We start from the raw sequence: 288,358 nt of genomic DNA, 5'->3' as shown, positions 1-288,358 counted from the left end.
GTTAAAGGGTTAAATCTAAACCTGTCATGAAAGAAATACCCTGAATTAACCCTTGATGGCATGAATTTTTATTTTTAGAGGAAAAAAATATTTCAGGCGATCTTTTGGGAGCTTGGGGGTCCCTGATGATATACCAATCATAAAATGTGCCTCCGCCAATCACATAGTTACACATCTTAGGGATATAGTGTTTTAAGTATCAAAGTATTGTAACTTCACTCAATTATTAACTTATTAGTTTTTTCTAACAAGCAACAAAATAAGATGGGAATTCAAAGTGGCTTTAACATGAATGAAATAAATCCTACTCTTTGATTCTTGCATCTGCTGGTTTAAGTACATTTCATTGTTAATGTAACTGGTTAAGCACTAGTTCACCATAGTCTCACTTTGACATTGCTTTCACTTTGCACTTGTTCATTTGTGGAAGTAGTGACTACAATGTACGTCTGCTCCTCTGAAAGTAGTCCTGACCTTTTAAACTAGGCACAAATCCACAGTTACAACAGGTTTTCTATAAAATAATAACTTTCTATTATCTGACTCCACTTTGTGTGACCAGTATGAGCCCAACCTGGCTGCTGTTCCCCAGTACTTGACATTTGAGATTAAACGGCCCAGTGAATTACTGGTGGAGATGCTTCAGTCCACCTGGCAGTTGTGTCTGTGTGCAACACTAGTTGTTTTGTGTGAAATAGTAGGAAAAAGGTCACTTTGCCCGCATTGTTGCGATAATTGAACTGAATTACTTCTCTCTCATCTCCAAAATGGATTTGTCGGGGTCATGTTTGCGGGTTGAAGACCTCTTGACTGTAGGGAAGGCCTCCTTTTGCTCGTTCCTGCTTTCCTGCTCCGTCACAGAGATCAGAGCCCGGTTCCATCCCCAGCTGATGTCGAATCCACACACAAAGAGTCACGTACTGGAGTTCACTCCACAGACTCCAGGGATTAGATTATTTTTATTTAGTGTTTCAGTTTTGTATTTACTTTCACTTACTTCTACAAGTGCATAAGTAGTTTTCATTTGAATTGTATTTTTGTAAAAATGACTGTAGTCTTCATTTAGTTTCTGTTCAGTTCTAGGATTGGTTTTATGTTGTGTTTACACTAATTTCCATTTTTCTTTACATTCTCCACATGTACAAAACATGGTTAACAGGGGTTGTTGTTATTGTTGTTGTTATTATTACCCCACCCCCTGAAGGGAAGGCAAGGGGTATTGTTTTTGGTTCGGTTTGTTTGTTTGTTTGTTTGTTTGTTTCGTTGTTAACACTCAGCAGCTAAACTACTGCTTCAATTGATATCAAATTGGGCTTATAGATTGCTAGTGACCCAGAATAAGATGGCATTACATTTTGGTAAAAGTAGGTCAAAGTTCAAATTTTTTAATGAATTTTTAAAATCTTTTTTCTTCTCCCATTTACTTATAATGGGTGAAATTTCAAATGTCTATAAAAACTTCAATTTTGTTTAAATTTACTTCAAACTTGGCACATATATAGAGGCAACTGAGATGTTGACCTCAGCACATGCATAAACATGATGACATCAGCTGGATCGATGCCAAAACTAGAAAATCACTCAGAGAGCGCAGACCTCCGCCAAGGCAGATCAGTCCCCCCCAACACCACCAAAATTTAATCATTTGTTCCTTGTGCCAGTATCAACATTTCCTGAAAATGACATGAAAATCTGTCCATAACTTTTTGAGTTATCTTGCTAACAAACAGACAAACAGACAGACAGATAAACCCCGATGAAAACATTACCTCCATCGTTACACTTGCGGAGGTAATAAGATACAATACGTGCGAGGGGTTGGGTTTGTTGAGCCTGACATATAAACGTCATATGAAACAGCTGAATGGTTCCATGTTAGTATGAATGGGTGATAACAGCCTGATGGATGTGGACACAGCAGTGTTCAATGTGTGTGACGATGAGTGATGAACACCTATTGAATGGTACCAGACATATATGAGGATAAAAGCAAGAGGATAAATAGGATAATACGTTTCATTATCAAAGTCAACTTCATTGTCAGTTTTGCCAGATGTACAGCCCGTTGAGAAGACTGAAATAGCAAAACTCTAAAGCCCACACTAATAATAATAACAATAATAATAATAATAATAATAATAATAATAATAATAATAATAATAATAATAATAATAATAATAACATGCCAACAATAACATCCCAATGGCACATCCTCTCTGTTGTATTGTAAGTTGTGGCATTTTGAACTGGCAAAAACATTTGGGCATTTTCTTTGCTGCCTTCATATCTGCTATTGACCACACCTTAAGTTACCAGTCAAGCGTTACTGTAAATGATTTGTACCAGTTTGGTGTCATTTTTGTGCTGTAGAGAATACAGACATTTTGATAAAACATTGTCACAGGGATGGATTATAATAAAACATAGGGGGAAAACACCTACGTAGAAAAACATCTGTATAAGTGAGAACAGGAGTTCACTATTAAAGTTTGTATTTGCAAAACATACAAAGTCACATCTTGGTCAAAACTCATCTAATTTGATTCTAATGTAAAATGTACAATCCTTTATGTACAAAATATATGAATTACATTTTGTTACTTAATGGAAGCAAGTGGACTTTCAGACATTTTATTGAATACATTGTGTTATCTAGATAGTGAAACACAGTATTAATTTATTTTCTCCAGATTAAAGTAAGGAACAATGTTCTTTCTTTTTTCCCAGAGAGAAAGTCAATAATAATAATAAACTGAAGAAAAGCTTCATCTTGATATAATATAATTAGTTGGTTATTCTTCTGAGTTTAAATGTTTCCACGGTTGTTTTTTTAATTTCCTTGGCATTTCAGAAATAAACAAAAGAACAGGTGATAAGAACATTACAGAAAATCAATTAAGTTTCATTAAAAAATGACGATAGCAGTACAAAGGGCAGGTTTGGTGGATCTGGGGGGGTTTGTCTGAAATGCTGAGGCACAGAATGGAAAACTCTAATTTTGAGGATTTTAATTTAACAGTGACACTGAGTGTGTGACCTTTGGAGAATGGTTATTGCACATAGTGCAAACACACTTGAAAAGCTAGTCCCAAAAAAAAAAAAAAAAAAGAAAAGGAAATCAAGGGTGGAAAAAAAGAGAGAAAAGAGCAGCTCATTATCTCTGTTACTGGTTCATCTTTATTTATACTGTTTGCAGCTGTTTACACAACAGGACATCTGTACATTATGCATCGCCTTTAAAATGTGCTAAAAAACCTGCTGCCGTGTGTTCTGAGGTGTAGCATGGGGGAAGTCGAGGAAAAGTGACAGATTTATTAAACTGGATTACAAAGGAAATCTATTCTGTCTCATTTGTCTGATTTTTAGGAGCACACGTCTCTCGTCTTTACAGGACAAAAAAATAAATAAATAAAAAATCCAAAGCTAATCCTCTCATCACTCATCACTAAATCTGGACTCATGTGTCAAATCATGTGACCAGATGAGGCTGAATCGAACACATGAGGACAGAGGAGAAAAAAGAGGAGGAGATAATAGAATTAGTGGCAAGTACACAACTGAGGTGCAACAGGTCCATGTGTGCCCAGAACAAAAAGGAAGAGTCTTTTTAGGCACAGAGACAGAATAACAAGCCCCTCTTCCAGCATGTTCTGAGAAAACAGATGAGCCCATGAGGTGCAGCCGTTTGTCTCTACATGTGTTCACGGGGTCTGTGGACACGGACATGCTGTGCACTCTCAGACTGTATCATGTCTCTCACATGGACGTGATCCAGAACAGGGACTCCTCGTCTTCTTCTGTGTGCTCTTTTGTCTTTCAGGTTAATTTCATGCTGCATATGTGATGAGAGTTCACGACTATTAAACCATCTCAGAATAGTCCAAAGGTCTGAATATATTCACTAACCAGAAATAGAACTGCACAGATTCATTCACGGAGAAAAGAAAGAAGGAAATACCTTGGGCAGATGGTCATTAAAGCAGCGAAACACAATACCTGAACCATGATGTGAGGCTATTGTAATAAAAAGAAAACTGGAATTAGACACGGCCAGTTGAGACCATCACCTATCATCAGCATTTCACTCAATCACCAAATGCAGCTGGAGGTCTGATTCCTATCTGTGCCTCCTGCAGCTCTGAGCAATCGATGTGTTTAAGCCCCTCCAGCCTCACCCTGGTGGGAACTAAGGAATAGAACCAGAACATGAATGGCTGCTCTTTTTCGCAAGGAGACGAGTGGAAATACATCAGCATGTGTCTCAAGGACTAACAATCCACAAATGACATTATTGATTAGATTGATTTTGATTTAATAACAGAATAAATGTTTAGACCTGGTGGGAGCTGAGATGACATTTGATTTTAATAAAGTGCAGCTTTCTAGGTTTTATTCTTAAATGCACATTACACTTGTTAATGTTTTAAAGCTTCAGTGCATGGTATATTTTAAAATGGAAGAAATATGGAAATAAGAAAATTAGAAAAAGAAAATCCTAAATTTCACACACAAAAAAGAAAAAAAACCTTTTTTTTTTTTTTTTTTGCTCATTTAAGTGTTTTTTATTTGGAAAAGAGAAAATGCACACAGAGGAGATGGAAACCGATTCAGACATAGCAAACACTTAACTCATGTGTAAACTGTTTTCAGTCTGGTACCACAGGCAGACAACACGGCTATTTTAGATGGAAATAACATCAGCTCTTCTTCTGTTTATTGGAACCAAGTGTAACATAGTCTAGAAATATAGCACTACTTGCTGGTGATACAACACAACCTAGATTATTTTCAGTGGATAATTTGCTTTTTTTTTTTGTGACTTTTCACAAGTAATTTTTCATGTTTTTATTGGCAGAGTTTGTGTGTTTGTTGTGAGTGTGAGTTTGTTCTTTTACTCTCTAGTTTTTTTTTGGTTTTTTTTTTTTTAGAGTTTTACCACTTTTTTTTTTTACTTAATTTATAATCATTCATTCATGTTTCTAACACACTGCAGCTATCGAGTATTTTTGTAACTGATTAATCTATCAATTATTTTCTTCAATTCAATTCAATTGAGTGAGAAAAGTAGTAGTAGAAATAATAATAATATATAGCAGTGTATATATATATATATATATATATATATATATATATATATATATATATATATATATATATATATATATATATATAACTAATGTTTAGCAGCAGCAAAATTAAGGAAACAAAGCTTTGATTCAGGAACACTAATCAAATAATTTTTTGTTGATTCAAGTCGACTATTCAGGGAATAATTTCAGCCGCTCAATTTAGATTGACCAATTAACTTTATAATGTGTGTCTTTGGATAGGAATGTACCCAGAGAACTCATATAGACACAGGGAGAACATGCAAACTCCTCATAGACAGGCCCATTTTGAGAGCCCCCCCCACCGTGATGCCTACTTAATTATTTATAAAAACACATTTTTATAGCTATTTTGCACCACAAAGATTGCATTTTTAAATTCTGTTGTATACTTTACAATGACGATAAGGTTTCCATTGCATTATATTGCATTCTGTTCTGTCCTAATGTTGCTTGGCATGTAATGGAAACACAGGTAATGACAGCTTTGATCAAATATTCAGTCAGATGTGACTAATGCTCATCTCCAGGGGTCATCATAAAAGAAACTTGACAGCTCCTATAAGCATGTCATATTCTTTCTACTTGTTTTTTTAATAGTAATATAGATTAACCTCTCTCTCTCTCCTCTCTCTCTCTCTCTCTCTCTCTCTCTCTCTCTCTCTCTCTCTCTCTCTCTCTCTCTCTCTCTCTCTCTCTCTCTCTCTCTCTCTCTCTCTCTCTCTCTCTCTCTCTCTCTCTCTCTCTCTCTCTCTCTCTCTCTCTCTCTCTCTCTCTATATATATATATATATATATATATATTTATTAATTTTTTGCCAGAGAAGGAAAGCTACAAAAGATTTCCACTTCACACAGCTTTATATCGTTGTGATGGATTTCCTGGTTGTGTTTGTTTTAGGTTGACTGTTTGATCATTCTTTGTGTTTTCTTTATTATCTTTGCAGCATTTGGTAAACATGTATTTGCACTATAACACGGTATTCTTTGAATTGGTGCAGTTATCTCTGTCTGATAATCAATAAGACCAACCAGCTCAGTTCATAAATGGCATAAACTTATCTCTAAATCTAAATCTAAATCCATGTGCTTCTCCATGTTCCCTCTGTAGTTTCAGTTTAGCTCAATAGCGGAAGGATGTTTTCTCTGTCAGTGATTCTTTAACTAATCTGGAGTGAATCTTCCTCACCCTCTTTTATAGCCCAGAGGCATTTATGGTTCCTCTCTGGCTCCTGCCTTTCCCTCACTAAAACCTCCTTTTTACACTGAATAGTCAAAAAACATCTTATTTCTTTTGTTTAACACATTCCCATCATGCAAGTGGAAAACATGATGAGGTGAAGTAAAGATGTGAGGAAAAAATCTGAATTAAAAAAGGTCAGCATCAGTGCTAAGAAAACCATAATGAGGATGTTACTGACATGGGTCTGCTCTGGTCAAACTACATTATATCAGAGGTGGATGAGTTAAAAGTGTAGCTAGGGAACTGGACGTATCTGCCTGAAAGCAGATTGCAGATCAGCCTGCTTCTGCTTCCATTCAGACGGATTTCTACTCAGCAGAGATCCGGCAGAGCTGATTAACCTGATATGGGTGAGTTTCACAGTTTGTGTGTGTGGTGTTTTTATATATATATATATATATATATATATATATATATATATATATATATATATATATATTTATTTATGGGCTGTCCTCTGAGACTCTTTAAGTCGAGCACTGACTTTAATGTGTGTAGGAAAGCCTGAACATACTTTGAAAGGCTCTTTCTGTAATAAGCTGCTTTTTTCCCTGTAGTTCAGATAATAATGGTACTGTCTATTAAAGACATATATGGAACTAAAAGAACTTCTGTTCTGAACAGATCTTCCAACTCACTAATTTGTGTTTATTCTACATGCTCCATTTGTCCTCGCCACACTACAGATCTTAAAGGGGTCATAATTTGCTAAACCCACTTTTATTAGTCTGTGGTACATTTATTTCTGTATTTGGAACCTAATTGTTGCACTGGGACGTGAAGTGGCTCATGTGCATTTAAAGGGCCAGCGCTCAAAACCACCTTTCTGGAGTCATTAGTCAGAAATAGGGTTGAACATGGGCCTGTGGAGTTTAACTAATGAAGAATTCAGACCCAAGCATAGCATTTATAGTTTATGTACACCACAGGGAAATGTTTAAAAATGCATAATTCCATTTAAAACAAAAGCAAAATATCACTCCTTTAAGTTAACTGCTCTTGGACAGCCAGCTTCAGCCTGCTTTAGAACCATTCATGGGCTGGACTGTATTCATCATATACAGCTGGAATTGTCAAAGGTTCAAAAATAATATCCCATGATTCTGTTGCATTTAACATCATCAGAATTATCACTTGTGACAATGTATGTTCTGACCATTACAAAAGAAAAGAGAAACAAATTGGAAGAAAAGGACTAAGTCTTAATTGTATTGAAACAGACTTCAAGTTTAATTCTGAATTTCCAAACCTAATCTAGCCATCTTTGTGTCTGTGATTGTTTATGGTGATATACTGTAGAGCCATGCAGCTACCTCCACTTTAAGGAGCCTTGATTCAGTTTATTATGCTTCGTTATTTTTCATTTCAAATGCAAAATCTCTCACTCACCACTACATTCTCTATGATTCACTGGGTTGGACATCATTAACTGTTCGTAGACAACACCACTGGTATATGTTCATCTAGAAGTGAGATGTTTGAATGTATTATTTTTATTCTATTGTTTTTATGTGGTAGTGGTTTATTGTTTTTATTTTTTGTTGTTTTTAAATTGTATGGCTTTTTATGTTTTTTTTTGTTTTTTTTTTAATCTATTCTTGTATTTTATTCTTTTATTATGGTTTTAATTATTCTTCTGTACAGTACTTTGGTCCACTGCGGTGGTTTTAAAGTGCTTTACAAATAAAGTTGGATTGGATTGGATAAGGCTCTGCCGGGTAACCTCCCAGAATACCTCAGCACCCTTCTGTCTTTTAGCTCTAGTAGTTACCATTTATGTTCCTCCAAGTGGTTGCTCTTGATTGTTCCCCAACTTCTGACAGTCTTCAGCAAAACAGCATTTTCCAACCTTGCACCATGGTCATGGAATAATCTTCAAAAGAAATCTTCTATTCTATTCTATTCTATTCTATTCTATTCTATTCTATTCTATTCTATTCTATTCTATTCTATTCTATTCTATTCTATTCTATTCCTCCTCAGGTAATCTGTGACAGCAGTTAAAACTGTGTGCACATGTCTTAGTTACCCAGGTTCAGTCTGTGAAACCAGGGAATGAAGAAATGTTCCATTGTTCGTCAGATGCTTTTAACCACCAGTTGGTCACTAATATGGTCTCGGATGGGGGATACCCAACCTTGACTTCACCCTCATTACCCCATAGCAGGAACCAGTGAGGGGCAGAATGCAGTCACACTTCATCAGCCACCACGTCAGAGCCTGGTCCATTATAGGAGGGCCTTTAACATGATGGAAGGACATTTGTGAATTTTCTTGTCATGAGGCAACGGGGGTGGAAGGCGGAATGGAGAGCAAATGGCAGCTTTTTCCTTAAGTGGCTCATGCATGCTATGCACATCCTGTTGCCTCATGACAGTCTATGGCATTACAGTGGGGGATTCTTCAACTATGATTTGCATCATAAATAATAGAATAGGGCAAATGCACTAGACTTTTCTATTTCTATCCAAATAGCAAAACAGCTCCTATTAGCCTTTCAATGTTGTGGATACACATAATTCCTGTGTTAGCTTCCCTCTGGAATCTGACAAATTCTCCTTTTTCTAAATAAATTCAGTAAATGCTGCTTGTTTGTTTTAACCATCAAGTCTCAAGATGTCCCAGATGGCCCTTGTTATGTCCCTGGCCTAGAGGAAACCTGAACATAACATTTAAAAGGTGCCCCACTCGTCCCATCCCCAAGAATGTGAGGCACAGACAAAAGTTACAAATAACAATCAGGTAGTAATTTATTGTCACTCAGAGGAGAGAAACTATGCCCAAAATAACAAGCAAAAGGATGTCACAACTAGGGATGCAAATTATCGATTAACCCATTAATTGTTAGTTGGTTGCCCTTATCGATCGATTAACGATTAATTGATAAGCGGCAATTTTCAGAACCTGAATTTCTTTTTCAATACCGTCTATAAGAATAAAAGCTAAATATTGATTATACACTTCATGACAAAAGCATGTCATATTCCTTAATGACTGATTTATTGAACTATTGGATACAGTCTGTGTTTCCTGTGGAATTCATCTTTTGATGTGGTGGTGTGTAAAGGGGGGGGTGCACGCACGTGCGTTTCGCTGGTGGGTGGTTGGGTGCACATGCGTGCATTTTGTCGGGGGGGCGTATTTGCACGCGCACAGTATGGCCGAGGGATGCATGCGTGTTGGTTAGTAACCGCGCACGTGCGTGCATCACTTTCCGTCCTACCTCTAATACTGTGGGGGTACGGGGTGGTGCAGTCCGTGCCCCCGCAGAAGTGAAAGTGAAACTTTTCGCTCATTTACCCTTCCCCCACCTCCTGAAGCTTCGCAAATGCATTACATACCTGTGGCACAAATCAGGAGCCTGGAGGATGTTTTCAACTTCTGTCTCACTGACCGTGGACTACACCAACCTCCAGGGAAACACTCCGATACCGACCCTGCATTTGTGTGAGTATTTATTCGGGGGTGTACCACTCTCACAAACAGACGGGCTGGTCTGTGTTTGGCTCCACCATGTCCATAAAGTGATTCTAACTCATCAACGCCATGATCTGGTTCAATGACCGGCTATCCCAGCCACGGCGCCGCAGCATGGACAAACTGGCAGCCTTTGGACAGGTGTGGACGGGCGGAAAACGAAGGTTACATCCCTCTGTAATTGGATTACTTTTCTGCCTCCTCTCTTCTCCTCTTCTAAACTGTGCAGCTAAGGCCTTGGAAGGCCTTTTCATGGTGATAAACTCTCCATCCTTCACCTGGATGTTTAGTTCAACACCTGTCTGACTGTCATTCAGCTCCACTCTGTCTCTGTCACTCACACACACAGTGAGCACCAGTCTGGTTGTTGTTTTGTTTTTTTTCCCTCTCATTTCTTTATTTTTAAGACAATTAATGAGAAATTATCATGTTATCAGTTATCAGCCTATGCCACGAACCGGCCCTGCATGCACAGACGTGCAGGCAAACAGACACATGTACAAATGTAAATGACACCTCTGATTTTCAAATCTGTCTGGCTGACATGACTCAGGCAGAACAAATGCAAACATGTTGACAACTTACGCTAAGCGGTTGGAAATAAGAACTGCCTCCTGTCCAGTCCAACTTCTTTTTTTCTTTTCCTGTCCTGTCCAACTAGCAGGTAACTGCAGCTTTTACAAGTAGATGGAGTGACAGCGGGGACGGCCAATCACATGTACGATAGCAAAACTGCAGAGCCAATCGGAGAGTGATAATTAGGTTAGAGGCGGGACTTCTAGCAGAGACCGACTATTAACCCTTTGTGTACCATAATCATTGACTAAACACTACTGACAGTGGTTGTATTGGTAGGGACTACACAGTAGTGGCTGGATAGTGGTAGGGACGTGTCCCTAGCGTTCCTACACAATTCTACACTCCTGCTCTAGCGTGATTGGTTTGGTGCGGTGTTACTTAATTATAATTGGCTGTTCGTATATCTGTCAAAACGTGGATGAATGAATTCTATCAAAATTGTGTCGAGCATGTCTCATATTTCTATTGAGGAAAAATTATTTCGAAATATATATCCTTATCAGTTTATCGCGAGAAAAAGAAAAAGTATGACAAGTCAAAAAGGGCTTCTCCTTCTTACCTCCTGCTACCTTTTACGCTCCTTAATCCAATTTCAACAATTAAAAAATTCACTAATCTCACAGCAAACAGACAATGATCACCAGGCTTCTATCACTGGATATGGGATGAGCAGAAGGGGGCGGAGAATCAGCAGCAGCCAGATTATATCCCCATTCCCAGCCAATCAGTGTCAGGTTCTGCCAGTCACACACACCTGCAGCTCATCAACATATCACAGTAATAGTGGCACTGGAGAGAGGGAGAGAGAGAGAGAGAGAGAGAGAGAGAGAGAGAGAGAGAGAGATGTACCCAAAATACACACAAAACATAAATACATGACTCACTAGAAGCACATGGGTCATCACCCCCTTCATCCACTCTCACCTTCATTTCAACCAAGAAGAGAGAGCACATTACTCCAGTGTTGGTTTCCCTATACTGGCTACCGGTAACCTACAGAATTGATTTTAAGATACTACTCCTCACGTATAAAGCTCTAAATGGAACCGGACCAAGTTACATTGCAAACTCACTGATCAATTATGTACAAACTAGAACACTGAGGTCATCAAACGCAGGGTTACTAGCGACTCCCAGAAATATTACAAAGAAAATGGGGGACGCAGCCTTTACTAACTATGCACCAAAGTTATGGAATACAATTCCAAAAGACATTAGAGAAGCCAGTTCACTGAATATATTTAAAACCAAATTAAAAACATTTTTATTCTCATTAGCCTTTGAAAGGAGATAAAAATGGGGTCACAATTCAGGAACCAGGAATGTCTGGTTTTTATTTTTATTTTATTTTATTGTATTTCTGTTTTTATTTTTTATTTTTTATTTTATTGTATTTCAAATTTCATCTTATTTCTTGCACTTCAAAAATTATGCATAAACAAATATTTTAATGTGTACTGCTTTTATTTTATGCATAATCAAATATTTTAATGTGCGCTGTTTTTATATTTATTTTAATTTTATTGTATTTCTCCCAAATTTCATTTTATTTCTTGATGTATAATCAAATCTTAATGTATTATAATATTGTATTTTTTCAATCAATGTGAAGCACTTTGGGCTACAATTTCTGTATGAAAGGTGCTATACAAATAAAGTTTATTATTATTATTATTATTATTATTATTATTATTATTATTATTATTATTATTCCTTTTGTTCTTCATCATACAATATTTCTCCCTTCATTAAGCACAGAAAATGTTGTGGCTTGGTCCTAATAGTGAAGTCAGATATATGTCAGATATATAGTCTGATTTATCATTACTCCCACCTAAATATCTGTCAGTGCTGTGTGTTTCTATATTTGGTTTTTCAGACAGTGAAATGGGCAATTCTCAATCTATATACCATGTGGAACGGCCTGGAAACATACCCAACAGACTGCGAACATGGCTCACAGAAAACCATTTCTGCCCCTTAAAAAGAGATTGAACATAAAAATGAGAAAAATTCCCAGCCACGCTTAAAAGGCAGCATTGGACTAGGCGAAATTGAATGTAAATATCAAATCTCAATGTGGAATTATGCATCTGAGGGTTTTTCCCTCTCTGTGGACTGAAATGAGTCAACACAGAGGAAATAGAGAGAAGACGTTCTGTGGACTACAACTTAAAAAAAGCAGACCATTATTCACTGTGGTTACAACATTATCAGCAAAAGCCAGTCATGGCACTTAAAAACCCCCAAAAACTCCATTTCCTGTTAAGTTACAAAGACACGCAGACTTTGGTAAAACCTACATTAAAGCAGAAGTAGTCATCATAGAGGACTCCTAATGATGACAATGAACAGAGATTTGTTTTTGTTTTTTTTGTCTCTGACAGGAGCCCATTGTGTGACCAGGAAAAGATTCTGTCCTGATTTATTACAGATATTCAATCATCCTTTTCTGCAGAGACTTTCAGAGGATTTTCTGTTTTAAAATGAGCAGAGGTCGGCTCTTTGGGTGCTTCAGGGGACTCTATCACGTCTCTGACTAACATTAAAGAATTTACTGAAATATGTGATCAAATCATCTAGCACTACCAAACACCATGAATCCCCAGGATCACTTCATACAGATTTTTTGCAACTTGCCATTAAGAGCCAGAATGGTACATTGAAGAGGCATCAAACAAAAATGAGATGAAACAGAAATGTTCTGTAGCCTGCCCTTGCCTCTCTCATCCATACAAGAAGCCTCACATTAAACAGTCATCTGATCACACTTCAACAGAAAAAATATTATCTATGAAGCTTTTAAAAAAATGTGTAAGGATTCAAGGAGCAGCAGTCACATTGTCATGGTATGATATCTGTAAACAGGAAAAAGGACCCAAATGTAGACTTACTACCAAAACCACTAGACAGGTGATCAGGTAGGTTGGAAATCAAGGACTCCAAGTGGCCATGATGACAAAGACAAAGCTCAAAATCAGAGGTTAACACAAAGAAAACATAAGCAAAAAAAACCAAAACAAAACAGGAAGTTATATCCCAGCAGGACCTGGGGTAGAGTTAATGTTGGAGTAGACTATTGGAGACTTAAGATCACGTCTCATAATGATATGTATAGATTTTCTTTATCCTTGTCCTGGTCTTAGACGAAGAAGACTCTGGATTTTATTTCAAGACTCATCAAGACAGAAGGCTTATGTAAAGGTGACAAGTACTTTCTGAGGATTTTCCTGGTTGAAAGTGAAAAAATGTTGGCTAAAAAGAAATTAACTTTAAATTATATGCACTCCATGGAAAAGACAAGAAAAGCACTAGGAGAGCGCAGACCTCCGCCAAGACAGATCTGTGCCCCCCCCCCCCCCCCCCCCCCCCCCGATCACCACCAAAATTTCATCATTTCTTCCTTATGCCAGTATCAACATTTCCTGAAAATTTCTTGAATATCAGTCCATAACTTTTTGAGTTATCTTGCTAACAAACAAACAAACAAACAAGCAAACAAGCAGACAAGCAAACACACACACGCACGCAAACACACAAAGCAAAGTGATCACAGTACCTCCTGGTGGAGGTAATAATGTATACATTTGTCTAAAGCAGTGGTTCCCAACCTTTTTTGGCTCCAGACATTCAAAACGGAGACTTTTTTTTTTTTGCTAAAATTAATTTGTTTTTGATCATGTAATAGCTTACTATACTATCTTGAAAATAAACATTAATCTTAGACTTCATTTAGTCTATATAATATATATTATTATGGATGGAGGCAGAAAAGCCGGGTGTAGATTACTGCACAAAGTGAGAATTTTATTTTCCTCGGTCAGGATATGTACAGTCAGTCCAGCTTGGATTTACAAGGCTGACAATTAATACTGAACAAACAATAACTCAAACTATGAATTATGAAAGAGCTGCAGCATCTGAAACTGACCACAATGAACATTTGACAGAGAAACAGTACCACAGTGCTTCAGTTTCAGCTTCACAGTTTGTCATGTCTTTAATGGATTGGGATTGTCTCTGTAAGCTCACCATATATTTTTTATTAGTAAGTTTCTTTTTATTTTCATCAATTACTAGAAATTTCAGGCGACCCCATGTGGGGTCCCGATCCCAAGGTTGAAAAACACTGGTGTAAAGAAAGATCAGGGCGTAAAATATTGGAGGAGATGGGACTGTTAAGGGACACTGTTTTAGATATTTTTTTGTGTCCTTATTCATTATATAGGTTTGTCCACTGTCCACAACGGAAAAAATTCAGTGTAATGAACTGTATTTGTACAGATCTGTCTTTGATGTCATGTTCTTTGTCTTTGTTGTGTCATGAAAGTAAAAAAATTCGTTATAAAAAGAAATTAAAAAGAAGCTGGCTGACACCACAACAAACCGTAGTGGGATATTTCTAAACTGCATGTGTATCATCCAATTTATTTGTTCTTGTTTCAAATGCAACGGATATTTTGACTCATTTTTAATTAGAAATTTTTGGAGAAGCAGCTGTGGCTGTCTGGAGGAGATATCAGCCAAATGCTTAATAAAATTTGATTGAAACCACTGAGAGTTTATCTGTAACCAGACGATGGATTGACAAACACACTGAAGTGTATATGTTCTGTAATCCAATACTGACATGACTGTGGATTTGTCATAGAGAAAGGCAGTGTAAGCAACGCTAGGAAACTAATTTTAATATTTCAGAACTCTCTTCACCCAGAGTGGTTTACCAAATGTTAGCCTCACATTTTAGCCACCTATGCATATTGTGTACATTTCATGACGCTAGTTTTATTTACTCTACAATAAGGAATGTAGCTAATACAGTGTTAGTTTTGTGAGAAACTGAGGAGACCAGACATGTGTTAAACTGCTGCATCTAATGGCCTATTCCAAAGTGCTGGGAGGTAGGATATATCCCACTTGGTGTTAACTACAACCCATCTCAAAGCATTCCAGATGATTCATGTTGAACATAAACAACAAATTTGGAGGACTGCAGAAAAAAGCTCCTAATTGCTTTCTTACTGAAGAGGCATTTTGACTGTCAATGGTACAAACGAGAGGTGAAAGAGGTGAAGACGATGGATCAGGTAATTACCTCCGCCAAGGAGGTTATGTTTTTGCCAGGGTTTGTTTGTTTGTTTGTTTATTTGTTTGTCTGTTTGTCTGTCCGTTAGTGTGCAACATAACTCAAAAAGTTATGGACAGATTTGGATGAAATTTTCAGGGTTTGTTGGAAATGGGATAAGGAAGAAATGATTAAATTTTGGTGGTGATCGGGGGGGGGGGGGGGGGGGGGGGGCACTGATCAGCCTTGGCGGAGGTCTGTGCTCTCCGAGTGCTTCTAGTTATAAATTATGATGTTTTTTTTTTTTTTTTTTCATTATGAACTGGCACTCTGTGTGCCACCTGTGTTGTGTTGATGTAACATTGATTCACGGTGAGGTGGGAGTAGTTCAATCTGGCCCCACTTTGCAACTAAGACCTCCGGTTTCAACAGGTGTGCTGATGCATTATACCCAGTTGGACGTCTGAAACGCCCCACTCCCAGGACTGTGGAATGGGCCATAATGCTGCATTCCAAAGTGCTGGGTGGTAGACTATCTCACTTGGAGTTAACTACATCCCATCTCAAAGCATTCCAGATGATCCATGTTGAACATAAACAACAAATATGGAGGACCGCAGATAGAAGCTCCTATTTGCTTTGTTACTGAAGAGTCATTTTGACTGTTGACAGTACAGTGTTTGCATATATGCAAATGAGATGGAACAGGTGAAATCAGTTAGCTGGATGTCAGAAACTTCCCACCTCCCAGCATGTTGGAATGTAGCATCAGTTACATTTTTGTTTGTGATAAACAGTGACATGACAGACAGACCTTGTCATGTGGTCTGGCCTTGGTCTTAGTCTTGACTTGTTGTCAGACTTGTGCCCTGTCCACAATATATTGTGATCCTTTTTTAGAAAAACCCTTGTCTACATGACCGTCGTTTTACAAAATATCTCTGTTCACCTCTGACAATGGCAAAAACAACTTTTCTGGACATCGTGGGTAATACTGGATGTACCTGACAACAACTAGGCAACTTAAGTTTCTTTTTGTGTTGGTTCAGATTGTGTCAGTGTATTCTTTACATCAATCAATCAATCAAATTTGATTTACATAGCGCCACATCATAACAAAAGTTATGATGAGCTGGTCTAAACCAGACTCTTAAGCCAATTTACAGACACCAACAGAATCCTCCAGGAGCAAACACTTGGTGACAGTGGCGAGGAAAAACTTCCTTTTAACAGGTGGAGACCTGGAGCAGACCCCAACTCCTGGTGGATGGTCATCTGCATCGTATTTCACAACACTAGAAGCACTCGGAGAGCGCAGACCTCCGCCAAGGCTGATCAGTGGCCCCCCCCGTGGGCCCCCCCACGCCAAGGAGGTTATGTTTTTGCCAGGGTTTGTTTGTTTGTTTGTTTGTCTATCTGTCTGTCTGTTTGTCTGTCCGTTAGTGTGCAACATAACTCAAAAAGTTATGGACAGATTTTGATGAAATTTTCAGGGTTTGTTGGAAATGGCCCCCCCCGTGGGCCCCCCCACCCCCGATCACCACCAAAATTTAATAATTTCTTCCTTATCCCATTTCCAACAAACCCTGAAAATTTCATCCAAATCTGTCCATAACTTTTTGAGTTATGTTGCACACTAACGGACAGACAAACAGACAGACAGACAGACAAACAAACAAACCCTGGCAAAAACATAACCTCCTTGGCGGAGGTAACTAGTGTATGACATGACTGCATCAGAGTTAGACAGTTCAGTCATCACGGTTTTTCAATACGTGCATTTAACATTTCCTCAGTAGTCATCATTTCTACTGATAAATATTCTGCTTTAATCTCAATAAATGCACGAAGCTGCTGTCTCTGACTTTAACAGCCTCTGACTGCTAGAGTATAGAACAGCTGTGGACTGACAGTAACTGACACCATCTGCTGAAAAACAGTCAGACCAGATCAGAAAAGGCACTTAGTTTTAGTTGAGTGAAAAGGTAATAAGAACTATTACATTGTTGTAGATTTACTCATTCAATCTTTTCAGTGAATGTGAAGTTTAAACAGGTGAGGTTTGTCCTCTTAACATGTAGGAAACAAACAGTCCTAATTTTAAACAACAAAAATATGCTTATAGATGTGAATTTACTGTTGAAATGAAAGGAAACCATTGATTGTAATGTGTGGCACAAATATGTCAACGCTCCTTGAATTTCATTTAGGAGGGACTTCCTTGTGTCAATAGACGTAAAGATGTTTGATTATCATATGATGAAACTTTTATGACGACTGTATCCTCTTCATTACAGCTTAAACAGTAGGTTGATAATAACCAGGATGTGGCTGTTGACTGTCTTAATGAGTCTGTTTTGTTCACACTCTTCTCGCCCTTCATCTTAACATTCAACCGACAATCAAATGCAAAAAACATAATGCCATATTTTATTCCTGTCATGCAAAGTGTTAATCACAAAGCCTGTTTAGTTTTTATTTAGAAGCAAAAACAATGTTTTCTAGGGCCCAGTGTGAGTGTGCATGAATATGTCGTACGTCATGCGTCTCAATTGCACATGATGGCAGCATGGTAGATTTTCTGAACCATCTATTCACCACTGCTCCCTCTATTAGAGGCTTTGTTGTGATAATCACACTCCCTGTGTCTGAGCCTCATTTAGATACAAAACCTCATCACGCATCTTTTCTTGGCTGTCCTCAATCCGACCAGAACAGCAGCTCACATAAACACCCTGACATGTAAGGTGCTGTCTTTTTTAAAGCATCACCATCAAATAGCATGATACAAATGAGGCAACATTATGTTATGCTGCAGCCTTAGTTCAATAAAGAGAGGTCAGCTGAGTGTATAACTATATTTACTGAGGTTAGCAACAGCAAACACTATCTGGCAATTAGACTCCATCAATGCAATGCATCCTCATTAAGGTCCAAATGATAATGGGGGGGTCGGCTGATAGAGACAAAGCAGTTGATTAAAACTTTGGTAACACTTTATAATAAGGGTACAAATCATATACTTAAGTGATGCTAAACTAACAGATTGTTGATAACTCAATCCATTAAATAATACAATAAATAAAATGAATAAAAATCCATTATTTTCATCCAGTCAGTGTGGATTACTTCACACATATTCCCTGTCTACATTAACATGGATATTTGCAAAACAAGTATTTTTCTGTAGTTTAGGGCGTCATATCCACAAGTAAAATGGTCACTATGGACTACAGTTCATGTGCTCTTAAAGGGGCTATAGGCAGTGTTTATACTTTAGATCAGGGGTGTCAAACTCATCTTAGTTCAGGGGCCACATTCAGCCTAATGTGATATAAAGTGGGCCGGACCAGTAAAATAAAATAAATAATAGGATAAGAACTTTTGAGGGAAAAAAGTAAATTCTGTAATGAAAATGTTTACATCTACAAATTGTACTTGAACATAACATGAAAAAATATGAACAACCTGAAAATTCTTTAGTAAAGTAAGTGCAATGTTAACAATATTATGCCTTAGTTTATCATTCATACATGTGAATCACAGCTTAGAGATCACAGTGGATCTACAAATACATAAAATATTTAATAACAGGGAGAATATTATTAAAATTCCACATACTTCTATTAAGACATTTTAGGTATTCACATTTTTGTAAAAGGCTACTCTGTAAATGTAAACATTTTTGTGTAATTTTACTTTTTTTTTTTAAACACTAAAAGAGACAAATTTACAGTTTTCATTATTTATAGGTTAGTATGATAGTATTTTACTGGTTCTGATCCACTTTAGACAGAAATGACCTAAAGTGATTTTAACATCCTTTATTGTTAATATCTTCAGTGTTATTTTTGCATTTCACAAATTCATCCCAGGGGCCAGACTGAACCCTTTGGCAGGCCGGATTTGGCCCCCAGGCCACATGTTTGACACCTGTGCTTTAGATAATTAAAAAATAAAGTATCAGAATGTTTAGAATGAGGTGTTCTGAACGTGTGCTAAATACACCAGTTTATTGAATTATAGAAATATGAACTGAATTTATTTATACTGATGGGCTGGGGGACTTGTATGACCTCTAGAGGGAGTAGTGAGTCACTCTGCCCTGAGGCTTTTGACCACAGCATCAGAAAGCGACCAGATGGGATGAGAACCACTAAGAAACAACTTTTATAATCAGAGAAAGTGATACAAGTTAGAAGCACTATTGTTTTTACCACTGGGGACCGCTGGAAATCAAAAGAAATGAGTTTGATGATGAAATAGCAGCATTTCTTCTACATGGCTGAGTTTGATAATAGTCACTTTTCCATTGACCCTCAAATTGTGTGAATATAGCTTGCGCATAAAAATTTACCAAATGGGGAAAAACAACAATTTCACCAAAACTCTCGTTTTTTAATTAAAAGTTTTTGCGCTGGCAAGAGATGGTTGTTTGGGCGTAGCGCAAATAGTATATCACACAAAACTGCAATGAAAATACCTTTTTCCACAACTAGAGTCACATGAATAAAAAAATTAAAAAAAACGGACGTTGATGAACGTTACAACAAACAAGAGTTTTAAAAGAAAGATGGTGCGGTATGTGTGGCCACACCAGGAAACCAATCATTTTTGAATTTAGTACGGGATAGAGGGGTAATATATAATAATAATGAATATATCTGTAAATCAACATGATATTTACATCCGTCGCCATGTTTATGGAATGACTTCTCATGTCATCCTACAATAATAAATAAACAAATCCTTGCATTTGTGATTTAATGGAAAAACCGACATTACACACTTCTGTTTTTTCGACATTTAGTAAATATCGGTAAAGTTTTGCGCATATGTCCAATGGAAAAGCGACTAGTGTGACTTATGAGGGTATAAGTTGTTATGTTTGTTGATCCACGATGGTTCACACTGAACTGTGGCAGTTCTGACCTTGTTTGTTCAATTCTAAACAGAGCTTTAGTGCAGCTATTGACAACACAAACCCTACAGAAAACGGAGGTGATTTGTGGTTTTACTGTGGCTTTTTCTGCCTAAAAACAGAGCTAAGCTAACAGAGCTATAATGTAAACTATCAGCTGATGTGAAGATTATAAGACATTGTTTTTTTTATGAACTGTCAAAATATGCAGCTATGAGTTTTAGTTTGAAGAAGATAACTTGATGATACTATGACACAGATGTGTGTATAGAATGAGCTTTATACTTTATTCAGTGAAGTGATGCAATCTGTTGATACGAAGGATTGATTCATTGGTGGTTTTGGTCCTAAGTGTGTTTGGGTACGGGAAGTCCTCCTGCTGTTGAAAATTCGGAATATCAGTACTATATGGAACAGTGGCAGCTGCTGGTCTTTAAATCAGGGGAAGCTCATCTTACAGCTCCATCATAAAACTTGTTGTATTATATCAATTTAATTAAAAATAAAAAGAATGCTTAACTGAGGCTGTTCTGCTTCATCTATACCATAAAACCACAGCAACACACACTTGCAGGTGTATGACTTGACCCTTTTTCCCTTCAGCTAATGTAGTCACAGTACTTTGGTAAACAACCTCTCTTCCACCGATATCCACATCGGACTGAACTTCAACCTGCTCTGATGCCAGTATGTTTCAATACTGCTGTCAGTCAAAACGGGTTCAGCCTTTTGGACCAGTACCTACTCTTTCCAACAGTTCATCTAATCCAACATCCAAAGTCCAGAGTCCTGGCCCCGCCTACTGACCCATTCACCCCCAGAGACACTGAATGTCAGTGACAGGGTTTTGGGTGGGACGATTTTATGCACTTAGCCAATGACCACCATGCTTCCCTGCAGTGACAAAAAAAGCAGCTCGGTGCTGCCTCATAGACAACCTACTGATGCTCAACGTCAAATGGGAGTTCAGCAGTGTAGGTGACTGATAGGAGAATGTATCAGGGAATTCGCGACAGCAAACAATAAGCAGCTGACTAGAACAACATAGTCATAAAATGAAGTGCATGCTTGCACAGTTTTAATGTAAATGTCATTTGTATCTTTATTGTAAATTCAGCTGTGGAATCCTGCCCATTCGTTTCCTGAAATGTTAGGGGCAGTTCAGCTTCCCTTGCTGTCTCAAAGCAATCACCTCTGCCATGTAACTATAAAGCCGCAAAACAAGTAAAGATAAAATAACGATTCACTTTATAAAAAGGGTTTTCACATTGGGGCACTAGCAGAGCATTCAGTTACATTCTGCAACTTCACCACTAGATGTCACACTAAGTATCACGGATGGAACTTTTAACAGAACAAAGACTAAAGCCCCTTTTCCACAGCACATCTGTTACGGGAAAATTTCATCTTTATTATGGAATGACATCTGTGTAAACGAAATGGTGGATCATTTGGTCCCACCTTTATCGTGGCTTTGCAATGCCTCTGGAGGTAACAGAGCTGAGATAAAGGTGGAATCATGATTACAGAAAGCTGTGTCAAAGGAACACCTCTCAGTCTACAACCAAGATATGATGTTTTGATGATGGTGACCCTCGTGCCTGAGAGACAGCAGGCACCTATGGAGGCACTGGCATGGATTCTGCAGCAGTTGCCCGAGTGCAGCAGCTTCATGCCTGAGGTGCCGTGGCTTCGTGCCAAAGGTACCACAGGTGCTGTGGCTACATGTCATTTTCACCCGTGGCACAAAGCTATGGGATGGGCACCCGCAGAATCCATGGCAGTGTCTCCATATGCACTGCTGCACTACGTCACTGCCCCTTTGATTCCAGAACGCAGGTCCGCTGTGTTAAAGTCCAGCCTGTCTCACCTCTGTTACTCCTTTGGCTTAGCTGTGGAAATCAGTCAATGTTGGAAAAAAGATGGGATCACCATCTCGCCTTTTGTCTGGGATCTGTGTGTCTAGTGTCTACTGACTGAATGTGGGCTTATCAGTGGAAAAGGTTGGAAAGTCTGTTAAAAAGGCATTTAGCTGAAAATAACCTCTGTGTACCAGGGGCACTGTTGAGTCATTTACTGATGCTGTATGACTCAACGTACACTCATTATAGTGATCAACTGCTTCTATAGATCATAAAAAATAGGACGAGGTCATTTCATTGGGATGCTGGTTGAGGGCTATGGTGTAGGGATGGGCTCTGAATAACATGAAGGGCAGCTTGGATCTTCCTCCACATTCTAATGAACCAGAGCTGCAGTTGCAGGGGATGATTCGCGTCACCATGATGGACTGAGTGTAACAGAACGCCCTTATCTCCACAGGTTCACACTGTACAACTCCTTAGTCAGTGACAGATAAACTATAGGCTAGATCAAAGGTTGACTACGCATTCTGTAAAGGATTCCCTGATTTTATTTATTTATTCATTTCCTTGTGTTGCTGGACAAAATGACTTTCACCTCAGGATCAATAAAGTTAATCTAAATTTTAATTGCTGTGACGTGATCTTCAACGTGACACACACACAGAACAATGGTAGACATCAAATGGATGCCGCTCATGATTCTTCATAAGTGGCTGTTTGTCACAGGAAGGAGACCCATTTTGTTTGAGGAGGCTGAACACAACAGGACAAAAGACTAGAGGGGAAAAAACAGTGCAGTTTTAAAATTATTTTAAATGGAGTCATTTAGGAATTATTTAGATATGATGATCCTGTAACAGCAGACCTCACCCACCTTTGGAGGAAGCACATATAGGTGAGGTGGGGGACCTTAGTATAGATAGTTTGAATTAAATCCCACATGACAGAATACAAGAAAAAAAAAAAACTATTTTCAAAAAGAAGTAATAAAAGTAAACAAACAAAATTAGTTAGATCAACTCAGTGTTGGAGCAGAAAAATTGAATACAGACTACGTATTCACTAAAATCATGTGTAATTTATGTATATCTCAATCAGATTGTCTCTGTATTAACATTCTTATTTTTATCTATATGAAAGCAGATAATATTCAATCATCCATCAAGTAAGGATGACCATCATTTTAAACATTAACCCATACAATTATAAATATATTCAAATTAAATCATTTACTCATAATATTGATGATATAATGGTTCTTGGCCTAAAATCCAGTAAACCCCCTACCCCACTGTGCTACACAACTTAGATGGTTCATTGTGGGCAACTACAGCCATAATACAAGACTGTATCTACTGTATATGGAAGCACATTATTGGAAGCACACTAATGGAAATGATGGATAGGTTGGTTTATTGGAAGATTGTGTGATTAACTGCAGGCATAAATCATACATAAGGATATAAATCATACAACACGGTCATTTTGTCTTGTTAGCAGCCATAAGGACATGAGCTATGTTTAATCTTTTCTTATTCCAGGTAGCAGCTACATAGACTTGAACCCATAAACATCCAATGCTACTTTTGTGGCAGTTTCCAAATGAATTTTTCTCTACGAGTTTTATTGAGTGATTTGTCATTATTTATTGCAATATTATTCTCTGTTTTTTGTATTTTTTTCCGTGAAAATCAAGCATTTTCCTATATTTAATTCACTGATCATGTAAATGTTCATTAAAGCTCAGATTAAAGTTGAGGGTGATTAGATCAGACACAGAGAAAACTGAACAAAAAGTGACTTTTTCCTGCAAAGATATTATTAATTGAACATAAACCCAGTGTGTGCATCCACTATCACTTATTAAACTCCATGGGTTTTGCTGCCAGAATCAATTTTTTTTGAAGATGATGGTGTTTCCATGTTCACTACAGAGCCTCTGAACAGCCGAATGGGTCATATCTGATGACCATGAAAAGATGACAAACTGTATTTTACACCAATTATTTACATGTATTGATAGAATCAGTGGATCAACAGGTATTAAACATTTTAGACCAGTAGATGTTTGGGTCTTTATGGGTTAAAGTGCAGAATGATGAATAGTTACTTGGATGCTTGTGCACCGTTCTATGGAACACTGTGTCAGATATTGTCTTGCACTAATGATGTCAGAGTGAATGTGACAATTCCCCCTGTCCAAACAGCAATCTGCAGGGTTTCTATCAGTTTATTTATTTTTTTTTTTTTGCAATTTTTCTGTCTCAGCTCACTTGGAGCAAAGCAAAAGTTTTGGAGGTACAAAAAAGTACTAGCTGCAAGTTGCTGTCGACAACTTTTGCCCCAAAAAGGTGAGTAGAATCAAGCCAAATGGAACCAGTGCTATGCAACGTCATAACTCACCTGAATAGCACTCACTATTAGCCTTAAATTCTTTTCCAGGTAAGAAAGTAAACAAACTGATCTGAAAGACAGTGGTTGTTGTCCAAAATAAATGGGGCTGCAGCCTAATTACTAAATTACACTTTGTAATGATTATAGGACACTACTTGTCCCTTAAAACGCCATACTGTAATGTTTTACTGTGCAACAAGTAGCTGTTACTGGAGCACAAGAACTGTTGGATGATGGAAAAATGACAATTCAAACATCACCACTATACCACACCCAGTGACAGAGTGAGTGAGACCACACAAGTCAACAGTTAATAACGCTGTCTAAGAAAATGTGTTTGGACAGTGAGGACGTCATGTATTTGCACAGCTAACAACTGTGAAGCTACATTCACACTGTGCCGCTGACAGAAAACTACATGTTCACTGGATCTGGGAGAAGAATGATGAAATTTTCTTTGACAGAGAGTGCTGTTTCCTGCCCCTACAGAATAAAAATGACTAAGAATAACATTGTTCCTGTCTGGCACCGTAGAAAAAGGCAATTCAGATGCTGGAGGATCTGGCACTGTGGATGCCTCCACAATATGCTTGACTTCAGAAATAAAGACAGAGTTCAGACTCAGATGTACAAAAATGTCTGCTGAATATCCGCAGTACCTTATATTATATGAGCTTTTCATAGTTCATAGTTATAATTCACTGCTCAATTCAAGCCCATTCACCTGCAATACCTCGGTAAAAGCGCATCAGCTTTTAAGAATTCTGCAATTTACTACATGAATTTTAAAAGGCTGTCACTCTCCTTCTCCACCAGCTAATATAACGAGATACAACACTTTCTCATGCACAAACATACACACAGCACTTCAGTCTGTTTTATAGAAAAGAAAAAAAAAAGTTGCTGTATCTTCACGCAAAACAGCTATGTCTTCCCTCTCTCTCTGTCTGGTACATAAACTGTCTTAATAAGCACCCTCCAGAGTTTCCATGAAAACCTTCTCCACAGGAGCTTTCGTGTCAATTTAAAAAGCCTACTTTACTTGCTCATTAAAAGAGGTGACATGCAGAATAAGGGGCTCTAATTTGACATTTCCTGCAACATAACACTAGCAATTAATACAAAAATATAAGACAATTAATTTCTGTTCATAATACTAACTCAGTGGCTGACTTGTTTTGTAGCTCCTTGTTTAATTATCATTCTTTTGCCTTAGATTCCCTTTTTGGTCTGCAGACAGGAATTATAGTACTGAATTTAAGTCCTTCAATTTCTCTTTTTAAACAAGCAATTGAGAGACTTTTATATGTATTGAGAGACAAAATTACATAAGTCTTGGGATCAATAAAAGGATGAACCGCCCTGAGAGGTAAATGAATAGATCAGCAGAGTCAGAAGTGAAAAGGAAACACAGGCCACAAAAGGACACTGAAACAACTCTTTAGCGGAGAGTGGAAAGTATTTCATCTGAGAGAAAAAGATTTCATGTTTTCAGGGTTTTAAAATGGAATTGTGTAAGATTTTACCATTTTGGTTCTTCGCTCGTTTTTGTAGTATTTCTCTCCATAGAGCTCCCCCTTCAGATTTGAAGTACATATTCACTGTTGTAAAACCCACCATTAACCCTTCCCCTCCGACCATGTGCATTTGTTTTCAATGAAGCCAGCCACGAGAATGCAAAAAAACAGTGTTCAAATACGCAACTGGTGCAGAGCGGAATGGGAAACTTTAGCAGGACATTGAAGTTTTAAACATTTATTGTCACTTCATGGAGGAGGCTGCAGAACCAGAGCTGCTCTTAAGCTCTGTGGCTAATGTTAGCAGCTCGGTGCTAGGGGCCGCAGACGGAGCCTCAGACTGTGCACCCACAACCGGTGTGTCAGTGTGACCCGTCCGCCTGGATGGCCGGGGGGGGTGTGGGGGTGGTTGCAGACAGGACCCCCCCTGTGCGGACAACTGCCACTTGTCGCTGTGTCCAGGCCCCGTTAGCAATTAGTGTGCTATCATCCTGGAGCTAACATTTATAACAACAACAAACATCTAGATTCTAGACCAGGGGTCTCAAACATGCGGCCCGGGGGCCAAATGTGGCCCACCAAAGGTTCCAATGCGGCCCCTGGGATGAATTTGCAAAGTGCAAAAAATTCCAGTCAAGGCTGTGGGACTCATTTTAGTTCAGGTTCCACAGACAGACCAATATGATCTATAGTCAAATAATAACAGCATAAAAACCTACAAAAAATAATGACTCCTTATTACCTCTGCCAAGGAGGTTATGTTTTTGCCAGGGTTTGTTTGTTTGTTTGTCTGTTTGTTTGTCTGTCCGTTAGTGTGCAACATAACTCAAAAAGTTATGGACAGATTTTGATGAAATTTTCAGGGTTTGTTGGAAATGGGATAAGGAAGAAATGATTAAATTTTGGTGGTGATCGGGGGTGGGGGGGCCCACGGGGGGGGCCCATTTCCAACAAACCCTGAAAATTTCATCAAAATCTGTCCATAACTTTTTGAGTTATGTTGCACACTAACGGACAGACAAACAGACAGACAAACAGACAGACAAACAAACAAACAAACCCTGGCAAAAACATAAACTCCTTGGCGTGGGGGGGCCCACGGGGGGGGCCACTGATCAGCCTTGGCGGAGGTCTGCGCTCTCTGAGTGCTTCTAGTTTTTTTCTCAGTTTGATGTGAAAATAATCTTTCATTATGCCTATAAATAACTTCAATTTTTTGTCTTTGTTTTAGTGCAAAAAATAACATTAAATTATGAAAACATTTACATTTACAAACTATACTGTAACAATAAAATGTGAATAATATGAAACACCTGAAATATCTAAAGAAAATTAAGCACAATTTTAATAATTTTCTGCCTGTTACTAAGTGTTTAGTGTCTTTGTAGATCTGATCCATAATGCACATGTAGAAATGATAAGTTGAGGCACAATATTGTTAAAATTGTACTTATTTTTCTTAAGAAATTTCTTTTTTTTTTTTTCAGGTTATTCACATCTTTTTTGTTTGGATAGTTTATAAAAGTATTTTTATAATTTATTTTATTTATTTTTTCCCTAAAACAACGACAAAAATTTGGAGTTGTCATTATTTATAGGCTATTATGCTATTATTTTACTGGTCTGGCCCACTGGAGATCAAATCAGGCTGAATGTGGCCCCTGAAAGAAAATGAGTTTGAAACCCCTGTTCTAGACCTTCACCTGTAGTATCATACAACACCAGCTAAGATCCAACATCAAGGCTAATTGTTATGCCGGCTGCTATTCAGACAAAACAAATTAGACATGGGTCATATAATGAACTACATACATCTCACAAAAACTAGATTCAACTGACAAAATTCTGTGGCTAGTAGGGATGTAATGATTACCGGTATAATGATAAACCGTGGTAAAATTCCCAAAGGTTAGTATTACCGTTTAAATTGTAATTATCATGATAACCGTGTTTGATTACCGAACTTTCAACACAATCTTGATATGGAAAATGGTCAAACAATGGCTATAAGGTGCCATCTTTAATGCACATTTGTATGTTTAATGTTTACATGTTAATATTTGTATGTTTCTGCCGACAAAAAGTACATTGGGCCTATTATTTTCTTTTATTATTATTTTTATTTATTTTATTTTTTTCAAATTACTTCAGTGTGTGTATAAGTACTTTTTGAACATTTTGACCACATTTCAACAATACCGCAATAATAATGATAACCGTGATAATTTTGGTCACAATAATCGTGATATGAAATTTTCATATCATTACATCCCTAGTGGCTAGCAATAAAAACACACTCCTGAGGGTGATCTGAACTGATTGCTGAACTGAACAAACATACACTTGCATGACACGAACAACTATGATTACTAGTGAGTATGCAAACATCTCTGCTAGCCAACAAGCATCCAGGCATCGTTCATAAAATGAGTTCAAAAATGAGATACACTGGTACAACCAATAGCAGCATCTAGAGCAGGGATTAAAGCAAAAATTTTTCATCTGACTGAAAATTTTCTTCTGGTCAAAATCATTGGCCACTATTAAAAATGATGCAATACAATACTACTATAGCGTACAAGTTTATATAGTCAAATTTGGCAATACTGTAAAACACACTGAATGGGAGAGTGTACAGGTGTAGAAGATTAGTAATATGGATAGAAAAAATGTCATGAGTGGTATTGGTGGGGGGTCTGGGGGTCCTCCCCCAGAAAATTTTTAAAGCTTCAGGTCAATTTTGGTGCTCTCTGGTTAATTTTAAAGGGTATGAAAACCTTTGATGCAAGTGAAAATAATAACTAGAAGAAAACCTTACTGCAAAAAATGAGTGAAAAACTTTTTAGTTAACAATTTAGGAACTCCTAAAACATAACTCCAACTCCAACAGCACATGAATTTTGGGGAAAATGTCTGTGTAAATGTAACCCTAACCAACTAATCTTTTATTTTTTCTGCTTTTTGGCATCGTCTCCCTTCTCATCAAGCCATGCCCACCTCCATCTATTTTTCACGCATCTCTCAATAGTTACCACTTCAGCACCTTCCTCTACAAACGTGTCCATGATGTAGTATATGCTAGCCAAAATAATCTGTACGTGGTCAGACCTGCGTCCACAACCCCCTCCCGCCAATATCATGTTCTCTTTTGATTGGAAGAAATTACGTCAACTGAAACAGAAATTATATTCCGTTCCAGATATTCTCTGAGGGTATTTAAAATACAGTGGCTTTGCAAATACCAAGGGTGTTACTCATTCATTCAATGTTATCTTCGTACTGTACCACACAGATAGAAATAAGATGCTAAACGGGTCAAAATAAAGCACTTATGCAGTCGGGCGCGTAACAGTGTAAGGCCGCGGCGCGCACAGCCGCACGCACAGGAAGGGCACATACACACAAACACACACACTAGTCATATACCGGCAAGAGGAGATAAGCTATTAACCCAAACATGAAGGTCCATGTAGATCAGTTCTGTCTTCTTCCCTTTTCGCTGTGGTTCTTTCATAATGAAAGCTACTTGTTAGCACTAAACTAAAGTTAGCGTCTGGAGGCTGAACTTCAGTAAAGCTGAACTTGTCCATGTGTTTCTGAGGCACAGAATGAGCAGCGTTTCCTTCCAAAGACAAATAGTCATCAATCTCTCCTCCCGACATAAAAATAAAGAAGTCATCTTCTTATCATCACTGTTAAACCTATCAGCCCCCTGTGCGTGGTGTGCCTGTGTTAAACACCTGCAGACCCAGAACAGGATCGAGGTGCTGACTGGACTCCACAAAACACGTGGGGAAGTTACTTCAATATGACTTTTTTCCCCCCTCAATTTTTCCATTTGACGGAAATCCGTCGTGGTGACGGAGAACTTTAATCCCTGATCTAGAGCACAAATCTATCTATCACAAATTTATCTCAGTGATACTTACAAGTGCAACAGCAACAACGCCGAGTCTGCATCCATTTTGATGCTTCTTTTTCTTTCCACTAGTGACGTTCGATACCATGGCTGTCACAGTTTGCTTTGCTGTTGTCTCCTCACTGACCCCGTCACCTCGTCAGTAACATTGGTTTCACCTGGACTCCCTGCCGCTGTCCTCTCCCTTACCATTCCACACCTAATTAGTCAAACCCATTCCACCTGTCTCTCCCAGCTGTGCCTAATCCGTAAACCAGTATTTATGCAGCACATCATCTTCAGAACCTGACAGACTTTCTAGTGTTACTTCTGAACTCACTTTCCTGTTTCCGACCCTGCCTGATTTTGACCACGTCTCTTCGCCTCAGTCAGTACCAGATTTTCCTGTTATTGGTTTTCCTGGTATTGACTCTGCCTGACCCGACCACATCTCTTCACCTCAGCCCTGGGAACCTCACCTATCTTCTGTTCTGGACCACGACTCTCTGCCTGTTCCCTGGTGAACTCACCTGCCTTATGTCTTCGACCACGTCTCCTGTCCCTGCCCCTGTTTGGATTTCTGGTTCGGACTTCTCCACCTGTCTACGACACACCACCTGCTCATTCCTTGTCGGTACCTCAGCTCCGCCAGCAGACTCAGCTGGCTTTGGTTTTCCCTGCACCGCACGCTGATGCTTCAGAGACGGTGTAAGAGCCTCCAACCAGGAGATCAAATTATCTTCCATGAACACTGCTCATATTATAATCTCTGTTGGATATTAATAAAAATGCTTCTGACCTGATCCTGGTTTCCAGTGTGCTGCATTTAGGTCCTAACAACACCTGCATTACAACAGATTTCTTTTACGATACCACGTAAAATTCAGCTTGGTATCGGCAGTACCGATACTTTGTACAAATATATTTAACGTCCGGAAAATAAATTTTAAAAATAGTGTATTTCAAGTCATAACTTCATAAAGAATACAAGACATGAGTGTAATTGTTTAATTAAGAACTATTATAAAATTTAAACTTGCTTACCAATTCATGTTACATGAACATAACACTTCAACAAAAGCATCTAATATTGACACTTTCCCTCATTCACAAGTGTTTGTTAAGGATAAATAACACTGTTTTGCCCTTTAGTCTGTTCTGTTTTTTGCTCAGAACCTCTCCTGCCTTTGAAAAGACTCTCTGCTGGTACAGCAGTGGCAGTCATTCCCAGGTACCTCATACTAGTTTGCTTAGGGCTGGAAAGGACTGACTGACAAATGTGACATAGTACACACTTATCCTCGACAGTACTCTATCTTTTCAATCCCACGTCAGTAACATCACCCGGTCTGCATACTTCCACCTATGTAACATTAATCGCCTCCACCCCTCCCTCACCCTCCATACCACTGCTATCCTCATTCACAGTGCAGTCACTTCTGACCTTTACCATTATCACCAGGACCCCTCCACTCAACATATCACTCCTGTCCTGCAACAGCTCCACTGGCTCCCAGTAAAGTTCCAGATTGAATTTAAAATACTTCTATTGACATTCAAGGCCATCCATAACCTCGCCCCTCCATGTCTGTCTGACCTCCTTCATGTTGCCACTCCCTCTCGCACCCTCAGATCTTCCTCCTCCATCCACCTCACCGTTTCCTCTGCCCGTCTCACCACCATGGGGAGCAGAGCATTCAGCCGCTCTGCTCCCCAACTCTGGAACTCCTTGCCACTGGAGCTCAGAAATATCACTTCACTCCCTCTCTTCAAACCCAAACAGAAAACCCATCTGTTTAGGACCGCTTTCTCTATGTGACCACAATTGCACTGTCCAATTTTTAACCTGCCTTTTGTTTTTTATTCTGTTTTATTGCTTGTTTTATACTCTCCTGTTTACTGTGCGGTGTCCTTGAGTGCCAAGAAAGGTGCCTATAAATAAAATGTATTATTATTATTATCTAGGTGGAATAATTAGTTCCCACCAATCGCATATCATTTGGACAAGGTCCCAATAGTTTGGTTACTTTCCACTGTGTTCCTGTTATACATTACCTCAAATGGTCGACCTATCAGAAGTATCAATATTTTGATTTGTAAATCAGTTCTAGAGTGTAAAGATCTGGTATCGGAGATATCTATTTCAGTATCAATCTGCACATCAATACTTTCAACCCTCACCATTCTGTAAAAACTGGACCAAGGCCGACTATTGTCTTGTTCCTGGTTTGGTCACTCACTCTTTTCTTCTTCCTCCATCCTCTGATAACGGCCACCTCTTCCTTTTTTCTGCTGGCTCTGCTATGGTAAACGTCTGTGAAATGAAGGCATGGCTGGCTTGTGTTTATAGTTAGTCGGTGTTACCTGGCTGGGGATGTGTTTGTGTCGTAGTGCCGTAAACTGTGCAGTTTCTTGGAAGAGACGAGATCTAGGCTACAGGAACAGCATAGAGAAATTGCAAGTGGCATATTCAGCTCTAGAGGTGCTCATGGGAAGGTGGAGGGCTTCCATTCTCCACTTAACAAGCTATTTAACTATCACAATTACTTTTAAACTGTTCAAAGTAAAGTACTCCTTTAACTACTTTTATTTTAATCTTATGTAATCTTTTTTTTTTTCTTTATTACAAGCTGGGAGGTTTTCCAATACCACACTGAGATAAGTAAAGCACAGCAGCTGTGAGAGAGACAGAGTGAAACAAAGAAGAAATAGAGCTGTGATACACAAGTTAAGAGGGCTCTGGTTTTCCACCTCAGAAGTTTCCATTAATAAGATTTTAGGATGAAAACAAGCGCTGATGCCTGCCCTGTTGGTCCTTGCATGTATGATATTTGTTCTCCTGCTGAGTTTCTGTTTTTTACTCTCTGAAAAACAGCCTGATTATAGTTGAGGTTATTAAGCTATGCTAAAAAGACAAAAATATTTCATCAACACACACACGTACCCAGATGTTTGAAGATTACCCTTTTCCATGTCAGTATGCTACCATTAGCTCACCCACTACCTCAGCTCCACCCTTTTGTCCAAATATGGTAATGTCTGGTGTCAAAAAGGCAATTGGATAATGGGCAATTAAAGTTTATAGATACATCACCTCCTCTTCTCTCCTACCACTTCAAAATCACCTGTGATGAGTCAAAACATTCTCAAAGGCTGCCATCACAGGCTACATCTTCTGCATCTCGTAAATAGAGCCAAAAAAGGAGAAGAGATTTTGTTTCCTCTCAAAACACTTGAGTGACAACATAGTGAAATATAAATGTATAATAATTTCACCAGTCTCCAGTTTACTGAAAATCATCAGCTTCGATGGTAAAATGTGTCTTACACACTTTGATAAAAATGAATTGGAAAATAAATGACAACAGAACTGATTGGCTGATTTGAAGATACAGTTCTGTGCAAAAGTCTGAGGCCACCTTTAACTTTGCTGTATTTGCAAGGTTGAAATGAGCATACATATACAGTGGGTATGGACAGTATTCAGACCCCCTTAAATTTTTCACTCTGTTATATTGCAGCCATTTGCTAAAATCATTTAAGTTCATTTTTCCCCCTCATTAATGTACACACAGCACCCCATTGTGACAGAAAAATAGAATTGTAGGCATTTTGAGGGGAGTTGAGGGGGTGAAGTAAAAGTTGAGGGGGTGAAGTGAAATAATGGAATGTGCAATAATAGGTGTAATAGTGCAATAATAGGTGTAATAGTGACCCCTCCGTCGTGCAATATTCTTTTTTTTTTTATCTTTACTAATTATTTATTTATTTATTTTAGTGCAGTCTTGAATATTTTATCATACATGTGGGTTGTTTTTAGTTGGTGTTTTTAGGATTCTTTTTCTGTGTTTTTATTTCGTGCTGTGCATTTTGCTATTTCGTTCTTTAACAGCATCTGGGATATTTTTATTGAATGACAATTAATAAGTCTGAATCTGAATTTTTGCAGATTTGTTAACAAAGAAAAACTGAAGTATCACATGGCCACAAGTATTCAGACCCTTTGCTCAGTACTAAGTAGAAACATCCTTTTAAGTTAATACAGCCATGAGTCTTCTTGGGAAAGATGCAACAAGTTTTTCACACCTGGATTTGGGGATCCTCTTCCATTCCTCCTTGCAGATCCTCTCCAGGTCTGTCAGGTTGGATGGTGAATGTTGGTGGATGGACATTTTCAGGTCTCTACAGAGATGCTCAGTTGGGTTTAAGTCAGGGTTCTGGCTGGGCCATTTTAGAACAGTCACAGAGTTGTTCCGAAGCCACTCCTTCATTATTTTAACTGTGTGCTTAGGGTCATTGTCTTGTTGGAAAGTGAATCTTCGGCCCAGTCTGAGGTCCAGAGCGCTCTGGAAAAGGTTTTCATCCATGGTATCTCTGTGCTTGGCTGCATTCATCTTTCCTTCAATTGCAACCAGTGGTCCTGTCCCTGCAGCTGAAAGCACCCCCACAGCATGACGCTGCCCCCACTATGCTTCACTGTTGGGATTGGATTGAGCAAGTGATGAGCAGGGCCTGGTCTTCTCCACACATACCGCTTAGAATTAAGGCCAAAAAGTTCAGTCTTGGTCTCATCAGACCAGAGAATCTGATTTCTCATAGTCTGGGAGTCCTTCATGTGTTTTTTTGCAAATTCTATGCAGGTTTTCATGGGTCTAGCTCTGAGGAGAGGTGTCTGTTGGGCCACTCTGCCATAAAGCCCCAATTGGTGGGGGGGCTGCAGTGCTGGTTGACTTTCTACAACTTTCTCCCATCTTCCCTCTTCATCTCTGGCGCTCAGCCACAGTGATCTCTGAGTTCTTCTTTACCTCTCTCACCAAGGTAAAGATCCTGATTGCTCAGTTTGCCCGGACGGCCAGCTCTAGGCAGAGTTGTGGTCGTCCCAAACGTCTTCCATTTAAGGATTCTGGAGGCCACTGTGCCCTTAGGAACCTGAAGTGCAGCAGAAGTTCTTCTGCAACCTTGTCCAGATCTGTGCCTTACCACAATTCTGTCTCTGAGCTCTTGGTGCAGTTCCTTCAACCTCATGATTCTCATTTGCTCTGACATGCACTTCTTCTTTTGCTCTCATTTAACTGGCGGATTTCAGCCAATGTTAAGGTGCATATCGCCACTTACTATACCGGAGTGTGCAAATCAGGGTTTAATACTTCAGGTTATAATCTAGATAATGTATCTAATAATAATAATAATAATAATAATAATAATAATAATAATAGATAAATAAACAAATAAATAAATAAATATAGAGGTAGAGCTATAAATAACATCATTATCGACATAATACTTTATACATTAGAATTAATATCTTATCTGTTATTCCTGTTTCTTTCAGGTAAATGCAGAGAGCCTTGTAGCGCTCTCCCATTTGATCATTTCTCCCTAATATTCCTTTTAAACTCTATCTCCATTCTAATTTATTTATACTCTCATGTAACTCCTCCCTCATTGCATTATCTTTGTTATACTTTATGATGACATGCTCTGCATTTTCAATTTCATTACAAACATCACATTTATCTGAAATGCACTTACCCTGACATGTACTGTGAGCTGTCAGGTCTTATGTAGACAGGTATGTGCCTGTCCTAATCAAGTCCAATCAATTTAATTAAACACAGCTGGACTCCAATGACAGTTTAGAAACATCTCAAGGATGATCAGAAGAAACAGACAGCACCTGAGTTACATATTCGAGTGTCACAGAAAAGGGTCTGAACACTCATGGCCATGGGATGTTTCAGTTTTTATTTTTTTAATAAATGTGCAAAAATGTCTACAATTCTGTTTCTTCTGTCAAAATGGGGTGCTGTGTGTACATTAATGAGGAAAAAAATTAACTTAAATGATTTTAGCAAATGGCTGCAATATAGCAAAGAGTAAAAAATTTAAGGGGGTCTGAATATTTTCCATACCCACTGTATATTTCTCCTACTCTTTTCTTCAGGTACAACAAGAAAATAAAGGAAATATGTGCACAGCCTAAAAAGACACACAATAAACTGAACAAAATTGATTGTAAAGGTTAAAGCCATTATTTAATTCTATCCCTGTCCGCATGACAAGAAGAAGCACAAACATCTGACATGTGTTGAATGAAACCTCTTATAAAACATCAGAAAATTAATGCAATAAATCTCATATTGTCTCCACAAAAGAGTTAAAGACAAAGAGGCAAAGAGAGGTGACAGTATACATGACCGCTTTGGTTTATAGAAGCTGTTTTTAACCTGAGACTTTAGTTTTCCCTGCTGTTCATACTTCACATATATCCAGACTGGATGTTAATACAGAGACTGAGAAATGCACGTGTGAACATTAGAAGCTAATGTTGGACTATAACATTTGCACAGGACTGTATTTAGCAGATTTCTAGCTCGTACACTTGGAGAATGTGACAGTGAATGTATCGAATGTCTTTTATTGTGCAGACAGGATTTTGATGTCAAACTGGTAGCTCAGAGGCAAAGGTTCATTCTCATTAATTCATAGATATTTTTTTCTCTATTAGTGACCCACATTTGATAAAGTTACACTCATATTTTCCTTATAGAGCAGAGTTTCTGATCAGTGACACCTCCAGGGTCTACATAAAGTATCCCCAGGACCAGGTTAAAAGGGGGCTGTCAGTCCTTCTGTCTGGCCCTCTCCATCTGTTCCCCCCTCTGTGTCTCTGTCTGACACCTGTTCATTTAAAAGCTAATTCCCTTTGATTTTATGGAAGCAGTGTTTTGATAAAAGACCGTGGTACCGTCATGAATCGCATGGCCGTTCCGCTCCTACCCTGTGTCTCTAATTAAGATCCCAGCGCTGCAGCACTAATGTTAATTCACAGGTGTCTGCTTGCCTACCAGTCACCATAGCAACCTCAAGGTATGCCGTCTAATCTGTAATGCACACGTACCCCCCCCACCCCCCACCCCCTTATCAGGACTGATTAATCTGGACAACAAACAATACTCACTGCAGCATGGGCAACCTGCTGCTGATTCCTCTTCAACAGGAAATTGAGGCTGTCTGATAAAAGTCAGATCTTAAAGTGCATTCTGGACAGTAAACAAACCGTAAAGGCTTGTTCGTGAAAGAGCACTAAAGCCTCCACGGCTGCTTAACTTCCGTGAATGTTTGCTCAAGCTGTGAGAAGCCAGTCGTCATAAATGTGAGCGTAAATGCCCAGTCTGGGTCCAGTCACCTATACTGTTAAAAATAAAAACAATCAAGTTTTTGTCAGATCAATATGTGCACTTCCATTACAATTTACAACATATATTCCGCTTTATTTCGCAGTACTTTGAAGTCTGTTATCAATAGTCACTTTTCCATTGACCCTCAAATTGCGCAAATATAACTTATGCATAAAAATGTACCTAATGGAAAAACTACAATTTCACCAAAAGTCTCATTTTTCGATTAAAAGTTTTTGCGCTGGCAAGAGGTGGTTTTTCGGGCATAGCGCAAATGGTATATCACGCAAAACTGCAATGGAAAGACCTTTTTTTTGCAACTAGAGTCAGGTGAATTTAAAAAAACGGATGTTGATGGACGTTACAACAAGCGAAGAAGAAACATGTCGCAGTATGTGTGGACACACCAGGAAACCCAATCCTTTTTTTAAATTTAGTACGAGATAGAGGGCTAATATATGATAATAATCAATTTATTGGTAAATCAACACCATATTTACGTTCGTTGCCATGTTTATGGAATGACTTCTCGTGTTATCTCGCGATTATAAATAAAAAAATCATTGCATAAGTGATTTAATGGAAAAACTGACATTACGCACTTCTGTTTATTCAACATTTAATAAATATCGGTAAAGTTTTGCGCAGATGTCCAATGGAAAAGCGACTAATGTCTTTACTTCGGTCTCTCAATAGAATGCAGGCCTTTAAGGTGTAGCCTATTTTTGGCACTGACAACATCTGACAACACAAAGAGTCAAAGTCAATATTTCCCCACTTAACTCTGAGACCGTTTTTCTAAATAAAAAAGAGCGCTGTATGTTGATTGCACAGTTTGCTCCAGTACAGCACAATTTGTCTTTGATTGAACATTTCATGTAATCACATCCACACAAAGAGCCTCTTTTATCTCAGCTCACGGGAAAACACGCTGCTCCCGGCATCAATCTGAAAAGCTTTACACAATACTATTTTTTACCTGAGCGGCTATGACAAGGAGAAGAGGGGAGTAGAAGTAGAAGAATGAAGACGGTTTAGTGAGATGAAACGTTGTGTGCATTTGTTGATAAGAACATCATGTCAAGATGTCATTCTGATGAGACACGCACACAAAATTTGCCGCTTTGTGAGAGAACAAGAGCTACAATACCTCCGTCAAAATCATCCTAATATGAAGGGAGATCAGGGCAGAAAATAGCCTTTGCGTTATCTACAGGGTGTTGATGACTACTTAATGAAACTGCTTTCATTTCCTTTCATCCAGTTTATTTGCATGTGTTTTTTTTTCTCTAGTGGAAAAGGAAAGTCATTGCAATTTCATTTCCGTAATAAAAATCAATATGGTTGTCATAGAGGTGGGCCTTTTAGCTGTTCTTTATTTCACCGTATCACATTAAGGAAGGCAAATGCATTCAATGATTTCTACCAAACCGCAGAGATGTTTCACTGAATAAAAAGGATGAAAACGTGAATATTAACATTGACTGGTGTGTTTAAAAACAAAACGTACAGCCAGTCCATAATCTTTGATGCTGCAAACTAACACATAAGCATAAATAATGACACCGACCGTCATTTCTAAAGTATTTCTGTTGGATGTTTTAATTGGAACATCTGCCAGAGAGGTGAGGTGGTCACTTGTTTTTCTCTCCATCTGTTCTTGCATCTGTTGCAAAATTTTCATCCAACTTTGTGGAAGTAGTGGTGGTGGTGAAAGGATGAACACTTTAGAGAAGATTGACGAGAAGGTACACAAGCTAGAATTACCTTTCGTGTTCTTTTTTTTTTATAATAGAGAACCCCAGACTAACATAGAACACACCCTGAAATGAACAGTTTTCTAAATATAAGGCAGCGTCTGAAATTTCATACATGTTAATTACACTTAAAAAGTATGAAAGACATTTTAGTATGTCCTAAACTGTCACCAGCAGTATGTGAATTACATACTATTGGAATGAGGTAAACATTACAATATGCAAGCGCTGGGCACTTGTGGAATCTTCCAATATTGTGCACAAATTTCCTACATTTTTCTTGTCAGAAATAAAGATCCACATCTGTTACAACCCTGAAAAACAACAAAGCTAATAGCTGCCTTAGACTATTTCATAGTATATTCTACTTTTTATTTCCAGACAAGTACGTTGAACATTAGTGGAGATCTTGTAAATGTATTAGATAATATTGAATTTTGGACAGACCCTAAATACAGTCACCACCAGCTGATGAAATAGATATAAGACCACTGTCACCATGGTAACAGTCATTTAACCCAAAGAATACATATTCAAAGACAATTTAACTTAAGAAGTCCCTTTGCTGTTGATAAAAACGTTAGGGCTAACCTTTAGCGAATTAGCTCAGATTCAGGTTTATCTCTATGACACAATAGCATCAGTAGTGTGGGTAGGTTATTCACACATAGTATAGAGATTAATGACATGTTTGGTGAGTTTGGTTGTTCTTAACAGTCATAAATAATATAAAGAAGGAGACATGAAATTCAACATGATAGACTGTAGATGGGTGCTGCCTGTCTGAACAATTAAAGCTCTTATGAACATTATGTTGACAAAAGGTCATACTTAAAACTTAAGTTCAGGCTCAGGACGTATTTATACCAGGAGACTACAACCTTCCATCTCTGGTTGGATGACTCTATAGGGGAAGTTGCAAAAGAACTCATTTTGTCCAGAACTAAAAGCTAATTGCTTGCTTCATGCAGCCATGTAGAGCTTTTTAGTTTACACTGACCAGTGGTACCATAACAGAGGAGATGTTTGTGGTGTGTTTGAGTGCTGTGGTACAAGAAGAGTGGTCCATTGGCTATGGAGGTCTGTGCACTCTGAGGACCCTTGAGAGAAGTAAAAAGGAATATTTACCCCAGCCCCCTCCATAGGAGAGGCAAGGGGTATAGAGGGTATGCACGTGACGTTACCGCTAGCGGAAGTCACCGTGGTTCCGTCCACTGAGTGGCAGAAAGAGGGAGATGAGTAGTGGCTTTGGCTTGAATACTGCGAAAACTTTAGAACAATCTAAAAAATGGGGAAGAGCTGTTGTGCCATTGATTGCACAAGTAGGTTTAAAAAGCACTCGGAGCTATCGTTTTAGCGGCGACCTAAAGTCAAAGACAGAAGAAGCAGATGGATCGCTGCAGTTTGTGGAAATAACCGGAATCCAGACAACGAAACCTGGATTTGTGGTTGCCATTTCATGTCAGGTAACGTTAATTTATTCTGTATTCTTGTGTAAAATCATACCTTAAATTACATTTCATTTTGGCTAACGTTACTTCTTAGTAAAGCTCTTAATGTTAGCATCTGTCATTTAGTTCTATATTTTATAACTGAAATGTTTTTGTCTTCAGTTGTGTGATTCTGAACCTTGTGTTCTACATGATTTATAAACAAGCTTAAACTGAGGCTAACCTAGTTTTCCAAATAAGGGGGTACTCTGGCACAAAGCTGTTGTATCTGTGTTGTATCAAGTATTTGATGTGAACTCTACTTAAATCTCCACAGTACCAGTAGATCATCCACTCACTTGGGTCAATACTAAGGGTTCAACTCCAGTAAATCAGTGGTGAACTGTGAGCACTACTGCTGGGCCTTTACCTTGGCAATCACCGCCAAGAAAATACATCTGCACTGACAGAAAACCTCAAAAACAATAGTATGTTGAATTGAAAGCACTCACCAGCTGTATGTAATCCTCTGATTAACGATGACGAGGATGTCAACAACTCTTTGGCTTTTGTATGCTTTCAGCCTTTGCATTGGGGATTTTCCTGGTGTTGAAATCAGGTTCATATAAATGTCAGGATACGTGATTTCTGTCCACATATCAATGTTCGTAGACCACTTGTTGTTTGGTAGTTGTATGGATCCATGTCCAGTCCAGTTGTCTTTAATTTCATGTTATATTCCACATTTTTCCCGGTCTGGCTGTAGTTACTGCTATGCTCCGCCATGTTGAGCCGGTTTGTTTTTGCCACTCAGTCTGACTTAGAGGGGCGTGGCCCAGGGGGGAAGTGACGTATCTGCATTCCCTCTGTTGTTTTTGGTTTGGTTTGATTCTTTGTTTGTTTGCTAACACTTTAGCAGCTGAACTGTTGCTTGAATTCATATCAAACTGGGTTTATAGAATGCCAGTGACTGAGAATAGATGTCATTACAGATGTCATTAGGTCAAAGTTCAATTTTTTTTAAAAATACATTTTTAAAATCTCTTTTTTCACCATTTCCTTATAATGGGCGAAATTTCATGTGTCTATAAAAACATTAATTCTCTTTTAATTTACTTCAAACCTGGCACATATATAGAAGCAATTGATAAGATGACAGAACACACATAGACATGATGACATCAGCTGGATCGATGCCAAAATGAGATACAATACATGTGAGGGGTGGGGTTTGTTGTGCTGTTGTGCTTGGCAACACTACTTAGGGACTGATGTTAATGTAAATGTCTATACATATTTAAGTTCCCTCTTTCAGTTGTTTGAGGAGCCTGTTTCCACATCTGACTCCAGGCAACTAATTGCACAAGCTCACTACAAACGCTCAGAGATTATCTTTTCCGCAACACTGGCCACATGATGTGGAGATGAAAACGACACCCCCCTCCCCCTCTCCTTCACATTCCTACATTTCCCCCTCACCTGTGGCAAATGTCCCCTGGGTTGCTATGGAAACACTGCCCTGGTTAGTTTGATGGCAGAGTGTGCTCAAGTCTCAATGGAGTTTAGAGCTGAAGTAAGTGTCTCCGACGATAACAGTCGTTAAACTGCTACACTACTGGCAGAGGGTGTCCGTTTTAGTGGTTAGGGGCTGCGGGAAATGACGTCGTCTGGGTCGATGAAGGCCAGACCAGGGAAGGGAACAGACGCCAGTCATTAATGTTGTTCACTGCCAGGTGATAAATACGGCACAAAGACTGCTCATGGATACGACAGTGTGTCAGAGGTCCTTAGAGTGTGAAAGACAGATGTGACAGCCGCAGAACATTTTAAACCTTAGAGTGACTCTCACAGCTCTGATTGTGGTGATGAAGGCCTATCAAACTTTGCAGCAGAATGTGTACAAATGGTTTTAAGGAAAAGAGGTTCTTTATCAGGAGAGGAAGTAAACAAAGATAGACAGCTTGTGTTTCAGCCACTTAGAATGAATGTGTCTGATTAGATGGAGCGAGTTAATTCTGTTCCTTGTCTTAAAAGGACAACCATGGCATATCAAGATCTTGTTCCACCAGGTGTTAGAAAAACTGTTGATCTGTACACAACACAGAAAACAAAACCATTTTATAGACATTATTCTTTCCTTTATCAGTTACAGTACGGTATTATCATAATTTAGCTTCAGAAACAGAAAAGATAAGTGCTTTATGAGGATATTGCAAATAAATCTGAAAATGTCTTTCACAATAAATATTTTGACACATCATTCCATGAAAAACAAATCAACCGATGCATCAAAATAAAAACTGTGCATGTTGTACCCTAAACACACTGAAAATTCTGTTGCTGGGAAAAAATAGATATAGTTCTGTAACTTCAACAGCATGGGATTTGTTTGAACCCCCATGACTGATGAAAATCAGTCTAATGTGTTCACATGACTTCACGTACGCCAGTTTTATTCATATTTAATGATGTAAAGTGCAGTTATGTCATTTCATTGAAAAAGTTCTGTGTCATCAGTGGAAATATTTGATAAAACATAAACACACAACTTAATGTGTAGTATAAACTTAGGTGTTTTCACATAATTCAGTAATGTTAATGTATAATATCTTTAAGGAGAAATGAAATTAAGATGGATAGTCTAGCTCACAGGATGTAATCTGTTAGAATATTTAGTCTTCAGTCTCCTCTCTTCCACTGTTTGTGGTCTGTGTGGTATCATTCCTCTCTCTTGAAACATGAAAGAACATGAACATCTGAGGTGCAACTACATGCAGAAAATGGCAGGTTTTGACCCATACACAGAGGGGGGATGAGGGGGGATGCGATCCCTTCTGAATAACAGTCAGAATCATCCACCTTTTAAAACTGCCATCCCCTCTTTCCATCCCTCACGTCATTTTATCAATGAATGTGGTATTACTGCTATTTCAATATTTAGGGTGTTTAGTACATATTGATTAAAACACTTTGGGTGAGAAGGCACACACACATGCAGTGACACATGATTTCTTATTTTCTTATTATTATTCTTTGATCATCGTCAGTAAGCCTCATACCAGCATGTGCAGGTGCAATTTCAGCATCGTGGCCGAGCGACCAGGAGGACGAAGGTCTCTGAGGGACTTCTGGTTTTTCAAAAAGTCAAAGAATAACATTACAGGTAAGTCAAGAGTCAGGAATCTCAGTCATTACTTTTAGTAGCCCATGACAGTCGCCAAGGGTCGAATCTCATTATATAACAACACAGTTAACGTTTACATTTGGAGCTTACATTTTCTGTCTTGTTAAGTAACGTTAGCTAGCTAACAACTTTGTTAGCATTGATGTAATGTCAGCTTAGGCTTGACATTTAGGGGCTGTTTACACGTAGCCGGTTTTCAGACAAAACAGATTTTTCTCTGTGTTTGTGCCTATCGTCCACCGTGCCACCGAAAACAAAGGTTTCTGAAAACTCCGGCCAAAGCATAGCGTAACCAAGGGCCAGGATGTTGATATGGTATCATATTACAAGTATCTAGGCATGTTGATTGATGACCGGCTTAAGTTGGACTTGAACACCACTTCTGTGTGCAAGAGCGAACAAGACTGTCAGGTGGATAAAACACTGATGACATTGTTCTATAGAGCTTTGATTGAGTCTGTCCTGACTCCATTATTTGCTGGTATGGATGCCCCCCCCCCCCCCCCCCCCCCCCCCCCGACACACACACATTTTTTTTTTTTTTTTTTTGTTCTGCCCCCCCCAAAAGAAGCAAAATGCCCACCCACACATGACATTCTGGTCATACCCCACCCCCATCCCACTACCTCTGTTTATATCTATGTTATATTTGTACCTTGATTTTAAAAGACTCAATTTTTTAATGCACTGCCAATATTTAATTTTTTTTTTATTACAACTGAACTATTTGTTTTGCTTCTCATGCAGATCTGCCTGTCTGTCTGTATTGTGTTGTGCCTATTGTTGTGTAGTATGTGTGTGGTCCTGCTGCAAACAAATGACCCGTTTGGGAGAAAGAACAAAACTGAACTGAAAGTGGAGATTTCGGGAAATCTCAGTTTTCTTATTCAGGTGTATTCAGGTGAAAACAGATTCCGGGGCCATACACAGAGCCCTTGAATACCTGTATTCTATGGCTCTGGCTACTCACCATGATAAAGAAAGCTCATTGGTCTTTTGTCTCACATTTTGCATTGTGATTGGCTAATCGGGCCAAAGCTTTTCATTACTCTGCCTTCTTATGTATGGCTGCATGTAAAAGAAGATTTTTATTTGGGGGGGGCAAAATGGATAACGTTAGTTGAGAGTTTGTCTGGGATTCATTTGACAACAAAAACACCTGAAGACATTTTGACATTCAAGGCAGGAAAAGTTAATGTTGTAATTCACTTAAAAATGAACTGGAAATCCAAGACCATGAGCTTTTAATAATTTGTAAAACACATTTAACGTGCTGACAGTGTTTTTCTTCGTAAAATAAGTGTTTAAAAGGTTCTATATCAAAGCAATCACTTAGAGCACAGGTGTCAAACGTGCGGCCCCGGGGCCAAAACTGGCCCGCCAAAACTTTCAATCTGGATGAAGCTGGATGAATTTGCAAAGTGCAAAAATTACCCTAAAGATATTAACAGTCAAGGGCATCAAACTTGAAAATAATAGCATAATAACCTATAAATAATTACTCCAAATTTTCTTCTTGGTTTAATGTGAAAAAAGAATAATAATATGACATCATGCCTATAAATAATGGCAACACCAATTTTTTCTCTTTGATTTATTGCAAAGAACATTAAATTCTGATATCCTTTAACAATAAAACATCAATAACCTGAACAAATATGAACAACCTGAAATATCTAAAGTAATAAGTGCAATTTTAAAAATATTCTGACTGTTTTGTGCCTTGGTAGATCTGATCTGTAATGCACATGTATAAATCATAAGTTGAGGCATAATATTGATAAAATTGTGCTTATTTTTCTTCAGAAATTTCTGGGTTTTTTTGTTTTTTTTTAGATCATTCACATGTTTTTTGTTTTGGATAGTTTGTAAAATGTAAAAATTTTCATAATTTAAAGCTGCAGTATGTAGGACTGTGGCCAAAACTGGTACTGCAATTACATTCAAAATACTGTAGAACGTGGTATCCTCTCCTCCTCCCCCCAGGCTAGGGGTTGCCAGATCCTGCATGAGCATCTACTGCTAGCATTTCCTCTAATCCTTGCCACCACACCATAAATTTCATACAAAAAAAATCATCACCAGACTTATTCTATATAAGTCTAATATATAACAGGCCAGGACAAATGTCCTGCCCACTCAAATGAAAGTTTGCGAAGATTCAGGAGATAGAGAAAAGGGAAATGAGCCTTAGGTTTCACTTTTACTACGAGCCGCACAATCGCTCTAATCCCCCACCACCACCACCGAACCACGGACACCGGACTACCGACCCCCCCCCCCACACCGAACCACAGACCGAACACCCCCCCCGTTCGGATTACACACCGCTTAATGAACAGGTCACTTCCACAGAAAACACTGAACTACAAGGAGCTACCATGGCAAGAGACAAGTCCTTCACCGGTACCCGGTCTGTTCACCAGTCCCGGACCGGCAGTCTCTTCACCGGGGCCAGGAGAAGAGACTGCTGCCCGGCCCTGGGAGAAGGGACCGGGTGAAGAGGCCGCGACCCCGGCTCTCAGTGGCTCTTACCGGTGGTCAGACTAAGGCAGGGCCGGTGTCGGTCTTCAAATCCTTCTCCTCTTTCAGCCGTCTCCATGTTTCTAAATCATCTCCTATACAGCTCCTTGTTTTATTTCTCACTTTGTCACGATGTATTTGGGAATAGTAAGAGGCCTTTTAGGTTTAATAACGTCAGACATTTGTGATCAGAAATGTTCCAGCTGCAGCCCACTGGGAACTGGCAACCTGGACGCTGAAAGGCTTCTGACTCTGTGATTAGCAGACAGGTGATGGGCGGAGCCTCAGACCAAAACACACAATGTCAACCTAAAAAATCCTTGGCTGACACTGAGCTTTTCAAATGCAAATATTCTGGCTGGACTACTACTGTCAGTGAGATCAGTTTTTGAAATGAACATGATTCCTTAATGTCTGGTAACAGTCAAGGCAATTTTACAATTACTTAGAACATAATTCCTACATACTGCAGCTTTAATGTTATTTTTTGCACTGAAAAATTTGGAGTTGTTATTTATAGGCTATTATGCTATTATTTTACTGGTCTGGCCAACTGGAGATCAAATTGAGCTGAACGTGGCCCCTGAAAGAAAATTAGTTTGACACCCCTGACGTAGAGTATTTGGTCAGTAACTTGTAAACATTTCTGTGATTGGATATTTGCCTAAGTGACTGCCCTATTTTAACTAAAAAAAACATCACTTACAACACTTGACATAAGATGTCTGCTCATTCTAACTAAACCATAATGGTGTTGTTTTCTTCACATAGAGGATAACTACGGCCAAGAACCTGGAAATGATACAGCACAGACAGTGAGCAGGAAAAGGTTCGATTATTCTAGCTCATTATGTCAGTGGACATGAGGCAAATTAGTTTAGTATAGTTGTTTTGTTTTTGTAGTGGAAAAAAGAAAAGAGGAAGCAGCACTAGGGTAAGATAGTGCTGAGGAAGGTAGTGTAGAAAAAATAAACATCCCAAATTTTGACGGCCCAAGTTACCAGAAAGAGAGTAATAACAATCAAGATATCCCTGAATGCTGGACATCTAACATGTTCAGAGAAAAAATTAATCACTATCCATGGCAAATTTGCCAAAGCAAAAAGCTTGGCTGCCTAACCTGCCAGAAGATAAAAGTAGTTGGGCCAAATATAGATTGGAGCCAGATGCATGTTGGTGATGGTCCAAAGTTAAAGTGACAGCCTATGGTGCAACCAGAGAAGCACAGCCTCAGCATGTTCAGAAGAAGATACAAAACAAAGAATGTCAGACCATCACCAAGCACCTGAGGACACTATTAAAAAGACAAAGGAAAAAAGAGTGGAAACACTGGCTTCTGATAGGCACTTTTAAACCACTGACTGGGTATTTCACACAGTTTACAAGACTGTGAAATCTGGAGGCCTTTCACAAATCTACCAACTGATACTGATCTGCAAGTCTACAATGGACTTGACATGGGGAGAAATTTACATTCAGACCGTTCTTGTGCAACAATTAGCCAACACACAGCAAGTGAAATGAGAAAGAAAGTAATTGGAAAGGTCCTTCAAAGTGGAACCAAATTTTCTATTCTGATAGATGAATCTACAACTGACAGAAAAAAATCTGTTTTGATCATTTATATTCATTTTTGTGTTCAGGTACTTGGATTTCTGATTCTCCTATTTTCCACTCTCTTAGGTCTTTTTCTTTCCTTCTTTGCTGTTTCTCTGACATGCTTGCATCCAAACGGACATTTACATTCCATCCACTATCACATATTACACCTGATCCTTCCATTTATTGGTTTATCCCCTAGACATTTGATATTCAATTTATTACAACAAGCAAACTTTGTTTCAGTTCGAACCTTGTGTGGTTGTCCCTATTTTGTGGTCTCCAATGATCCGGGCCGTAACACCATACAGGAGTTATCCATTTTACTTACCCTTACATGGTAAATAAGTGGTAACTTGTGCACATTTAACTTCAAAAAACAGTCTTTTATTTTTGGGTTTCATGTGTTTTGGCTATGAAATAAAATTTGCAGAAGGCTGCATTTAACTGCTGTTATGTCATTCCTGCTTGTTAGCATTTCATTAAGGCAAGGCAAGTTTATTTGTATAGCACATTTCAGCAACAAGGCAATTCAAGGTGCTTCACACCTTTAAAGAAACACATTTAAAACATTATAAAACAAACATGTAAAAGGTGATTAAAAACAGCAAGTAAGAAAACAACATATAAAATCCAAAAATTTAAAAACACACACATATTAAAGTAAGAGTTGCAGTGCAGAGTTTTGAAAGAGAATATAAAATTTAAAAAGGAAAAAGCCTTTTAGTCAAAGGCAGCAGTGAACAGGTGAGTCTTTAACCTTGACTTAAAAGAACTCAGACTCTCAACAAACCTGATATTTTCTGGTAGTTTGTTCCAGATATACTGAGCATAGAAACTGAACGCAGATTCTCCATGTTTAGTTCTGACTTTTGGAACACAGAGCAGACCTGCACCAGATGACCTGAGTGGTCTGGATGGTTCATACTGGACTAGAAGGTCTCTGATGTATTTTGGGCCTAAACCATTCAGTGCTTTATATGCTAGTAAGAGAATTTTAAAGTCTATTCTCTGAGAGACAGGGAGCCAGTGTAGAGACCTCAGAACTGGGCTGATGTGGTCCACTCTCTTGGTCTTAGTGAGGACTGGAGCAGCAGCATTCTGGATCAGCTGCAGTCGTCTGATAGATGATACTTATAGACTATATGTATTTCTACAGGTGTTTAGGTCAGTGCTATTTAGTATTATTTCATATTTTCATAGTTTGTAAACAGTTTCATTTGTTTTAGTAATTTGCACTGAATTTAAATGGACTTGAGAGGATTGAGATATTCATTTACACCAGTGGTTCTCAATCTTTTTCCCCTTTGGAGAGCAAAAAATCTCCAGGCCCCCCTCAACCCCAACAACATTGTAACAGTAGTGCAATTAGAACTTTTATTGAAAGAAACATCAATATCATAAAAATACTTTTTGCTTTTCCTTGAATAATTAGTTGCGCAAATTAAAAATAACTTGTGATTTTTTGCTTGAACAATGCAAATAAACTCAACAAGACTGCTCCCTGAGACAATATTTTTCCAAATAAAAATAGGAAATGCACAATTATCTTACAATTGTGACAATACTTTTACTTGTTACATGTTCTAACCTGAAGAAAAAAAAAACACCCAGGAGTGATCCCATGACCAGTTTGACTCCACAGTTTGAGAAACATTGCTTTACAGTGTTTTGTGGGGTTTTGTTTTGAATTGTAACTGATGAATTCCCAATAGATTTAAAAGTACCATTATATGAAGTTACCCTTGATTGATCCAAGTGGGAAAATTTGTCCTCTGCATTTGACCCTAACTATAAAGGAGCAGTGGTAGCCATGGCCGCCCAGGGACCACCTCTAAATCCTTGGTGCATTGTTCAAGACCAATAACAGAAGTATCTGACATCTAACATCCATAACATGCATGTTGTTTTATGAGTATAGCCTAATAATCAGCTGTTTTAATAAGAATCCAAAGGCTACACAGTTGGTCTCCCACCCTCTGCGCTGTCATCAGCACAAATGATCTGTCCCCATATGATAAAATCCACCATCACTCTTGATCCCCCCCCCCCAACTCAAGTACTGCCTATACACTCATTTTTTTCCTGGAGTATTTTCATGTGGAGAGATGAAGTCAATCTAATACCACTGCTTGCTTCTCAATCTGCAAATTTTCTATCAAAACTATCAAAAGTTCTCAGAGACATGATATGGCCAAGGTATGGTCATTGTGTATGAGGGGCCATATGGAACATTATTCAGAATTACCATTCACACACACACATATGAAATGCAATGAATGGTTAGCGCTGCTCCAGATGAATGGGATTCCTTTAAAGCTGCTTTTCCCAAACTTAGTCATGACCTAAAATGAACTGTGGACAACTTTTTATTGGATCACCATTTGTCAGAAGAAAGTCAATATAACCATGATATGAAATGTGATTTATTTTTTCTAATTAAAACAAAAGTATCATAATGACTTGAAAAACAAGATAAAAATTGTTTAAGTTACAACAAGACGTGATGATGAATGATGAAAAACAGCATAAAAAGACAAAAACATAACACAACCAAATGTACAAGTAATTGTTAAGACACAAAACATCCATCAAGACACAAAAATATTGTAAAAATTAAAAAGGTGAAAGTGAAGTTAAAAAAAGTGACCAAAAAAAATAACAAGACATAAATATGCATTTAATTCAACATTGTTGGGACAGTGGATGAGTCACTAAAAATGTAAGCATTAGGGAAATCTGTGATGTCATTTTGTGACTTTGGGTCCCAAGATTATGACCTTTTTTTTTAAATTTAGATCTCAAAGTGAAAGAATGAAGGAGCCAGTGGATTGAGCCAGTGTAACAGGCTAAGTACAAAGGCTGAACCCAAAAGCAAGACCACTGAACAAAAGTGAAGTTGAGTGTTTTTATTAAACACTTTAACAAGTGGGAAAATACAACACAGAAGGAATAATAATTCTGTGAAGCCACTGAGTCTGGGGATTGACGTCTGGGCTGCGGGTGGAAACGGCTGGCGACCAGCGTGGCTGAGCCAGGAAAACCCCAACAGAATCCCAACTAGGGGCAAACAGAGGGAGGTCAAAAAACAAGCCAGGTCATACACAGGGGAGCAAACAATAAGGCAATGGTACATGGGGGACAGGCAAAACTCACAGTCAGTAATCCAGGCGAATGGTCGAAGCACAGGTAATCGGTGGAGGCTGAGGTATCAAAGGGAGTAGGCAGAATCAGAGTCGGGTACACGAACCAGGTCGTTGACGAGCAGGCAGAACAGGAACAGGCAGAATCAGTGGTCGAAGGACGAAAACGGGCGGGCAGACAGACTGACAGGACCCAAAACGCTGGTAAGTGAGCACAAGTTGTAGAACACAAACTGGCAACTAGACAGGGGAAGACACAGGGTTTAAATACACAAGAGGGCGGGAAGACAATTGGACACAGGTGGAACACATCAGGGTGGAGTCAGGTAATCTGGAGCAGGTGAAACAATCAAGGGAAGGAAGTAAAGACACCAGACAAGACACATGAGGGAAACTTAACAAAATAAAACAGGAAGTGACAGATAACAAAAAATGACAGACAACATAAAAGACAGACAAAACCAGACAATGTCTGGATGCCGACATGACAGCCAGAAAATTAGACAGCCATGAAATTATTAGTAGATGTGGACATCATGAAGTCACCCAGTAACTTGCATTTTGGCTCTCACCATGTTAGCAGGAGGGACCATAAAATGGACATAGCAGCAGGGGGGGGGGCATGAGTGAACTAATGGTATGGAATGTCATCATCAAAAAGTGGCAAACCAGAGAGTAGCATGAACCAAAATGAACTGAACAAAAAAATCTTCCATCCATTCTGTATATGTAACCAGCAGTCAGCCGTCTACTTCATATTAGAATCATATTAGATTACATTACATTGAACTTTATTGAGCCTTTGGGCAGAGGGAAAAATGTCTACGATCCTGTTACACTGTGAAATATTATTTTAATTTAGATAGTTGAATTCTTAAATTTAATCACATGTTAGTCAGTATTGTTCAGGATTCTTTTGTGTCACTAGATTTTCTTTGTTTCACTGGTCAGTCGTAAATTTCTTAGGATAGGTCACATCTTGGTCACATACTAAACTGACAGATATATCATCACAGGACCTTACTTTAGGTACACTTTTAAATGCACATGCCCACAGATGATCGTAAACAACAAGAGATAAGAGGTAAACACGGCCATTATGGGGTTTTGCATTGAGTTGAGGAATTACATCTGCTTGACTTTAGAGTCAGATGATACCAGTCCATTTTCTGTGACCCAGCCCACCTATAGCACAAGGGGTTCAGCCCATAGTTTGAGGATCAGTTTACAAGGATATAAAAGTGATGTGCATGGCAATGTTTTGGATCCATTTTCCCCGCTTGGGGTGTGGATCCTCAGCTGAGTTATATTTTGTTTGTGATCAGATCAAGTCAATAATAAATTTCTAAAAATGAGACCTAAAAGAATCCGGACTTATTCTTGGAGCCGCCAACAAAAGAACATGCTAACAACTGACAAAATGAACTGGAAATAAGCAAATGCATCATCATTGTACAGCTTTTAATAACAGTACTACAGTTTAGTAAAGCGTACATGTTTCCTTCAGCCTTCACATATAGCATCCCTTTGTAGTTCTCTTAAGGTAGTGCATTAACGTTCTTCCCAGTAAACCATTTAACCCTTTCATGCATAGTGGTCACTACAGTGGACAGCTACTCTATGGCTGTTCTTTTGTATATTCATGGATTTTGTTGTTGTAGTTTCATATCAGCCAACACAGTGGACGCTTATGCATCATCCTAAACACTGCAATTCATACAATTACTGTAACTTTGCTGTTCTTGATAAACCTGATCTGCAGTAACATGTTTTAGTGTAAATCAATTGCTAATTGTTATTAGACTGTAATTAACAGTTTCCTGAAACAAAGTTGTTGTTTTTTTTTTTTTGCAGACCCAGCAATGCCTTTTGTCCTCTATAGGGAACAAAAGTTTGACAGTTCAACTTAAATGCTGTCCATTGCAAAGGACATTCCATTAAAAAATCAATCAATAAAAAAAAAAAAAAAAAAAAAAAGATTTTAAAAATGTATCTGAAAAAACTGTTGCATTATGCAGTTTCTAATCAAGACCATTTTTTAGTGTAAAAAAGCTAAAATTGTCAATTTCCTGGGTCTCAGGAGGATATTATCTTCATGAAGTGAGTAATAACTAGTATTTGAGTACGATAAAATGTGAGAAAACATCAGACTAGTGGCATTAAAAATGTTTTTATTTCATAGTTTTCACACAGTATATCACTTTCTGATGATGAGTTTTAAATACAAGTTTCTTTGCTTCTAAAATTAAACACATGGTGTCCAGCTGAGTGGACATTTTTGTAACTCCATGAAAAATAGGTTCATTAAAAAAAAAATTCAATTGCATTACTTTTTTCATGCCTAAAGAGGAATAAAAACACTCAAGAAAAAAAATATTGACTAAGGTTCTCATAATTCATGCATGAAAGGGTTAAAGTTATGTCAGGGTCAAGGTCAGGTTTGTTTATCAAGCACATTTACAACAACCTAAAGTGCCCAAAGTGATGTACAAAGATATAGTTAAAAATACAAGGTATGACAAAACTAGTAAAAATTTATAGACATAAGATAAAAACAGACACACACTAATAGGATAAATAGTACCTAAAACCACAACTGGAGGTTAAAACTGATAAAAGTCACTCACTTGTATTAAAAGCCAGTGCTTATAGGTACATCTTAAAGAGATCTAAAGTTCTCACATGTGATCTGTTGGGGCAGAGTGTTCCAGAACAGAAAAGGCTCTGTCGCCTTTTGTCTTCATAGGGGTTTTTGGCACATCTAAAATCAGTCAATTTAAGGATCGTGTTTCTCTGCACACAGTTAAAAGCTCTGAAAGGTAAGGGGGTGCCAAACCACTCAGATACTTAAAAACATACAATAAAACCTTGAACTGGATCCTGTAAGTGACAGGTAGTGATGTTGGATACCATGGATTTCTTTTCTGATCCGATGCCGAGTAAAATTCAGGCTGATACCGGCGATACTGATCCGATACCGATACTTAAATACACATAATGTCTGGAAAATCTTTTAAAAAATAAATAAATAGTGTATTTCAAGTCATAACTTCATAAAGAATACAAGACATGAGAGTATTTACTGTTTAATGATTAAGAACTATTCTCTGTATCTCTCTGCTGGTCCAGAAGTGGTGGTCATTCCCAGGTATCTTAGGGCTGCGAAGGACTGACTGAGAAGTGTGACGCAGGCGGAAGAAGAAGTAGTTCCCATCAATTGCATATCATTTGGACAAGATCCCAATAGTTTAGCTACTTTGTGTTCCTGATGTATGTTACCTCAAATGACTGAAGAATCAAAAGTATCACTGTTTTGATTTGTGAATCGATTCTAGAGTGTAAAGATCTGGTACCGGAGCTATCGACATTTCAGTAACGATCCACACATTACTAGTAGGGGTGTAAGAAAATATCTGTTCCGCAAAATATATTGTGATTTTTAATTTCATGATTCTGTATCGATATTAAAAAGTACTATATCGATATTTTTAGGTATTTATTTAAATGGGTATTGTGCTCTGTTGTTTGTATACTAAAAATGTAGTATTGTGATATTGCAGGTCATGCATGTAGTTTTTTTTTTTTTGTTTTTTTTAATGGATAACACTGTTTTGTTAAATAATGGTTATTTCAGTCATCCTAAAAGCACTTTTTACTGTCTGAAAGAGGCAGATGTTAGTTCATTGGTTGGGATCGCACAAAAATAATGTTATAATGTTGGATGATTCATTGAGTGAACACTATACATTCATTTCACAACAAATAGAATATGAACATTTGAGCAGGATCTGAAACTGTAATGTCTGTAAACACCATTTTATGTATTTATTTATTATTATTATTTATAAAAAACATTTGTTTTTACAGAGGAAAGTTTTGTGATATCGTATTAAACCCTGGTCTGATCAAATAAAAATGTGTTGACTATTTGTGCATATTTCTGGTATTATTAAATTTTTCCAGGAAATAATATCTTAGAAGAAGAGACAAAACAAACAAAAAATATTGCCTTGTTAACAGTGTCGTGATATATCGCGATATATCGTATCGTGGTCCTAATATTGTGATTTGTATCGTATCGCCAGATTCTTGCCAATACACACCCCTAATCACTAGTGACAGGAAGCCAGTGAAGAAAAGCCAGTACAGGGATGATGTGGCTGCTGCATTTTGGACCATCTGCAGTCGGCGGACAGAGGACCGGTCCAACCCATAATACAGTGAATTACAGTAATCCAGTCGAGATGAGATAAACATGTGAACGACATCCTCGAACTGGCTTACAGGGACGTATTGCATGGGTAGAACACATTCTGTAGTTAATAGTGAGTCTAGTTAAACACACAGCAACAAGTCCTGAGCCTATGAGACTTTCTTACAGTGTGCATTGGGGGGGGCTCAGGTTTGTACAACATCTAGTTATCAAACATCTACGCAAGCAAATCACCATATTTGTGAGCGGACACACACTGCCGCCAAGTATTAAGGCTACTAATTATAGAACTCTGTGAATTTCAGTCTTTTGTTTTGGGGTTAATCCTGAAAGGAAAAACACAGTGTGCTGCAATTACACTGGATGGAGATTTAACAGCAATACTCAACCCCCCACTAGATATACACACACACACACACACACACACACGCACACACACACACACACACACACACACATACACATACACACACACTTGTTCATCTCATTCCTTCACTTAGAGAACACTCTGCTCTGTGGTTGCCATAGTAATCTAAAAGCCAATAACAGCCCTAAATCTTTCCTCCCTGAAGGAAGCTGTGGATGAAAATTGCCCCAATCAAATTTGCCCTCTAGAGTATAGGTTCACATTGCAGCTGCGGCATCACACATACACACACACACACACACACACACACACACACACACACACACACACACACGCACAAGCTGTACCCATCCTCAGCTCCTTTAACCATTCCCAGACCCTCCATCCTCCACTGTTTTCCCTCCATCCTCCACCCTACTCAGAAGAAGACAGCATTATAAATCAATTTACAAGCTGTGAGAGACATCCGGCAGAGGATGGAAATGAACAACGGCAGATGAAGGATATTGGAAAACATTTTCTTGCCGCCACAGTGAGCGGGTGTAGGCAGTGGCAACATCTCATGTGCAGCTGGCACAGGAAAACCTAATAGTATTTTTGCGTGTGTGTGTGTGTGTGTGTGTGTGTGTGTGTGTGTGTGTGTGAGCGTGATGAATTACAGAGAGAATATTATGAGACGGAGACAAGTTGTGTGTGTTTGTGTGTGTGTTGTTTTTGCAGGATGCTTTTGCAGAATAAAGGATCATGAATAATGAATAGTGGAAATGTTCAGTCAAACCAGGTAAAGCTATTTTAGGTAACACAATGACGGTACAAAGACTTTTGATACCAGTGGGCAGAGTAAGGACAGCATTAGGAATGTGTGTGTTTATGTGAGTGGGCTGTGTTGTGTGTGACTTGTTTGAAAAGTACAGTTTTGAAATATTTTCATTATCATCTTACACTACCTGGCCAAAAAAAAAGTTGCACATGCAATATTTGACTGCACCACCTTTAGTTTTAATTACAGGAGATGTTCACTGTCACATCTTTTTCGTCACATAATGTTTATATAGTGTCACAATAAGGTTCATCGTATTTTTTCCATCCATAGTTGGGTTAATTTTGGATTTTTGATCATGGAGAATCAGACCGCTGCATCAAATCTTCATCACATTCCATATTAGAGTCTGGACTTTATGGAGGCTAATCCATGTGTGAAAATGTTGATCCTGATCAATCCTGGCATTGTCCAATCTTTTTTACATTAGAAACATGAGAGGACACTTACTGCAGTTAGAGTTCAATAAACAGCCTGGACAAATAAAAGTAACTGCCTGGATTTAACTAAGCCAATAGTTCAGATCCTTCCATGGGTAAGTACTGCAGTGGTTCATAATGTTTCAGCTGGAACAGGTTCTTTTAGTGTAACTGATGCAGTAAGTGTCCTCTCATGTCTCTAATGTCTAAAAGATTGGAAAATGTCAGGATTCATCAGGATCATCATTTTCACACATGGATTAGCCTCCATAAAGTCCAGATTCTAATTTGGGATGTGATGAAGACTTGATGCAGCGGTCCGATTCTCCATCATCAAAAATCAAAAATTAATGCAACTATGAATGGGAAAAATATGATGAACGTTATTGTGACACTACATAAGCATTATGTGGCAAAAAAGATGTAACAGTGACTGTCTCCTGGAATCAAAACCAAAGGTGGTTCCAGTCAAATATTACATGTGTGACTTTTTTTTTTTTTAGTCACAGAAACACACTTTACAGGAGTAAATATCTCTTCCATGGAGGACATATCCACATAGTGTCTGCTTCTTGGGTTGTTTGTCTATCAGCAGGATCATGAAAAAAATCCAGGATCCAAATGAGGGGGATCTCAGAAATGTTTTGTTTTTTGCTGTTAACTAAATTAAATTAAATAACAATGCAAAATAGCAGATTTGATTGAATTACAGAGCTGTGTCTTTTTCATTATAATATAAAGTTGTCATTGTTTTTTGATTTGTTTGTTTACTTGCTGAATTTGTCTTTTGTTTATTTGTTGTTGTTTTTTTCTTTCTTTCCACCATGTCTCCTTAACTGTATCACTAAATCTTTCAATAAATAAATAATAAATCTATCTATCAATAAATAAATAATAAATCTATCAATAAATAAATAAATAAAAAGAATTACAGAGCTGTGGGGTATCAGTAGATGTATGCAAACGGCCAGCCCCTTCTGTTATTAGATCTACAATTCAATATTTGGACGTGCTGAAAAGTATAAAAAACCTCGTCATAGTCACTCTGAGTGAACGCAGTTACAGTCATATCAGTTAAAGTCCAGAGACCTGCATCACAACGCAGTATTAAAGGGTCAGTGAAAGTTGGGTTTCAACCCTGGGTTGTGAGTTTTGTGAAGATGATTCACTTGAGTTATTTTTTGGCAACACTCAACAACAATCTTAAAGGGCTCATATTTTGCTAAACCAGCTTTTATTAGACTTTAGTTTATTTATTTGTGTATTTGGACCCTAATAGTTTATGACGTTTGATTTTGAACCCTCCAGGTGCTGCAAAGCATCTTTATATTCATTTTGGCAAAAATCGAGTGGATTTCTACAACCTGTTTTAATTCCGTCTTAATTTGTTATGTCTGTAACTAGTTACGTCACAGCTTTTCCACATATAAGGTCAAGACTTCTGATAAACATTTCTCAGAGTACGCCATAATTGTTTGTCAGCAGCAGCAGTTGTAGAGAAAACTGAAAATATGTCCAAACTTCGAGCCGAATGTTCAGTTGTTGGTTGTGTTAATGAACACAAGTGGCTGAACGGGACATAAAGTCAACAACCTGGAGGGGGTGGGGCGTGAAGTGGCTCATTTGCATTTAAAGGGCCAGTGCTCAAAACGACCATCCTGGTGTCATTACTCAGAAATAGGGTTGAAGATGGACCTGAGCAGTTGAATTAATGAAGAATTCAGACCCAGGGATAGCATTTACAGTTTATGTAGACCACAGGGAAATGTTTTAAATGCATAATTCCATGTAAAAAAGGGAAAATATCACTCCTTTAAGACACTCAACATTGATCACCTATTAGTTTTATTGAGTCAGATTTCCTGATGTGATAAAGATAAGAGTAATGATATACACATAGGAATATAAAGTATATATGTATGTGTCATCTAAAATCATTATTGCCAATGTTTTCCTGATGTGTAAGGAGTCGTCATCTTCCACACATGTCCTCTCCAAACCAAAGCATTTACAGTTTATGTAGACCACAGGGAATTGTTTTAAAATGCATAATTCCATTTTAAAAAAGCAAAATATCACACCTTTAATCAACTACATTCATAACATTTTATACAATAATTTATGAGTAAGGGAACTGGGTCATTTCCATGTTTTTTCCTCACTGACTTCTAAAATGCGTCTCTTTTGTATATGTTGAAAGACAAGCACTAACATGTAGCACTAACTACTGTTAGAGTTAGGTAGATAACATTAATAAACAGACATACATCTGGAGTCAGTTCTTCTGAACTTTATGGAATTGGACACAGTTAGATAAGAAACCTACTGCATAAATAATTATGTGAACCAGTGGTTAAAAAGATACAAGTCTGTTAACGAATTACCTTTACCTACTCACTGCTAGTTAACTATGCATGTAGCCATCTACCAGTAATGTATTAGTTAAATGTAACTGACATACAGCAGTAGCATGTAAAGGTCATTACATACCAGGGTGTTTTTGGTTCTTTTTGGTGTGATTTTGACCTGTTGTTCATGTTCTGAGTACTTTCACACAGAACATCAGTTTTATGCAGTGAAAAAGTGACTTTTTCCTGGAAAAGGGTACTTTTAGCTTTTGCAGCACAAATAAACACATCAACCCATAATTTCTACGAAACAGACGTCATGTGACAACAGCGATGATAGACCCAGACTTGTATGTGTTTAGTATGAACCACACAGATGATTATGAGGTGAGGGACAATGTGTGGAGCATCACTGAAAAACAAGTGCACTATCAGGATGGTGAGGAGTCCCTGTAATGTCAGCATCATATGAATCCAATATATTCTGCATTGTTCAGTTTGTATGAATGTCTTTTTACATGGACAGTGGAAGTAGATCTACAGACACAAGGGATGCCTGATCAAATGGAGACCCATAAGCTGCAGATGAAGTACCAGGTGTTAATTCACTGCTGTGTCCATCAAAGAGCCTGTCGTTAATATATTCATGTCTTTTATTGAACAAGTGTTGCAACTGTTACAAACTGAATAGAAAAATATTCATGGCTGTATATTTTGCATGTCCGTGTTGTTTATTCATCATACCTCTGTTTCGTAAAAGCCTTTAGACACTGTTTAAGCTTATCTTACTAGCTAACACAGTTTGATAACACATTTAACCCCAGTGATGGCACTTGGGGTTATTGGATCAATACCAGTCTGATGCAATCGATATTTTTATTGCAGTTTCTCTTTTACACATTCAGTAAATTACTCAGATATCCTTAGAGGCTCACTTTGCAAGATTTACTGAATGCCATTATTAATTAATGTTGTTTTTTTAAAGGAGACTTTGTGATCAGAAATGTAATTTTAGCAGATTAATTAAACTATCATTAAATATTAAGCCAGCTGAAATAAATCTCATTTCTTTTACTGGAACTCAAAAATATATAAGATATTTACCTCAAACCTGAAATATGACTGAATATAATAACAGTTTTTGTGTTAATTGTTGAAGGAACATTAATATTCCTTTTTAGGCTATATGCAGGTAATGTTATAGACTTAATTATCTTAATTATTTTGTCATGTCAAAGAGATGATTCACAAAGAGCCATGGATATCACCAAAAGCATCACTGAACTGACTGTCATGGACCTGTGGTTGAACAGGAGGGTTTTAAGAACTGAATAAAGACACTTGATCATAACTGTTACTTTCTCAGTTCTCCAGTTGTGCAGTTTTCATGTTTTCAGCTTGAGTTAGTTAATAAAAATATTTCTTTTATTTGTCTAAAATCCTTGTCCTATGTCTTATTATGATCATAAACATGACCGACTAATAAAGACAAAATCACAAAATCGTGAAATTTCAAGTAAAAAGTATTGGTGTCGGTATTGACAATACTGGCCTTGTGTGTATTTGATATCAGATCAATACCAAAATTTGCAGTATGGCCCACCCCTAGATGGCACCCCGTATATCTAACAAGATGTGTTTGTTGTAATAGCACCAGTTGTTTTTGAGATTTTTGGGGCCTCTGAAAGGGGTGTTGAGCCGCATTATGTAATAAATTCCCATTAAGTAATAAAAGTTCAAAATCTAATAAGAATGTCATGTCATCTTGTAATAAAGCCACATTATGTAATAAACTGACACCTTTTGTAATAAACTACCTCAATGCATTATGTAGTACATTTTTTTTCGCATTATGTAGTAAGTTATTACAATTTGAGAAATTTATTACAAAATGCACTTGACACATTTTTATTTTCAGGGAAATGTAATAACATGGTTCATTACGTAATAATGACACTCAAGTAGATTTTTTCCTCTCTTTAATTGAAGTAGCCCTGCAGATTAGCAGTTGTAGTAGTGGGAATGATAGCCTACCTGTTACCATTACATTCGCAATTAGTACACACACTCCAACATGCACACACAAAGTAGAAAATGCTGATATTGAACAATAAATGGCTTTATTTCTAAACAGAACCTTTTTAAGGCAAATTAAAATATTTTGATCAATATAAGGTGTCTATGCCAGTTGAAAAAAAAAAAAAAAACTCAGGAAAGTGTCTTTAACAATGTAAACAACATTTCTGGATATAAAAAAAGAGCTAAGCCGTCACACACCTTTGGTGGCTAACTTGTAACTAAGATGTATTTTGCCGATAAACACACACTAATCAGTACCAAACACGTGTCTAAATGACTAAATGTGTCAAGTGCATTTTATAATTGTAATAACTTACTACATAATGCGAAAAAATTTAGTACATAATGCACTGAGGTAGTTTATTACAAAATGTGTCAGTTTATTACATAATGCGGCTTTATCACAAGATGACATCACATTCTTATTACATTTTGAACTTTTATTACATAATTGGAATTTATTACATAATGCGGCTCAACAAGGGGTCATATTTTGCTAAACCCACTTTTATTAGTCTTTGGTACATTCATTTGTGTATTTGGCCCCTAACAGTTCATAAAGTTTGAATTTGAACCCTCCAGGTGCTGCAAAACTATCTTTAGATTCATTCCAGCAAAAATCGACTGGATTTCTACAACCTGTTTCAATTCCTGCTTAATTTATTACGTTTTATAAGTAGTTACATCACGACATTTGCACATATATGGTCAAGACTTCTGACAAACATTTCTCCAATACGACATAATTGTTTGTCAGCAGCAGCGGTTGTAGTAAAAACTGAAAATATGTCCAAACTTCGAGCTGATTACCTGAAATGTTCAGTTGTTGGTTGTATTAATGAACACTAGTGGCTGAATGGGACAGAAAGCATGGTCAATAACCTGGAGGGGGTGGGGCGTGAAGTGGCTCCTTTGCATTTAAAGGGCCAGCGCTCAAAACGACCTTTCTGGTGTCATTACTCAGAAATAGGGTTGAAATTGGACCTGTGGAGTTGAATTAACCCTTTCATGCATGAATTATGAGAACCTTAATCAAGATTTTTTTTCCTGAGTGTTTTTATTCCTATTTAGGCATGAAAAAAACTATGCAATTGAATTTTTTTTATGAATCTATTTTTCACAGAGTTACAAAAATGTCCACTCAGCTGGACAGCATGCATTTGATTTTTGAAGCAAAGAAACGTGTATTTAAAACCTATCATCATAAAGTGATATACTGTGTGAAAACTATGAAATATATATATTTTTTAACGCAGCTAATCTCATGTTTTCACACATTTTATCATATTCTAATACTAGTTATGGAGATAATACACAAAAAAACAAAAAAAAAACTTTTTGTTTGAGAAAATTAGCAGTTGATTTACACTCAAACATGTTAGTGCAGATCAGGTTTATCAAGAAAAGCAAAGTTACATTAATGGTCTGAATGTCAGTGTAGATGATGCATGAGCGTCCACTCTGTTGGTTGATATCCTCCTGAGACCCAGGAAAGTGAACATTTTTAGCTTTTTTTTTTTTTTTACATTAAAAAGTCATCTTGATTGGATACTGCATAATGCAACAGTTTTTTCAGATAAATTTTAAAAATTATTTTTTTTAATTTATTTTTTAATGGAATGTCCTTCGCAATAAACAGCATTTTTTTAGTGAAACTGTCAAACTTTTGTCCCCTACAGAAGACAAAATGCATTGCTGGGTCTCAGGAGGATATGGAACTAAAACAACTAAACCCATGAACATACAAGAGAACAGCTGGAGAATAGGTGTCCACTGTTGTGACCACTATGCATGAAAGCGTTAATGAAGAATTCAGACCCAAGCATAGCATTTACAGTTTATATAGACTACAGGGATATGTTTTAAAATGCATAATTCCATTTAAAAAAGCAAAAATATCACTCCTTTAAGACACTCAACATTGATCACCTATTAGTTTTATTGAGTCAGATTTCCTGATGTGATAAAGATAAGAGTAATGATGTGCACATAGGAATATAAAAACATATGTACGTGTCATCTGAAGTCATTATTGCCAATGTTTTCCTGATGTGTACGGAGTCGTCATCTCCCACACATGTCCTCTCCAAACCGGCAGCAGGATGACTGACTCCTCATTGAGGCTGTAATGGTGATGGGCCTGTGTTTTCTGACCTGCCAATTAAAGACAGTGTGGTAATGATGAGATACATCAGTGTCTGTATGTGATCATGCTTGATTTAGAAAACAACATGAACATGAAGAGAGAAGGAAGGGAGGGCTGACAAGTGTAGGATGTGAGATTTAATTGGGAGGACATCATTAAGAAGAGTCGGTCCGAGGGAATATAAGTGTCACATTACTGTATTGAATCTAGTAATTAGAAAGACTGAACGGAAAGAGGAGGATAGAAGAGGACAGAGGAGGGAGAAAGTGGTGGTAAAGACCAGCTAAACAAGTTCAGATTTTACTGTCGGTGTAAAAAGTCAAAGGCAAGTCTTGAAGGCTAGCTGGAGGTTTTTATCTTTTCATTGTGTCTACATAATAAGTCTGAGTAAGTTGCCTCAGTTAAAACATGAAGATTGAGACACTAAATGGTAGCTACTGTTCCACTGAGATTGGCCTGTAGTGAACGTTTTTACAGTATTTACTGCTCAATGACCTTTAATTACCATCATATCTACATTTATCCCGATTAGAGGGTTAAATGTTGGCATTTCATCAAGTAACAAGAGGAACAAGTATAAAGACGGACCTAAAGGGCAAACAACAGGCCTGGAAACTGATGCCAAATGGGTGACGTCACACATCAATACTAAGCTTCTGCATAAATGATCTGACCTAAACAAATATAATACATAAATACAGGGTGACACAAAAAAACGGGAACTTTTTAACAATCCAATAAAACCAAGAGTGATGGAAGAAAAATATTTTATTCATAGTAATTGAAACCTTAAAACATGCCATTTAAGAAACAATGATGGAATTTTCATTTTTTAAAAACTACTTCCTGTAGATGGCGTCCTCCTGTACGAATGCATTCTTGAAATCTGCTGTTGAGATTCCTCATTGACCGCTGCAACATCTCAGCTGGGATACTGTGAATTTCATCCTGAATTCTCTGTTTTAACTCATCCAGAGTTCTTGGTCGAGTCGTGTACACTTTACTCTTGAGATAGCCCCACAAGAAAAAATCACAAACGGACAAATCTGGCGATCTAGGGGGCCAGGGAACGTTGCCGAATCTTGAGATCACACGGTTACCGAACAATTCTCGCACAGCCGCCAATGGTTACTAAAATGGGGGTGTGTTTACTTGCTCAAGGTCACTGTCTCGCAGTGCTGCCACTTGCTCATGTCTGGCAATACGCACTTCAAAAATTCCCGTTTTTTTGGGTCACCCTGTACAACACTGATTGTGCTTAATTGAAAGAACTGATAACTAAATCATACCTGGATGAAAAGGATTGCCACAACGCTTTAAAGTACTTAGAACATGCAAATTTACTTTCCGATATTATACGTTCTTTCCAGTAACATAATGACATTATTTACATACAGATACAGATCCAAAGCTACTGCTCAGAAAGCTCCATGGTCTGTTACTGTAAAACCAGAGTGGCCCCAATACTGAACCCTGTGGAGCCCCAGGACAGACCATGGAGCTAGTAGATTGATTACGTTTGTCATGTCTTCCGTTCCAAATCTTTTGGAATTTTATCTGTTTATTTGTTTTATCTATTTATCTGTTGTTTTTTCTTTTTTTTTCTCATGACTATGCTTTTTATTGCTTCCCTGCTGTAATGCTTTTAACGTTTTATGTAAAGCACTTTGAATTGTCTTGTACATGAAATGTGCTATATAAATAAACCTGCCTTGCTTTGCCAAATGTTAGAGATTTTCTTGTGATCAGACATGTAGAATTAAGGAAAGATGTTTTTCTACCTGCTGCCGGTTTTCGGCTGTAGCTTCAGCGTTCATCAGAGCTGTCAAATGCTTCCTGGTGTGATGTGTCTAAAAACAGCTGATCAGGCCGGGAAACTTCAAGATAAAATTGACCCAACCATGTCCGTTCTCCACTCCCCACTGTCGGTGAAGAACGGTGTCCCGGGTATGCGTCTAGGTACACCCCCTCGTCTCTGTTTAAGGTGTTGCTCCCACATTTTCTTAGGCTGAAGCTAAAGCTGAAACCATCAGCAGGTAAAAAACAAAAAACATCTTTCCTCAATTGTACTTGTCTGATCACAAGTAAATCTCTAACATTTGGAATGGAAGACATGATGAATGCAATCAATCTACTTGTTACGACACTTCACAAGGTGTGGACCCAAATGCATCGAGACGAAGGATCAGTGGTCAAAAAAAGATTTATTTTACAAAAAAACTCAAAATCACAAAAAGGTTAACAAAAGGAGAAAGCACAAGGTGCTCTAAAAATCCTAATGAACTAAAAGTGAAGTACAACGTACTCTGTATAATCTAAAGCCTGAGGAAGATAACAAGAGGTTCAAGATTCAAGGTTCAAGATACTTAACAATGGTTGGTCTTTGTTTTTTTTGTAGTTTTGTTTGTTTTGTTTTGTTTTGTTTTTTTTCCTCTCTCTTCTGCCCAGTTTACGCAGTTCTGGTTGTAGTTATTGTTACCATTATAATTGTCTCCATGGTTGTTGCTGTTTGTATTGTTGATACTTTCTTGTGAGGGTCTTCTCTACCTTCTTCTCTCTTGTTCTCTCCCCTTCTTCTACCCCCCCAACCCCACCCCCCATGTCAGGTCCGGCATCGAAACGTGGTTCAACAAAACTCATAATAAACACAGTAGAATATCAAAGGGCGCTTCATATACTTTATGAAGTTACCCTTGGCAAAGGAAATTTGTTCAGCACCAAAAGGAACCAGACTACCATTCTACTGTTAGAACGCTGGACAAGACAAGTAGGAAAAAAAAAAAAAGTAGTGTGAGATACTCCCTGGTAAAATGTCCAAATAAAAGAGGATACACAAGCAAAGGTGTTAGAAAAATGGGCAATGATGACTGGGAGTACACTTGGTGTCGGCTGCTGCCTTATCGGTACAGACAGCTGCCTGTCAGCCAGCTGAGCCCATAAAGAAAAAAGAAAGAAAATTTTAAAAAAAACAAAAAAAACAAAAAAAACCCAAAAATGGTTGGTCTTCACAAGATCACAGAAACGACGCACTGACAAGAGACAAAGGGAGCAGGTAGAATATTTAAGGGGGGCAGGGATCAAAAACAGGTGTGGACAATTACGAGGGAAACACCAGGTGCAGACAGTGAAGAGAAAGGGCAGACAGAGACAAGACTGACAGAGTGCAGACTAAACAGGAAGGAGACTACTATCACCAAAATAAAACAGGAAGAAACAAAAACCCAAAACTAAATTAACACAAACGACGACGCATGACACTACTAGCACTATGGTCTGTCATGGGGCTCCACAGGGTTCAATGTTGGGGCCACTCCTGTTTGTCATTTACCTCCTCGTATTTGACAGCATCCTCTGACAAAACCACTGACTTTCACTTTATGCTGACAAACACTGCTTTAGATGTCAAGCTGTCTGTCTCCACCGTTCGTTTCCGTTCCCTTACTGTTTGTCTTAAACATAGGCATCAAACATGCGGCCCGGGGGCCAAAACTGGCCCACCAAAGGCTCCAATCTGGCCCGTGGGATGAATTTGTTGAAATGCAAAAATTACACTGAAGATATTAACAATCAAGGATGTTCAAATCATTTTAGGTCAATTCAATTTAAAGTGGGTCAGATCAGTGAAATACTATCATTAATAACCTATAAATAATGAAAAGAGCAAAAAACAAAAACAAAATGTCTTTGTTTTTGTATTAAAAAAAAGAAAAAAAAAGTTAAATTACACAAAAATGTTTAGATTTACAGACACGCCTTTTACAAAAAATGTGAATAACCTGAACAAATATGAACAACCTGAAATGTCTTAAGAGAAGTATGTGGAATTTTACCAATATTCTGCCTGTTACTAAATGTTTTGTGTATTTGTAGATCCTCTGTGATCTGTAAGTTGTGATGCATATGTATAAATAATAAACTAAGGCGTAATATTGTTAAAATTGTACTTATTTTTCTCCAGGATTTTCAGGTTGTTCATATTTATTACCTCCGCCAAGGAGGTTATGTTTTTGCCAGGGTTTGTTTGTTTGTTTGTCTGTCTGTTTGTCTGTCCGTTAGTGTGCAACATAACTCAAAAAGTTATGGACAGATTTGGATGAAATTTTCAGGGTTTGTTGGAAATGGGATAAGGAAGAAATGATTAAATTTTGGTGGTGATCGGGGGTGGGGGGCCCACAGGGGGGGCCACTGATCGTTAGTGTGCAACACAACTCAAAAAATTATGGACAGATTTGGATGAAATTTTCAGGGTTTGTTGGAAATGGGATAAGGAAGAAATGATTACATTTTGGTGGTGATCGGGGGTGGGGGGGGCCACGGGGGGTGGGGGTGGGGGGGGGGGGGGGGGGGCACTGATCAGCCTTGGCGGAGGTCTGCGCTCTCCGAGTGCTTCTAGTTGTTCATGTTATGTTCAAGTACAGTTTGTAGATGTAAACATTTGCATCACAGAATTTTTAACTCAAAAACATAGAGAAAACTTTGGAGTTGGCATTATTTATCAGTTCTTATCCTATTATTTATATTCTTTTTCTGGTCCAGCCCACTTTATAACATATTAGGCTGTATGTGGCCCCTGAACTAAAATGAGTCTGACATCCCTGGTCTATGAGATATGGAGATGGATAACAAACAGCAGCAGTAAAATTAAGTTGCTTCTCATTAGCTGTAAATCCACACAATTAAAATCTAATAGCTATTCACTCCCCCTCCCTGGAATAATCCAATCCTAACCATCGACTCACAGGTTAAGACACATGACATTGTTCTGAAACGTACCCTCTGTTTCTACAGTCTCATATACAAACATCATTAAGCGACACCTCCAGACTACACCCTGCTCTAACACAACACTCAACAGAGGTGTGAGTCAGTGCCATGGCTGTAATACAAACTTCAACTCATCCAGAACTCTGGATTATTACAAAGACAGTCTAATGAACATGTCACACCCCTTCTGATTCAAGTGCAATGACTTCCTGTATCACATTGGATTAACTTTAAAATCTGGCCCGCCCATATCCTTCTTCAGACCTACACTACCTCCCCCACCCTATGGTCCTCATCCCTAACTTTACAGGGACTATTAACCCAGAGCTTTCGCCCTACACTTGCACCCAAACTGTAGAACTCCCCCTTAAATCACACAATGGACTCCATTATAGAATTCACCAGCTCTTAAAACCCTCTTTAACCCTCTAACATCCATCAAATCACCAGTTTCATAACTAGGGTCTGAAGGAAGAGCTTTACTTAAGCTGTGTTGAAACCAATATAGTTTATATTTACTGACATATTAAAACAGAAACTAGAATGTGTTTTCCTTCAAACAAAGTCTAATGTATGTGTTTTGGCCTTAATCTTCTCTGAATACAGTGGGTGTTAAAAGCTTCCTCCCTTTAACACCAGCTCAGTGCCCTATTGCCTATTACATGTTTTATCACTGGTTTTATTTGACAAAAGGAGACCTTAAGTCTTGTGGAAGACAACATTAAATGAAATAAAAATGTTCACCTAATCGTGTTTAAAGAAGAAATAAATGAAATTTTTTTTGCTGTGGTTGTTTGTTATAAAAGTTTGTTCTTGGAGTAATCACCTGAAAGTTAGTTATGTTGAAAGGACAAGGATTACATCATTTTTGGAGGTACAATAAACTGTGTTAATCAATGAAAAACCAATGAAATAAACCAAAGGAGTCTTCTAAGCAGCGCTCCAATGCCACAGTTGACATAGATTTGCAGCAGTGGCGATTTCTCATAGACTGCAAGGGAAGCTCAGCTTCCCCTAAAAATTATGAAAATTAAATGGTCAAATATGTTCGGTTGTGTTGACATTTCATTGACTACAAATGTGTTAGAACATGTTCATCTCACAGACGAGTTCGTTCAGAATCAGCTTTATCACAAATCAACAGACTCGGTGTTGTTCACTTCTCATACATTCCCTTTGCGCTGTTTTCTCATTCGATCTCTGCTCAGTGCATTTCCCTGTAGACACTCAGCGTCCATGTACTTCAATGGGACTGAGTGGAACAGTTTTTTTTATTGCCTCAAAATTGGACGGTAATTGGATAAATGCCACGATGTTGTCCCGCCCCCGGACGCCCAGCGTCTCTGGGAGTGAATGGAGCTGTGGGCGGAGCTCAGCTGGGCTGGACGCCGGGCTTCCACGTGCTGATTGGAGGATCAGTCAAAAGGCTGAATCCCATTTGATTGACAGCTATTTTGAGATCTACTCCTTCACTGACAGAGTTCAGTTTAATACCGTAATACCGTTTAACCACATTCTGCTGTGAAATCGGGAGAGAAACCACTACAACATTACTTGTTCATTTCTTGCACTGTAAATAAAACACACTCATTGTACTTCCTTGTTTCAATTTAACAGAATTTCAATGTTTTCTTGTTTAGTTGGAATGATAAGGTCACTGACCATTTTCTTAAAAAGGAACGGAGGGCTGAATTTATGTTTAAATAACTGGACCATTTTTTTTATGTAAGCCGACAATGAGCTTCCCCTGTCTGAAAGACAAGCAGTCGCCACTGATTTGCAGTTACATACAAATACTTGATTTAATACAGAGCAGTATTCCAAATAGAATTATTAGTTGTTTTAAGTACATTTAAACACTGACAGGTATTTTACAACTCTTGTTGATACCACCAAGATACTTCTAAACTTAAGAGCACCTCTTATTAGCTGCAGAAACCCAGAACAGGTGGAACAATTTACTTATTATTTTAACAGTATTTTATTTGGCAATTTCAGCAAAAACAGAAGATCAGTATATTGGCATGTGACCAATAACATGTATGATATGCATTGTAAAAATTAATAAGTAAATTGATGCAATATTTACATAATGAAACAGGTTAAATCTAGTATAAAAAATATGAAGTTGTAAGTTCAGACATATTGAAGATATTTATTTCTTTATTTATTAAATAAAACAATCAATAGAAAAAAAATTAACTAACATGGGGTAGATATAAATTTGCATATATGACGAATATTGATTTTATGTTGTTAAGTTCAGTTATTTTAAAATTTTTACCCAATGACATGGCTTTGTTTATTCCAAGAGTTAAGTTTAATAACACTTTCCTGATTAAGAAGTTGTTGATTAGTAATTTTCTGTGAGCAGGTGTAGAAAAACACTGAAGAGTGAGGAACATTCAGACATACCTATAGCCCGAGAAAATATAATGACTAATACTATATGTATGCACATTCCTACAGGAGACAGAAGGAGAAACTTTGGGTCTAATATCCATCTGCAAACTTCAAGGTTCAAGGTTCAAAGGTTCAAGGTTACTTTATTTATACCTGTGGGTAGATTTGTTTTGCAGACATAGTGATTGCTTTTGGCATTACAACAACAAAACATACATTGGACCTGTTCGGCAGGTACTTGATCGAGTGTCGAGACAAAAAGTGCTCAGTGTTCCACCATTCAACAGTAAAGCAGCATGTATAAGTAAACAAATAAAAAAAAAAAAAAAAAAAAAGATCAAATAAATAAAAACAAGATGCAATTAAACATAATAAAAAACCTCAAGAAGATAAAAACAGCCTCTGGGATAACAACCAGGATAACAACATAAAATTTAAAAATTAGAAGTCACAATAATAATAAATAGAGCAAAGAAATAGGATAAATAACTAAAATAAATATAGTGCAATGTCACTATTTCTTATTGAGCTCAGTGACGGCGACAGGAACAAAACTGTTTTTATAACGCTGTGTCCTGCACCTTGGGACTAAAAGCCTCCGTCCAGAGGAAAGGAGCTGAAATTCCCCCGTAAAGGATGGGAGTCATTATTAAGAACTGATGAAACCATCCTCTGTACCTGTTTAGTGTACAGGGAGGCGGGACAAGACTGGGACTCACCAATCATGCGACTGGACCATCTGACTATTTGATTCAGTGAGTTTCTCTCTGCAACTGAGGTCTGACCAAACCACGCCACCAGGCAAAAAGATAAAACAGACTCAATAAAGGAACGATAAAACAAAATGAAAATGGTTCGGTCAATGTGCACAGCAAATTTGTGGAGTAAAACAATCTGGAGTTAGGTAAAAAAGAGTGAAAGAGTTAAATTTCTGGAGTTCATTCTGTAAGTCTGTGTCTTTGACGGTGTCATTTTTCGGGGTACATTTACCAGGTGTTGAGGAGCATGACTGAACACCATAATGGGTGTTGATTTCTGGACAGAGCAACAGAGAAGACCAGTGTGCTCATGGACCTCATATGAGGTGTTGTATAAGTACCATTTTACTTCTGAAACAAGGCTATTTATTAGGCTGGAAGGAACTTTTCTGTCAGCTCTGTCAGAATCATAATGTGTATATTTCTGTTCGGACCAACTTGCTAACCAGCTGCTAAAATTAGCTCTTGCTGCAGAACGTCGAACATGCTAATTTTAGCTCGACGGCTTCTTGCATTGTAGTCTTAGGTAATTCATACAAGAGCTGAGAGCAAAGCTATTGAACAAACAGGGAGTGTCATGGTGCAGTCCTGCGCTGCCACAGACCCCTCCCTCAGACTCATTATCAGCTTCACCTGCTGGCACCTGTCACACCTGGAGCAGATCTGCATTAGGAGCCCATAGAAGCACCTCCTCTGCTCTGGTACGGTGCCAGATCATTGCTGCTGCTGTCACTGCTTCATACTTCCATAGACGTTCATCCCATTTCACTTCAGAGCCATAACCTGGACTCTCACAGTCCTGATCCTGTCTTCCCGTGGATTCTGATGTTTTCAAACCCAGATTCTGTCTGGTTCTCATGTATTGTTTTATGTTAATGAACCCATTTTCTCCCTTCAGCACCGTGCGTATGAGTTCAGTCTTTTACTCAGTCGTGACAGTAACTGGCTAAAACAGCAACAAAGTTGAGCTGTTTCCTTTGTTTTACTTTTGTTCAGGCACCTCAGACAAATTCATGGATTTTCTCCTGGGCTATTTATATTGTTGAAAGAAAGCACTTCATGCAAGAGCACTTAAAAGCATCTGTATAGCATGTGTTTGAGCACACTTTGAAAAAAACTAAACAAAACAAGTGGTCATTAGATGGTGTTTTTTGTTTTTGTAATCATTTTCACCCCCCCAAATTTTTTTTAATCAAAATATTAACTCCATTAAGTGTTGAATATTAACCCTTATTAAGTGTTAACATATTAACTCCATGCCAGAGTTCACATAAAATGAATTCCAGGCGAGAGTTGTGTTTTACTCTACATGAGATTAGTTTTTGTAACTCCCAGAAGAGTTAAATTTTAACTTCTGAAAAGAGTTAAAAGATCAACTCTCTGAAAAGAGTTACTTTAACCCTGCTCTAGAGTGTATTCCATGGTTTCACATGTGCACTTAAATCAAGTTGATTTTAACTCCCATGGAGTTTATTCCAAAGACCAGAATTTGCTGTGTGGAAGTGTGCCAGTTTTCTAAGGCAGTGAAGGCGCTGATGGCCCTTTTTACACACAGATCTGCAGTTTTCATTAAAACTCAGTTTTTCATCGATTATAGTCCCAAGGTATTTGTATGATAGCACTTGCTCTATAGTCTGACCTTTAATAAAGTGACTCCGTGCCTGTCCTGTTGTTTCCTAAAATCGATGACCATGTCTTTTGTTTTGGATATGTTCAGGTGAAGGTAGGACTCCTCACACCACTGGACAAAGTCGTCAATGACAGGGCTGTGACTGGGGTCCCCCTCTTTGAGTAGGATGATGATAACTGAGTCATCGGCATACTTAATGATTGCCCTGTTTTCATATTTACTCTGACACATATTTGTGTAGAGAATGAATAATAGTGGCGACAGGACACAGCCTTGAGGAGAACCAGTGGAGGAGAACACTGGGTCGGACAGAACCCCATTTATCCTCACTCTTTATGACCTGTCCATTAAAATGTCTAAAATCCAGCCCATCAGATTTTTACTGATTTTAAACTGTTCTAAAAGCCTTTTGGTAAAAATGTGGGGCTGGATTGTGTTAAAAGCAGAGGAGAAGTCTATAAATGAAAGCCTTGCAGATGACCCTTTACCCTCCACATGTTTAAAAGAGTCAGCGTGGCGTCCTCCACTCCTCTGTTGGGCCTGTATGCAAACTGCACTGGATCCAGCTCATGTTCAGTCTCCTTTAGAATCGCTGTCTTAACCAGTTTTTCAAAGACTTTCATAACAACTGAGGTAAAAGCGACAGGCCTGAATTCATTCAAGGTTTTTGGACACCTGGATTTTGGGACAGGGACCACGACAGCATCTTTCCAGAGAGAGGGCACATGCTGTGTCTGCAAGGACTTATTAAAAATAATCTGAAATACAGAACTGAGTTCATTAGCACAGGATTTAATTAGATGACCACTGATGTCGTCAGGACCCTGGCTCTTGTTCATCTTCACAGAGCTAAAAGCCTTTCTGACATCACTCAGTTCAGTGGTTAAGTGCTGAGTGTCCTTCAGGTCCTGTTTCAGCTCTAAAATGTCCTTACTAAAATCAGAAGAATTAAAACGAGCATAAAAACTGTTAAGAGCATTTACAAAATCTCTGTCTAAATTAAAACCATCTAAAATGGTCTGCCTGCTGCTCTGGGGATTTTAAGGCCTACGATGGTTTTCATACATGTCCATGCAGAACCAAGATTGTTTGCAGCCATTTTATTTTCGAGAACGGTTTTATAGTGTTAATAGTTAGTGTTAGTGTTAAACTTATTCTGGAGACATTATGTCTTTTAGGGATAAAGGACAGACCACATTTAATCATGGTTTCACCTCACAACAGCTAAGACTGATTAAATTATGAAGGAATTCACAGTATACAAATCTTCTGAGGATTGCTCTTGAAAATGACAGTCAACATCGTAGATTAAAGTTAAATGGAAAAAATATATAACACTTTAACACTTTTTATGTAACACTAACACAACTTCACTTGTGAATTTATTTGTTTACACTAAACATTTTGGCCACGTTATAGGTATTAGATGCACATTTTACAATACATGTTAATTAACATTATCCACTTTTAATTTAATATTATATGTCACTTTATAACTAAACAGTAATGTTATTGACAGTGTATATGGTATATGTTCACAAATTTTCCTTTTTCAAAAACTTCAGTTAATGTATTGTAAACTATACATTGAAAACAAGTGGTACCAGGCACAACAAACCCTGCCCCTCACATGTATTGTAGCTTATTTGGGAACAGAACCAGCTGATGTCATCATGTCTATTTGTGTGCTGATGTCAGCATATCAATTGCCTCTATATATGTGCCAAGTCTGAAGTAAATTGAAATAAAATTGATGTTTTTATAGACATTTGAAATTTTGGCCATTATAAGAAAATGGGAAAAAAAATAGATTTTAAAAATTCATAAAAAATTTGAACTTTGACCTTCTTTTCCCAAAATGTAATCAGATCTATACTGGCTCACTGGCAATCTATAAAGTCAAATTGGTATGAATTCAACCAATAGTTTGCTGCTAGAGTGTAAACAAACAAACAAAGAAACAAACAAACCAAACCCAAAACAATACCCCTTGCCTCTCCTTCGGGGGCGGGGTAATAAATGACAAGATATAGAATGATGTTGTGTAACTTTTCCTTTAATTTAAGTGTTTCATATCCATCAACACAGTAACCACAGAACAGAGTGGCTGTAACATAGAAAAGTATCTACTGTACCTGCACAGGCCAGAGCACAACAAGAACAGCAACAGCACAAAGTTCACACAAGTCTGGAGAGAAAATATACAATTCAGTGTCAAGTAATGGACCGGCACTTTGAGCTTCAATTCTTCAGCGAGAACCTGTCGACGCAGGAAGACTTAAGCATATGTACAGTGTAATAAAACAGTGTAATTAAATATGTCAGTGAAATCCAGTAGAGATGACCACGTCTCCCTCTCTCCTCTCTCTCTCTCTCTCTCTCTCTCACACACACACACACACACCAGTCGCTTCTCTCACTGCTCATTTTTCAAGTTATCGGCCGAGCCTTGAAGCTAATTAAACAGCTATCGAGCACAGGGATATAAGGACTGATTCTCAGCACAACAACAAGATGGATAACGGGAATTTAATTCTGGTAATTCATCAAATAAAGGTCTGTGTTTAAAATATCCTAACTTGTAGCTTCACAAGTGGTAGTTCCTACTCTGACTGAAATATGTCACCAGTTTTGATGTTAGATCTACAGTGGATAGTCTGCTTACTATGTGGATCCAATAAAAGGCTAAATGACTAACAGGGAACAAGTAGGTGAATCTAAGCTTAAAACAAATGAGACTCATGGCAAGTGAGTAGAACTGGACAAACTAGGAACCCAGAAACTGTCACATTCAACTGTGGAGAACAATGTCTTTACGACTGTCATTCGTAAGCATAGAGTCTATACATTACATTGTATATCAGGATGCTTTACAGCGGAAAATAACAGCAAAAGGGAAATAAAAGCAGGAATATTATTTACCTGCAATCGAATGCTCTGTTCAACGCATCAACAAGCTGCTATACTTCTCACATACAAAGCATGTTTCTTTTCCCTTCTCTAAACCATGTGAGTCCCAGCATTTATCTTTTTTTCCTGCAGATTTTATATATTTTTATATAGAAACAAATAAGGGATAAAATATGAGTGCATGGTATTAACGCGATGCAGTATGGAGTATATTTCTGTAAACTTTCTGTAAACACTGTTTCCTATTCAGATGTATTTTCACCATTTGCATAATATGCACCTGCAACAAGGCCGCAGAGTCAGCTAAAGATGGGACACACATGCCCGTACAGAGGTGGTCAGATAATGTATTTATTTGTTTTTTTGGTCTGTTCTTCATTTCTATTAAATCATTAGCAACATGAAAACAGTCACATCACTTTCAAAATCATTTTCAACATTAGGGTTCCGGCAGACAAGTACATCACCCATATCTGAGTTATATTCTTCTTTCTATGGTGAAACCTCATCTTGAATCTGAGCACACCACTGCACACAAAAACTAAATCCACTGTAAATCTATTACGGACAATATTAATGTGTTTTGGTCATGCAAGATGAAAACAGACCGGGCAAAAACAGAGCTCATTACAATTTAGTAAGTCTGAATAAAACATACAGTTAGAACCCTATGAGCAGGAACTGTATGTTTGCACACAGAGCTGAGTATGCGACAGCAGTTACAACAGATCACTGACATTCACGCCATAATAAAGCCAACCAGCTGGGTCACTGTATATAAAGTATATAGAGAATATCAATAGCAATGCTACAAGTGAGCTACAGTACAAACGCTAGGTGAGAGTAATCCTCCCAGGATTAATCAAAGCTCTGGGGCAGTGCACAACAAGAAACCTCAGTAATTTGCATCTGTGTGAAGTCTCTTTATTTGTCTCCTGTCTCCTTCCTTGTAGTCACTCTCCTTGGCACTCGAGGCTGCAATCACATGCAATTTCTTCTAATGCCTCAAAAGAATAATAGCATCTGCTCGACAGTGTCGATGCTCATGTCAAAAATCACATAACACTGTAGCCCTGTCGTTCTTCCCTCTTAGTTTTCCTTCTAAGTTTTGGGCTTCATTATTAACGTCGAAACACATGATTAAAATGCACTTGTACACCGTCTAAGTGGCAGTTCAAGGACAGCTTGTAGAAACTTGTACATATTGAGGTCTATACAATATATAAACTGAGCACACGTATTGATTCATTTCAAAACATTCAAAAGCATTTTACAAAACATGTTATACATAAAAAAATCAACAACTTTGGACAAATAGTTCATGCTATATTCAAAACCCACACAGTTGTCCTTTCATACACATACAGAGTAAGGCTTTAGGGTTTCATTAAATTTTAAGCACGTCATGCAAACACCGCTGTGTTGTTGACATAGCAGTCATGCCATGCTTCTGGTATTCTGCACTGTGACGGCAGTGCTGTAATCATTTCATATGAGACATCGAACACAATTACATGCACACAATTATTTGTCAACTGCCCAAATGTGACTAAGGCAACAGCCTAATTAAGCCATTTACATGGTTGCATAAACTGATGATGGTTTAAATGAGTGAAATACTTTATTTTGGTTACGTAGTAGTTTCTCTGGCGGTAGATAACCTTGTTGTCAGCTCAGATTTATTCAGACAGTAAAGTCAGATCATGGTGTTACTCATAAGTCTATTTCTGTTGATGATAAAAAATATTCATCAATTATCACATTAGAGTTGGAGTAAAGCATGTTCCACTGTAGCATCTTAACTAGAAATTTTAGGGACATAGTTTGAAGATTGTTGGAAACAAATGCTATAAGAGGATTTTTCTTGGTGAAGCAGAGTAGAAAGAAAAGGTTCAGAGTACCAAAGATCAACCGTAACCTTCTCTGCTGCTGTATACTTAAATAAAATGATAAGATAATCAACCACTTTCTTGCACTAAGGCCAACTGAGCACGTACCTGCTGCCTACATACACAAAATACAATCAAAGTGCCCACACTGGATTCACTTGGACTAACCTCACAGGTCCTTCATAGATATGTCTAAACAAAAATATGCTGTATACTGCCAACACTTTCTTCTTCTATTTCAGCATACATGAGCTTGGTTTCGTGCAGTCACTGGAGTCAGACACAGTCATTTGCTGCCTAAAATCTGAATCCTACAAAGAAATGTCTGTCTGGCTGCTGTTACTGAGTTTTTAAGGCCAACATATTTTTACGAAAGTGGAAAAATTATGCCAGAAAAATGAAAATATTTGATCCTGTTTCAAAGATTTTGTGACGTAACACTTGAGTTTTCCTTTATCTTGTTAAGAGTAAACTTACACACATTACACTTCACATTAATTCTAGGTTTGCTTCATGTAAATGTGAATATTGTCTCTGCTCTATTTGTCCCTCGTCCTCCACTGTAGGGCCATGACAACTAGTATGAAAGAATCATTTGTACGTCAGCATGTAGTGCCACTTCGAAGCACAACACTGAGTCACAAAAGCATCTTTGTCTGTTTGTGTATCACAGTAAAAGTGAAGAGTCGCATCTTGGGCTGCTGTGGATTTCTGTTCAATTAATATAATAAAACCATGCAGCAGGAAAGGACAGCGAGACAGGTTGATGCACAGGTGTTGTACAACCTTTGAACCAGACCTGGCTGAGGAAATTGATGGCTGGGAGATGTGTCCAGAGGGGGAAAAATTGGAAAAAAGAATCTCTTTCATCTCTTTCATGTGGAGCCACACTTAGTTTAATGAGTGTTTGTTACTGGGAGAGGACACCAGGCCAGTCTCAGCCACAAATCACTCGTCCTTCCATGAATTCATGAAGTGTCATTTTCAGAATTGTATGTTTTTTAAGTGTTGGTAGAAAGCCTTTTGCTATGATTCTTTTTCAGTTCAGTCTTTTTTTTTTTTTTACTTCAGTGTTGAGCGTTGTCATTTATTAGATTAAAATGACGTGGTGTAGAATCCAGTGTAAACGTCTAATTTCATTTTTAATCCAAATTCTCATCCTGGGGCTTAAAGCCCTGAGAGCAGCTTTGGCAGAGGCACCTCTCGTTCTCCCAACAGTGTATCCCTCTTGAGGCTGGTCCCTTTGTTGACCACCTTAAACTTCACTGACAAGTTCTTCACCTGAACTGAACTAATGGAGTCAAAGAAAAAGTCCTCCTTGAAGACAGGGTTACGACTGTTCTTGATAATGTTGCTACGTTGCTTCTGTAGTTTGCCCGGGTTCAGATACACGGACACGCAGCAGTTGATGCTCTTGATGTCAAAGTGCTTGTCGTACAAATTCTCTGCTGCCAAGACTCGGATGAGTAGTCGGGAGGTACTGGCGTCGTAGTTGGCGCTGATCCTCACCGTGCCCCCCTTGTGCAGGTTGATGCTGTGCTCACGTTGGAGACCTTGGTCCGATGCCCCAGCGCCGCCGTGGAATGACGGTACGTGAAGTCGTCGTTGGATGTTTGGGCTCGGCTCCGCTGAGCTGCACTCGTCGGTGGATAAGGAGCTGTGGCGAGCAAATGTCCGCTTGGCTTTGACGACCTTTGCCTGCGTTTCATGGGTGAAGATCTTGAGCAGGGAGGCGGAGCGGGACAGCAGGGGGGAGCTGAAGGGGGATGATTCGGCCGAGGAGCAGGTGTCACTTTCTCCACCGCTGAAATACCGATAGGGGTTCATATGGGAGGTGTTGCAGTCAGCAGGATTCAGGTGGTTCCCCCCTTCGCCACCTTTCCCCGGGGTCTTCCTCTGTGTGTTTGGGGAGGTAATGGGACTGGTGAGCTCACAGTGGAACAGGGACTCTTTACGCCGAGTATGGGGGCTCTCCTTCAAAGTAGCAAAGCCATAGGAGGTCTGGGTCTTAGGAACGTAGGGCAGAGACATGGCCGTCTGAGACTGGGGGTCTGCGTTGGTGTCTCCTGCCACAACATCATCGGCGCTCTCTATCTGTATAATGTGACGGTTTGCTGCCCTCAGCAAGTTTTTAGTGTCTCCTGCAATCTTGGCCACCAGCCGGGGGCTTCGGGGGCTGCTGATTTTCTTCCCGCTGCCGATTGTTTGCTCAGACGTGGAGGGCTGCAGTCCCTCTTTAGGCTTCACGTTGGGGACCTCAGGCTCTGGGGGGCAGCTGACTAACTTTGGGGGAATGAAAAAGTCAGGGATTTTATCAGGTGTGAGGACGTTGCTGTAAGCTGGGGTAACGCCACCTTTCCTGTCTCCGTTCTCCCCCTGTCGCAGGACACTGGTCTCCACTGAGCCGCGGATTTTATCCAGAACCCACATGGTCCCACCAGGCCGTGGGATGTGTGGGTGTGGGGAGCAGATTCAGTCAGGTGTTTCTGAAGTTGACAAGACGGGGAGAGGAGAGGGTGGGGGGGAAATGATCAGAGGATGGTTAGTCCACAGGGAACAGCAAATAAAAAGCAGCTCTTAACGTGAAGGTCTGAAAAACAAATGCAGTGCATGGAATACTGATAAAGGCGAGCACACACACATACAGCATATTACCTTCTGGAAAGAAAAAAAAAAAAAAAAGAACAACAAATCAGAGCTTGTTGATTTGTCCAGTGAAGCCCAAAGCTTAAAGAGGTGGAAATAGGGTTTCCTAAGGGGCTTTATCTGAGGAACTACAGTGCAGTTATAAAACAGCTCTCATTTTAGGACAAGTACTAGAAACCAACAGATCTTTAAAAGCAAAATAACTCAGATGAGCTCCTGAAATAACAAGAAATAAACGCTAACATTTAAACAGTATATTACCAAAGCACAGAACGGAGTTACAGTTCTTTAGACAGCCAAGTCACTCAGTCAAGAGTACCAAAAAAAAAAAAAAAAAAAAAAAACCCACATAATTTTAAGTAAATAACCGAGCTATTTCACTTTTTTCTATTATTCCGAAAAAAAATACTAGATTAATCACTGTAAAAAAAAAATAAAATAAAATAAAAATAATAAAATAAAAAATCTGTTACATCTTCCTTTTATCTACTTTTATGCGCATTTTATTAGATCATTTGTGATGATGATGGTAAAATTATATTAGATAATGTTCATAAGGACATTAGGCTTATTCAGAGTTATTTATTTAAAGAATAACAGCGGAAGAAACGCATGGAACAAAAGTTAGCAGTAAATGTGTAAAATCAACAGGTGCGCAGAGCAGTCTTCCCCTTACGCACCACAGTCTGCGGATAAAACCTCTGACATGCCGTTGTTTAATAAAAGGTAACTCCATTATTTGAGTCTGTACTAAATAATACTGATCTACTCACTGTAGGAAGAGCCTCCCTGGTGTGCTCCTGCTGCTCCTTCACTCTCAGCTGGTTCCTCCTCTGCGCCCTCAGCCTGTCTCAGATCCGGAGCGCGCGTCGTGCGTTTTATACCCGACTGGACGGCGGCTGACCAATAGGATCAGACGGTGTGTTTCCGTATTCCCCACAGAAGCAGCTAGAAACCCACTGGTTTGATTTCAAAGGCAAAGGAATTCCGACAGGTGGAGTTAACAGGGTCTCAGAGACTGCGCCTTTGTTCCCAGAGCTCAGTTCTCAGCAGAAGATGTGAAGGCTTTGTCCTGTTCCAACAACAGTCCCATCATTTAGTGATGGAAACATGCTCTCATCTGTTCTGTTTCTGACCTGCACCCTGGAACAACTCTGTCTGAATGCACGTTATAATCAAAGTAAAAGATAAACCCATAAAAATCTGGTGTTACTTGTGTGACAGGTCTGAATTGAATTTTCAGCTAGATTTCACCTTTCTTTAATGATTTATCACCATTTATTTAATTATTTTCTGTGTAATTTGCGTGTTTTTCAGTGCCAAACATATATTATCATGTATTTAATTTACTGATCACGTAGATCACAGGTGTCAAACATGTGGCCTGGGGGCCAAAACCGGCCTGCCAAAGGGTCCAATTTGGCCCCTGGGATGAATTTGTGAAATACAGAAATTACACAGACGATACTAACAATCAAGGATGTTAGAATCACTTTAGGTCAATTCAATCGCAAGTGGGTCAGAACCAGTAAAATACTATCATAATAACCTATAATTAATGAAAACTACAAATTTTTCTCTTTGTTGTAGTGTAAAATAAAGTAAAATTACACAAACACGTTTACATTTACAGACTAGCCTTTTGCACAAAAAAAAATGTGAATAACCTGAAATGTCTTGAGAGAAGTATGTGGAATTTTACCAATATTCTGCCCGTTACTAAATGTTTTGTGTATTTGTAGATCCACTGGGATCTGTAAGTTGTGATGCATATGTATAAATGATAAACTGAGGTGTAATATTGTTAAAATTACACTTATTTTTCTTAAGAATTTTCAGGTTGTTCATATTTGTTCATGTTATGTTCAAGTACAGTTTGTAGATGTAAACATTTTCATTACGGAATTTGACTTTTTTCACTCAAAAACAGTGGAAAAAACTTTGGAGTTGACATTATTTATCAGTTCTTATCCTATTATTTATATTATTTTACTGGTCTGGCCCACTTTAGATCATATTAGGCTGAATATGGCCCCTGAACTAAAATGAGTTTGACACCCCTGATGTAGATGATCATGAAAGTTCAGATTAAAATTGAGGGTTATTATATGGTGGTAGTCAAGGGCCAAACACATTGCAACGGATAACAGTTATAGATATGCTGGTATATTTGCTTAAAAAGTCACTTTTTCTTCATTTTTCTCTGTTTTTTAACCCTTTCATGCATGAATTATGAGACCCTCAATCAAGATTTTTTCCCTGTGTGTTTTTATTCCTCTTTAGGCATAAAAAAACATGCCTAAAGAAAATTTTCTTATGAATCTATATTTGATGGACCTGCAAAAATGTCCGCTCAGCTGGACACCATGCATTTCATTTTTGAAGCAAATAAACATGTATTTACTGATATATTTTGTGAAAACTATGAAATAAAAACATTTTAATGCTTATTGTAGGTAATTCATTTATCAGACAGGGGTAGTTGTTTGTTTACCTGCTTCACTAGTTTGTCTGATAAATGAATTATCTACAAAAATTAATGTGGAAGACAGTATGAACCTTTACCAGACATTTTTAATGCTGCAAATCTAATGTTTTCTCACACTTTAACACTGTAATACCAGTCATTACTCACTTTGTGGAGATAATATGCAAAAAAAAAAACACAACTTTTTACAAAAACTGTTAATTACAGACTAATAACAACAATCTATTTACATTTAAACATGTTACTCTAGATCAGGTTTTTCAAGAACAGCAAAGTTACAGTAATGGTATGAATTGCAGTGTATGAGATTATGCATAAACGTCCACTGTGTTGGCTGATATGGAACTAAAACAACAAAATCCATGAATATATAAGAGAACAGCTATAGAATAGCTGTCCACTGTTGTGACCACTGTGCATGAAAGGGTTAATATAATAACACGGTGGCCAACAAGGGCCAAACACATTGCAACGGCCCAATGTGTCTCAGTTAGAGAAAACAGCTGCAAGTACAGAAACGATGCAAACTCACAAACTCAAACACAAGACTAAATGAGGTACAAAAAGAGGAATGTGGTGCAAATGAAAAAAAAATAAAAAAAAAATAAAAAAAATAATAATACATTTTATTTATAGGTGCCTTTCTTGGCACTCAAGGACACCATACAGTAAAACAGGAGAGTTAAAAACAAACAATAAAGCAGAGTAAAAATAAAAAGGCAGGTTAAAAATTTGGACAGTGCAATTGTGTTCACAAAGAGAAAGAGGTCCTAAACAGATGGGTTTTGAGTCTGGATTTGAAGAGAGGAAGTGAAGTGGTGTTTCTGAGATCCGGTGGCAGGGAGTTCCAGAGCTGGGGAGCAGAGCGGCTGAATGCTCTGCTCCCCATGGTGGTGAGACGGGCAGAGGGAACAGTGAGGTGGATGGAGGAGGAAGATCTGAGGGTACGAGAGGGAGTGGCAACATTAAGTAGGTCAGACAGATATGGAGGAAATGCACTGCAAGAAACAAAAACACATGCATAATTATCAAATACTCTGCAAATAGAGAAACGATACAAAGCACAAAACGATTCAAACCAAGAAAACATCTGCAAATGAAAAACGCTGCATAACCAGTCACAACAACAGAAGTGCTCCAAACCTGTAGGGGGCGCTGTCAGCAGAACAGCTCAATGCAAAGACACAAAGGATGGAGAGAGAGATGGAGAACAGCTGACTGACAGTGTTCCAAACTACAGTGGGAACAAATTGAAGTTACAGCGTAGCGGTAATGTGACTTTTGTTTATATTTGACACTAGTCTGTCATGTATAAACACTGCCCCCTGCAGGTTTGGAACACTTCTGTTGTAGTGACTGGTTATGAAGCGTTTTTCGTTTGCAGATGTTTTCTTGGTTTGCATCGTTTCTTTATTTGCAGAGCATTTGATGATTATGCATGTGTTTTTGTTTCTTGCAGCGCATTTTTTCATTTGCACCACGTTCCTGTTTTTGTACCTCGTTTAAATTTGTGTTTGAGTTTGTAAATTTGTATCGTTTCTGTACTTGCAGCTGTTTTCTCTAACTGAGACACATTTGGCCGTTGCACTGTGTTTGGCCCTGGTCGGCCACCGTATTATTATATTAAAAAACAGAAAACTGAAGAAAAGTGACTTTTTAAGTAAAGATACCAACATATCTATAACTGAGCATAAAACTGTCTCCATCCACTGTCATACATGACATACATGTCTCAAACTCCATGGTGAATCAATGTTGTAGAAAATGACTGTTTCCATATTCACTACGGAGCCTCTGAACGTCCAAATGGGTCATATCTGATGACCATGAAAAGATGACGAACTGCATTTTACGCCAATTATTTACATGTTTTGACAGTTTTAGTGGTTCAGAAGTTATTAAACATTTCAGATCAGTAGATGATTTTGGTTGCCAGTTGCTGTTTGGGTCTTAATGGGTAAAAGTGTGGGACATTTTTGACCAGGCTGTGCATAAAAATACTGCACTTATTTCTATTTCATCATGAAAAACACACAGACCTGAACAGTCTATACAGTGTGGTGTTTATTGTGCATCCAGTTGTCTAATTCACAGCAGCCTTTGACCTCTCCTTGTTCTTTTTCTTTGTTTCTTTCTTGCATGTCTATCTTTGGCCATGAACTGACCGATCGGTTTCCCTGGAAACTCTGCTATGGCAACAAATACATGTATCTGTCTAAAATAGGAAGGGCCCCACTGACTTCATTGATCTGCAGGACAAAGAGCCCTTTATTTGTCCAGATTGCACGGTTTGAGTCAAGTGGGAGTGTGATCAGTTGTAAAGAAAAAAAAGCAATCACATGTTCAGTGTTCACTGTGACACAGAGTAGTTTAGAAATGTGCAGATTTGAGCAGCTATTAGGGTCAGTGATAGTGACCCTCCCACAGCTGTGTTATGAACAGGTAATTATCAGACTATGAATAGCTCTTTAATAGGTGTCAGCTTGGCCTCACCCTGATGGAAATGAGAGTGTGGTTGCATTGGTCTAGTTGCCCTGTTGCCCTTTGTGTCATGGCGAATTAGCAGCGAAACATGTTTTATAGTAAACAAGTCGTTGGATTACAGCCTCTGAGCACTTCTCTGTTACAACAAATAACTCAGATTTACAGCAGTAAAAGCAAGAATTCCCTCCAACACATTCACTGCACTAAGGAGCTCCATGAGTGACAGAATGATACACCCAAAGTGTGTGAAGGAGAAGTATCACAGGTGTTTCCTTCCTGCAGCTGTCAGGCTCCACAACAAAAACTGCCCCAAAAATTCTGTGCAGTAACAGTGCAATAAACCTGTGGCATGATCAGCATGTGCACGGCTGTAAATAGTGTATATAGCTTTCTTGATTTGTCTTTGTCTTAATTTTGCACTTCTTTTGTGTGCTTTTGTACTTTGCTGCTGTAAACCTGGAATTTCCCCTTGTTAGACTGATAAAGGCATATCTTATCTTATCTTATCTTATCTTATCTTATCTTATCTTATCTTATCTTATCTTATCTTATCTTTTCTTATCTTAATTCGCCAAATAACATAATGTGAAAATACACCACCTTAGAAAGGTCTTTTATTCCTAATGTTCCAATAAAACTATCTGTTTTATCACTAAAAACTAATATATAAAAAGAAAAAGAAATACAGTGCAGTAAAATGGCTCCTGTTTTATATTTCTTTAGGATATTTTTGATTCATTTTACTGCTGCATTTATAGGCCATGAGCTATTGTGAAGGTGTTATGTCCGTCGTCATTGTCATTATCATCCTCATCCTCATCCTTGCCGTCTTTGTTAGCAATTTCTTCAGACATCTTCTCTGACAAAACTACAGGTCAGATTCATTTCAGATTTTATATATAGCTTGGGATCGTGTCTGCAGAGTCTGCAGTTCTGAGATATTTAGATTTTTGAATTTCTGATGAATATTTTAACTATTAAAAATTTGCTTTTACTTGTAACGGTCCATATTTTGATGGCTCGCTCCTCGCTTTGATGGAAATTGTTACAAATATCAATATGTTTACTACTGAACACTGATAGAAAGTCATACATGGACTTTCATTGAATTTGTTGAGTTATGAAAGTACCACTAACTTCTATTGGGAGATTGATCTCCTGCATCAACACCACAGGACTCTAACATAGAGACAGAACCTGACAAGTCGTTGGATTACAGCCAACGACTCACAAATTCAAGTTGTTATTGAGTCTTCATAGAACATGTTGCTGAGATACAGGGACATTGGTCCTATTTTTATGTGTGCTACAGTTTACCTCCATCTCCAAGGGTTTGTCTAATTTCTGTCCTTACCTGGCCCACGTTCATAGACTTTCTCAGAAATAGTTGAATTTTTGATTCCAAGAAGGCTACATCTTATGATGCCATATATTGCTAATCTAGAACCATCTAAACCTCCAGATGCTGTTACAACATCAGCTGAACTCACCCCCATTTGCCATCACCTTGCACCAGCAACAGTTCCTAAAAATCACATCAAACCACTTATGCATTTTTATCCACATATATATCATTCATGCATATAATATTTAAACAGTGCCTTTAATACATATCCAGCTCCATATAATGACCAAACATGACCTTTGACCTGAACTCATTTGAATATCATGTTGGAAAATACAGCAAAATCATTAGGTTTGACTTTTAAAATCTAAAAGAACATTCTGGCCCACCTTGTAGATTCTATTGCTTGAAATATGTTAAACACACTATATTTATACGTAAAATATGTCAAGCTTTAGAATCTACAAGGAGGGCAAGATGTTCCGTTTGAAGGCAAACTAAGAAGGTTTAAAAATGATCTATTCCATGCAGAAGTGAATGGGACATCCAACTGATCACCTAAACTTGTCTTATTTACAAATGTTTGTTGTATGTATGATCATAAGTATTTGTTACTTAATGGAACTTCTTTCCAGTTGAGTAAATCATATCGCTAACACAAAAGAGTTCCAGACTTAGTATTACAGACATTATCAGGATAAAGGGATCCATTTGGAGATGTTTGAGTCATGCATCACTGAACATGATCCAAAATGATTTTCTAGATATAATTGTGAATAATTCTGAGCCAGGCACACCTATTTATAATATAAATCCAAAGTGGACAAAACAGATAGGATACAAGAAGCATCATATTCTATTCTATAAGATCAGTTTATGTTTGTAGCATTGCTGTCCTGTGAGAACCATGAGCACTGTGTCACTTTTCATGAGCTCACAAAACTGGGATGATGCATTTTCCAGTAAACCAAAGAGGAGTTTTTTTCTGAATTCCACACAGACGCATTAGGGCCGCAGCAGCAACAAACACGGAAACGACTTCAGTGCCTCTTGCTGCTGTGGCTTCGTGGAATTTTGAAAAAAAACCCGAGTGACGGTCTGGTTTAGGTTTCGGTTTGGTATGTAAACAAATGGATTGTTTGTGATGGAGTACACTTTGAAGTTGTTCACTGTGAGGAGTGTGATTCAGGTGTGTAATCACAGTAAGACTAAGGGGTTCATGACACCTAGGCTGTCACTCTGATCTACAGATGTGATGAAAAATCGGTGACAAATATCATACGCAGCTTTAACCCTTTCATGCATGAATTATGAGAACCTTAGTTGAGTTTTTTTCCTGAGTGTTTTTATTCCTCTTTAGGCATGAAAAAAACAATGCAATTGAAATTTTTTGATGAACGTATTTTTCATGGAGTAACAAAAATGTCCACTCAGCTGGACACCAATTTTTGAAGCAAAAAAACATGTATTTAAAACCCATCATCAGAAAGTGATAAACTGTGTGAAAACTATTAAATAAAAGCCTTTTTCATGCAGTTAATCTGATGTTTTCTCACATTTTAACATACTCTAATACTAGTTATTACACAGTCAGACAATGTGCAAAAAAACATCTTTTTTCTTTTTAGAAAAATGTTAATTACTCACTTCATGCAGACAATATGCAAAAAAAAAAAACCTTTTGATTAAGAAAACTGTTGATTACAGTCTAATAACAATTAGCAATTGATTTAACACATGTTACAGTAATGGTATGAATTACAATGTATTATGGGATGGTGCATAAGTGTCCGCCATGTCGGCTGATATGGAACTGAAACAACAAAACCCATGAATATACAAGAGAACAGCTGGAGAAGAACTGTCCACCATGCATGAAAGGGTCAAATAACAGTTATGAAGAGCTGGACACACACACACACACACACACACACACACACATATACACACTTTACCTGCCTGAGAATTGTGTGGCTTTGAGCAGTAAATAACTTCATCGCTTTACATTTGTGTACTAAACCTTACTGTTGCTCTTATGTATGGGGCTACATGATCGTCCAATCTGCATCATTGGAACCCATCAGAAAAACACAGATGAAACATAATCCTTGAAATCCACTAAGTAGGAAAGAGCTTTATTTATGTTCATGAAGGACTCCCTGTCTCATTGTGAAGACTGAGAAAATCCCAGACACTTAACACACATGGAAATCATATATTTGTCTTGACATTTATGTTGACATTTAAATACAGGCTATTGGAACATAAGCGTATATGCATTTTTTTTTTTTTTTTTACTTGTGTTGTCCAGCATCATAACAGCAGAATGGCAGTCTGGCTGCCTTTTGGTGCTGAACAACTTTGCTTAGCCAAGGAAAACTTCATAAAGTATATGAGGCTCCCTCTGATATTCTACTGTCTTTATTTGAGTTTTGTTGAACCACATTTTGATGTCGGACCTGACATGAAAGAACAGGGGGAAGGAGAAGAAAGGGGGAGAAAAGAAGGAAAGAGTGAAGGGGGGAGAAAAAGGAAGAAGAAGAAGATGGTGAAGACCCTTTTGAGAGAATGTCAGCAGTACCAACAATAACAACCATGGTGATAATTATAATGGTAACAATAACTAGAACCAGAACTGAGTAAACTGAGCAGAAAAAAAGGAAGAAATTACAATAAAATAAAATAAATAAGACCTATTAAATGAGAGATATAAGAAAGGAAAACGTGAACAAAACTCATTTCTAACCGTACCCACATATTCTGGACATGTCCTAAAACCAGATCTTTCTGGGATGATATATTTGCTGCTGTGAACACAGTTTTCAACCAAACATTTTCTAAAGATTTAAAGTTTGCTATTTTGGGTGTAATCCCAGAAAGTTTAGAGGGAAATAACCGAAAATACCTCTTGCAAATTTTACTAACGGCAGCCATTAAATGCATCACTATCAAGTGGCAGAAACCTGAACCTCCCACACATAACATTTGAATTGAGAAAATGAGGGAAATCTATCAGATTTAGCAAATTACACATGTACTTAGAATACAGGGAGAGGATATTTACAAAGAGATGGAGTCCTGTGATTAAGCTTTTAATGCAATAAGTATTCAGACGTGGTCATATACATGTGTGTTTTTTTGTCATTTATGTTTCATTTGTGATTAATTGTAATCAATATCTACTACAGATATCCTTTTTTTCCATATATGCCATATGGGGATTTTTGATTAGATATGTAAATGTTTGTAAAATGTCTTGTATATTTGTATGAGTAAAACTAAATAAAAATTATGTAAAAAAAAAAAAAAAAAAAAAATTCTAAATATATCCATGTTTGTTTGCACATACAGTACATACGTGCTGAAGAAATAGTGATCTGGATCCATGCAGCTGTTAAACCTGCCATGATACATTCTTCACCAGCCAATGAAACTGAACTGGGATGTTATGGTTCAACACCCAGAGAGGAGAATCCACATGAGGACGGCCTCATGTAAACCATGCCTACTTTTACACAGTGCAGAAATAATCACACATTTTGTGTTCAGAGGTCCACTCAAAGGTTACAGACTGATGTAATCACTCAGAAAAAAGAACTACTTACCATATAGATTACAGGGGCACCGTTGAACTCTAACCCAGTGCTGTCAGTCTTCTGTGAGCCTTAAAAGAGGAGACCTGTAGTCAGAACTCACTCAGCACCTGACACACACACACACACACACACACACACACACACACACACACACACACACACTGGCCTAAGATCATTATTATGACAAAAACGCTGAGCTTTCATCACTAACATAAATGTAAATCATTCATAATTATGCACTTCAAACTGCCATCAACGTCGTTTGTTTGTCCCAGAACTCCCAGTGTGTGAGAATATGAACTGGTTTTATGTTTAAAAAACCACAGAGGACCAGGTCTGTGGAGAGGTCTGAGGACCCATACTGTGTTTTATGGTAAAACCTAAAGACATTTTTTCAAATCCTGGTTTTAGATTTGTAATTGGATACCTAAGTTTTAATCGGAGCTGAAAAGTGAAGCAACAGGAAGAGGCAGCCGTGGTTTAGAAGGTTGGAGAAGGTTTGTGACTGAAGGGTCGCTGGTTAAATTCCCTGCAGAGAAACTGTTAGTTGATGTGCCCTTGACCAAGGCACTTAACCCTCCAATGTCTCCCCAGGGGCTTGGCATGGCAGCCCAGTGCTCCCAGTCTGCAGTGTGGTGTGTTCCTGCATGTTCAGCTGGAGGTCACTTTCAGTGTGTGTCGCATGTCTGCATGTAAAATGTACAAATTCTCTTTATTTTTAAGAGTCACAAAAGCAGAATTTCCTTAAACATTCGCTTGTGGCTAGATGCAAATGCAGATCAATCCCCATAGTGGTTTTGATCTTGATAGCTAATTGTTTCATTATAGTTAGCCCAGCTGCCTAGTTGGACATTCTGAACTTCTGTTAATAGAACAGAACTTATTTTTTCCCCTTACAGACAGCTCTATTGTACTTGTGTTTAAGATGTTAATTAAACAAGACTGTCAGAGGATTCTGTCATCAAGTTTATGGTGTTTCATTACAATCCCTGCTAATATTAGCATTAATTTGAATAGTAATGCAATATGGTTGTTCAGCTAATGCTAATTAGTGTGTTGATACACTGACGTGTTCAGACACAGGCAGCTGAAATTTGTGCCGCTAACATAAAATGGTCTTAGTGTGGTTGGTGTTTTTAGTAAATTAGCAGTAGCCATATGAGGTTTATCCTTTAGCACTCACTCTTCACCTTCTTTTACTGAACAACACTCTAATAATAATAATAATAATAATAATAATAATAATAATAACTGATTTTTTTCTTTTAAAATTTGAGTGTGTGATATTTTGTGTCAGAAACAAACTGAATAAGTCAAATTCACAAGGCTTTTTATACATAATATATAATACCAACACTGAATTGAGTTAAAATAGGAAAAGAACAACTTCTAAATACAAAATAAATGTAGAAAAGAACAAAACTTCATTTAAATGTGAACTATATGTTCTAAAAATGTATGACAAGTGTGAAGCTGCATACAGTCACGCTGTTCATAGTTTCCTTTGCAAAATAATGAGATCGCTATACAAGCATCTGAGAATCTGTGAGTGAGACTAGGAAAGACTACAGCCTGAGAAAAGGTTAATGTGTCTGTTCAGCTCTCATTAAGGAGTTAGACCCTACATCTCTGTCAGCCTCAGAAGCATCAGACACACTGAAACTGCAACAAAGTTTAGGAGCCCACATGAATTATCAAACAATCCTCCACAGACTCATCAGAGTGGGGTTGTTCTTCTGGAGCACAGACCAGTGTGCCCACATATGAACAGTGACACAGACAAGTACGTAGGTTGTTAGCCTCATAGCATAATTGCCTAAGTCATACACTATATGGACAAAAGTATTGGGACACATTGAATTCAGGTGTTTCTTTTCTAACAGGGTCTGAGATACAAAACAGCAATGACAAATGTAATAATATAGTTTTTTATTGGGATAAATATCATTGCATTGGTTAGTTTGGTTTAAATTATCTTTGCTTCTAAAGTGCCCCAGAGATAGATTTTGCTTAATTTCTCTCAATATTGATTTTTTTTAATTTTTTTTTTTTTATCCATGATCAGGATTTTAAATGTTCTACCTCTAAATTTCTAAAATATTTTTCATGCTCTGACTATAAATAATTTTCTACCATAACTAACCATCTACTTTTTTCACATCACACTGAGGAAGAAAAATCTACCATTAAACTTTAAGGAAATATTGATGTTTAAAAACTATATGGACAAAAATATTGGGACACATCATGTCTACAGCAGTAAGATATCCTGTTCTCAATACTTCTGTCCGTATAGTGTATGAGTTAGGCAATTATGCTATGAGGCTAACGATATGTAAAAACACAGCTGAAGGAGTCAATTGCAGCAAATCATGTGCTCATGCTGTTCCACGCTGATGTCTGACAGACTTACATGGAAAGACAGGAGAGAGCTGTAGGGGCCAGTACTCAGAAACAAGGCTGTCAGAGGGAACATGAGCTGCACAAAGACTCTGCAGGAGGTCTACGTATCTCCAGGTTTGTTCCCTTTGTGCAGTGTGTGTGTGTGTGTGTGTGTGTGTGTGTGTTATTATGGTTGACCAGAGGGAAAAAACAAAAAAGTCCTGACATTTCATAATGTTCATTTTTACCTCAGTCCATCTTACTGTTGTCATTCATCTTCCTCATTCCTGCCAACCCACTCCCACCTTCCAGACAACTTCTGTTGCCTTGGCGACATGGCACATTCTGACATATGGATCAGTCCTGCTGTCCTCGACCAGCTCTATATTCTCCTCCTCTCACCTTTCTTCACCTGTGTGGTCTGTTGGAGTTCATGCCGTTTGCTCATTCCTCAGGCTGCCCAGCTATCTGCAGGTCACAGTGTGCTCCGACTCACAGACTTCTAGTTATGAAGTCTGGGTATCTGTGCCAAACTGCCAGCTGGAGAAAGGGGCAGAGTAACACATGTGACTCACAGTCACAGTGCCATACTACTGAGGGACAGCCACGGACAGCAACGTCTGTTCCAGAAGTCAGCTCTAATAGGGTGTCTATGTTTATCAGACACGTGAATCAAATTCATTTTTAAGATACTTTATCAATAGATTCAAAATGAGTTAGGGCAAATTTCAGTTTGTTGGCCTCATAGCATAATTACCAAAGTTATATTTTTTTCAGCCAGTGGTCAGTATTGAATCAGTATTGTTAGGAGAGTAAAGATATGTAGATATCAGAATTTGGCCAAAAAAATGACTAAGGCAAATATGCTATGAGGCTAATGAAATGTAGGTTTTTATGGAGGAACGTGGTTAATATAGTGAAAAATGTTAAGCTGCATTTTACCAATAGGTCAGTACATGTAGAAGGTAAAAACACGTTCAAGTTTAAAAGCCTGACTCACTCTGACTAGAAGAAAGAGAGATTTCCATCATAGTACTATGATAGCTGTGTTTGTGTCTGTCAGCATTTGATGTAGTTTTGTTTCTTGTGTCTTGTACCTGGTGAACAGTGTGAGCTCATCTGTGTTAAAAGCAGCTGCTCACATTGTTTTACACCTTAATCTGTATGGAAACCTCCTTTGTTCTACATGTGAAAATATAACTTCCAGAATGATAGTATGAAATAAAATCTGATTAAGATTGAATGAAATTAACATTGATTTTGCTCGTAAGAAATGTAGGATTCAAATGATTTCATATTGAATAAATTGATGTTATTCTGTTGTTTTAAGTGAGTTTTATTACCACACATGCTTTCTTAAAAGTCTTTTATTTCAGGATTTAAAACAAGTAACTTTATTGACATCTCCTCTTAACAAAAAAGAAACATATATTTCATATCTACTTAAACAAAATATAATTATATTCATATTCTGTTATGTAAGATCAGGAGTTGATCCCTAAGCACATTCCACAGCAGTTTACTGCTCCTAATGCTAATGCTAATGCTAATGTCAGGTGTGTAGCGTGTGTAGGATGGGCACTGAAGTTCTCTACAGGAAGAATAAAGTGAGTTAACCTTTAATCTCTAGTCAAATCACAAAACTGCCTTAAATGCTGTGACAAGAAGAAGTTTTTACAAATGTGGGCAATGTGACAGCAAAGATATTCTAAAACATCAAGTTTATATATATATATATATATATATATATATATATATATATATATATATAAATAAACCAAAAAAAATAACCCTGTGGGCTATGTCACTAAATGCTACACATTATATCTTTAAAACATGGATAATTTTTTTTTTTTTTTAATAATGATTAGATTAATCAGATTCTTATCAAATGTAAGAGGATTTAAAGACTCTAAGGTCTAATATCACTCTAGTGGTATTTTTTAGGATCTTTGTGGTCAGAAATATCCTGTGTAATTCCTGCTGTTAAAGCAGATTGTTGCTCTTCTACCACTTTTTTTTTTTTTTTTAACCACACTGTGTGATGTATGAAAGAAACCACAACTGAGGCAGTGGTGCAAATACCATGACCACTTGACAATCTTGTTTTTTCGGCCATTTGGATGGGACACATGCAGAGCCAAAGGTCAGACCGGTGGTCACGAGAAACAAATTTGATGGACTCTGAAGCAAACATGGTAGTGTTGGTAAAAGGATGCAAGGGAAACCATGACTGGAGCAAAAGTACTCCTGAGTACACACTCACACACACTGGACTGAATGGCTTCATAACTGATTGACTTTATTACTGCATTTTCAAGATTGACAGTTTTCATTTGCAGGCACCAGAGGATAGGTAGCCATACTGTAAGTGTGTGAACTTTCATCAGGAAGAATGCAGGAATAATAAAGCGTATGACTCATGCAGAAGCAATATACAGTACCACAGTGAGTTATACTGGCATTCTATTTACTTAGAGAGGCTGAGATGAGCATACTATGGCAGCGTGATATGAGAGGCTGAGTTATATGGCTCATATACAGCAACTGTGTCTGAAGGAGCAGCAGCGCCTTCGCAAGATGAAACTGAGGATTTCATCTTGTGATGTTGATTACAGACCACAGAGGTGTGACCTGTAGGAAAAACAAACAATAAAGCACCTTTTGGAAGACTGCTCCAATGACTAATGTATAATTAAATATGTATTATATGAATAATAATAAATGAGGAATTATGTTCATTCTAGAGACAGTTTAAATTCTTAGATCTTTTAACTTGTGGATTATTTGGTGAACACAGAACACTATTAAACAGCTCAAGTGGAACCAGAGGCAGGCTGTTGCTGCCCTCTAGAGGCAGAAGGCTTCAATGAAATTCGTTCAACTTTAGTTTGAGCTCTTATTCTACATGATCAGCAAACTGAATATGGGAAAATACCAGATTTTCAATGAAAAGAATGCAAAACACAGGAAAAAATATCATAAATGGTGATAAATCACTCAAGAAAGGTTAAATAAACAGTAAAGGGCCATCCATAACCTCGCCCCTCCATGTCTGTCTGTCTGACCTCCTTCATGTTGCCACTCCCTCTCACACCCTCAGATCGTCCTCCTCCATCCACCTCACTGTTCCCTCTGACCGTCTCACCACCATGGGCAGCAGAGCATTCAGCCGCTCTGCTCACCAACTCTGGAACTCTGTGCCACCAGATCTTACAAATATCACTTCACTCTCTCTCTTCAAATCTAAACTCAAAACCCATCTGTTTAGGACCTTTCTCTTTATGACCACATTTGCACTGTCCGATTTTTAACCTGCCTTTTAGTTTTTACTGTGTTTTATTGTTTGTTTTATTTTCTCCTGTTTTACTGTATGGTGTCCTTGAGTGCCAAGAAAGGTGCCTATAAATAAAATGTATTATTATTATTATTATTATTATTATTAATAAAATTAATTTGGGAGCTGCCACAGACGTAGCACTGGGTCTTTATGGGTTAAACTACCCTAAGTCAGTTTTTTTTTTAAAGCAAATATTGCATTATTTACTGAGTAAGCATCCATTCATTTCAATCTTGCTTTTTCCAGTGTTTCCAACTTTTGATGAATGGACTTTTTGTGTTCATGCCACACAGTCCTTCATCACTAGGATGGTCAACCTCATCTTCATCAGTGATGGAGCACATCACACAGGCAGCAAATAAAACAAGTCCACACTACAAGGTGTTTATTCACTCCACAACATAAATGTATATATAATCTTATTATGTAGTTTAACAAAACTGGCCATAAGTAAGCTTTCATTTTGATGGTTTTAATTGATTGGTAAATATTTACAATATGTACAGACAGTCTGAGTTCCACTGCGGAGACGCAACAACACACTGGTAGTGACATGGAACTTAACATTCTTAACCAGCCAGGTCACTGGTTTAGGGCTAGGGTACACTGCAAAAAAGGGGTGTGTAAGAACAAGATAAAAACACTAAATCTGGGGAAGAAGGTACTCAAAACAAGTGAAATTATTTGTCCATGCAGCAAGATAATTTCACTTGACAAAATTTCTTGAATTAAGATTGTTAAATCTGGAAATAAGCATGTCTACAGATGCATTTAGAAGACTTAAAATAAGCAGAAAATGCTGGTTTTAAAATGAGATTACTTCAAATTTTACTTTTTACACCCTCAAAATAAGTGAAATATACAAAATATAAGCAATTACATATTTTGTTTTCTTACTTTTAGCAAATTAAGATGAAGATTAGTATATGTTAAATTTAGAGAAGAAATACTCAGTATTAGTGAAGAATGACTCAGCTCTGTCTTAATCCAAGTTGATATATCTTGAAACAAGGCTTACTTCATGTTAAAACTAAACCTTAAAACCTAAAGCCTGTCTTTATTTCTACAATATGAATCTTAACAGTTTCTACAGAAATCACAACCACAATGGCCTATAAGAGCAGTCCTCATTTAACTCAACATCATCAGCAGTGAGTCAAGGTTGCTGTGCATTCTTACAACCAACCCACCCACCCACCCATCAATCTATAATGGGTGGCGAACAAATGCAACACACTCAGATAAAACTTAGAGCTGTTCTTTATTATGGGGTCAAAAGAGTCTGATCCAGGACTCTGACATAGACAGGAACACAGGACACAGACAGGTTCTCAGGTGGGGAACAGAACTTGGAGAAACACAAAGCAGATCTCCTAATCCTGTAGACAGAAGGAGTTTCCAGAGCAGAGAAGAGGAGGCGTCATCAGAATCAGATGGGTTTAGAACCAGGATAACAGGTACAGAAGAACTGTGGATAGTCAGGCAAGAAGCGAGAGCAATCTGACAAAGAGCAGTTGAGCCAGAGCTGCTGAAATACTGGCCAGATGATTAGGTACACCCGTTAGCAACAGCCGGACCTGATGCTGCTGATGGGGTGAGAGGACGGCAGGTGGAGTCCCAAGTGAAACTGTTTGTATTTGATGAGGTGTGGCAAAGTGAGACTGCAGCAAGTAAACTGTGACACAATCTTTACAATAAAGACATTTGAATACCATTTTTCACAATCCACAAAAGAGAAAAAACACATTCTCGGCCCTCTCAGTTATGTATCACAATTTTCCAAAGCCAAAAAATGCCATGGACTATATAAAGTCAGAGCAATAATAAACTGTTTCTTTCAGATGCTTTTTGTATGACTTGAATCTAGAAAGTTGACTTTGTTACTGAATCTTAAAACAAGATTTATTTGGATGAGACTTGGGGGGAGAGATGTAACATCTTATTTTAACAGTTATTTACCTCATTTTAAGATTTCCTGCCAATTTGAGACAAAAAAGATAAGTTTGTGCTTGGTTTAAGATAAAAGTGTAAAGCTGAACACTTAAAATAAGAAATTAACTCTTAAAACAAGATAAATTACCTTTCATTCATTCATTTATTTTCTGAACCTGCTTTATCCTCACTAGGGTCACGGGGGTCGCTTGGAGCCTATCCCAGCTACATAGGGGCGAAGGCGGGGTACACCCTGGACAAGTCGCCAGTTCATCGCAGGGCTGAACATATAGAGACAAACACTCTCACATTCACACCTATGGGCAATTTAGATTAACCAATTAACTTATCGGACCAAACCAAAGACATGCACTGATAGGTTAGATAAATTACCCAACAGTTCTAAATCTAAGTTTGTTTTTTTATCTTGGTAAGAACCAAATAATTTGCAGCGTAAAGCTGACTAAAATATAGTGGAGGAAAAAAGTAAAACATTTGCAAGTGTTTCAGTGAAATACAAGTACCTAACTTTGTACTTCAGGAAATGTATTTACAGTCTACTCTCGTTATACCGCCAACTTCCGTTCACGGCCAAATTGGCGGTATAGCGAAAATGGCGTTACAACGGGTTGCGTCCATAATATGCATGTCTTTACTATATGATGTCTATGCTGCCTCCGTTAACCCGTTCTAATTGCGTTTCTAAATAAATCTTGATTCTGTTATGTTGTAAGGGATCATTTAAAGTGGGGAAACATTTTAAGCATTATTATACCGTGTCGGGAAATGACACCCCATCATCTTGAGGCTTTGGCTTAATCCCACGTCCTCTTCCCGACATCCTGACCTACTGAGTGTTCTGCGATAAATGAACGGTGGCCGTTCCGTAGACCTACTCGTAGCTTGTCGCGATCAGCGTCTGGCGCGTTTGTTTCAGTGCATTGTTAAAATTTATGTGTAGTCGATGGCAATCACGCTGGCGATATAACGATCGGGAAATCAATGGTATAAGTGTTGTTTGTGCATGGAACTGGGCTGGCGGATGGCGATAGGCGGAAATGGCGGTAGCTAATGGAATAATGCATTGGGGATTTTTGTGCAATGGTTTTGGTCGGCGGTGAGCGAAAATGGCGGTATAACGGCGGGCGGTTTAACGAGAGTAGACTGTAGTTCCTTTCTCCACTGGTTGTAAACACCTCCAAAGCATTTGACCAACCAGCCTGGACCACAGAAGACACGTCCAAATGCCCCTGGTCTCTACTTGTGTCTCCTCTACTCAGTGTCTTCTTACCTGTACATGGAGAGAAGCAGCGGTCTGACCCTCCTGTGTAGGAAGAGGAGGAGGAGGTGGAGGTGTACTACTATTACTACTGCCTCCTCCATAGTGGATGATTGTTGGCTCCACTCCAACTCCTCCAGTGGAAAGGTATGGAATTATATTTGTGCCAGTTTCTTGAGCGAGCAATGATAGATTCTGAGCACACAATTAGAGATTTTGAGCACATACAAATATATTTTGCAAGCACATCAATTATCTTTCAAAAAGAAATTATGCTTGAGCAAACAAAAATCGATATTGTGCTCCATATAATCATCATAATAATAAATACTGACCGAAGTTTGTGTAGAATCAATTCCTCCTCTTCCGATCCGTGTCTGTCTCATCGAGCGCTTTTTTTTCGGGTAAATGTAACTAGCGAGCTAATTGGAGAGTGAACAGCCAATCAGAGTGTACTTTCGCAAGCTCTCCGATTGGTTGGTTTTGTGGCACAATTGTAACGTGTGTGTCAAGTTGAGCGTGCGGACATGACAACCTGAGCGCGCAGGGAGAGGGAGGTTGAGCGAGAGAAGGGGAAAGGGGAAGGTGAGCGAGCGCAACAGTCTGTTTGTGCGCCATGGAAAGAATTTGTGAGAGAACGTTATGAGTAAAACTAACATGCAAACGCATTTATGGAGCACAATATCGATTTTTGTTTGCTCAAGCATAATTTCTTTTTGAAATATAATTGATGTGCTTGCAAAATATATTTTTATGTGCTCAAAATCTCTAATTGTGTGCTCAGAATCTATCATTGCTCGCTCAAGAAACTGGCACAAATATAATTCCATAAAGGGGTCACAGACACTCAGCATATTGAGCACACAGTTTACACAACAGATTACACTGTGAGGAAAATGAGTGAAAGAAAAAGAAGTCAAATTTGTATATATTTTAATATCAAAGACAGTCTAAGGACAGAGTTTAGACTGTTCAAAGTAAAAAATGTTATCCTGAGCACATCTGGGCCAAGCAGTAATGGATAAAAAAAAATTTGCTGTCCAAATGGGTATACTGTTTTAACTAAATAACTTTTATAAGTAACTTATAAAACATATTTTAGTAGGTATTTAAAAGTACTTTGATATTGCGAGAATGATGATTTACTTAAATATATATCTGTGGTAAAAAATGGCAAAATAAGCCTGGTACTGGATAAAAAAAAAGACATCAGTTTTCTTTTACTTACTTGTTCCCGACAAAACTTCACATAAAATACAATGTACTGTATTTATTAATATAAGTAAGTCTGTCCTTGTTGTTAACAGTACCATTACATCCCAGAGCTAGTATCTATTCCTGAAAAAAAAAGCCAGCATTATCATAGATTTTCAACCCTGTTCCTTACAACCCTGTTTTACAATATTTGTTCCATGTTTTCTTTTATTGCCACCAGGTAAGGTACATATGTCAGTGTTATCTAATTTCCCTACGGGGATTAATAAAGTTAATCCTAATCTTTGCAATAACTACCAGGGATGGGACATTGTTCCTACTCACTGATTGTCCAGGAAAACCTATTTCAAATATGTAAACCAATGAATTATAGGAATTGTATAAGCTGATATATGAAATAAGATGTTTTGAAACATTTCTGTTATGATCTACACTTTAAAGTATTATGTCCATTCAACCCTGTTACCGTGTCATGTTTCTTAAAATAATCTTGAATGATTTTCTAAACTCATGAGGGTTTGACCTCTTGACCCTTTAATAGTTTGAATGAATTGATGCATAATGGGTTTACGCAAATATTTGAGAATCAATACTGAAATTGAAAAGTACTGAAAAGTTGGGCAAGCTAAATTCCAAAAGTTGCTTAAATGAATATAATTCAAGTTTTATCTGAAATTAAATGATTATTTAATGTAAATGTGACCTTTACTAAATGGTGAAGGATTTATTAATAGATTTTTCTTTTCATGTACACTACCAGGCAAAAGTTTGGACTCACCTTCTTATTTAAATGACATGAGATGGACCACAGATGGCCAACAAGTGCTCAGCATCATTTGGAACTCCTTCCAGACTTTTGGAAAACATTTCAGGTGATTACCTCATGAAGCTCATCGAGAGAATGCCAAGAGTGCACAAACCAGTAATAAAATCAGAATGTGGCTATTTTGAAGAATCTAAAATATAAAACATGCTTTGAGTTTTGTCACACCTTTTTAAACTACATAATTCCATATGTGTTTATTCATAGTTTTGATGCCTTCAGTGAGACTCTACAATGGAAATAGTCATAAAAATAAAGAAAAAACAGGTGAGTCCAAACTTTTGCCTGGTAGTGTATTTTATCCAGTTCCTGAGTATTCATAACAGGTTGAACTAAGTTTAGTGCACAACAAATAAAACATCTAATAAAAAGTGTACCTTTGATGCTTGAGCTAGACAAATCCAATTATTTCAGGGTTTATTACTTGGTTTTATTAAATGCATGACAAAACTTTATGAAATACTGTGTCGATTTTTCAGTGGTTTTGAGGAATAAATTGTTGTCCAGTTCTGGAATGACCCAAATACCAATTCTCTTCTGCTCAGAAAACTAATAGCATGTTTTGGGAAATCACTTCACTTAATTCATTATGACCTAAAGACCTACTATATCAGTGGTTGTAAACCTTTTTTGAACTAACGCCCCCTCACCTCATGAGCCTCCTGCCGCCATCACATTTGCCACAGAACACAGCCAGTGACTGAGTGAATCACAAAAAGTTGTCAACTAGTGTGTGTAGATACATTTGACTGCATTTAGTGGCTGTTGGACATGTGTCAGCATCTTTTGAATCATTACAGTGTTTTGCTTGACAGATCGTCAAGTATTCTACTGTACATGCACACACATTTTCCTGTATGAACTACTAGTAGGCCCAGTACAAAGTAGAAAAAACATATGCTACTACTACATCCACACCTCAGGGTTAGGTAAGATTAAAGTATATATTGTGTTGTAAAAGGAATGTGACAATTTGGAGACTGATATCATGTATGTATGTATGTATATATATATATATATATATATTTATTTAGCCCCCCACCCCTTCCATTTTTTCTGGATCCGCCACTGATGTTATGATTATAAAATAAAATTCCTTCATTTTTTTCCCCTTTCTCTGATGGGTGTCCTGTTGTTGACTTCAAAAGTGGTAATTACATCAAAAGTCTATTTGCATCCTAGAAGAATCCAATAACAAGTTCCTACCATTTTCATGATTTTTCCATGTTTTTCATGAACCCGGGAGAGGGAATTTGTGCTTATATTTTTCATGAATTCACAGGACTGAGGCCAGACAACAAAGACACCTCTCACCAGTGTCGTCCTAGACCCTGGTTTACCTGGAATCAAAAAGGACAGGGAAAAACAAAGTGGTCTGAGAGAAATGGTCTTTAAAATGCCATCTTTTTTTTTTTCAAAACCACAATGAAAAAGCATCAGGAAATCCTTTAAAGTCTCCACCACCCTGTGAGTGTACAGAGTGACTACTGGGTACAGATCTCATCATGCACTTTACTCAGAATACACACGAGGATAAAGGGAAGACGTGAGCCTTACCTCTCAGAGGTAGCCCCGAATGTCACTCACTGCAACTGTGTCTATAAGAGAACACAGGACAGGAGAAGCAGTTAGAGGTTTAAACCCCTCGCACTGAACCCTTATTATTAACCCCCTGCTCTAATTTAAAAAAAGAAAAAAAACAACTCAATATCTAATAAAGATCTTTATTTCAGATTTTAAATAGATTTACAAACCATAAGAAAAAAAGGAAATATAAACAGGGAAAAAAAACATCAAGTGATCGTCAAAATATCCACATGTGCATATCAAGGTAGAGAGATTGTAAACAGTCCTTTTGAAGCCATAAAGTGAGACTCCCTGGGGTCAGGTTCACTCAGTTGGAAAAGGATTTGTTTGTTGGTGGGTGGGTTTGTTGGTTGTTTTCCTGAGGTGTTTTCTGTAATTAACTGCTGAGACCCCCCTCCCCCCCTCCCATCAGTGATGCCACCACAATCAGCACTCAGAAAACTGTGGACGAGCAGGGAGGAAAAGACGACAAATATAACAGTAGTTCGACAAGAATGATCCCATTCATCCGAAACGTCACAAAAAAAGGTGGGGAGGTAACAGATACCAGTGTTGAAAACTCATTTCTGGTGGTGCGATGTGCCAATTTCACTTCTCTGATGTTTAGGTGTTGTGTTATACTTGGTTGGTACATTTATTTGTTCTTCCAAAACGCTTCAGATTCTTTGCACTTAATACATATAATATAGAAAACATTGCAGCTCACACCACAATTTTTAAAAATAAAAAGATTACATTAAAAACAGGAAAAGAAAAACAATAACAGTTAACCCTCAGCCCATTCACAATGCAAGTTTTAGATAAAGTTGAGTAGAAATCGAGGAGGACCTTTTCCCTGGACACAATCCCAACCCTTATATCAGATCTAAATACACAAACACGTCATAACAGCATGCTAGTGAAGAACGACATTCTCCTGTTCATGCTCGAAGGTCATCGACCCCATCCCCTCATGCCTCGTTCCCTGTTTCAACGCTTCTTGGAGAAATAAAAATGAACAAAAAAAAAAATTCTCACTTATCAGCCAATATTCTCTCTCTCTCTCACACACACACTCTCTCTCTCTCACACACACACACACACAGATACAACGGAAACATTGTTACAGCGTTGTTGACAACTTTATCTCAAATACTGTGGTAAAATGTGTCTTTGTGCAACACAGCGCTCCTGGCAGTTACCGGAGATTCACAAGAAGGGAAACAGACTGAGGGAAGAGAATAAACAACCCTGTCAGTCTGTTTTCATCTGACCATTTTCATTCTTCTGAATCACTCATATGTTACCTGATCTGGAAGGTAACAGGTGTAATCGAGGGTGTTTACATGCACTAAATAGTGTTTTTGCCCTTATTCTGCAAAAGCCAACATGCCTAGGAAGTTGGCTACGTCACAGATGTTCCACCATGTGAACCATCATCTAACTCCCTCCTGAAATGCCTGCTTTTTGATATTTGCTCAAATTAAAAAAAATGTGTTGATACCCTCTTTTGTAATGCTTTAAAGTAGCCAGTCCTCCCTCTGACAAGAAATGTTTAAAGAAGATCCTGACTGTAAACAGGTGGTGTGACACAACCTGCAGAAGAAATGCATATACATCACCAACTAATGCTTGTAAAACTGGAATAATATTTTTACTGAGTCAAAATGAGGATGATTTGGCATTTTCTATTTTTCAAAAGCTTATCACATTAAAACAGTAACAGGTTTAACTGATATTGCTCATTTCAATAAAAAGTGACTGTCATCACAGATTTATTAAAATTGAGACAGATGGCAACATTTCTTGGTGGTTTTGAAAAAGAGGAAATCAGTGAAGTGAACCATATGTTCACTCAATAATATCTACTAACCAGTAAAATAATAAAGATCTGATCGGTAAGACTGTCCCCTAAACGCCACTAGAGTCAGATATTACAGATACTTAACCCAAATGCTAATCTCTGATACACCTACACATATTATACACTAACAAATATAGATTGTTTTGGTTGTTTGAGTACCATTAAGAACTTGTGGTGGAATTCAGAATTCTCCAAGCAGGAAAAACCCAATAATATTAAAAATCCAATGGGAACTGCCATTTACATTATATCTGTTACATTCACAATATTACCATATTTACAATAATAGTGGAAAATCACTGTGCATGTAAACATCCTCAATCATTCAGGTAAATTGAGATGCCATGGCCCAGTTGAGCATTTCAGAGGGGGAAAAAAAAAAGCTGAAACTTCCTGCATGTACAGCGACCACCACCAGAGGGTGCAGTCAGTGCAGGCGAGTGCACACTGGTGTTGAACCCTCCCTCTGCCCTGAAGACTTGTGCTACTGTGGCCTAGAATAACAACCCAACAACAAGTAAAAACAAAAAAAGACGAGATGCAACTGCACATGCCCACTTCTGATCAAAGACACACAGTCGGTCCGAAGCCCTCACATACACACAAACACAAACACACACACACACACACACGTGTAGCAGGAGGTGTTGGCTTGTACAACAGAGTTCGGAGCCGTCTGGTCAGTTTGGCTTGCGGTGTGTGGGCCGCTTGTTAAAAGGCTCTGCTTTTACTGCCACGTTAAAAAGCACTGCATATTCGACGGGTTCAAGCACTGACTGCATAGGTTTTTAAATACAGTACGTTGGATTTCCGTGAGTGGCAGCCTCAGCTCAGCTATAACCATTTCTTAATGCATCCAGGCAACTAGTAGCACGTGCTTTTATGACGATCAAGGCTGTGGCAGTTGGTGTTTTGTGGGATTCAGATCTACAATCTACTCTAGTTCAGCTGTTGGCTCTCACCTTTCTTGCTCACACACTGAACAAATCTGACAGGAGCTGCTATAAATAAGTTGCAACTTGTTCCATCAAGAGGCTAACACAGAATCCCCCACCTGAGGCCGTGTGAGCCTGAACGTCTCCTACTGCCAGGTGGGTTATTCCCCTTTTGTCTGTGACCTGCTGTGTGCATAGTCTGTTCCACGAGTCTTTCCCAATCTGTCAAAGAGGGAGGGGGCTGGTGGTGGTGAAAGTAGTATGGAGGGGGAGGGAGGGTAAGGGCGAGGGAAGGCACGAGGGAGTGAACGGCTTTCTGAAATGAATAACGTCCCTGTTTTGGAGCAGCACAAGCCCTGGGGCTCAAAAGGTCAGAGGTGAAGCAGGGTTTCAGACAACCTGCTACCCAGAGGTCACACACGGCTCAAAGGCGGAAGTGACTCAGCTTCTTTCAAACACAATGAAAACTCCACCATACCCCCATTCTTCTGAAGTAACTTGACTGGAAATGCACTTTGACCTGCTCTGACGTGTGACGTTACATTCCTCTCTGCTGATATTGTGAAGAGAAGGCGCTTTCTCAGCTAAAAGTTGTAAAACAAAGGGTGTCCACACCAAGTGCTATACCTACATTATCTCAAAGTTTTTAAAAGTATTCTAACTACACTGGATCATATGACGTTTCTCAGCGAGGACAGACTAGAGTATCATCTTTCTGAACCCGTCCTTTCTAGTTCATTTTGACCTTTTGAGACAAACAGCTGCATTTTGTGTCACAGATTTATGGATTGCTGTTTGCGCACTTTTTTTTTTTTTTAGATAACCAGCACCACTTTGTATTGAAATAATTTGCGAAACATTCATTATTGTGTGAGATACAGTGGATGGATAAAGTATTTTAGCCTTGAAGCTTTGTGGTTAAAAAGGTAAGAGACATGTCTGTACCCAGTTTATATCCTAAAGGCTGTGATCGGAAATCACTGTGTGGATCCAACATAACTGGAGCTGCTGGAGTAAGAACATTATTGTTGTAGTTCTTGGTGTGGACGGCTCCTTAACAGACCTTTTTTTAAGGAAATTTTTAACCATCAGTGCAGACAAGGAGATGCTGTTGATAAATTTTAAATAAAACAAACTACCGTAAGTTCTCTGGCTGTGTGTGTGTCATGTGTGTAACCTCTACTCAAACAGCAAAGAAAAAATAAAAGAAACACGTAAGAACAAACAAAGACAACTCTGTAGCTTTCTTTTTCTTCGATGCATCAGGATTTTAGCGTGCATTCTGTGACTGCACATGTGACAGAGACTGGACAAGGGGCCTGTGCTAAGTGAGGATGAGGATGATGATGACAGGGGGTGGGTGGGGTTTGTAAAAGGGGCAATGGGTTTAAAGTTCAGTCCGTGGGATAAGGAGGAAGGAGGAGGTGAGAGCATGGAGGAGGAGGGACAGCGGAGAGGGGCAGTAGGAGGAGAGGGGAGTGGTGGTGTCACAGGGAGGCGAGGTCAGGAGTCCTCGGTGCCCGAGTCATCCTCATCATAGCAACAGTCCTCATTGTCATCCTCGTCGTCATCCTCCAGGTCCTCATCGTCATAGTAGTCGTCGTATAACAGGTTGGACCCGTCGTCTGTGGGCGGGACCTGGGTACGGACACAGTACTCATCCAATGTGACCGGGACCTTCACACCGTCCCGCTCTGCATCAGCTTTGGTGGCCAACACCTGCTTCCTGTGAGAATTTAAAAAAAAAAAAAATGTCAAAAGAAGCATCACAAAAGTTTAGTGCTGGCATTCTGTGTACCTGCACCACTGAAAGAACCCATTTAAAGTGTGTACAATGTTGAGTGTGTTTATTCACTGTCTGTACCTGATGATTTCTATGTATTCCCTGTCCTTGCCCTTACTATCCCTCCACTTGCGGTACATGACGGATGCGTCCACGTTGGCCGGGGAAAAGGTGTTTGGCTCATTCAGCAGAGAGATGACGCTGAGCAGGATCGTCCTGAGATGAAGGAGTTGGAGACACACAAGTAAGACCAAAGTCAATCAACAGATTAAAATAGAGTAAAGGTGAAAGCAATACAGGGGAGGCTGAGGAAACGGCTGAGGGAGGAAGGAAGGAAGGAAGGAAGGGGGAGGTAAGATGAGACATGAGACATTGAGAATGGAGGACAAAGAGGTGCATGGAGATGGAAAGAATGAAGGACAGATGGGCATGGAGACAGACAGACAGAGAAAGAGAGAGAGGGGAGGGTGAGTGGAAGAGGTGAGGGTCAAAGTGACAGTGCTGTTAAAACCCCAGATCATCATGAGTTTGTGTAGTCGTCTGTTGAATTCAGGCTGCAGAGACACTCATTAGACATAGTAGTAGTGGCGGACACTGCTTTACATTATTCATGCTTTAAATAAGGTGACTCACCCTGATGGATCAGTACAGCAGCTCTGCAGCTGTGAATATTTCAGTTGTTCTGTGGTAATGTTTACATCATTTATAGGTTTTCTTCATTATGTTGCAGACACTAATGTTAGCATATGCAGAGCAGGACTCTCCAGGATGTTGAAAAAATAAAACTAAACTCAAACTTTAACTGGAAAAGAATATTGAAAAACAATTTTTGTCAACCGATATAAAAATAAACTGTCATAAAAACTACAAAGAACAAGTGAAAATGTAAGCGGCGCTTACCAATACCCCCCACTTTGGCCCTCCTATTCACTGATACACTGCTTAGCCAGGGATTAATTTAGAATTTTAAATTAAAGATAATTGTAAACTAGATTAAACTAAATTACTGTCCTTTTTGGGTACTTCAGTCAAACCAAGACAAACATCATTGTGCCTAAGTCTCAACTTTCAATATAATCGCACTTTGTCTGCTGAATTGAGTGAACAGTGAAATTCACCCATTAAACTGTGCACTGCACCTCTCCTAGTGGTCAAGAAAATGTGTTGAATTTGAAAAGAATAGGAAGGAATAGTCTTTGAGAAAACAGGTGGATAAAAATCTCAGATGGAGGGATGAAATTCCTGGTATTATTACATACAATAGATACTATACTATATAATAATAATAATAATAATAATAATAATACATATAATGTATAAATTGAACTTGAATTGTAAGTAACATCAGACTATTTTTCCATTTTCTCTACAAAACTTTAACAGTTAAACTAATTTACAATTGAACCAAAACTGGTCAAATCAAAAAATTATAATAAAAAAACTAACACCAAACTGCTATCAAAAACTAAACTGAAAAACTAAAACCAATGAAAATGTCATGTTTAGTTTAAAAGTCTACCTCTCCCAATCCAGAGGGATGTAAAGAAATGACAGCCACAGTGTTTGTACATGCTACTTATACAACCCACTTGAACCCTTTTGCACCCAATTTCCTGCCGCATCCAGGTGAACACATTTAAAAATAGACATTTCATATCTTTGCAAGCTGTCTCGCTAAGATGAGTGCAAAACAAGGCTGCCTGGAGGCGGTGCACACAATGAGATAATAGGCGAGATGTGGGCTGAGATGGAATTGGGAAAAAATATATTCTTTCACAATTTGGCTGAGAGATTGATGAGTGGACTGAAGGACAGATAATTAAAATAACTGGATTTAAGCGGACACAGGACAGGTGGTAACCCTGCTCATTTCAGTGGGTTTGTAAAAGGAAGTGGGGGGAGGTGGAGAACGGCGCGTTGTGTACCTGACGTTCTGTGTAGGGTTCCACCTCTCTGAAGGCAGCTCACCGCTCTGTGGGTCATCCACTGGTGGGTGCAGGATAGAGATACACACATCCCCATTCTAGTGGACAGCACATTATGTTTCAGGTACCATTCTACACCACAGTCAAGTTAAAACAACATACCACCAAAAAAGGATCAACCTGTTGACACTTGCATACACTTCTGCACAGTTTGTGTCATATTTACTTTTGACGAAATCCAAATTTGTAGCTGCAAAAACATTACAACAGGGGTATCAAAGTCAGGGGCCACATTCAGCCCAATGTAATCTGAAATGGGCCGGACCATTAAAAGAACATAATCAGGGCTGGGCGATAAAACAATAACGATATACAAGTTTTTATATATATAGGTAAACTCCCAAAATACCTCAGTAAACTTCTTTCTGTTAGCTCTAGTAGTTTTCGTTTACGTTCCTCCAGGTGGTTGCTTTTGACTGTTCCCCAAGTCCTGACAGATTTTGGAAAAACAGCATTTTCCTACCATACACCATGGCTGTGGAATAATCTTCAAAAAACTGTAAAACTACATACATTCATTTCTATTAATAATTTTAAAAGTATCATGGAGAATGCAGTGAAGGAAGAATTTCACTGTTTTCTTGATGCCATAATGGTTGAATAGTTGTTATTGTGTTTTACTGTTGATTGTGTATAATGTACTTGTTTTATGTTGTTTGGACTTTGTATTGCTGCTACTTTGGCCAGGTCTCTCTTGCAAAAGAGATTCCAAATCTCAATGGGACTTCCTGATTAAATAAAGGTAAAATTAAAAAATAATAAAAATATATCGGGAAATAACTTTTCCTTGATAGAAATATGAGACATGTTCGATACAATTTTGATAAAATTAATTCATCCATGTTTTGACAGACATAAGAACAGCCAATCATAATTAAGTAGCGCTGCACTGAACCAATCATGCTAGAGCCATGTCAAGTTAGGTTGATGCACACAGCACAGGTATAAGAGTAGCTGCAGCACACATGCTAATGTTTGGGTTGCAGTGGGAGGTAATGAGTGTTCCCTCAGGAGAAAATATGACCGAGAACTTGGGTGACCGGGTTACTGAAAAGTAGGGGTGTAATGGTGCACTCGTTTGGACCGAACAGTTTCAGTTTGGGACCTTCAATACGATATGGAGGTGTACTGGACGAATACAGGTAGCCTATGTGAAGAACGCAAACACTCACCTTTCCACACAAACATTTTTGGAATGAAGATTTTATTTATTTGGAGTTGACCACCAAATTTAATGGTCTGTTTTGTTTGTGTTCTCTTTTAAAACTTGAGAGCTTTTGCCTGCTGGTCAGACTTTTTAGTTCAGTTTTAAATATATGTACCTGTTTTATTTATCTGAAACAGTTGTATAATGTTCTTCAGCACATCTGTCATGTTCAACCTCTGACCGAAATAAGTCATATTTAAATCAAAAATATTCTTCTGATATCTTCACAACTAACTTATGAGTAACAGAAAATTAAAGCTTGACAAAAATAGTGAAAAAAATATTGTGATATGATTTTTTTTCTAATATCCCCCAGCCCTAAACATAATAATATATAATTAATGTCAACTCCACACTTTTTATGTCTAACGTCTGTTTTAGAGTGAAAAAAGTAAAATTACATTATGAAAGTGTCTACATCTATAATCTAACCTTTAAAAAAATGTGAACAACATGAACAAACAAAAATTTATTAAGAAAAATAAGTGCAATTTTAACAATACTATGCCTCAGCTTCTCATTTGCACATGTGCATTACAACTTACATACAACAGTGGATCTACAAATACACAAAACAGGTAGAATATTGTAAAAATTGAACTTAAGAGATTTCAGGTAGTTCATATTCAGGTTTTTTAAAAGGATAGTCTGTAAATGTAAACATTTTTAGGTAGTCATTATTTATAGGTTATTATGATAGTGTTTTACTGATCTGAGTCACTTGAGATTGGATTGGGCTGAATTTGGCTCCTGAACTAAAATGAGTGGTAATATCTTAAGTGAAATTTGCATTTGCGGTGTAAATTACATTTACAAATTCATCCCGTGGACCAAATTGAACCCTTTGGCAGGCCGGTTTTGGCCCACGAGCCATATGTTTGATATCTGTGCATTACAAGATTAAAGTTTTCTAGTGTCCTACCATGACCGATCATTGCCAAACCGCTGAGATGGAAGAAAAACAAATCACACAGTATATTGTATCATACTGGAATCAAATGTCAACGTTTGTATGAAAACATGCAGGTACTTCTGCGAAGTCCAGTCACTATTTAGAATGTGAACATTACAGTCAGTGTGTGTGTGTGTGTGTGTGTCAAAGATACAAAAAGCCAGGAATATATTCACTAATTTGTGCATTATTTCTCTTCAGTTTTGCCTTTTTAGGGGTTTCCCCCCAAAGATAATATGGTATAACATAGAAGACTGTCTTATCATGTAGAAAGTATCACAGATTCACTGTATCATATATCTTCATTATTGTGGATGAGGTGAGAGGGTTACTCTAATTACTTCTACTCCCTTTGACCATTAGTCTAGTCACACTTACCTCATAAATGTTGGGATGCCACATTTTGGTGAGGAAGCGGAAGGCAGGTGGAGAGTATGGGTAGTCCACAGGGAACTTGATTCGAGCCTGAAGGTGAGAGAAACATAACAAGAAAGTGAGAGTTTATCAACATTTTCCCCTTGCCAAAAGAAAAGTTGTGACAGCTTCTCAAAAGTGTTCCTACCACATCATTATCTCATGGTTTATGAACAGGACGATGAAAAAGTCTTTGGTCACAATTAGGTTTGTTGTTTTGTCAATAATGACCATGCATATGCATTACTTCCTCTCTGTATTAACACACAACTGGAATATACAACATATGAGCCTTAGTGCACTGATCTCCTTGTGCATTACATTAGGTCTGATTCTTCGTATGTCAAACATTTTTTATTGTTTGAAATACTTTTGGTCATGGGAACAGAGGCCACACTAAATACTGACTTTAGCCAGTAGAAGCCGCTGTGTTTTTAACAGTGGTGGGATGTAACTAAGTATTTGTACTTCATTACTGTACTTAAGTAAAGTACAGAATCATGTTAGAGTTAGAGTATGCACAGTACTGTAGAGAGCATGCACAGTAAGTACATCAACCTTTCCTATACACATATACTGTATAGTTGGTTCTAATTATTATGAGCAGTGACATGGGCAGAGGCATAAATCAGTATTTCTACATTCTTTATTAAAATCTCACAGTCCAGACATTGAAACTACCCACTACATGAGTACTTTCACTTTAAAAAAAATACTTTGAAGTAAATTTAAAAGTAAGTATTTAGTACTTTTACTTAAGATTGTTGATGTAGTACTTCTACTTTTACTTCAGTATATATTTTGCAGGACGTTTGTACTTTTGGTTCAGTACTTTCTCCACCACTGGTTTTTAACCCTTTAGGCACTTTTTTTTTTTTTCAAAAACTATTCCATTTTGATATCAACATTTGAAAAATGCATGCTGTAAATGAAAGAAATATTGGGTATCACCCAAAGTTTATGACAGTAAATTTACTAATCTAATTTGCCTATTGTGACATCACAGGATGGCAGCCATACTGGATGGCATAACTTTTAGTAAAATTGAACTTTGAACATATTAACATGGACATTTTCTTTGTGTTTTAGTTTTTTGTCACCTCATCCTTGAAATACATTAACTTAAACATTTGTAGAATGTAAAATGCAGCAAGTTGTAGTGTTTTTTTTTATAGGGTTTGTACATTTTTCAAGGTCAAATTCAAACACTTTTCAACACTTTATAGAGTCATTTTCAAATTTTTTCCAGCACAGCACCTTATCTCTGGGGTAAAATACACATCTACAGAAATACATATACTCCAGATTATTTGTTCCACTTTTTATCACAATGATGTACATTGTATTATGCTATAAACATCTAAAATTATGTTTCATAATAACAAAAACTTTAGCAAGTAAAGGAGAACACAAAGTTTTATGCAAAAAAAGGAAAGCCACTTGTCGTTCTTCAAATACACTCACACCGAGACAAAGATTAAGATACAAATGTACCTGGCATCGACTTGAGAACACCCGCTAATTTTCTTTTTTGTCACAAAGTTGTATTTTTCAAAATGTATCATCTCTCTGTAAGCAGCTTTGGCTTGGCATCTAACCTGACAGAGGAAATATTAAAAATAAATAAAATCACAGGGTTAGAATTGCAAGCACTTAAAACTAAAATTCAAGCACTTTTCAGACCTTGAAAACACAACATTGAAATTCAAGGATTTCAAGGACCCGTACGAACCCTGTTTTTAGCCAAGCAGAAGAGTAGCCAAATCTGTCTGTATCTATCAAAACTAAATAAACTTTACTTAAACGCACTTTACTTGCTTACTTACTAAACCAGCTCAGACCACACCTTTCAAACTGGATTTTCTTCTTCACTTTGAACAGAAACAAGGCCTGAAATGGTGTTCAGATTGAAGGGCCACATGTCTGCTATTTATTGGTGAGAGGCGGGAACAAAATTTGGCTACTCCATCTGGAACTTTGGTTGGTTTCGTTCAGTTATGTTGCGTGTCGTAATATTGGGACTTTGCCACTTAAAGTGTTAATACTGTGCACGTATTTCCTGCATTTTCTTATTGTCTCTTAATAAAGAGACTGAGAAACGCTCATTACACTCCAACGTACAGGAAGGACAGTACTGTCAGTGTAGGTCTATGGCTTTCCAAGCTAGCAGTGACTTCTAGCACAACAGCAATGTCAGACTACATTGTTTCTTTACAAGTGTTGATCCTGTCTTCGCAGGCCTTCACTAACATCAAAGTGCAACTGGTCCAACTTATTTCCACTGTCTAAAAAAAAAGGTGTTCATGAAGTTGCAAGTGTTCTTGTTGGTCACAACAATCCCATCCACAGCCCCTGATGTAAATGGCACTTAGCATTTATTCAACAGCCCAGAACTGGATCTAGATCTGCTTTGGTGAATGAAGTGTGGCACTAGTTAAGTTCCTGCACATTATTATGTTATCACACAGAAAACAAAACCTTTACAGTGTCCTGCTAGTGGACACACACACACACACACACACACACACACACACGCACACACACACAAAAAGGAGTGGTTAATTTCAGCCTGTCTTAACAAAAACCAATGTTTGGAGTACAGAAGCTAAATGAAAGTCTCATAATCATGCTGATCAGCCTCAGCAGTGACTGAAACAAACCTATAAATAGTAGCTGTAGAGTCATGGCAAACCCTACTGAGGTGGCCGAGCGTGGAGGAGTAATGACAGTGTAATGTAATATGGTGAGGAGGGTGAGGGATCTTTCAGCATTTTCAGCTGCTGTGTATGTGGAGCTTAAAGAAACACCAGTGGGTGCTGGGGGGGGGGGCGGCTGCTATGAAGACATTGTGGGGGTTGTCCTCTCCAGCTGTCACTGCAGCCCGAGACAATCCACTCCTCACACCCGTGTTCTGCGAATACATCCCCACACTGCAACCACACCCGCTGTATTAATCTCACAATGAGGCGTGTGTGGAGGGACCCCTGTGTTTAGTCCATACGGCGTGCTATGGGGGGGGCAGAGGGGGGAAACACCGAATGCACCGATTATACATATGTACATCACTCACTGCATGAAACCTTTTGCTTATCCCCCTGTCACATGCGCACACACACACTAACACACACATGCCCACATTTGCTGATTCGGCATGGTCAGCTGGTCTTCACCACAGCGAACCTTCAAGCAGGAAGGAGGGGGAACATGGGAGCGGGGGGGCTGTAGTAGTAAAGGGCGGAGAGTGGATTTACTTGGAATACAGGGGGCTATGCTGTTTATAATACTCATACATACAGCTTTTATCCCTCTTTGCCTGCATTGTCGTGTTCAACCCTGTCTGAATTTAAGGCTGCTTTGGTGCTAAAGAAGAAAAACAAATTTTTCAGGTGGAATTGTGGCTGGTTCAAATAAGCTTTATCCACTGCACGTTAGAAACCAAGGACCAACCATGAAAACTAAGAAAGATTCTCTGTGACCAGGACTTGTTTAGCCAGGATTGTATACAAATTTATAGACAACAGACCAAACAAAATATGTGTGGGCATGGCTGTGTTAACACTGAGAAATTAAAAATCACCATCTCTACACAAAGCACATTGATATTAACACCAGCCTGCTATAGACTAATAAGACCCATCAGAGTCTCTGAACAAAAGACATGAGAAAACTTGAATCCATTTCTATGTAGCAGAGCACACTATCCCTCTACTCTGCCTTTATTAACAGACTTTCAGTGCTGCACTGCACTGACTCACACTAATCCAACATAAGGGTAAATAATACACAACATGATAAACGGAAGGGTAAAGATGATAAAACTGAACAACTTGACCTAATGTACACAACAGTTTCTCTAATATCTACAAACTGTTAATGCATAAACCGGGACCTGATTCAGAGTCAGACAACTGTGGAGAAATGTAATCGTAGACAATTTTAAGACTAACATCATGACTTTACACAAACTCATACAGGCTAATGTGGAATTTAACAGTTTTAGTGCCAACAGACTCAAAGAATTATCATAAAGAGATGTGCATAAACTCACTAGCAGCAGTAACCCTATAACCCATGATGCAGTGCACTCACTACAATTACTCCAACCCCCCCCGCCCCACACACACACACACACACGAACACACACACACACAGGAAACGATCAACAAAACTGTGTATTCTGCCCGTCCTGTTAGAGGGCGTCTGAGACCCGACTCTTACTAAATGGATTTACATACGTAGACTCACTACAGTGACATTGGTCTGATGATACAACAAAAAGTTCCCCAACGAAGACTAGTTCAATAAGGAAAAACAGTTTGTAACTAGACAGACGAGTCAATAACAGATACACAATTACTACCATCTTCAAAAGAAGGAACATAAAACTACATGTACTTTCTTCTGCTGTGCTTGTGTCATCCACTAGGTGAACATTTTGACATTAGTCTTGGAAAAATTGGCCAAAGACATAGCCAAAATTTAGCTCATGAATGATCAGCTGCATCCTCTCAGATACCTGGATGAAGTTTAGGACAATGGCACCAGAATGCTTTACTTCTTCCACCCTTTATTAAAGCCATGTGCACCGTAACCTACATTGTCCCCTGCGGATCAGAATATATACACTAGCTTATTGATTCTTAACCAGTTTGTGGAAATATAAAATCAGATTTTTCTATTTCACAAGTTTTCAAAAGCTTCATATTTGAAGACTGATTTAGAGTGCATTATAAATTCATTAACATGTGTTGTACATGATGTTTTGAGCAATGCAATATTAAAAAAGTTCTCTTGGCGTATACATCCAGCCAAGCAAGGAAAGAGTGACAGAGTGGAGAGAGTATGCTGCGTTAAAGAAAGAAAAAAAAAAACAGATCTGACTGACCCTGCCAGAAAGCTGGCAGCACTTCAGAGTGCAGGGTTCAAGCCAACATTGCACACATTACAGGCTGGCAACAGTGAAATACATAGCAGCTAGCCAGCCAGGAGGAGGAGGAGGGCCAGCCGGCACCATAGAGGGCTTAGTTTGTCTTCCAAAACAATATAAGCATCAAGATATCTCTCCACTGGCTGAGGACTGGGCAAAGACAATCTCAACTCTTATGTTTAAGAGCATCCAACTGCTGGTGGCAGCAATGGCAGCGTGTGTGAAGGCATCAACAGTGGTCTGTAACTGCACCACCATGGCAGTAGCAGCTGATGGACGTGGAGGGGTTCTTGCTCCATATGATCTCTGGGGTCACCATGGATTAACACAGCTCCATGTAAGAACCAACTCCATCTGGATGTTTTCTGTAGGTTCCAGGAGGATCCACAGTGACCAGAACCAAAGCATTGAAGGAGAAGACATCAATAAAAATGAAGAAGAGGACACCAAAGCGTTGGCCTCCTACAGCTGTAGGTGTTGCTGGAAATGAACTAAACACACACCCACACCGTCTCAATCAATTTATTGGTTTCTCTCAAACAGACACATATTCAAAGCCTAGATATTTCTGTTTCAAATTAGTTCAAATTTCATATGTCCTGTTGGATCTCTTTTGTATAATAAATGTTCACATTGATGACTCAGGTGGTGACTTAAAAATTATTTTGCACAGACACACACACACACATCTGTATGGCCCCATAATATACCTAAAAGAATTCAAGAATTTCATGTATCAGTCTACAATGGGGAAATGATGGAATACAGAAAAAATGTCAAATATCACTACTAAAATTAAATGTTGACAGTAGAGAATGTACAATTATATAATGTAATGGCTGTGAGGTTAAAAAAATCTGATTATAATGGAAGTCAATGTGGCATTTTTGGCCACGAGGGTAACCACAGGGAGTATCTGACACTAAAGAAAAAAATAGTGATGCAATCAAATCAATTTTGTTGCTAATCTTTGACTTAATCAAGGCTCTAATCACCCCCACCAGTATTTATGCCCCATTTCCCTACTATTTAATATATGGAAAATATTTAATTTTTGGTGTGTATTGTGTTTTGCAATAAATCATTCATAATTCACATAATTAACTGGCATTTAAAGGGTTAAAATCCTAAAAATGATTGAATGTTGTACTTTTGAACAGGAGCTGAGGTTGTTTAAAAATTTAGGATTTTTTTTTTTTTTTTTTTTTTAGCCACAAAGGTAACCAGAGGGTATTAAATTTGAGTAGGGCATAAGGGTCAAATAAATCATTACAAATACAACTCATTAAGCTACATATTCCTTGAGAACAGAGAAATTTGTTTTCTCAAGGTGAAAACAAGGTGTCCTGGCTGTCCAATCTGGCCGGGACATTTCATACTTCATGAAAAACTCAAGTGCTGAGCTCATGGGAGGTCCTTTGCTTTTCCACATTAACCACACCCTCTTTGGATTTCTGACCAATCACACTACACACTCAGGCATCGCACAAGAAGAAACTTCTGCCCAGACGGTGTGTTGAGAACAAGCTGCGAGAACTCCCAAACCCTGGCAGCGAGAAGAAATGTCTCTGTTCTCACAGAGTACGTAGCACGCTTTAAAGTTGAATTTTTTATGCTCATTTTAAAATTTGCCACTGAACTCTGAAGTTCACTCCACTGTTAGGCATCTTTCACACAGTTGTTGTTTCTAACATGTCACAAGTTAATTCCATATAGCAAGTCTTTGTCAATCCCCTTCTGAGCTCACTCATCTCTCTTCATCCACCATCATCATTGGCAAGTTCATTTGAACAGCGCATTTTATACATAAAAGCAATTCAATGTGCTTTACATAAATAACAGGGTCATTCAGATGGGAATAAAACAAACTGCTTACATAACAAAAGATCAAAATGATAAAAAAAAATATAATTAAAAGATAGTGTAGGACACATAAAATCATAATGACTGACTGCTAGTTAGGACTTTATCTGACTAGGCAAATTTTCTCATATTTGGTAAGAATGCATAGTGTATAAATGAAAGAATTCATGTAAGAAGTGAACAGAGCCACATTTACTCTTTGGAGCCTGAGGTGACCATATTTGGACAAAGGGGTGGCACTGAGGGGAGAGTAGCTTAAACTAAAGGCCACTATCATCATCATGTTGGTGTAGTAAAACCATTCAACAGTCTTGTTAGTGTAACTTCTTAACAGCTACAGCTGAGCCGTCTCTCAGGGAAATAATACAGTGAACCTTCAAAGCTGAAAGTGAAGCTCTGATTCAGCAAAGTGTGAGCTTTCAATCGCAATCAAAGCCACAGAAACCATCAAACAGTCAAGGTGCAATGATTCCAATATTGACCACCGGAACTGTTATTAGAGGGTCTAAATTAAACAACTGAGAACTGACTCCTGAATATTTACCAGTATTTTTGATACAAGTTCAGTGGAAGTCTATGGAACCTAATGCCGCGTTTCCACTACGTGGAACCAGCTTGACTCGACTCGGCTTGACTTGACTCAGTATTCCTGCAGACTGTTTCCATTACTGGATACTACAGACTTTACAGTACCTGGACGTCATAGCGATGTGGCGTGTTATTTCCGTGTTGTCTGCTCAGAGAGTTGCTGAAAACTCGCTTGTTGTTGTCTCGTCTGAATTTTTACGTCGGCCACCAAAGACTGAACCTCCTCAACTGACCATGGTGTAGTTTTGGGCTGCTATCATGTGGATTAACGTATTGCTATATTTACTGTCCACTTCCGCATCTGTCTTTTGTAAAATGGCAGGTCACAGAGAAAACTGTCTGACCAATCAGTGGTCTGCAGTGTTATACGTCATGGTTTAGTATCGCTTGGAACCTTGGCGGAGGTGATACCAAAAAACTAGTACCGGGTACCAGATTCGAGGTCCTTTTTCGTAATGGAAACGCAAAAAAGCCGAGCCGAGTCAAGTCAAGCCGGTACTACACAGTGGAAACGCAGCATATGACTTTTGGGAACCAGAATCAAGTGGCTGTTAGCAGAATTATATTTTAACTACTTACACATTGGCCCCATTTACAGTATTCAGTTGTCCCACGGTGGAAATGTCTGATTCATTTTGTCTCAAACTGACTTTCTGTGATTCATTCATGATGCAATGACAACAACAGCATGATTTCCAGTGTAACATGTCACTGAGCAGAGGATGGTACTCAGTGTGCCAGCAGGTGACACTGACCTGGCCATCAGACAGACACTAAACCCTGGATCAATAGAAATAGAAGAGGATGGTTGAGGTACAGGCAGGATCTGGCCTAAACACTGCCAGGCTGCTTGTTTGGCTCAATTGCTCTGCAGCAGTGAGCAGCTTGTCTCATTGGTACGGGAACGCAAATATGCAAATAAGTCAAGGAGGAGACTTCCATCAGTGAAAAAGTGAAAATAAGAAGAGCTTACTAATACCCCCGCCCAATTGCAAAACACTTTGCCCCTCCTGCTCACTGATACCCTGCCTACCCAAGGGATTCATTTTTCAGTCATAATTTTCAATTGTTTTAAAAGCTTTTCAAAAATTTGTAAAAAAAAAAAAAAAAAATTTAAATCAGAAATGGAGAGAAAGGCACATGTAAAGTACATGTGTGAAATTTGAAAAGAATTGTGTGAATAGTGTCCAAGAAATTGACTGGATAAACTGCCTAAGAGGAAATTCTCAAAAATGTATTAAAAACCCAAAAATTTAAATTCAGCCATCAAACTGTGAATTCCACCTTTCCTGTGAAATTTGATGAGAATGAGATGAATAGCGTCAGAGAAATCAGTTGGACAAAAATCCTGAACGGACGGACAGACAGACCAGGGTTCCTTCAGGTTTCTTTCTACAAGTTAAATTTAAGACTTTTTAAGGCCTTTTTAAGACTACTTAGAACTGAATTTAATGCCCATTTCATGGCCATACTGGCAAAAATTCATAGCTCCTAGAATATATGAAAATGTATTTATTTACATCAGCAGAGATTGACTATTACTGTGCACAAAACTGAATGTTCTGTGATCATTTCTAACCGGGGGCTGCAAAGTTGGCGATAATTGGTTCCTAATTTCAATATATATATTGTTGAGTTGGAACATGTGGAACTGAGTGGACTAATAGTCAATTAGGTTCATACTGTCTACTAGAACTTATATAGATTTCCTTTTCCTATTTGTCAGACAGATGGAAAAAGAGTTAATTCATGGTCCTCAGGGCCCATTTTCTGATTTCTATGGCCTCCCTGAGTGGTATTTGTTAGAAACGGGCCCCGAGGACCATGATGCTGTCCTCTATAGGATGAGGTAGAGGGTATAATCGCCCTGTTGCCTGGCAAACCAGGATAAAACAGCTGATAAGGACACATCAAAGGAACAACAAGTGACCCTTCTGAGGAAGGCTCAGGTTGTAGCCGAAGCATGCCAAGGTAAAAGAATTAACTCTTTTTCCAACTGTCTGACAAATGAGAAAAGGAAATCTGTATGAGTGGACTAATGTTTCTTTCTTTCTAGTTTGGACATTTACCAGACACATTTATACATAATACAGTGAACAAGTTTATGACAACATAACTTAAGACCTACCATATCAAATGTAATACCTTTTTAAAAGGTATTAAATGCAGATTTGTGAATTCAAGACTTAAGACTTTTTAAGACCTCGCAGGAATCCTGACAGACAGATGGAATTCCTGATAGATCTATAGACCCCCCTGCCCTCTGTATTGTGGTACTCCTTATCTTAAATACTAATCTTTACTTTGTAGCATTCACTTCCTTCCCTTTCACTCCACAAAGAAGTAATAGGTACGCTACACATTATTGTTTCAGAAACAACAAACCCAAAAAAGACCTTTGCCTATGACAAAGTGTTAGCATTCGTTGTAAGATGCTACCACGGGCCTGCAAGTCATGACCAATAACTGGATTGAGCACAGAATTAACAGCATCTCTGGTGAGAAGGTGACTCTGAACAGCTCATCTGAGTAGTGGGCATGAAGGGGAGACAATTTTCTCATTGAGCATGGAAAAAAGGGGTCAGAAAATAGAAATAAAAATAAACTTTTTTTTGGTTTGTGACCTACAAAAAGATGCCTTGAACAGTGAGATAAAGAGAGAACGCACCCACCTTGTGGAACATGACAGCACGGCGAAGTAAACCAGGTCACAGAGTAATGCAAGAGACCCTGAACAGAACAAATCATCCTGTTCTCCCAGTGCTCCCCTTTACCTTCTCCATGGACCTTTTCCTTCTTATCCTTCCACATGCATACACATCATGTGCCCACCCCTTGAGCAGAGCAAATTCATCCACCTAACACACACAGATATATACCAGTCCCAAAGATTATCATGTTCATACCCATCAGGCCCCTGCCTCATTAACTCAGCTCCTCAACCACAAGAACAAGGAAGCAGGGGAGAAAAGGGGTCAAAAGACAGTTTCATTCCAGACAGATTGTTAAAAGTCCACTGTGTACGATTTAAGAGGATCTAATTACAAAAATGGAATAAAATATTCATAATTATGTTTTCATTACAGAATAACAACTCAAACAATTAATGTTGTTGGGTTTTTCTTGTCCATGGAAGGAGCTGTTTACATCCAGTGAGAGTGTGTATCCACATTTCTACTAAATACTGAAGAATAATATAATATCTATATATAATGAGAGCCAATAACTGGTTAGCCCTTTAATGCCTGAATGTATATGCAAGTATATTATAAAATAAATTTGTTTTTGTTTTCAAGCAGATGCTAAATTAAGTGGAGATGATAGGTAATTTGTCCATAGCACCAAAAATAGATCAAAACTAGAAGCACTCGGAGAGCGCAGACCTCCGCCAAGGCTGATCAGCGGGCCCCCCCGTGGGGCCCCCCCGCCCCCGAATACCACCAAAATTTAATCATTTCTTCCTTATCCCATTTCCAACAAACCCTGAAAATTTCATCCAAATCTGTCCATAACTTTTTGAGTTATGTTGCACACTAACGATCAGTGGCCCCCCACCCCCCCGTGGGCCCCCCCACCCCCGATCACCACCAAAATTTAATCATTTCTTCCTTATCCCATTTCCAACAAACCCCGAAAATTTCATCCAAATCTGTCCATAACTTTTTGAGTTATGTTGCACACTAACGATCAGTGGCCCCCCCCCGTGGGCCCCCCCACCCCCAATCACCACCAAAATTTAATCATTTCTTCCTTATCCCATTTCCAACAAACCCTGAAAATTTCATCCAAATCTGTCCATAACTTTTTGAGTTATGTTGCACACTAACGGACAGACAAACAAACAGACAGACAAACAAACAAACAAACCCTGGCAAAAACATAACCTCCTTGGCGGAGGTAATTAAGGTATGATGCCAATTTGTGACATCAGGCATGATGGTCAGTAAGTTCTAACACAGGTTCATAAATACATATCGAATATATCCATACTGGCATAGGGGGAATACATACGCCATCTTGAATGATTATGGTTTGATGCCAATTTGCAACAGTTGATGTTAAGGGGTGAATTGGGCAATCATTCCAACATCATTATCATTTGACACTTAATGCACGTCTGAACTACAACTATCACCTTAATAGTAACTGGATTACTGTTGAACTAGTTATGTAGGACCAGGCAGGACCACATTTTATCTGTTAAGCTATTGTTTTCCTTGAATGTTAGTATTACCGTTTTGAAGCCAAAAACATTTTTATAAACTTTTTTTTAGTGTTTTATGTGTTTTTTTTCCTTTATCTGTTGTATTGATAACTTCTTTCCTGCTACTTTTTATTATACTTGAATGGACCAACTGTAACACCCAATAATTTCCCCGCTGGGATTAATAAAGTATCTATATTAAAAAAGCCAAGTGGCTTCTGTGTGCATGCGTGCGTCTTGGGAATCATACAAAAACCATAAAGAGCTGACTGCTGCAGTTAGGCATACTTATGAATTTTTGGTCAAGGAAGACAGTAGCAAAAACAGCAAGTTGATAGGACCAATATTTTGGGAGATATTAGTAATTGTGGAAAACAACAGCCTTACAATTGCGTTGCTATACCCAGAACGCTTTGGTGGTGACTGCTGGACAAATGCAGTACAGCATGCACGAATACACAACTTAATAAAAACTTCCACATGTAGAACCTGTGGATCCCCACGGCTCAACGCACTAGTTATGAATTAAAAAGCCTGTCAAATACATGACAGAGGTGAGTATCCAGATGGTTGCAGTTGTCAACATTACTGCTATATATCACTAAATGTCACATGAACCTGTAAAGTATCATAAGTGAAAAGTTCAGAGTGTTTCAAAGACTTGATCAGCACATGGGTGGCCCATACAGTAAAGGAGAAGACCACATGGCCCTGGCTTCAGGGGACAGTTATATCTGTCTACTAGGGCCTCACACACACACACACACACCTCTGCTCACAGCAGGTTCTCCTTTTCAAAGGGGCACCACTGCAGGCCAGGGCTCTGCCTTCTCATGATCTGCCTGTTCCTGTGTTCCCTCTCTTTTACTCTGCCCTGCTCTTGTTTCTGTGTGACACAGCCAGAGGGGGAAACATGACTCCAACAGCCCGGCCAAGGCCTGGCCCCGCCAAGCCAAGCCCTGTACACGGGCCGGGCTGGGTCCTCTGTGCTGTACCCTCCCCTCCACTCTTGCTGCTGCAGTACTAACGCACAGTCTGCACAAATAATGTACTCAAGGAGGAAGGAAGGCAGGCACAAACAGGGAGTCAGCTGCTCAGCACAAGTGGGCGTTTGCTGACGGATTTTAAGAACCCAAAAAAGACAAGACAGACAGGCCTGGGCCTAAACCATAGGGCAACTCCCCTCCTCTGTTATGAGGGAGTTTATTAAGACAGTTTAGAAACTCAGTCCATAAACTCAATTGGAAACTTTAAGCTGTCCTTAGGGTCCAAAATCAACTTTCTGGCTCAAACACCAATGACAGATAAACACAGTTCACCAGTTATATCGGACATAAAGCTGCATTTATATGACTAAAAATTACAAGAAAAAGGTCTCGCACAGTATGGACTGTTTGAGTCCATGTTATTGAAAATAATTGGATTGGAATAATTGTCTCACTTTGTGAGGCTAAGTGTTTCTGATTTCACAAATTAGTCTGTGTAATGTGTTTTAGACAAACAAGTAGTTTTTGTGTTTGCCCACTGATCATATAGGTCTATGTTGCTGAATCAACCATACCATTTTTTTCAATTACATATGGTGTGTAGTGCCCAGTTTCCACTGCATGGTATCGGCTCGACTCGACTCAGCTCGGCCTTTTTGCGTTTCCATTACAAAAAAGGACCTGGAATCTGGTACCTGGTACTAGTTTTTTGGTATCACCTCCGCCGAGGTTCCAGGACTGGGGACCAGATACTAAAACGTGACGTGCACACACTGCTGACCACTGATTGGTCAGAGAGTTATCTCTGTGACCCGCCGTTTTACAAAAAACAGATGTGGAAAAGGACAGTAAATCTGTCAGTACATTAATCCATATAATAACAGCCCAAAACTACACCATGGTCGGTCAAGGAGATTCAGTCTTTGGTGGCCGACTTAAATTCAGACCAGACAACATGCAACGAGCAAGTTTATCAGCAACTCTCTGAACAGACGACACGGAAGTAATGCGCCGCATCGCTATGATGACCAGGTACTGTAAAGTTGGTAGTATCTTGTAATGGAAACGGTCTCCAAGAATACCGAGTCGAGTTGAGCCGAGCCGAGTCGAGCTGGTCCCACGTATTGGAAACGCGACATAAGAGCTACCATTTTTAGTCTGCTCAGATCTGAAAATTCTGTTCAGCCAAACTCAAAATTTACCCACATTTGACTCTTGGCCGGTGTTCATTTTGGATCCTCACTGCCAGACAGAAATATGATAGTCGTTTTGTTTGGTTTGCAGTATGACTGTACACTGACTGTTTATATAATAAAAATGAACAAAAATGACAACCGAACTGTGCTTCAGCCTTGTGACACTACACATGTAGCATAGCTTCTTCCAAACACTGGTATCAAAAACCTCTCTATGAAACACAACCAGATGGCCTCATAACAGCCCAGTGTGTCATTTTCTGTTGCTCTGACACTTGACACAAGAGGAGGCAGGAAGAGGCCCAATCTGCCAAACGTTAATCGATTTCTGGAGCCACAAAAAGTGATGTCATACTTAAAAAGCTGAGTTTAAGGGCCTGCACACATGCCATAGAGGTCTTTGTTTTAACCCCATTTTAATCTCATTACCACAATTAGATTATTAACAGCAGCAGAGTAAATGTCATTGGTTATGTGTTTTAGGGTTGATTACAACCTTTTAAACAATGAAAAGATAGCAAGACAATAACAGCTCAGCACTGCCTAAAGTTCTACCAATGCTAAAGATATTTGTATGAACAGACTGTATGAAAACTTGACACATAGAGCACATCATCATATGCCATGTAATAAGATACTGGGCCATTATTTTTCCAGATAAAATGTTGCACAAAGCCACCAAACAGCTCGGACATATGATGTTAATAAGAGTATGATTATGCAATCTAAAAAAAGTCACACTTCTTCATTTTTTATTCGAGGGGTCAAATAACTGAGAAGAGATGATTCAGAGAAAGAAAAAAGAGAAAGTGCAGAGAAAATGAAGGACAATAAGCAGGGAACAATCAGCCAAATTTACATGATAAGTACACCACAAACAAGCCAATATTTAACTGATTCAAGCTGCACAGTGGGATGAAAAAAACTGTCATTTTATCAGGTTGAATAAAAGGGCAGTTTAAACCTAGAGCTAGTTCATTCAGTCTGAATGCATACAGTTACAGCACACAGCAGAGTCTGTGCAAACAGGCCCGAGGCTGGCTCCACAAAGACGGATTCAGACTCAAGCCTCAATCAAACTCACATTCGGACATTACGACAGAGATGTCGAAACGTGTCTGTTCCCATTTTGTACTTGACTATGTGAAGTTGGAAAAGTAGGATCATTTCAATCTAAAAACATGTCTGACCATGTCAGCACTTCTAATCACTCAGCTCTAAGGCACCAAACTTTGACTGTACATTGCTTGGATATTACGGAGTATTGAAAAGTGTCTCGTCACTTGACACTGATGACCCAGTTACCTAAGGAGTAAATCTAATCAGGGTGCAGCATTTACACTGAAACGTTTATCTTTTGCGTTTTAATTAATAGAGTTTTCTATATGTATGTGTGTGTGCGTGTCTTCTTTTTTACATATTATAGAACTGCTTTAAGTGGAAAAACTCCTGTTTGCGAAACATAAAATTTGAAACAAAACTACATTGTGATAAATACATTATTTTTTTGTTATAAAAGTGTATTGATTGTATAAAAAACTGAAAAACAAAACTAAAGATTTGTCCTGTCATATAATTTGTGTTTGTTAAAAGGGAAACTTTAGCTAAAAAGGAATCATTGGTTGGTTCAGTTCACTCACACAAAAAACTTCAGAAAAAAACTATTTCAACAGTTACATATTATTATTTTATTAGGGAAAAGTCATCTAGGAAAAGGACTCTATACTCTTCAGTCAGTTTTCTTGGACTATCTGTCAGTGTCCCCTTTGTTTTACATTTCCAGTAGATTACTGCTGTCTTTGAAAAACAACAGTAACCTCGTTTCTCATTAAACAATATTACAAAACACAAACCACAAGCCATGACCTACATTTTCCTGGTTTTTATCATCATTGTCATACAAGTTAGTCTGAGGTTAGGCACGCTAACTTTTCAGACTGTAAGGTTTTGTGTGTATGTTTTACAGGTATTAGAAGGATGTAATTGCAGGAATTGTATATAATACTCTTAATTATGCACTTAATAATGTATAATAACCCAAAAATATGAACAGTTCTGATTTTTTTTTGTTTATTTCCATTGAATTGGGCCATTTATATCTACATAGAGAGAGGATTGCTGTTCGTGGAGTCTGCTTTTTTGCCCCATCATGTTTTAGTCACTTCTAACAGACTACCTCTTCTTTTTTTGATGTCACCACCTGTTTTATACCTTGTCACATTTAATGTAAAGCTAAATTACCATCATCTACTATGTTTGAGAAAGGAAAAGTGTTTGACATCCCCTTAGCTAAAAAGGCCTGAAATGATAAGATAAACCCTGGACTTTCACATTCATTGCCGCCACCACGGGTGAAGGTAAGGAGGTTTTTGGCATTTAAAATGTAGGTCGGCCTTTATTTTTATGAAACTGTCTAACTTACATTAAATTGACTACTATATATTAATTACTATTCATCTGATTAATTAATTACTAAAGAAGAATTCAGACTTGCCTAACAGTATAAACCAGTCTAAAGTTCTGTACGCTGGGGACAGCTGCTCTGCCTCGTGCTGTAGATGTCACCATATCATGACTGGCTATGAGACAGACTGGCCCTCTGCCAGTAATCACCAGACATATGCAGCCTGGAGGGATAGTTCACATGACAAAGCAGAAGCGTTACGCACAGGCTAAAACACAACAAGGGGCGACCTTAAACTTGGAAATTTTTCCAACTGGGGCCCACTGACACATATAGGTCAAAGTACGCAAGTGTTGTGTTTACTTCCCTACTGTCAATTCGAGACAGTTGTCCACCACTGTAAAAATGACATTTACACCCTGAAGTCATAATGTGCGTGTCATTCATTTGTCACTGTGAGTCTTTCTGAGCTACACCCATCTGAAATAAAGACCTGACTCAGCCAGGTTTTGTGCAACGTCACAACCTGCCCCCGTTTCTGATGAACAGGCAGCTGCAGCGTGTCATCATAACTTGTTTGTTTGGGTAACCTGGGTGTTTTTTTCTGTGTTATAATACAGCAAACTGGTTGGATAGAAACCTCGCACAGAACAATGAGTCACAACCATGCGGCGGATTTCACAGCCAGGCTGTGCATTCCTGGCCTGACAAAGGAATCCTGTACACAGCACCCTCTCACACTTACACTGAGCAGCAGCGTCTACGACAGCCCAGCCAGGGCCCTCTCTGCTTGTATTCACAGGCTTGGAAAAAAAAAAGAAAAAAGAAAAAAAGACCAGAGGCAAAATAAAAAGGGACCTTAAGAACCGGAATAACAACACACTGGGAAGCTCAAGTGTTGGTTGACAAACAGCGGTTTCAATAGAAAGGCTAATCTGAGCACTGTAAGGGCCAATACTCAAATTTTTACAAAATTACAGTTAAAATGTTAGATGGAAACACCTACTAAGCAAACAAGAGAACTGAGCTTTATGAAGCCTTAACAAAAAGGTCTTTGATTTGAGAACAGGATGACTATTCTTGTATTTATCCTTAGACTTAAACTACCTTTCACATTGTTTTGATCTATTTTAACACCCTGACCTTTATTATTATTATTATTATTATTATTATTATCATTATTATTACTATTTTTCTTACCACCATTTATTTATTAACTCATTATTCTTTTAAGAGTACAATGACAAACATGAAGTTAAAGTTCAACTGCCAGGATTTGTTTTATTCCTAACTAAATTAATATGTATTCTTGGAATTAAGAGTGAGCATCAACAACAGCCTTAGTGCTGTGCAACATCTTAAAAGTCAAAATGCATTTATGTCACCTTCAAATCAACAATTAGAAGACATGAAATACAGAACTGTTTAACATCTACAATGTAGGGCAGGCTGTGTGTGTTACGATTTTAACAGTGGGTTAAATGGCAAGTAGCTCAACATACAGTAAGTCCAAACAACCAGCTGTTTACAGGTCAAAGGTCAGGACCTCAGGAGAATAGCATCAACACCACCATTAAAGTGTCTGCAAATTAGTATCAAGTGCTACATAAACTGCATGTGTTATTAATTAAAAAAAGAAAAAAATCAATACATAATTCGCAACTTAGGGAAGATTTTTCAGCGCCCATCCTCTTTTGGCTGAAACAATTTATAAAACAGGAACTACAGATCAGTGATATTCACTCTCCAGGGAGGAAGAAAAGTAGAAAACAAATTAGCCAACGATCTTTTTAGACAAGTAGTGACTATGGCTGTTAACATTTCAAAAGCAAGGGTACCATGCATTAGGGATAGGCTGCTTTGAATCCAACTGGGTTTACAACCGAAAAAGCCTGTTCGACCTCGGGCTGTTGATTAAGTTAGTAACGATGAACACAAAAGAAAATGACTGAACTGGTAAAACAATGAGCTTGGCTAATGAGTATAACGTTAAAAGCTAAAGGCGGCTGTTACCGTGTACCAACCTTTTGTTTCATGTGAACACAAAGTAACAATGTAAGCGAGAAAAAGCACCAACTGACACTGAAAGGGACATACAAAAGCAGTATTTGAAGGAAAAATAATCAGCAATAAGTTTCAGAGCCTTAGCTTAAATTGTACATGTCAAATGGGTGGAATATGTTAAAAGTAAAACAAAGAGGCAGACTGTTTTGTCCTAGTAAACAGGCAGCCACTGTCGATTAGCCAAGTTAACATTATCAACTGTAACCTGCTGTTGTTCAAGATGGTTAAACGAACGCTAAAGCTAACCATTCATGTGTAAATTACTCAAATGTGGGGTAAATCAAGCCCACTTTACTGACTCAAGAACAATAGATCGACTGCTAGCTAACATTAGCTACTCACCTTAAAATAACCACCCTCGTAGTGGGTATTTGGGGGTCCGAAAATCGCTACTTCCCAGTTGTACATGTCTGACTCGTCCACTAAAGTTATCTTGAACCCCTCGACTGGCTCATCTTGAAGACTTTTCATCTCCAGCATTAGTGCTTTTTGGGAACTGGCTACATGATGTCCATGCTGAGCCATATTCCACAACGATTTGTATAAATATATCAGCAACCCACAGCTGTGACTGCGAAGAAGGAAAAGGCTAGGCTCGGTCCAAACAATAGCTTTCGGAAGGAGAAGCACTTCGCACAGGAACGCGTTAATGTTAGTTTCCGTCTGTTCGGTTCCAACACAGGATCTAAATTCGCGACTCGGCTTTATTTGGTCAGAGCTGGTACGCCTGCCTCTGTTGTTGTGAACAATCCCGGGGAGCCCCAGTTATTAACGTCCTAAACCCCCTACTGGTGTTAAGTTACATATATTCTCCACGCACTTCCGGATAAAGTTTAAGTACACAGTTTCATGTCAGTCGGCTTTTAACAACTTTCTTTACACTTTTAATTTTGCTTTTGAGATTTTATTTGGTCAAATCATACCGTGTGTTGTATATTGTGTCGCTAGAAGAATATTAATTTTAAAATTAATAATATACGAACCCAAGGACTTCGCTTGAAAAATTTATTTTGAAAGTCCAAACAGGAAGTACTTTGCATTCTATTTTGTCTTGACATGATCTTGACCGTGGCTACCTTGTCCTCTGTTTCGGGTGTGCTGCTATCAGAGGAAAGTAGGAGTTCGGCTGGACGACAGTTGTGTTCAAACAATTTTGCTACACATTAAAAAAATAAAGTCAAAAACTGCTCATCTGCCTGTTGCACTTTACTCAGCTGCTCACTGTCAGTCAGTAAAGAGGTCATCAGGCAAGGATTTCTGGGAAATGAAGTTCCATATTGCATCTGTAATGAACCAAACGATCAACCAAGTACCACTACTGTTCTAAGGCAGAAATTTAATGTGCTTATTATCCACATGAGTATTTCCATTTTGTGCTATTTTGCTTCATTCGAGATGCAAATACTCGTATTTTTTTTAAACTAATTATTTATTGTTAAATGTGTCTGTTATTTGTGTTTTAACTGTGTAATCTTGCAGCTGTGTTGTATTTGCTGCTGCCTATCTTGGCCAGGACTCCCTTCTAAAAGAGGTTCTTAAGCACAATGGGAGTGTTTTTTTTTCCTGGTTACATAAAGGTAACAAAAAAAGGTGGGTGTTGCATTAAGGTTAAGTAACTGACTAGTTATGGAAATGTAAGGAATAGAAAGTACAAAGATTTATTTTAAAATGAGGGAGTAAACCAACAGGGTTTTCAAATAGTCAAAGTAAAGACACCTGAACATAGTACTACTCTGCTTTTCAGATTACACACTTTTAGTCCTGTGAAAAACATCTCCAAGTTAGTTGATTTTCAACATTTGTGATAATGTGCCTGAATACAGTGTTCTTTCATGGGTTGAGGAACAGCTCCCCAATGAACTAAAAAAAAGTTGAAATCAGGCATTTTTTCTAAGTTCAAGAAAAATTGAATTTAGAGAGATGTTTTACAGGAAACTCAAACTACAAACATATGAGGAAACAGGATATGATGCACTGGTGTAATTAAACTGCAGTCAGTGAAGTAGTTCAAATGAACTCAAACTGAAATACACAAATACATAATTAAAAACATATCTAATAGTGAAACAGTTGAATTTTACTTCACTATGACTACTAGTTTCATATGTGAAGTACTTTTTGCTGATAAATCACATAATTTGTACATATACCGCATTGCCATATACATGGGTAGTCTGTGCAGAACTTCTGCTTGCAGTGGAATATTCTCTGTGTGGAATTTGTTTAACAGTGAATGATCTGAATACTTCTTCCACCACAGCATTTAAATGCATCCTCCTCCACACAAACACGATTCTGTAATCAATGTGTTGTTTTCTGTGTTATACTTAGAAAAGATTTAAACACTTTGGCATATGTGGTTGTTTATTGGTTCACTGTAACACAGAAAGACTACAGCAACTTCTTACAGCCTTTATTTTTTTTCTTTTAGTTTGGGTGGACTTTCTTTAAAGGGAATGTAGATAATTTATTTTGTCCCCTTTAAAACATACAACATTGTACAGCTGGATAATTGAATATGAAGAAATAAAAAGACAGGACCTTCAAAAATTCAGAGTCATATGCGAGTATATTTCAATGTCACAAGCCAAAATTGGTAAAATAACTCACTACAACTGAACCAATAGAGAATTAAGACAGAGTGGGTTGCCTCTCAGTACACTGCTTCATGTGACCTGTTCTACTCCACTTATTCAGAGCCCCATGTCCTCAGTGTCATGACACCAAAGAAATGCCCCTTCCTTTCCTTCCTGTGTTTAATGATTTAAAACATTCAACAATATCACCTTTTTTAATTGCCTGAACTTAAAATAGATAAAAACACAATACCATCAAAAATAGAGAATGGTCAAGTAAACGTAAAAAAAAAAACAACAAACATTAAGAAAAGGGACAAAATGGAATGACAAGTGTTTGTTAGTGTGAGCATGTCCATGGAACAGAAAGAAGGAAATAAAAAGTGTACATTCCTAATCATGCAATATACAAATTTTAATCAAAAGGAAAATAATCTGAATCAGACAATGTATGATTAGGAGAGTTAGTTTTTTTTTTTTTTTTTTTTAAAGTTTCGCTGATATCAGCTGGAGCATTGTCAGGAAAAGGGAATACATACATACTTATTTTCTACTGACATTCCTGAAATACAGCTGATCACTTCTGTATTCACACTTTACTACTGGACAGAAGATCTCATGGACATCATTATTATAGTTATCTACAATAACAGACAGATGTGAGGGGGGCCTTACCAGTATATAGGAACAGAGATGCTACCGAGTCAGTTTCAGTCTTGCTACTACTATGTTGAGTCGTGCTGGACCAGGTAGTGACTTAAAACATATAGTACCTCCCAGAGTTCAAAGAGGGGGCCTTTTCTATTCATGTTTATCAAAACATGTCAACACACAAAAATAAGTGGCAAGGCAGTTTCTGAGGGAGAAGAAACACTGGGGTTTCTCTATATGTGCATCAGCAGAAAAAACTGCCACCATGATGCAAACATGTCCAAGTGGCACAGGCGCAGGTTTCACATGGTTTAACAAGAGGACAGACAAAACTGTATTCTGCTGTTGACAGAGTGGATGATTCCTTACCATGGAAACCACATCGCCTAATACTGACAGAAAGGGAACTTTAAACCACTGACCATTAGCAGTCTCTGTTTACACCGAGACCATGTTCAGCAATGTGACATTCAGACCAGCTGGTGTGAAAACTATTTCAAAGAGGAGGCAAGTAACATGGGAATCTCTTTTTGGCCAGATTATTGTGTTGTTTACAACTGAAGGCCCCAGCAACATAATGGCATGACAGAAATATCAGTATCTTTTGTGTGATAATACAGAATTTACTGTACATCTATTCCTTCACTAAATTGAAGAGATTATGAAAAGTGGCATTAACCTGACTACAACACATTCTCAGGTGTAGTAAGAATTTAATTCCATTACTTCTTTATACTCCCATGTTTCCAAATTATTCTTTTCATTCTGTAAAGGATTGTTACTAGTAACTGTGGGCCAAACTACAGGTTAGCACAGTCCCATCTGAAAACAGATATGCTGAGGAAGGAGGCAGGGCTCTACAAGACTAAGATGTGCTGGAGTAGATCAGACCGCAAGGCTAAGGCACAGAGCAAACCACTGACACAAGGATTCTGTTCAACTAACACTAGCAGATCTGCTCTGAGTCTTGCCAACAGGCAAGTAGGGCAACAGCTTCGATGCCAGTTAAAAACCTGCATCGTACAAACATGTAGCTTTGGTTTCATCTCTGTACAATTCATCCTGCAGTTGTCCCTGTCTGGTCTCCTCCAGGCACCAGGTCAGTGGCCAGTGAACAGGTTAGAGTCCCCATTTTTCAGCTAGGATCCATTCTGAGAAACGGTTGTTCACAGGGTTTCCAGGCTTACACAGGAAAAACGGCACACACACCGATGTTTAGTGAGCGGAAAGAATGGGGTGAGACAAAGGCGCAGACAGGCTTTAGAAAGAAAAAGAGACAAAACAACAAACAAAAACAAACCAGACAAAAAAACTTCAAAACAGTAAAAACACAATTCAACCATCAACAGCATATGTCAAGTTGTCAACGTTACATTACATAACAGTCACAGACTGAATTGGAAGGAAGTAGAGTACACAGGAAAAGAGCAGGAGATGCTGTGCATCCAGAAACAGGAGTCAGGAGTTCAGTACAGAGTCAGAGTTGGGGTGAAACAGAGTGGATGCTGGGCAGGGAACAGTTTGAAAAACTAGAAAATCAAAAATCAAAGTGCATTGCAAAGACGGAGCGTGTGCACAGTGAGTCTGTAAAACAACATCAAGTGTAAGAGAATGACCACTGAGTTCAGTGTCCAGAGGAATAACAGGGTGTGGACACCGAAGGAGAAGACAGGGGGCAAAGAAATCTTGCAAATCTGAGGACTAATAAATAGGGCTATACTGGAAGTGCCAGCCGCAGTGTTTCGTAACATGATTATGTTGTGTTTCAGCGAGGGAAGGTGGTGCCATGGAGGGGTCAGGGGGGGCACCCTGGGGCTGTCAGACACAATCAGCACTGAGAGAAGGTCTGCTTGATCTCATCCAGCACATTCCCAAGCAGCGTCGGCTCGTCACATTTAGCGTCAATAGACACTGTCTGACCAGACTGAGGAAAGGACAGGAAAAACAAAGTCAAGCCCAGTGTGAAAGTCTGCAATTTCATCAGTATTAAAACATGGTGATAAATTATCATTTGCTTGTGAACACAGCCTGTGGAAGGCATTTTCCTGGTTGACTCACAGTTTTGACCAGCAGACAGACGTGGTGACCCTGGATAGACCTGCTGTACATGGAGGCACAGGAGTCGATCCTTTCCACAACTGAACAAACAACATGAAACCTGTTACTTGGAGCAATTGCTACAATATTTAGATAATCTGTCTGAATATAATCAGGTTTTGTTATCAAAATACCAATATACTGCACACATGAGATTAAATGAGCACAAATAGATGCAGGTGTGAGTTAGGTTTACTCTCAGTAGGAGTGTGTTGGGTGTTCATACACTTGTATCACACACTTGACTGCTGTGTGTTTGTGTCTACATCAGTATGTCCTGGTGTAGCATACCAGAGAAGTGGTGATGGAAGCAGATCCTGGCAAGTAGATGATGGAAGGGCATGTTGACTCCCTCCAGTCGGACAGAGCTACCCTTCAGGTCCCCAGACTCCAACAGCTTTGCAAACGCATCACTGATGCAGAATATTAATATTGTCAGAATGTTGATCCTCCCTTAAATATTTTATGCTGCAGACTGTAAAACGATATAGAGGTGGCTTAGATGGAATCATGATAAAACCGACCTGTAGCAAGGAGTAGTGATTAGGTAGGAGGTGCAGGTAAAGTGCAGTTTGAAGTCCAGTTTCTCATGAGTAGAGGAATCCTCATTCTGTAGTATCACAACACAAAAATAAGACAATCAGTGACACATAGGGCTGCAAACTACCAAGAATACGGTCAAGTTCACTTTTATTGTCCCTGTAGAGCAGGGGGGGTCAAAATCATTTTAGCTCAGGGGCCACATTCAGCCCAATTTGAGCTCAAGTGGGCCAAACCTTTAAAATAATAGAAAAATAACAACTCAAAGTTTTTCTCTGTTTTAGTGCAATAAATTTTCAATTATGAAAATATTTACATTTACAAACTATCCATTTACAAAAAGATGTAAATAACCAGAAAAAACAGAAATTTCTTAAGAAAAAAAAGTGAAATTTTTTAATATTATGCCTCAACTTATCATTTGTACTTGTGCATTACACACAATGTTACACAAACATTGGGTAACAGGCATAATATTGTTGAAATTTTGAAGTTTGAAATTTGGAACTAAAATAAGAATAATTGCTACAATATTATGTGTCATCTTATTATTAACACAACGTACAGATTGGATCTACAAATGCACAAAACATTTAGTAACAGCCAGAATATTGTTAAAATGCACTTAATTTTCAGGTTGTTCACATTTTATTGTTCAAGGGTTATTATGCTATTATGTTAATCACATTGGGCTGAATGTGGCCCCCGAACTAAAATGAGTTTGCCACCCTTGACTGTTAATATCTTCAGTGTGATTTTTGCACTCCATACAATCATGCTGTGGGCCAGACTGGAACCTTTGGAGGGCCGGTTTTGGCCCATGGGCTGCATGTTTGACCCCTGCACTGTAGCAAAATTCACACCTCTGCATTACACCCATCCAGGTACATGCACAAGGAGCAGTGGGCTGCTACTGTAGGGCCCCGGGGGACCAAGATCTACAACTCCACATCTACACTAGTACCTGGCTCAAGATCCAACAGGAGAAGTAACGTAGCACATACATGCTTTTACTAGTGTGATAGTGGGGGAAACCTCAAGATACCAAATGCTGATACAGTGCACATTGTAATACAGAGGTTGTGATTCAATTGATTGAAATATATGGCAATACAGTAATGAAGATGATAAAGTGTAATATTAAAGCTGCAGTGTTTGATAGTCATTTGGTGTGATTGAACAAAAATTCCAGGTTGGGTTTAGACTGAAGCCAGTAGTGTGAAACATCAGAAGGTGATTAATAACATTATTATTAACATTAGAACCCTCATCATATTTACTGTCTCAGTTCATTGTGTCAGTTGCAAGTCTTTCATTGTAAATACTGCAATAAACTTTGCAGTTCAATATAGTAAAAAACCTTTTTAATTAAAGCTAAACCTGTCCATCTGGCATATTGCACAGTACTTAGTAAAAATTTGAACATGAACAATCTGCCTTCCTCCAATGTCCCGCCCGTTTCCTCCTGCCTGAGCTCTGATGCTCCTCTCTTCCCCTGACGCACGCGGTGGGAAGCGAAGGTAGAGGTGGAGGTGTCACAGCCCACACCGGTGTGGCTGTGGACCCCTCCCTTGGCAATCAGACACACAAACCTCCACCTGCTGCAGCTCCTTTATTATTAGGAGACCCTGTATTTAAGGGTCTTGTCTGTGCAGCGCTGGATCATTGTCTTCACTGTACCTCATCACCCCACAATAAAGGTTCCACGGAGTCAAGCATACTGTGATGTACTGTGAGTGGCGCAGACCCTGTCTGTGGCACTGTCTGTGGACATTTGCGGTTTCATAGTCTATACATTTATCATCCTACATTGTGTGACACTGAGTACATGCACAAGGAGTCCAAGTGGTTGTAAAAATTGAGCTCTGCAAGGACGTGTCTGTGAAGTCAAGTACACCCAACTCTGTAGGGGCCTTCACCTGGACTTTATCACCATCCTTCATTCACTGGACTCAGACTGCGTCAATCCGGTTTTTCCGTTTGTTCCCCTTGGTTGTTGTTTCTGTTAAGACATCTGTTTTTTCCCTTCAGCATTGTGCATTTGAGTCCCATCCATTCACAGCCCTTGACAGGAGGAGCAGCGCGAGTGAAACGTCAGATTCAGAGGCACCGGTATCGGATAGGGACACGGCAACAGATGACAGACAGGAAGCTCAGCCACTGATTTTATTCGGACCGAATAAAATGATTGGTCAGACTTTTATCAGAAATATATGAGAATTAAACATTTTTGAGTTTCTTATTCTGTTTAGTTTGACACACGCTTATTAGGAGCATTTTAAGATTATAAAAGAAAAGTGTAAAATTGCCTGATCGTACAGTATAGCTTTAATACAGTATATAAAAAGTTACATACAATGATATCATAATAGTGAAGTCTACTGATATTTCTGTGCATCCTAAATGCAAGACTCCCTTTAGTATCTTTTGGAGATTGTGGTAAATGGTTAATTTCTCAAAACACAAGCTCTGATCACAACATCATCAAAGACTTGAAGGGTTGAATTTGTTTTACTAGGAGATAGTGAGTAAACATGATACTGAACTGACCATCTTAAGATTAACACATGGGACCTGTGACATTTTGTGAGGTGTAATGCAAAATCAAGCTTGGGTAATGATGGGTAATGTTTAGTAATACATTAATAAAGCTTTTTGGGTCTTTAAATACAATTAAAGTACATCTGTTGTGTGTTTTTACCAACCTTGACAATGAATGTGAGGGTTCCCTTCAGTTTCTGTGGCATAATGATGCTCTGCACGGTGAAGACGAATCGTGCCTCATTAGACACCCCTACAGCAAAAAGACAACACTCAAGTTGGAACTTGTGAAGATACTGTCTGAATCACAATCTCTCAACAACTACATATAGCTTTTGTCCGATTTATGCCTCCCAGTGCATAATCCTTACATTGTACTGAATGCGACGACTGAATAAAAATAGCATTTTAACCTGAAATACCATCCAACACTACAGAGAACATACTGACACTGCACATGCAAGTCAATCTCTGTGCGGATTAATTATCTTTATTTGGATTCATCTATTCTTATATTAAGTAGATGGAAACTGACCAGGGGGAAGTTGGAAGGGGACAGTGAGGCCGTCATGTGGACCCGACCCATCCGGCCTCTGCAGCTTGGAGTTGAGAGAGTCCAGCACGTTGAATTCCATTGATTTCAGAAAACTGTCACCTTTGTTTTCAAATATTACAGACACGACCACCTGGCTGCCATCCTGAAGATTTCCCTGGATGTCGTACACCTTAGAAGGAGAAAGGCAACATCATTTTTTGAGTAAATACATGTATTTGTATCTAGAATTAATACCCAAGCTGACTGAGCCAATCTGTTTGTATTATAAAAAATGAAGGCTGATTATTTAGAGAGTGTATTCAGTAAACACAGCACATCCCGTTCATCAACCACACAAACACCAAACCACATATAGCACTGTTTCCAAGAAAAGCCTGAGCACAGGGAGAAAAATCACAAGAGAAACATTCTTGGAACTGGATGCAGCACTGCTGTGCTACAGAAAACACATTAAGGACCCTTTAACAGTCAGGGTCAGACTGAAGAGCAGCAAACAGAGAGAAGCACATCTAAGAAAAAAAACAGTGTGTTCTTAACAGAACTAACTAGTACCTGATCAGCATCCTCCATCATCTTTAAAGAGAGGGAGAGAAAAGGACATCTGCATCTGAGGTTTGTTTAATTTTTTTCAAATTCAGTTTCAGTCATTAGTATTAATACCAAGATGGATATGCAGTGAAAGCAGCACAAGAGGCTTTATTAAGTGTAACTTTCACATGTGGTTTATCAGCTGATTGGAGAATCACACATATTTCTCATATTTCAGACAAATGTGTGTGTTAACTGATTTATGTGCAGATCATTCCCCTTAATCAAAGAATAAAAAATAGGACCAAGGGTCCTATATTCCAACTGCATATTTAAAGACATTAATTTAAAGGTCACTCAAAGGTCAAAGGTCATGGCACCACATAAAAGCCCATATGTGACTTCCTATCTATTGCCAGTAGTAACTATATCAATATCTTCAACTGTTTTCAAGTAATAGCACATTGACATTTTTCCCATTATAAACCAGCGGGGATTTTTAAAATTCCCAAAATTCATAAAAATTTCCATAATAATTTTTTTTCCAATTCTTTTAACCAACTTGGTAGACTTTACTCCAAAGATGTTCCACAACAAATATCAAGTCATTCTGACAGACTGTTTTAGAGAAGATTCTTGAAAAATTGTTTACGGAAATAAAACTTGATTGCAAGGATCTTTTTAAGTGTTGGTGAATTATTGTGTGTCTGAGGAATTCACAGTATTAATACATAACACCAACATTAATGCCATATTAGATGGAAATAACAATGAAGCATGACCGTGCTGATCTCTTTGGTCGATTAGCTTCTCAATCAACAGTTCAGGTGATGTATAGAAGACATAAATTTGCATTATCTTTGATAGAAAGTGGACTAATCTCACAAAGAATTACAACCAATTCTTCTTAACCCATAAAGACCCAAACATCCATCAGCGATCAAAATCATTCAGTGATATAAAACATTTAATATGCGTAAACATAAACATAAATATCTGTTGATCCACTAATCCTGTCACTACATGTAAATAATTGGTGCAAGATAGTTTCTGATCTTGTCATGGTCATCAGATATGACTAGGGGTGTAATGGTACAGAAGTTCAGTACGTTTTCGGTACAGGGGTCTTCGGTTCGATGCATTATCGGTACAGTGGGGGGGGGGGGGGGGGGGGGGGGGGGCGCGCTCCGTAACTACCTGTGGGACGTGTGTGTTGTCATGTTTTGGGTTTTTTTTGCAGCGGTGCTGAGAATTCACCGCTGCTGAAAGTATATAGAGGAAATTCTGCACATGGGTTCTGCTTGTATCCACCCTGCTTCCAGAGCGTTTGCGCTCGTCACATAGGCTACATATATTCGTTCGGTACACATCCATATTATATTGAAGGCCCCAAACAGAAAAGGAGTGCACCGTTACACCCCTTGATATGACCCATTCGGATGTTCAGAGGCTCCGCAATGAAAAGTGGAAACACAGTCATCATCTTCAGCATTGATCACCAGTAAAACCCATACAGTTTGATAAATGACAGTGGATAGACACATTTGTTTTAATGTTCAGTTAATGATATATTTTACTGAAAATGTCACTTTTTCTTCAGTTTTCTCTGTTTTTGATATAATAACCCTCATCTTTAATTGGAACTTTTATGAACATCTATATGATTAGTACATTAAATATTGAAAAATATCAGATTTTCACTGGAAAAATGCAAAATATGGAGGGTAATTTTATAATAAATGGTGATAAATAATTTAGGAGAAAAAAAATAATTTGGGAACTGCCACAGAAGTAGCATAGAGTCTTAATGGGTTAAATATAAAAAAATCGTACATGATTGACTATTACAACTGAAAGAAAACAAATCTGGGACCCATAACTATTAAAAACCAATTTTCCAAAAGCAGCAGCTTCCCCGGGTACAGTAAACTGTCCCTCCTTCAGCACCATCCTGATCGCCATCACTCACCATCTTGATGTAGGAGTTCTCAGCCAGCAGGCAGTAATTGGACATGGGCTGAAAGAAGAGTAGAGCTCAGGTCAGATCAGGCATTCTCTGTCACTCAGTATGCTAACTAGGCAACAGGAGCTGCTTCAGGGCTGATGCATAACAAGCGAACCATTGTGTATCTGTGTGTGTGTGTGTGTGTGTGTGTGTGACTGTAGCTTTGAGTGGACTCATAAAACAGCTAAGAAAACACAGAACAAAATGATGATAAATTACACTGCTGTCAGACATTTACTTAATGTATTTATTAAAGGCTGTAAGGTTAATGACTGTTTTTTTCCACAACTCCTATTAAATTAGAACGATGTAGAAATTTAATCTAATTTATTTTACTAGTTCTTAGTCATTCTTTCGTGCAGTGATTTAAAGCGTCCAGTGTTGGCTGTGGTGAATCATTAAATCGGAGTAAATGCTGAATGTCTGGCTGAGCTTTGATAAACACTGACCGGCAGAGGCTCTTCCTCCTCCACAGTTCCATTCTGCACAGACTCCTCTCCTCCTCCGTCACTGTGGTGATGATGGTGGTGATGCTTCTTCTTCTTTTTCTTTTCCTTCTCTTCCTTCTCCTTTTTCTGCTTCTTCTTCTTGTGTTTGGAAGATTTCTTCTCATTTTAAACAACATAAAGAGGGAAACTTTAATGTGGGACACAAAACACGATCAGACACAGAGTACGGAACAACACAGTTTGGATTGGGAGGCTTACATTTATAATACTACTTTTTTATAATGTAGAAAGAGTTGCAGTATCAGAATTAATCTCTGGCCATTTCAACATATCTGACCTACACATTACATGAACAGGGAACTGAGAATGAAGCTGGATTGCACAAATACCAGGTCACCTGTAGTAAATGTAGTCAGTATCATGATAAAAAGCAGAATTTAACTGCGTAACAGCTGCTAACAGACGACAACAAAAGAACTGCATGTAATTCAGTATCCTCATTGAACAGACAGCTGGTAGTTAAGGGCAACATGTTTTTCGACTGAAAGGTTGTGTGAGAGGGAGCATGATAAATAAGGGAGGGATATGTAGTGATTAGAACCATTCAGAATCTAAGTGAGTTTTTATCTATTCGCATTACAGCAACACACTGCATTTTACAAACTAAAACAATTTTCAAAAGTCATTTTTGGATGCAGTTTGGATGCTAATTTAAAGTTATGCATTTTAAAATAAAGATGTAATCCTGTGGACTTGGTCTTATGTATCTAAATTCACAAATTCTAAAACGTTTGACATTTTAGAAAAAAAAAAAAATTCAGTACATATTCCCATATTTAGTAGTTCTTCTAGGTAAAACTAGACATGTTTCTGCCTTTTGGAAACGTTTCATTTCATGTTATTCCATATCTTAATGAAGTTCATTAGCATATGGAATAACACCTACACAGACCACTCACCTCACAGGTTTACACTGGGTACAGAAAGTATTCAGACCCCCTTAAATGTTTCGCTCTGTTTTATTGCAGCCATTTGCTAAAATCATTTACGTTCTTTTTTTCCCTCAGTGTACACACAGCACCCCATTTTGACATGAAAAAACAGAATTGTGGACATTTTTGCAGATTTAATAAAATAAAAACTGAAATATCACATGGCCATAAGTACTCAAAGCCTTCGCTGTGACGATTGTATGTTTAACTCAGGTGCTGTTCATTTCTACTGATTATCCTTGAGATGGTTCTAAACCGTCATTGGAGTCCAGCTGTGTTTAATTAAATTGATTGGACTTGATTAGGACAGGCACACACCTGTCTACATAAGACCTGACAGCTCACAGTGCATGTCAGAGCAAATGAGAATCATGAGGTCGAAGGAACTGCCCCAAGAGCTCAGAGACAGAATTGTGGTAAGGCACAGATCTGGACAAGGTTGCAGAAGAACTTCTGCTACACTTCAGGTTCCTAAGGGCACAGTGGCCTCCAGAATCCTTAAATGGAGGATGTTTGGGACGACCACAACTCTGCCTAGTGCTGGCCGTCCGAGCAAACTGAGTAATCAGGATCTTTACCTTGGTGAGAGAGGTAAAGAAGAACTCAGATCACTGTGGCTGAGCGCCAGAGATGAAGAGGGAAGATGGGAGAAAGTTGTGGAAAGTCAACCAGCACTGCACCCCCCCACCACCACCACCACCAATTGGGGCTTTATGGCAGAGTGGCCCAACAGACACCTCTCCACAGAGCAAGACACATGAAAACCCACAGAGTTCGTGAAAAAACACATGAAGGACTCCCAGACTATGAGAAATCAGATTCTCTGGTCTGATGAGACCAAGATTGAACTTTTTGGCCTTAATTCTAAGCGGTATGTGTGGAGAAGACCAGGCCCTGCTCATCACTTGCTCAATCCAATCCCAACAGTGAAGCATAGTGGGGGCAGCGTCATGCTGTGGGGGTGCTTTCAGCTGCAGGGACAGGACCACTGGTTGCAATTGAAGGAAAGATGAATGCAGCCAAGCACAGAGATACCATGGATGAAAACCTTTTCCAGAGCGCTCTGGACCTCAGATGGGGCCGAAGGTTCACTTTCCAACAAGACAATGACCCTAAGCACACAGTTAAAATAATGAAGGAGTGGCTTCGGAACAACTCTGTGACTGTTCTAAAATGGCCCAGCCAGAACCCTGACTTAAACCCAATTGAGCATCTCTGTAGAGACCTGAAAATGGCCGTCCACCAACATTCACCATCCAACCTGACAGACCTGGAGAGGATCTGCAAGGAGGAATGGCAGAGGATCCCCAAATCCAGGTGTGAAAAACTTGTTGCATCTTTCCCAAGAAGACTCATGGCTGTATTAGCTACAATGCAAAAATGTGTACAATTCTGTTTTTTCTGTCAAAACGGGGTGCTGTGCGTACGCTGGGGGAAAAAAGAACTTAAATGATTTTAGCAAATGGCTGCAATATAACAAAGACTGAAAAATTTAAGGGGGTCTGAATACTTTCTGTACCCACTGTATGAGTCCAATTACCCCCACCAGCTATTAGAACTGAAGAAGTCTATTGGATGAGAGACGAAATATTTTCAAAGGAGTGAAACGAGTCCAGTTGAACCTAGAAGAACAATGACCTGGGCAAATGAGAACTTATGCAGACATTCCTGCTACTTTCTACTTCTTTTTAATTTCAGCTTTCATTTAGTTTATTACATTTATCAGGTTCTAATGTTTCCATACACTTTGTTAATGTTTAGCAACATTACCTTTAAATTATGTCATTTGAATCAAACTCTTGGTGTAGCCACAGAAAATGTCTTCTCTAAACACAGTCAGTACTGGAGCTGTGCTGTAGAGACCATTAGCACCAACACTTCCCTGGTACATCATTTACAGAAAGCCGTGAGAATGAGAACGGCCAACGCACCACATCCCATCAGGTCACTGTGAAGCAGCACTGCAGCCAAACTTTTACTTCACACCACTCTGTCAGCTGTAATTACTTACAGCCTCCTCCGTATCTGCGTCTTGGGGCTGGTCGGGCTCGGAGTCTGGGGCTGTGCCAGAGGCGGCCTCAGGAGGGGGGGCTGCCTCTGCTTCTGCTACTGTTGTTGCTTCCTGTTTACACACACCAAATATGGAAAAGGTATTAGAGGAGTGAAATCTCAGTGTGACAGATGAGTGGTGTGATTTGTCTCATCTGTGTAGACAGAGGTAGGTGAAGTTAGAAAGGGCACTCATGACTAGTACCGCTGTACAATAACTGTCCCCTTAGAAAGGAGCTGTAAATGGTTTATAATTAAGTTGTAAGTACTTTGTAAATTGTTTATAAATTGCTAAAATTTTCAACAAAAAAAAGTAATTACTAATACCTCCACCCAGTTGCACAACACTTTGCCCCTCCTGCTCACCGATACCCTGCCTACCCAGGGATTAACTTTCAATCTTTTTAAAAACTTTTCAAAAATTCAGGGCATTCAAAGTTATTTCAATTAACCCAGCATTTTTTTGTGCTATAAATGTATCTGCCATTGGGTGGATTGCAATAATACTTGTATGCCATGTTCTACACTGGCCCTACAATCCCTTGAGTAGTATTGATCTACTATCTGGACACATTTTAATGGTACTGCACTATGCATTTAATTTTGTAACTTTGTGTATATTTATGTTCTTTATTTTTATTTATGCATTTACTTTCTCCTCTTTGTAAACCTTGATAGATGAGCTGGTGGGTTGGGACTAGGGTTACTATAGCTCATATTGTATGTTTATGTCCACTTTGTATCTATGTACTGTGACTCATATTTAAGATTCAAAAAAGTAAAAAAAAAAAAAAAAAAAACACCTTTTCAAAGATTTTTTATAAAAAAATGCAAAAACTGAGAGACAGGCACATGTAAAGAACATGTGTGTGAAATCTGAAAACAATCAGGTGAATAGTGTCTAAGACATAGGATGGAAAACAATCTTGGATGGACTTCCTGGTATATCTATATACCGGGGGTGGGGGTATAATAAAAAGAACAATAGTGAGCAACTGCTTGCCAAATAGTGAAACACCATTACATATAGAATTCAGCCTTCGATCTAATTGAGCTTCCTTTGTCTCCAGAAGCAGCATTTATACCTTTCAGCTTCATTATTAATTAGAAATTTAATGACCATCAGCATCTTTCACTACTCAAAAACCTACAATTGACATATCAATATTCATGAACACTTTGTCAATGTTGTATTTTACAACAAGTTGTAAATGGTAGAAACTCATCAGTAAATGGTTGAGATGAACTGATTCATCGACAGCAGTTGAATGTTTGAAGGTTTTTAACCATCTCTAAAGGCAGAGATTGAATTCTGACAGGCGGATGGCAAACATTAGACTTCAACTGAAATTACTAATTTAAAGGGAAAATAACATCTGAAACATTGTAAATAATCATTTCCACTTATATTTTTACAGTTCAGTTTGTATATTTAACATTCACTTGTGATATCTGCCATTTCCTGTGCCTACTCTGATAACTACTCTTATCATCAGAGCCTTTAAAAAATCCATTATTAGTCAACCTCTAGTAAATGGTCTAAAATGGTGACTGATAAAAGGAAAATACAAGACAAAGTAACTGAAGGAATTATAGTTGTGGCTGTAGTTTTGGAAGTGACAGAGTTTGACTTTTTGCATAAATGTGATTTATTGACAATAAAAAAAAGCATTTCAAATCTAGAAATTGCTTGAAATTGTTTTTCAATGTGCCACAGACACATATGGGGAAAAAATGTGAAAAAACTGAATCAGCAATGCCTGCGAAAACCAAATTTGTGCCACTTCTAACACTTTTGACCAAAGATCTGAGGTGAAACAGAAATCACAGGTAAAAAGGGCAGCAATAACTTGCCATTGCCAAATAGTGAACCTGACTCATTGCATGGAAACTGATGGAACTTTTTTAGGTAAATGAATGACTTACAAATAACATATTTATAAACCATTTATAAATTATTTTCAAGGTTAGTGTTATTGTAAACATGGTACTTTCATGAGCCATTGTGATACCAAAATCTGGTTTGGCGCTAACAGCTGCCAACGCTGAGGAACTACCTACAACTAAATGAGCTTCAACAGCAACTACACCTGTACACAGCTTTGTTTTGGGAACTGTTGAAATAACTTGCACGAACCAGTCACACTGGCTGCTGTTCATAGATGAAAAACCCGACTCCCAAGAACTTAACGACAGCCTGTGTGTGTGCGATACTGTAGCTTTCTAGTGCAATCTGTCTTATCCGACATACTAGCATGACAAGTAATATAAAAACGTGTCAAGGCATGCCTTTAAAAGGGAAAATTTTTAGGTCAAAGGCGCTCATATTAAAGTGCTGACAGTTTCCATGATTAAACACCAAATCCATAGAAACCACAGATCAGATAATTGATGCATACAGTTTGCCTGAACACGACTGTACAGTTAAGAAGGTGCTGTTATTTGTCTTATGTCTAAAGATATGCTGTAGCTAGGTTTCAGCCATTACATTCAACACTATCTGCCACATTGCCAACCACAATCTCCAACCACAGTTTCTTCACAATTAAAAGCTGAAGACAATTCAACCACATCATATCAAAAGCAACTAACAAAATCAAATACAAGTGAAAACCCCACGTGACCCAGAAGAAAGTAGTCACAAACACGTGTGGTGATGAGGAGGTGACAAATGGAAGTGCCTCCAGGCCAGGACCTACAGACACCTCCACTCACATGGCGCCAACAACACAACAATAATATCATTTCTTAACCTAAAGACTGATACGACAGCTAGTGAGCAAAACAAGCTGTGGAAAAGAACAACTTGCATTGTGAGACAAACCCAAAAACACACACACTAGATAGACATACACATGCTAGAAAACAGTGGAAGGCTGAAGAATGAGAAAGGGAAGTGTTGTGTGACCTGTGGAAGAGAGGAAGTTGTGTCACAAAGGGTGAGATGGGGTACATGATGGAAAAAAAACAAACAAAAAAAAAAATAAATCAAGAATACATGGGGGGTGGGGGGTGGCGGGCAATAGTGCAATGGGACAGGATGAGGTAGATCAATAAAACATGGAAAGACCAAAGAGAATTGTGTGTATTGACAGAGATGAGGAAGGGGTGGAGAGAGTGAAGGATAAAGGGTTGGGGGGGGACGTGACTCAACCTGGGTGTTAGAGGGCACTGGAGCGTTTGAGAGCCAGAAATCCAGATCCGAAACCTAGGAGAGGAAGGGAGGGAGAGGAGTGCGACGAGGTGAGAGGGTGAGGGCCAAACAGGTTTCTGTATCTTTCTACTATTCATGAAAACGGATACAGAGATTACACTGTTCTATTTCATGAATAAATCAAGTATTTGGCAAGAGACTCCGCAGCCAGCTCAGAGGAACTGATACTTGATCACTACAGCTGATTGAAAAGAGGCTGGGAAGAAGCAATGGAAGCGTTGAGTCAATGAAAATGATCATAGGGATCTGTTTGCATGTAACCTTTCAGAACAAAACTGTAAACTAAATATGTTGGTTTTTCAAGTTCAAAACCTTTAGGTTATGTTTTCTTTCTTGTTTTATTTACATTACACAAGTTATGGATTTAATTTTACATAAAATTGCTGTTGCTAGGTAGAACACAGCTCTGCTCCACCCTTTTAAAAGGCCATACCTCAGGATTGGTGGAAGTGGGCGGTGCCACCACCTCACTGGTTTCTTCTGATTGGACAACAGGAGCATCTGCCTGACCCCCGAGGAGATCCTCCTCCTTCTCTTCGTGTTTGTGTTTTTTCTTCTTTTTCTCTTCTTTACTCTTCTGTGAAAAAAGGACAAAAGAATCTTACTGGTATATATTTAAGCGTTTTCTTCTCATTTTAATTAGTGGTGTGTGGTTTCTAAGGTGAAATCAACATCATTTCAATAGCAGGTTAAGTCCAGTCGAGCCTTACCTTTCTATCCCTGTCTTTATCCTTCTTCTTCTCCCTCTTTTCTTTGGTGCTTTTCTTCTTGGGCTCCTGTAAAGCAGCGTTTTCTGTGTCCCCGTCTTCTGCTGGACTTTTTGGGGTCTCACGGTGTGATCTAACCGGTAGCTTTTCACTATCTGCAAGAGGCCTGCACATACAAAAGTGTCCAGATCAATTAAAAGAGATCACAACTTTGATAAGATGGACTGTGGGGTGAAAATAGTTCTTTTTGGGAGTTAGTACCATCTTCTGGAAAAACATTCTCTAAATGCTCTAAATATTTCACTGGGTAGTAATCTGTTAGAAAAAGTGAGCAAGGCTTGGAGGGTTCTGCAGTGTGCAGCCAGGTCTCATTCAAAGCTTTCAGTCAGGCCATTCCTCTGGCAGAGCTCGGAGCATCCGACATTCCCAAACAACCAGAAACTACACTGAGAAATTACACCATATTGAACTGATAAGGACTGTTTTCCCAAAGCCTGAGTCTTTAAGGCAGTCAACACGTGCACTACCACCCCCTGCTGGTTATTCAAAGGAAAGAGACCGTGAGTTTATACAAGGATAGCTTCACTTACAAAGAACGTCTTTGTTATTATTTAGTCATGAATAAGTTGATAAGTTTCACTTATCAAATTCAGTCATTTTGTGTATTTTGCACAAAGTCAGAATAAAATAATTTACTGTTAATATAAAGGCTTTAAAAAAAGTATAATTTTTCATAAAATATAATGACTCTATTCTGATAATATAAGATTTTTTTGGATCTTCAGTGTTACCCTAACACTACATTGTGCACAGATGTGTTTTTTGGGTGTTTCAATTAAAAAATATTCCATCATTTTGTAACATTACAACTTTATGTGGACAGAAATGTGGAAGACTAGAGCAGATACTTAATAATCAGCTGCCAAAAAGCTAGGCTGAATGATATATCATCAATGAGATCCAGGAAAAATCACTTTGATTTCACAGTATTTGGCCAAGGTGCTGAACCTAAGCCTTATAAGCCTTAGAACTGAGAAAAAAAACTTGTATTCATGCCTCTGCTTCAATTATGTGACTCCTATTTTTGCCTCAACTGAATTTCATAACCTAAATCTGTAAAATAAAAATAGGACCAATGGCCCTGTAGCTTACAGGCCAAATTAAAAGCTTTGGGAAATGTATCCAGATGCCATTTATTATCACCCAGTTCTGTGTATTTATTATATTACAGAAATAGCCCATGTTTTGGTCATATTCCAATCAGATCTGTAAAAAATTAAAATTCCAACTTGATATCATTGATACTTACTGATTTATTGGATCAATCCACTTCCTATCTCTTACAATGGGAAAATTTTTCAGAGTTGCATCAAATCCAGAATCAGATCTGGACTGAAATAATTTCAATACCTTGTGTTGACATCATCATAAAGAAGCTGTATACTAAGTTTGAAGTCAATCAGAAGTATAGTTTGGGAGAAAAAGACAATTGAAATTTTTTCCCCATAAGAGCCCATGTTAAATTTTCCGTAAGTATCCGGATCCAGAAGAAGATCCTGATCAGTATGTGGACAATATGTTTTGGTCATCTCCCCATCAGGTCTGTAGTGTAGAAATTTTAAGTTGATATCATTTATATTTACTGAGTTATTGCATCGATCCACTTCTTATCTCTTATAATGGGGACATTTTTCAAAGTGGCACCAAATCCAGAATCAGATCCGGATCTAAATAATTTCACTAACTTTTGTTGACATCATCATAAAGAAGCTGTATACTAAGTTTGAAGTCAATCAGAATTGTAGTTTCGGAGAAGAAGACTATTGAAATTTTTGTAACGGATGACAGATGATGACGACGATGACGGAGACCACATGATGACAATAGCTTACAGCCTGTCGGCCGGTAAGCTAAAAACTAGTCCAGAATAACTTGACATAAGTGTGTCCAGTTACTACTTTAACAGTTATTTGTAGGAATTTGGAGCTCCAAGTTGAACCAAGCTCTGTTCAGAAGGCTCTGGGAATTCTTACTCAGAAGACGTACAAACCCTGACTGCTGGGACAGGTTTCCTAAAAGCATGTTGTTACTGATTATGTGTGCAAAAAAAAAAAAAAAAAAAAGTTGCAAAATGCTTCTTAGGAGCTTGATTCCAGGCGGACAGGCAGTAAAAAACAATTCTGATTCTGAGAACAGCAGCAGTAACTTTTTTTTCTTTTTTTAATTCAGATTTACTCTTCTGTTCAGATACCTTATGCAGAGACATCTGCTCTATGGAGTGTCTGTTAAAAACTGAGGTGAAACAGATTCATGCTCTGCTGATATTGTCAGACTCAGGTGTTTTGGAAGGAAATGGGGTAAGAAAAAGGGGTAGAGAGAGAATACTAGGTCAGAGGCTACAGTTGAACATCTCCTAGTAAAATACAAGGAAAAAACACTGAAAACAGGAAGCAGATACTGACAACTCCTAATGAGCAAAGAGAGACAGCTACATAAGTCAAGGGCGCAAGACAAAAGAGAAAGACAGAGAAAAAGAAAGAAAGCGACGGAGGGCAGTCCATGTACGGTCGAAGCCCATGTCCTGTGGCTGGAGTGCTACTCACCTGCGCCCTGCCGCTTCCACCAAGCTGCCCCCGCAAAGAGGAAGTGATGGGTGTGTGTATGCAGAGAAAAGAGGAAGCAGAGAGCAGAACAACCATGAGAAGAACTGCAAGGAGCGAAAGGGCCGAGTCACATCCACAGTGACGCAGTGGCCGGGAAGCTCAAGAGGAGGAGCAAACACTCAATTACTCGGTCAAAAACCAAAAAGAAATCACTCCAACGTCACACAGTGAGAACGTTTACATGCACAATAATATTCCATGATTCAGAATATGACAATATTCTGAATGTGGTGTCATGTAAACAGCATATTCTGAAAAAGGCCTTTCTCCAAATGGAGTATTTTCCAATTAAGACGTGTATGATATGTTGGTATTATTCTGGTTTCCTGTTTACGGTTTTTCTGAATATTCTGAATATGCATCTCATTTGCAGATTTTACCGCAGGCTGTGACCCACGGCCTCCTGTTTACTGTCAACTGGAGTAGAGACAGAGTTCCTCTCTGGTCCAGATGTGCGCTTTCCTTTTCTGTTCGGAGGGAGAAACACACCTACTTGTAAACATTACGAAAGAGGACAACAACTGGTTTTTGGATGTGAGCAAATATCCAAAAGTTGACCTATTCAAGAAGGTGTTTGAAGGAATGAAAGGGTGAGGCTGAGTTCACAGTGGAACATCTGCCACCAATAAAAAGCTTTGAGAAAAACCAATTTTGAATCAGGGTATTCAAAGCTTCATGAGTTGGAAAAAAGGACAGAAAACAGAATATTTTGTGCATGCCAACGTAGTCAGTGATTCAACAGATGACGTTAACATTATGTGCTAAATTTACATAGTAGTTGGAAAAAACAGTAAGTAGAGGTCAGGCCTAAATGATGTCAACTCACTTGTCCAGGTCGATGTCCAGGGCTTTATGAGGGTCATTGGGGTCTTTGTCGTCATCATCACTGGGTAAGGCATTCTGAAGTAACAAAAAACCAAAAACCAAACGTAGTGCAGACTTCAACTGAATTTTCAGACAATCAGCAAAAGAAAGACAGTGTTCATCCACCACTGTTATGTGAATATTAGGAGTCAGTTCATCATCATGGTGTAAATCTTTGCCAGGTAGACAGTATGTAAACAATGGTAATCTGAGGGTATGTCCAATTTTGACATTTTTTTAAGTACAAATTGAAAATGCCAATTAATAGCAGCATTTCATATTACATAATTTTTATTCAGATTCTGATTACCAGCCTGTTGTCTCAAAAGTGAAAATAATAAACGAATGTGCATTTGATTCCAAAGTCAGAGTTTCTCAGTTGGAAATAATGTTACTGAACCATAGCTGGTCAGAAAATTAGTATTGTGAATTAATGAGAATGAACTAAAATGACACAATACTCCCTGATTACGAATCTTTTTTTATTCTATTGACATCAAGTTGATGTCCATTTTGGAGGCATCATTGTCGTACACTTTGAAGCCCTCAAAAGCTCCTTCCTATACTGTTCTATTATTGTAAAAACTAACTTTTACAATGAACTTTGTCTTCTCTCCCTCTTTAGAGTTTACTGCATTACTGTAAAGACCCCTTTTCATTGGAAAACCAATGTGCCTTAACATCACAGCACAAAATAAAGAATATCAAGTGAGTTTACCTCTGGCATCTCCTCGGTAACAATGTCGACCTGGTGTGCAGGTGTGATGTCCTCCTCGCTCTCCGGGCCCGAATCGTGTTTCTTTCCTCGTCCACTGCGCTTTTCTTTCCTCTTCTTCTTCTCCTTCTTCTTCTTTTCTGCTCTCTCCTTCTGCCGACGCTCCTCCTCCAGCTTAACGTACTGGTCAGACATAGGCAGGCCTGTGAAAAAGGACAAAACACAAGGAGGAAAGATTTTATGCTTATGTGATTTATAATAAACAGCCTGGCCACCTGGATTTAACCAAACACAGAGTTCATATCCATCCACTGGATAATTACTGCAGTGATTAGTACCTCACAGCTGTATCAAGTTCTGGAACTCTAACTGATGCAGTGAGTAGCTTCTCAGTTTATCCATCAATTTGATGGAGAGCAGAAAATTAGACTGTGGAGCAATGGGAAAAGATTCTCTAATTCCCAAGTATTTTCATTTTCCCGTCAGTCACCTTAAGTTTCACGACAAAAATACCTTTAAAGGCACCAATGTGACCAAAGTCTGGTACTGGCTTTTGGAAAAATAAGGGAAAAGTTAACTGAAAGCCGATACATTATTGAAGTCATATTGTATACTCAAATATTACTTATTGCTCCAAGATGTGACTGAACTGCTTGAATGTGTTATACATGTGTAATATATGGTACTACATTCAAGCAGCTACAGCTACTACAGCCAGCTCTATGGAAAGATTTGGATGTGGCACCAAAGCTGAAGACACAGGAAGAGATAGCATTTAGATGAAATACGCAGTGTTTTATTCTCTGGAAATCAGTTATTTAAAACTGGAGGCTATATGGAGTACCATGTTTTTTGCAGGGTTATAAAGGCAATACATACTCATTTCTCAGTCTCTGTATAAATATATGGCTAAACAGGGAACATGCCAACAGCCTTAAAAACAAAAAATTATTTCAGATAAATGTAAATATTATAAAAGCTGTATGATTCAATAGGTTCACATTTCTTGAAGCTACTATCTAAATACTGTAATAATATACATCTGAAAATAATCAAAATGCATTTTTCGTGGTCAAATAAACCCCAAGCCCTTTAGAAATGTGAAGAAAAACCAGAGGTCTACTCAAACACCAGATAACCTGCTATTATTATTATGATCTAATTTCAATAACCATGAGTGTGAAATCAGTCCCACATTCTGCGTCAGCATTAGAACAGTGTATCCCACCTGGGACTTTGAGAGGCACACTGAGGTCAATCTGTACGACTGGAATATGCTCCACTCCAGGGGTGTCCTGGTACACCTACACGGACAGAAACATGTATTTAACCCAGCTGGAATTACACACGATGCTCCATTCAAGGCTAAGAATATTTTGAAGTCAGATTTAAATCATTGTACATTAGACATGAGATGTGTGTAGTTATTAATGGTCAAGACACCTTTTGAGAGGACGGAGAGGCCTTGATGTAGAATGGATTGTTGGCTTGCTCCTGCTTTCTGGCTTCCCTCCTCTGACACCGGAAAGACACAAACATGAATAAATCAATGATTCCTGACTTTAGTTATAGAAGGAGAGGTTATCTACAGCACATGCTGAAACTAAAAACCCACACACTCATGCACATAGAAACAATAGTTCAAAACATTCACCTCTAGACATTGCAGTTTATTCAAACTACTTATTTGACAGAGTGTTTTCCACATTCAGTGCTGTAGATGTGAGTTATTTCTGAAACAATGCCGCTGCAGTTATTGACCAGCCTACCCTTGCCAGCTCCTTCTCGTCCACCTCTGTGTGGCGGGGGCGGGAGTGTTTGGGCTCCTCCTTGGCAAAAATAGCCTTGGGCTGCTCATCCTCAGACTCGCTCTCAGATGGAGGCTCATTGATCCACGCGTCCAAGTCCAGACTGTAAGAAAGAAAATCGCAGAGTTATTTTGAGGGTGGTTTTTACTCAACAAAATTATTCATTCAGATAAACAAACCAAAGTCAGATGTCTACAATAATGTGCTTTTAATAACTGTGCATGCCGTGTAATGAGCTAACTCACCCTTCAGGAACAGGCACTTTCTTCTGTGCCTTAGGGGCGACAGGATTGAGTTCTCCAGCAAACAGTGCGTTGACCTCCTCTGCTATTTCTACATCCTTCTGCTGCAATTTTTGAATGTACTTGACAAGTTGTAGGATGCAGGAAGCCTGACAAAAAGTGGTAGAAACAAAAAAAGGTGAAAAATTCTTGACTGCTGTAGGAGCGTTAAAGGGGTCATATTTTGCTAAACCCACTTTTATTAGTCTTTGGTACATTTATTTGTGTATTTGCACCCTAACAGTTCATAAATTTGGATTTGAACCCTCCAGGTGCTGCAAAGCTATCTTTATATTCATTCCGGTAAAAATCAAGCGGATTTCTACAACCCATTTTAATTCCTTCTTCTGTTACATCTATAACTAGTTACGTCATGACATTTGCACATATAAGGTCAAGACTTCCAACAAACATTTTTCCAAGTGCGCTATAATTCTTTATCAGCAGCAGCGGTTGTAGTCCATACTGAAAATATGTCCAAACTTCACCTAAAACGTTCAGTTGTTGGTTGTATTAACGAACACAAGTGGCTGAATGCGACAGGGCAGCATGTCAACAACCTGGAGGGGGTGGGACGTGAAGTGGCTAATGTGCATTTGAAGAGCCAGCGCTCAAAACAACCTTTCTGGTGTCATTACTCAGAAATAGGGTTGAAGATGGACCTGAGCAGTTTAATCAATGAAGAATTCAGACCCAAGCATAGCATTTACAGTGGATGTAGACCACAGGGAAATGTTTTAAAATGGATAATTCCATTAAAAAAAAAAAAAAAGCAAAATATCTCTCCTTTAAAGCTAAAATGGTAATGACGATGCTCATCACTTGTCTTACCCTCTCCTGCACCTCCAGGTTGGCGCTCTGGACAAAGAGCGGCAGCCTGTCAATCATTAGCTGACTGGTTTCCTGTGCGGCTGTGCTGTCTGTGTTTCCTTCCTGGCTCTTCAGCACAGTGGCGAACAGCTTGGCTGCATTCTGCACATACACTGCCTGTATGTGGCCAGGTAGAGTGGCCACCTTAGGCCGCAACATGGCTTCCAGAGTCTGCATTGGGTTTTCCAGGTGTCTGTGAAGAAGAGTGAGATTTAGGCAAAGTCTAAGATGAGATTTGTTAAATCTATACAACAACCCTGCTTCATGATGATCGACCGACCCCTGTCAAGTATACTTTCTATATGCAATTGATGGAATAATTTTATAAAGAAAACAATCACTTGCTGCTACTTCTCTAAGTATTTCTAATTATTAGTGGATGGTAAATGTGGTTACAGTAGACTGGGTCACTACTGTGCCATTCATGGCTTCTGGTAGTCTGATTACATTCTATTTGGAAACACAGGCTGTCTCAAATGCACCGCCTAGTGGCAATATCGAGTATACAACTATATATATATATTTTTTCATTTTTAAATACATAGAAAACAAACACATTAAAGTTGTAAGCAGGTTGACAAACTCTATGGCATATTTGTAATGTGTGTCATCTCCTACAAGTATTTGTCCATGAATTAAATGTACGTACTCTGAGAACTCGCCGCAGATCCACGCTGCAGCGTACAACACTTCACAGATGCCGTTTCGTTGCATGTTGCCTGTCAACAGGTGGGCGTTGTCCAGTAGAGTAGCCATCTGGGCGACTGCGAAGGCCCGGATGGCTTTGACTCTGATAGCTACATCTAACATCTGAGAGGCGATGAGGTGGCCGTGCCGTGTGCCCTCTAATCGGGTCAGCTCAACCAAAATACTGATGTACCTGCAGATATACAGTAGTATTGTATAGATTTAGTATAGACTGACATTTAACTATGTATCCCTTCTTGAGGGAATTGAGTGGAAAATACAATAGAACAAAGTGTAACTATCTAGAGCAGGGGTCCCCAATCCTGGTCCTCAAGATCTACTATCCTGCATGTTTTAGATGTATCCCTCTTCCAACACACCTGATTCAAAAGATACGCCTATCATCAAGCTCTGCAGAAGCCTGAAAATGACCATCAGGTGTGCTGGAAGAGGGAAACATCTAAAACATGCAGGATAGTAGCTCTCAAGGACCAGGGTTGGGCACTCCTGATCTAGAGACACCGCTGGTGTGAATGAGAAGATTGACAAGACTGACCATTCAAAGTTGGTGATGTACTGGTAGTTGCTCTGGCTGCAGATGTCGATGATCTTGGTAAGTAGTTCATCTCTGTAGGTGGTTCCTTCTGCTTTGTCAACATGCAGCATCAACTTCTTTACAATCTCCATTAAGTTCTTTTTAGATACCTGGAAAGAACAGAAATCATTTAACCAACAGGGTGAAATATGAAAATCTGATCTCTTGTATAATATGAGAGTTCCCTGAAACCAACCTTTAAATTAAAAGGCATGTGGAGACAGTATGTAACACTGGTCTACAGGTAAAATGCTTACAGAATAAAAGTTGTTAATTTTTCTTTATTAGTGACTCAAATTTGGTAAAGTTGAAGTCAAAAGTGCTAGTTGCTTATAGTTTATAGTTTTAGATAATTTCTAAGAAATTGTAGCACAGTGATATAGGACTATTTCCTTTTTTCATAATTAGTAAATCAAAGTTCTTTTCAGTTTAGTGATGCATAGTTGAAAAATAACCGTACATTTGCTTGGTACCGTTTAAAATTTTCAATACCAATATCTATACTAATTCCAAAGCAATTCAGTACAACTATGCAAGTGTCATTTTTCAGCATATATATATATATATATATATATATATAAATAAACTGCTAACAACACAATAATTATAATCATTAATACATGAGGTATAAAGCTGTTGGTATATGTTGGATTTACTCTTGGGGTAGTTTCAGCAGTTCAGTGGGTTTCATGAAGTACTGAAGTCTGGTACCCAGTTTTGTTTTGGGTGTGAAAGACACATTTTCTGTAGAACTGCTTATTTTATTAGGCCAAACTGACCAGCGCCTGTGCTTCTACCTGTTGTAACCCAATGAAGACTTCTGACAGAATACAGAAGACAGCTGGTAAACTCTGGCATTTCTTAAAGGTTACTGATGTAATATTACGCCAAATGTCAAAGCGATGGGGTAACTTAGACAACAGGTTGATTACAATGATTAAAAACATTTCAGTAATGATACGAGACAGGTGTCTCATCGTACCATGCCATAAAGCAGGTCCAGAGCTCTCAGACGGATGGACTCGTCCTTGTCATCCAAACACTGAAGGATGAGGTCTTTATGGGACTGTACGGACTTGGGGTGGGTCTTCAGGATCTTGGACATGGCCAAAAGGCCCAGGTACTTCACTACATGAACACATGAATATACAAGACCTCAGTCATCATATTAACACACAAATGAAGCTTTTTCTCAACTGTGCGCAATTACTGTTATCATTATGTGATATCATTACATTATCTAAGCTCCTGTGATTCAGCTAAATATTTTAATTAATTAGTGTTACATAACAGGCACAATATCTGATTTATAGTTTTAAGGTGAATTTCATTTCTTTTCTTTCACTACTATTTTCATCCAAATGCTCTATCAGGCTGCATGCATATGTATGCAAAATTATGAACAACAAACTATCCACACAATTCTGCTATGTAAACCTTCTCTCCAATAGTTATGAGTATACATTAGACAAAGAAAAACTCAATGTAAAAACATAAAAGCAACATAAAAATTAAGGGAACAATGGAAAGGACACACAAACACACAGGACAAAACACACACTCAAAATGGTAGTTTATCCTTTAACCTCTTATGACCCCAGTAAAAAAAAAAAAAAACTAATTCCGAAGCCTGATGAACTACAGCAGGCCGTTGATCATCTATTTGGACGGAGACAAATGACTCGGGATTCTTCATAGTGACCGTGGGCTGAGGTGAGGCTGGACACTGCTGTAAATATAACAGTAATGAGGTGACCAGACACACGGCCTCAGAACAGCTGCAGAAGACGATGACGCAGCCACCAACGGTGAATCTTCTTACACTGTGGCAAAGTGACAGTTTGGTGAAATATTATGGGAAATGCCTGACTCTGTGCCATTTTGTCTCAGTAAGAAAAGTGATGAAATGTCACCTGGCATTTAAAAAAAAAAAACAAAAAAAAAAAAACAACAACCCAAAGGATGTGTTGGAAAAATCAAATCAATGGTATTGATTTTTCTTTCATGTATTACCATATATTTACTGAACTAAGTACAATTCTGCAGGTAAGCAAACCTTGATTAAATTTAAATATATACAGTACTGTGCAAAGTCTTAGACCAACATAGGTGTTTTGTTTTAGCAAGGTTATAATGTGCATCCATACAGTATGCATTATTCAGTCTCTGCAGAATATATAAGGAATGTGTAATTAAAAACATGTTAAGAAACAAAACTTTCAACACACCAAAGGTGCACATATTTAGGGTGACCTCCCTTTGCATTAAACATGTCATGGTTGTACGAGTCCATGTCAGGTCTTAATGCTTTTTGATGCTGAGCTGTACATACATATAGCATATTAACGAGATTCCAATGTGAGAAGCTCTTACAATATATGACCAAAGCCTACATCCACACTAATGATCTCAGTCCACTTAGACTCCACACACAAGTACCCAAAATGTTTTGTAAAGCATTCCAACACAACTGAGCTGATCATCACTGCTTGAATTACAGCTTGTCTGTTGAGACTGTAGTCAGTAGTGTAATTAAACTATACAACAGGTACTAACAGAGGAAACAACGGCAGTGCCTGTAATTCTGTATCTGTGCTGTTTTAAAAGGTGGTACTTGAGGTGTCATCTTGTTTTCATCTGGAATGGACATGTGACGGGGGTGCAATAAATCAGGTAGGCTTTCTACTTAGTGATGACACCCAATCAGATAACAAATGTGGGTGTCTGCGTCATTGTGTCAAAATGTTATAGCTTTGTACATCCACATTACAACGTGGCCTCCGTCACATCATTCATTTCAACATGCTGAAGATTAGAAAATCTGAACATCGTGACTTGATAATTTTGCTTTATGTGATCATTTTAAAAAATCTGGGAATGACTGAAGGAAGCTTGGTGTAATATATGATAATGTTAAGCAAGTAAACTAACAGTCGACCTGATTCCAGTTCAATATGGATTAAGTGTAAACACAGGTCCCACTAAATCACTAGTCCTAAACCTTCATGTGTTTTAATCCTGTGCACATATTTCCAGTATTTTCTTGTTTTATCTGAAGCACAGCACATTATAACCATGCGAAAACAACGATAAATGTGGTCTATACAGTACTAGATTTTTAGCATGATTTGAACTATACATTTCTTAAGCAATGCAATTTTAAACAAACCCCTTTTGTTTTGTTTTTTAAATAGACTTTTTCAGTCTTAGGTTTGTTACTTTACCATAACATCATCGCTTCAGTCTCTTTATAGTCTCTACTTTAGTCACTAATGTAGTGGAACGTGTTACCCTCAGGTGTGAGGATGTGAGCCAACAGGAGGTTCACTGGAAGGATAAACACCGCCTCACATGACAGGTTTACAGTCTGCTCTACTGACACCAGAAGTCTAGAAACTACTCCACACACAAATATCTACCTCTGGGGTTCCAGATAACTCGAATGGCTGTATGCTGCAATCTTAGGGGGTAATTACAGAACTGCCTCCTGTGTTTTATAGTTGAAAAGGGAAAACTTTTAGCCCTTGGCCTTTGTCATATTGGTTTTTTTTGCAAAGGGTTAGATCAGATGTGACTTAAGTGCATCAGTATTCTGAGCAGGCTGCCTAATTGAGGGTGAAAAGGTAATACTTTTCGAGTTATCCAGAGTCAGGGAGTCTACATTATTGTCGTCTAAATGGGTGGACTGTTCCATAGTCAGAAACACGCAGACAATGAGAAAATGACACACTGCAGGCATTGACAGAGGGCTCACAGTTCTGGTCCGAGTCTTCTATCAGGATTCGCAGTTTCTGCACACAGAGCTGAGGGGAAAAAAGAGAGACGAGAGAAAAACAGAGGGGGAGAAGGGATGAGCCATTAACGTCACCAGACACCTTTCCACACCAGTTTAAGGTTTAGTATACACACCAAGAGAAAAAAAAGTGTACCAAATAGGGACTGTGTTGAAATTTTCATGCATTTATTGAGAGTCACAAGGACTTATGGACAGAAAACAAACAGCTGTATTCGTCTTGAAAGCCCTTCTGACTGTTGTGTCTCTACTTAAAATATGCTAAAACAACAGCTATATAACAAGAAAGGCATCAGTGAAAGTATATGTTATGATTCAACTGGAGTGGAAAGGGTTGATCAGCAGCCATCTACATAAAAATGTGGAGACAGGAACCTTACCTGGATACTAGCACTGTGGTTAGGCATCCCGGATGACAAGGAAATCAGCACTGCATCGTGAGACAGAAAGTCAGAACTGAGCTAAATGACATATGCACCACCATTTTTAAGAGGAAAATAAAAATTTAGACATCTCAAATCTAGGCAGTGTTCATCATAATGATGCACAAAGGCTTATAACACCAGGACTGACCTGCAATCACAGTGTTGACACATTCATACAGCAGGGACATGGCAGAGGTACTGTGAGAGAAAATGACAGAGGTAAGAAGAAGCAGTAGTAGTGGCATTACTTTTTGTTACATAGTACCTGTCAGATCTGACCACTTCCACTCTGCAGAGAGAAGATAATAAGCAACGTTTTTCATCTCACCTGTGGATTAGGTTTGTCAGTGGTTCAATCAGCTTCTTCCCCAGGCGTGGCTCCAGCGGCGTGAGTGCACCAAACTGAGGGGAGACAAAGTCGAAACACTTCCAGTTTTGTCGCCACTGGTGATAATCCTCACCACTGTTGATTAGGCCAGTAGTATCGATTCTTCTTTTATGACCGATTCATTGTTGTATGGTAAGTGCAAACATGGAAATACGACCATCCCAATATGAAACCTCTATCAAGCTTAATATTCAACAATATACTGGATCTTGGAAAACTAACTCACCAGCTTGATGATCTTAATGAGGACCCAGTTATTAGTAGAGGAGGTCATGAGTTTGAAGAAGAGTGGGGCCAAGGACAGGTAGTTTTTGGGATTCCTTCGGGCCAGTTCACAGATAACATTTACTGCTGCTGACTGGACACCTAAAGAGGAGATACACATTGAACTGAAGCCAAGACTGTGCAAAGACCAATCAATTCTAATGTCAAACGTCATCATATAACATGAAATAAATAACAGTAGAAAATATCAAAAATCTAAACTTCAGTATGACAAATCCATTTTTCTTACAGAAACATGATTGTTTACTTGAGTGGACTGTTCAGGTATATTAATGGCCACAAATATCAGGTGCATCCTGCTGCAGTCGAATCTGACCCTCCATTGTCTGATAATAAACCAATAATATTGCAGCGAGGGATGACTTACTCTTAACAGAAATTGTGAAACAACTTGTGCCTCATTCCCCAGAGCATTTAGTTTAGAACATCACTATCACTCCATTCACAGGCAACCTTGGTAACTCACAGGCTCAATGTCAGCTAAATGCAACTGACAGAGCCACTAGTGTCTCATGACCACTGTGCAACTTATTACCAAACCTGGGCCAGTAACATGAAGGAGGTCAAATGTCACACTGTGTGCATTGTGTTCGTTCACTAGAAATGTCTTGTGTTTTTGGGGTGATGAGGAGATATGATGGACTTATTTTCAAAGAATCCTAAATCTGCACTAATAAATCAATATTTCAGATTGAGCTGTTCTTCTGTACATAATGCTGCTTCACTCTACACACTCTTCCTTTTTATTTAGCTGGTGTTTAATTGCAGCTGACAAAAAAGCTCAGAGGTGTATTACTTCCACCTAGTGGACTGGAGTTACCAATGGAGAAACACGGATTAATAGGTTTGGTCAATTAATTGGTGCCCAATAAGACATTTTCCCAACAGGTGGAATCAGCTGTAGGGATGTCACAACAGCAAAAATTCAGAAGTTGATACTGATACCACTAAAATCACATGATTCTCGATACCAAAGTCGATACCACGGGAAAAAAAAGAAAGAATCATAAGAACCCATAAACTTAAACAAGAAATACTTTAAGTATTTGCATATAAATGAATATTGCTATGGCCTCTAACTCTCTCATCTGTCTGCACTGTCAGTCACAGTTTACTGCTTTGAATGCACACACGTGCATGCTGTGTGTTTCCTCATCTACTCTACCAGACGCTGTGCTGGTTAAAATAGAAGCACTCCACCACCGCCTTTAGGTCTGGGTCCGTATGGCATGGCATCTGGGTCTGGACCGCAGTCCGCCTGTTAGTGACCACTGGTATAGTTTCAACATTTCGAACGGGTCAGGCTGTAAAAACTGAGTCAGGCCATTGGACCAGTTCCGATGTGGAGCCCTGATGATATCGCATGTCAAATATTTACTGCTGAATAACAGAATTCACCTTGAATTCTTTAAAGAGATCTGGGTGCCTGTTTCGAAGGTGCTTTGCTAGGTTCGTGGTACACCCCCCCCCCATTTGAATTCCGCGGTGGCAGAGTTTACACAGTGGCTTATGCATGTCAATAACCATGTTGTGGTCATCTACCTGAAATGCATGCTGCCCCCATCAATTCTGGAGGAGTAGTAGCCTACCGATGGCACAGATTCTTATGCAGGCATCGGTTTTTCTGTTTCTTAAAAAAATTAGTACTGACAGGGTTTTTTTTTTCCATCATAGTATTGAATGGCATTGTGAGTATCGGTTCTCATGACATCCCTAATCAGCTGAGGTTTGGGCCAACTGGGCCTGATATAAATCCTTAATTAATTGTTGCCTCTCAATCGGAAATACTAATTTACAGATTAAAAAAAAACAAAAAAACAACTCCCACAGCACTTCTTGATACCAGCTAGTTAAGATTTATCAACCTGTTCCTGCTGAAAACTATAATTATTATATCAGCATTGATATGAACAAAAACAATAACGGTGGATCTCTAGGCAAAACAGTCTAATTAGAGGACTCTTCCAATCTCATTACAGCCCACTCAGGAGCATTTAGTGTATTAAGTACAACACCTGTGGTAAAATTTGGTATACCAGTCCAGTATTTTATTCAACCTTAACCCAGTTTGAAAATTCTTACACAGCCAAAACTCAACCCACTTCAGACAAAATCCTACTGTCAGAAACACATATTTAATATAGTGGCTCAATAACAGGTGCTAAATAAGTCAAAAACACCTAGAACACCACAGTTCTGCTTGGATGAAACCACATTAATATCCTTGGTGATGCTTCAGTCATGAAACTAAAATAGCTGTGAGCTGCTGGATATTCACAGACAGCCCTGGCAGTCGCACAAAAGAGCCTTCCTCAATCTCATATTCTTGGCTGATGAATAATTCATAGGGTTCAGGTGACAGAGAATGACAGGGAGCCCCGTCGTGCCTGCAGAGTCTACAATAATTCCACTCCAAAAAAAAAAAAAAAGAAAAAACAAAGAACAGCTGGCTCTCACCAAGAGCAACAAACAAGACCTAAATGAAAACGTAGTCTTTTCTTTCACAGCGGTAAATAAGGAGACTGACTGTGGTGCCATTAATGATACCTGGGTCTGGGTCCTCCAGTTTCTCCTTGAGCCTGGGGAAAGCCGGGCGCAGGGACTCGGGGTACTTCAGAAACACCTTGTACATGATCAATACTGCTTTCTTCCTGATGTAGGGCTTAGTGTGGGACATCTAGGTTGTGTAAAAAGTAGACAGTAGTAGTAAGATACTTCTTGACAGCATAATTGTCATTATATAAAGGTCCTTTTTTCCTCTTTTGACTCACCAGTGTCATGATGTCATTGGCCAGGTCTCGTGCCAGGTCAGGGGTCACAAAACAGGACAGGCCAGTGAGGGCAACACCTGTGTCATACTGGTTAGGACTGCTGAGATCCTGGCAGAGGGAAGCATATGGAGAGTTAATGAGTAAGAAAGAAAGAAGGGTAATGTTCAGAGGGAGTCAGACCCAAAATATAGGCAGAACTGACCTTTCGGATCTGATTGGTCGTCAGCATGATTACATCAGTGCTCTCATGAAAGCACTGAGAGGCAGCCAGGTAGCCGATCCTCTGTGAGAAGAACAGGAAGGAGATTATATACATTACTGTGCTGTTTTCACTAGATTATTACATAATGTAAACATGTATTTTTTTGTGGTTTCACTGTAACTTTCCTAAAGTCTGGACTTCTCTGTTTAAGGGTGGTTTCAAATCAGTTTGACCTGAATAAAATTAGTGCAACACCTCCCCCAGACCACAGTGCAGACTAAACAGTGGGCTTTTGGTCTAACCATCAGAGGTTGTCTCAGTCCAGATGACATTGAATGAGGATTCAGTTCATTTACAGTGTGAAAACACACTTTTAGAAGGGCAACTGCAACACACACCACACACACACACACACACGTAGGTACAAACCTTGATTCATACTCTCAGAAAGGGATGGCTACCAAAACTTGGTCTTCAACACTGTTCTCTGTGTAGTTCAGTAAGAACTGCATGGGAAAGCGGTCACTTTGCTCCAGGACATAAGTGCAACAAGTCTTTTACAGGTGGAAACACAAGTGATCCATCACAAGACTGGCAAAAGTCCATTAAGTACAGGTGGAGAAATGCACAGTTTGGTCATAGTTTGCTCATAGTTTATCTGTCTGTTGTGTGTATGCTATGTAAAGCTATGCTAGCAGATCGGAGCCCAAGTATGAATATGACTGAAAATGACCAGTAACCTGATGATTATTTCCCTGCGAGTCCTTTCGAAAATTTGACATGAAATGATCAAAATGTCATCTGATCTGTTGTTCATGGATTCAGAAGAGGAGGACTGGGAGATCTTTAGACTGGAGGAAAACTACCACACTGCCAAAATACTGAGCCTCCAGCATTCAGTTTTATACTTAAATTATTTACTGCAAGAGATAATAGTCTTTCACTCAATATTTTGACATTTGTTTCATGTTACTATCATGTCTATTTATGAATTTATTATGTTTCATCGTGTTTTTATCTTTCTATTTCATCTTCTTATGTTTTAATTGTGATTATTTCATTGTACAGCACTTTGGAAACCTTTGTGTTTGTTTAAACTTGTGCTTTATAAATAAAAATGGATTGGATAACAAAATCAGAGTCTATGATAGAAATCAGTTTAAAACCATGCTGTTGCACTTCACTAGCATATTGACTGTATATTAACTACATAGGCCTAGGCTATATATAATGACTAAATAAAGCAAATCATTCCGTTCACAATTTTAAGTGCAATCCAAACCTTAAAACTGAACTAATATGAATACCGTTAAAGTACCAATCGATAAGCAGTAAATAAGAGCAGTATTGATACAATGTTAAAACCCATCCCTACTGTAAGATATGAAAACGACCTGAGATTAGAAGTGTTACAGTGATAATATCCTACTTTATCTCCTTTGGGATCAGAGGAACTTTTGTATGAATTACCCACTTTTCTTTGTGCCAGCACTGCAAGAACTAAAGATGATCATAGCTCTTTAAAAGCTGGTTAAAGTAATTTTTTAATCCCCTTTTTAAAAATGGGTACTTCCGTTGTATACGCCCAACCCATGTTCACAGTGCGTGGCCCAGACATATGTGTATGTCAACTAGCACTGACTAAGGCCCAGATCAACTCCATTCTCCATCTTGTTATTGTATGTCACATAGAGGTGACTTTCCTAAACCAACTGCCTGCCACCTACTAGCTTATTATGTCACTTCAGCGATCCTACTGCTAATGTGAATGTAAAGGAAAACGACCTTTGAAAATATGTACATCTCAGGGGAGTTCCCAGTGGGTAGTTACCATGAGGGAGGCACCCGAACCGTATGTTCCCAAGATGATTAAAGACCCCTTTTCCCAGCAGACTTGTCCTGTATGTTTTGCTATTGCTAAAGACTGTTTCATCCACCTTCATGCTCTATGTTAAAGATGCAGATGGATTTGGACAGAGCATCTGTCTATCCTCTGTGTTCATTACATCCATATTTCTGTCCATCCTCTGGGAGCTTGTGGATGCAAACCTCAACGGAAAATACAGAACAGTACCACTGGCACCCGTGGAGGCAGTGTTCAGATTTAAAGAGAAGTATTTCCAGAAATGGCAGAACGTTTTCAAAGAGCAGCTGTGTGAGTTAGTGGAAAAACTACCAACGTATTTATGACAACTACCTTTCTAAATATCAACATTAGTATCTACATTAGTAATACCTCCTCTGTTGTAACCATTAGGATTGAGGAGATGACATAACGACCAGTGTCCCTGCCCTAATTCACCATTTTGATCTTACAAGCACCAACAATCCCATAGCAGTATGTTCACGGTTTTTGTAAATTGTCTGTAAAATCTGTCCAATCGAAGATGCCTGGGACACACTGCTGAGTTAAAAACTGTTCCAGTTACTCCCGTGATTGACACAGCAAACCTAGAGACCTGGACGTATGTAATTTTGGGTTTGCATTTACAATTCTCACTAGAGCTGCATGATATATATCGCTTGAGCATCGTTACTGCGATGTATGTGTGCGCAATAGTCACATTGCAGGTCTTGCGATGTTGGAGGAAAATGAACTCAACATGTTCTCATCTAATTTCAAGGGTACCTGACACACACTGCGCACAGCGATCCACCAATCACATTCATTCTTAATCAGTTTGCCAAAGCAGACCATGCCCCTGCACAAAGAGTGAGTTGCTGTTGACAATGCAGCGTTTCTACTGGTAAGGTTTTGCTGTGGCGCAGCGCCACGTCCTGCCCCCTGAAATAAAATTTTGCGAAGCTTCAGGAGGTAGGGAAAAGATAAATGAGCATTAAGCTACACTTTCACTTCTGCGGGCGGCACGACATCTATGTATGCCGGCAGTGACGCTTGTCAAAGCTGGAAACAAACGTACCTATTTACGTACATAAAGCGAACATGAATGAGCCTTTAGGTGCATCAGTTTCAGCTTTGCCTGTGATGGTTCTCAACTAGCATTCTGGGGCACTAACTGGTATGGTGACACTGTTAATGCCATCAGTAAGTGCCCTTTACCCACATTAAACACCCCAAAAGGTTTGCTGTGAAAAAGTTCCACTCGCAAACACATCATCCACTAATCAGCACATGACCCAAACTCATTAGAGCTATCAAAATATTCCAGTTGTACCTTATAGGTGAACTTGGAGGAACTCATGACTTCAACGATGTTGAAAGCTGCCCAGCTAACGTCGTAGCCCAGCATCTGAAGCTGTAACAGAGAAATGAATGGTTGGTAAAAGGAAGCAAGGGGCTGTGTGATGTCCCTGCAGTACACATGAATGATTAGAGCTAAAAGCTTTTAGTGTGAGCACAGATGCAAAAACCTACTAAAACTAAATGTAGGCCCAGGCTAAAAATAGAAAAAGTGCTTTCATTTAACCAGAAATTTTAGGCTGCTCTCAATAAGTGGCAGCTGGTGGTTATTTGGTTGTGTTGTGACTAATCTAATCTAAGCTCGATGAAGTGTGCACAGACCGCTCTGTTTATGTTTTGTAAACTTGTACTGGTTTGGCTTTTTAACCTGTCATTTCCTTTTACCCCTGATGAAAGTTCAGGCTCCAACAATAGATTGTTAGCATTAGGTTGTTTGAATAGCAAGGATAATGTACCAAGATACAGGTCTGATACAGTACACAGTCAACCAGAAATGTCAGTATTTTTTATTTTAATTCAAGGTAAGCACAGTACTGTGCCAAAGTCTTAGGCCACCTTTAGATTGGTTGCAGTCTGGCATATCCAGACCTATCATAACATTATGTTATCACAATTTGGCTAGTTCTTGGCCGGGGCTGAACACAAGATACTGCCACAGTTCTTTGTTGTTTTGGTCAAACACGTGCAAAGGAGGAAGTGTATCATAGTGTTAAAATACTTAATTCCAAACTGCACATAAATAGACGCCTATCCTTATAAAAACATGCCAATTTCAGGATGTATAGGCATCTTGGAAGTTTTTGTTCTTTCACGTAGCAAGGGGTACTTTCAAAGCACTAATGTACACACGTAGGTAGGAGGGAGAATGCAAATCCTGCTCCTGCCTTTGTTCCAGTAGAGTACTTTCAGTGAGCCGGACCAGCTTTGCTATTTTTACAAGGTTGTAAATGGAATACTCTGTCTCTTCATTATGATACTAGGAAATATGTGCACGGTATTAAAAAAAAAATCAGAACTAAACATCTGCAAGAGACAGAAGTCAGTATTTAATGTAACCTCCGTTTCCATGACAAAAAGTAACTCAAACAATATGAAACGTTATGCATTACATCACAGGATTAGTGAGGTAAATTTTACATTATTTGCACAAAAGAGTACAAAACACGTGGCGGTCACGCTGTATACTTTCACAGATGGTATCTACAAACAATTTTTTGGTTGCACCTTCATAGAGAGACAGAAGAGCATCTATGTGTTCAGTACAACCTTGATTAAAAAAAAAAAAAAAAAACTACTGGTGGCACAAGATGTTTCCACAGCACTATACATATTATGGAATACATGTCATTAATGTCTCCCACTAAGAGGGTAAAATTCTGTTATAAAGTATTAAAAAGTCAATCTTATCTGTCATGTTTAATTCTCTGTTAATTTAAGGAAATTATTTTTTTATCGTAAGTAAAATATTTAAGTTGTTACCCGGGTAATAGAAGACAGATACAATGAATTGTTCCTCACAGCAGTATGATAATCTGTGTTTATTCATTCAAACCAACACAGATGGTCTTACCCTGAGAGGCACACACATTTACAGTATCAGTGCCTGCATCAGTGCCTGTGTACCAGGTGGCAGTGATACAAGACACAGAGTCAGTAAACCAGTGGAAGGTGTTGAGAACTCTTACGTAGGTGAGCTTGCACACGGCATTGGCTTTGACGGCGATGTTGTCCTGCTTGAGCTCTTGTTTGATCTCGTCGATGCATGTGGAGATGTACTTGGCCTGCGGGCACACAAGAGAGAGGACAAACAACAGCAGACACCACATCAGATTAGGTGGAGTGATATCCGGAGTGGGAGGTTTCTACCAAGCACCTGGAGCAAGCTGGAAAAATCTGGTCTCTGGTTTGTTTTTACTGTCCAGCAAAAAATAAAAGCAAGATGCTGGGACCTATGCTTTACAGCTACACCTCAGGTCATTTTATTTTAGACATAATACAGTGTGTTCTTGTCAATAGGCTCCTGAGATCAGCCAGAAGGTACATATGTCAGGTGTGGAGTCCCAAGGTTGCACTGTCGCCTAAAATGACTTCTCTTAGAGCCCTTTCTATGTTGAGGATCAAAAATAAATCCGTCACATTCTCCCTTGATGAACACATTAAACACACTACGCTAGTTCGTACAGCTCAGGTTGGTCTGTGCTTACACAGCATAAATTATGAACAAAGATCATGAGTAAAAGATTAAACTGTATAACTTTTAATCACACAGTTGCCTGCACCAATTATTTTTATGAGCCACAGGTAAAGCCTGATTTTACAGCTCCCCTGTGCATTTGGAAATAAAGCCCCAACTGCCTGGATTGAAGATCTCTACTCTGGCCAACAGCATTTTACAGATGAGTGTTTCCTGGAAATCTAAACCTAAATGAATGGGTGCACAGACAGCTGCTCTCACAACCTCTGAATTAGATTTCCAATGATCAGAAGTGTAATCTGGTGGAGGTTTAGATGCAACACTTAGTGAAGAATTGTTAAGAAGAGTGACCTTGTAAATAAACCAATGCATACACATATAGCTGTGTGGATTGTGAGAGTGTGCCAGTCATGTGTGTGCAGTCATGAGACACCACAGCGACAGGAGGAGGTGGGGGGGGGGACTGAGGTCTTGCTGTTGCAAGAGAAACTGTGGCTAGTGGGTAGACTCATACACAGTGCTTACCCATCACGCTATCCTTCCATTCACAAACAATTCAAGTAACTGAAATATTTGTCTGCAGGCCATCACAGACAGAACTTCTGCGAGTAATGAACTGTTGCTGGAGAAGGTTTAGTTAACTAGTGTGACTCCTTTCATCACGGCAAATTCTTTTATGTTAAAACAATTTGCTGATTACTTGTTTGAATTTTATTTTTCTTTTCTTCTTGAGCTGAGAGACACAAGAGTTTCCCATAAGGATTAATAAAGTTTATATGAATCTAAAATAAAAATAAAAAAAAAACCACCCCACACCACCTTATAAACTGTCAGTACCAGCAGAGCTTGGCTCTGTTAGTGGTTAATGGCTAATATTAGAGGAATCAATGACTCTGAGGGACAGTCAGGGCTCTAAAATTTTAAAATACACCAAGATTCACGACAAATTATTTGCTTAATTTGAGACTCAGTTCCAGATTTATGATGAATTACATCAATTTACATATTCTGCCATCCAGATTTATCACCAAGTTTGAACAGCTTTCTGATATCTGAATAGTTAGCATACTCTCCAAATGTTTTTCCTGGGGAAGATTTATCAACAATTTATTTTTGTCCTCTATTTCTAAACTATTGTTATTATATTGGCCTCAAAAATCCACTACTGGTCTACTACACACACATTATTCCAATGTCTGCTGTTCCAAAGGTGTAGGAGGAAGAGAAGTGAATGAATGAGCTGTGCAAAGACTCAGCACACATATGAAAAACAAATACTGTGTATATGTGGAACTGTGGGCTAGCCAGGAAAAAGTCAACAGACACACACTGCATATACACACACAGTGTATCAATATTTCAGCAAACTGTCTGCTGTTGGCTGGGCAACCACCACCTTATCTAGGCTGGCCAGGTTAGGTTACTGCTGGTGAACAGCTTAGACTCACTGACTGAATCAAAAGATCAAGCACTGATGAACCAGTTACAAAGCAGCCAACCTGGACATTTCTGTTAGAAATAGGACTAGTATTCATGCCCATACTGTTGACACTTTAATATATAGAAAACTGAGTGTCGAGCTGATTAGGACAACTGGGTTAGGTTTTGCTTTAAAATTGCTTTCCTAATAAGAAAGTAAGCAGATCAAAAGAGAAATCACATCTGGAAGCCGCCCTTGGGTCTAAACACTCCCTGTCTGAATTCCACACCTGAGCCACAGCTTTAGACAGGTGCATATGGTAACTTATGGATCCTGCTTTGTTCCCACAACCTGCTGAATTCCTGAGAGGACCAGGCAGGCTGATGATAGATAGAGACAGAGAGAGAAAGAGAAGGAGAGAGAGATGGAGACGTGGCTGTCCCAAACAGTGCCCTCTAATGGCCCATCCCACCCCACTCCCACTCAGGTCTTAACACTGTGATGAGCTTGTCATGTCTCTCATATCTCTGTGGCTGTGACTGGGATGACATCACTCTCAATCAGTGATGGTGGCAGCTTCATTTCTGTCGCCTCAGCTCGGCAGTAGGCACTAAAACCCCGTTTAACACCAACCGAAACCATGCAAGGTTTCTCACGCTCACGGTGACCCAGACCTAACAGCTTCCCACACCGAGTATCTATGAATCTCACTCTGGTGTTATGATCTCAAATTGTTGGAGACCTCTAGGAAAAACTGGGCAGCCCATACAATTTCTCCTCCTTGTAACTAAACTAGCATTAGTAAAAGTTAACTCTAGTTGTCATTTTGTAGCATTGTTTGCCATAGCTTAGTCTAGTCGAGTTAAGTGATGAGTGTTTGCTTGTAAACTGATGATTTAATTACCTGCTTCCTCTAATTGGCTGTCACTATGTCAGCTAGGTTTAGCCGTCAGTAACACAACTCTTCCTTCATCAAACCTCCATCTAAGCAGTCTATATTCCCAGTTAGTGCTAACGTGCACTCCTTAAACTGTCAATTAGCATGTTAGCATCCATATTTTGGCTAGCGGCTGAAATGACTGAGCGTGAACGTTAGCTGGCCAGTCAAACTAACGTTAATTTACCTAGCTTTAGCTCGTAACGCAAGCTAGCTAGTCAACGATAACGGTGCATGCATTAAAGACTGATTAAAAACCGTCAATGAATGTGGACTTGTAAATGTTCCGTGTGGTAACATTTGTCCGGCGTTGTTTTTACCTCATCTTCCTTGTGATTCCTAATGCCACGTACTAAATCCTGAAGATTTTTATCGAACATCCGATCGATGCTCCCTTTGACAATCTTCAAAGCCATGGCTGTCTGTGACTTGAACCGCGGTCTGTCCAGCGGGGCCAAGCGCCTTGCGGAGTGGGTCTAGTGGGTGCCGAGCGACCCGCTTGACTGTCTCTCATCCACCCGGATACCGTGCGTGCAGGGTCCGCTGATGTTTACCAATCCCGGGCAGATGAAGCTGAGGCCAAACGGGGCGTCCTGGGCTGTGCAGAGACGCTGGCAATGGATCAGTGTAGGAAATGGCTGACAAAATGGCGTCTAAAGTCAGCTGACTGGAGTATTATGCGAGTCTGTGGAATTAAAGGTCTAGTCCCCTACATTACGGACTAGTAAGGACACTGCATGATACTCCCAGTCTGAAAGTAGAAACTCCATCTGTTTCAAACTTTAACAATGCAAGTCTACCAGTACATGCTAGAATTATTCATAGATTTTATATGCTAACCCTTCAAAATGCCATTCAGGGTATCATTGTAGTGTTGCAAAAAATGACCATCAATTGAGCACCAACAGCCTACAGACATGTACCTACATACTGTAAAAAGCACTGTACAGCAAAACAAACTTATGTAAAGCAGGATTTAGAGACACCAGGAAACAAGTCAAAACCATGCTGAGATTTTTATTCAATTCTCAACTAAGTGATAGAAATGCTTTATCAATTTACATAGCACTAAAAATACCTGTTGTATGCTTATGACAGGAAGATGTCAACATAGGCTGCAGCTACATGAGATCTGAGATAGCTTTAAGGGCATTTTCTGATCTGTACAGTTATTTCCATTTATTATGCAAGTTACTGAAAGCTGACACTGTGCAGACATGAGTGCAAAGGTGTGTGACTCCACAGCAATTAATATTTTAGACAAAACTGTTGATGCAAATATCTGCAAACAAAGCTATAAAAAAAAGTAGGTGGACCTCAGTTGGAAAACAGAATTAAGTGACTCTGTTCATGGCTTTACATTTCAGAGTAAATTAACTGGATAAAGACCAGATAATTAAAAAAAAAAACAACAAAACATAAAAGACTGACAAATAGTATTTTATCACTCACACAATGTCATACATACAGATAAGGAGGCTTTTGTGATGTTTTATAGGCTTTATAAAAATGAAGCCAAGTGATGAAGGGCTGAAGTTTTCAAAGCAAAATGCTAACAGCATGGCTCCATTTCTACCCCGTTTACCCACAAGAATAATTAAAGTCTCATCTCATACTAACCCCAGCCTAATTTTCCTGTTAGAAGTGCTAAAAATGTATTCATTCAATATACATAAAGTATGAAAGACCCAAGTAAGAGTTCATGTGGTAGAAAGAACAAAGCAGCAGGGGGTGAGGATCCAGGACAAGTCGAGCGTAGTATAAAAGAACAAAAGAAAAAGTACATTTCAGAAACAAAAGGGATCGCACGGGGCCATAAACTATCACACTATGAAGCTTTCCTTTTTCACTGTGTTAAATAAGAGACCAAAACAGCTTGAACAACAGGGCCCCTCTGGTTTAAAATCATCAGGGTACAAAATATCCAAAACGTCAACACTGGCGTAACAGATTAACTGGAAGAAATGCTGGGTGTGTGTAGTGATGCTGAAGGGCCAGAAGCACTGTATGACGTCAAATAAAGAGGCCACCATCTTTTAGCACTTGGTCCACTTGAGTGGTGGTTAAAAGGTCTCTCAGCTTTCTACAGCAGGTGGTTCAGTCTCTGCAGAAATGGAGTGGTCTGCGTCTTCATGTGTATGTGTCTGTTGTTCAGCAGGGCTGTGTGGGCTCCGTCTACAGAGAAGACACAGAATCAGTCACAAATCCTGCTTTTTCTTATTTTTGTTTTTAATAAATTTTGTCCTATGGGTCCAATTATCACATTCATGAAGACATATGGCAACTCCTCTAAATATCTAACTAAAGTTCATCTTACTATCCCAAAATGTGTCATAACTTTTTCTGTATCAATCAGGGATAGGCAATATGGTCAGCATTGATAATTATCTCAATAGATGTCCAATTATTTTGTCGTAGCTTAAAAGACAATGCGATAAAGACATAATAAGACACACCAAGAAGAAAATGACACGAGACAAAATTAAGAGACGTGAAAAAAAAGATGGAAAAACACATTGAACTGGATTTAATGAAAATAAACTGAGTGCAGTCTGAATTGTTATTAAACTGAATTATTACACTAGAAGAGAATGTCATAAATTGCGGTTATTTGTTGTCTCCAGTATTTAATAATACAGACTATGGCATATTATGGATTTAATGGACAGAATATGACAAATATTTGCTATGCATTTGAACATTTGACAAATCTAGATGTACAATATTCAAAAGATTTTTTCATGATAAATGTTTATACAGCATCAAAATAAGTATAAGAACAAAAACATTAAGCAGACATTCAGGTGACAATGTTAACAAAATTACCCCAATTCCAAAAGGAAAAAAAAAAAAAAAAAAAAAAAAAAATCTATATCACGATAATGGTATCTATCATAATATAAAATAGCCCTAGACTCAATACACCTGCTTTGTTACTGTGTGAGTTGTACGTCCACTGATAGCAGGACAAAGCCAGTGAACAGAAGCACACTCCTTCAAATAGACAGTCACCTGTTTGGGCTTGCAGTGGGATGGTCATTGCTCTCCTCTCGGGCAGGTGATTTTGGCTGTTCCTCTGCCTCAGCTTCCTCTTTTTTCTGTTCTGATTCTCCATTCACTGGAGTGGAATCTAAAGAAAAGGCAAAGTTTCTTTCATTTTTGCAATTCATTTAGCTATTTAATCACTTGTTTACTATTTTTGCCTGAATGTTACCTGTGTTTTGCATTTGCTCATTTTCTTCAGGTTCCTTGTTCTCCGTTTTCGGTTTAGCTGCCACTTCAGCTTTGCCCACAAATCGAAGTTTTAACTTGTTGTAGACATCGCTAGCTTTTTCCATCACTGCGGTGCTGGCTTTGTATCGCCGTATCTAGAGGAAAACAAAAGTTCACATACATATTTAAATTATGTACGAGATGACCCATCTTTATAACAGCAGCATTCAGGATACATGCGTACACACAAAAACAAAAAGAGTAGTAAACAGACTTTTTTTAGCGTGGCAATGACTTCAGCATTCTTATGGAGGATCTGGCTGGTGACAGGAACAGCCTCAAGCTCCTCCAAAGCTTGTAAACACCGATCTATGTCCTGGAAAACACACAAAGCATTACAGTTCTTGTTGTATGTTGTTGTGAAAATACCAAATTAACTACAAACTGCATTAAACCAAAAAGGAATTTTGTTATAGCCAACACTTACAGGGTTGTCCACTTTGAGTGCAAACTTTATATCTGTGTGGAGTTTCTGTAGCCTTTCCTCTGGTGATGGCTCTGCATTGAAACACAGTGATTAACAGTCAGTGTGCACAAAGGATGGCAAGAATGACTGAACAGGGAAAAAAAAGATCTCGATGAGAGTGTTTGAACTAAAAAAGTGTAGATCAGATTCTAATTGGGATGAAACAGAGAAGCATCTTTGCACTGGTAAAAGACTAATTCTTTATACAGAATTATTAGCAGAGGCCATATGACTATTATTTAGAAAAAGGGAACAATAATTTGTGAGCAGTTATTTTATATTTAACGTTCGACTGATCACAGTTCTTTCAACTGAAGGTGAGGTGTGTTATAAATATGCAACTGGAAACAGAAGGACAGGAGAAGTGGTTTAAGGTGAGGTACAGACCTGGTTGTAAACTGTTTGTTACCAGGAATTTTTTGGGGGAAGTAGTTTGTTTTTAGAATTCAACATGACAAAACACAAACAAGACACTAAGCTTCAGTAATAGAGACTCAACACTTTACTAAAATAAATCTATTGTATCGAAGAGCATTGTGTTACATCTAATTGTGTCATAGCTGCCTTATATATATTTTTATTTTAATGTTTCCAATCATTGACATTCCAACAATCTGATACACTCACTGATGTGGATGGCACAGCCCTAGTATGCAGTACTAAATAACACACTCACACCTATTTAACTCAGAACCTCTCATTTCTGTGCGTTCCGTTACACGTTTTCAGTTTATGTGAATGATCGGCCACAGTGAAGTAGAACATGGCTTATGAAGCCTTGCTTGACACTGACCCTTTTTCTTTTCCACTTTCTTCTCTGGGGGCCTCTCTGGTTTGCGTTTAGGTTTTTCAGGCTTAGACCTGAAAGAGAGAACAAACGCTGTGATCTGTGTACATGAATGTTTCATGAGGTTCCTCTAATGAGGTTTGCACATTATAGACTTCTGTTCACCACTGTGTACTCACCTTGGTCTGCTCTTCTCTTCTGACCGTTTGACTTTCTTCTCTTTTAGCTCTTTCTCCTTTCGTTCCTTTCTCTCCTTCTCTTTCTTTATTCTTGCTTTCTTCTGGTTGTCTAGTTTCTTCGGTGATTTCTTAATCTTTTATTAAAAAAGAACACAGGTTAATCATGCCAATACAACTACAAGATGTTATTGTGATTTCAGTTAAATGAAAAACTAATTAACTTGTTCATCGAGTGACTGTACCTCAGCTGGTGAGGGAGAATCGGAATCGGAGGGGGCAGGGATTGGGGGTGGAGGAGGCTTCTTGGATTTCTTCAGTGGGTGATCATCGACACCCTCATCTGAGCTACTGCTGCTGTTACTGTCGCTCCCTTTTTTAGCCTTATCTTTGTCCTTTTTCTTCTTCTCCTCTTCCTCCTTCTCCCTCTCTCGCAGTCGCCGGAGCTCCTCTGCCTCCTCCTTTTTCCTGCGCTCCTCCAGCTCTCGTCTGCGCTCTTCATCTCTTTTCTTCCATTCACTGATGCGGTCGGGTTCACTGTCACTGTGGAAAAAATAAACAGACAACACATGAGTTTCACATCAAGCTGACATGTTCATCAGCAGTTGTATTTGTCTAAGCACTGGCCATTTCTCAATACATGTTCTTGTCTGTTCTTCTGTTCTCGTGATCTCGTGAAATATGATCAGTCGCGACCTAAGTACTGTTCCATTTAAAAGTTCGCACAAACCAAGATCGGATGGAATGCCCGGATGTTGTTCTTGTCTTCTAGCTTAAACCAAGGTTGCACTGGTTGGTGACTCATGTGGACTTGGTTGGCAATTATCCCCAGATGCATTTCATGCTGCTCTCGAAGACAACGGTGGCTTCTGTGACAACTTACCTCAGAAATGTTTTATTGAGTAGATGACTGTCACCAGATGATGTGATACAATGTTGGAACATGCGCAATAGTGAGAAAATACATCTTTATTACCATGATATGGGATTCAACGAAATTTGTTTATCCATTTTTGAAGAGAATACAAAATATATGAAAATATAGATAACATGTAAATAGTAGTACAAATGTACTGAAATCAAATCGAGTGACATAATATGGTGGATTGTGGGAATACATTAGGGAGCCGACGGCAGAAATACAGCAGAGCCAGGTGGGAAAGTTCACAAGCACCAACCGTTCCGAATACAGAGACACCTGTATTCTTAGGAAATCCGTTCTCTGGGGCTAGCTTTACTAAGACCATACTCACAAGTTCGCAAGTCTGCATTCAGTAAACTTGATATTGAGAAACGCCCATTGACAGTGCATAGAAAGAACCAAGACCAAGAGAAGAAGCTTGAGAGCAGCCAGACCTGTCACTGTCAGAAGACGAAGAAGGGGCTCGTTTTGCTGGGGCAGGTTTTGGCTTCCGTGCACGGGGCTTTGGAGCAGGTTTCTCTGCAAATGAGGGGGAAAAAAAACTTCTCTTTAGTAACAATCTACTACAAGCTTTTAAGTAATGTAGAAACAATTGACTTTGCACCTTTCTTTCGTGCCTGTGGTCCTTTACGCGGAGGTGGATCTGAGTCCGATTCAGACTTTGAGCCAGACTGGGATTCAGAGCCAGACAGAGCCGGTCGAGGTTTTTCATCCTCTGAGTCGCTGTCCACCACTTTCTTTTCTGACCCTGATCCTGACTCTGAATCCGAGTCTGATGAAGCCTTCTGCGACGTCAGAGAAAAAGGAGTAATGAGATAAACATGAAGGAGGATATCTGAAATGGTAATGAAAAAAGTAAAATAAAAATGTAACTGTCTGGACAAAGAAAAGTGACTCACCTTTTTCTTCCCTCTTCCTCCTGCCTTCTTTCCACCTCGTCCACCAGATTTCTTCTCGGGAGTAAAATCCTGTTTGGGACAGCAAACCTACATTAGACATTAAAATCAATGCCTACTAGACCTGTCGCAATTATTAAAAGAGGATTATCTTTATATTATCATAGAAATTGTCTCCATTAACATGTATAAATTAAATAGATAGAAAAGTCTTATTTCCATCCCAATTTTCATTCTTTGAGGTTTGACTAGCACTATTTTCATGAGGTCATTTTGTTGCACCTCTTTCATTTTGAGGTGTTGAAGCTACTGCTGGTAAAGTTCATCATCACTATTATTTACTCTTTAGTTATGGGCTCTGTATGCTTAAAGCTGCAGGAGCCGATATCAGGGGGAAAAAAGAAAAAACACACAATTTGAAAATGCACAATTTCCTTCTGCAGCCATCTCCTCTTAGTCCACAACAGAAGACTAAATATAAAAATAGATGACCTGCCATTGTTTCAATGCTGGTATGGAAAGTTAAGACACTTCCCCACGCTTTTGTGTCAAGATGGTGTGGATTAGTGCAATCACATCCTAGCTGCATTTGATAGAATCTGATAAGCAGTCAGGAAATATTGCTTTATTTAACCAGAATACCTGTATGAAAACCCTTACAATTAGCAAAAATCTGTGTCATGAGGTAGATTTTCCACAGCCTGTCCTCCTACACCACTTGAAGTACAAAATGTTGAGACAATTACAGAGTTTTTCCCCAGTGACGCTAAAAAAAAAAACAACCTATGAAGCATATAAACTTTCAGTTATTTATGTCAGACCTGTCCAGCGTAATTTTTATTTACAGGACCAACAAGGCAAAAAGAAATGCAGTGTTTGTTCAGTGCATGTAAGTGGTTCTTCTTAATAAGATGAACTGCATGTGCACAAATCATTTAGTGCAATAATTTGTGCAATAATTATTCTTTGACTAAAATTCCTTTTCCGTGCCAGCCTTGGTCCCAACAACCCCAAAATAACACCATGACGTGATTCTGTGCATTAACCTGGTCACTGTTTTTGCCCGAGTCAGACTCTGACGGGGTGGGCTCCGATTCAGAAGGGGATCCACTCTCCTCTTCGTCTCGATCACTAGACGAACCTCTGGCCTTTTTGGGTGGAGGAGGCCTCTGGAAAATGAAATAAAACCACATGATTAGATTTAAATAACTGTATTAACTGTATAACCACAGCTGCTTGCAGTCACATTTCATCTTACCATATAAAAACTTGAGAAGTCGTACATACAACACATATAATAATACAACCAATGTTGTGCCCAGAGAGCCTTGTGCTATGAAATGTGTCCAGCACTGCAGTTTTTTATTGACTTTATTTATGATAAGGACATATAATTATGCAGCAGTTCCTTTTAAGAATATCTGGCAGTAACTTATTTGCATGGATGATTTAAAGCATAAATTATTACCTTAGGTGCTGGGGGCTTCCGTTTCACTCCTCCTCCTCCTCCCCTGCCTTGGTCTTCACTTCCCGAGTCAGAGTCAACCTCACTCCCCGAGTCAGCTTTCCGAGGCACTGAGACTTCTTCATCCTCCTCCTCATCCTCCTCACTTCCTCCCCCTGCATTGTTTCCCTCACTGTCTGATGAGCTGGCTGGCTGCAGACAAACCGTGATGAGAAGATTAATAACATTTTCTTAGAGAAATTAAATGTCTGTGACAAAAATTTTAAATCCAATTAATTGGTAACTTATTGTGATGTTAGTTTCCCCTCTCCTTGTTTGACAAAGAAAAAAAAACATTTGAGTAAAGTAAAGGGAAACTAGGAGAGATTAAGCCTAGGCTGTAGGAAGAAAATAACGCCTATATCAGCATCTTACATGCTCATAATATACAGTTTCATTAATTTAGGATTTTTGCTGCATTACTTACCACAGGTGGGGCACTATAGGAGGCATGTGGATTGTTTTGAATCTCCCATAAACCTTCATTGAATCCCTTCCTCTTGTTGGGCTTCCCATAGCGTTCTCTGTATTTCTCATAAGCAAATAGGTCCTTTGGAGCAAGGAATGCACTGTGGAAAAAAAATGATGGTAGTATCAAGTCAAAACAAACATAGTTTTAACATAATGATGAAATGAAATAGATTTTCAAAGATCTAGCCTACACTGAATTGCTGCTTAACTTGCAACCTTCAGAGAGCAGACTATGCCATCTAGTGATGGATTATCATAATGCAAATGCCATCTTGTCAAACAGATGGTGTCTGATGGTGATATCAAAAATACAAACACCTCTCTCCCAAAAACATACTGTATGCTCAAACTGATACAAGTAACTGGTTAACGGCAGACCTTTCAGAAAAGTATAAACCTCTGAAACAGAAGCTGGCAAGCAGTGATTTGAGGCAAAATAAAAGTAGTTATTTGAATTTCCATTTGCTCTCAAAGATCTCAATCATCCTGATAAACAGATGACTCAAACCCTAAATTTAAAAGTGGCACAATTTACCAATGCCTAAAATCACTGCACAGCAGGAACCATACAGCAGTCAATAATATTCAGTCAATACTGTGATCTGAGTTCTACTTTTACATCAATAATAAAGCTAAGAGCAGTCAATTAAGGTAAGCACATGCACATAAATACTCTTGAGTAAAGTTATAGATTCTATAGTGCTGTACTCACGTTTCATGTGTTCCAAAAAAGAAAATGGGGATTTTATTGGGAGGTGGTTTCACTGCCCCATCAGCCACATCTTCAATCTGCAAACAGGGACAATACAAGTAAGAAAACATCAACTGAAAACATCCCACAAGATGGAGCCTACACAGTATGTTACTGTATTTAACTGGGTTAAGGTTGAAAATGAAGGATTTGAATCCAGATGCATGACTTAAACGTAAAAAAAAATATGCAGGATTTATAACAAGTAAAGTGGGTCTTTTTCTGGAAAATATGGTGATAATTCCAACGTCATTTCCAACATAAACTGTTAGCTCCGCTGCTGTACGTCTCCATGCAGATTACGTTAGGCCAACATCACCTCATGCAAATTATGTTTGCTCGTACACTGACTGTAGGCCTATGAAGGAGCCAGTCAGACCCGCAATAAAATCATATTACGTATACGTGTGGAACATATTCTTCTTAGACAGGGGCGAGGATACACAGAGAAGCTTCTCCAGCGTCCCATGCAGAGCTACCCACCCCTCCTCCGCCCCTCCGGCTGCTGTTAACGTTACTTGCTTACCCTGGCTGGCCAGTGGGGGTACCCCTTCATTTTAGCGAAGACCAGGTCTCCGGGCTGGAAGTTGTGTGGCATTCTCGTGCTTGTCTTGCAGCTCGAATTTGAAAAGTATTCAGCTGCGTAGCCGTTCTGTGTCTCTCTTCGTCTGCAGTTTTCAGGTCGACACGAAACCTGGAAACGATGGGGTTAGCTTGTAAGCTAACAGTACACTAACCGATACTAACGTTACCGCGAGAGGAGGAGGCAGCGTCAAATTGACCGCAACGCACGCGCCACTTCCGGATAAATCCTGAACGCTTTTCAAAATAAACGACATTTGTATCGAATTTCAGTGACTGTATGTCATGGAATTTTGTCCTTCTACTCCACAACATCTTAAAGGCAAAAATGTGACTTTTTAAAATTTCACTTTGACTTCATTTTCAATGTGAAAAATGGAAGGATTAAAGTGGGCTCAGATGTTGAATTTCCAGAATTTGATAAAGTGTCTATCTATCTATCTATCTATCTAGCTAGCTAGCTAGCTAGCTAGCTAGCTATCTACCTACCTACCGGTCTGTCTGTCTGTCTATTTGCTCTGTAAAATCCCTATTAGATCATGAGACATTGTCACAAAACTGGAAACAGACCTTTTTTTGTGAGCTCATAAAAAGTTTACTTTTTTGTGATGTGTGATGGATTGCTGTGGATTGAACTGCCCATCTGTATGTTAAGTATTTGAATAAACAAAAGTTTAATTGTTTACAGTAGTAAAAATCAGCCAACATATTGATACAGCATTAATATGAATCCAAAAACATCCTACATTGTAATAAAACATTGACAAAGATCATTTTACCACATGATGACTACTTTGACTTTTTCTACTTGAAGTACACTTTTCAGGTAATATTACATACTTTCACTTAGGTTTTGAACTTTTACTTATAGTGGAGCAGTAGTATGGTATAAATTTAGTTTCACATGAATGAAGTTCACACATCCATAGGGTTTTATATACTTATATGGAACATATTATTAAGTTGCTGTTACGTAAATGTTTTATTCATGTAAAATATACCCTGTAAATCCATACTCTAATTGTTGTTACTATCACACAATAGACCAGATTCACATGTGTATGTATGTATGTATGTATGTATGTATGCATGTATGTACAGGGTAGGGAAGCAAAATTTACAATGAACATTTAGTTGTTTTTTCTCAGCAGGCACTACGTCAATTGTTTTGGAACCAAACATTCATTGATGTCATAATCATACCTAACACTATTATCCATACCTTTTCAGAAACTTTTGCCCATATGAGTAATCAGGAAAGCAAACGTCAAAGAGTGTGTGATTTGCTGAATGCACTCGTCACACCAAAGGAGATTTCAAAAATAGTTGGAGTGTCCATAAAGACTGTTTATAATGTAAAGAAGAGAATGACTATGAGCAAAACTATTACGAGAAAGTCTGGAAGTGGAGGAAGCAACAAAAAACATACCAAAGCTTTTATTAAAGCTCTCAAATCCAAAATCCTAAAGGATCCAACCAAATCCATGAGAAAAATGGCAATTGAACTTGAAGTAGACAACAAGACCATTAGAAATGCAGTAAAATATGATTTGAAGTTAAACTCTTACACAAGAACACCAAAACACTTGTTGACAACAGCAACAAATCCAACTTTAGCAATTTTTGGGAATCATGTTTATGGCCGCCTTCTAGCCCAGATCTAAACCCTCTGGATTATGCTATTTGGGGCGTTTTAGAACATGCTACCAATAGAACATCACACAGCAATGTCGACTTTCTTAAAGATACTATTAAAGAAGAATGGGAGAAGTCGTCACCCGAATATTTGAGGAACACTTGCGCAAGTTTCAGGAAGCGTGTAAAGGCAGTTATTGAGAAAGAAGGAGGTCACATAGAATAAAAACATTTTCTATTATGTAAATTTTCTTGTGGCAAATAAATTCTCATGACTTTCAATAAACTAATTGGTCATACACTGTCTTTCAATCCCTGCCTCAAAATATTGTAAATTTTGCTTCCCCACCCTGTGTATGTATGTATGTATGTATGTATGTATGCATGTATATATGCATGTATATATGTGTGTATATGTGTGTATGTATGTATATTTATTTTTTAGATATATATTTATATTTAGTAAGGTCACTGGACACATTTATTTCATGCTCCAAAGATATCTACTGTGTAAAACTAAAAAACATCTACACTCCATTATGCCTTATGTATCTCTGTCCTCTCCTTGTCAAACTCCAGGAGGACAGTCATTCCTGTTTTGGCCTCATAACTGGTAAGGAAGTCCTAAATAATACTTAATATATTTGCTAAAAATATGTCTCATTTCTGAAAATCAATGTGAATCACTAAATCACACACTGTGTAGCAGAAACACAGGACAGTTATTTGCAACGAATATTTTACTGTGTATTTATTTTCTTTCTGGTCTGAATGTTGTGTGCAATATGTGCATAATCAGTTGCATCATTGGTGACAAGTGAACGACCCCAAGTTACATAAAGTTAGTGACTTTTATTCTTCAATGTAAAATGATCGTGACTGTAACATCGGAAATTGTTTGGTGTGTTGTTTGGGACAGCTTCACTAATCCGGATGTAGCCGTGTGATCATTTGCATTTCATACGACAAACCAAGAGGAAGTCCCGCCCTCCCTTTGTTGTCATTGGTCGATCTGCGATCAGTTTCCTTTTCCTCCAATGACAGGTTACAATGTGGAAAGCAGTGTTGACCTCCCACCGGATTCACCTCTAGTGCGCAGCCATGTTTCGGTCTCTTCGCAGCGTTCGGCAGTTTAACTGCAATCTCTGGACTTTACAAAGACTCATAGTCGACTCAAAACTTCATTTCTCTACGTCCATAATGGCCAGTTCAGAGTTCAGGATCGAGCGGGACACGTTTGGGGAGCTCAAGGTCCCTGCGGACAAGTACTACGGTGCTCAGACAGTCCGATCCACCATGAACTTCAAGATAGGAGGACCAACGGAGAGAATGCCCATCCAGGTTATTAAAGCCTTTGGGATCCTGAAGAAGGCGGCTGCAGAGGTGAACAAAGAGTACGGCCTCAACCCAAAGATAGCAGACGCAATCATGCAGGCTGCAGACGAGGTTTCAGCTGGAAAACTGGATGATCATTTCCCTCTGGTGGTGTGGCAGACAGGGTCTGGAACTCAGACCAACATGAACGTCAATGAAGTGATCAGCAATAGAGCTATTGAAATCCTGGGAGGCAAACTAGGCTCCAAGGATCCCGTCCACCCCAATGACCATGTCAACAAGAGCCAGAGCTCCAATGACACCTTCCCCACTGCCATGCACATTGCAACAGCCACAGAGGTCCACCAGGTCCTCCTGCCTGGACTCCAGACCCTGCACGATGCTCTAGCTGCAAAAGCAGAGGAGTTCAAAGACATCATCAAGATTGGACGCACACACACTCAGGACGCTGTACCACTGTCACTGGGACAGGAGTTTAGTGGTTATGTGCAGCAGGTGAAGTACAGCATAGAGAGAGTGAAGGCAGCCATGCCCCGGGTGTACGAGCTGGCAGCAGGAGGCACAGCTGTAGGAACTGGACTCAACACCCGCATTGGCTTTGCTGAGAAGGTTGCTGCTACAGTTTCCTCCCTCACAGGCCTGTCTTTTGTAACAGCACCCAACAAGTTTGAGGCTCTTGCTGCCCATGACGCCCTGGTAGAGCTGAGTGGGGCACTGAACACAGTGGCTGTCAGCATGATGAAGATCGCCAATGACATCCGTTTCTTGGGGTCAGGACCCCGCTCTGGCCTTGGAGAGCTCATCTTACCAGAGAATGAACCAGGGAGCAGCATCATGCCAGGGAAGGTGAACCCAACCCAGTGTGAAGCCATGACCATGGTTGCAGCCCAGGTCATGGGAAACCACGTGGCTGTCACCATCGGTGGCAGCAATGGACACTTTGAGCTCAATGTCTTCAAACCCATGATGGTCAAGAATGTGCTGAACTCTGCAAGGCTGCTCGGTGACGCGTCTGTCTCCTTCACCAACAACTGCGTTGTGGGCATCGAGGCCAACACAGAGAGGATCAACAAGCTGATGAATGAGTCGCTCATGCTGGTCACTGCACTCAACCCACACATCGGTTATGACAAAGCAGCCACCATTGCCAAGACCGCTCACAAAAAGGGCTCTACGCTGAAGGCCATGGCTGTAGAGCTGGGCTACCTGACCGAGGAACAGTTTGACCAGTGGGTGAAGCCGAGTGAAATGCTGGGGCCAAAGTGAACTCTAACAGCACAAGAAACATCACATCAAGAAAGAAACCTCCTCTGATGTGAGAAAAGTGTGTTCCTGTTCAAGCAAAACAACTGAACTGTACGAACGTTGCTCTGAATCCTGAGCATCTCATGAATAAAATTACCAGAATCCTTTGCAGTTATTTGATGTTTTCAGCCTCTTACTGTCTGTGTTTACTGGTGATATTTAACTTGAGTGAAATACAGCAAATGAAAATCTCCCTCTGCATAAGTCAGATCTTTTTACAATAGTCTTATTTTGCCAAATATTTAATGTAAACACTGTCCAAGTGTTGTCACTTACATTATTAAACAGTAATCCTACACCTTTGGCTGACAGATTATGACATTAGTTTTTTCAGTTTGACTCAAGTTTTTTTCCTTCAAGAATGTCTGGCATCCAGTTCTTACCAATACAATTATTCCCTGACCAAGTTTCACAGTCTACACTAAGTTTGTCAGAATAAGTAAACTTTTATACACAACCTCTTCTGAAATAGTATCCTGACTGTTCAGACTGAGGTAGAAAGACAATGAAGATGTTCATTGTGTGCCATCAGTCATTCAAGATGCATGGCTGTACTTACTGTTCTCCTTTACAGAATTTTACCACATGTGCAGCTCTTGATTTCAATAAAAGATGCATTCTTTAAAAAGGCAAATACTAAAGTATTTTTGTTTGTTATAACTTATACACACAAGACAGAGAAAAACAAAAACTTTACTTATATGTTTTATTAAATACACTGAATTACAAGAACATGAGTGAATAGCAACAGAACAAATTCTGCAAGTATACAAAAGTAGCAATAACTAAAATTCCAGAAATGAAAGATTTTTGCACAAGCATAGTATGTTCCTCCACTATTTGGTCCAGCTGACCTTGGGAATATCATAATGTTCAGTAAGGGTGTCCAGGTGGCGATTGAAATCCTGTAAACAAGCAAATAGAGACAACGTGCTTCATTAAGACCTTCTCAGTACATGCTACGTTTCCTTTTTAACCCATAAAGACCAAGCGCTACTTTTATGTCAGTTCCCAAATTAAAGTTTGTCTATATCTAATCTTTCTTAATTGATTTATCACAATTTATTTATAATATTATCCTCTGTATTTTGTATTTTATCAGTATAAATCATGTATTTTCCTATATTTAATTCACTGATCATGTAGATGTTCATAAAAGCTCAGATTAAGGTTGTGGGTTATTATATCAAAAACAGAGAATACTGAAGAAAAAGTGACTTTTTCAGTCAAATCTCTCATTAACTGAACATAAACCCAGCGTGTCCGTCCACTGTCATTGATCAAACTCCATGGGTTTTGCTGGTGAATCAATACTGTAGAAGATGATGGCGTTTCCACATGCACTAGGGAGCCTCTGAACGTCCAAATGGGTCATATCTGATGACCACGAAAAGATGACGAACTGCATTTTACACCAATTATTTTCATGTATTGATGGGATTAATGAATGAACAGGTATTAAACAGTTTAGATCAGTAGATAATTTTGGTTGCTCGTGGATGTTTGGGTCTTTATGGTTTAAGTTCAGTTCAAGCCTTGAATAAAACTGAATCAGTTTTGGAATCAAAGGCCAGCGTGACTTACCTCAACTCTGTGTTTGTGTGTTTTTGATGCTTTGTTCAGAATCCTCTCCATTTGCTGCAACGCAAGAGAAGAAGAATGGTTTGAGGAAAACGGATGTATCAGAAATGTTAATACATAAATTATCTGTGTCACATTAGCAATATGAGTACAGTGCAGAAACACAAATAAAATACAAGAGTCCTAGATGTGAAACACATCATCCTTGAAGGAGTTGAGAAAAAAGGATGGTAATAAATCACAAAAAAAGAACACGCTCATGGTGTTGATCTGCACCATGCTTATAGTTCACAATGTATGTCACTGAAACAGACCCAACTAAGAACTTTGCACTTTGAGTTCAACAAACTGATAAAAGCTGTCACTGTGTTAAAATTTGACCTCTATTTGCTGCACTGTTAATAAATAACAAGACCATAATTAATTTTTAAAAAGATAAGTAAAACAACATTCATATTGAACTGTTCTCCACTTGTCTGTTAATGATGTACTATCCAAATATTATGACATCCTGAAACATCAAAAGCCTATGAATTTAAATGATTTATGCTTTATCCATAAGTGCAGTGTTTAAGGACATTAAACACTGTACAACACCTTCGCAAGAGATAGACTGAACACTTAAACCGGCCAACTGCTTTGACTCCGTTACTTCTATCACTGACTTATCCCATATTTTTTATATAGGATGTTATTAAAAAAACATTAACTCACCCTTTTCTCTTGCATCTTGTCAAAAGCAATTTGAGCCGGCGTCCTTTTGTCAATATATGCCTTCTTCGTTTTCACCTCCTCATCGTTTTGACTGGTCACAACTTGTTCCAAAAGATGCTTGCTCTCTTTATCCTTCTTCTTCTTTCTGTAAGCAAATGTTTAATTACCAGTCAGTTGAAAAGTCAGGTGATTCCCATTCACATAATTAAATGGCCACTTTACCCACTCATCCCTGACATGCTACACTGGTGATTTCTAACGTGACCTTACGTACAGTATGTCCTGCCCAACAAGCTGAGAAACACTACATTAGGAAAACCTCACTTTCACATTCTCAAAAACGAAATGGACCTATACATTATTACAATAACTGAGACAAAAACAGTTACAGTACACCTCAGTATTGATGAGAGTTAAGTTAGGTGCTACTACACTGATTTGTAAATGACTGTTTTACATATAAACAATTCATAGTAGAAAGTGTTTACATTTTTGCTCGTTTGATTATAATTTTAAGTAACTAAAAATTACAAATGCACATCCCGCTGTTTTAGATTTTTTTAAGCTTAGATTTTATGAAAATGGTTGAGTGTTGTTCATATTGTTAACAAAAAATAGGATATATTAATTACTCACAGTATCACAATATATTGTAGAGTTTTGACCCATGGCCCCTGTGTGACATCATCATATTGTACCAGTGAATTCTTAGTAGTAAACATATCTATTAAAATTGTAACACTATGCTTCCGTTTTAAGGTTTACACTTTCTTAATTTCTTTATAGTAATCTCTGGCAAAATTTGTTTTATTTAATTATTTTATTATTTCTTCTTATTAGTTCTAGCTTGCTTTTGAGTTATCTATACTATATACAGTGTATGAACATAATATTTGTTTAAATCTAACTAATAATGATCAATATATTGTAAAAATAACTGGCAAAGAAACACTTTGTTGTTTGAGGTTTCCCTTGTGTAGCGTAAATCACACCACACATCACTTTTTTATTAAGTTGGGATGATGTAGAAATAAATTATCCTTGATATGTTTATGTTTATGCATTTGGCAGACGCTTTTTTCCAAAGCGACTTACAGGAGAAAACCAATTAAATCACTCAATCAATCAAATTTTATTTATATAATGCCAGATCACAAAAAAAGGTATCTCAGGACACTTTATATATAGAGTTGGTCAAAAACCAGACTCTAAGCCAATTTACAAAAACCCAACAGAATCCTCCAGGAGCAAACACTTGTGACTGGTGACAGTGGCGAGGAAAAACTTCCCTTTAACAGCAGAAACCTCGAGCAGACCCAGACTCCTGGAGGATGGCCGTCTGCCTTGACCAATATTATACATATATATATACATATATACATACATATATAGATAGATATAGATATATAGATATATTATATCAGAATAGAAATTAATAAAATCAAACAACAGTATAGTTTTAACTGAGATTACCTCAGACAAACTGGGGCCTACCAGATGTTTTGAAGCAGCTAGCTAATGTTAAGTGACTAACGCCACCCACATTTGTTTACCATTTTACATTCATGTTAATGCTTGTGACAGAACTACCGGTTATGAGTGTTACAGTTCCATTCAGGAAATAAACAGATGATTATTGACATCGCAGTATGTTGACAAATATAACAGCGTTATAGTTATAGCTAGTAGGCTAACGCTAGCCCTGGTCAATCATCTAAGCGCCTCGATTAACTGTCAGGGCTTATTTGATTTAACAATTTATCCGCTTATTGTTTCTAAATCATGATACGAAAAGGTGCTATACTTACTTTTTCCCTGATGAAACAGCTCCTATTCCTTTTAATTTCAGGGCACTCTTCTGGACCGTCGCGTACTCAGACATTTTCCAGAAACACCGTCTTCTTTGTGTTGTTATTGTAATGTAATAAGTGCACCAGTGCTGCCCCCTGTAGGTATGACTGTTGAATAACACGCCTCTCCCTTGTGTTGCAGTTGCTCTTCCTGACCAGCAGGGGCGCTTGATTATGTTTGCAGAGCCAACGACACAGAAAACGGAAGTGTAAGGAGTAGTGAATGTCAAACTGTAGCATGGTGACTACGTTAGCAAGATAGCCAAAATAAAAATGTCAGGAATCAGTTTATTTAGGATATTTACACTAACAAAATGTACCACGGGCAGGAATCCAACGGTGCTCTGTCAGAGCAGCTTATTAAACCAGATACAAGCACGAGGATACGCGAAAAAAGGCGGTGAGTAAACCGACAGCAGTGTCATATGTTATGTGTGTGTGCTTGGAGCCTGTTTTAATGTGGGTCTGCTGATTAAGTCTCAGTGTGTTGAGTACTTTTTATGCATTTACTCTTTATTACACTGGGTCTGATGAATGAATAGTTGCACATATTTCCTTTAATTCGCCTTACGTTCCCTAGCTTACATTGCATCTGCATTTGCTAATCGCCTATGATGATGTACCATGTTAAGTTTAATGGTCAAATATGTCGGTTTGTTTTCCAGCTACGAAAGGCAAAGGTAAAGGCATGCTGAAGCAGGAGCTTGTGGGTCCGGAGGTGTGTAAAGACCCTGTCAGGCTGACCACATATGCAGTCGGGGTTAATATTTACAAGCAAGGAGAAGACCCTAAACTGAAGCCCCCTGAGGAATACCCAGAGTGGTATGAATGCACTTTTTTTTTTTTAACCCTTTCATGCATACTGGTCACTTCAGTGGACAGTTATTCTCCAGCTGTTCTCTTTTACGTACACTCATGGATTTGGTTGTTTTAGTTCCACATCAGCTGACACAGTAGACGCTCATGCATCATCCCATACACTGGCATTCATACCATTACTGTAACTTTGCTGTTTTAGATAAACCTGATCTGCACTAACATGTTTAAGTGAAAACCAATTGCTAGTTGTTATTAGACTGTAATTAGCACAGGTTTTTTTTTTTTGTTTTGTTTTTTTAAACAAAAAGGTTTATTTGTATTTTATCTCCATGAAGTGAGTAATAACCAGTATTGGAATATGTTAAAATGTTTAAAAACATCAGATTAGCGGCATTAAAATGTTTTTATTTCATAGTTTTCACACAGTTTATCACTTTCTGATATTGTGTTTCCAGATGAGTGGACATTTTTGTAACTCCATAAAAAATAGGTTCATTAAAAAAAATTCAATCGCATTGTTTGTTTGTTTTTTTTTTTCAATAAAAACACTCACTCAATCTTGACTAAAGTTCTCATAATTCATGCATCAAAGAGTTAAACTTCAGACACTTTTTTTTTTTTTTTTTTTTTTTACAGCCACTTGCCTGCATCACTTAGAACTCCTAACTATTTTCTTAGTTTTCAAAGTTGTGAATTTGTTGAAATTTTTTGAAGGGTTTTTAAGAAACAGTGTGTTCTCTTTTGGCAGAATTTTACTGCCTCTGGATTAAATAGTTGATGCTACTTTGTAACCATCTTGACCATTATATGCCTCCTCTCAGACAGTATGGTTGCTCTCCATATTTGAATGTAAATCATGCATGACGTTTGCTTGTGATTTGTAGAAATCATGCAGCATATCAAAAAAGGAACCTGAGAAGACTTGTCAGATTTCAGACGGTTGTTACTTTTGAGTATATGTATGCAAATTAGCTTTAGACAAAACAAGAATGACACATCAGTAAGAATGCCGCATTTATAACAATGACACATTTACAAGAATGACACAAGGGTGTCACGGATGGACAGTCCACTACTTTTTGATTCATAACTTTTGAACCAGACAAGTTTAAGACAAATATTACACATAACTGGAAAGGTCTAAATGCCATCTTAAACATACTCAAAGGGCAAAATTTTGTTTCAGATATTTTAAAATTAAAAATATCAAAAACTACTGTGTCACAGATGGACAAAAAAATTAACGTCTATTTTTTGCAAGAATTGCAAAGTTCTCAAAAGTGACGTTCCTTTGACATTTTCATACCAAAATTTATTCAGTGTATACCTTAAACCCTCTAATTTACAACCTAATAATTGGTTAGAGGAAAAAAATATGTTATCATACCTAAATAGCAAGAGTTTTGACAAATGGCAGGATGGAAATCACGGATGGACAGCAAAAGTAAATATCAAATTAAACATTTTTTATTTCTATTATCAATATCATATTTTTTTTTTAAACAATATTTACAACATACAAATAATATTAACAATATATTCAATTGTATTTTGCATAGATATATGTATTTTTAAATTTTAAACAGTTTGTGTTTAAAATATGACACAAGTAATATCATAGTCAAATATCAATATGTTCGGAAGAGAGAGTTTATAAAATGAACCCAGAATGATGACAGAAAACTGTCACTTTCCAAACATTCACACTCAAAATTCCCCCCCAAAATTTGTCACAATTCTTTTCTCATTTCAAAATGCATTTTCCTGAAAATATAAGTAATTACCTTCCCAAAAATATGAGTTTGATGTTGATTATTGTAATTTAATTTTTATGACCAGATGTTAACCTTCCCTTGACTTTGTTCACGTTTATAAGAATGACACATTAACCATCTGCAATTACTTGAGATTTTGTTAGAGGTTTAGTGACTCATCTTACAGAGAACTACAAGACTGCTGCCAGTTTCATTCTGTGATTTTTAATTTTTTTTTCTTGGAAGAAAAGCATTGCCTGTGTTCTCACTAATCTGATTTCAGTCTCCTTTTATGATTCAGGTTGTTCAATCCGAAATTGAGAACACCCAAAAAGCTGCATGAGCTGGAGCCAGACACATGGGAGTACTGGAAGTGTCTGAGGAAGGAAAACATATGGCGTTCAAATAGACTACATAAGGGGAAAAAGTTTTAGCCCTTCCCTGGACTGGACTCACATTGGATGTCTCTTATTGTGTACAGCTGGATGTCTGATATGGGGTTTATGAAGACCACCCGATGACTCAGCTCATACTGTCAAAATAACTCATCCAGTGTGTTGTTTTATAACATGTTGGCCTTCGGATGGTAATGGCTTAAACATGAAAAATGCTCAAATATTGTTTATTTAGACCCATGAATATTCAACTGAAGGAAACTTGTTAATGAGTTGGTGTAATACAGAGGAGAAATACTTCACACTTTACGACAGTAACGGCTTAAACATTACAAATAACTCAACATGCCTTGTGTTATACAGCATTTGTTTTAGGGTTTGGATGAAATAAACATGTTGTCATTTTTCCATATCAAGTAAGAGGGCCTGATTATGTTTCATTATATGTTTTACTGACTTATTATAAATAAATTTGTGTAAAAATCCATCAAATATTGCATTTCATTCTTACAGTTTGAGCAAACTTTAGCACGGTAACTATGACAACGCTTTTCATGCAAATGATGAAACTAAAAGGGGATGTGAGAAATGAGGAACCGAAATGAGAAGTAGTTCATCTGGGGAACGACAATCACATAAGAGTGGAACACGTTCTAAGAAGCAGCAGGTGTTCCACTGTGTGCAGAACAGGACTGGAGGGTAGATCTGAGCCTGCTTCTGTTGTATTCTGGGTAAGTTTTCTACACATACACCTAAGTTTTAATGTTCAGGTGAGTATTTTAATGCGGAAGCGGCTGCGTTGTACATCGAAAGTAAAGTTTCCGCTTTAACTTGCAGTGAGTTTTTGTTTCATTTGCTTCAGAGGGTCGGTGTGTTTGTTGTTTGTGTCCGTTTTGAGCTCTAGAAGTTGTGTTTGTATAGTTCTACACGTGCACTGACGCACGCGACAACATGGGAAACCCCGATGCTGTGTTTACAAACCGTGGGTCTGTGGCGTAGTACGGGAGTGTAAGTGGGTAAAGGCGAGACTCGTGGAATACCCAGAGCCCACTCAGAGTCCGGGTGAATTACACACGTGTCACTGCAACTGAGCCGTGGGAACTGTATCACATGACTTCTCAAAACAGGTACTTCCCCTCCGTCTGTTTGGTAGGGGACGTGTCTCTTCGGTATTTTGTGACACGGGAGAAAATGGATTCGTGGAAACTTGTGATCGGTGTTCTCCGTGAAGATGTCCTGAACAACCTGGGAAAGATGTTGGACAACTCCTCCCGTGGATGGAGACAACTGGCTTCTGTGTTGTCCCAAGAGCCGATGTTCCGCTACAGGTGAGGCAGTGAACGCATCACTTGAAGAGGGAAGCGGATCCACAGATTAAGTTCAATATTTATTTATTTATTTATTTATTTATTGAAAAGTTTTATTAATTATTCTTAAACATACAATCTAAACATAAACACAATGAAAAGATACATTCACCTGACACATTTATAGATCAGAACTATGAAAGAAGAGAAAACAACAAAAGACAAAAAGAAATAAAATAATAAAACATAAAATTTAATCTCATGATATGATTTAATTGTTTAGATTAATTTAGTGTTTTTCTTTTTCAAATTTTCAGTGTTGTTCCAGTAAGTTTTAAGATATGCTATTCTGAATTTATTTCAGTGCAATAGTGTACATAGTACGTCATTAGCTACTAGTTTTTTTGTTTTTTTTTAAATCTGTTTATTTATTTATTTTCTATTTTTGTTTTATTATTTAATTTAATTTAATTTAATTTAATTTAATTCTGTTTATCTCCTGTCCACTCCAGTCCAGTAGGTGGCTGTAAATGTACTTTCAGTTTGTTGCCAACTGCCATTAAAAGCAAAAAAATGAAGATTTTTTTTCAACTTTTAACCCAATGTTTTAGTGTTCCTGTGTGGTAGTCATTTAGGACTCTTTTTTGTAATATATTCGTTGACAGAATTTATCCATTGTTCAGCAAATCAATTTGAGTTGTTGTTGTTTTTTTTTTCATAAAAGGGAAAAATCTCTGCTTCCAGTATCTTAAATGTGGATATTTTCTCTTTTCTTCTATGTGTCAACCAGCTGAATACCTCTGGGTTGAGGCAGTAGAAAACACTGACTAAAACTTAGCATTGGCTGACAGTTTTCAGACTAAACACCTCATTGATTAACCGAATAAATAAATAACTGAGAGATTAATCGATAATGAAAAAGAACCATTAATTTTAAATGCTACTGTTCTTGCTTTGTTATGAATCTCTGCTACATTTTGTTTTAGAAATTATTTTGTCAAATGGCGTAGATCTAGGTATCATCATCGGATAATCTGTAATTAAATAAAAAATATCATAAATTTAGTTTTTATTTCAGTCACAGTCAGAAAACACTTAACCAAAATTGCTAATATTTTAGTTTTTTGGCAATTCTTTTTCTCATTTGTCACGTGAAAACTGAAAAAATGAATTGATTACATGACCTAAATTTTTGATTTTAAACAAAAAGTAGATGTTTTGATTCTTCAGTCCCACATGAATTTCAGATTATCTGTTAATACCCAGATAGGTAAAGTACTTCAGAAACATTTTGCCTTCAAACACATCATTTTGGATAAATACAGATTTACATCTTTGGCTCTTTAAATATTAGCAGCCACTTGCTAATGCCAATCTACCAGTGTCCTCTACAGTATAACAGTGATTTACACATATTTTGATTTTAGACATTCTGTCCTCTCTCCTGTCTCCATCATGTTTGAATTGTGGACTGGTTTTGCTCACTTGTGGTTATTGCAGAATTTACTAATCATATTTTTAACTTGAAAAATTGTGTATGACAGATCAGCACACAGTAATACAGTATTTCTTGGTTTTATGACACATGGCATTTCCTCTTCATGTGTGTCCTGTTTAAGCTCCATTTCCTGTCCCACTTGCCCAGGAAAAAATTCTGTTGTTAAAAAATCTAATTATAAGTAAATATCCTTTAACAATATAGTATTATATTCTTATTGATTTATCTGCAGGACTCTTGTACGTGCAAGTACTAAGAAAGAGAAAATGAACATGACACATGGTTTACTTTTTTAAGTTTTTTGTTCCTTGTAGCTATTGTATATTCCAGACAAATCAAGATAAGGGTCAAAACACAGTAGTGTCCTGTCAGAGAGTGAACTTTAATTGATTGCCATTCCAACATTTATTTCAATATAAAGTAGCTCCTTTTTTTGGATAAGCCCTTACGGTCCAAATAAAGCAACAACGAATTCAAAAGTAAAAATATAGGTCATTTAACAACACTAATCTGTCAAATTGTCTCTAAAGAGAGATTTTGAACTCTGTGTTTTGACCCATAATTGTTTAATCTAAAGGACATTTGCAACAACAATACAAAAATATGTTTGATTTCATTTTGTTGACTAATTTTTTCCCTAGAATTACAGAATCATCACTACTAACAACTAACCCCTGACCTCATGTTGAATCCTCCTCCTCCAGTGAGAATGAGTTGACCAGCTGCTCGCTCCAGGTACTGAATGCCGCTGGCAGCCCAGGACGCTCCCTCCTGGCTCGTCTGGCTGAACGCTCCTGCTCCCTGGAGTTCCTGCTCTGCTGCCTGAGAAAGATGGACCACCAGGAGGCTGTGCAGTACCTCACCTACAAAGGTGAAATACAGGGTCCAGGGTACAACCATTCCATACAGTGAACCTGAGATAAACCTGGCTTTGTGTACTCTGCTCTTAAAGTGTGCCTGTACTGGTCATGCTTATGACATTAATTATGTTTTGTGTATTACCTATAAGTAAGAGAGATGCAAATTCAGAAAAAAAAAAATCACCACAAATGCACCACACTGGACCCTCTTATTACATGAATTATGGGCTGGGGCAGAACCTATGGGGAGCAGCCGGAAGTGCCGTACCATCATTGATATCGGGTGATCGAGTGCAAGTAAACAATCAGCAGTCAGTGAGAGAGATTGAGTGTAAAGCAAGAGTTTGTACTTGTTGTTTATGCAGCCTTAGGCTTTGCATTTTGCTTTGTTTTTTCCAATTTCTTTCACTTGACCACTACAAACCCTCCTGAATCAGAACCTTTAATATTCAGCCATTTCACATTAAATAATACCACGGATTGACAGCGAAATTTCTTGATTGTGAATGCCCTCCAATCAGAGAACTGAACCGAACTGAATCACGATACCAGTGAACAGTTGTATGTAATGTAAGACTTATGCTTTGTTTTCTTGTCAGTCTTTTTATCGAAGAATTAATCACAAAAACCTCCATTATTACAATTTGTCCACATTTTGAAAATTAAACACAGAGTAAACAAAACAAAAGTACAACAGAAGAAAGCCAACATAATGAACACACATTTTAACAACCCCCCCCCCCCCCCCCCCCCCAGTACTTATGACTTGTCATACCAAGGGAGGCCACATAAATTCTAACTATATTCAGGTTGAGTTGTCAATATATTGTTGAAGGGGATGCCATATCTGATTAGACTGGTGTAGTCTAGATAACAATGAGAAGATTCTCTCCAGATGAGAGAGTTTAACTATTTCTTTCAGCCATAACTTAACTGAAGGAACTTCTGATTTTTTCCAGAACAACAAAACAAGTCTTTTTGCTACGATAAGTGCATAAGATAGCAGTTGACGGTGGTGTTTATTAAGTCGCGAAAACTGATTAGAGGCTCCGAGTACAACCAAAAGTGGATCAGGTTTCAACTCTGTTAAAGTTTTAAATATGTTAGTCCAGAATGGAATTAATTCAGGAAACAGAACTGCAGAGCAGAGTGGCTTCTTCTGTAAGGCATTTGTCACATAATGGAGAAACAGTTGGAAAGAGTTTGTGTAACTTTGTCTTTGCATAATGTAGTCTGTGGATGATCTTAAAATACACGATCTTTTGAAATATCTAGCAATGAAAATTGAATGAATGAATGAATGAATGAATGAATGTTTATTTCAGTTAAATACAAGATACAAAACACACACATATAAAAAAGACAACAAAACAAAACACCTACATATTAAAAAAGAAACAAACAAGCATAAAATTAACACATTTTGTAACTGAAAAAGGAAGAAGCTGAAGCCGGAGGCTTATTTCTGCTTCTCCTATTTACACCCTTAGTCCATGTCCACACCTTAAGTTGCAACAGATAAATACTTAAACTTAAATTATACTACATTCAGTGTAATAAGTTATTTTGTAAACATATTACTCTCATAGCCCTTCATAATTTGACCAATTAAATTCTTTTTGAAACTCAACAGTGAGCTACACAATTTCACTTCATCCTTCAATTCGTTCCATAGCTTGACACCAATAACTGAAACACTGTGATATTTAACGTTTGTTCTTACTTTACACTTTTCAAACACAAACATCCCTCTTAAATTATAATGTCCTTCTCTTAACTTAAAGATTTTCTGAATACAAAAAGGAAGGTTTTTACTTTTAACGTGAAACATAAATTCCATTGTTTTTAAATATACAATGTCAAGAAATTTTAGCAAACCAGATTCTACAAAAAGTGGATTACTTGATTGGAGATAACCAGCTTTGTTTATGACTCTAATAGCTTTTTTTTGGAGTTTAATTATTGGGTCTAAATTAGTCTTATACACATTGCCCCATATTTCCACACAATATGACATATATGTCATATAAATTCATTACAGGTACCCTTTAAATGAAAATAATTTATGTCATTAGAGTGTTACGAGAGGTGATTTTGAAAACTTCTGGGTCTTCATTTATACTTCAATAAACACATGGTCACCAGTTGTCAGAGTAAAAGTCAACAGTAATGTGACATGTCAATTAATTTTCATAATTAAAATAGAACAAGTGTGTTCTCTGGAAGTGTTTATAAATGTAAAGGACAGGCCTTAGTTGTAGAGGGTATAACAAGACAAAAATGACACAGATTTTGTAAAATGTATAACAAGACAAAAACTTCGTGTAAACCACAAGATAAAAAATAATGTAAAACATGCGACTATATGCAACAACATGAAAATGCGCAATAAAAATTAAACTTTCAGACACAGTGATTTAGAAGCAGTAAAGTCACTTTACATCAGTATTACTAATAGTATAGTATTACTGTGATGGTGTGCTGCTGTTATTATCTTGCCATGTGTTTTTGAATGTGGGGACATAAGGTAGATCGTCTCAAGCTTAAAGTGTTTGGGAACCCCTGACTTATTTGTTTCGATGACAAAGAGTAACAAAGTGTCAGAGAATGTTTTTTTTTTTTTTTTTTTTTGTCATTTCTAAACTGTCTTTTCCTTTGGCTCTTTCTGTTTTAAATGTAAGGAATGCTTTGATCCCTATTAACCCATAAAGACTCAGTGCTACTTTTGTATCAGTTCCCAAATTAATTATCCTCTCTATTTAACCTTTCTTAAGTAATTTATCATCATTTATATTATCCTCTGTATTTTTCATGTTTTTTCCTGTATTTAATTCACTGATCATTTAGATGTTCATTAAAGCTCAGATTAAAGTTGATGGTTATTATATCAGAAACAGTGCCAGAAAAGTGACTTTTTCAGCAAAATCTATCATTAACTGAACATAAAACATGTGCCTCCATCCACTGTCATTGATCCAACTCCATGGGTTTTACTGGTGAATCAATGTTGCTGAAGATGAGAGAGTTTCCATGTTCACTATTGAGCCTCTGAATGTCCAAATGGGTCATATCTGATGACCATGAAAAGATGACAATCTGCATTTTACACCAATTATTTACATGGATTGATAGGATTAGTGGATCAGAAGTTATTAAATATTTTAGATCAGTACATGAGCTGTGTGGGTCTTTATGGGTTAAATAAGAGTGATTCATTGGTGAATCATTTCACTAGTACCACTTTTAACAAGTTGTTGCCTGTTAAAATCATAACCTCAATGCTTCTGACACAATGTATTTCAGTAGAACTAGTGAGTAAGTTTTCAATATTGTCTGTACGTATGAAACATGTTCTATGTTGTGTGTGTGGCAGTGAAAGAGCTGATCCAGATCACAGTGCAGCCACAGTCCCAGCAGGCCTCAGTGGGGAGCAGAGTGACTTTGACCTGCAGGGCATCTGGTCCTCCTGGACTCAGCTACCAGTGGTTCAGAGGCAAAGAGGAGGTTGGGACAACATCTTATATTTGTGTGGTTACAAAAACAAATATAGTGCATCATCCAGTGTCACATAGTTACAGACACTCGAACTTGAATATTCTTGATTCTCTGACCGTCTGAAGTCAGGATTTATGTAGTTTTTCAAAAGTATAGATGTAATATGGTCTTTAGTCAGAACAGACATCCTCATTAAGTGCCTGTGCTTACTGAACTTGAATAGAATAGAATAGAATAGAATAGAATAGAATAGAATAGAATACAATACAATACAATACAATACAATACAATACAATAGCAGCAGTCCTTTAATTTTCTCATTTTCTGGTGTGGATGCATCTTTTACTCAAAGCATTTTCAGATTAGAAAGCACTCATAGATCACACATATCCGCAGCTAAATGTCCAACAACAGAAGAAGATCAAGAATTAGAAGAAAAAAACTTTATCTAGCATTCTGTAAGATAAAGATATTCCCACACATATTTGCATAAAGATGCAAGTATTCCTCAGTTCACAGAAAAGAGAGACTGATTTTTAGAAAATCATGTGCCACAAACTACTTATTTTTCAACTCATGCTAACAAATGGCAATATTTGGGATTGGGCCATACCTTAACTTTTTAAGCTGTAAAAACAGGACCTTCTTGGAACAGATAATGAATGATTGACCCTCCTCAAGGTTCTTATCAAAGCTCCATCATATGGTTTTATTTTACACTGTAGCATCTGCTCTGTTTGCCTATGACAGTTGTCTTGTTTTAGATATTGGATGGGAGTGGGAGTACACCAGAGCTGGTTCTGTGTCCTTTGAACCCTGGTCACCAGGGTCACTACATCTGTAGGGTCAACCACGGAGAAAACTGCATGTTCTCCCAGTGGGCTCATGTTCGCTTGGTGCAGTCAGCAGGGGCTAGTCCAGGTACCTCTTCACTTGTTTCATTTTGTTTTGTTTTGTTTCATTTCATTTCATTTCATTTCGTTTAGTTCAGTTCAGTTTCATTTCATCTTGTTTCGATTCTTTCCTTTCCTTTCCTTTCCTTTCCTTTCCTTTCCTTTCCTTTCCTTTCCTTTCCTTTCCTGCCTATATTTTATACATATGTAAATCTCTTATCTCAGGCTGCAGTAGTAGCCTGTTTCCAGGATCGGTGAGTGGGCTGTGTATCACCCGTCAGCCTCAGTCCCAAGCAGTGTCTGAGGGTGACACTCTAATCCTGGACTGCAGTGCAACAGCCAACCCCCCTGCTCAGTATGAGTGGTACCACAACACAGTGCTCATGCCACAACATAAGACCCGCTGTCTTAAGGTCAGTAAATGTCAGTGAAATCTGCTCCGTTACTTTATATACCAGTGACTTTATAAATGAAGTCAGCGTAGCGGCTGTTTGCAGTTATGTTTACACTCTAATCCATTCACACATAGAATGTAAAAAAGGCTACATACATTATTTCACAAAGTATTTTATGTGCTACACCTTTAAAATAACATTTAAAAACTGAGTGTTGAGTTGAGAGTTGAGTTCCTCTCAGCTCGGCAAAATCACCTGTAAGTAGGAAATTCCATTGTGTGCTAACCTCGATTGAGTCACAAACCCTGTTTTGAAACTAGAGGTTACACTTTTGATTAAACGCAGTGATCATAGTCATACTCTGTGACATTTTTTTCCTCTTCTGCATCCTGTAGATCCCTTGTGTGACAACAGCACACAGAGGAGAGTACAAATGCAAGGTGTTCAACTTATATCATGATGCGTGGACTAATGCTGCTGTAGTCACCATTGGTGAGACCAAAACGCATTATTTCAGTTTTGTAAATTACAGTGTCAACTATAGCGATGAATTCCCTTACCTTTTAGCCCTTTTTAGACTTTTTTGATATAAATTAGGCCTGTTATATTACAGAATTTTAACAATATATGACTAACTTCTTGTTTTTTATATTTGTTCAGGCCCCAGTTCCATTACTGATGATTCTTTGGTAGAAGTTGACACTCGTGGCCCAGGTATTGGTTATTTCCTGAATGTTTGTAGAAGTTAATACAGGAACTGCAGTTTGTTTAGTTCCTCTTGTCTTCCCGATATCTTGAATATCTTTTTTATATGAAGGTCAGTAAAACAAATGGCTGTCATGTCTATGTTGTGGGTTAATCCACTGTTAGTAGTTAATGTTTAAAAATGAAAACACTAGCAGCGACATAGGTTGAAATGAAAATAATCACAGGCTCATGTATTTACCCTTGCTTTTAGTTTTCCCCGGTTCACAAGAAGTCAACAGGTCAACCAGTGGAGCAGGAATTTATCCTGCAGAGCAAATGGCCACAATGCCCCCGTCTGCTAAGAATCTACATGGTCAGTTTTACTATAGCCAACCTGTAGACGGTGACTATCACATATTTTTTTTCACTTGAGAATCATGATGTTGTATTGTTTCCCCTCACAGCCACCGACAAAGTAGCTCTCCTGATTGGAAACATGAACTACATGTACCATACTCCTCTGTGTGCACCCATTGCTGATGTCCATGAGTTAGCAAACCTCCTCAGACAAATGGACTTCAAGGTGGTTTCGCTGCTTGACCTCAACTGGCAGGAGATGAACAGCGCTGTTACAGAGTTCCTCCTGCTGCTTGACAAAGGAGTCTATGGTTGGCCTCTATGTTGTCATGTTCCATGTCTGTCTGTTTGATGCTACATTTAAGGTACTAGAAAAATGTCATTTAAACAGTTCTGTAATGGTACAAATGCAAATCTGAAAATTCAAACCCATTTCAATGTTTTCCGGTACTCATCTTTGTTAAAGGTACAGTATTCTTACTAATATTTAGTGGCATCTAGTGGTGAGGTTGCAGATGACACCTTACCTTCCATTTTTTAAAAATAACTACAAAAACTCACAGGTCCCTGTTAGAGCTAGCACTGTTTTATCCATTCTGGGCTTTTTAGTTAAAGAAATATTACCTCTAGTCCATGCTCAAATATGGTAAAATTGCTGGATTCCACGTTCTCTAAAACTTTTAAAAAATATGTCCATTCTGAGTAACATGGACGACTTGATAAATAGTAACTTGCTCCCTGCTGAAGATGTAAATGTCTCATTCTAAGGTAGTAAAAACACAACAGTTAATATTTTCAGATAGCTTTACACTAATGCTGACGTAATAATGAATATTATATTACATTTTTATTGTGAAATAATAATCCTATAAAAATTTGGTAAGGACACATTTGATCAGATCTGTTCTTCTTTTGCAGGTCTGCTATACTTTGCTGGACATGGCTATGAGAACTATGGAAACAGTTTCATGGTCCCTATTGATGCACCAGCGTCGTACACATCGGACCACTGTGTATGTGTACAGAACATACTTACCCAAATGCAGAAGAAACAGACTGGACTGAATGTATTTCTGCTTGACATGTGCCGCAAAAGGTATGGAGTTTTTTTTTGCTTTATGTCAAAGGTCCAAAGTACAGGGGTTGGACAAAATAATGGAAACACCTTAAAAAATCAACAAAATATAATTTAATATGGTGTAGGTCCGCCTTTTGCGGCAATTACAGCCTCAATTCCCCGAGGTATTGATTCATACAACTTGTGAATTGTTTCCAAAGGAATTTTAAGCCATTCTTCAGTTAGAATACCCTCCAACTCTTTTAGAGACAATGGCGGTGGAAATCGACGTCTTACTTGAATCTCTAAAACTGACCATAAATGCTCAATAATGTTGAGGTCTGGGGACTGTGCCGGCCATACGAGATGCTCAACTTCATTAGAATGTTCCTCATGCCATTCTTTAACAATTCTAGCTGTACGGATTGGGGCATTATCATCTTGAGGTGAAGGTGTTTCCATTATTTTGTCCAACCCCTGTATGATATTGAGTGCGATCTAGTGGTGACGCTGTAGATTACAACCAAATGAATACCCCAACTCCACCACTGATGAGGAAGTCGTTTGTTCCAGTCAGTGGAGTTATAGGTTTTATAGTTAAGGCTGTATTAACTCTGGCCGCACTCAGACATAGTAGGTCACAAAAATGTATATTAACACTGGTTGTCATTTGATATAAAATGGAAAAAAGATGAGGAGGTCACTTCTGAGCTACTGTAGAAACATGGTGGATGTCATGAATGAGGACCTTGTTCCTCGGTGTATTTGATATAAATGCCTCATCTAGGCAGAGCAAAAACATGATACTAATTTTTGTGGGATTATATACTGATGAAAACATAATTATTAATATTATATTCCATTTCACTAACCAGGAACCAGAGAGTTTACATGTTCTCCCTGTGTTTGGGTAGGTTCTCTCTGGGTGCTCTGGCTTTCTCCTACCATCCAAAGACACACACTGATAGGTTATTTGGTCAACCTTAAATTGCCCATTGAATGTGAGAGTGACTGGTTGTTTGTCTCTATATGTCAGCCCTGGGATGAACTGGCATCTCATCCAGGGTGTACCCCGCCTTCGCCCATAGGTAGCTAGGATAGGCTCCAGCACCCCCTGCAACCCTAGTGAGGATAAAGGCGGTTCAGAAGATGAAGGAATGAAGGTTCCATTTCAGCAATTTGATCCTCCGAAGTCAGAATCAGAATACTTTATCGATCCCAGAGGGAAATTATTGTATGTTACAGTTGCTCCATTCAAGTATAATAAAAAGTAGCAGGAAAGAAATTATCAATACAACAAAAAAGACAGACAGACAGACAGACAGACAGACAGACAGACAGATAGATAGATAGATAGATAGATAGATAGGTGTGCAAAAATATTGTTGTGTTATTAAAAATTATGTGGTTAAAATGAGGAAATCTAACATACTGGACCTTTAAATTTGACATGTTCTAGTTTATTGGTCTTTGTAAAATCCTAAAAGGAAATGGAGAAATTTCATATATTTATTTATTTATTTAAATTTCACATAAAAATGATTTCATGACTACTTCTCTTTCTTTCAGAAATCCATATGATGATGTCATTGTGCAACCGGGACTGTTGAAAGTGACGGCTAATATCGTATTTGGATACGCCACGTAAGTTGTTAATGCAAAATCCCCTGATGTTTTTCCATTATACAGTATCTCTGCTATTTGGAACAAGGGCCGCATTTGTCTGATGTTTATCTCATTTTCTCATCATCACTTGTGTGTGCAATTCACCTGTTGGGTTTAGATGTGCTGATGCAGAAGCTTATGAAGTGAAGAAAGAGGATGTGTCCAACGGCATCTTCATTAGCTTCCTCAAAAAGCGAGTGTGTGAAGATGAGAAGGTCACGGTCATGCTGGATAAAGTGGCAGAAGGTTTGCAGATGTTATGTTACAGCACTATCATATGATGAAATACATTTTGTGATGACATCTGTTGTTTCCAAACAAGTTCCAGCCAGATCACTCTTAACCAGCACTCATCACTTCATATTTCAAAATGAAGTTTTTTTTACTTCTACCAGACATGGGTCGTTGTAGGATAACACATGGAAGGCAGGCTCTGGAGCTACGAAGTAACCTGTCTGAACGACGATCCCTCACTGACCAGATACACATCACTGACTGTTCTGCATCCTATTCAGCTCGCAACCTGCAGTGGGCTGTTTCCCATGGTACACTTTTAATAAATACATACTTATTCATTTCACAGATACAATAACATCATATACTAACATGGATTTAATCTTGTCGTAAAACCTGATTCAATGTCTTTTGTTATAGTTCTGCCTAAAAGCCAACGCCTGCAGTTTGATTGTGGAGTTATCGTTCAGCTCGGGTTTGCTGCAGAGTTCTCCAACGTTATGGTCATCTACACTCGGATACTTGAGAAACCCCCAGAAATCGATTCCTGCTCTGCTCAGCTCACTGACTTCCCACCGGTTGGTTAGTTTTTCTTGGGCTGATGCTTGATTCCATTATTTATAGCCGATAATGAACAGTCATCACTATGTTAAACCTATTGTTCACCACTCACTACAGAAAAAAGAAAAAGTTATTTTTCTCACTCCAAGTCTGTGGTGTCTGCAATGGTCTGTCTGTGTATCTCATAACATTATATCTTTAGTCTTACATTACAATGGATGTTTTCTTTAGATATCAGAATTTTCTATCTTTACTGTGGTGTGTTTTTAATGCTTTTTTGTAGTAATATATCATATGTACACTCAAAGATTTCACCCCCACCACTTATTGTCTTTATGTTGACCTTATACAAAGACAAACTCGTCCACATGACCAGGACAGTCTTTATCTCTTATCGCCAACACAGCTGTTTTTTGATTGTATTTATTCCTGGGTAAATGTGCATGCTAGTACTTTAACCTACACACTATATGTACTGTTACTTTGACAGGATGTGGACATTGATCTGAAGAAAAGCAATCAGGAGACTCTGCTTGAAGCAGGCGGTTTATTTTTGATTAAAGAACTCTCCTCATCTGAAGTTCACAGTCTCTACACAAGGATCCGTAGCCTGCAAAGACTCAGGGTTAGACACTTGTCTTAACTATGTTTTCCAAAATCAACTATTTCTGTCCTCGCAGATCCTTATTGATATTTGTGTGGGTTCATTCTAGACATAGTCATTACAAAATGTATTACAAAAAATACTCAACATTCTATACTTTTGCTACATTTCAGTCTAAATGTTAAATCTTTCAAGTTTTGGTCTTGTTTTAATAACTTTCTTATGTATTACAGTTTGTGGTAGAAGTCATTTCAACTTCTGGTCTAGACCAGCTCTAAATGTAGTGTCATGAGATAACTTTTATTATGAAATAAATAATAAATAACGTTTGATTGATTGATTGATTGATTGATTGATTGTTAAGCATTTATAAAACTGATATAATTTTTTCTCCATGCTAATAATATTCTGTTGTTCACTATCTTTATAGAGGGAGCTCACCTTCACTGTGTGTCTACATTACACCTACTCCAACATAGATGAGGAAGTACAGGAAAGGCAGTCCATAACAGTGGGCAAACCCCTCGTCTCCAAACTCAACCTCCATGAGCCACGGTCCTCTCACTCCTCTTCTGCTTCATTGGCCTCCAGTCTCAACACCTTAAACTCTGGTGATTCAGCCTCAAATACATGGTCATCTTATCCACAAACTGACAGGGGGAGTCTGACTTCATCCAGGTCTGCCAACGTACCAGAAGAGACTGAGAGTCCTCTGTCATACGATGTCCCACAGCCTCTTGTCACCAGCAAGAGCTTGCCTCACAGCCAGGTGGATGACACAAACTTCAAATTTAGTGACATGTACAATTTCCATTCTCTGTAAGGACTAATAAACTTAGATGTGAACGTCACATGGGTAATTCAGCTGTACAAATGGAAATGTGAAAGATGTAAGGAGGGTCATAAGATATACGAATACATTTTTTTTTTTTTTCTAAGCTCATTATTTATGTACTGCCATTCAAGTTGTATATGTGTGGAAGTCCATTTCTTCCACTGTGTTAATAAAAGATAATGTAAATAAAAAATAATGATTCTGTTACTTAAACCAATGAGATACTTATTTATGCCAAAATGTTATACTCAGATTAGATCTCAGTGTTTTGAAAAGTTGTATTTTCAGATACTCATGTAAGTCCTCTTTATATTTTATTACTATTCTTCTTATTATTATTATTACTATCAAAGTTAATGCTTTTTGTACTTTGTTTGTATTCAGTGTTTATGGAAATAGTTTTAACTTTTCCGTGGAAGAAATGCATACCTTAATCATAAAATATTAGAACAGTATTTTATCCGTCGGTCTGCGCGTCCACAGTGTAGCTCACACCTACAGCCCATCACATCTTACTTGGACATTTTGTGCAAACTATCCTCGATTTTTAGCCAATAGCTCACGCGACCATACTGCGCCTGCGCATAGACGTCACTTGTTTCCTACAATCTCCATTTTGCAGTGTCGTTAGCTTTGCAAGCTGCATCTGTGCATGTTACAGCATCAGTATACGAAGTGCATGTAAGGACTATTTCAAACTACAGAGGTATTGTAGACCATAGCTATGGCAGACACACCAGCAGAGGTTGAGGTTCCGGAGGGTGCAGAAGTCCGCAAACTCTCGGAGCTGAGAGTCATCGACCTGAAGGCCGAGCTGAAGAAACGAAACCTAGACACCACAGGCGTCAAGAGCGTGCTGTCTGAGCGTCTGAAAAAGGTATTTTTATTAGTACTCTTGAGTAGCACCTGCCATTCTGATGTGTTATAATTACATTTTCTAAATCAAACTAAATACTTTACCTTTGAAGCTTATAATGAGTTTTGTGAAAGCAGCTACATTGATGCCAACTTTAAGCTAACTACGTTAGCTAACGAAGCTAAGTAGCGTTAGCTCATACGTGCTAATAATGTTAAGTGTTAGTCGCTGTTTCTGCAAACACACTGACGCTACGGCTGGCCACCGATTCATAGCATTGGGGCAGATCATTTTCCTGCCTGTTTTCAGTGCCTTTTGTCATGCCGTCTATCAAAACCTACATGTAGTTTGTTATTTTTCCGTATTCTCCACAAACAGGCAATCGAAGAAGAGGGAGGAAATCCTGACGAGATTGTTGTCGATACGGAGTCAGCCCCAAAGAAAGCTACACCTAAACGCGCCGCTAAAGGTAATTTAGGAAAAGTTGCGCAAACTATAATTTACAGCTTGACCAGGGGTGGATTGTGTTAAAAACCGTCACTTCATTGTCCTCTGCTGGCTGTGATGTGATCCTTGTTACTCTGATATTCAGTCTGCGGACGCTTACATGAACATTCATGTTCCAATAAATAGCAAAACAGATCATATGAGAGATGTTAAATATGACTAATGTGACCTTCATTTATTCAAGAAAATCCAGGAATACAAGTGAGATATAGCAACATCCACAACAGTACAACACTAAGCTTATTGGTTATTTCAAACTGGGTTCGACCTTTATTTTGAGTTTCAGCAGTACCAATGAAACCCACTTGTTGTTAGGATGCTCTCAGTGAATGCCGCCTAGTGTGCATAATGTAGTGATCGGTGTGCAGGTAGAGGTGTGAGGATTGATACTGACCTGTGATACCAGATATTTATGTTCTGGAACTGATTCTCATTTTAAAATGTTGATACTTTAGTAATTTGTGGTGTTTAGATTGTTACAAGCAAGGACACAGTGGAAAGTACCTATAGTTGGTAGGAACTTTTTTGTCTGCATGTCGTTTGAGATATACAGCTGTTTAAATGTGTAAGCGTTGCAGTAAACTGTTCACTCAGTTCAGTCTGTATTGATGTCTGAACGCAAGCCCAGTTGTGTGGAGCTGTTTCGGCTCCACAGACTGCAACAATGCAGTGTGTGATGTGTGTGGGATGGCAGCGAGGTATTGTTTAAACACCACATGGATCCGGATCAACGGAAACACAGTAGCGTTGTATCTGTAAATTATTTATCTCATTTCTCTCATTTTACTGGCAATTTCAATTGGAGTCATGCAGCATTCTGTATAAAACACCAAGTATATGCAAACTATTAGTTTCTTTCCCCTTTGTGTTGGCTGTTTTTAGAGTTTGCATACATAATAATAATGATAATGAAAATAATAATACTACATTTTATTTGTAAGCTCCTATCATGAAACCCAAGGACACTGTACAACAAAGGATGAAAAGACAATACATAAAATCCAAAAAACAATAATTTGTTTACATAACTGCAACTAAGGGTGTATTCACACCAGGAAAGTCCAACAGTTCACTTGCTTTGGTCCGGACCAAATTTTTTTTTTTTTTTTTTAATTTGGTGTTGTTCGTATTCACACTGTACATTTTTGTAAGTGGACCAAAATCTGTAAACAAAACCACGTGTGCTGAGGTCATTCATCCATTGGACAGAAATGAGCAGTGTCCATTAAAGCGCTCAGTCCAAAGTGAAAGGACAGAATCATGGACATTTTGCTGTTTTTGTTATTGTCATAGCGGTTTTTACAGATATAGACGTTTGCACAAGTGTTTGAGCAGCAAGAGCGTTTGATGCAACGTCAGGTTTACAGTATTGTAGAATTCATTTCTCAATGACGAAGACACGGAACCAGACGGCTATGGAGGACAGCACTCATGTGCACATCATTTTGTGACTGTTGGTCTGATTCACACAGACGTAACAGGTATGAAGTTGGAATTCTGCTAGTATATGAAAAGACTGTTCTCCAAAAGCATTAGTGCTACGTACTGCTTACCTATGCGTATCTATCCTATATCACCGTTCAGTTTAGCCAGGGACAGAATTCCTTAACGCATGTAAAGTTTGCTGGGGGTGATGAAGTTGTTTATTATTTTTTCTTTTCAAGCACAACAGACAAATCTAACCGTCATCCTAATCATTCTCTCGCTGAACAAGCTGAAAACGTCGGAGTTTTTATGTGTCCTTTCTAGCAGTTGTGTTACATGCACATCTGCCCAGATGTCCAAAAGGCAGCGTGTCACTTCGAGCTCCAAGTTTGACCACGGCTCATTTTCAGCTCCGTAGCCTATCCTCACTCTGAGCGCTTCTCTGGTAAAACTCTGTTGTCCATAATGCTCGACGCACGATGGGAGCTCATTAGGTACAAAAAACCCAACTGTGTCTGATCGGGTCCGGGCTGCTTTCACACCTCAAACGAACCGCGCCAGGGTTCGTATGGAACCGCACCGAGACCACCTCTTCAACTGGGTCTCGGTTCGCTTGTTTGGTCCGGAACAGAGTTCGGTGGTTTTTATTCACACCAGCCCAAAAGGTCCGAACCAAGGGAGCAAACGAACTCTGGTCCGTTTTAAACGGACCAAACAAGGCAGGTGTGAATACACCCTAAGTAAGGTTCAGCATTCAGTACAGTCCAGCCGTGTCATTTGTTTTGCCCTGTGTATTTTATAGTGTTTGTTCATGATTCCTCAATAGTACCAACACTCACAAGATGCCTGAGACAGGGGAACATGTTTTGGAAACTCACACTTTCCATGGGCAGCATACAGCACATAATATGAGCTTAAGCAAATCACAGAAGAATGGGGCTAACTGAGAAGATGTTAGTGCCGCTGTAACAGACAATGATGCAGATGTGGTTGCTGCAGTGCACAAGGCTAGATGGAGGTATCCTCATTTTGCACATACAGTGAACTTAGTTGTCAGTCTAAAAGCTGTGCCAGAAGTGGTGGAGGTCCAAGAAGGATACAATGCAATCATGTCCTTTATTCATTATGGCACAAAGACCAGAGAGATGCTCAGGGATATTCAACAATGGCTAAAAGTGGCAGAACACAAGCTAATCCAGTCAGTAGATACCTGTCTGAACAGTCTTTCACATGCTGGAGAGGCTCTGGGAGCAAAATGAAGCTGTGCCCTTAGCAGTCTACCTTTTAGGGAGGAATGCATTGTGATTAAATGTGGATGAATTATCCCTCGTCAAGCAAACAATTAGTGCACTACAGCCTTTGGAAGAAGTAACATGAGAACTGGAGGTTTCACCTGTAAACATGTTTCTGCTTTGAAAGCATTCCACAGTGTTACTCATTCACAGGGCTGTAACAGTCTTTGAACATCTTGGCAGCTTCCTGGTCACACAGCTGCCACAGCAATGCCAGTACAGTGTCGGACATACTGAGAGCATTCACTTCCTAGCTGCCAGTAAATTTCTGGATGTTAGCTTTAAACACCTTGGTTTTTGAGACATACATTGTTGAGTTAATGATGATAAAGTCTACACACTGAAATTCAGAAAGTCTGTCAGACAGGACAGTCAGCTCCCACTCCAACTCCGAACCCTCTGCTACATCTACCTTAGTGTCTTGTAGCTCAAAGTTTAACCAGAGTCCTACACCCTCAGGTTCAGGTACAACAAAAGGACACCTATGGACAGAATTTGACATGCAGGTTTTGCCTGGCCAACATCAGCAGTTAGCTGCTACTGATGTACTTGGTTAAATAGGGTGGTAATCAGAGGAAAATCAATTCCCCAAGATCAGGATCAGGATCCACTGCTTTGGTGGTAAGAGCATGAACAATCCTTCCCAGCCCTAAACAGACTTGCAGTGAGATACTTGGGAAATTTGGTTCTTCTCTACCTGCAGAGAGAATCTTTTCAAATGCAGGGGAGGTTGTAAGCAAAAAACTGGAAAACTATAAATATGCTGTTGTTCCTAAACGAAAACCTGTGAATGAGTGAAAATTTGAGGAACGCTTAAAAAAAATTTCAGGCGTCCCTGATCAACATCTTACCAAACAGAAATGTGTGAATGTTGAATGTTCAGGCAAGCATTTTAAGATATACATATTCAGGTGCTGTCAGTTAACACACAGTTTTTCATGTTTTTTGTATATAATGCATCATGAATAAAAACAATAAGAATGAGTAGTCTGATGTCTTTATTTATTATTGACGCTATAAATTAAAATACGCAATCTTTTCTTTTGATTTTCCAAACACATTTAATTTTTGTATGATGTAAAGGTATCTGATCACTATCACCGATACCAACCTGAATTGTACTTGGTATCACACATCACTAACTGGCACAGTGAATGTCAGAGTAACATCATGTATCACATCATGACCAACAGGGAAATCTGAAGTGACGTTTCTTTTTTTACACTATCCACTCGGCACACTCACATGAGCATTCTTTTTCCAATAAATTACAAAATGGATTATGTGAGAGAAATTAAATATGGCCAGTGTCTAGACCTTCATTCATTTGACGAACACTAAGATTCAGAATACCAGTAAATTATACTAACATCAACAGCAGTACAACAACAGGCTCACTGGTTAGGTCAATTTCAAATTGTGTTTGAGTTTCAATAGCAACATTCAAAACCACATGTTAGGATAAAGCAGTGTTTTTCAACCTTGGGGTTGGGACCCCATGTGGGGTCGCCTGGAATTCAAATGGGGTCACCTGAAATTTCAACTCAATGACCCCCCCCCCCCCCCCCCCCCAGGGAGAAAAACAAAACAAAACAAAAAACTTACCAATAAAAAATATATGGTGAGTTGTGAGAGGCAATCACAATACATAAGACATGACATACTGTGGAGCTGAAACTGAAGCACTGTGGTACTGTTTATCTTTCAAATGTTCATTGTGGTCGGTTTAAGATGCTGCAGCTCTTTCGTAATTCATACTTTGAGTTATTGTTTGTTCAGTATTAATTGTCAGCCTTGTAAATCCAAGCTGGACTGACTGTACATATCCTGACCAAGGAAAATAAAATTCTCACTTTGTGCAGTAATCTACACCTGGCTTTTCTGCCTCCGTCAATAATAATATACATTATATAGACTAAATGTCATCTAAAATTAATGTTTATTTGCAACATAGTATAGCAAACTTTTACATGATCAAAAAGAAAATTAATTTAATCAAAAAAAATCTCTCTTTTTTGAATGTCTGGGGTCACCAGAAATTTGTGATATTGAAATGGGGTCACGAGCCAAAAAAGGTTGGAAAGCACTGGGATAAGGTCTGCCTTTTGACTCATTTCCCTCAATTAGTGTTGTTTGTGTGTGTCAAGTAGTAGGGGTCCGAATGATTTTTGAAAACCTTGCAGTCTTCAATTCTCTGTGTAACATAAACAGTGATATTTTATTACCTCTGAGATTGTAGAGAACTACAGTAGAGTTAATACCTGTCATGTTACATTTCAGACTTGAAGTGTGGCTCAGTTGTCCAACTTAAAGGGGTCATATTTTGCTAAACCCACTTTTATTAGTCCTTGGTACATTTATTTGTGTATTTGGACCCTAATAGTTCATAAAGTTTGAATTTGAACCTTCCACATGCTGCAAAACAATCTTTATATTCATTTGGCAAAAATCGAGCAGATTTCTACAACCTGTTTCAATTCCTTCCTAATTTGTTACATCTTTATCTAGTTGCGTTGCAACATTTGCACATATAAGGTCAAGACTTCATGCGAACATTTCTCTGAATACGCCATAATTGTTTATCAGCAGCAGTGGTTGTAGTCCATACTGAAAATATGTCAAACTTCGATCCGATTACCTAAGATGTTGAGTTGTTGGCTGAACGGGACAGAGCAGCATAGTCAACAACCTGGAGGGAGTGGGGCTTGATGTGGCTCATTTGAATTTAAAGGGCCAGCACTCAAAACAACCTTTCTGGTGTAATCACTCAGAAATAGGGTTGAAGAAGGACCTGTGGAGGTGAATTAATGAAGAATTCAGACCCAAGCATAGCATTTACAGTTTATGTAGACCACAGGGAAATATTTTAAAAGACATAATTCCATTTTTAAAAAAGCTAAATATAATTCCTTTAAGTAAAAGGTAACTCTTAGGCTAAATATGCTCTGATTTGGTTTCATATTGCAGCAGTATTTTAAAATGAAAATCTGTGTCTACACAAATTTCAGATTTAGTCTCTGTCCATTTGATTGGGACCTGATAATGCCACTAGATACAGAAGTCATGTCAAATTGCTCATATATCAGTTTACATGTTGTGAATAGTCAGCAGTAGCTGTATCATCATAAAAGACAGAATTAAACTGCAAAACTGTTGTTAGCACAGGCGAGGCTGAAGAATCAGCTGTAATTCAGTACGTAGTTGAATGGCTGGAAGTCTTGTTTTCTTCAGGAAAGAGTTGCATAAAAGGAGTGTGATGAATCGGACAGATATGTAGGGACTCTTTAGTCAAGTGAATGTAGGTGACTGCATCACTGTCTCTAAGTTTGTTTTTTTTCTCTGTCTGTCTTACTACAAGGCCCTGGAGGTTTTGAACTAAAACAAGCTCAGCTGCATTTCTAAAAGTGTGTTTTCAGGAAGTTAAATCACAAATATATTAGTGTGGATGTAGTTTAAGATGACAAACTGTAAAACACCCAAAGCAGAACTGTCTCTAACCACATCATGTTATCTGTAGATACAAGGCAAGAAAATGATGAGCCAGAGGACAGCACTATTGAGGAGGATTCCCACGATGGACAGATGGTGAGTGTGAGCTCTGTAGGATAATCTCAGGCCTCATTTTAAGCACTACTGTTTGGATATCAGGGTTGAATTGTTGTAAGTGTTTAAAAAGCAATTGTGTCCATCAGGAGGATCTTCCGGATGAGAACATACAGGAGATGGACATCCTCAACATGAACATTCTGGATGAGACGGAGCATGATAATGGAATACCTGCTCAGGATGAGGAGGATGAGACGGACAATTTTCATATTGACGATGATGAATTGTTGAATGAAGACCGTTACAACACTGACAATGAAGCAAGAGGTGCAGAGGTGAGCATTTGGATAGAAAAATATTCTACTTGTCTAAGGTAAGTCTTTTTTCTGTAGTTAAATGTTTGATTTTTTTTTTTTTTTTTTTTTTTTTACCAGATGTCAGAGATGGCAGATAAAGATGAAGATATGACTTCCTCATCAGTCAATATGGTATTGCTAACATTTCTGTATCTTCATAGTTCATACTTTTTATTGTTCAGACAACTGTGAGAAAAGTAATATCCCCTTTTACATTCAGTAAGAACCTGATCTTCTGTTTTAGGCTCAGGATCCAGATGTGGATGATGTAAATGAAGACACAGGTAATGTAAAAAATGTGTTAAAAGAAGGTGGAGGTGTCTTTTTAGCAGTGTTGAGCTTGGAATGCAGACACTAGTTTAATTTCAACAAGGTAGAGAGACTGGAAGCCCAAAGGGAAATTGCTGGCTTTGTGCGGGAATTTGCTTAACCATTTTGTTGTATTTTAAAGATTATATGTTGGTCAACTTATGTTTTTTTTTTTTTTTTTTTTTCTCTATTCTAAAAAATAGTGGTTAACAAGTTTAACGCCCATTGTCAGCAATGTATTTCAAGGTTGGGTGGGGAGGTTTGAGCTGTTGCAGGTGATTGCAGTGTTTTTAGGTTGCCACGTGAAGATCAAGACAAAGAAGATCCATCAAGAATCAGCATCTGTCACAGATTTTTAAGGACACTGACTGAGAAAGCAGCTGGATATGAAACCAATGGACTTGAAGTTTGGTCATCACAAATGGACACTGGAAGAAAAAGTTGAAGGCTGAAAGAAGATGGTCTGCTGATGTCGTGGCTCTCTTCAGCGCTGATCTCTTGTGTGTGCTTTGGATCAGGTGAACAGAGTGAAATGAGCCACAGTAGTAGCCCCTCTAGTTGCTTTGTGGCCCCCAGCCTTTGGGTCCTCTTCCAGTCTCTCTCTAGGGTCTACTTCGTGTTAATACATAGTTCTAAGAGCACAGGCCAGTGGTCATGACGTTCCTAATCCAGGACTTGCCAGTTCCTCGTTAACCATTGCTGTGTTTCAGAAGTGATTAAACTCTGTGCCATTTTATTCCTGTTAAATCCGTAGAAAATGACAAAGTAGCCGGGTCTTGTTTATCTGAGCCGCTTAACGAAGATCACCAACGGAGCCATGAGACGTGTCCTGAAGAAGAGCAAGCCGACACCGCGAGGGGGGAAGAAAATGTGTCCAACACTGGTGCCAGAAGCGACAGGGACACCCCTGGAGATGTGGAGAGCGACAGGGAGGTCACGGAGACCGACGCCAAAGATGTTGGGGACGCGCTGAATGCCCCAGAAGAGACATTTGACTCTGAAAACAAAAGCTCGCAGGCTGTTAGTGTAAGCGAACAGGGCACCGGGGGTGAAACTGTTGATACAGAAATGGGGTCTAACAAGGGTGAGGAGGATGAGAAGCCAGAAGAGAAAGCCGCTGCGGATTCCTCCTCGACACTGAAAGAGTCCTCTTCTGTAGAGGGCGATGATCAGAAAAAGAGGTTTGTTGTTTTCTGTCTACTAGAACCCAAAATGGCTATCTCTGTTGCATTGGCTCCTTTGTGCTAGCAAAAATTTGGATGCTCTATTGGAGGTAAAAAACGTTCTCTGCATTTGTCTGTTTTCATATGTCATCTCTTCCACCCATGTATTCCGCCTTTTTACCCATAAATGAGTAATTTATTGGGGTCGTCATACGGTAAAATTTCATATACTCACTGTTAAATCTCTACACTACGGTACATGATGGGTTGATCACTGTCAGTTTTCTGTCATATTGTAGAACACATAACAGTGTTTGCAGAGAGACCCCAGGCGTCCTCACTGCTGTATGTTTATTGCTCTTTTTTCTTTGTCTTTAGCTCTGAGGAAAAAGATGGGCAGACGGAGTCTAAAGATGAAAAGGGTGAGTATATGAAGTAGGACTGGACCATACCGGCCAAAAATGTTGTCATGATAAAGATTTTCAAACTCTCGGTAATTGAGATGAGGAATTCTCTAGCCTTAAAGGCTTTTCTCTGGAGGTCCTCAGTGACTGTATTAATGCACCTTACTCAGGGTTTCTGCGGGGTCTTAAAAAATCTTAAGTCTTGAATTTACAAATCTGGATTTAATACCTTAAAGACTTTAAAAATTATTAAATTTGATATGGTGGGTCTTAAGTTATGTTGCCATAAACTTGTTCACTGTATTGTGTTGAAATGTGTCTGTTAAATGTCCAAACTAGAAAGAGTAACAGTAGTCTACTCAGGTCCACCCGTTCCAAACCAACAATATATATTGAAATTAGGAATCAGTTACAGGGTTCCTACACAAGTATGGAAAAGTATAAAATTTGATTTTTCTAAATTTCCAGATCTGGAAAAGTATGGAAAATGGAAACAAATGTATGGAAAAATATGTTTACAAGACTGTTACTACTGTTCTGTTTTCTAAAACATAAGATTATGGATATCTAAAAAAAAAGAAATGGATCAGTCTGTTTTTTTTAAGGTGCTTGCTAGTGCAGCTAAAATGTTTGTGTGACAGCACATACAGTAGGCTACGCGTCCCAGTAAACATTGGTGCAGATTGACAAGTTGAATGCCCAGCCTCCTGCTCTTATCCTCCTCCAACCCATTTTAAGGCCCGCCCAGGTGTCGTCAAGTTTCACTGCTGCTTCGATGGACAGACGATGTCCACACACTGTTTGTGAGCGAGCTAGTCAACATGCCTTGTATGATTGTTGGCAGAACTCAAATTGGTTTGCTGTAAGCTCTCTGATGACAGGCTCATAAATCCCAAATATCGTTGGCTGGTTGGAATTTTTTTTACCAAGACATTTGGAAATTAGGGTCTGGAAAAACTATGGAATTTTGAAATTTCAAATGTGTAGGAACCCTGCAATTACTACAGCTTTGCATTTAGACATGATCACACAACATTCAGTTCTGTGTACACTATCTATGTAATAGTTAATTTCTGAAATCTCTAAATACATTTTCATGAATTCTAGGAGTTACGAATTTTTGCCAGTATGGCCATGAAATAGGCATTAAATTCAGTTCAAAGTAGTCTTAACAAGGTCTTAAAAAGTCTTAAATTTCACATGTAGAAACCTGTAGGAACCCAGCTTACTGGTCACTGTAAAATCACAAATCGTTGTGGATGTTTGTAATGAAGTGGCGACGTACAGGGCAGGGTGAACCTCGCCTTCACCCAGTGTTTATGGAAAATAAATGAATTGAAGTATTTTTTATAAAAGACTAAAAACAAGAAAGAAAGAAATGGTGAAATGATATAAAGGATGTAACAAGATGAAAATGAAGCAAACAAAAATGTAACAAGATGCAAAAATTGTACAGTTCAATGATGGAAAAGCTAATATGTTGAAAACAATGGAAAAAAACACACTCCTCGTCTCTGGTTCTGTGATTATGACTCTGACACTGCATTAAGAAGTTATAACATTAAAATGGCTGTTCATCATCAATGTGCATGAGTAAAATTAGCTTTAACATTTAGAAAACTTGAATCATTGGGGTTGTAGTTGAGAATGTAAACAATTTAACTCAAAACAAAAATAAAATGTATGAATGTATGTTCAACATGTATAAAAGTGTGTTTTTTTTTCTTTTCTGGCCATTCATATTATTGTGGCTGAATGCTAATGAATAAATTCTGTGTGTGTTTGTTTGTAGCCGCTGGAGGTGGTGCTGCAGCGAGCAATAGCAGGAATCTGTGGGTCAGTGGTCTCTCCTCCACAACCAGAGCGACTGATTTGAAGACTCTCTTCAGCAAATATGGAAAGGTTAGACTGCGGCAAACCACCAAAAACTGTTGCCTTCTCTAACAAACTACACGTTACCAAAAAAAAAAATCCAAATTAGAGCTTTTATTGGAAGTTGTTCTAGGTTCAACTGGACTTGTTGTGTCACTGGACTTGTCCAGTGACACAGTGCAGCGTATAGTGATGTATAACTTGCGTGTTAGAAATACCCCGAGCATAGCAGTGTTGCTAACCTCTCCTCCAGAGGTGTTACAGAGCTGTGACAGAGGTGGGATCAAATGATCCACCATTTTGTTTACACAGACATTGTTCTGGAATAAAGGTCAAATATTCCCAGAACAGATGTGCTGTGGAAAAGGGGCTGATTAGAGTTGTTCCTCCTCCATGTTGACCTTTTGTCTTTGGTTTCCTCTGTGTTTGTGGCAGGTTGTTGGAGCTAAGGTGGTGACAAACGCCAAGAGCCCTGGAGCTCGCTGCTATGGCTTCGTCACCATGTCGTCCACTGAAGAGGCCACCAAGTGCATCAGCCACCTCCACAGGACTGAGCTACATGGTCGCATGATCTCTGTTGAGCGGGTGGGTGTGCACCCCCCATATAAACTGGAGTGATTTGACTGTTTGTGTTGAAAACCCTTGTGATAAAGTCTGTGAAATGTATTTGAATGTTGTAGGCTAAAAATGAACCTGCAGGAAAGAAACCAGCAGATAAGAATGACACCAAGAAGTCAGGTGACAGGAGGCATTCCTCAGAGTCCAAGTAAGACTACGTAACCGTATTCTGTAGTATTAATGTTATCCAGCTTTGACCTGGTGAGCTATTCTATGTATAAACTGTCACTGCAATGGTTCTGCAGGTCTGATGGAAAGGATGACAAATCTGAGGGAGAAGGAAAAGATGGCAAAGGTAAGAAATAACTACACTGAAGGTTTATGTATCTGCTCACCACAAGGACCTTTTGTAATATGTGCTTCATTTCTTGTGTTTTCAACAGGGCGAAATGAGAGGACTGTTGTTATGGACAAGTCCAAAGGAGAGCCTGTGATCAGTGTCAAAACTAAAAGCAAAGAACGAGTAAGTAATCGCCATTCTAACTGCGGTGTTAGTTTTTCTACATGATGTTCCCATAAACCAATCAGCCATAACATTATGATCACTTAAGGGTGGAGATGGAACAGTGTTGATTATTTCATTACACAGGGTGAGAAGTATTACAAAGCAAGTAAACATTTAGTAGTAGTTATGTTGGAAGTAGTAAAATGGGCAGCATGAGGTTATGAATGACTTGGAGAACAACCAAACTGTGTTTGTGCTAACTTGTGTTTGTGCTAACTTGTGCTGACTGATTAAAGAGCATCTTTAATCAGTCAGTCAGTTGTTATACCCCTGCCCACCCCAGAGGGCGGGGGTCTATGGATATATCAGGAATTCCATCTGTACGTCCAAGATGTGTCCATTCCATTTCTCAGACACCATACACCTGATTCTTTTCAAATTTCACATTCTTTTTCACCAGGAGAGGTATAGTGCACAGTTTGATGGCTGAATTTAAATTCTGGGATTTTTTAAGTGTATTTTTTAAGTTTTCAACTTAGACCAGGGTTCCCGTGGGATCTTAAAAAGCCTTAAAAGTCTTGAATTTACAAATCTGCATTTAATGCCTTAAAAAGTCTTTAAAAGGTATTGCATTTGATATGATAGATCTTAAGTTATGTTGCCATAAATGTGTTCACTCTATTGTGTTTACATGTGTCTGGGAAATGCCCAAGCTGCAAAGAAAGTAGCGTTAGTTCCACCTGCTCCAACCCGACATTTTGTATTAAAATTAGGAACCAATAACTTGCAGCCCCTGGTGAGAAATGACTCTGAACAGTGGGAATCAAGGCGTTGGAGTAAATAAATATATTTTCCTAAATTCTAGGAGTTACAGTTTTTTGCCAGAATGGCCACAAAATAGACTTTGAAATGGGCATTCAATTCTATTGTAAGTAGCCTTAAACAGGTCTTAAAAAGCAAACACTTGGTGACAGTGGCGAGGAAAAACTTCCTTTTAACAGGCAAACCTGGAGCAGACCTCGACTCTGGAGGATGGACCTCTGCCTTTACTAGTTAAAGGAAGACATTGTTTTGACCCATGGTTCTTAACAATATATCAGAAATACAACTCACAACAACTGCTCTATGTATAGTAAAAAGTACATTAATTTCATCAAATTGCGTCTTTGAGATTTAATGAAACATAAATACTTGTACTAAAACTTGCACATATAAGCAGAATAAATATGTCTAAATTAATGTAGATTCAGCCTGAATGTATTTAGGTCTAAAGTTACATTATATACACAGTATACAGTGCTGGGTTTTTCAATAACACAGCATTTCCTCAGGGGTCAGGGGTTTGTACCTAAAAAGAGTGGTATAAGGAAACACTCAGGTATCTGTAAGATTTTCTTTACAAACTACTACAGTTCATGGAGGCCCCCCACAACTTACTGGATTTAAAGGAGTGATATTTTGCTTTTTTAAATTGAAGTTTGCATTTTAAAACATTTCCCTGTGGTCTACACAAACTGTAAATGCTATGCTTGGGTCTGAATTCTTTATTAATTCAACTCCACAGGTCCATCTTCAACCCTATTTCTGAGTAATGACACGAGAAAAGGTTGTTTTGAGTGCTGGCCCTTTAAATGCAAATGAGCCACTTCATACCTATCCCCCTCCAGGTTGTTGACTGTACGCTCTGTCCCGTTCAGCCACTTGTGTTTGTTAATACAACCAACAACTGAACATTTTAGGTAATAGGCTCGAAGTTTGGACATATTTTCAGTATGGACTACAGCCGCTGCTGCTGATAAACAATTATGTCATACTCACTACTTGTTATACTTATACTATACTGGGAGAAATGTTCACTGGAAGTCTTGACCTTATATGTTCAAATGTTGCGACGTAACTAGTTATAAAATGTAACAAATTAGGAAGGAATTAAAACGGGTTGTTGAAATCCACTCGAATTTGCCGGAATGAATATAAAGATAGTTGTGCAGCACCTGGAGGGTTCAAACTCAAACTGTTTGAACTGTTAGGGTCCAAATACATAAATAAATGTACCAAAGACTAATAAAAGTGGGTTTAGCAAAATATGACACCTTTAAAGAATGTCTTGGTGCCAGTTACCACATTAAACCTGCAGGGGTTGTCTGAGTCTTATCTAGGTCTCAAAGTGGACCTACATAACAGGAGGTAGGTGGTAATAATACTTTATTCCCAATCATCCTTGTTTGGATTGAGGTCTGGTTGTCCCTCTGAAGACCAACCAGTGGAAACTCGGGACCCAAGACCTGCAGTTTTTAGATGTGTTGACCCAGTCATCATCATTGCTCAGATTCTTACTCTTGTCTATTTTTCTGCGTCCAACACATCGATGTCAAGTTAAATGTTCACTTGCTGTCTAATATATCCCTCCGACTGACAGGTACCATTGTAACGAAATAATAAACACTGTTTCCCATTAGTGGTCAGAATGGTATGGCTGATTCCTGTACTTGCTGCTGTGTGTATCCTTCTGTTTAAATCTAAGCTGCAGTAATCTCACTTTGGCGACAATTTTTCTCTTGTTTATCTAGAGCACAAAGAGTCGTGATCGCAAGTCATCAAGCAAAGAGAAGAAAGACATCCTGTCATTCGACCAGATTAAGGAGCAGAGAGAAAGGGAGAGGCAACGACAACGAGAGAGGGAGATCAGAGAGGTGGAGAGACGCAGATACACGTAAGGACCATACTCTATACCCATAACACTGGCAGGTTTAGTAAAACAACTGGAATTAGGATTGATTTTCAGTATTTAGGTTAGTCATCTGTGGATGTGAACCACTGTTTAAAGGATTTTAACACAAAAGAATCCATAGAGCAGATGGATGAGCATGATTCTTGAGTGTTTTTTGTTACTCTGTATTTAGTTTACCCTTCAGTTTAATACGTAATGTGTATATATTTTTTAAACATTTGCACTTAATAGAGACTGGTCTTCAATCTTTCAGTGACCGGGATCGTGATCGTGACAACCGGCCAGACCGTGAGCGCGAGCGAATCCGTCTGTTCCGAGAGAGAGAGGAGAGGAAGCACTTGATGCGAAAGAGACACTGGGTGGAGGTACATCATGTCACATCATGGTCACAGATAACTGAGTGTGATTAACAGAACAGTTGAATTTTAAGTTGTTGTGCTCCAGCAGGGACCATATGTTCAGTCATAATGAAACTGAACCCTTTATTCTCAGGCTGAGAAGCAGCGCCTTGATGCAGACCGTATGGAGCGTCAGTTCCTAGAGCGTGAAAGACTACGCATTGAGTATGAGCGGCGGCGCGAGCAGGAAAGGATCCTCAGGGAACGCGAGGAGCTGCGGCGGCAGCAGGAACAGTTACGCTTTGAACAGGAGCGACGCCCTGTTAAGAGACCTTACGACATAGACAACAGGTAGAAAATTAAGTCGTATTTGATGACAAGTTTAATCTTTATGGGGTATGTAGATATACCATGAATTCTGTCCTTCCCATTTCTTGGACACTATTCACCTGATGCTTTTCAAATTTGACACGTGGTCTTTACCACAAGGAGAAGTGCAGTGCACAGTGTGATGGCTGAATTTCCTTTTTGGAATTTTTTTTTTTTACAAATTTTGGAAAAGTTTTTGAAGATTGAAAGTTAAGACTCAAAATGAATCCCTGGGTTGGTGGGGTATCAGTGAGCAGGAGGGTCAAAGTGTTGAGCAACCGGGTGGGGGTGCTGGTAAAGTAATCCTACTTCAGTAGGTTTATTTGCCTGTTATTCTTAATAAAATGTGACAAAATAACAGAGTAGTTCAGAGAAAGGACTTTATTCCAGCTTGTGACCTCTTTCTTCCTTAGGAAAGATGATTGGGCTGAGAAGCGCATGGCTATGGATGACCGCTACGGCCGCTCAGACTTTGGTCGACAGGAACGTTATCAGGACTTTGACCAAAGAGACCGGGGCCGTTACCAAGACGACATGATGATGGACAGGCGGGACAACTCTCGGGGCATGGGAGGAGGAGACCGAGATAGTCAGGTAAGAGACAAGTTTTCATCTTCTAAATGTATCTGGTATGTTTTTTTTGTCATTTTGATATTTAATCTGCATCTAAGGCAGCTTTAATGTATGGGATGCAAGTTTTAACATCCTGTGATTCTTTTTGCAGCATTTCTCAGACAGATCAGACCGACATGGCAGGGATGGTCGAGACTCCTGGGGCGGAGGCTATGACAAACGTATGAATCCCAGGTTAGTAACACACTGAGTCGACACAGCCATCAGGTTAAGGACTGTTTAAAAGGAACACAAGCACAGAACATGTCTGAAAGTACCCCCTAAAGAAAAAAACCTTTTCATTTTCCAGGGAAGGGGGTCGAGATTGGGACTCTGGTCGGAAGATGGACGGAGACAGACCCTGGCAAAGTATGGATACTGATATTTCACTGTACCATTGGCTGTAGTGACTGCTTCAAGAAATCCTGGTAAAAACCCTTGTTTTTCTTTTCTTTTTCAGGTCGGGATGGAGCAATTCCAGGCCAGAGTCACATGGCTCGTGGTGGAATGGCAAGGTGAGCAGTGAATGTCACATTGCCTTTGTAAAGTTGATGTTAAAAGGTTTTTTTCTGACATAGTTGACAGACATTAGCTCAGTTAAAACCACTCTCCGTTTTGTGTTGTTTTGTGTCACCAGCAGAGGGGGCTACATGAACACAGGAACATCTCAGTCTCTGTCTGGAGCTCTGAACAGGCAGAACCAGCTGATGCAGGGCAGCGGGCTGCAGGGTGGAGCCTTTGGTCGACGCTACTGATGTCTTTTATTTGAAGACAACATCGGGACTTTGAGGTCACATCAGAGAGGATGTGGCCATTTTTGATTTTGTACATTTAAAAAGAAAAACAAACAAAAACCCACAGAATTTACTTCATTTTAATGGAGACCCTTTTTTCTGGATTCCCTTCCATGTTTTTCATTTTGTTGATGTGGTGATCTTTCCAGTGTCTCTCACTCAGTCCTTCTTGTGTATTTGCAACATGACTGTGTAAGGAGGTTTGTATCTGCAGGTTGGCCTGTGGTGGAGGCACTTCAGCGCTCTGTTGTACACTGAAATATTAGAAACACCACAGGTTCATGGACCTCTGACACTACCTTTGTCCTCACTGTATCCCACACTGTTTCTGGAACATCTTGACAGCTTCTTCTTAAATGATTCTTCTGTTATTTGATCAGTGAAGAAGATGCCTGTTTGGTTTTGTCAAGAGTCACATATATTTTAAAAACAGTTGGATCCCTGCTTGTCATAAGGTTTTTAAATGAATCGGCATTCTGAGTTTAAACCGTATGTTTTGTATATATTACATATTTGATCTGTGTGACACTGAGAAAATGTCAGTGAATGCCCCAGGAGTGTGTATGTTTCTCCAGTGCACTAAGGTCTGTAATAAAGTCTAAACTTCAGTGTGTTTTTAATGTTGTGTATAAAGGTGTTGCATTCTTTCTTTTTTCTCTCTGGTGGCTTATTTGAGCATTAAGTTTAGCAGCAGAGAACTCCTGCCACATTTGACTGGTTAAAAACTGGTAAAACTTTCCATAGACAAGCTGAAACATCAAATAGTTTCATATTGATTTTGTTGAAAAGCAGTTTTAGAAAGAGGAAAACACTGAAAGCAAAAAGAGGTTTATACTTTCATGAAAAACCTGGAGGTTTATTTATCCTGAAAGTTCTGTCAGGATACGTGATCCTTTCTCCTTGGAAGTCCTAATAAAAACGGCAGCAATGATTTGACATGAAAAACACTAAATACAGGGTGGGGAAGCAAAATTTACAATATTTTGAGGCAGGGATTGAAAGACAGTGTATGACCAATTAGTTTATTGAAAGTCATGAGAATTTATTTGCCACAAGAAAATTGACGTAATAGAAAATGTTTTTATTCTATGTGTCCTCCTTTCTCAATAACTGCCTTCACACGCTTCCTGAAACTTGTGCAAGTGTTCCTCAAATATTGGGGTGACAACTTCTCCCATTCTTCTTTAATAGTATCTTCCAGACTTTCTCGTAATAGTTTTGCTCATAGTCATTCTCTTCTTTCCATTATAAATGGTCTTTATGGACACTCCAACTATTTTTGAAATCTCCTTTGGTGTGACGAGTGCATTCAGCAAATCACACACTCTGACGTTTGCTTTCCTGATTACTCATATGGGCAAAAGTTTCTGAAAAGGTATGGATAATAGTGTTAGGTATGATTATGACATCAATATATGTTTGGTTTCAAAACAATTGACGTAGTGCCTGCTGAGAAAAAACAAAATGTTCATTGTAAATTCTGCTTCCCCACCCTGTACATAAAAGGAATTTAAAAGAATTAACTTATTTTTTTCCATCTGTGACAAAAAAAAAAGAAATCTTAAAAGTTCTAGTTGACAGTATGAACCTAATTGGACTAGGAACATAACTGTATAAAAGGTAAATAAAGTTGGGGTAGTGAGATCATACCAGTGATACCAGTAACGAACACTGACCTAGAGATGTTAAAAGTATCAATGGGATTCTTTCATAAAAGCCTGTGAAATGTTTAAAGGTATTTAAAGAGTCTATCTATCTGTCCGTCCGTCCGTCCTATCTATCTATCTATCTATCTATCTATCTATCTATCTATCTATCTATCTATCTATCTATCTATCTATCTATCTATCTATCTATCTATCTATCTATCTATCTATCTATCTATCTATCTATCTATCTATCTATCCATCCATCCATCCATCCATCCATCCATCCATCCATCCATCCATCCATCCATCCATCCATCCACCCATCCATCCATCCATCCATCCATCCATCCATCCATCGTAACAATGGAAATTAGAAAAAACAGAACATTTAGATTTACGTTCAGATTTTAAAACATGGAGTCAGCATCATCCGTTTTCCTCATGTCATTCAATTTGTGCTGGGCTGGATTTTTGTTGTTAGACTAAAAACAATCATTCTTACAAAATAGCTTATCAGCTTAACAGCTTTTTGATTAGTCAGTGAAGATGCTAACGAACAAAGAATGAGAAAAGTTGCTGTTTAATTTTCATACATTTTTTAATAATTCCCTAAAGCCTATTTCTACTCTTGCACCTAAAGTTTATAAATGCACTATGACATGCCATGGAAAAGTTTTGAAAATGTGTCAATAAAAATATGTGACAACCCAGTTATGAGATCACCCTTATGACAGACAGTAGATATTGAAGTTAAGTATTGGCAAAAAAAAAAAAAGATCCTGACCAGCTTAGTCACAATGAACATGGTGAGACATGATTCCCATTTCCATTAAACTTCCACTGTAATGTGGATGTGAACTGATAATTCTGTTCTTGTCTATACTGTTGTGGTTCTTCCTTGATGGCAGAGCTGACTGTTTTTTAACTCGATGTTCAGTGAGGATATTTTAGTTCATGCCTTCAGTTTGGACTGAAAACTGGGGTGTGCAGCTTCTGGATGAATGTGTTTTGAGTAAAGTTCTCTTTGCACAGTGTTCTCCTTTCACACTTTTGTACTGTATTTATTTCCTCTTGGATATAATATTTGACCTCTGCTCTGCACTGAAAACCTCACATCTACCGTCACTTTTGACTCAGCTCCATCATCTCCACCCCTGGCCTTTTCTATTAGTGGCTCATGTTCTTTTTCTGGATACTAAGTTCCTGTGCCAATAGAGGTTCTTGACTTCTTTCAGACTGATTCATTAGGTATGGAGGATGATGCATACTGTATGTTAGAGGGGAAGGGTTGAAGGTCAAGGCAGATTTATCTAAAACTGTCAGTTTTCAGCTCTGACTTGCCACTTCCCAACACCCACTGAGTCTGAAACTCCAACAAATGACTCAAACCACAAACCCTTCCTTTTATTTTCTGTTAATCCACTAGAGGGGGTCCTTTAATCACAATCAGAAGCTTTCCATGCCCACTTCAAGCCTCTAGTTCTGTTTTTTTCCAACCTTGAGGTCAGGACCCCATGTGGAGTCGCCTGGAATTCAAATGGGGTCGCCTGAAATTTCTAGTGATAAAAAAAACTAAACAAAACAAAAAAAATTTACTTATAAAAAATATACGGTGACTTGAGAGAGACAATCCCAACCCATAAAAGACCTGACAAACTGTGAAGCTGAAACTGAAGCACTGTGGTACTGTTTATCTTTCAAATGTTCATTGTGGTCGGTTTCAGATGCTGCAGCTCTTTCATAATTCATAGTTTGAGTTCTTGTTTGTTCAGTATTAATTGTCAGCCTTGTAAATCCAAGCTGGACTGACTGTACATATCCTGACCAAGGAAAATCCAATTCTCACTTTACGCAGTGATCTACACCTGGCTTTTCTGCCTCCGTCCATAATAATATACATTATATAGACTAAATGTCGTCTAAAACTAACATTTATTTGCAACATAGCATAACAAACTATTACATGATTAAAAACAAATTGATTTTAGCAAAAAAAAAAAAAAAAATCTCTGATTTGAATGTCTGGGTCGCCACAAATTTGTGATGTTAAAATGGGGTCACGAGCCAAAAAATGTTGGGAAACACTGATCTAGTTGGTAGTATCTGAATTCTAAAGCTGGAGAAGCTGATATCAGGAGGGGAAACACCAGGACAAATACAAACTATCCTCCTGCAGCTGCAATGTGCCCAAATCAAAACACTAAATATAATAAATGCACCTGTTGGTGTTTCACAGTTACAGTAAAATATTAGTAAAGTACTTTTAGGCATTAAATAAAGAATGTCACTCCCTTCAGTCAGTCTATGAAAATGTTACAGTCAGAAAATAATAATAATAATAATAATAATAATGATGATACAATTTTATTTATAAAGCACTTTTCATTCAGTGGAATCTCAAAGTGCTACTGAGAGAAGACAGTCCAATAAAAAATAAAATACTGTATCACAAAAGCACAAAGAACACTGATCCCTGAAAGATCTTACAACATAAATACACACTATGACCTTCAGGTCAACATTTCAGAGACAGTAAATCCCAAAAACGATTAATTTAAGTTTTCTTTTCTTACAACTTCCAAACACCTTAAGTTTTAGGTATTGATGACCTTTTAATCCAGTGTTAAGGGTTTTTATGTTTTCTTTTAAACCACTTGTCTTCATATTTATGTTCTTGGCATGTTTTTATGTGATTTTATGTAGTTGTCTGCATAAGATCACCGCCTGTGGGCAGTGGAGTCATGCATATTGCACTGTTTTATTATAATATATTGTATTAACTGTTATGGAGCACTATTCCATCCATCTATTGTCTTCTGCTTATCCGGGGCTGGGTCGCGGGGGTAACAGTCTAAGTAGGGATGCCCAGACTTCCCTCTCCCCAGACTCCTCCTCCAGCTCTTCCGGGGGGACCCTGAGGCGTTCCCAGGCCAGCCAAGAGACATAGTCTCTCCAACAAGTCCTAGGTCTTCCCTGAGGTCTCCTCCCAGTGGGACATGCCCGGAACACCTCCCCAGGGAGGTGTCCAGGAGGCATCCTAAGCAGATGCCCGAGCCACCTCAGCTGGCACCTCAGATGGAGCACTATTGCCCAAGGAAAGTTTCCCTGTTGGGACAATAAGCGGTATCTTAACCTTGAAAGTGAAGCCACTGTCTTGACAAAGAATCTTGGGAAATCTATCATATTGCTTCTGACAGAACCTGATTAACTGTAGATAAATACAGGTGTCAGGCATGTATGTAACCTCTTATCTGTCTGAAAACACCTGTGACCCTCTCCACAACTTAGTGGTTCAGAAAATTGATGGATGAAAGAGAATGATAGAATATTTACTCAATGATACTAAAAAAACAATCAAGAAATGCAGCTTTAAGTGCAGCATCTGAACAAAGTTTTTACGACATGACAAGGAAATCAAGGCTGATGAGGTCAAAATATAGTATGGTATGTAGGTGAAAAAAGCAAAGATGAGAAGTGGAGGACATGATGTGGGTGAAAGTGTTTGGTGGATAAAGTCAGGTGTGTAGGTCATCCTGCAGCTGCTTCGCCTCATTTGTCCTCAAAGCCCAACTGACCAGATGTAGAACACACAAGTTTAGGTCAACACCAGCTCTGCAGCAGCAACGTCTGGAGGGAAAAGGAGAAAACTGAGGTCTGGGGAAAGAGAGGTCACAGACACCAAATATGGACACGCACACACGCACACACACACATGAATGTAAGCACTCACTTTCTTCTCATTCTGTAATCACTGGGAAAGGAATGCCCCCCCACCCCACCCACACACACACCCACAGACACCACTGATCCTGGTGTCACCCCACACTGTGAAACATCATTCACCCAGATTCTTTGCCTTTGAAAAGTGTCTGTTTATTTTCATTGATGTGTGTTTTGAACGTACATCAAAATGAACTCCATGACCTGTCTCTGTCACTGCCTCTGGAGGTTTGTTTCCTTTTTTTTTTTTTTTGTTTTTGTTTGTTTTGGTGATCATTTTATGGATCTGATGAGAGGTATCTGAAATACAATTACAAGCAGCCACATAATGACAAATAGCACAATAATGTTAGGTTCAATTACCTTTCTTTACCTCTTGGTTTCCTTCCTGGCAGCCATCACCTCTTCAGTTACAGTATAAAGCTGCATTTGTTCGCAGATAAGGCCAGGTCTTGTGACCCCGAGACATGAATGGCATCCTTTCTTAAATTCAGGGTTGCATCATAAAATTGGTTGTTAAGGATACACGCATGCAATTAATTTTCCTTATTTAAAATAATTTCTACACTGGTTAATTCAGTTGACATTCTATGCTTGTGTTCTGTCTCTTCTCGAAACACGTGGATATAAAAATGGAAAAGTATGTATGTCTGGATGGACAGATGTGCTCAGTGATGAGAGCCTAAAATGGACATTTGGACAGACATCCACACTAAGCATTCCAAACAGATGATCCTGAGTAAAGAAGAGAATATCAGTATTCTGACTGTGGAAAAAGGAGTCTGTCGTCAGTTTGTGTACATCACTATTTGTTATTTGTGTCTTGTAGAGTTAGAGACTACCAGTAGTATGACCAGCTGGGATTCATATTCCCATCACTGCGTCTGTGAGTTGCTGGTTTGTGCCTAATGTGGAATTTGGCGGTAAAGTACATTCAACATTGTTTTGACCATGGACGAGTCAAAAATGTAAATCTATAGCTATTCATGATGAATTTTGTAGTTCCTGAGAAGACACATTTTGGGTCCCCACTTAAAAAAAGTTTGTGAATCTTGAATCTAGAAGTTTTTTAATACACTGGCATCAGGAGCTAAACAAATGATCAGTAGCTGTTAAGGAGACTGTTTTGCACTTGTGTTTTTTTTTTTTTTTTGGCACTTAGTTTTTATCAGTTATTTATCATTTTGTCTTACAGAACATAAAGAACAACAATCAGCAACATATAACAGTCACATTCTAATGAAATGTTTTACAACCTTGGGGTTGGGACCCCATGTGGGGTCACCTGGAATTCAATGGGGTCAACGGAATTTTCTAGTGATTGATAACCCCCCCCCCCAAAAAAAAAAAAAACCCAACAACTTACCAATAAAAAATATATGGTGAGTTTACAGAGACAATCACAATCCATAAAAGACACGACAAACTGTGAAGCTGAAACTGAAGCACTGTGGTACTGTTTATCTTTCAAATGTTCATTGTGGTCAGTTTCAGATGCTGCAGCTCTTTCATAATTTATAGTTTGGGTTCTTGTTTGTTCAGTATTAATTGTCAGCCTTGTAAATCCAAGCTGGACTGACTGTACATATCCTGACCAAGGAAAATCAAATTCTCACTTTGTGCAGTAATCTACACCTGGCTTTTCTGCCTCTGTCCATAATAATGATAATCTAATAATAATAATAATAATAATAATAATCTAAAATTAACGTTTAATTGCAACATAGTATAGCAAACTATCACATGATCAAGAACAAATTAATTTAATCAAAAAAAATCTCTCCATTTTGAATGTCTGGGGTCACCAGAAATTTGTGATGTTGAAATGGGGTCACGAGCCAAAAAAGGTTGGAAAGCACTGATCTAATAGTAATGATAATTTAGGTTACAGTTATGAAATCGCAATCAAGTTTCTCAGTTAATTTGTAGAGTGGCAGTTTATAAAGCATTTCACAGGACTATGAGACAAACCACACATTAATTGTTTTTGAAGAAACTAATCCATTTGCCTCATTTTATTATGTAACGTTCAGTTTGCAGCCTCAGCATAAATGTTCATCTCTCCATTTTGTGAATTTCATCAACAATTTTCAACCAGTCCTCCAGCACTGGTGGATGGATCAAGTTGAAACCATTTATGAGTGAATTGCTTTTTTTACTGTAATAACAGAGATTTTTAGAGGGTATTTATCACTTATTGTCAAATCATCAAGAAGATCTCCTAAGAATTGCACTTGTGGGTTTTTATCTGCGTATGTGGCTTATACCTGCACATACACAACAGACACTAGAGGAACTGTGAGGTGAATGTCCTGTCAGTGTTGATGACTGTTCTCTAAAAACTGCCTAGTTAAAATGACTCAGTATGATTATTATTTTTCAGTGCCATGCATTGTCATAAACCAGAATGTTGGGTTGTGCTAGCGTGCAATACTTTAAGACAATTAGTGAGCAGGCTATCTAGTTCACTTCATTAAAATGTGCAGAAATAGAACAATGTTAACAAACTGGACCACAAACACACAAACACTCACACAAAGAAAAAACAAACACAAAATTATGTAAAAATCTCAGACTGTGTCTAATTTGTGCACAGAGGACGCGTAACATCCCCCATTGGTATGGGATCTGAATTACCTTTATAAATCCAATTATTTTTGATTTGTTTGTCACAGTGTTGTCTTTTTGGAACCAGATTCTGCTCAGTATTAGAACTCTAGTCACCTGATCTGTTCTCCCTTATGCACGTGACACATTCAGGACAACGATTGGTCATTACTGCTGTCAATCATCTTTAAAATAAAAAAAAAAAAAAAAAACTATATAAACTAATTTGTTACAAAGCAAAATGATTAGACTGAGGATGACTAAAGAAAAAACCGATTCCAGTTGAAGTCTACCTAAAACTTCAGAAAGTATGTTTGCACACCTAACCCATACAGACCCAGTGCTACTTTTATAGTGCTTCCCAAATAAATTTTTCTCTCTATTTAACCTTTTTTAAATGATTTATCAGCATTTATTGTAATATTATCTTCTTTATTTTGTGTTTTTTCAGTGAACACCATATATTTTCCTGCATTTTATTTACTGATCAGGTAGATGTTCATTAGAGCTCAGATTAAAGTTGAGGGTTATTATATCAGAAATAGAGAAAAAACGTGGAAAAAGTGACTTTTTCAGCAAGAACATCATTAACTGAATGTAAAAACAAGTGTCTCCATCTACTGTCATTTGTTAAACTCATTGAGTTTTACTGTTAAATCAATATTGTAGAACATAACAGTATTTTCACAATAACTACTGAGCCTTTGAACGTCCAAATGGCTCATATCTGATGACCGTGAAAAGATGACAAACCATATTTTACATCAATTGATAGGATTAGTGGATCAACACGTAATAAACATGGTATTTCAGGTGATGATTTTGGCACCGGTGGATGTTTGAGTCTTTATGGGTAAAGTTGGTCGAAGTCTCATTGAATAAGATGACAGGACAGAATATATAACCTTTACCACAGGAAACCATCAGGTACAATGAGATGTTATGCTAGCAGTAGGTGGCTGATGCTAACAGTCAGCAGAATGACATCAACATCAGCTAATGTGAGTTTCAGTTTCAGGTCACATCTCTAATCCTAACCCATAAAGACCCAAACTGCCACCAGTGACCAAAAGCATCTACTGATCTAAACTGTTAAATACCTGCTAACCCACTAATGCTGTTAATACATGTAAATAATTGGTGTAAAATGCAGTTTGACATCTTTTCATGGTCATCAGATATGACCCATTTGGACATTCAGAGGCTCCAAAGTGAACGTGGAAACACCGTCATCTTCTACAACATTGATTCACCAATAAAACCCATGGACTTTGATACATGACAGCAGATGGAGATGCTTGTTTTATACTTAGTTATTAATATCTTTGCTAAAAAAGTCAATTTTTCTTCAGTTTTCTCTGTTTTTCAATTAATAACCCTCCGTTTTAATTTGAGTCTATATGATCAGTAAATTAACCCTTTCATGCATGAATTATGAGAACCTTTGTCAAGATTTTTTTCTTGAGTGTTTTTATTCCTCCTTAGGCATGAAGAAAAGAATTGCGATTGAGGTTTTTTTTTTTTTTTGTCATGTAGTTACAAAAATGTCCATGCATTTAATATTAGAAGTAAAGAAACGTGTTTAAAACCCAATATCAGAAAGTGAGATAAAAACATTTGAATGCTGCTAATCTGATGTTTTCTCACATTTTAACATATTCTAATGCTAGTTGTTACTCACTTCATGTAGATAATATGCAAAAAAACCCAAAACAAAACCTTTTTGTCTTACAAATAACAATTGATTTCCTCTCAGACATGTTAGTGCAGATCAGGTTTATTAAGAACAGTAAAGTTACAGTAATTGCATGATTGTCAGTGTATGGGATAGTGCATAAGTGTCCACTGTGTTGGCTGATATGGAACTAAAACAACAAAACCCATGAATATATAAGAGAACAGCTGTCCACTGGAGTGACCACTGTGCATGAAGGGTTAAATATAGGAAAATACCTGACGTACACTTAAAAAAAATGCAAAATACGGCGGATAAAAATAAACTAATTGGTGATAAATCACTTAGGAAAGGTTAAATAGAGAGAAAAAAATAATTTGGGAACTGCCACAAAAGTAGCACTGGGTCTCTATGGGTTAACCCAGTGTTGTCAGACCTATCAAAACTTTGTCAGTCTGGATTAGTTTGATAATGTTTGGTTCTTCATTCTATCATGACTAACTTCAATGAACTTTGGCGCACATGTATTGTCTTGTTTTTCTCTTCTTTCATGGTCATATTGTGTTAAGCAAGAGTAATGTGATGACTTGAGTAGTTGTCACAGCCCCACCTTTTCTCCTACACCTAAGAAAATGAAAAATATTGTGAAAGCCCACACCAGATCGCACAGCATGTTGTGAGTGAGTTCTGCTCAGTATTTTGCCCTGGTTTGGTTCATATCTCCTAAAAGGTGATGGAAGTGGATGTGAATGTAAGTCTCTGCAGCAGGAGAGCCGAGGCAAGGTCACAAGATTCATGGCATGTGTTCTGATTCGATGGCAGGTTTGTGTACATAAGGTCTTCAAGTATGCTTGTCTGAAAGGCACCAGACCTGAGACCACCACATATGGATCCACCAGGAACTTCCTCAGACAACTGAGAGAAAACAAAGCTGAGAAAACAACCTCACATTTCAACAGAGGTGACATCTCAGACCAACAGCTTGGCCTGAGCTGGTCCTCTATGTTTGGAATATGAAGAGTAAAGGTAGAATGTAACTGATTACATTTACTCTCTAGTGAAGTGCAAAGTATTCCCATTTTCTGCAGCTTTATGCTAAACTCCACCACATGTATTAGATGGTTTCATACTTGAAAAAAACACATGCTGTACTGTACACCGTGCTACCCAGTTTTCAAGTATCTAACATCAGCTCCATCCGGATGAACTTCAACATATAAATCCTCTTACATGTCTTCATCAGTCATAAAACAGAGAAATATAACATTTTAATGAGAGGTTTTTCCCAAATTCCCTTAGGACCCAAATTGACAAAATTCAAAATGTACAAAACGTTTTTAAAAGCCACTTTTTAAATTCTTTTTGTAGTTTTTACATCAGTTTAACTATTTTTTACATTTTTACCTCCGCCAAGGAGGTTATGTTTTTGCCAGGGTTTGTTTGTTTGTTTGTTTGTCTGTCTGTTTGTTTGTTTGTTTGTCTGTCCGTTAGTGTGCAACATAACTGAAAAAGTTATGGACAGATTTGGATGAAATTTTCAGGGTTTGTTGGAAATGGGATAAGGAAGAAATGATTAAATTTTGGTGGTGATCGGGGGTGGGGGGGCCCACAGGGGGGGCCACTGATCAGCCTTGGCGGAGGTCTGCGCTCTCCGAGTGCTTCTAGTTTTTTAATGTTTTTGTGTCCTCTACAATGTTTTCATTTGTTTATGTCTTTAACATCATGTTAATTTTTTTCTTTTTTACCATCTTTGTTTGTCTACCTATTCTTAGACTTCTTAAAACACAGTTGATTAGTATTTTACAAATGGTTTTAAACCATCACAGCCTCAACTCACAAGCGACAACATTTCTAGCCACTGTAACATCCACTTAAGAGTCTCCTTATTACGTTAACTTAATCGGATAAACACAGAATGCATTTTGTGTTCTATATTTACGTAATTATTACTTCCACCAAGGAGGTTATGTTTTTGCCAAGGGTTTGTTTGTTTGTTTGTTTGTCCGTTAGTGTGCAGCATAACTCAAAAAATCATGGACAGATTTGGATGAAATTTTCAGGGTTTGTTGGAAATGGGATAAGGAAGAAATGATTAAATTTTGGTGGTGATCGGGGGTGGGGGGGCCCACGGGGGGGGGGCACTGATCAGCCTTGGCGGAGGTCTGCGCTCTCCGAGTGCTTCTAGTTGCATTTTAAATTAAAAAGGAAATTGGTTGTCAATGAGATAAATTAAAAATTTTAATTTATCTCATTGACAACCAATTTCCTTCAAAGTTCACCGACCAAAGGGAGATATTTCACCTGTAACAGTTTCAGTCGAAAATGTATGTGAAATACTTCATAAATAGGACAAAAATGGGCATTTAGAAATTAAAAGTTGAGTGGTTGATAGATTTTTTGTGTTACAAATCAAATCAAATTTTATTTATATAGTGCCAAATCATAACCAGAGTTCTCTCATGACGTTTTACGTTTAGACCTCATCAAGACCAGACTCTTGATAATTCTCTTTCAGCTTATTGTAATTGAAGTAGTCTGAGAAGAAACCAGACTTGTGCATCTACTCAGCCCCATAAAACAACCCTGTGATGCAGGTTTTTGTCTAATCACAGGTGTTTTCAGACAGGTAGGACACTTTAAATACATGATTGACAGCTGTAATTATCAATCACTGATTGAGTGCCTGTGTTTTCACTTTTCCATAACATAATAGTTATGAATCACTGTCAGCTCATCTATTTTCATATTTAATTTTTTGATTTGGGCTGAGAGGAGAGAGCTCCTGATAGAAGGTGGTTCCTGCAGCGTTAATAGAATAGAATAGAATAGAATAGAATCTATATGTCAGTCCTGTGATGAACTGGTGACATGTCCAGGGTGTACTCCACCTTCGCCCATAAGTAGCTGGGATAGGCTCCAGTGACCCCAGTGACCCTAGTAAAAATAAAACAGGTTCAGAAAATGAATGAATGAATGAAGAATAGAATCTTTATTTGTCACATGACATTGATAAGACAATGAAAGTGAAATGAGAGCTGTGACAGGCCCCGATTGTGCAAAAAACAGGTATAAAAAAAAAAAGGCATCTCAAAATACAGTCTCACATACTAGACCTATATACAATATGCAAAAACAATATGGGCTCTTTTTTCTTGGAAAACACAAAACTAAGCAAAAGATCTCTAATGATCCATGTTCGCAGAAACATTATGTGACATTTCCATATTCACTGTATCTTAAATGGAAGCAATGAAAATCCTTCCTCTAGAGGAGACTTGAGTCAGAGTCCTCTTAAAACAACAGGTTTCTCACAACCATCTGAACTGAATACACATGCCAGGTTTCCAGATGGTGGCAGAAGACAAATCATTCAAGCCCTGATCCGTGACGGCCAAATTTATGGAACTCAGACAGCAGCCAGAATGATGAAAGGAAACTGCAGATCAGCCATGAGGCGAGCAGGGTCAGCAAACCGAAAAACCCTCATAAATGGGAGAACCCAGCAAAGAATAAATCCTCCTTTTAACTCTTCAGACAAAACTGAAACAAAGTTTGTCACTAGCTAAAAAATGTCCCTTTGAAACTTTTTCACAACTATCTTTATTTTGCAATGTAATAGGAACATTCAGTCCACTCCTTTCCATGTGGTTGAAATAACTGGCTTGTGAAATCTATCATTTAGGGCTGTTCAACTGTCTGAACTGAAGACCAACATGCTGCCGTCACGCTCTGAACACAGGCCTCATTCATGCTGTGATCGGCTCCTCTCCTCATGACATATAGAATGACACTGAGATCCATGTGTAAAACTGCTTATATAACAGACATGAAACTCACACTTTGAATGAGAACACACAGTAAAAAATATGACCACTGGAGACTTAATACATGGCTCCAAGTTGTAAAACATAAACTGATATCTATTCTGTTGTATTTAATTTATTGTAATAAATGTACTAAATACATCCTAAATATTAAATAGAGCCAAATCAATTTCATATGAGTGGATCTGCTACAAATATCTGACAAAAATACTTTTATTTATTGAATATTTCCCCAAACTTCATTTAAATTATTACCAGTATGAGATTATAGATTTTCTAAAGTTCTAGGTAAAATTCAGTTGATTTATTAAAGTAATTTTTTGTTAATTTTGTTCATATTCCCTTGTCTGAAATGATTGCAATGAATGAAAATTGTGTTTTTTTGCAGCAAAAAACATTTAATCATCAGAATATTGTGTGAAGTAGACTTAAATTACCTGTGGGATATTATTTGAAAAAGTCATATGGAAATTTAAAGTGCCTGAAATCAGTAAAATGAGTAAAATAAACCACTTTCCTCACTTTTTCCATTATTAATCTAGTCTACTTTGTGTTAAATAATTAGATTTGTTTCTACTAAGATTATTTAAAATCTAATCAATAAATGTGTTAAAATATGTGCATAATATGGGTTAAAAAAGTACCTCTAGTCTAGTTTATTAAGTAAACATAACAATTATTTACTGACTATGTATTGATTCACCCTAGTTTCATTTTTTATGAATGAATGAATATTTTTCATTTCAGTTATGTACAAAACACATACATATAAAGAACATACAATTTACACAATTGGTAACTAAAAAAGGAAGAAGCTGAAGCCAGAGGCTTATTTCTGCTTCTCCTACTCCCTTCTTTTGAATGACCTGAAGTTGCAGCAAATAAAACATTAACACAAATTAGTCGACATTCAGTTTGTTAAGTCACTTGGAGATTATTTTACTTTCATAGCCCATGAGAATTTGACAAATTAAAACTTTTTTAAAACTCGACAACAAGCTACACAATTTCAATTCATCATTCAACTGATTCCATAATTTGATACCAATAACAGAAACACAGCGATATCTAATATTTGTTCTTACTTCACATATTTCAAACACAAACAACCCTCTTAAATTAGAATTCCCTTCTTTTAACTTAAAACAATTTTGAAAACCTGTGTGGAAAATCTACAGAATCTGTTCTGGCATGGGTCTTATACGTACTGGATGTTGGTGTTTGTCTTACTTGTGGAAATCACTGTCTGGGTTCCTGTGCATTTGCCAGCATGCACAACAATGTATATAATAGAAGCAGTATCTTTGGGACAGTGGGCTGTTTAACACATGCATAATCTAATGTACAGAAAACAGACAGCAACAGATGTGGCCCAGACACAGATGTGGTCTCCAGCCACTTCTTTGTGTGGGAGTGTTGAAGTACATAGAATATTTTACGACAGAACCACTGCAGAGGAAGATGTAGTTTGTAGCTTTTGCCACTCCTCTGCACATATGTTCAGTACTTTGTATGCATGAAAGCAAATACATGCATACATACATATAGAGGAGGGTTAAAGTACACATGCTTGTCCTGCTGACAGAGAAAAATGTTCCCATAAGCTGCGGTATGGCTCCCTGGTTTGGTTTCAGTGTGTGGATTTAGGTTGCGTACATATCTGTAGAGTATGTCAGTCATGATGTAACAGCTGGCTGGTGTTTCTGGCCTCCTACTGTTCTCATGAGGTCGGCCACCTTTTAAAGATTACAGATTTACAGATTTCTACCCCTTACACCCAGACTCACTATAGCAAAGTTTTTCAACCTTGGGGTCAGGACCCTGCGTGGGATCACCTGGAATTTAAATGGTGTCGCCTGAAATTTCAAGTAATTGATAAAAATAAAACTAAAAAGTTACTAATAAAAAAAATTCATGGCGAGTTTACAGAGAAAATCCCAATCCATAAAAGACATGACAAACTGTGAAGCTGAAACTGAAGCACTGTGGTACTGTTTATCTTTCAAATGTTCATTGTGGTCGGTTTCAGATGCTGCAGCTCTTTCATAATTCATAGTTTGAGTTTTTGTTTGTTCAGTATTAATTGTCAGCCTTGTAAATTCAAGCTGGACTGACTGTACATATCCTGACCAAGGAAAATCCAATTCTCACTTTGTGCAGTAATCTACACCTGGCTTTTCTGCCTCCGTCCATAATAATATACATTATATAGACTAAATGTCATCTAAAATTAACGTTTATTTGCAATATAGTGTAGCGAACTATTACATGATCAAAAACAAATTAATTTTAGCAAAAAATAAGCCTCTGTTTTGAATTTCTGAGGTCACCAGAAATTTGTGATGTTAAAATGGGGTCAACAGCCAAAAAAAGTTGAGAACCACTGCACTATAGTTTCTACAACAGCACAAACTGCCATAGTGCTCCATTCATTTATTTCTTACATCTGATTCTGTAAAGTGTCACTATAAGTAAAAGCAGTGCATTCCAAACTTGACGCTGTCACTGTACACTGGTTCCTCCCAGTGTTTTATGTAATATTTTTGGGTTCACTTTACTGCTGTATTCATGTATATGTTACATTTTATTTGTCTGGCTCACTGAAAGTACCCTGCTGGAATAAAGGGGAATATTTCCATTTCCATTGTGTCATGATTGTCACTGTCTTTCTTTGAGCATTTTTTACTCTGAACGTCACACCGAAATTGCAAAGTTTTGGCAAAAATACACATATTTTTCAGTGCCACTTTCTTTTATAGAGATTTTGACCTTTTAATACCATCACCTGCTTCCTCATGTTTACATGTTTCACCTAAACAAAGAACTAGACAAACAACCCAGATAATTTTTACCCCTATTTATAGAATGACAGTGGAAGGTGCTGGAGCTCCACATCACTGCTGCAGTGGTAACAAAGGGTCATGATAGTCTGGAAATACAAAACTAGCCTTATATTGTTGTACATGTTTAACCCATAAAGACCCAAACAACCACTGGCAACCGAAACCATCTACTGATCTAAAATGTTTAATTATTTCGGAACCATTAAAACCTATTAGTACGTTAAAATAATTGGTGTAAAATATTTATTAATTTTTTCATGGTCATCAGATATGACCCATTTGGACATTCAGAGGCTCCGTAGTTAATGTGGAAACACCGTCATCTTCTACAACATTGATTCACCAGTAAAACCCATGGAGTTGGATCAATGACAGTGGATGGACACACTGGGTTTATGTTCAGTTAATGATAGATTTGACTGAAAAGGTCACTTTTCTGGCACTGTTTCTAATATAACAACCATTAACTTTAATCTGAGCTTTAATGAACATCTACATGATCAGTGAAATAAATATACGAAAATACATGATTTTCACTGAAAAAAAAAGCAAAATACAGAGGATAATATAAATGGTGAAAAATCACTTAAGAAAGGTTAAATCATTTGGGAACTGACATCTTCTACAACATTGATTCACCAGTAAAACTCATGGAGTTGGATCAGTGACAGTGGATGGAGATGCTTGTTTTTAGATTCTGTTATTGATATCTTTGCAAAAAAGTCACTTTTTCTTCAGTTTATTCTGTTTTTGACATAACAACCCTCAACTTTCATCTGAGCTTTTATGAACATCTACATGATCAGTGAATTAAATACAGGAAAATACATGATATTCACTGAAAAAACACAAAATACAGAGGATAATATTATTAAAATTTATGATAAATCACTTGAAAAAAAGTTAAAATGGACAAAAAATAATTTGGAAAGTGCCACAAAAGTAGCTCTTGGCCTTTAGGGGTCAAAGTTGACCTAATTTTAGCTAGAGTCTGAACTGGAGGGGCTATTAGAGTGACTCCCCTCGGTGCAAAGCATGGTGTAAAAGTCATTTGAATTCTGAGCTAAATGTTCAGATTGTGTCAAAAATCTGATCTATATCTGATTCAGGCCCATATACGGAAGTGACCGGGGTCAGCACCAATTAGATCAGATTCTATGTGGTTTATACTGTTCATTCTCTTGAGAAAAAACAAATCGGACCATCAGATCAGCCACTTTTGTCTGTTGTTGGAACAGAGCACTATGAAATTGTTCCACTGTGGCTGAGAAAATAAAAAATGGACCACAGATATAATTTTTTCAGCATTTTGAGATTAAAAAGTCTGCAAGGCTCATACAGTTTAAGTATGGACATTTGTACACACCCTGCATTTTACACTGTTTGGCTTCATAGCTGGTCATCTGGAACCATAAGATTTTATTTTCATTCATTTTGCTTTCCTGTAGAAATTACACCCCCTCCCTGAAAAGCTGCAGTTCATAACATGCTGTGACACTTACTGGAAAGTGAGGATGAAAAGGGTCATAACGGGACAGTTTAAATTTGATGCAAACACTGGGGTGTTTCAGATATAAACATCTAAATGTCTTATCCACACACCAACACAAATACACAGCAACGCACAAACACTCTCCTTATAAACACACAGGAAACATCACACCCAAAAACATGTATACACACTCGCACATAATTCATGCATCAATTAAGTGACTTGTGAAAATGCCTGAACCAGTGTATAACAACCGCCTCATGTCACCGTTGAATAGCAGAATAAAATACTACCCCCTCTCACACACTCCTCTCCTCTACTCATTCTGCGGTTCTTTTATGACCTTGTGTGTCTTTGGTAAGAGACTCGTAAAACTCTGAACTCCCACTGAGGAGCCTTTCTTTCCTCCAGGACCCATTCAGCTAATCTTTCTTCTCTTTTAATGGTTTCCGAGAGGGGCAATTATGGCTGAAATACAGAGTAGTGTTGACTAATTAGAGCTTTCTCCTTGGAATTTAAGAAGTGAAATACACCTATGTTTAATGAAACTGTGATTCATGACATTTCTTCTTCTTCTTTTTAAATTATTTTCTCAACAACTGGCTTCAAGGTTTCAGAAGAATATCCCGAAGGTCATTGTTCATCTCATGTTGTGTCTGGACTGTGGTGGCAATGAGCAACAATGGAAACAATCACATTACAGATAATGTTCAGGGAACACAATGTGAGTTGTGTCAATGATGTAATGATAAAACAATGAGAAGATGGCCTTGGACAGGCAGCATTATATTGGACATTGAGTGAAGATGTTATAGATGCAGGACACTGTATATACACCTGTTCTCAGCTGCATTTGAATAGAGTTTTTATTCAGAAGTTCAGATCTGCACTGTTTCTTTCAAGCTTAAAGTTTTTATCTGTTTTTATCTATTTATCTGTTGTTGTTTTTTTTTGTTTTTCTCTCTCATGTCTATACTTTTTTATTGCTTCTCTGCTGTAATGTTTTAATGTTTTATGTAAAGCACTTTGAATTGTCTTGTACATGAAATGTGCTATATAGATAAACCTGCCTTACTTTGCCTATAAACACACATATGACCATGTGCCTAAACTGTTCAGTGCACAACACAAGGTTTTAAAGTTCCAAAAAGGTGGGTTTACTTCTCTCAAAATATATATACTCAGTGCCAATGAAAACGCAACACTTGAATGTGTTTTATTGTTCCTGAGCTGCATCAGTATGTTTAAGTTTCACCTGTATAAGATAATCCCAGACAATTTCTTAACAACCTGAGACGGGTTGAGCTATTGTCACGCTTGAATGAACTTGTCTGCATTCATAAGACTTGTTTTTCTCATTGTTCAGCAATGAACTGGTCAACTTAAGGAATTGTGGTCAGTTAAGGAGTGGTCATGTTCTGTATATAAAGGTAAGCTGAAAAGCACCAAAATCATTTGCAATAATTCAGTGATGCCTGGACTGACATGTGACCAAAGATGCCATGCTATGGGGCTCCTGGAGGCCGGAATCTCTGCTCGGCAGGTGGCGCGCCGTTTTGGATGCAATGTGTCCACCATAGTCAGGATGCAACAGAGGCATGAAGAAACTGGCTCAACTGCAGACAGACCTCGCCCTGGACGAGCACGTGTGACCACGCCACAGCAGGATCGCTACATTGAGCTGCAGCACCTCCGGGACCGCTTTGTGACTTTTGGTTTTGGGGGGTCCTTGAGTTTCTTTCTTTATTCTTATTTTTTGTCAACAAATTTGGATGTGATTTTTTTTATTTTTACTGTATAGAAATGGCCTATGATTAATTCCAAAGAGCTTATGGAATAAAAATCCTCATCGATTTTAAAAAAATATAAGAATCTTCAAGTGTTGCGTTTTCATTGGCACCGAGTATATAAAAAAACTGTTGAAAATAATGGGAATTATTGTACAGAATTATAAGGTCCATTAAAATGAAGTTAGTGGAATATAATTCTATTTCAAACCAAATGAGACATAAGACAAACATGTGTTTTGACTAAAAAACCAAATAAGATAACAGAACCGATAAATACATCCAAATCCCACCCAACCTAAAACCTGAACACGATTGCAGGAAACCTATAAGCAAATACCTACCATGATTGCCTCTAAATTATAAGCAGGTCTACAGAAATTATATATTAAATTGAAATGGGAAGAAGAATTACAGACTGAAATCCCAGAGTGTGACTGGCATTTAATGTGTAAAATCCATCATAACAGTACAAGCTCCAGATGCTGGAGAGAATTTGGTTGGAAGAATTTAACATGTATCTTTGTTACACCTCAAATTAAAAGTAAACAGATTGGAACACAACAACAATGCTGGAGACAGTGTGGTCACATGGATGTCAGTCACAGTCACATTTTCTGGGCATGTGTCAAACTACAGCTGTTTTAGGACAATATTATCAGAATTCTGGAGGGCATCTTAACCCATAAAGACCCACACATCCATCACCGACCAAAGGCATCTACTGATCTAAACTGTTTAATACCTATTGATCCACTAATCCTATCAATCCATGTAAATAATTGGTGTAAAATACAGTTTTTCATCTTTTCATGGTCATCAGATATGACCCATTTGGACGTTCAGGGGCTCTGTAGTAACCGTGGAAACACCGTCATCTTCTCCAACATTGATTCACCAGTAAAACCCATGGAGTTGAATCAATGACAGTGGATGGAAATGCTTGGTTTATGTTTAAGTAGTGACATATTTTACCAAAAAAGTCACTTTTTCTGCAGTTTTCTCTGTTTTTTATATAATAACCTTCAACTTTGATCTGAGCTTTTATGAACATCTACATGATCAGTAAATTAAATATAGGAAAATACATTATTTATACCGATAAAATGCAAAATACACAAGATAATAAATATAATAAATGATGATAAATCACTTAAGACAGGTTAGATATAGAGAAAATTTCATTTGGGAACTGACACAAAAGTAGCACTGGGTCTTTATGGGTTAAACCATAAGGTCCCCAGGGTTAGAGTTAGGATTAGGTTAGGGTTAGGGTTTTACTTCTGGGCTTGGTCCTGATGGGTTAATTATGAAAGAAGACAAGTATCTCTTCAGAATAGTGATTGTGGCCATCAAGAAGGCCATTATCAGAAAGTTAAAAAAAAAACTTTCTAAAAAATTAAAAAGTGATGCTCCAAACCAAAGGCAATGGATGGACATTATGGACGAGATCTACAGCACGGTCATGGACAAAATGACTTTCTACTTGCGAATCAAAGCTGGTGACTGAAAAAAACTGGAGGAAATGGACACTATTCAAAGAATGGAAAGTGCTCACTCAACTACATGATTATTTCTGTCCCATCTTTCTTTCTTTCCCCCTTTTTTTGGTTGTGTGTCTGTTAATTTTGGATAATATTTTTTGTAAATGTAATACACAAAACTAAATAAAGAGGTAAAAAAAACCCCAACAAACTCAATACTAAACCTTCACAGACTTTACTGACATGAGCTTTCAGGGATGAAGATGGTGGATGGAACAATACTTCACATATCACTTGGTGTTACCTTGAACACACATGTTTTTTTCTTACTTTTTTGGGTTTTGGGTTCTTTTTGTTTTACTCAACTCCAGTGGAATTTAAGAAGTAAGAGACATGCTGCCTCATCTTAATATCCTCTAGTCTTACATAGAGGAGAGGAAATCAACAAACAATCTTCTGAATTTTTTTAAAACAAAAAACAGCTTTTTGTTAAAACAGCATCATGACAGAATGAAAAAAATGAGGGATGAATTATATCCTTGTTTCCTCTGATTCCATCTGAAATCCTAGTTAATGCAATGTTTTTTTTGTGTGTGCACCCACTGTTTATGTTTTTCTACACTTCAGGGATTCCTCTGCTAAACACATGTTTAACATCAAAACACAATGAACTGTGGGTAATTCCCTCAAGCTAAATCTGCAGAAGCTGCTGACTTAAGAAAATGTCCCTAAAGGGGCTCAAAATGTAATCTGTAATTAATCAGGTAATGGCAACCTGTCCTTACACACCTCAGCGTTCATGAGTCAGTGAGTGTGGACACTGGGACCGAATCTATCTGAACAAACCAAGGAAAGGCTTTCCTACCTCAGTGCTACTCACACTGATTTACTTTCACACACACTCGGCAGCAGCACAGCCTCTTTACTTAGAGCAACTTCAAGGGTTCAGTGTTTTTGTGGTCTGTGGACAGGACTGAATAAAAAGGTAGGTTGAATCAAATATTAATAATTTAAATTCTAAATGGACAAAATAATATGTTATTTGGCAGCACGGTGGCGTAGTGGATAGCACTTCCACCGCCTGAAGCATTGTAAAAAACTAGTTTATGTAGGCTAATTCTCCTGTCAGGGGCTGCTCCTGTACCCCCCGAGGCCTGGGTTGAACTCAGAGACAGAATTTGTCTCCAGGGATAATAAACTGAGTTAAATTTTTCCTGTATTATTTAAATCTGGCTGCAAGCAGAACTAACTAAGCACTTGTTGATGATGATTTTTTTGGACTTGCTGATAGTTTTTACATAGTCTGAACAGGGACTAGAATCCTGGACCCTCAGATTAAAAGTCTGATGCTCTACCGACTGAGCTATCCGGGCTTTATCAAATGTGAGTGTGGACTAAATAAAACATCCGTCCGTCCATTTGCTGTACCACTTTGTCCTCATGAGTGTTGCTGTGATGTCAGTGCTTATCCCAGTTACCTAGGCAGGGTACACTGTTGGATATGTTACCAGTTCACTGTTAAGCTGACATTATAAAATTTAATATCATGAGATCCTTCTTATAACAATTTGTTTTTATGTTTTCATGCCTGTATATGTAGCTGTATGTTTTTTTGCCTATGTGTTTTACTTTTATTTTTTGGTAAAGCAGTTTGTGAATTCTTTCTGAGAAAAGTGCTATATAAATAAATCGGTGTCCCTTTTCCCCACTCCCCTCTAGGGGAGTGGCTGCTGTTTCACTTGTTGCCGCCTGGGGCCCAATGAGGGCGGGATCTTAGATGGACCCCCTCATGTGCCCCCACCCTACTGCATCATTACAGACTGGAACTACATCTGCAAATGGACGTCCATCAGTCCTGGTTTCATCTACAGCCTGTCCATCCATGGGAGTGGATCTGTCCTTCACCGTGGTTCTCCCTCAGGTTTCTTTTTTCCCACTGAAGGTTTTTGGAGGTTTTTTTGGCAAGAAGGAGGGTCTAAGGACGGGGGATGCCTGTGAAATTAATCCATTTCCTTCATCTGCCGTTTATTTGACTGTTGTTTGTTTTCATATCCAGTTAATTCTGTAAAGCTCTGTGAGGCAACCTTTTTGTGATATAGGTTTCTATAAATAAAACTGAATTGAATTGAATTAAAAAAATAAACTTTATAACATCATTTCTAAGTAAATTGAAACTATGAATATTACATTCCATTTCTGCTTCTAGATCTTCTTAAACCTCTCTAAATTTTGCAAACTGGATGGATGAATAACTGGGTCTGAGCAAGGATCCAAATAACCTAAAAGAACTTTAAATCAAAATTAGGCAGTGTTAAAAAAAAAAAAAAAAAAAAAGAATTGCAAAGTGAGCAGCCTCATCCATCACCTGTGTGCTGTGGATAAAACAGACTCTTAGTGTGGCTGTAAGCCCAAGCCACATACTGTACATAAACAGAGTACCCCCTCTCAAACACTGGGGCCCCTCCAAGTTCATTTGCAGAGAATATTTATGCTGTATCGTCCTATGAAACATCCGTTTTTCCTAGAAACAGCCTTCTTGGTGAGTCATAGGAGTGAGCGTTTACACTGATGTCTGCACTATTTGTGTGTATGTTGGGTTGGTTTTTGCCTCTGCAGGCCCCACTGTGAGCCTGTTATGGTTAGAGCTGAAGGTTCACCTGTGACTACACAGGTACAGTGTAAATGTTTTTCTAGAAGCAGCCTTACTTTTAAACCCTATAAACACTTGTAAATACCGAAGGCACAGCAATAAATGAAGAATGAGAAACAGTTTCAGAAACAGATGTTATGTATTTGTTGCTAATTTAAATATTTGCAATCACTTTTGAAACACCACATGGCCTGAAAACATCCAGACAGACCTCAGTCAGCAACTATTCTCCAACAAGTACTCTGTGTTGCACACGCCAACAACAGCCAGCACAAACTCTCAGATGTGCAAACGCAGGAATGTGAAACAAATGTGTGGCGTTAAGGTTTGCACAGCTTCAGTTAAAAAAACAAAAAACAGAGGCAACAGGAAAGTCAAGAAATTCTTCTCCTGCAGGAAACCAGTGTTCCTCCTACAGTGATCTTTTTAATTTCCTCAGCAGATCTAAGGGTTGATGCAGTTAGAGGTTGCAAATACTGGCTGACATCAGCCTGTGACAAACACATTGATAGTATATACGCACCCAAACACCTGGAGTTGTCTGTCTGCAGCTCCGTCTACACCAGGGGTCAGCAACCTTTACAACCTAAAGAACCATTTTGTCTTGAAAAAACAAGAAAGAAATCTGACTGGAGCCATGAAAAAAATATTTAAACCCAACTACATTTTACCATGAGGTGGCTGCTCTGCTGTGGCCTATTTGTGATTAGTTTGCTATTTAATTTTGTATTTCCATTATAATAATGCGATGTCTGGTGCATTTATGAAATTATACAACTACAAGAAAGAAAACATTCAAGATTTGTGCAATTTTTTAAATGATGGACACTATTTCCAAAACATATTTACATTGTGTAATGGAGAAAAAGTGCAACTTTCATGTATAGTGACTTACTTACCAACTACGAACAAATGCAAATTGAGCATCTTGTATTGAATTTGTCAAGAAAATAATCCATTTTGGTTTTTATGCTGTCAAAAAATTTGTTCATTCCATGTAAAGCTCACACATTTTTGCAAATGGATAAAGTTAGAATAGATTTAGGCCTTTAACAATGTTAAAAAGTAATGACTCATTCAGTTCATTTCAAAATGTTCCTTATATTTTTTGACCAAAGGAGCCATAGAGAGATGCTAAAGAGCCACATTTGGCTCCAGAACCACAGATTGCAGACCCCTGGTATACCTGCACACTTTTACATTTTATATAAGCTCTGTTTTGTTATCGTTACCATCTTGAAAACCCTGTTGCTGATGTTTAAAAAACGTGTCTTTCCTCTGCATTACTCCTCCTGAGCATGACTCTGGTGTTGTAGTCTGGGTGTGTCATACTGTAGCTGCATATTTAACAGTAACTGTATTTACACCCCGTGGGGCTCCCTTGGGGTCAAGAAAGAAACCGCAGGAACAGAAGAGTCTGAGATTGTTTGACTGAGATCACAGGCTCACAGACAGGCGTTCCTCTTCGGTCTAATGACTGGGTTGGGCCTGATGGTCTGGCCTTAAGCATCACCTTCCCAACACACACACATACAAACACACCTCGCATATACAGGCCTGCATATAGACTATATTTAGAGAATGCAAATATAGAGGAGCTGCTGCTGATTAGTAAGGGAAGAACTTCTAGGGTTCAGTCCTGCAGAAAACGTCAGCCTCTCATTAAGGAAAGTGAATTTGTTTCTTTCATGTATTTCATCTGTTCCATACTCAGATTCAGCCTCAGGAAATCTTTATGCCGGAAAACATGGAATTCAAAGCATTAAAAGATCTAATTTATACTCTGCTTTTTCTGCATGTATTTACTGAAACTTTCTAGGTTGGACAAAAAACTGTAAGTGAATCCATAAATGAAAAAAAAGCTACACAAAAAAAAAAAAAAACAAACAAACATGAACATCCCTGTGTGATTCTCTCCATATCATATCAACAGAGGTTATTCTCCCTGATATTACTGTGTTTCTCATTTAAAAACATGGAAATTTCATCCATTCAGAGGGTATGAGGGCGTTGAAATCAGAGAACATACAATAACATTTTTATGGGAAGAGGTTAGAAGTCAGTGTGTTTGCATTGTTCTCTATTTGGCAGAGGTTTGTACACTTTTCTCACATTCCAGCTCTTATTCTGCACATGTCTTTGATTTTGGGGGAATTTGGCGTCTCTTCTGTGCCCCCAAGTGCCACAAAGGGTTTAGTAACCACCATGATAAAGAATGGACAGCTTGCTTTCATTTTTTTATCATGAATCATTTATATTTATCATCATTTTTACATGACATTATACAAGAATCAGACGGTGCCGGACAATCCTTTCTTTCTTTCTTTCTTTCTTTCTTTCTTTCTTTCTTTCTTTCTTTCTTTCTTGTATCCCTTGTCATGTAGTTATGCTTTGTCACTGTTTCGCAGAGTTAAACTGCTCACATGTGGGGTAGCCAATGAGAGTGTGAGTCTTGTACCACACCCACAATGTCGCTGACAAATTCTGATGAGATGCTGAAGTCTGTCTGAGCTGCCAAAAGCATCATGACCTGTACCAAGACCTGAAACAATGAACACCATCCTTGTATGATACAGGCTTAAAGACCATTTAATAAACACTAGTTACATGTGAGCAGATCTGAGTTCTCACAGTTTTCAACACAGACAACTGGAACTGCACATTTCAACTTGATGTATTTACACAATACCTCAGTTCTCCCCAGAGTCTGTCTGGATCTGGATTTTATGCAAGATTGCCATTGGGAAAGAGGGCATGTTTTGACATTTTTGTCATTTTCTTGAAAATGAATGCAGCTATTGCTCTGAAATAACACACATGCTGCACACCAGTATCAATGAATGGGACCAGTTTCAACCAAGAAATTTTAGTTGATAACACTAATGGTTACAGTGCAATACCAACCATACTTAAAATGGTTGACAGTCTTTCCCATGTTTCTCCGAGGTTCATTACTAATTGTAAAGTGTCAACACACCGATGTAAGTTCAAGATTCATTATTGTCATTCATCATTGGTTTGATGAATGAAATTGCAATCCACAGGATCGATAGTGAAATAAACATTTAAAAACACACACTTTTAAAATAGAAAAAACAGATAATAGAAAACAACAGATCAAAGAGGAGGAGAAATGACTGAAATGTAAATGGATTTTTGCGCGTCATATGTAGTTTTGCATGTTATATTATAGTAAATGCACTTTATACTGTGTAAGTAGATTGCATAGCTATGTTGTAGTGGGATTACATTTGCACATAATGACTGGAGTGGGTTCTACTCTTGGGTAAGATGTCCTGCTCAGGCCACCAGAAGATCAGCTATTGGTACATGTTCATATTTGAGGAAATACTTGGCCTCCAGCCTTTCTGCATTTGCACATTAATTCTCCTCATTTATTGCTTTCTGTTCCATACGCTCGTGCAGAACTGGGAAAAAGGGCTTTTATTTACTCTGCACCTTATGCATAGAATCAACTACAGAAAGACTGGAGCAGAGTTCATTTCATTGAGCACTTTTAAATCCAAAACTTTTAAATCCAAACTCAGAGCTCTTGAGGCCGACTCCATAACTTGCACTTGTTTTTCTTAATCTGCTTTTTAATGTTATTATTACCAATTATTTATTGTTAAATATGTCCTTTAATTGTGTTTTAACTGTGTAATCTTTTTACTGTGTTTTGTACTTGCTGCTGTCTATCTTTGCCAGGACTCCTGTGTAAAAGAGGTTCTCAATCTCAAAGGGATTTTCCTGGTTAAATAAAGGTTAATAAAAAAAAAAAAAAAAAAGCTAAATCCAACTAACATTACCAGCCATATAACAATTAATATGTGAATGCAGTTTACATCATATCCAGGCAGAAGGACGCAACATGACATTGTGTATAGTAAAGTAAAAGGGTTTTGTAACAGAAGATGCCAATATTCCCCTATTCAAATGATTCTTTTTGACATCTTGCAGTATCTATTTAAATTGATCAATTTCTCAGTCTTAGCAGAAAGGTTACGCTTCCTTTCTAATTAATTCTCTCCTAAACCACCATATTTGATGAGCATTCCTGTTGTGAATGTAACTTCAGATTTGGTTTTTACATTCATGATTTATACCTTTTTCAAATGACACCTGTTTCTGTCTGATAAGAGAATTAGTGCCGACACTGAAATCAGATCCACGTTCACCTTAAGTTACTGTGAAACAAATGATAACAGAAACATGAGTCAAAATCCCGGGAGGGTATTTTAAGAATCAATGAACTGAGGAAACAGTGATAAGTGAACTGATTTACAGTACACTTTACAAAAGCTGATTTGTTGGTTTAGTAAAGTGACCACACATATGCATTTTTCAGTCTCTGTATTAAGATCCAATTTGGATATATGTGAAGTGTGTACAGCATTAAAAACAAATGTTTCAGAGAAAATACACCAAAGTGTACTGAACATGTCTTTAACCTTTTTGTTCAGACAATATGATATTTATTGCATTAATTTCCTGTTGTTTTATTCCAGGTTTCATCCAATACATGCCAGATGTTTCTGTTTGTGCTGTTTCTTATCATGGGGTAAGGGATCACACTAAATAATGCACATTTTGTTTTGTTTTTTCTGCGTTTATTAAGGCTGTGCAAATATTTCCTGTATTTTCCTGTCTTATCAGATAAAAGGAGAGAGAGAAAAAAAATGTGTGCTTATTTCAGCCTTGCAAAAACAACAAAACTAAAGCTGGCTTTAGACTTTTACACAGTACTGTATATCTTTGAAAGGTGCATGAATTTAATCACATCAGAACATGACAAATATGATATACATTTATCTTCTATTATTATTGTTATATTATTATTATTATTATTATTATTATTATTATCATTATTATTATTATTATTATTCACTTTTTACTACAGTTTTAAAACTAGCTTTAAAAAAACTAAAGGATTTTGTCATGATAAGTAATGCCTTCACCACATGAGGACCAGTCTATATTAAGAATATGTGACTGTCAGGTCCTAACCCCCCTACCAGCCCCTGTCCCGGTCCTGCGTGGTCGTGGACTCCAGAGCAGGAGATTGTGAATGATTTCTCCTCTCAGTGACTTAGAGCTGGGGCTTGGCTCAAGCTCCGCCCCCTCCCCTCCAGCCAATCCCGTGTGAGTATTCAAATGAGCCACCCATAAAGATGACTTGTAGCGGCATCTGTGACAGACCATAAGAAACTTTACTCCTAAACCGCAGCCCTACACTACTACCCCCAGTTCGGTGTACTTTTAAACACACCTCTGGATATACCATAGAACGGTTCCCTTCCAGACTATTTTTTATTCAGGACACTTTAGGGGAAAAAACAACTTCACAATAATATGGGCAAAGAAAGTATCTCTTTTTTGACTTTTTGGATATTTTTGGGACAAATCTTTACAATTTTTTCCTCTGACCCTGAACCTACCACGGCTGTGTTCGGTAAGATAAAAATGCACCATTTGTATTAGTTCAACTTTTGGGTAATTTTTTTTTTTTTTTTTTTTTTTTAAATTACATGATCTGTGTTTGTTCTCGAGAAGTAACAACAGGAAGCACGTTAATTAACGCGCCCAGTTTGACCGAGAATAACCCCGTGGGGAAAAAAAAAGCTTTTAGTGTTCAGGTCTGCAGGTCTGCATCCCATTTCATAGCATTCAGCTCCATGTGTGCATGAAGAAAAGCTGCTACAGGCCCTTTGTTTGAAGACAGAACAGGGCAGAAAAGAAAAGAAAGGAAAGAAAAGAAAAAAGAAAGTTTCTACTGTTCAGAAATTAAAATAAAATTGCTTTGTTTTTATTGCAACAATCAGAAAACTCTCCAACCTATAAAAACACACTAAGATTTAAAAGGACATGCCCTTAAAGACAGTAATTACTTTTTAAGAGTTGAACTACCTTCAGACGGGTAGAATAAATAATCTGAGATGTATTTATGCAGTTAAAGTTTCCAAACTCCACTCACTGAGTCATATGCAATCCGATTTAAGGTGGAACTCAAAAGTCTATTTTAACAGTATTCTGAGATTTCCTGCAGGTAGAAATGTAGGCTCCATTGGAGACAAAAGGGGGCGACACTTCCATACTCTATGAGCTGATCTGCTGCTGCTGCTCTGACTCATACTGGTCAAATACTAGGCAATGCAATTCAGAGAAAACACCATCACTTTGGCAACAGTGCTGTTGTTGGACACAGCTATCAGTTGGTTTCTCAGTACCTCATCAGAATCTGTTGCATATTTTCTGTTTTCTTGTAACGCATAAATCTACTATGGGTGCACTATAATTAGGAGGTGTAATTATAATAATACATATTATAACAATAATATATACTTTTCATGAAATAAAAGTTTCTCCTCACAGATTCATGGCTGCTGGATTATATGCTACTCTGCATTTCAGTGTGGCCACAACAATGTGCTTCATGCTGTTTGTGTGTGTGTTGTGACAGTAAACACCACAGCCACCACTGCTCCCCTGCCGACCACTACTGAATGGATCACAGACTACACTGACATTGTGTCCAAGTTCTCCCTGCGCACCGCAGAAATCCCAGATGATGATCTGTGCTACATCGTGGCTGGGAAGCCTGACACTATCAGCGAGTGTAACTTCAACAAAGAAAATCAGACCTTCATTGTCATACACGGATGGACGGTAAGTAGAGTCAGAGTAAACACAAAAATGTATACAGTCATACAGAACTACAGATGTGCTGCCAAAGTTGGTCACATCAGATACTGAAGGACTTTTTTCATGAGACCTCTGCAATCTTTAGGCGATCCTCTTTCTCAGAAACTGATGGAGCTGAATTAATCCACAAGGACTAGAGCTGATGGATTTTTAATGATAGTTGGCGAAAGAAAAAGCCAATAACTGATTAACTGGCCAATATCAACACCTGGAAATGTTTTTGAAATCACTGGATGTTATTTTTGATTGATGAACTAAAATGTAGTAAATAAACCGTTGCTTATAAAGAGAGAATAATTTAGTTTTCAGATACATTCCTGTTTTTATTCCTATTTATACACATCAGAAATCACCTTTGACCAGATGCAATGATTACAAATGAGAACAGGTAAAAACATTTCATTCCAACTTTATGTGCAACAGTATATAAATGTCTCAAAGAAATTAATGGACTAAAATGAACATCAGATTAATAAACTATCTGAATCTAAGAGTGACTTTTAATATTTTTGACCTGTTATTGACCTTCAAACTCCAGTGTAGAAAGTATTGGCCACTATTTGAATCAAATTCTGCTCCATGTCTATAAATGTTAATTTAATCTGCCCAACTATCTGATAATTAATATTCAGAGCAGACCAACCTTTTTTTTTCCCATATGAAACAAATTATCATTGAGCAAACAGAACAAGGAGTGAACAGTGCAAACACTGTGCATCTCTGTCTGTAATGTGATTTAGAGTCAGTCATGCAAAATGTGAACCTGATGATGTCCAGATTTCTCTCCAGTCACAGGACCCAGGCTGAGGACTAAGGCCGGAATAAATCACACCACACCACTGCAGTGAACATGTTTGTATGTGTGCTTGTTGATGTAGGTGACGGGGATGTTTGAGAGCTGGGTGCCCAAGCTGGTGGCTGCTCTCTACGTTCGGGAACCCACCTCCAATGTGATCGTGGTGGACTGGTTGACCCGGGCCAATCAGCACTACCCAACCTCTGCAGCCTACACCAAACTAGTGGGCCGTGATGTCGCCAAGTTCGTTACCTGGATACAAGTAAGGGTTTTCACTGTAACAGAATTGAAGCTCTTTCACAGCTGGCTAACAGCTGGACCTTATTTTCCTTATCCTGTTGTGGATTTGGCCTGTGTTATAAGTTTTTTTTTGCTTCTTTGGGTGACCAAATTATTACCCCACTTACCCTTCATCTGCCAGCAAAGAAATGTGAACTGCTAGGGTTTACAGCTAGTGTGACAGAGTTTTACCTGATGATGTCATGTTTTTGTACCGAGATGTGTTTTTGATTTGAACCGCTCCATAAATATGTTTTATGATCGTGTCTCTGGTTCACTACAGATCAGAGTGTGTAGCAGAGCGCTGTCTTTGTTGAACTTTGTTTGAGGCAAAAGGGCATTGGCACAAATGAGGCTTGCACTTGTTTGTCGACAGTTTACGTGACTTCCAAGTTTAAAGCTTGCAAATTTTTTGGCAAAGCATGCAATTACACAAATTAATCCTTGTCCTGGATAACGTCCCAAACCACAGTCTATTAGGACTTGAACAGAGTACTCCAGAGTCCTGCCAGCCAGTGGTTTTAATCCACTAAAGAAAGTCTAAAGGCAGGATTGTTTTAAGGCATGCTGTGCCTCTGACATATCTCATTTGTGTCCTTGGCAGAAAGAGCTGCAGTTGCCCTGGGAGAAGATTCATCTGCTGGGTTACAGTCTGGGAGCACATGTGGCTGGGATTGCCGGAGACCTTACAGACAATAAAATCAGCAGGATCACAGGTAAGAGCACTAGCTAATAGATTGCTGTTCACATTATATTCAGTTAACCCAGATATATTAAACAGATCACTGTAGCTCTGAGATTGGACTTGTCTGACATCTGTTTAAGGCTCCTGTGATGTTAGATAAACTCTCAAAGTTTTATGTGATAACACTTAAACTGAGAGGTTGTTGATGGTGAGGCCAGTCTTTTACTTCCACAGTCTGATATCTCCATGTACTGACTCTGGGTATGATGTTGTAGCTGAACACATTTTGATCTTTTGACTCTTTAAACATTAATTTATATCTATCAGTCTTAGTTAATGTCTACCAGATCAGCAGTGACCCGTTTTAGGGTTACATTCAACATGTTTAAACAGACTAGTTTGGATTGTGTTTCAGCCACATGTTAAGCAAAGACACTAGAAGATGATTCTTTTCAAATGAAGTCTTTAGTTATTCTGTCATGAGTGTTAATCCTCACACTCAACATTAGGATTCCAGTCTAGGGTTTCATGAAAACAATTGATGTTAAAAGGCTGATGCCAAAATGTGTCTCTGAGCCAGTGAATTCATGCATGCAAACATTTTATATAACACTCAACTATATGAGCATTTCTTTCAGTCCTGTTCCTATACATAACAATGCATGCCAATGAAATCTAATGTATCAGCCATTACATTCAGGGCCTGTATTGTATTTGTGAATGCAACCAGTGGGTGCCAGTTAGTTGGCCCAATCCCATTCTTTGTCACTATGAAGTTTATCCAGCTTTGCAATCTCTCTGACCTGCTTAGAATAATCGTATGTTTACTGCAATCTGAGGAGCCGGGACAGCAGCCCATTAAGAACTCATAATTACCACATTGTTTCACATTTTGGTGTGCCTCAATGGTTTTGCACAACTGAACATGAAAAAAAGCCAAAAAAATCACACTCACACTGTACTTGGCCATGTGCGGTTTTACAAATAGAACAGTCCAATAGAATGATCTTCTGTGGAGTGTCACCATTGCTCAGTCTGCTTTCTTTTTTTTCTCAGGTCTGGATCCTGCTGGTCCCACCTTTGAGCATGCAGATGCCCAGAGCACGCTGTCCCGAGATGATGCCCAGTTCGTAGACGTCCTGCACACCAACACCAGGGGGTCTCCGGACCGCAGCATTGGCATCCAGAGACCTGTGGGCCATATTGACATTTACCCCAATGGAGGCACTTTCCAGCCAGGCTGTGATATTCAGAACACCTTGCTGGGAATTGCGGCAGCAGGAATCAAGGGTCTGCAAAGTACGTAGTCAAAGCAATAAATGAACAGCAGTCTGTGTGGTAAACACACACCCTTATTTGAATGTCACATGAATGTAAATACATGACTGATGCCAGACGCTGCTGGGTGTGAAAACAATCTCTGATGTTTACATAATGTGCAGTAGAACCAAATGAAGTTTTGCAAAAGTGCAATGAGTAAGATTCAGGGAAAACCAGCTAACCTAGTTCATAGACGTGATGATTCCAATGTTCTCCACCCCTTTTTGCAACATACTACAGGTTCAGGTTGCTTTGCCTGACATCAAGAGGTACTTCATAAACAGATTTTGCCTCCAGTCATAACAGATCTACAGAACACTTTGTCACAAACATGTTATGTCACATGCAAAGTTGTTCCCTTACTGAACTGAACAGAGAATGGAGTCAGCTTTTGGTCTGCACCAATATGTGAAGTCAAACATAAGAGTAATGTTTTCATCATGTTATGAAGTCTGATGACACAGGATTTTGACCATTCCTGTCCGCTGTGTCCCTGCAGACATGGACCAACTCGTCAAATGTTCCCACGAACGCTCCATCCACCTGTTCATCGACTCCCTGGTCTACTCCCAGCAGCAGAGCATGGCCTACCGCTGCAACACCAAAGAGGCTTTTAACCAGGGCCTGTGCCTCAGCTGCCGAAAGAACCGCTGCAACAAACTGGGCTACAACATCAATAAGGTCCGCTCAACCCGCAGTGCCAGGATGTACCTCAAGACCCGGGACATAACGCCCTACAAAGGTGAATAACCATTGTGGTTGACAAATACTTGAATGGGAACGTGAAGGAAAAGGAATGCATTTAACTACTATTAGAAAAGTCTGGGCGGATTTCTGTACTTTTACAGTATTACTAAGGGTTTAGTTAATTGTTAGTCAAACTAATCCTCAATGTGTGAGCTGCTGTTATTGAATGTACTTAGTGTAGTGGTGGATGAATACACCCAGGAACAACTGGGGTTTACACTAGAACAGCTGAAATCGATACAAATTGTGTACACATAGTAGATATACATAGTAGCAGTAGGAAAATGTTCACAGATATTGTACACCTGCACAGCAAGGAAAATCGCTGAGGAGAGGAGGTCATGGATATTTTAGTGGTGGGGCAGTGCTAAGGTAATGCAACACCACTGCATGTGATCCTCTAGCAATGGAAAAGTTTATTTAAACATTTTGGCACAAGTCCACAGAATTATTGTCGGACAGTTGTAAAGATAACTGACTGTCTTTGAAGCTGAGCATAGAACAATACACAGTGGTAGTTCAGCATGTGTGGGTGTGTGAGAACAGTTCAGCTAATTACATTTTTAGTATTAAAAGGTTTAACACAAATCTGTCTATCAAGGCAGCACTGTAACAGTCACATGAAAACAGAGATCAGAGTTATATAACAGCTTCTGAGGTGTTAAACTATGTAGGCCACGAGACGGGGAGCATTTGTTATGGTAAACTGTACGCTTTATGTTCTCTTACAGTTTTCCACTACCAAGTGAAGGTGCACTTCTTCAGTGAGGACAGGCTGAGCTTCACAGAGCAACCAATGAAAATTTCTCTGTACGGAACCCATGGAGAAAAGGAGGACATCGCCCTTGTCTTGTATGTGCCTTGCAACTGAACAGTGTGAAATTTCAACACAAATTCCAACAAACATGCTAAAGTAAACCAAAGGTCAACCAGAAAGTTTCCAACTACATTACCTCTAAATAAAGATTTGAATGACAACATACACACATGCCAGGGATGACTCTAGTGCAGACGACAAACCAATCTGAGCTGCTGACCTTTCAATGCTGCTCTTCGTTTGTGCCCTGCAGGCCCGTCCTAACCGGTAACACCACCCTGTCCTTCCTCATTACCACCGACGTGGACATTGGAGACCTGATGATCGTCAAGCTGCGCTGGGAGAAGGATACTCTTCTCAGCTGGTCAGACTGGTGGGGCAGCAGTAAGTTTCACATCCGGAAACTACGCATCAAATCTGGGGAGAGACAGTCCAAGTAAGTATTACCGCAAAGACAGAACGATCTAGACATCAGATACATCTGGTCACAGTCATGCAGTTGTAATTAAAAATGCTTCTATTTTCCAGGGTAATCTTCAGCTCAAAGGAAGGAGAGTTTGCATATCTGGTCAGAGGAGGGGAAGATGCAGTCTTTGTCAAGTCAAAAGAAGACAATATGAGCCGTAAAGAGAAACTGTAAGTTAAATGAATGAATGAATAATTAAACTTAAATTTTTCTGTATCTTTACAAAGACAATACAAGTCTCACAACAGACGGATGTCCTGTGAACTCATGATCTGTATTTGGTCTTTTCAGGATGCACAAACTGAAAACGCAGGGCACTCTCTTTGGCCAAGACACCGCTTGAAGTTGCACTTAAACATCCCCCCCCTCCGCATGCACATCATCCACCTCTACATACATGACCAAAGACAGACAGAGTAACACTGGGAAAGCCTTTGCGAGTAACTGGACACATGCTGTACAGAATATTCTGAGTGATTTTCGTCGCTTTGTGACGTCAAATCACAATCCAACCAACGCAACCTCACGTATCACACCGGAAACCAGCCCCTTCAGACTGGCTTCTTCTGTAAACCCATGAACTCTGCTGCTGAAAAATGTTACAGGTTTCTTCGTGATGATGTGCTCAGATTTTACAATTGTACACTTTCAATAGCTTTTGCTGCATATCTTTGTAGATTCTTAATGCCTTTATAGCCCTACATGTACTGTTTATACTGATTTTGATGTATTTTGAAGCCCTGAACTGATGTGTTTTCTTTGCCTATGTGAACTTGGAATAATGTTTATGTAGAATTGATTCAGAGTGACAGGCATAATATAGGCACATCATTTGTTTCGCTGATGTTTTTATGTGCAGAATGATCATTATAGCCCTTTAATTTTTCTTTTTAACCTAACCACTAATTGCCAACAATCGACAGGGACCAAAGAAGTATTTACTATCTACTGAACGGAGAATCACAGTGGTCTTTGTAAATACACTTTTTAAATCAGTATTATATATATTTTTTAAATATGAGTTCTATGTTAATATCTGATCTTTTGCTTGATTTTTGATTGTGCTTGGTTATTGTGTCACTGGTCACTTTAAAAGGCTCCCTGTCCCCTGCAGACATTTTGATGTTATGGTGATTGTGATTGCAGTCCAACAGGGATATGCAGTCTTTAGTTTTTGTAATTGTTTTGCAGTAACTGAGGTCACTTTTTAGATTTTCCAGTAGTGTTTCTTAATTCATGGGTCAACAACAGTGTCTCTAATAAAGCCATTTACCTCGAGGCACAGTCTTTAATACACCCTCATTCTGATAGGTCAAACTTCACAAAATTAGTGAAAATAAATCTGCAAGCCTTTGTAATCTGTGATTACTAGACTGGCCCACACAATAGCCATAAAACATCTCAAGAATACTTCATGTTGTATTTATTACATGTACAGTACATTTCTATATTTGTATATTAAGCTGTAATATATTTTGCCAGGCTTTCATTGTCATCTGTGTTTTTTTTTGTTTTTTTTTTAATAAATGAAGCATTTTTGTGATTTGATGCACAAGAGTTTGGAAAGAGCGATCAAATTGGTCTCAATGCCAGCTGTTAAGTGCATTTACTTCTATGAACTGAAATGCAGTGCACTGTATAAAGAATGAATCCGGGACGGTTTAATAAACAGATAAACTACATATGCTGGTATCCCTGACTGCTCTTTAGAAAATATAAATTATCAGCAGAACATATAAGCCATGGATATAAACATGCATTAATATGACCACAAACTTCCACATTTCTGTATCATATGCATGTCAGGGTGATCAGCAGCGCCTCACTGGTGCAGAGAGGAGTTTTAATGAAGGCAGATGCCTGAAGGTCCAGCTGTTAAACTCATGGATCTTAGTTAGCCTGAGTAATATGGATAACAATATTATAATGATAAACATCATAACTCATATCAGTTGAGAATGATAATCATTACAGTACAAGCTCATTTCTTTCTAGATTAAAAGTGGATTTCGGGTCCTGGGTGAGAGTTGTAAATATGAAAAAAACACAAAGGAATGAAATAGTCGAAAGAAGATTAAACAAAACTTAAAGTGTACCTGTATTGGTCATGTTTCTGACATTAATTGCGCTTTGTGTATTACTTATAAGCAAGAGAGGCGCAAATTCAGTAAAAAATAGTCATAAATGCACCACACTGGACCTTTTCATTATGTGAGTTACACACCGGGGCAGAGCCTATGGGGAGCAGACATTGTCACCCAGAAATGACGGACCATCATTGATTCCAGGTGATTGAGTGCAAGTAAACAAGCAGCAGTCAGTGAGTGAGACTGAGTGGAAAGCACGTGTTCAAGACACAAACTATGGCTATGGTAGTTTTGAGGAAATGGGTGTAAATGGTTACCTATTTGAATTGATACTGTGTCATCTTAGACTGGTGTTTGCTGCACAGGGTCAGTGACCAGTCCATCGCAGCCCAGGTACTCAGACAAAACACTGAGTCTGCGTCATTACCGGTACTGGAACAGCCCATGAAGGAGGAAACATGTTGCTGACCATACCTGACTGACGGAGCAGAGACTTAGTACTCATGCATACTTTTATTTTCTCATACTCATGCAAATTTGACAAGGGGTTATAACACTGGTCTACAAGGAAAATGCTTCCAGAATAAAAGTAATGAAATTTTACCACATGAGAGTCACTGATAAAGAAAAATCAAGTAAAAAATGCTGGTTGGCTGAACTTTCCAAGATACAGCCTTGGGTCAAAATGTGAAATTCAAGAATTAATGAGAGAATGGGTTTGACTCAAAAGGAATATTTGTCTCAGAGCCACAATATCTACTTCAAAACACTGTCTGCACATTAGAATACATTCACTTTACAGGTTCTATTTAGTGGAAGATTTATAAAACTGTTATATAAATGTACATAAACCAATATATATGTGTAATAACACTTAATCATATACCTTGAAAACATCAGCAAACCGGCACTTTTGTAATTTATTTTCCAATTAATCTTATTAAAATACGTAACATTTAGCACATTTAATCTCTGAAGCAAATCCTTTCTAAAAAAAACTGTAGACCAGTGTAATGTAAGTTACCTGTCAGAACTGTTAGTATTGTATGTGATCTTTTGAAATAGCTAGCAATGAAAATTCACTACAAGTACCCTATAACCCTTTAACCCCTGACGTGTCTGAGGTGTTTGTTCTGAATATATGATTTATTTTAAATATTCATACAATTTCAATTGTTTGCTCAATAGTCAAAATTTCAAAATATGCTGATAGAATAGACCTTGTTCTTTCCATAGACATCTGAGCATGCTCAGTGCACTCCCCACCGCCTGTGTATGGGGGCTAAAACACAGAGCAGTGAGTTAGACCAACTTGCTGTAAAAATAGATGGTTTGGGCTTTATTTTAGACCGTTTTTCTTGTAGTTTTTGGTTTTTACTGTTTGCAGTGTTGTAATTGCTTTTTGGAGTTCAACCAGGTGTCAAAAAGCTGAGTCACTGATTTAGAAAAAAAGAGCCCCAAAACAAAAACGACTGGGCCAAAATTCAAATACTTGTTATTGTTCAGTGTGTTCTAGTTCACAGCTCATGTTCAACATCCTAAATCTCTTATTGATGTACATTCTAAGTGCCTTATTGAGTAAAAATCTGTCGAACTTCAATTCCTCTCTTTGTCTTTTTCTGTTATTCCACTGTTTTGACCCTAAAACATACAGTAAAGCAAAAGCACTGAAGAAAAGGAACACAAGCACATACTCACAGCAGCTTTTATGATGCATATTCACAGCAGCACATTTACCTGAAACAATGTCTCAGGGGTTAAAAGCTTAGGAGGTGGAGCAATATAAAAATAATCCAAGCAACGCAAAAGACATACGATGACATAAGACAAAATCACACCTATAGGTTAATTATTGAAATAATGGGAATATTTTGCTTTTTTTGTTTATTTTTGATTTAATGCTTGAAAAATACAGTAAATGTTGAGAAACTCAGTGAAGTCAGATGGATATTTGTGATTTTGAATACTTCCTTCAATGCAGGATAAAACTGTCATTATGCAACAAAAAGTTGCATATGGGACACATAAAAAGTGTGAATGTAGCTTCACTTTTGCATTTTGAATTATTCATGGGTATTGTGAATCAAAGTCAATGTCCTTAACTTAAATTGACAAAGTAAAGAAAAACAGACTGCTGTGAGAAAACGCTGTGATTAATGGTGTGAAAGGTCAAATAAGTCTGCAGTGTTTCAATACATGTGCTTTAACAAACAGACCTTCTAAAATTACATATAATGAAAGCCACACTGAACAGCTGGAGTAAAGCCTGTAAAATATTTATTGTTAATGAATGCATTTTTATTTTCATTCATTTCTTACCACAATACAATGAGCAGTATGTGTCCTATGGTCTGAGAAACATATTGAATCCGTTTTGTACAGCTAAAAGCTTTAACGTCTGTTTTCAATGCATTGTTTGCATACAGTCTTTTCTGCTGTGCTTTGTTAAATATTGTCACTGTTTCACATTCACATGCATTCCTGCCATTTGAGTGTCACTGTCGTTCTGCTGCAAATGATAAAGTCTGGTATCGCTCTTAGATTTATGGTAAAGTCATGCATAATTCTAAACTAACGGCAGTTGGATGACATGATATCCAGTCTGACCACTTTTCAGAAAATGAATTCCCATACATTTGAGCATATTTAAAGGGGTTCTGTGTAGTATTGATTTTCCAAACCCTCAACAGCAGGGGGAAGTCATATATTAGAACATACTTAAGACCAAAAAACCAACAGATGAATTAACACAATGTATCCACAGACTGTACCGCTCACTGAATAAAGTATAAAACTCATTCTTCAAGAAGTTTCTTGGATGAGAGACGAAACATTTTCAAAAGAGCTAAACCAGTTCAGCTGAATCTAGAAGAACTACCTAGAAGAGTAATGACCCGAGCAAATCAGAGCCTACGCAGATGTACAGCTCATTGTTTCCACACATCTGTATTAAAGTATAATCAAGTTTTCTTCTTTTTTTTTATTTTTAATTTTTATTTAACCTTTATTTACCCAGGCAAGCAATTAAGAACAGATTCTTATTTACAAATGCAGCCTGATCAAAGAGCAATGGCTCCTTGAGGGGAAGGGGGTGAGGAGGCTAAAAGTAAAAAGTAAAAACAAGGTTAAACAATTACAAAAACAAATAGTTAATAAATAAATACATTACAACAATGACAGTGAGACATGTAAAAGACAAATACTCAACAGGTGCAACAGTCAACTAAAATTTGTTCCAGGTTTTGCTTAAAAACAGTGAGAAATGTGAGGACAGTGAGTTTGAGGGTGTTTTGTAGAGTATTCCAGTCATTAGCTGCGGTAAATCGGAAGGTGCTGCGACCGAAAACAGTGCAGGCTTTGGGGATAGTGAGTTTGATGAGTTTACTGGACCTAAGATTGAGAGCAGAATGGGAGAGGTGAAGAAGGGAGGAGAGGTAAAGAGGGGTTTTTCTTAGCAAGGTCTTGTAAATGAGCTGGAACCAGTGACGGAGCTGTTTGGTGTGGAGGGAGGTCCGGTCAACTAAGTTATACAGGTCACAGTGGTGAGTGGAAAAAGGAGCGCATGAGGCGAAATGGATGGCAGAATGGTGGAGAGGGTCAAGTCTGCTGAGGGTGGAATGACAAGCCTTCCTCAAACTAAAACTGATAGCTGATAGTTTTTGGCAGTCGCTCCAAATAACACAGCGTCTTATAATCTTCACATCAGCTGATAGTTTACATTATAGCTTTGTTAGCTCTGTTTTTAGACAGAAAACAGCCACAGTAAAACCACTAATCACCTCTGTTTTCGCCAGGGTTTGTGTTGTCAATAGCTGCACTAAAGATCTGTTTGGAATCGTCCAGAATAGGTCAGAAGTCTCACATCTTAGTCTGAGGCCCAATCCCAGTTTTCATTTTCACCCCGACCCCGGCCCTTGGCCCTTGCACTTGACACTGGCCCTTGAAACATAGTTGCAAGGGATAGGGGTTGAAATAGTCCCCTATGAAATTAGACAGCCCTTCAAGACCTGTTACATCATCAGCAGTCATTGATGGTGCTATAAAAAGATGCAACAGCTTTGTTTGTGAAAGAATACATCATGCTGTCAGCAGCTGTAACTGTCTGCGTTGCATGGGCTTTGGTCATATTTTTTACGGCTATCAACTGCAAACCGCAGAAATGCTCGAAAGAGAAGACACATTCGATGTTTTTATGTTTGTCATAAACAAGTGGTCAATAATACATTAAACGGAAAATCAAATGATTAAGTTGTTTACAAAGAAAATATGTACGTTTGTGTGTTTCTTTCATCGCACTGTTGCACTTTTTTTGCTGTGTTTACCTCCATCTTGCCAATGATTCAATCAGAATTATTAGAGATTTCTCATACCCCTCTGTTTGTAGTGTGGTCCTTAAAAACCTCCATTTTGAGGGCCAAACAGCCCTCCCCCTTAGCCCTTCCCCTCCAAATCATCATGAATCAAGACACCCCCATGACATCAAGATGAGGCCAGATAACATTATACACGTACGTGAAGTATTGTTGGCGCAAGGGAAGTTTTGTAAACCAAAACTATATATTTCTTTTTAAAAATTCACCTACAAAACTTATTTTGCTCCTACAAACCCATATTTTTGCTTTTACAAGATGCTTTCTGCGTTTACAAAACTCTTCTGCGGTTTCTTTTCTGCATACACCCCTACCTCCTCATGTGAATGTGCAAAATGGAGGGGTAGGGCAAAGGGAAAGGGTCTGAACTGTGGTTCAACAGGATAATAACATCACATAATGACTTTATACCTACACAAGCCTTATAAACAAACTCAACTGTGTGGAAGAAAACCTCTCATTTCAGCATCACACTTCGTTCTTTTCATTTAGAGCTGTGTCCAGTAGTGAAAACAACAACAATGCTTCTAGCTTTTATCACCTTGTCGCTTTCTTTGCATTTCTCATCCTATCTCATCACTTTCTGATGCTATGATCAAAAGCCTTGTGGTTTTAGTTTTCCTCACCTTGGGAGAATGATCATACCTTTTCCCCATCAGAGTAAATAAATTCACTATGTATCTCTACAATCCAACACACTGATGACTTCAGCATAACTTTTTTTAAACGCTCAAATGATATTTTGTATTTGAAAGTTGAAATATTGCATATAGCTCTTTAAAGGTTTCATGTCTGTAGTGATTAAAAGTTGTGATTAAGAGCTTTGTCACATTAATAACATGAAAAGACAAAGTACAGTATCACCAAAGTGGGTTGTAAACAAAATTAATCCAACAAGCTGCAGAGTCTGGCTGTGGCACAAAGCTTTAGGAAATTAGGAAACCAGCTTATCTAAATATTATTTGCTGCCAGTGGTGCCTCAGCAGTGCGCCTTTAAGTAGGGTTGTTATTAATATGGGAGAGTTGACCTATACCTCACCTTCAACTCTGTGAAAATCCATGCTTCATTCTAGCTTCACTGTTGAAGCCACTTGAAGCTGCTGTTGAACATATAACCCTGTAGGATTATAGCTGCATGTTATCACTAAGCCAGCTTTGTTAAATGTGAAAAACAAATTATGCAATACTGATTCAATTCATTTTAAAGCAGAGGGGAAAAAAGAATACTGTATCTCTGATTCCTTGAGTTTTTGGACTAGTTCCTCTAAATGGGATCCCCCACTGAACTGTAAAAGAAGAGGATAGATATTGAGCAACACTTGGGATGTGCCAAACAGAATAAGTCACTTGTCTGTAACTGTGTTTTGTTTCCAGGTTTGGGAATCAGAGCACATTCATAATAACTACTAACTTGTTTTCTTAGAAAGAAGCATTTGGTACTTTAGTCTGAAAAATAGTTTCTGAAAAGACCATAATATACATCTGTGTTTTCCAAACTTGTTCATGGTCATGACCCAAAATGAGTTGATGATGATGATAAACAGTTTTTACAGGGTGGCCCAATGAAAGTGTAAAATATAGGACCGTTATATTAGAGCTGAATTCATGTTCCTGTTTAATTAGTCGTCTTCCTTTGCTACACTAGGGACAGGTTAAGAAATGTCAAGAATGAACTGAGAAATCTGTTCACAAACATTTCAAAACTGTGTTTACATATCAGAGATGGAAAAAGAGCTTACATTCTTATCTCCAGTAGAATTATAGATACATGTGTATAAACAGACTCTGGAAAAAGTAGAAGCACTGATTCAGCTTCTTTACTGCTGTACAAGGCTGTAAAATGTACTCAAAGTATGAAAGGTTATGAAACTGGCTGTGATCATTTATGTGTTTTTAAGTAACTTTTGTTTTTATGTCAGATTTATTTAGCTAACAAGTGAAATTTTTGAGAGTAAAAGTTAAATGTTGTCAGAAAATAAATACTTAAGTCCAGAAATTCTGCTTAAGCACAGTGATTGTACTTCTGACCTCTGGTACATATGATTTATTATTTCTATATCAGTAATTTATGAATCTAGATTGTGTTTTGTAAGTTTGGGTCCTATGAGGCACCGTATCAAAAAGTTTGGGAACACTTTGTCTTAAATCCAGTGGCTGATCTCTAAATGGAGATAGAAGTTGTTTTTTTAATACTTTATTTACAATTTTTAACTTTACAAAAACTGTACAAAACATGCCATAAGCCCCCCCCCCCCCCCCCCCCCCCTCCAAAAAAACAAAACAAAACAAAACAAAACAAAACAAAACAAAACAAAACAAAACAAAACAAAACAAAACAAAAACACAAACGTAAAGGCTGCCAGACAATTATAAACTACATAAATAGACTTATAGAAATAACATAGTTGCAGCAATAAAAGTAAAGCAAGTACCACATGAAGAGTTGACTCGGGCATTATGGAGGTAGAAGTTGTCTGGGCTCTTTGTCTAGGTCTTGGGTACAAGATGCACAACATTAAAAATGGCAAATACTGTAGGGAAGAGTTGTTGAGAAGTTGTTTTAGTGGTAAATGTGTTTATGAGAACATACATTAATGATTAAAATAATGACATCCCAGCAAAACAAAATGTATAAAGTATTTGTCAAAACTTGACCATGTTAAGGTGTAGTTATAAGGGGATGCTTAGTGATAATGCACTGGTAGAATACAGAGGGAGTAAAGTGTAAAGTAAGCTAATTTTGTCACTGCACATTGTCACTTTTAACCCTTATTTCTGCAAAATGCTTTCAATCAGCCAGACCATATTATCATTTTAATACAAGTGGTACAATGCTTAACATTTTCCAACATTACCCAAACGGTAAGAAACCAAAGAATTAGCAACAGTGGAATCTAAAAACAAATGCATTCATCTTAGTATCTCTGTCAGTTACTGTTGAAAATTTCCTCTTGACTTTGTGTTGGTCTTGAGCAACGACAAAATCCATGATAGCGCCCACAACAACTTGCACTAATATTCTAAAGGACAAAAAGATCTCATTCTTAGATCACTGTGAACAAAACAAACATGTAAAATAACAAAATATGAAAGATTATTGGTCATAAATTCTGTTACATAGACTTTTGTAAACTTTATTTTTTCCAGACTACAGTCATACATCATAGGGAATACTGTGATTTGTTTATGTGGATTTGAGCTGGAGAAACATGCAGTTCCTAGAAATTTGCCTTGGGAAATAAATCTAGGAAAGACCTAAAATTGAAGTCATCTTTTTGCTTTTTCCAAACTCAGCGGAGGGGCTTCTGATTGTCCCTCTTTGTTGGTACACAGCTCTGGAGGTCTGGCACTCTCCCACCCCTCCCTCACCTCCTCTGTAATGTAGAGTCTTTGTCCTGAAAACAAATTTAGTCACTGCTTTTTCAAGGAAAATGGTGTCATGTTCGTGGAAGACCCACAGCAGATTGGGCCAGATGGTCTGTATGCTGAGGGAGCCATGTCTGGTGTTGGACTGTCTGAGTGTTTGTGAGTACAGGAGAGGGAGAGCGTCTACTGCTGCGCTATTTGTAGTACGATGAGACAACTTTATATGTTTAGCAACTTCCGTATTTTTATTAAGAGATTAATGAGGGTTTTAAAAAAAGAGCTACGTGAAGCAGGCTTTATTGAATGAATCTGAATAGGTGTCCTAAAAGTAAAAAACTACCAACACCATTTCCATGCTGTCAAACATGACTCACTGCATGGAAATGGAAGAAACCATTAACAGTATTAGTGCATTTTACTGCACCAATGACCAGAAATGTAAAACTGAGGAGGAAATCTTCACTTTTCTGTAAGATATGGCATCTATCTGTGGCTGTAAACCTAGTATCCCAAAGTTGGTGTCAGGACCAAAAATGGACTGCCTAAAAATGGAGCCTACTTTTGTTGGGTCACCTTGTGCCTGGTAGCAGGTGAAGAGCATAATGGTGGGTAGAACACCACTGATCTATACCTGAAACCCAGTTTGTTCTGCTCGTGTGTAAAAATACTTTGTCCTTTTTCAACAGAATTTCAAACAAAATGTGTTTTAACAGTAACATTTTATTTATTAATCAGAGACACTGGAACACTGGCCATACATGTTTCCTCAAAAGCCACAACTCTTTTAGGTGAGGCCGCTATGTTTAGCTACCGACCAATATTAGCTGGTTTACTATTTGCCTTTTTTTTTTTTTACCCCCCCTCGCCACCTGAAGGGGAGGCAAGGGGTAGTGTTTTTGGTTCGGTTTGTATGTTTGCTAACACTCTAGAGGCAAAACTATTGGTTGAATTCATCCCAAATTCGGCTTATACGTTGCCAGTGACCCAGAACAGATCTGATTACATTTTGGGAAAAGTAGATCAAAGTTCAATTTTTAAACAATTTTTAAAATGGTTTTTTTTCCCCATTTACTTATAATTGGCGAAATTTCACATGTCTGTAGCAGCAAAACTATTGGTTGAATTCATACCAAATTGGGTTTATAGATAACCAGTGACCCAGAATGAATGTGGTTACATTTTGCCAAAAGTAGGTCAAAGTTCAAACATTTTTTAAAATCAGTTTTTTCTTTTTTTTTTTTCTTCTCCCATTTACTTGTAATGGGTGAAATTTTAAATGTCTATAAAAGCATCAATTTGGTTTCAATTTACTTCAAACTTGGCACATATATAGAGGCAATTGATATGCTGACATCAGCATATGCATAGACATGATGACATCAGCTGGATCGATGACAAAATCAGCTACAATACGTGTGAGGGGCGGGGTTTGTTGTGCACGGCACCACTTGTTTAATTCTTAAATTCTTAACCTCTAAAATTAAAGGCGAAATTCATTCATTTTTCAAATGCCAAAACTGATGGAAATTACTTAGAAATCCTATTGACAGGAAGTAGCATTTTTTATGCATTACTAGTGTGGACTGGCCAGTAGCAGCTGGAGTTCTTCATCTTTCTGTTGATGGTGATAGAGTCAGTCCATGCTATATTTTTCTAAGGTCGGGTTATTGACAAACACGGATTTTCACATTAGGTCTTGAGCTGAAAAGGTTTAGAAATCCTTGTCTTAATGTATCATTTATGAGTCTATTCCCATTTAAAGTTTGTGCTGCATTTACATTATAAATTACAACTCTAAGAACTTGTTAAGTATGTTTAAGAAGGATTCAGTTGTGTTTAGTGTTTGGAAAGTCAGCCTTTTGTTTGCATGACTTTATTCCCACTACATGTTTGAATGGTGTGTTGCAGCTAATGTCAGAATGCCTGTAAACTTAACTATTCAATTGACCCAGCAGCTTGCTTGTAACTTTTCACACATCACCTCATCGGACTCCTGCCCAGTTTGTCTTGGCTGCTCTTGCAGGAGTTTGGGCAAGAGAATACGTAGTCTGAAGCCAAACTACTCTTGCCTCAATTTTAGCACATAATTCCCACCTGGCACTGGGCAACATTTTTAAATTTTTTTTTTTTTTTTTACCAAGCTGGAGGGTGAAATATGGAACACAAGAGGGCAAAGGCAGAGTTTTAAAGTAATGGAAATGGAGCCAGTTACATCAGATAAAAGCTGAACTGACTGCAGGACAAATGGTGCTGATACCAGACCAGGTCAAATCTGCCATGAGGACTGGGACATGATTTACATTGCAATTACTGGTATAACTGTATAAGATAGAAAAGATCACAATAATGGGTACCATGACCAGCGTGGACAATACTAGGCCAGGAAAGAGCCACAGGTTAGACAGCTCATCTAAAACATGCACATTGAATGCACAATTTTTGCTTTTACAATTTTTGCTCTTTTCATCCCACGGGCCATATTAGACATATTGGTGGACCGGTTTTGGGCCACGGGTCGCATGTTTGACAACCCTGCTGTATGAACTTTTGATTGACTCCATAAATTGTCTGACTTATTCAAAGTATGAAACTCTTTCATGATGTCATAAATATGGACATCTTTTATGAAATGTAGCTTTCTTGTTCCCTGAGGACATGTTTGTGACATACTTTGTGTTCTTTTCAAATAATGAAATTGCATTCCTTCAACACAGATACTAACTTTGAACCGCCTTTGACACTTTTGACAGAATATAATATTGATTTTTTTATTGACAGTTTTAGAATTTTTTTCCTTTTTTTTTTTTTGAGGTTATCATTCATAGGCCTTATACTGCCATCATGTGAGGTCGGTAATGATACTGTGTAAATGTCACAATATGCCTCATAATGGCTGAATTCTTTCTATTATATCCAAGTTTTCAACAACACAATTTCAATGTTTCTCTTTTTTGTTGTTTACCTGCTATCTGATATTATGAGATGAGAAATATCATGGGATGGAAACACTTAAATACAACACAGTAGCCTTAAACTTGTACAGCAGTTAAATGCAACATTCACATTAATCCAGCAGTAAAACAAAGCCAATATCATCATATATACAACAACCATATAAAAACAAACTGCACAGTGACTTGATAATACTTACTTAGTCTTTGAAATGTAGAAAATGTAACTTGTGGTGGAGTATTTACACAGTGTGCTGTTAGTCCCTTTACTTCATCTGAAGACTTAGAATACCACTGCTGTGTGTGTTAACCCTTGTTTGATGTTTGGGTCTGTGGGACCCATTTTCATTTTTTATTAAGAGAAAAATGATGAATAATTATTTTTTAATGATTTTTTCCCCCTCTCATATCTTGATTATATAACATTTTATTAAAAAAACAAACTAAAAATGCGTAGCACTTTAATTCACAAATGTGATCTTGCAAAGGCAAATATTAAACATATATGCTTTTTATATTGCTTGTAATTGGGATGAAGTAAACATCTTGGGAGTATTTTAACATAAAATTGTTTGATTATGTTGAATTAAAAACCTACAAATGCCAGACCCATGAACACTGGCTGAATAACAAAAATCTGAACACCACATAAGGTTTAAGTGTTCAGTTCAGGACCTGGAATCTGTAGTTGGCCACTTTAAAATGATAATAATGGGGAAAAAAAGAGAAATCACATCTGAGCATCAAATCATCATATTCATAAGTCTGAATTTAGCACTAAGGCTGGCTGTGTGAACATAGCCAAAGTGTCCTTAAGCGATCCCTTTGGACAGAGCACCAGCTGCCAACGTCCGGAAGCGTCAGGAAAAGCCAGCAGCCCTATGTGACTGGTGGTACAGCAGTAGTGTGTAGGCTGCAGCATGAACAGTCCAGCAACCCCTCCCTGAAAGCATACACACCCTGGTCCTCTAGTGTGTCAAAAGGTAGCTGATGGTAGAGAAAGCAACAGAATCAGAAAAACCAAATATAATGCAGTGACTTGATAAATTGTACATTCTTTGTTGATCTGATTCTGACCACACTGGCATCTGTGCAGGAGATATAAAATGCATTATATCTTCATGCATGTAACTGGCCCTTATAGGCAAAGGAGCAATAAACGTACAGTAAAGACGTCACTTTTCTTGGTATGGTGATATATCTGTAGCTCTAACTGTTCCCAAGTTTGCAGAAATAAACCTTATTAAACTTAAAAACATTAGAAATTGCACTGTTCTGACTTTTATGATTAGAAAGGTATTGCCAACCAGTGTTGTTAAAGGTGTCCATAAAGTAGTCTAATGATTTACTTTACACAGATTTTTCCATTCCCCGCCCGGGGGTCTGCAGCCAATGGCTTGTCAGAGGTGCTATTTAAGAAGCGGCCAGTTCAAGGTGGCTCACATGTCAGCGCTCCGCACGCGCAACAGGACGCACCGGATTATTCTAGTGGAGGACAAACTTCCACTTCTGCTGCGGTGTCTGAACGATCTGGAACCACCGAAGGACCTGTCTACTAAAGGAATAGTCTGTGAAAGACATGAAAGCGTGGAGAGTTCGGTTTCTTTACTTTGTGGTCTTGAGTGCATGTGTGCAGTATGTGACGTCCCTGGAAGAGGAGCTCTCCGATTCTATATTTGGTGAGTTGCCAGTTCAACCTGATCCACATTAGCTCACACATTTACTCACACACACACACACACACACACACACACACACACACACACACACACACACACACACACACACACACACACACTGCTGGCACACTTTTCTGGGGGATTACCAAGTTTTGGACGTTTACACTGGTGCAGGTTTTCGCCATTCAAAGTGTCGTGTGAGAAAATGCGTCTTTTTACGCGCGGTGCGCATCCCAGATGCGCAGCCTCTGCACTGACAGCTACTTTAACTGCATGGATGTCAGATTTAGGTGAAACACGGGTCTTTGAGGGTTTGGTTTTTCTGGCTTAAACCCAAATTCCACCTTTTCCATGAACGGATGACAGGATGAAAACACGGGCTTATCACTAAACACTAACCGGCTGTGGTCGTGTCTGGTTTACACATGCATTATCTGTGTGGAACCATGAGAAGTCATGGTTTGAATTTGGTCCATAATAGATTCCTCCTCCAGTGTACTCCTGGTAAATGTCTGTGGTTCCTGTATCCAAAGCCCCAACCCCCACTCCTAACCCGGACCAACCCCCAGTTGAGTCAGCTGACTGTGTCAGGACTGGAGCTCTGAAACGGGGTAGATTATCGTCAGTGAGGTGGCAGGAACAAAGCTGGAAGATCTATGGGTGGTTTCTATGGAGCCCAGTCTGACCAAGTGAACCCCCATGACCCTTCAGGACTGATGGTGTCTAAGGTGGAAGCTCATTTACTGAGGGGCCCCAAAGGGGCCACAGCTTATTGCAGGCAGTCATTCACTGAGTTACTCAGGCATCTCAGGACCCCCCACCCAGGGACCATACAACCACATTTACACCCATGAAAGAAACACCACTAGACAGACGAGGTTTCTTTATTCATGTTTAACTTCCTGTTTTGGTTTTTCTCTTTTTTAGTGTTAGATTTGATCATTTAACTGCAGATGTCCTGTAACCTGTTTGGTCTTTGCATTAGTGTATCATCACACAAACATGAGGACTATTGTGGAACTATTTGCTTTTCACTCTCAGTCTTCTTTATTGTCCATTTTGTTGCTGGCTCCAGTGTGAAGGCACATGTCATCCACTAGCTACACTCTAAAACTGATTTGGGGTCAGTTATCTCAGTAATTCAGTTCTAGGTCAATTTTTATAAACCCAGGAATGGGCTGTTATAAACCAACATGTCAGGTTATGTTTTCTATCAATAAAAGTGCTGAATTTCCTTATCTTTGGTGTTTTAATGCCATATTGGACATGAAACCACTAGTTTAGTTAAAAATGACTGTGATTATAGGTAAGTAAGGTAGCTTTCCAACTTAAAATTTACAGAACCAGTTAAATATTGTAGGCACACATTATCATGTGTAATTGTGTAATGTAAACCCAAGGTAACATTACACAACTTATACACAATATATTATAGATGGTTGATGATAATAGTCAACAGGCTAATGTTAGCTAATGTGAGCTAGCTTGTGTGGTCTGAACAAAGAAAAAATAATTTCCCAGGTTAAATTAAGTTGGCAAAATGCTATGGTTATACTGTGTTACTGTTTATAAATGAAGTTTAAGTAAGGTTTAAGTTGAAGTTTCTGTTGAAATGTGAAGAACAAACCCTGGTTTCAGGTCACATCTTCAACCCAAAGCACTGGAATGAATTCTAACTTAATGTTAGTTAAACATAACCATCACCCACAAGCCTCAAACTAGTATTAGGGTTATTAACACAACTCATTATTTTTATGCATATGTTTGGGTGTGTTAATACCCCTTAAGTAAAAATCACTGAACAGCAGAAGTTCTTTTTGCAGCAAATGCATATTAATAGCAGAAGTTTGCTGCTTTACTATATATGTTAAACTTGTCCTTTAAAGTAAATACAGAACATTTAATAATATGACACAAAGATGTTCTTAAACATGCAGACCTTCTTCTCTGTCAGGTAACTTTCTGGACCCTGTGAAAGACTTGTTTGACCATAAAGAGGACAATAATGGAACCGTTGCCAAATTCTCACTCCGTAAACCCGCTCATCCTGACGACGACCTGTGCTACATCGTTCCTGGAAAACCTGAATCTTTAGCACTTTGCACCTTTAACAGCACCTCCAAAACTTTCTTAGTCATCCATGGCTGGACGGTAAGTGGAAATACCTGAGCCTGTGGTGACTTGTCTGTGTCATCAATATCACAAGGGCTTTGTTTACTCTTTGGTTACTCTTTAGATTAGAAACCCCTGTGACTGGTGGGATTTTATTATTTGTGCAAAATCTGGTGCCATTGAGTCTCACCAGATAGAATTAGCTGACAAGCAAGAACTTGTAGGAAACCATGGAAACATTAACTGGAGTTAATTTATAATATGGCCATTAAACAAGCTCAAATGACTACAAGTATTTTAATTTATCTTTTAATATTACTGTCATTTCCAACAGCTCAGTGGAATGTTTGAAAGCTGGGTATCTAAACTGGTATCAGCACTTTATGAGAGAGAGCAGACGGCCAACGTCATAGTGGTGGACTGGCTCAACTCGGCCCAGAACCACTATGTGGTGGCAGCTCAGAAAACCAAAGCAGTGGGACAGGAGATTGCTCGCTTTATCGACTGGATTGAGGTCAGTGAGAGGAAAATTTTACACATTGTTGTATAGTAACGAAGTAATAATACTTCACTACTTTACTCAAGTACGTTTTGGGAGAATTTGAACTCAATTGCGTACTTCTACTCTGATATATTTTTAATGCACAGTATTGTTACTCGTTACAAAAAATAAACTTGAAGAAATTTGGTGTTTTCACCACTGAGATTACCGATGACTGCAACAAAGTCGGGAAGATGATTGTGTAATGAACAAGTGCAAACGATGGTCCACACTCAACCTGCCGGTGATCTGTTGATATGAGCAACAGTGTAATTTTCACAAGTCTGCTTGTTTGGTTGGTATTAACATTTACTTGTACTTTTGCTTTCTTTGCTTGAGCACATTTAATTGTAGATTACTTGATATATTTAAGTACATTAAATACTTGATACTTAAAGACTTTCACTTGAGTGGCATTTAAGTTGGTGACTTGAACTTCTACCAAATTAATTTTTTGGTAGGGTACTTGTACTTCTACTCAAGTATGACTTTCCAGTACTTTATACAACACTGATTTTACATAAGAAGCATATCAAACTAAATAAAAAGAATGAATGAGTGATTGAATATTTGGCTATATTTAGTTTTTTGCTGGGGAACATTAGTCATTCTTTTCATTCAATGCAATTTTGTAGGAAACCACCAACATTCCTCTTGAAAACATCCATCTGATTGGCTACAGCCTTGGCGCTCATGTGGCAGGATTTGCTGGCAGCCATGCAACCAATAAAGTTGGACGAATTACTGGTAAAATAGAATACAGCATTTTATTCTACATTGTAAAGATTCTGTGTGAGGAGGTTTGGATCAGGTTTGTTTCTTAACTGCTCTTTGTGGTCTCTCTCTGCAGGTCTGGACCCGGCTGGTCCTGACTTTGAGGGTGAGCATGCACATAGGCGCCTCTCGCCAGACGATGCTCACTTTGTAGACGTCCTCCATACCTTTACACGGGGCTCTTTGGGTCTGAGCATCGGGATCCAGCAGCCTGTGGGCCATGTAGATATTTACCCAAACGGTGGCAGATTTCAGCCGGGCTGTAACCTCAGAGGAGCCCTGGAGAAGATCGCTAACTTTGGAATATTTGGTAAGAACAGTTTGGCTTAAAAGTTTATGTTGTTTTCTGCAGTCAGATGTATGTTTCTCTAAAGCCAGAAGTCTTTTATTAATTTTTTATGTAATATCATGAGTGCATTGTGACATTTGCCACTTCATACAACCTAACATATGTTCATTTAGTTATTTCTCTTAATTGAAACTCATGCTATTGTGTGGAAATGCGATCAAAAATGTTGTCATGATTAAAATCCTTATCAGTCAGTATCAATACTTATCATGATAAATGTGAAGTCATTTATTTATTAAAGCGTAAAGGCTGGTTTTTGGTCCTGATTGAAAGTTAAAGAAACTAGATGGTTATTTGTCCTCTTGAATTATATGTATAGGATGTAAGATGAGATGCAGCAAGACAAAAATGACCTAAAAGAGACAATGTGCCAAAGGAGATGTAACAGATGTAAAAGTATGTAAAAGATGAAAATGACACACAAAACACAACATGTAACGTAAGTAAGTCAGTTTTATTTGTATAGCATTTTTCACAGATAAAATCACAAAGTGCTTTACAGTTGAGAATAAAATGTCATACGTACACCAAGATAAAAACAAAACAATAGCACAGAGAAACAGACAATAACACAAGCCCAAAAAGAAAAGACAAAACATAAACCCGGGCTAAACGCCTGCCTGAAAAGATAAGTTTTAAGCTCCTTCTTAAAGAAGTCAATGGGCTCTATGCTCTGTAGAGATAGAGGTAGTGCATTATAAAGGTGTAGAGAACTGGCTTGGAAACAGCGCTCTCCTCTAGTTCTAAATTGGGTGCGGGGAACCATTACCTCTGGTTTGATGACCTTAATGAGTCGAGGGAGAATAGGCTCTCAGGAGCTCTACTATGTACAAAAGGGCTTGATCATGAAGGGCTCTAAAGGTAAGGACTAAAATCTTAAACTGAATTCTAAAACTGACTGGTAACCAATGGAGGGAATATTAAACCAGGGTAATGTGGTCCATTTGTTTGGTTCCCGTTAAAAGCCTTGCTGCTGCATTTTGCATAGACTGTAGGCGATCAACAGCTTTTTTTGTTAAAACACATTAAAAGAGTGTTGCAATAATCAATGGAGGAAGAAAGAAAAGCATGTATGATTATCTCCATTTCAGTTTTTGAAATCATAGACCTCAGTTTTGAAACAATGTGTGAGAGGACTGAGACACACTTGTAGCCTCTGGTGTAGCGTAGGTTTTCTTTAATTGGATTTAACGTCACTAAAGCAAGGAGAGTTCTCATTAAACAAAATTATGTTATTACCTCCACCAAGGAAGGGTGGAGGTTATGTTTTCATCAGGGTTTGTCTGTCTGTTTGTTTGTCTGTTAGCAACATAACTCAAAAAGTTATGGATGGATCTTCAGGAAATTTTCAGGAAATGTTGATACTGGCACAAGGAACAAATGATTAAATTTTGGTGGTGATGGGGGGGGCAACTGATCTGCCTTGGTGCAGGTCTGCGCTCTCCGAGTGCTTTCTAGTTTGTGATATGAAGCTAGTCTGTGGACTCAACAAACAGTGGAGTATTACATAAATCAAAGTAGAACAATTTGAATGATAAAATATTTCTTCTACATCAAAATTTAATTAAGTACATTTTATTTATGGAGCACTTTTCATAGACAGAGTCACAAAGTGTTTTCCAGTGCAAAATACAATTAAAATACCATTTAAAAATACAATAAAATGCAATTAAAATGCAATAAATACATAAAGTGCAACCGGTGTAATTTACCTAAACGTTTAAGCTGAGAGTATGAAGTAAACCTTAAAGACAGGTTATTCTATTACCCAGCTCTACTCACTACATCCTACTGTAATGTCTATTTTCTGGGCCCACAAGAGTTTAATACTGGGCCTCATGTACTGTCCTCTTCCATGATAAGCAGATAACGCTGCACATACTCAACAGCCATCAATGAATTGTTTTGTGTAAAGCATTTATAAGGTTCATATTCATAAGACTGTAGCTGCTTGTGAATATCCTGTCTTAGCTGTGAACGTTGTAACTGTCAGCTGGACAATGATTCTATTCATACCAGCAGAAAATAAACAGAGGGGCCTCCTCACATAGCTATAATGTCAAATACAAGCCATCTTTTCACATGAATAGGTTTGATATTTTATCAGCACTGTAGTCTGCAAAAGAATGGAAACATATCAAAATGATTTAACAGTAGATTGGTGTTGCATTTGTCCATTTGTGAGTGACTTTATATAGTAAATACTAGTGTCTCCTTCCTCCTCAGCCATTACAGATGCAGTGAAATGTGAACATGAGCGCTCCATCCACCTGTTCATAGACTCCCTGCTAAATGAAAAGGATGCAGCCAAGGCTTATCGATGTGGCAGCAATGATGCGTTTGACCGCGGCATGTGCCTCAGCTGCCGCAAAAGCCGCTGCAACACGGTCGGCTATGACATCAGCAAGGTCCGCAGGGCACGCAACGTTCAGATGTACACCAAGACCAGAGCCATCATGCCTTTCAGAGGTCAGTGGATGCTGTCAACACAGAGGTGTTGTTGAGCAAACTGCCACACAGTCACACACACAAACTGCTGTCACATGAAACGTGTTTTCACTTCAACAAGGGCTTAGTTGAGTTTGTGCAGTAATGCTGCAAAAACATGGTTCAATCTGCAAAAATGTGCAATGTCACTTTACTGGTTGTCACAGTAGCTTAGATGCATGTTTAAATGTGTTGATGGAGATTATTTTCTATTTTCCTCTCCAGTTTACCACTATCAGCTGAAGATTCACTTCTCCAGTAAGGTGAACCAGTCAGAGATGGAGCCTTCACTCACTGTCTCACTTTATGGAACCAACGGAGAGGCTGAAAACCTGGAGCTTAAACTGTGAGTAGGCCCTTATGAAAGACAAACAATACAGAATGACTTGCACTTCACAAGTTGTATGTATTGAGTAACAGCTAAACAGTAGCCTGAGTAAACAGCAGTGATGTAAGGTACTTGGAATAAAGTTTTGTCCTTGTTATGTGTGGTTATATGAGGGTTTATGGTGCCACATTTACAAGCCGTAGCTTAATAAAACATGTAACTGGCGAACAGTGAAATACTTACACTTTGCTCTGTTTGGCAGGAAGGAGAAAATAGCAACAAATAAGACACATTCATTCCTGCTGGTGACAGAGAAAGACATTGGAGATCTGTTGATGTTGAAGTTTAAGTGGGAGCAGACAAACGGTTGGTCAGCTGCCAACATGTTGAAGATGGTATCTTCTTGGTGGTCTGGGGACCAGGAGGGCAGCGGCATGGAGGTTCACAAAATTCGAATCCGGGCTGGGGAGTCCCAGCAAAAGTAAGTCATGTTAAAGTGGGAAAACTAAAGATTGCTGGTTTTCTGTTTCTGCACCATAATTACAATACAGATCAACTGTACTTTTTTTCTTTCAGGGTGGTCTTCTGTTTAAAAGACCCAGAAACAAAGGACTTAACACAGGAGGTCACATTTGTCAAATGTAAGGATGCTTGGAGGACGACCCCAAAAAGAACTCCAAAAAGGTGAGATACAGTAACTACTGAAACAACCTGATCAATGTGGACGTTAATACTGTCAAAGCTTTGAAGTTAAAGTTGTACATTTTCTTCTGTATTTAGAATAAACCTGGACAACCAGAGATCCTGAAGAAGCCTGTGTGCAAGCCTTTGACCTATTTCAGCACTTAGTAAATAATTTATACACATGTAACTTATTTTATTTCTCAAATTATACAAAAACCGTACTGCCTTGTACAATACAGTAGTAAGTCTGTTCTATTTAAAACAAACACATAGGTGAATACTGTATCATATTTTTGTATAAAAGTGTTTTATAATATGTTACTAAAAGTTCCTTTGTACTAAAAGTAAATAACATCGTCATTGAGGTCTTTGTCGATGGCCGGATGTAGTGTCATAATTCTGGAGGTGCTATTGTTCTATTGTGTAAAATACCTCGAGTTAAATGTTCAGTGTGTGATATTCAGTGATATCTAGTGGTGAATGTAACTCACTGATCACCTTCTCATCCTCACCTACAGTGGACACGAAAAAGCATTGAAGTTTATTTAGTTGAGAGGATATGAACTCTGGTCCAGACTCAAACATAGTGGGTGACCATAATGCACCTTAACTCTGGATGCCGCCCACGATTAAACTGAAAAATGAAGAATTTCTCCCTATTCTCTCTAAACAGCATAATGCTTGTTCTGTGTGATTATGCACTAAAATATTAGTGTTATATTCCATTTCTGCAGTTATATCCTCTTAATATTGTACACACTGGACTATTAATTTTCATATTTACGGAAACCACTGTGAAAAAAGGTTTTGTGTTGTCCATGGATTTCTGCAGACTGTTGCTACTTCTCAAAGAGAAAATGAACCTGACTTTAAGGTGATTTTTTTAAGGTGTTTTATGCAATAGGGTACAATTCATGATGTGTGTATGATATAACTAATGCATAACCTAACAGAGCATTCACCACTGTGGCTCTCAGCACTATATGTGACTGTGGGACATAAATCAGTGTGCCTTACAGTAAACAGTCACCAGACGTAAGCTGTTGCAAGTTAAACTTGTCTTGATGAAGCTCTTTGTTCCAGTTTATTTGACTTGAATGTTCTATTTTTTCAAACTGTTATACAGACTTTTATACTGATTAGCTCTAAGATGCATATTTTTCAAGAAACTTTTTACTGAACCATCTAAAAGTGCAAAAGGTGTCTGGGTAAGGAGCTCAGTGAAACATTTACAAAATGTCCCACAGTTTGTCTGCAGTGGTTCTACGAATGTGACTAAATGTGATACTGACTGTGAGGTTGAAACTACATTTGACATAAATATGGACAACGTCCTGTCTTGTCTATGATCAGATTTGTGTGGCTCCAATTACTTTGTTACATATGACTTCTCTAACGTAACTAGTGCTCTTCTGTTTCTAATTACATTTCCAGTTCTTGGTTCTTTTAGAGATCGGTACTGTAATCATTGTGACTTCATTTCCACCATCTTTGGACAGTGGGAATCTTTTACTTTTGCACTGAAAACAGACAAAGACATTGCTAAAGCAGGTTACATGTACAGTACTTTGGCTGTAAATACCATAATGCACATAGATTTTCTAGTATGGTACACTAATAGTAGCTCTACATTTATTACCTTTGGATAAATGTAATCTGTAAATCATGTATTTCTTATGATCCTTTGTATATATTTGTAAATAATGCAACTGTATTGTGTAAATTCTTGAATAAATAAACCAAATCTGCCATCTGAGAGGTCACCCTGAGTTTTATTTTAGCTCCATGTAACAGTTTGAAATAATGATAAACCTCACTTCATGCAATCGTTGAATGTTCCCTTTTTTATCACTTTGTTTTAACAATCCAAGGTTGTGCATGTTCCTATTTTCTTCCTTTTCCATTTATTATTGAAGCAAAATATATTTGATCCAAATCATTTCAACAATTCAAGCTCTTCCACATCTGTTTTTGATATAAAAGTGCTAGAAATTGTTAAATCACCCAAACTAAGCTCTGTGACTTCATAACATTCTTGTAGCTTTGACGTCTTAATCGTTTGCTTACTTTGTCAAGGTGACCTAAAAGACTGAATCAGGAGGTGATATGTCAAATGCAAGTAGAGATGGAAGAAGTAGTCAGATGTTTTCCTCCAGCAAAGACCATAATGTGAAAATACTCCACATTAAAGTTCTGCACTCAAAACCTTACTCAATAAATGCATCAAAGAATGATCAGCACAGAGTACTGAAAGCATGAAAAGTCAAATTTATGTGCAGTACACTGTGTCCTAGCAGTGATTAACTGTTACGAATGATGCATTTGGATTCATTTTACTGCTGCAGTCACTGGCAGTTTGTACATATGTAAGGCTGAGGTCATTTTGATTGTATATACTGTTGGATGGTCAAACATACATCTGGTGTTGTGAAACAGTTTTAGCTCAAAACCCTGAAAAGAAATCTGGTGACTCTCCAGGACCATGAAAATGTATTTAAATATCCTTGACTTCCACATTTATTTATTTATTTATTTTTACAGATTTCTCCACTATCAGGACAATGTTGAACTATAAAAGCTGCCCCCCCCATCACGACCAAAATTTAATCATTTGTTCCTTGTGGCAGTATCAACATTTCCTGAAAATTTAATGAAAATCCATCCATCAGTTTTTGAGTTATCTTGTTAACAGACAAACAAACAAACAAACAAACAAACAGACTAACCCCGATGAAAACATAACCTCCTTAGCAGGGGTAATAAATGCATGTTACTGCCTAAACCAAAAGGAATGGGATGAAATGTAACCTGGGAACATATCTCCCAACAATCACATCTAACACTAACAAATAAGAAAGCTAACTCTTACATACATGTATTTGTGGATGTGTGCAGAGCTAAGGCAGTGAAAATGACACATTGTTATGCAATTCATGCAACAGACTGATTGCCCTGACATCACACATTATGAAGACCCTGGAGCAGGTGCTTCTGCATCTATTGAGACCCCATTTCAAACATGCACTGGACCCCCTGCTGTTTCCACACAAAGAACAGAGTGGAGTGGATGATGCTGTTCTCTACATACGGCACCAAGCCTGCTCTCATTTGGATAAGTCTGGTGATTATGTGACGATTATGTTCTATTATTTTTCAAGGGCGTTGAACACAATCAAACCCTTCATGCTCAGAGACCAGCTCCACAGGATAGAGGTGGATCCTTCCTTTATTTTTTGGATCTTATACAACTTGACAAGAGGGCCACAATTTTTCAGGACCTGTATTTCTGGGATAGTAATGAGCAGAACTTGAGTTCCACAGGGGACTGTCTTGGCTCCCTTCCTGTTCACACTGTACACAATGGACTGTAAGTCCTGACACATCTACAAATACTCACAAAAATTGCCTCCAATGTTTAGACTTTCTGGATTTCAGAAAGTCTAAACAAGTCTATACCCGGTTAGTATATGTAGGGGGGACACTGAGGTGGTGCCGTTGAGGTGGATCAAGGTGGACAGGTCCTAGAATGACTAGAAGCACTCAGAGAGTGCAGACCTCCACCAAGGCAGATCAGTGCCCCCCCGATCACCACCAAAATGTAATCATTTGTTCCTTGTGCCAGTATCAACATTTCCTGAAATTTTCATCCAAATCCATCCATAACTTTTTGAGCTATCTTGCACACAGACAGACAGACAGACAGACAGACAGACCAGTGTCGACAAAAACATAACCTCCTTGGCAAAGGTAAAGATGGACTCTATTGAAACAGAGTCCTGTTTTTTCCCTTTAACATCTACACAATGCTGCATGTTTTACCAGTCGATGGTCACCATCCCAGCAGAGTCCTCTGATCGTTCTCCTGACTTACGAGTCCTCACTGACCTGTCCCTGTTCAAGTCCAGGTTAAAGACACACCTACTTAGACTGGCTTTTAACCCTTAGCATTGAGACACTATTAGGTTTTAATCAGTGGTCTTTTATCACTGTGTGTTGTGTCTTATTGTTTTGTGCATATTTATGGTATTTGATTAAACTGTGCTATCTTATAATTTAATTGTGCTTTTAGATGTGAAGCACTTTGGTCTTCGTTGGTCTTGTTGTTGTAAAGTGCTATATAAATAAACTTTGATTGATTGATTGATTGATTGATTGATTGATTGATTGATGGTGAGTGAGGCTGGGTTCACTGGAGACTGTGGTCGAGTAATGAACACTGAGTAAAATGGAGGACAGCCTGGACGGTCTGGATCAGCCTCTTCACAGCATTCTGACCAGTCAGAGAACAGAAGACCCTTCCTCTTCAGTACCATTAGACTGAAAAATAAATACCTTAGTCTGGTGACTGGGTAGACTGATCATTACTTTAACTTTTTAATTTTTTTAAAAACCTTAATTACCTGTGCCAACTGTAACGGTGGAGGTTATGTTTTCATTGGGGTTTGTCTGTCTGTCTGTTAGCAAGGTAACTCAAAAAGTTATGGACGGATTTTCATGAAGTTTTCAGGAAAGGTTGACACTGGCACAAGGAACAAATGATTACATTTTGGTGGTGATGGGGGGTGATCTGCCTTGGCAGAGGTCTGGGCTCTCCGAGTGCTTTTCTACTTGGCTTTATTTTATTGTCTTAGGCTAATGGAAAAGCAATTTTCCCCTTGTAGAAAAGTAAAGTTGATCTGTATGT

At 38.3% G+C, this 288,358-nt stretch overlaps 11 protein-coding genes, 1 long non-coding RNA gene and 1 other non-coding gene across 23 annotated transcripts; 6 read left to right on the top strand and 7 right to left on the bottom strand.

Annotated features, from left to right (window-relative positions):
• Nucleotides 1-74,865: 74,865 nt before the first annotated feature.
• On the bottom strand, nt 74,866-81,171 carry LOC115417786 (C2 calcium-dependent domain-containing protein 4C). Its single transcript, XM_030131898.1, has 2 exons — nt 81,049-81,171; nt 74,866-80,115 (listed from the first exon to the last, which is right to left on the bottom strand). The coding sequence occupies exon 2, from the start codon at nt 80,057-80,059 to the stop codon at nt 78,797-78,799; it is 1,263 nt and encodes a 420-aa protein (XP_029987758.1). The 5' UTR covers nt 80,060-80,115; nt 81,049-81,171; the 3' UTR covers nt 74,866-78,796.
• A 21,698-nt stretch (nt 81,172-102,869) lies between these two features.
• On the bottom strand, nt 102,870-130,882 carry cdc34a (cell division cycle 34 homolog (S. cerevisiae) a). The gene is made up of 5 exons (XM_030131899.1): nt 130,440-130,882; nt 111,830-111,916; nt 109,233-109,330; nt 107,389-107,523; nt 102,870-107,250 (listed from the first exon to the last, which is right to left on the bottom strand). Exons 1-5 carry the CDS (start codon nt 130,620-130,622, stop codon nt 107,028-107,030), a joined length of 726 nt encoding a protein of 241 aa, XP_029987759.1. The 5' UTR covers nt 130,623-130,882; the 3' UTR covers nt 102,870-107,027.
• Nucleotides 130,883-132,443: 1,561 nt separating this feature from the next.
• On the bottom strand, nt 132,444-173,748 carry ap3d1 (adaptor related protein complex 3 subunit delta 1). Of its 5 annotated transcripts, none has more exons than XM_030131891.1 (34): nt 173,423-173,748; nt 170,237-170,332; nt 168,526-168,606; nt 165,350-165,430; nt 165,148-165,255; nt 164,924-165,053; nt 162,318-162,457; nt 162,032-162,105; nt 161,852-161,901; nt 161,659-161,708; nt 161,216-161,288; nt 158,468-158,613; nt 157,447-157,595; nt 156,853-157,083; nt 156,165-156,396; nt 155,298-155,443; nt 155,014-155,155; nt 154,688-154,759; nt 154,473-154,548; nt 153,248-153,447; nt 152,492-152,565; nt 151,606-151,629; nt 149,006-149,168; nt 148,729-148,872; nt 148,236-148,289; nt 145,044-145,154; nt 142,041-142,196; nt 141,556-141,603; nt 139,038-139,227; nt 138,667-138,755; nt 135,946-136,031; nt 135,713-135,834; nt 135,383-135,462; nt 132,444-135,248 (listed from the first exon to the last, which is right to left on the bottom strand). In XM_030131891.1, exons 1-34 carry the CDS (start codon nt 173,516-173,518, stop codon nt 135,153-135,155), a joined length of 3,810 nt encoding a protein of 1,269 aa, XP_029987751.1. In that variant the 5' UTR covers nt 173,519-173,748; the 3' UTR covers nt 132,444-135,152. The 5 variants fall into 5 exon arrangements, with proteins under 5 accessions (XP_029987751.1, XP_029987752.1, XP_029987755.1 ...); XM_030131892.1 differs by having other exon boundaries at nt 161,240-161,288; XM_030131895.1 differs by lacking the exon at nt 148,236-148,289.
• On the bottom strand, nt 142,204-145,037 carry LOC115417789 (uncharacterized). Its single transcript, XR_003935207.1, has 3 exons — nt 144,276-145,037; nt 144,197-144,200; nt 142,204-143,054 (listed from the first exon to the last, which is right to left on the bottom strand). It is a non-coding gene; the product is annotated as an uncharacterized LOC115417789 (long non-coding RNA).
• A 351-nt stretch (nt 173,749-174,099) lies between the features above and the next one.
• Nucleotides 174,100-183,125, bottom strand: hdgfl2 (HDGF like 2). Its single transcript, XM_030131896.1, has 16 exons — nt 182,875-183,125; nt 182,310-182,386; nt 181,554-181,695; nt 181,091-181,279; nt 180,669-180,791; nt 179,626-179,694; nt 179,331-179,511; nt 179,161-179,245; nt 178,050-178,347; nt 177,808-177,941; nt 177,635-177,702; nt 176,803-176,873; nt 176,590-176,691; nt 176,317-176,470; nt 176,115-176,232; nt 174,100-175,277 (listed from the first exon to the last, which is right to left on the bottom strand). The coding sequence occupies exons 1-16, from the start codon at nt 182,944-182,946 to the stop codon at nt 175,178-175,180; spliced, it is 1,983 nt and encodes a 660-aa protein (XP_029987756.1). The 5' UTR covers nt 182,947-183,125; the 3' UTR covers nt 174,100-175,177.
• Nucleotides 183,126-185,616: 2,491 nt separating this feature from the next.
• Nucleotides 185,617-187,320, top strand: fh (fumarate hydratase). Its single transcript, XM_030131897.1, has one exon. It carries the CDS (start codon nt 185,667-185,669, stop codon nt 187,164-187,166), a length of 1,500 nt encoding a protein of 499 aa, XP_029987757.1. The 5' UTR covers nt 185,617-185,666; the 3' UTR covers nt 187,167-187,320.
• A 577-nt stretch (nt 187,321-187,897) lies between these two features.
• On the bottom strand, nt 187,898-191,417 carry fam32a (family with sequence similarity 32 member A). The gene is made up of 4 exons (XM_030131900.1): nt 191,309-191,417; nt 189,501-189,645; nt 188,790-188,843; nt 187,898-188,110 (listed from the first exon to the last, which is right to left on the bottom strand). Exons 1-4 carry the CDS (start codon nt 191,380-191,382, stop codon nt 188,042-188,044), a joined length of 342 nt encoding a protein of 113 aa, XP_029987760.1. The 5' UTR covers nt 191,383-191,417; the 3' UTR covers nt 187,898-188,041.
• A 137-nt stretch (nt 191,418-191,554) lies between these two features.
• On the top strand, nt 191,555-194,810 carry mrpl54 (mitochondrial ribosomal protein L54). 2 transcript variants are annotated; one of them, XM_030133246.1, is made up of 3 exons: nt 191,555-191,747; nt 192,016-192,172; nt 194,225-194,810. In XM_030133246.1, exons 1-3 carry the CDS (start codon nt 191,624-191,626, stop codon nt 194,355-194,357), a joined length of 414 nt encoding a protein of 137 aa, XP_029989106.1. In that variant the 5' UTR covers nt 191,555-191,623; the 3' UTR covers nt 194,358-194,810. The 2 variants fall into 2 exon arrangements, with proteins under 2 accessions (XP_029989106.1, XP_029989105.1); XM_030133245.1 differs by having other exon boundaries at nt 191,555-191,750.
• A 114-nt stretch (nt 194,811-194,924) lies between these two features.
• malt2 (MALT paracaspase 2) lies at nt 194,925-208,952 on the top strand. Of its 3 annotated transcripts, XM_030131352.1 has the most exons (17): nt 194,925-195,049; nt 195,472-195,646; nt 197,828-197,994; nt 201,357-201,487; nt 202,243-202,399; nt 202,597-202,784; nt 203,162-203,258; nt 203,427-203,480; nt 203,725-203,826; nt 203,918-204,121; nt 204,729-204,906; nt 206,437-206,511; nt 206,651-206,778; nt 206,928-207,077; nt 207,187-207,344; nt 207,818-207,952; nt 208,362-208,754. In XM_030131352.1, exons 2-17 carry the CDS (start codon nt 195,510-195,512, stop codon nt 208,752-208,754), a joined length of 2,454 nt encoding a protein of 817 aa, XP_029987212.1. In that variant the 5' UTR covers nt 194,925-195,049; nt 195,472-195,509. The 3 variants fall into 3 exon arrangements, with proteins under 3 accessions (XP_029987212.1, XP_029987210.1, XP_029987211.1); XM_030131350.1 differs by lacking the exon at nt 194,925-195,049 and having other exon boundaries at nt 195,203-195,646; nt 208,362-208,952; XM_030131351.1 differs by lacking the exon at nt 194,925-195,049 and having other exon boundaries at nt 195,203-195,646; nt 203,427-203,479; nt 203,733-203,826.
• A 409-nt stretch (nt 208,953-209,361) lies between these two features.
• On the top strand, nt 209,362-227,025 carry safb (scaffold attachment factor B). Of its 4 annotated transcripts, none has more exons than XM_030132008.1 (21): nt 209,362-209,643; nt 210,001-210,091; nt 216,364-216,431; nt 216,539-216,727; nt 216,827-216,880; nt 216,993-217,032; nt 217,812-218,238; nt 218,599-218,642; nt 220,417-220,526; nt 220,932-221,081; nt 221,177-221,262; nt 221,360-221,409; nt 221,498-221,577; nt 224,130-224,272; nt 224,544-224,655; nt 224,783-224,979; nt 225,411-225,591; nt 225,722-225,804; nt 225,920-225,978; nt 226,070-226,124; nt 226,247-227,025. In XM_030132008.1, the coding sequence occupies exons 1-21, from the start codon at nt 209,491-209,493 to the stop codon at nt 226,362-226,364; spliced, it is 2,490 nt and encodes an 829-aa protein (XP_029987868.1). In that variant the 5' UTR covers nt 209,362-209,490; the 3' UTR covers nt 226,365-227,025. The 4 variants fall into 4 exon arrangements, with proteins under 4 accessions (XP_029987868.1, XP_029987867.1, XP_029987866.1 ...); XM_030132007.1 differs by having other exon boundaries at nt 216,364-216,437; nt 226,250-227,025; XM_030132006.1 differs by having other exon boundaries at nt 216,364-216,437.
• A 21,759-nt stretch (nt 227,026-248,784) lies between these two features.
• Nucleotides 248,785-248,857, bottom strand: trnak-uuu (transfer RNA lysine (anticodon UUU)). Its single transcript has one exon. It is a non-coding gene; the product is annotated as a tRNA-Lys (tRNA).
• A 6,484-nt stretch (nt 248,858-255,341) lies between these two features.
• On the top strand, nt 255,342-263,628 carry lpla (lipoprotein lipase a). The gene is made up of 10 exons (XM_030132671.1): nt 255,342-255,586; nt 256,595-256,800; nt 257,715-257,894; nt 258,516-258,627; nt 259,653-259,895; nt 260,416-260,658; nt 261,395-261,515; nt 261,734-261,916; nt 262,009-262,116; nt 262,238-263,628. The coding sequence occupies exons 1-10, from the start codon at nt 255,487-255,489 to the stop codon at nt 262,287-262,289; spliced, it is 1,548 nt and encodes a 515-aa protein (XP_029988531.1). The 5' UTR covers nt 255,342-255,486; the 3' UTR covers nt 262,290-263,628.
• Nucleotides 263,629-276,175: 12,547 nt separating this feature from the next.
• lpl2a (lipoprotein lipase 2 a) lies at nt 276,176-285,437 on the top strand. The gene is made up of 10 exons (XM_030132943.1): nt 276,176-276,399; nt 278,354-278,550; nt 278,846-279,025; nt 279,688-279,799; nt 279,903-280,136; nt 282,402-282,644; nt 282,888-283,008; nt 283,253-283,471; nt 283,567-283,674; nt 283,771-285,437. Exons 1-10 carry the CDS (start codon nt 276,300-276,302, stop codon nt 283,796-283,798), a joined length of 1,542 nt encoding a protein of 513 aa, XP_029988803.1. The 5' UTR covers nt 276,176-276,299; the 3' UTR covers nt 283,799-285,437.
• Nucleotides 285,438-288,358: the final 2,921 nt, after the last annotated feature.

The sequence above is a fragment of the Sphaeramia orbicularis genome, chromosome 4 (assembly GCF_902148855.1).
Source record: "Sphaeramia orbicularis chromosome 4, fSphaOr1.1, whole genome shotgun sequence".
Classification (NCBI taxonomy): Eukaryota; Metazoa; Chordata; class Actinopteri; order Kurtiformes; family Apogonidae; genus Sphaeramia; species Sphaeramia orbicularis.
This window is presented reverse-complemented; position numbering and strand designations above follow the sequence as displayed.

Excerpts from the sequence above, each read along its gene's own strand:
- hdgfl2 (XM_030131896.1), bottom strand. The coding sequence starts at position 182,946 with ATGCCACACAACTTCCAGCCCGGAGACCTGGTCTTCGCTAAAATGAAG. Across the intron at positions 180,792-181,090 it reads GGAAGCCCCCAGCACCTAAG|AGGCCTCCTCCACCCAAAAA; the intron begins GTAATAATTTAT and ends TTCATTTTCCAG. Across the intron at positions 176,471-176,589 it reads TCATTGCCACGCTAAAAAAA|ATACGGCGATACAAAGCCAG; the intron begins GTCTGTTTACTA and ends GTTTTCCTCTAG.
- mrpl54 (XM_030133245.1), top strand. The coding sequence starts at position 191,624 with ATGTCAGGAATCAGTTTATTTAGGATATTTACACTAACAAAATGTACC. Across the intron at positions 191,751-192,015 it reads AGGATACGCGAAAAAAGGCG|CTACGAAAGGCAAAGGTAAA; the intron begins GTGAGTAAACCG and ends TTTGTTTTCCAG. Across the intron at positions 192,173-194,224 it reads CCTGAGGAATACCCAGAGTG|GTTGTTCAATCCGAAATTGA; the intron begins GTATGAATGCAC and ends TTTATGATTCAG.
- lpl2a (XM_030132943.1), top strand. The coding sequence starts at position 276,300 with ATGAAAGCGTGGAGAGTTCGGTTTCTTTACTTTGTGGTCTTGAGTGCA. Across the intron at positions 276,400-278,353 it reads GCTCTCCGATTCTATATTTG|GTAACTTTCTGGACCCTGTG; the intron begins GTGAGTTGCCAG and ends CTTCTCTGTCAG. Across the intron at positions 283,675-283,770 it reads CCAAAAAGAACTCCAAAAAG|AATAAACCTGGACAACCAGA; the intron begins GTGAGATACAGT and ends TTCTGTATTTAG.
- lpla (XM_030132671.1), top strand. The coding sequence starts at position 255,487 with ATGGGCAAAGAAAGTATCTCTTTTTTGACTTTTTGGATATTTTTGGGA. Across the intron at positions 258,628-259,652 it reads TAAAATCAGCAGGATCACAG|GTCTGGATCCTGCTGGTCCC; the intron begins GTAAGAGCACTA and ends TTTTTTTCTCAG. Across the intron at positions 261,516-261,733 it reads GAGGACATCGCCCTTGTCTT|GCCCGTCCTAACCGGTAACA; the intron begins GTATGTGCCTTG and ends TGTGCCCTGCAG.
- ap3d1 (XM_030131891.1), bottom strand. The coding sequence starts at position 173,518 with ATGGCTTTGAAGATTGTCAAAGGGAGCATCGATCGGATGTTCGATAAA. Across the intron at positions 155,156-155,297 it reads AAAGTGCCTGTTCCTGAAGG|TCTGGACTTGGACGCGTGGA; the intron begins GTGAGTTAGCTC and ends TCTTTCTTACAG. Across the intron at positions 149,169-151,605 it reads GTGGAAGCGGCAGGGCGCAG|GCCTCTTGCAGATAGTGAAA; the intron begins GTGAGTAGCACT and ends TTGTATGTGCAG.
- malt2 (XM_030131350.1), top strand. The coding sequence starts at position 195,429 with ATGACTTCTCAAAACAGGTACTTCCCCTCCGTCTGTTTGGTAGGGGAC. Across the intron at positions 201,488-202,242 it reads GGTTCAGAGGCAAAGAGGAG|ATATTGGATGGGAGTGGGAG; the intron begins GTTGGGACAACA and ends GTCTTGTTTTAG. Across the intron at positions 206,779-206,927 it reads GCTGGATAAAGTGGCAGAAG|ACATGGGTCGTTGTAGGATA; the intron begins GTTTGCAGATGT and ends TACTTCTACCAG.
- fam32a (XM_030131900.1), bottom strand. The coding sequence starts at position 191,382 with ATGTCTGAGTACGCGACGGTCCAGAAGAGTGCCCTGAAATTAAAAGGA. Across the intron at positions 189,646-191,308 it reads GCTGTTTCATCAGGGAAAAA|AAAGAAGAAGAAGGATAAAG; the intron begins GTAAGTATAGCA and ends ATTTGCTTACAG. Across the intron at positions 188,844-189,500 it reads ACAAGATGCAAGAGAAAAGG|CAAATGGAGAGGATTCTGAA; the intron begins GTGAGTTAATGT and ends CTTGCGTTGCAG.
- cdc34a (XM_030131899.1), bottom strand. The coding sequence starts at position 130,622 with ATGGCTCAGCATGGACATCATGTAGCCAGTTCCCAAAAAGCACTAATG. Across the intron at positions 111,917-130,439 it reads ACGAGGGTGGTTATTTTAAG|GCTCGAATCAAGTTCCCTGT; the intron begins GTGAGTAGCTAA and ends TCTCACCTTCAG. Across the intron at positions 109,331-111,829 it reads GGCATCCCAACATTTATGAG|AATGGGGATGTGTGTATCTC; the intron begins GTAAGTGTGACT and ends GCTGTCCACTAG.
- fh (XM_030131897.1), top strand. The coding sequence starts at position 185,667 with ATGTTTCGGTCTCTTCGCAGCGTTCGGCAGTTTAACTGCAATCTCTGG.
- LOC115417786 (XM_030131898.1), bottom strand. The coding sequence starts at position 80,059 with ATGTGGGTTCTGGATAAAATCCGCGGCTCAGTGGAGACCAGTGTCCTG.
- safb (XM_030132006.1), top strand. The coding sequence starts at position 209,491 with ATGGCAGACACACCAGCAGAGGTTGAGGTTCCGGAGGGTGCAGAAGTC. Across the intron at positions 221,263-221,359 it reads AGGCATTCCTCAGAGTCCAA|GTCTGATGGAAAGGATGACA; the intron begins GTAAGACTACGT and ends ATGGTTCTGCAG. Across the intron at positions 224,656-224,782 it reads GAAAGAGACACTGGGTGGAG|GCTGAGAAGCAGCGCCTTGA; the intron begins GTACATCATGTC and ends CTTTATTCTCAG.